Source organism: Semicossyphus pulcher, unplaced genomic scaffold (genome assembly GCF_022749685.1).
Source record: "Semicossyphus pulcher isolate SPU_LCO1_2020_fin unplaced genomic scaffold, fSemPul1.0.p SCAF_8, whole genome shotgun sequence".
In the NCBI taxonomy this organism is placed as follows: domain Eukaryota; kingdom Metazoa; phylum Chordata; class Actinopteri; order Labriformes; family Labridae; genus Semicossyphus; species Semicossyphus pulcher.
Window position 1 is genome coordinate 25,137,293 of NW_027211759.1, and position 244,910 is coordinate 25,382,202.

Consider the following 244,910-nt stretch of genomic DNA (forward strand, 5'->3'; position numbering starts at 1 on the left):
GACAGTTCATCAGATTGTATTTTCTTATATTGAAGTTTTCTGCTTCGTCCAAATTTTATTTAAGACAAATATTACCCTAAAACATCTATGTGATCATATTCACACCCCTGCTTCAGTAGCCAGTTCCTAGTTGTATTTTTTAGGTTATTAAAATAAAGGTAACACCCTAATTGTTGTAAAAATTAGGGTATAATTCATATCTGATCCAGCTGATTATATTGCATATCAATTAATGTAAAACGTAACTGTGAATTAATTGACCTATTGAGTGTGAACTAATCACAAAGTCATACTATCATTTTTGCAATGATGACAACAGGAATAATTGGTATATCCAGCGTTAATTCATGCATTATCATGAATCATACATTGTTAGGCATACCTTTGTATATGATTTGTACCCTTATTGTACCACAGTGTACCAAGAGTGTCCATAACATAAATACATTTAATAACTAAGAAGTTGTGCTCAGTTATATTGTGCAGTGTGTTGGCTCTGCAGTACTGCCAACAGTTTAGAAATGTGCAACTAAGTAAGGTAGAAAAACTGGATTTTCAGGCAGATTCCCTGTACATTCCTGACATCATATTGGAGGAGCATTTCTATTACGGTTCTAATCCTATCTGAAACTGATTTAACATTAACACCTACCTAATAACATGTGACTGGCAAGCTGTTGGGAGGTTAGAAAGCAGCCAGGGTTTGAACATCTTTTTCCAGCTCTCCTTTTTAACTTTTACACAAATAGTTCTTTAGTGTCTCTAGTTGAGAATGATTTTTGTACTTTGTCTGTTAAAATGCAATCTTGGAACCACACAACCACCATCTTACGTTACTTCTAGCATTCGTCTCATATGCAAATAGCTTTTTTTAGAGATGACTTGGAATGTGGAACAACTTCAATATAAAAACATAGATAAATGAAACTTCTACTAAATACTGGAAATCCTGTATATATCCAATTTACAGAGACACATTCCACTGTAAAGCTTTACTGAAGCTATGGAAATGAAAAAATGTTTAACCTGACATTGTGAAATGTGGGAAGAAGGTTTAAGTTGCTGCAGTAATCAGAGTGAGTAGTATACACAGGAGCAAGCCAAAAAGCTTTCAATTAATAGAATAGATTTTATGTTACACTTCAGGGTGATACGTTTTTTTTTTATCAGTATCTTTATATAAATGGGGTCAGATTCCTGCAGCCAGGCTGTTAAAGTCTATTCCATAACTGTTGGGAAACTTTCCCTTTTCTTCTTTCAAAGATTCCATGTTGCTGTGGACAATAGAGAAGAAAGAGCAGTAAGACAAAGGTAAGTGGGACAAGAAAAGGCTAAGGTAATAGGTATTAGTGAGGTAAGGAGGAGGGGTGTGTCTGCTTTGCTTGTTGTGGAGACTGAAGAATGCAAACTAACAGCAAGCAGGGACTGGGGGAAGGGGCGATGATCCCTGAGCACTGCTTAGAGGGCTGGAATGTTTCTCTCTTTCTTGTCAGCAAAGCCATAGACAGAGAGAGTGGGTCACGATCAGAACATTTGCCATCGCACCGTTCTGTACTGTCAAAACCTAGAGCAGTTTACGTGCTGCCCGTGTAATCAAAGCCAGGAAGAGAGACTTGTTTGTCATGCTTTCTTTCTAGTTCAGGGAACATTTGTCCTTGATTGGCATTCATGCTGAGGCTTTGGTCCCTGCTGCTGACACAGAAACAGACAGCAATAATGGAGTGTAGAGGAATGCTAACAAGCAGACAAAGAGTAGTTGTGAGGCTGAAGGTTTGGCATGGCCAGCTGGGGGCTTCTGCCCAAGATGTCTGCATCTATGTGACCAATCTTAAGTTGTTTCTTTGCTTCATATAACAGCAAAACTGACAACTGGTGTGTCTTTTATGGTAGGCAACATTCCTTAAAAACATAACGTGCACAAATCCACAAATATACTTGTATCTACTACCATGCAGAGCAATCACGCAGGTTTTTCTAGAACAGGGCCAGAGAGACGGGTTAGTCACATAAAGTTAAGTGCAATCAGATACGCTGCAGAAAAAAGCCCTGAGAAATGGACATCATGTTATGACATGTCCGGTGGTGGTATTTATGGCAGTATAGGCAAATTTGCAGATGGTCTCCATGAAGTTGTTTGTGCCAGTAAATATTTGAGACCGACTTTGGTGCCACACTGTTTCATTCAGGCATTAAATACAACTCTGCTTTTATTCTAAGTTGGTATATTTTGAGTGAATAAGTAAGGTGAAATCCTTATTTTGTATGACTATTTGTTTTATTTTAAAAAATTAAAAAAAAAAAAAAAAAAAGAAAGTGTGCTCGAAACAATAAATAACAAAAGTTAATGACAGAATGAAGATGTCCTTTTATCTTAAGATCCCAAAATGTCAAGAATAATGTCGAGAATTCAGAATTTTCAAAAGAAGTCTTCTGATTCATTTGTGTTCGTGTTTGTTTGAATGTGAAAACAGAAATTAAAATTCTGCAACCGTCAAATCCCCTGTACTATCCATTTGTGTATAAGATACTAAATATCAACTTGCAGTTTTAAGACTTTAAAGCTTTAAAGAGCCTTCAGTATGTAGAAACAATCTGTTAAGGAACACGTTCAAGTCTTGATTCTTTTTTGCCATAGTCACGTTGTGATAACTTAAGCAGTCATCTCAGGACAGTTATAATGTTGTTGAAGTATAACAGTGCCACCTAGTGACTGCTGAACATAACAGCCAACTGTGTGCTGGTTTGCAATGGTGAAAATAGTCCAACAGTATCACCTAGTGGCTGTGTTTAATTTCCAAGATAATGTAGTTTAGAGAAGTACAGAAGTAGTAAAATAACAGTTTTACATCACTCAATTATTGTGGTGTGCATAGAGGTGTGAAGTTTCACTACATTCAACAGCAACACACATTTAGATTGTCTTTCGCCCTTATGTTCAATGTTATCAGTGGCATAGTTTACCAGGCACACAAACTAGATTAGGACATGTCTCAATGAAAGTCACCTCAGTTTGCATTAACATGTCAAATATCTAGACTGGCCAGGTCAGAAGAAGAAGATGGATTGGTGCAGAAAGGTTATGTCTCCCGATACATAACGGTCCATCTGTGTGTGAGCGGGTGCTGTGTTTTTGTCTCTTGCTTTGTTCCTTTTTCGATCAAATGTTGTGTCAAATCCACAGGTTATACAGGTGATATCTTTATCCGTCCTGCATTTCTTTAAACTATCAACTGCAAATTAGTGAATCCCAGCAGCACAGTAAATTCACATGTGAACACATTGTACTACTGTTTTCATAGGATAAGCATTAGATTGATCTTAAACCTTTTAAAATACATTGTGTATAGAATTTAAGACCTATTTCACAGCCACACTGGCAACAACGTACAGAGGACATAAACAAACAAGAACATTTCGCCAAACATTGTACCCAAAAGTTCCTAATTTAAGCATTTTTGGGCAGAATGTCACGCTTCAAGCTTCAAAAGTGCTGTGGAAAAGCAAGTCTTGCTGTAATGTTGGCCTTTGAGTTCCAACAGGAGCTGGAAAAAACCACGAAGAACAAGTCAAGTGTGAAATTATTTACATTTAGGAGAGAATGAGACCTGCAAACTAGAAGTTGTTTGTGAAAAGAGTTCTAGAAGTTGTTCTATGACGGAGATCAACAACCTTTGTGTCATTTTCTGTTAATCTGCTTTTCAGAAATCGTCAAGGTGATAGAACTTCAACAGAGACACTATAGAATATCACATACAGCTGTACATAACACAAATTACAACCTTGAGTGGAAAGTCTATCAGGAGAAGGCATCTGCAGAAGTATGTGGCAGCAGGAAGTTACTTGAAAATGATGTAGGCACAGAATTAGGGCTGCAGTTATCTGGTAAAATCTTCAGGTGGAGGTGCAAGTTAACGGGAGAAGCTAAGGATGGAGGTAGGGGTTAAAGCTGTCTGCAAGAATCTGTGGGTAAAGGCAGCGGTTGCAGTTTGCTTTATGAAGGTTTTGGCTGTTAGGAAAAATCATCAGAGGTAAGAATTGATGGTTAACCCTTTAGACCAACAGAATTTTAGAATGTTGCTCCAGCTCCCTGAGAATTCTTTGTTAAATGCTTGTTAACTGACATATTCAAGTCAAACAGCTGAAGCTCAAAAACAAATCAAAATAGACAATTACAAGTTGTTGTTTTTTTAAAGAGCACAACTTTGTCTTTAAAATGATTGTCTATTTTGTAAAAATCGGTTTAATACATAACTTCTTGAAAAAACAACAAAAACAACAACCAATAACTATAAATATCTGTATAAAAATGTAGTGAACCAACTGGTCTTAGAAAGACATCTAATATGTCAGGGGTACTCAATTAAACTTGAAAGAGGTCCAGTTAGAGATTTTGTTTTCTCAAGGTCCGGAACATCATAATGTCTGACCTGCGTTATGATTCAGTACCATACATTTATACATTTTGAACGTCTGTTAAATCAAATAAAGAAAATACAATTAGGCTAAATAATTTTTACAACAACGCTGATAACTTTAACACAGAGCTCTTATAATTTAACAATGATAATTATGAATACTTCAATATTGGTAATGAAATAAAGTGTGTGTTTGTATGTTGGGGGGTCTGGGGGGTCTCCCCCAGGAAATTTGGAGTGTCAAAACCTTTAATTCCTGTATTTTTGGTTTATTTTATGCCCCAGTTTGTGATGGAAGTGTCTTTATTTGTAAATGAAAACAAATAATATAATGTCTGGTACTACTGGTAGTATAATGTTGTCCATGCAGAAATCAAATGAAAGAGAGAGACAGCTCTTCACTTAAGCTGCTGTCTCTCTGCCTCCTGACAGAATTATCAAGATTTGACCATAACAGGGGGATTCACTTTGTATTTTATTTTATGTTTGCCAAATTTTATTTTATGTTTTGCCGAAATACAGTTGCATTAGACTTTTTCTCATGGTGAGTCATATTTTAAAACAGGCAATGACTATGAAATAAATAATATTTAAACGCACTGTAAACAGACGGACTGCTGGAGAGAGCGAGAGTAAGGGGGAGAGAGAGAGGGCGCCTACCGGTACGAACAGAACCGCGGAAATAAGAGGGAAAGTAGTCATGATGATGCCCCCTTTGCTGAAGCAGGCCACAAACCCCAAAACAAGCCCCGTCCATGTAACAGGTACAGGCCACGCCCCATCACGGGCATAAGCCACGCCCCCATCATGCCCCCAAAACAAGCCCCGTCCATGTAACAGGTACAGGTCACGCCCCCGTTACTGGCATAAGCCACGCCCCCAAAACAAGCCCCGCCCATGTCACAGGACCAGGCTCCGCCCCCATTACAGGCGTAAGCCACGCCCCCAAAACAAGTCCCACCCATGTAACAGGTATAGGCCACGCCCCCGTTACTGGCATAAGCCAAGCCCCAAAACAGGCCATGCCCCCGTTACTTACGCAGGCCACGCCCCCAAAACAAGCCCCACCCATGTAACAGGTACATGCCACGCCCCCATCACGGGCAGAGGCAACGCCCCCATTGCAGGCGCAGGCCACGCCCCCCCAAAAATCCCCGCCCATGTAACAGGTACAGGTCACGCCCCCGTTACTGGCATAAGCCACGCCCCAAAACAGGCCACGCCCCGTTACAGGCGCATGCCACACCCACATCACTGGCATAAGCCTGTCTAGAAGACAGGAAGGCGCTTCAACCGCACTGTAGCATTCTGGAACACAGATGGGAGTTTCAAACGCACTCTAGCGCTCTGTGTGGAAAACACACTGGCGGGACTTGAAACCTCACTTTAGCTGTCTAGAAGACAGGGAGGAGCTTCAAACGCACACTAGCTGTCTGGAACACAGGCAGGAGCTTCAACCGCTGTTTAGCTGTCTAGAAGACAGGGAGGAGCTTCAAACGCACACTAGCTGTCTGGAACACAGGCAGGAGCTTCAACCGCTGTTTAGCTGTCTAGAAGACAGGGAGGAGCTTCAAACGCACACTAGCTGTCTGGAACACAGGCAGGAGCTTCAACCACACTCTAGCACTCTATGTGGAAAACACACACTGGCGGGACTTGCAACCTCACTTTAGCTGTCTAGAAGACAGGGAGGAGCTTCAACCGCACTGTAGCTGTCTGTGTGGAAAACACACGGGAGCTGCAAATGCACTTTAGCTGTCTAGAACAAAGGGAGGAGCTTCAAAAGCATTAGAGCTGGTTGGAAAACAAACAGGAGGTGCAAACGCACTCTAGCTCTCTGGAACACAGGCAGGAGCTTCAACCACAGTTCAGATGTCTGAAAAACAGGCAGGAGCTTCAACCGCACTTTAGCTGTCTGCAACACAGGCATGAGCCTTAACCGCACTTCTGCTGTCTATAACACAGGCGGCAGCTTCAACTGCACTATAGCTGTGTATTTGGAAAACACACGGTGGCTGCAACTGCACTTTAGCTGTCTAGAACCAAGACAGGAGATTCAACTGCAGTCCACCTGTCTGAAACACAGGTGGGAGTTTTAAACCCACTTTAGCTGTCTGGAACACAGGCAGGAGCTTCAACCGCAGTCTAGCTGTTTGGAACACAGGCAGGAGCTTCAACCGCACTCTAGCTGTCTTTCTGGAAAACACATGGCTGCAACTGCATTTTAACTGTCTAGAGCACAGGCAGGAGCTTCAACCACAGTCTACCTGTCTAGAACAGTTGTTGTCAACCCTGTTACTTTCAATGAAAACACCCCTTCAGAGATAATGGACTGTTCCGAAAGTTGCATCATTCCAGGAAGTGAAATCATCTGCCTTTTATGAAGTTGATGGTGAAAAGACAAGTGAGTGTCCTCTTTTTTTAATGATTTTTCTTTGAGTTATGTAATGTCTGACAGGGGGGACAAGCTCACTGTGTCAGCCCTGTTACCACAAAAGCATACTTTAAAAAGTTATTTGTTTGAAATTTGAAATGTACATATATATCAACATTTAAGCCTCTCATGAATGCACACCATGTGGTGTCATGACATTTACCACATGGCTAGTAATGGCTGCCAATAACATTTTTCGTCAACCCTGTTACCGTCAACCCTGTTACCGTCAACCCTGTTACCGTCAACCCTGTTACCATTCTAGGGTAACAGGGTTGACGAAAGTATATGCTTTTGTGTGTACATGAAAATATACTTATCTTTCCAATAGTATTTACATAATTTACATGTTTTTGCAGGTTTCATACCTACATATCATGTTTTTCTATTTATTCTACTGATAGGCGGGCTACAATTTGTGTCAGGGTTAAGGTTTTAAACAAATGGTTGAGGACCCACATGCAGACTGAAATAATAATTTATTTAAACAAAAAGGCAGAAGGCGAAACAAAAGGCTTACTGATCTGAGGAATCCGAGGGGTGCAGGCAAACAAAATCCAATGGCAAAAAGGTCCAAACAAAATAGGCAATAAGTAATCCAAATGAAAACCGGAAGGTGAAAAATCCACACAGGGAACACTGAGAATAATACGCATGCATGGACATGGACATGGACATGGACATGGACATGGACAGACGACACAGGATGGGCAACAATGAACAGGCAACAAGACAGGGGAGCACAAAGACTAAATAAACTTAGGAGCTGAGGCTAATCAGACACAGGTGAGACAATCAAGGGGCAGGTGAAAACAATCAGGGCAGGGCACATAATCAAACAGGCGGGAAACACAAAGGCAGGAAGTGGACCAACACGAGAGACAAGGTGACAAAGTAAAACAGGAAATGATCTAATCAAAAAGACACAAGTGAAATACTTAAGACTAAATTGTGACCCGAACATGGAATACACTAAACACAAAACTAAATAATGAGAACTCATGACAGGGAGACAAAGTGACATGGTAAAACAAGAAGTAATATCTAAACCCTGAACTACAAGTCAACAACATTTCTAAACAAGAATAACTCATGACAATTTGTTGAGGTTGCTGACCTAAACTGATCTATCTTTTTAGATAGATTTAGATCTTTTTATTTTAGGAATATGCTTTATAAATCAAATTCATTATTATTTGTATTATTATAACTTACTACATGAAATAGGTTAGTGTTAAAAATAAAGTGATTAATGTGTTTTATATGATTTTGTTAGGATGCCTCTTTCTGCAGCTGAAAAACAACGCAGATACAGACAATGTAGAGATGTTGATCCTGAGAGACGAGAAGCATATTTAGGGAAAAAGAAGGAAAAGTGGAGAAAGGACACAGGGAAAAAGCTGTCTGTAAGTGAACTAAATGAAAGAGAAAGGAGAGCCAAGCGATTGAAATGGAGAGCAGCACAAGTGAAATGCAGAACAGCCAAAGCAGCAATTGCAGCAACCATAGATCGGTGCATGACGCCCCCTCTAAGTCCAGAACCAGTGCCAGATCCAGAGCCAGCACCAGGGCCCTCAAGGTTACCAAGTGCTACTGACAACTGGCACCACAGTGAAGCTCTTCTATGTGGAAACTGATGACATTGTGGATGCATACCGCAACATGCCAGTAAACATCGGTCCCAGGGACAATGCGAATACATCAGGTGGTTACCAACAGAAAAGGCCACTTGATCTCCAGGGATGTGAGCTGTCTGTGTGCCACATTGAAGAACCTGTCCTGCACATGTTTCAGCACTCAGCACTTCATCTTTCCTCCACTGTCAGAGGACCCTCAAATGATCCAGGCTGAGGAACCTGAAGCAACCAACCCAGTCAGACCTCAACCAACCCAGTCAGAGGAGCATCTGACAGAAGAACCTCAGGGACCCCAGGAGATCGACTGGAATAATGATGAAATCATCGGTGAATGGTGTGTCCTGACATATGATAAGGAGCTCTACCCAGGAATCATCATGGCAAAAGATGAAGGACATGCCCAAGTGAAGTGCATGCACCGTGTTGGCCAAAATAGATTTTTCTGGCCAGCCCGCGATGACAGTATCTGGTACATGTTTGATGACATTTTGAGACTGATTCCTGCTCCTGTTAGAGTGACAGCACGGCACGTAGAAATACAGAGAGACATCTGGTCAAAACTTGTTGGGTAGGCAAACAGGAATGTTACATGAAGTGATTGGGTGAGGGTTAGGGTTTGAGTTACACAGGTGTGAGAAAATCTCATAGGAAAGGTGTGGATTCCTCTGCCGTTTGTCACTGCATTCCGCTACAGTTCAGTTCCCGAGATTGTTGACAGGGAGGTTGTTCCGCTGTCGCTCGTTGCAGAGGTTCACTGCTTTAACTGGGTACCACTGATTGCGTTAAGAGGCACAGCAGATATAATATTAGGCTTTTGTTTCTTCTGTTAAAGCCAAACATGTTCAATACATCATTTATTTGTGATTTAATTTCAATATCCTGTTTTGAATAAAACAATTGGAATACATTTACATACAGAGTATCATCAGCATTTTTCATCATCTTCTATGCTAATTCCTCTCAAAAAATCTGTCTCCAAAATATTCAGATTAGTCATGTTGAATGAAAGATTCAGGAATGTCCCATTATAACTTGATTATAGCCATAACTGTAACTTAAACAAGCAGTATAACCAATACGGTAACTGTTGTCAACCCTGTTACTGAGGTGTCAGCCCTGTTACTTGTATAATATTCTAATATAATGTAAAAAATGAAAAGACAAATGTAAAATCAACTAATTTTATATGTTAAGTAAAAGAGACCAGTAATCCACTCAAAGAAATTGGGGTATTATTATTTTGTTTTCATAACATTTTCTTAAAACAGAAGATGCTGTGAAAGAGTCACTTGTAAATGAGCATATTGATTAATGGAAAAAAGTCAAATCCTCAATATTCTCACTTTATAAACACACTTAGTGTAACAAGGGGGGTTGTATCTTTCACTGTATATCAGATTTTTTTAAAATTTGGATTTAAAACCTTTTCAAACTGTAACTGATATGTCAGTAACAGGGTTGACAAAACACACATGTATGTTGATTATATGTGAAAAAAAAAAAAAAAAAATAAGATGGCCTGAGTTGGCATGGCACATTTTTCTGAACGGTAAGGATATACTTCATCCAAAAAGGGGCTTAAAGACTTTTAAAACAGTACTTTGAAAATCAAACATTAAGAATGGTAAATGGCACGTTTTTGTATAATGACCAGTGGTCTGATATAAATAAAGCACCTGGAGACAAACATAGTAACCATGGAATCCTCCTCGGCTATTCTGTGCACGTGTGTTCTTTTAGTTTCATCTCTTACCTCTGTGATCTAAAGTTTTGTCTAATCCGCCAACAAGAGGCTTTATATCAAGTCTATATTTAACTGTGAAGACAAGCAGCTAAACTGCTAGCATTTTTTTTAAACAGGGGGTATTCTCTGCCTTAAGTTTTTTTCGCTCGTGCACACATTGCTCTATCAACATTGCAAATAGTGCAAAAGTCGGTTTTCAGGCACACACAACATAAAAACAAAAAACCTTCCATGCGTCTTAATTTTCTTTCTCTCTCTCTTTTTTTCATTTTTTTGCTCTAACTTTTATCTGCAATTCCACTGGCAGTCAAAATGTATAGGCCTTCAGGCCTACATGTCCATGAAAACATTAACGATAAAAGCAACTGAGGAGATTCGTGAGTCTGACTGATAGGTTCAGACTACTGAGCATTTAGTGTCATATATTTCTAAGCAGCAGCAGGACCGATCTTTCCAAGTCGAAAGAGGTTCTGTGCGCATTTTAAGCGCTTGGCACAGCACCGGTATCTTAAATCATCATTCGCCGAAAGTAGCAGCCAGGGTCTAACGGTGTTTAACTGCAGTGCTGATACCAGATATCAGACATGGGTGCTGAGCACACCTGAAGGAGGCTATTATTTGTAGGCTACTTAAGTCAATGTCGGCATTAAGATCCATGACCCATCGTTAAAAAACAATTAATTTCCGTATTACTGTTAAATATAAAAAACTGCGAGAAAGTCGAAGTAACGCTACTTTGAGCCTCTGCCTCCAAGCTGGCAGGCACGCCAATCACGTTACATTAGTGCACGTTCGCAAACCTGCTAATTAGCTAACTCCTGTTTGGTTGGGGGATGTGGTGTTAGGCGTAAAAACTTTGGTGGTGCGTAAAATTAATGAAACTTATTAACAGCACTTACAAAAACACATCTTTGTCATAACCTACTTTAACTTTTTATCAAAAACATTACTAATTGATTGAAGGTCTAGTTTGCATGGTTGCTCTGACTGTCTATATTTTAGTTAGAATGTGAAAAAACAAAAACACTTTTCGTCAGTGCAAAGTTACTATATTTTATATTTTAGATTATATATATTAAACTATCAGAGCATCATATTGGACGGATCAGTAAAGCTGGATCTCTGTTTGTGTCTGCAGGTGTTTGATGTCTTGCCAATAAATCCTTCCTCTGAAACCTGGGGACTAACAGGTTGATACATTGTCATTCTACAGCGAGTGGACAAACAGTGCCTTGTATTGGATGGGCCTCTGTGAACAAAATCAAGCTCAGAGATCATCAGTTATGAGCTACTGCCTTGTCCCTTACCAAGTCCTTGTTTAAATAATTCGTCCCAACAAGCTCTAAAAACAGTTCAGTCAGAAAACTCATTTTGAAATGTTTATTGCAGCAGCAGAACATAGCTTGTATTTGGTGTCTAGGCTCATCTCAGTCCTTGCAGATTTAACCCTAACCCTAACCCCTAGCCACAGCCTGCAGGTGGATGCTGGAGTGGTTATGGGGCTGAAAGTATGAGCGCAACACTGGTGCAGGGCAGCGGTGGCAATGACAGAGCACAAACCGGAAATCTTGGAGCTTAAACAGACCGCCAATTTGGGAGGAAGTGTTTGTCAGGTGATTGTGGAGAATGACGTATGTCGAGTGTGAAATCAGTGCAGCTCGAGTTGCCTGCCTAAACTAGCTTGCAGGCATCGCTTCATCTGTGTTTTGGCTTAGTATGCACAAAGTGTTAAGGCTTGGATAAGGGCCAGAAGTGGATGACATGACATGATATCCCAGACTAAAAATATTAGATTTTTATAAACTTGAATATGTGCTTAATGTCGTTTGTACACTCATTAAATAAAGACATAATATCTTTATTTGTTTAAAGTGGCATCAAAGGTTTTTAACTGAACACCTTCTTAAGTATGCAAGCCATCTGGACCAGTTATCACTGATATTCAGACAAGGACATCTTTAGTTTTGAGAGTAACAGATCCCCTTAAGTTAATAAAAAACATCAGATAACAGAAACAACTGTGTACTATGTAAAGATTCTGATTAAAAATTGAAATAAAGTATACTTATCTTTTTTTAAAAGATGGTTTGCAGTGTGTGCTGTCCTCTGCTCCTCTCTGGGCCCCGTCTGGTCTGCTCTGGACTCGTTTTCCTCTCCTCTCCATAAAAGACAAATTTATTCATAGAAGAGACAATAGTTAATAAAAATGTCTTCAGAAATTGCATTTTCTAGTTAATGATATACTTATACTTTACTTTGAATAAACTTACATTTTCCCCAGCATGCTCATGCCTCCCTGATCCTCCCATTCGTCTCTCCTGAACCAGCTGACGAGGTGGGTGTTCTAAATACCTCCTTGCACTGCAGCCAGGGTGTCAGCAGGTGGTGGCAGTGGACTATGTAGCTGAACATCTGGAAGCAGGGTTTGCTCATTGACCAGCCTGATGATGATGGAATACAGTACAGACAGCTGGCTGAAGCCTGAGAGCCAAGTGTGAGCTGTGTGATCTTATTCTGTCTTATTTGATTAATGCACCTGATTAAAGTTTTGGCATGCTTCCATTTGCCTAAGTTTCCCACATCTCCTGTGCTAAGATGGGCACAAAATATTGCAATTAGGAAAAACAGTGCTTACAGCTCTTTCCATGTATGCGCCATATAAGAGTTCAAAACTAATTATGTTATCATGAAACTTCCCTCAGAAGTCTTGATGATAAATGGACTTATATAGTGCTTTTCTAGTCTTCTGTAGCGCATTTACACCACATGTCACATTCAGCCTTTCACACTCACATTCACACAATAATGGAAAAGGCCTAAGTGTCTCCGATCACTATGCATATTCATACCAGATGGATATGCCTTCAGGAGCAATTTGGGGTTCAGTGTCTTGCCTAATGACACTTCGACATGGGACTGTAGTAGTCAGGGATCAAACCCCCAACCTTCCGATTGAGAGACAACTGACTACCGAGCCGCATCCGCACAAAAGCATTGACTTGACTTTGTTTTTGGTTAACTGGTAACTTATTCAAAATAAGGCATGGGAAGCTGCCTTTCCAGGTTTCCAGGGCCCCTCAGTCTTTTTACATTTTTTATGTTTATTTCTCATTGTATTTATTTATATTGACATGTTTTGAATGTTTTTTTATTTTCTTCTTCTCTCTTATTGTCCTCAGCTCAGATCGTCCTTCTGTCCTCTGTGTTTTTTTGTCTACCTGCTTTAATTTGATCTTAACTATACTTTTGTGTTATGTTGCCCTCAGACTATCCTGCGTTTTGTCTTTTCTTTAGAGCACATTGTGAACTCTATTACTAAAGGTGCTATATAAACTATATTATCATTGTTTGTATTATTCAAAAACAATAACCAGAGGGTCAGAATAATAACCAGATTGAAGAGTTAAAGTTCAAAATGTTATTTAGAGGGGAATTAGTAGAGCTGAATGAAAGTCATTGATAACATTTCAGTACATGCACTGCGCAGAAAGCCAAAACATTTCTTGAAATCCAAGAAAATAATTTTGTTTCAGACCAATACACTTGTTGTAATGTCAGTCAGTGTGAAACGTGCATCTAAATCCTAGAACAGTTCCAGTAAACAGAGTAGAGCGGTCTGACTATCATTGTCATGTTTAGACTTCGACTCCTTCCACCTCAGGCTTCTACAAAAGGCTTGAATTGGATTCTTTCCTTCTCACTATAAGAACTGGTTTAACTCAAGGCTTTTACACTCTGCTCCTGGGGGGACAGCAGTTGTTTTACTGTCAAAGGGGGTGGACGCCATCCTGTCCAAAAAGACCCAAAAGACCCTGATGCCCTCTATGGCACCTCCCACCTTACTATGGATTACTCCCCAGAGAGAGATAATGTACACTAAACACTAACACACATGCAATCGCTTTCTTGACACAAACCGAAGAACATGCCCATGAGCACAAGATTAATGCCTTAATTGTGTAACTTATTTTTAGGATGCTTCAGTTAAAAGTGGTAGTGTGATATTCATCCAGTGCCTTAACGTATTTCTTTGTATTAAAATTGTTTTAATGTAGACGCATTTCAAGTCATTTTTTTTTTTTTTTTAGAAATGTATTAATAAATTAATTAAAAAACTAACTAGATCCGGCAGAGGAAACCTGACCTGTACTGTCATTGCACACTAGATTCCACAAGGGGGCAATCATGTCAAGTGTTTTTAACCAGTTCTATTGATTCTGTGATTGGGAGAGATGCACTAGTTAACTCACTGCTGCGCTTTGTACTCATCCGTAAAACCTGCGTGTTAAGCTGTCAACTTAGACCAGGAGTGTTTTTCAAGAGGTGCAGAGCTGGAGGACTTTCTTTAGAAAAACACCCCCCCTGACCGTAACTATAGGCTATAATGAGTAGCCGGACAGACGGTTTATGAGACACTCCTCTTACTCCAAGAGAAAATCCTCTGATCTTCCCAGTGGAACAAATGCAGCTACAAATACCTGGTGGTCCATATCTGCTTGCCGCTGTTACTCGTACTTTTGCGAATGAAGGGTAAGCATTGCCGTTGTTCAGAAAGAACGTTAAGAAAGGACAAAACAGAGAAGAGGAAATCTCAGAGTTGTAACCGTCAATCCACAAGCCCAGAGCAGTGACTTCATCCCATCCTCAGTGGTCCCTAAACGAGAATGAGTTTTACTTGAGTGTTCACAACACCTAGACCCAACATAAGAAAAGAGTATAGTCGATCACATAGTCTCACATTAATATGAAATAATTGTAGGCTTGTGTCTTTATAGAATATGGTTCATAGGTTAGCGACTGAAACAAAGTAGCCTACACAATAACCAAATCTTAGTAATATCATTAAGTCATAAGATTGCACTGAATATTTTTCGTTTAATAGACTTACGGGGTTTGTAGGCTGTGTAGGATGGGTGGGTGTGTTTTGGGGTTGGTTCTGTGATGTAACGAGGGAGGGGGGGGTTTCTCTCTCTCCCCCATAGAGCGCAGCATGAGCGCTCCGCAGCAAAAGGATGTGTGAGCAGGCAGCGCGCTACTGTAGGGACGGAGTCCACAAACTGCTCAACAAAGAACAAGCCAAACTTCGAGCCCAAGAAAGCCGCGAGCAGCCGAAACCCGTAGCCAGTCAGGACAGCGAGTCCGCGACGGCAGCGCAGTCCGGAAACAGCGGCGCCCAGCCCGGTGGAATCGACGGGCTCGTCCGCTGGATCGTCACCAAAATGAGCGACAACAAGAACATCTCCAGCCGGGAGTACGCCTCCAGCAAGGAGGAGGTGGCCGTGGCTCAGGAGCAGTTCTTCGCCCCGGAACCGCGGAGAGGCATCTCCGTTATTTTGGATGTGAGTATTGAGACCCGCCGGTCAATGGTCAGCCTGACAGGTTTGGGTGGAAGGTTGCACGGGATGAAACCGATCACTAAGCAGTGCGTACAGACCGGTGCAGTGCGCACTTACGCACAGAGACGATCTTACAACCAAGTATTAAGGCTTGTAGGTCGAGCTTATAGCAGCACATCAGCCAGGTTAACTCACAATTTGGTGAGGAACGCGTCTGTAGGGGTCCAACCTGTGTCCTCCTGGTGACTGGACACGCAATTTGCATAACTATCTTCCATCTGAAGTCTAAAAATATACTTTTGTATTGTTCGCATCCTATTGACTAAAACTATCTTAAGATTAGCGTACTTTACATACTTGTTTACTGTAGCAACACAAAGTTAGAATGCAAATCCGTGCAGTAAAAGTGTACTTTACTTTTGGTCTACGTTCCGTCCAAAGAAAGTCCGACACGCACACCGCACCTCCCCGCTCAGGAGCTGTACCCACAGTAAAAGCAGAACCTCAAGTCAGATTGTGTGTTAGGTTGTATGAAACAGATTTATCACAATTCTCCTAATATTTATAAAAATTCGTCACTATCATATTTTTATTGATCCAAGTGTTTCAGAATTCCGACCTAATCTTTCATCTCGCGGAGAGGCCAGTGGAACTGCCTTCTTGCATTTAAAGTGCCAATTACGCAGCGTTAAATCTATGTAGATCAGCCCATAAACACTATTGGGTTAACTTTCTTCATTGCCCCACTAAATCTTTCCCCTGGAGATTAGCTGATGTTGTTTTAACGATTTTATAGGGTAGAAAACAAAAGAGAAAATTAAAACATTTTCAGAAGACCCTGACTGTGACCCAAATAAACTGAAAGAAGGGGTTCATGGAAAACTAATTATGATCAAGACCAGAGGGCCAATGTATCCTAGTACCCTAGTAAACTTATTCTGTGTGTGTGTTTGTGTGTAGTTGTGCAGAGGGCTGATGGGCTGGACTCCAATTTGCTGCTGATTCTCCTCCTCCAGCAGGAGACTGTCCACTCAGGCAGATGCAGTGGCAGGGTTCAGGCCTTGAGTCAGGACCCAAAGTGGCTCTTTGAATTGTTGCTGTTGTGTGACTTGAAAATTGTGGTCTGTTGTTCACTATGTTTCATCAGTTCGAGTTGCTGGCAGGTAATGTTGAAGAATCAACATTTTCATGTTCGACATACACTCTCTCACCACTTCAGGCACACGTGCACAGTAATCACATGTGAGTAAATCGTTTAATGTACAATAATCTAACTATTGGATTGCATCTCGTTGATGTTGTCAGTGGGGGGCAGATTTGGATTTGTTACACAGTTGTCTGCAAAGATTTCTTTCTACAGAACGTCCTTCTCTTTCTTATTGAACTTTCCAATGTTTTTCCTCATGATTACATCCTTGTTGTTACACTTTATCAGATGATATCTGCTGATGGAAATACATTTATGCGCTATACTCACACTGATTGGTTGATACACAATGCGAGCAGCCCTGTCTGGAAGCAGCAGTGAACTCTTTCTGGCATTTTCTCTCCAGCTCAATTTCAGAATTGGCCTGAACTTTGAAATGTTAATGGTTTTTGCCTTTTTCCAATATTATTGACCCCAGCATTATTATCATGGTGGAAATGTCCACTCCAGAGGGATTTGAGTGATTGCGCTGTGTGTGTGTATGTTGGTGTGTGTGTCTGCAGGAAGCATCCTCCTCATTATAGCCTCTATGCTTGCTTGTTTCTCATCCTTTGCTGTTCTTGTATTCTCCTTCATCTCAACCCTGATGCACCTATCTTTCTTTTCTTTAAAGTCCTTTCATCCTGTGTCCTCTGCCCCTGCTTCTTTCATTTCTCTCCTCCTTTCCTCTTTATTCTTCTTTTCTTTCCCCTCTCCTCTCCTCAGTCAGGCCGAGAGAACATCCATTCTTAATAAGGTCAGGAGATAGACGCCACATTTCCCCTCCCTCTGTTCTGAGTCTGTCTTCTGGTTCTATTTTGTTCAGTCATTTTTTGTTTCTCTGCTTTTCTGTCTCTCAATTTTTTCTCACTCTGTATTTCTGTTACAACTCTCTACACACAAACATACACCCACACGCACACACAGACCGCCTCCTCATTGCCACACTTTCCCTCCTCTCCCAAGCTTGTCTGTCTCCAGCAGCTCTGTAGTTGGCTGTTTTGTGTTGAGTTGAGTGCACCCCAGGGTGCAGCTGGAGAGCAGAACAATGCTGAACAGCTTGTCATTTAGAACATTGTGTGTTTCAACAGTTAATGATTTTAACTTTGGCTTGTTCAGATAGCTGCAGTCACAGCTTAGATGCACCAAGAACTACACCAGCATTACATTTTTAGAGTGAATGATATGGGACTAGTTCATGTACTCTTAACTTTTTAATGTCTTTGTTTTTTTATCGGCAAGATGACATGACAAAATGGTGACATTTTTTCTTGGGCAAGTCAAGTCAGGTCAAGTCAAGTCAAGTCAATTCCAGTCCTTAGTTAAGGCAAGTCAAGTCCCAAGTCAAGTCACTTTTTTCCCCCCTGGATACAGCACTCTTACCTGTGATATATAAAGAGAAAAGACAAGGTGTTAGTAGCCCATCTAATAAGGATATTATTGGCCAAATTATATAACCTGTAAAAAGTATGACAATGAATTGTATCTGTATTATCTTGGCACAGACGCAGCCATGATGAAGGTCTGCTCTGAGACGCACTGAGTAGTAATGAGTACGACTGATGAGGCTTCTCTTTTGGGAAAAAACATCAGGTAGTGGGGGTCTTTGATGTTGCGTGTTGCCATAGCAAAGGAGTTTGACTGACAGCCAGTCATCCAATCATGACAATCACATACAGAGCTTTTCGAGTCGTCTAATCATGATTCCCAGTTTGCGCTGCGTACATACTTGATAGTTGGACAGAAACTTGACAGCATGGAATTATATCATTTTATACTCAACAGCTAACATCAAAACTTATGAACACACTCAAGTCATCCGAGTCATCATGCTTCAAGTCGAGTCTCAGGTCATCAAAACAGTGACTCGAGTCGATTCATGTCCAAGTCACCAAGTCTCAAGTCCACATCTCTGGTATATATAAATATATTAATGAAATATACATTAGATAATAATGTATTGGTCAAATATTTAGAGCATTATATAGGTATATTATTAAGGTTATCGTAATATATTACAATTTTCATTATATAAACCACAATATATCTGTAATTATAATGAGACAGTCATATGTTAATAACAGGCTGATATTATGATACAGCAATTAGGGGTGCAGCTGGACCGGGCCATGAGAGAGGCCGCCTCTCGCAACACAACCAGGAACCCCAGCAGGAGACAGGATGGGCAGGGCTAGCAAAGGACCCCCTTCAGTTTAATTTCTATTTTTAAAAGATTCATCGTTTTTTTTTTAGCTGCTCCCAGGCACAGAGAAGAGTGCTGGCCCAATGAGGACATATGCCCTGTCCTACTGTGGTCCCAGACTGTATGGAATTAGTCATCCATCAATCTTCAGACTATTTTCTTGGTTAGTTAATTGATTGATAGTTTGGTCCATATTATATAAGAAAAAAGGTGAAAAAAGGCCCATTGTGATTTGCTAAGAGCTCAAGATGACTTATTTAACTTGTTTGTTTAGTTTAACCAGCAGTCCAATACCCCACAGTATTCAATTTCCAAACACACATGACAAAACAGTATCAAATCCTCAATTTCAACAATTCCACCATGAGCAAGCACTGGGTTGAACGATAAGGACAAACATGCATTAATGGGACATGAAAGCAAAAAGATTGAGAGAGAGAGAGGAGTAGAGTATCTCTGTGCATCATGGGGTGACCCCCAGCAGTTCAAGCCTAAAGCAGATAAACTCGAGGTTGCTCCAAGGCAAGCCAGCAAGCCGGCCCTTACTACGAGGTTCAAAGGGAAAGTTAAGAGTGCCATCTGCCTCCAAGACCAAACTACCAAACTGGTAGGTGATGTCACAGGAGAGGAGCCACATAATTCCAGTACTGCTTTTTGGGACTATATGAACACAATGAGGCTGACATTCTGGGAGTGGACTGTTCAGGGGGAAAACAGAACTACTGTATAAGCACAAAATGTATGCATGACTATTAAGAGCTTTGTAGATGAGCAAAAGTCGCACCAGACACCCAGTCAGTAATTCTGCAGATGGAAAGGCTTTCATCAGTGGGCCATAGGCTCAATCACCATTGTGCTTCCTCATTTGGCGATAGATAGCGACTTAACGGACTTATTTAAATCAAATTCTTCGAGATTATTACTTTAAGATTGAACAGGGCACCAGTGCAGAGGAGCTCATATTGTAGGAATATAATCACTTTCCTTACTTCTTGTCAGTACACATGAAGCTGCATTTTTGAACAGCTGGAGGTTGTTATGAGACTTGTTGGGGCATTCTGGTAATAGGAAATGTCACTGTGTTCTATGAACTAGTTTTTCTGCATCTCTTTTAGGCAGGAAATGCCTGATTGTAGCAATGTTAGGAAAGACACGTCCTGATCAAATATCACTTCCAGAAACCCTACGGTGGTGCTTGAGGTCAGAGTAAAGCCTAGAGAAATCGTGTATCCTGATGAAATACCTTGTGGAACTCCCCTTTCTGGCAAATGGAGGATTCATCATTAATGTGTACAATCTGAAATCAATCTCGGAAGTAGGACAATGATGTCAAAAGCAGCACTAATTTCTAACAGCATAAGAACAGAAACAATCTTTTGTCTGAAGCAATTGGAGGGTCTTTGGTAACTTTCACCTGTGCTGCTACGGTGCACTGTATATCCTGACTGAAACCCCTCAAATAAACCACTGTTATGTTGGAAGTTCCAAAACAAATTGGTGACTGCTTTTTGCATGATCTCAGAGAGGATGGAAACATTGGATGTTGGTGTCAAGTTGATTAAAGGGCCTGGATGAAGAGTAGATTTTTCAAGATAACTTTTAATAACAGCCACTATAATGGACTGTGAAAAAGCGGCTGGTAATAAAGACATTTTGATCACATCTAGTAAAGAAGTGCTAAACAAGGGTATGACATTTAAAAGCAAACTAGTTGGGATGGGGTTTAAGAGACAGGTTGATAGTTAAGATTAGAATCAGAATCAGCTTTATTGGCCAAGTATGTGTGTTTCTTTGCTCTTGATGTACAGACAAACATACTAGACAGACATACTAAACTTAGAAACAAGGACAGGTTAGACAAGGTAACACAGACGCTTAGACAGTAAAAACTAAATCTAAAACTACAGACCTATGGATACAAATATATTTTACAAATTATTAATATATATATAAATATATATGTATATACATTATTTAAAGAAAGTACAACAACACTTTTAGACAGGAGACAATAGTGCAAAGGTGCAATGTGATAAAGGCAAAAGCCAATAAAAATAATTTAAAAAAAAGAAATAATTGCAGATCAGTTTCGTAAGGTCGATTGAAGAAAATATATGTTTCTTTGGTTCCTTTCTCAAATAATGAGAGCTTTATAATAGAAGCTGCTGATAAAGTTATTACAGCTGATGGTTATAGAAAAACATGGCTTAATAGAGCTTTGAGTCCCTCAGGCTTTCTACAGCTCTGAAAAGAAACCGAGGATTGGTCTCATTTTCTCTATTAATGATGAGTTATAGGCTAGTCTGGTATCCCAGAGGGCCTTCCTATATATTTAAGACTATCTTGGCAGACATAACTTGGATGAGCTGCATGTGAGAATGTATGCAAATGTCTGTATTAGTTGAACCCGGACAGTAAACAGGTTTTACCCTGCCAGCCTCCTAGTACCATAAACTGTAAAAGAAGAGGACATACTCATGTCCTCCACTGATTTGTGCCCCCCCTTTTGAAGCCATTCATATAATTTTAAGTAGCAATTCTCATAAGCTTTGCCCCATTTAATTTTCAAAAGAGTGATCCTTCAGATCCTCCAACCAAAATCATGTAGTACACTCATGCCCTGTCAGTTGGAAAGGTGTCTATTAAAGTTGTCAGATTTGTCCTTCACAAGAACAGTTGTTCTGTTACCACAGTCAACTGGTGACAGGTTGTCTCTGAGGGAAATAAGGATCCTCCTCCTTTTCTTTCCATATGTTTATTTCATCTTTTGTATTCCCATATCAGTCTTTCACTTATTCAATGTCATTGTGCCGTTTTCTGGCAGTGTGAGTGGGAACAGTTTATATCACACTCTGAAACAGTGATGGAAAAAAGCAGACCTGCCACTTTCATTTCCATAGGGAAAGACACTTTCACTGAAGCTATGTATTAGCTCCTAGAATTGTGTGTGCATAGATGACTGAAATGTGTAGCACAAGTATACAGCAAGTAATCAGTTAGTCGTGGATCAAACTTTGTTCAGATTCTTTCACAATCTTTAAAACTGCATGTATTTTAGATGAGAGCGACATAGTAGTAGTAGTAGACATCATAGTTATAGTTTTACACTGCCAGACATTTATTTCTATTCAACCATTTTCAATTTACAAAATCTTTAAATGAAGCTTGGTTCAGCAAATCAGGACACCTCAAATTCTTAGATATCAACAATGGAGTTCCCCAGGGTTCAGTATGAGGACCAGTTCCCTTTTGTAATGTTGTGCAGTTGATACACAGTTCTACCTAAAAACAGTAAATGCTGTATACAATGCTTTTAAGCTGGATCTCTGTGCAAATACCTTCAATAATACTAACTACACTGTCTGGCTTTGTTTTCGCAGATATTCAGAAGAGCTGACAAAGATGGTAAGTGAATTTATTGACTTGAATTTAGTTGCTCTCTGCAGAAAATTAATCTGAAAATGTTTGTTCATATGTTTTTTTTTGGTATTATCCATTAATGATATTTCTGATACTTTTAAAGCTAATGAAATTATGTATTCTGATAAGCAGACTGATTAAATGTGAGACACTTTGATTGAAGAAGATTCACAGCTTTACACATAATGCAGCATTTATGATCTGAGATTAATTAGCATTATTATAACTTCCTCAGCCAAGAAGGGTTTTATCATCCAATCAGTCTGTGTATGTGTTCGTCTTAGTAAGCAAGAAATCTGAGACCAGATTTTGATGAAAAATACTTAAGATAATCATTTATTTATTGGCACAAATAAACAACACATTAAACTACATTTAATGTTGTGTTGTTTTGTTATCGACAATGTTACACTGTAGAATAGGTCAATAGAGCAATTTCCCTGATGTTCTGTGACAAACGATGGTACTGATGGAACTGTCCATCTCTGTGTGTGTTCATGCACATTCATCCAGATGCATATTTTAACTTCAAAGCAATTTATTTTTACTTTTCCAGCTCTGTTGTCACCAATAACTGTAATATTGGCTGCATTCCACTGTTTCATGGCCAAGGCATTATGCCTGCTTGCACCCTGGTATAATGGAAGAACCTGGGCTTTTTAATGAAATGTCAAAATATTTGTTTAAAAGAAAGGTTAAAGAAAAGGACAACCTTACAGGATTGCCTCGCCTTGGCAGCAGTATGTATTCTCTCTTTATGTTTGCATATGAAGCTGTGCTTCCAGGGACAACAAATCACAAAAAGAGAGTAAAATATAAACTTTTCCTGAACTCTTTGGCCTTGTGGGTTAGCTTTTCAGACAGATAATTGTGTTTCCATATAAACATGAGATTTATGTCCATGTTGACTGGAAACTGCCGAGCTGAAAGTCTGCCGTCTGATCTGCTGTGTGCTGTATTTTTAGCATGTTGGGACATTAAAAGAGTTTCCAAAGGGGAAGTTTATATCACTGTGTAGCTGTGCCAGTGAGCAGTTTGTTTATACCCTCTGGCATCGCATGTGCTGCTACTTTCTCTCTCTATATCTCTTCATCTTCTCCACATCCTTCTGTCGCCTTTTCCCTTTACATCTCTTCCATCTCTATCCATCATTCCTCTTTCTCATCCTTTTCCTCCTCGCCTCTTTTATCCTGTGACTGTCCTGTTGACAAAAAAAAGAATTTAACTAATGAGGAAACAGCATAAAAAAGCTTTGCCTTCAAAACAGCCAGATGGCCATTTGCTCTTCCAATGTGTGCGTGTGTGTGTGTGTGTGTGTGTGTGTGTGTGTGTGAGTGGATGCATGTATGGAGGGGGTTTCTCTGCTATCCAAGCACTGCTTTGTCTCAGATTGATTCTCGGCTTTCCTCCTCTGCAGCACCGCTACATTCCCAAAATGCATCTCTGTAAAGACAATATCTGTTCACTTTAATCTACACTACCAAGGCAGTTTATTTAGTTGTTGCTTAGTCATCCATCCTGCCTCTGTTTCATTACTTGTTGGCACACTAGCTTTGTGTATGTGTGAGAATACACACTGCACAAAATCCATTTATCAAATGTACTTGTAGACCAGCGAGCATAAACAGTTTTTTTTCCAGATGATTTAACTGTTGACATCATTGCTTTCGATAGCATTCTTATCTTGCCAGGAGTTTCTAAGAGATGATTGTGCCTTTACAGCAGACTGCAGCGTCAACTGTCTACAATTGAAATGCTTTCACTACCTAGTTACAAACTGCTCAGATATAGCATGTCAGTCAAGAAACAACAAAAATCAAGTTTTCATTTCATGCTAATCTTATCCCAACACAGACCAGTCGCAGCAACGATCAAGCAGCTCTCAAACAAGCTGTAGGATTGTGTGCAACTTTATGATAAGAGTCTCAATAAATCTACTGGTGCTAGAAACACATAGCTGCTAACTGTCTTTAAAGAGGCAGATATGAGTGTGGTTTGGTGGGGGGCTTGAGAGCGAGAGAATAGAGAGACTGATAGTCAGTGAGGAACAAAGAGTAAGAAAAGAAACAATGGTTATTATGAAGAAACGTAGTTATTTGATGTATGGAACGCAAGCCGGGAAAAGAGAACCAGTGAGCACAAGCTGAAGAAGAGCTATTTTTATCCTTCTCCTCTCCACTGGGAGACGACTGGGGAACTGTTTTAATGAGTGAGAGAGGCAGTAGTGAGATGCTAACAGGGAAAGGAGAGAATTGTTAAAAAGAAAAGAAGGTGCATGGAGAGAGAGATTGATTCAAGGAGAGGCAGGAGAAGGAAGACTTCGAAGGTGAGAGGAGGCTAGGAAGAGAGAGAGAGAGAGAGAGAGAAAGAAGAGCAGAGAGTGGAAGAGGAAGAGAGAGTATCGTATATCTGACAACCGGGTTGTAATTGAGTTTTAATTGGCCAAGTTCTGTCTTAACATTCATAGCACAGATTTAAGGGCCGGCCATCGTGCCCCAAAGCTGCTGAAACAGCAAGTCAGGGAGAGTGTGTGTATGCGCTTGCATTAGTGTGTGTGTGCATCCAGCCTTCTTCTCGTACAACTTGCATGCATTGCTGAGCATTTTTTGTGTGTGCCAGTGTATAACATAAGTGCATCAGTATGCCCCATGTTTCCATGTGTACGTGCCGGTTCTGAGTGTGTTTTTGTCATCATCACGGCTGACTCGAAGCCATTGTTATGCAGCTGGTGGAGTGTTTCAGCAGGAAATAATTCCATGAAACAGTTGCATCATCTCGACAGCACTTAGTTTGCTGTTTGCACTTGCAGCAGCGCCTCTTATATGACACAGTCCATCAAGCTGCTGCTGTTTGATACTTCATGTTTGCCGGTACAATAAAACATTTTATGATATTATAACTTGGTGTAGTATTTTAATTTCACATTTTCTGTAACTGCTGACTGATTGCAATCAAGTTACATATATTTGCATTGAAATGACACTTCTAAAGATGAACTAAGACCTCCATCTGGACTCCTAAAGCTCAAAATGTAATTATACTTTACCATATGTTTGGAACCAGAATAAATGTATTCAGACACATTTATATACAGCTTGGACTCCCGTTTACCTTCTTTTTAAAAAGAAAAAAGGAATGCACACAAAAGTAAAGAGCGATATCCCAGCTGTGTATATATATGCAGACTTGTGTTAGTCCATCACCCATAATTCATTGTACACAGCACAAACAGATCTCATGCACAGCGGACATTTGGACTTGTCATTGTAGGGAAGGCACAACTGCTGTATTCTGTTTATGTGTCCAAGTAAAGTGGTAATACCAGGACCTCAAAACTGATGTCCGATAAAAATGTAATGCCACCATCTTTATTATTATGAATGACACCTGTGCATCAACAGCTATGTCATGAATAAGTATTTTCTTTTCATTCGGTAGAGAGAATTTATCCACATTTTAAAAACCTTTACAATAGAAAAGTCTTTTCCTGAAGGCCCTGCACACTGATAGTGCATGTCAGTTATTATGCCCTCCATCGTAGTTATGCAGAATGATGCAGGGAAATCTGTAAAGTCACCAAACTCAATTCAGCAGTGAGTTAGCTGTGTGATAATGCAGTTAGCTATATGATAATACAGTAGTGTTTGTCTGTGTGGCTCTGCTCTTGTCTAAATTGTTGTGTGACTGACAGTAAATCCATCAAATTCAGTGTCTCTCTCTCTCTCGGGTCGCAATTCAATCCGTTCCACTTGGCACTCCCTCTAGAGGCATGCAATGTTGTGTTCTCTTGAAATGCAGCATTTTGTGTTTTTCTTCTTTTGTTTTTGCATCATTTCTATGTTTACACTGTGTTTGCTGTTCATTTCTTTGTTTGGCTTTCTGCATTCTGCATTTTTTCATAGCATGTTGAATTGACATAGTTGTGCAGTATTGTTCTCCTACAGGCCATTGTCGTGGCTTTGCCCTTGTTGTTAACCAAACTATTACATTGCACATTGTTACTTTCTGGTCTCTCATAGTGTGACATTTTTGCTCTGAACTGTGACCTCATAGTTTCACTACTTTGACTTGTAGTTTCAACACCATCACATAGAACATTTTAGTAATAAACATGATTCACAAGTTTCCAAAATCTCAATTTGCTGCTCAGTATAGAGTCATCTACGGTGAATGGTGAGTGAGTGAAGCAGGGAGTGGTTTTGAATTAGAGCAGTATCAGTGTGAACATCTGTGTGAGGCAGCCATGCTTGTGCTGGTCCTTTAACTGAGACTCATCTTGTTAGGGGGGAAACATGTTTTTGACACCTTGGACTCTGACGAGTTGGTGGAGGGACAGCTACACAACCAGAATTTTTTTGTCCGTGTTCTCATCAGTTAGCGGGTAGTTTTTTTTCTCTCTCTTGTGTCTTGCCTTGTGACTCATCAGCCATCTGCTAATTATCGTGACAGTGTTTGACATAAAGACAGAAAGCAGACGGGTTTAGGGAGGCTTGTTTATCCGGGCTGTCAGGACTAGACAGAATTACAACCTCAGCGCTAAAAGCAAACAGGAGGGGGCAGCTGCTTCTGTTCTGTATGTCCAAACAGAGCTCCTGAATGTGACATTAATGAGAGAAAATTTGTCATTTAGGTTGTATGTCTGGATACTTAGCTCCTAAATGTGTAAAAGCTGTGCACTTCCACCTGTCAGATCAGTCTGCCCTCTTTGTTCTTGTTTGTCTGTTTCTGGTTCTTTGTTTCCACCATATGAGTCATAGCTTAAACTAACTACTCAGTCTCTGCCTGAACAAAAAATTCAGTCTCTCCCCGTTATCACAAAATTAAATAAGACAGCTTTTATTCTCATGGAAGAGATGTGCGAATAATTTCAATCAGTCTTCTGTCCCTAAATATTCAGTTGGAAGTAAAAATATGTCCGTCATCTCAAGGTAATATTTATTTCAAGGATACCTCAGTTTGTGCTTTCTCTGCCCAATTATCTTCTTCATGCTTCACATTACAAGCATTTGTTCATTTACTGGGACTGAAGAAAGGTTTCAACTCTGTATGCAACTACAGCATCTTGAACTACTTCAAAATCATTTAAGCTTTTGACATTTTTCATCAGCCTCTTTGCTACTCTTGTTGAAATGTGAGTTTTGTGCATCGATCTCTTTGCTGCTTAGATAACCACCATGGCTCCTTGTCAGCATTATTTTCAGACTGCCATTGCTAAAACAGAATAGCAAGTTGCCATGACTCCAGTGATCTTGCCAAGTCTTTCCTGGATAATGCCTGAAAAAATGAAGCTTGGTTTCCTTTTTTGGCAATTAGTCAGCATCACTTGACCACTGTGTCCTGGCTTGCTTCATTGATTCATTTATAGTTGGTGTTGCCAAGTTAACTTTCTAGCACTGTTGAGACCCCTTTATCAACTTTTTTAACACTCTTTTTTTTGGTTCCTAATTTGAACAAACAAAGGCAAAAGTGGGCACGACTGGCGGGAAAGGAAGGATAGTAATGATATGTATAGGAGGTGAGGCAGGATGAGGAGAGCTTGCTTTACACTGTAAATGGAATATATGAGAGAAAGAGAAAACAAGACACAATTGGGTTGAGAAAGAGAAACTGACACGAGGCAGGCATGAGTGAAAAACGAGGTAGAGAGGAGGCAGTGCTGACAGACGGCATGATGGCCCTACTGGAGCATTTAGTTCATGCTTTATTCAACAGGAGCCGGCTGATTCACCGGTGCACAGGTCTTAAGAAGAGACTGGAATACGTCTCTGTTAACGGTCTGTTTCCCAAACCAGGAAGAAGTTTTTAAGAGTGACATCTGAATGTTTATGATAGTTAAAGCAATAGTTTGACACTTTAAGGATTGATACCACTCTGACATCTAATCTATAAAGCAAGTTTTACCAGTCAGTGTGTAATAACTCCCTGAAACACTACAAGTTGCCATTTTGCCATTTCTTATTGAGATGCAAAATTTTTTATTTGTCAACATTTGAGTTGCTTGTTGGTTTATAAAATCATCTTTGGTTAGAGCCAGACCAAGGGCCCGATCAGACAGAGCGCGTTTTACAGGCTTCAAAAACGTGAGGCGCACCGCACGGCCTTTTCTGTTTAAGCCTGCGGTTAACAAAAGAGCAGCTCACTGCACCTTTTTTTTTCTACTGTTGTTAAGGCAACCACCGAATCATTAGCTGTCATTAACCTAACTGTTATATTGTAAACTGACAGAAGACCCACCTCTGCATTCATCTGATTGGACAATGAGAATGCTTTTCTGATTTAAGTTGAAGTTTTTTCAACTCCAGGCGCTCAGAGTGTTTCCTCAAAAACGCGAGACGCACAGCACAATAACGCGAGGTGCTCTGCAACGCAAAAGCAGCGCACAAAAAGCGTCCCTCTCACTGAAAACAATGACAAAAAAGCTGAGCTGCTAAAACGCTTTCTGTCTGATCGGGCCCTAACTGTTACAGATAGTATAGCTAAAGATAATGCAGAGACATGAGGTTGGTGTAAACCCTCTCATCTAAATCTTGGAAAAACAGAACAAACAAAAACCCCCTGTAAAAAAACAAAACAGTAAAATTCTGTTTTGAAGATTATTGTGGCAGCTGCTCCCCAGGAGTTGAACCTTTAGGCAAATATACTTCTTTGCTCTCTAGTTACGAGTCAGATGACGTGTTCAAGACAACTATTTGTGATGGGTTTGCTTAGCTTAACATAAAGGTTGGAAACAGGTCTAGTCTGGCTCTGTCCCAATCTCCGAACCTAATGGTCATCGTCTGATGACTCAGCCTGATGAATCAGCCTCTGGGAGCGACAGCCAACTTTTCAGGCATTCTGATGTAGCCAGCTGTTAATGAGAAAGGACCTACAGCCAAGACTTCATTTTCTGTGCGCTGATATTGTTTACGGTCCAACTTGCATCTTGATAAGCTAGAATGAAGCTGGGGTTGAGAGACGATGTATAAGATGATTGTTAGCTGCACTTGCATGCCGATATCCGTTTATATATTTATCCAAAAAGTGTTAATCACTAAATCGTCATCAGAACTTTTCCAGTGCACAAAATCTTGTCACTTGCTTACAGATTCTGCGTTTTTATGCTAGAGCTGTTAATAGAGAGAAGTCTCAGTCCAACAGTATAAAAGTATAAAATAAACATATGAGATACAGAGTTTTAGTAGGTGATGGTGGGCAGATTTAGTTACTTTTGCATTCAGTCAGACTGGTGGTATGCTAAGCTAAGTGTTGTAAACCATGGTGAACACACACTGATGTGTTATAATTACCCTTGTACAGCAACTAAAACGAATCAGAATGTAACCAAAAGTGTGAAAATAAATTGCTCTGATTAAAACATTGTAGCACTGCAGCTCCAATCACATAAAGAAATCTAATGAGTTTGACTGAGGTGGAAAAACCTGGATAAGGCAATCTTGCACATCAGCTATAACATTCTTTATTAGTAGACATGTATATACCTAGAAACCTACTAACCTACAACCTCACATACCTGAATGTTCAAAGTCTCTAGTGTTTAAAATGACGGCACAGCACACAAAATTATAATGGACATAATGTTTCTATTTTAAAACACGAGTGGAAAGACTTTGAACCGTTTCTCTGCCGGGAGGAGCTGCAGCTCATCACTCAGGCAGTCAGTCAGAATGGTGTCATGTGTATCTAATTACCTGCAGTCTTTAATCACCGACACTGCTGCTAACAAGCCCCAGAGTGCTGCACGCTGAGGGAGATACAGAAGAGACGACAGAAAAGAGAGAGGAAGCTCTGTCGGAGTGGCAGGAGAGGAGGAGAAAACACGGAGAGAGGAAAGTGTTTTTGCTGTAGGAGATGACAAGAAAGTCAGGTCCTTATCTCACTATTTCATCTTATTAAATTCTTGGAAAGTCCAATGCCTTCTTTCAGTATATGAAAACAACAGCTGAAGGGTGTAACGGAAAAAATATTCCTGCATTTATGTCTCTGTAATCTCTATTTACAGATTCTACATAGTAGATAGTAGATAGTTTTGGTATTTGTTTGAACTACGCTTGTAGTCCGAGTAATATTGACGAATCACGTATCAGCAGGCTGCGGCGTATGCGAGAAAAACAGTCCGTGAGGAGAGCAAAAGCAGGCGGAACGTAATCCGCCATAATGCCATCCCGGCTCCCACCAGCGTGATCTGATGACGATTTAGCTTCTTATTAATCTCTATAAACAGACATCTACATGCTAACAGCTAACAATCTGTTCTAGATCTAAAATTTTACTTGAGATGAATTCCCTTGATGCTGTGTCACGAAAGCCGTTCAGTGTTCAGATTTCGCGACTTCCTCGAATGCATCACATCGATTAAAAGTTTTCTTCTCCTCTTGAGGACAGGCCTGACAAAGCTTGAATTTTTACGTCTTACAAATCTGTATCATGATGTTGAAATTTTGGCAAAGGTAAGATCCGTTAATAATAAGTAAATTACAAGAAAACGTTTTCTCTTTCTGCAACAATGCAGCACGCGGAAAAGGAAGTCTTGACGGGAAGTCGTTTATTGCTTACCGCCCGGCGCGTTCGCCAGTGTCCCCAGAGGCTGTATCGTCTCAGACTATAGCCGATGGGATCCAAGATTGATGTCTCCGTAACATTGATCCAATCTTAGTCCTAACAAGACTATTCTCACTGTCAATGAGCTAAATCTCAAAAGTCTACTGTTTCTGTTAACAGTGAAGAGTCTCAAATGAAGGAAAAAAATGTCGTATTTTGTGTGATTTGTCAGATAACTGAAGCTTAAAGTTACCTTAAAACAAAGGCACCCTAATGAAACATGCTGTTCTGTAATACGCTGTATCGACCGCTCTCTCATATAGACCTGTTACAATAAGTACACATCAACTTATCTTACAATATTAACATTAAGACTAGTATCTTGCTGACCTCACTATTGCAAAATTTTTTTGCATGCTTTTTACACAAGAACACATTTAAGTTTTAGCCAACATGATGCCAAAACAAACAAGTTTTTTCCTACTATAATAGGACTTCAGCTTTTATTTTATACAGGCTAGTCCAGATGAACAGAAAGCTCCTCCACACACTCACACACCTGAAGTGCCCCACATACATCATTGCATTACCGTTTTTGTTTCCCAAAGAAGATATCTGTTTAAACCTGCCCTATTGTGCTGAATGGCTAATGATAATGTGGTGATTGGCTAATAATGTGTTGATTGGCTAGTCATACTGTGCTGACATTGGCCAGGAAAGCCTATCTGGTTGAAAGCCATTGTACAGAAAGGGAACTAGGTGCTATGCCAAATAAACTCTACTTACTTATTCGACTATTAAATGGCTAATGATAATGTGGTGAATGGCTAATGATAATGTGGTGATTGGCTAATAATGTGTTGATTGGCTAGTCATACTGTGCTGACATTGGCCAGGAAAGCCTATCTGGTTGAAAGCCATTGTACAGAAAGGGAACTAGGTGCTATGCCAAATAAACTCTACTTACTTATTCGACTATTAAATGGACTGCACAGTGCTTTTCTAGTCAGTCAGAGACTGCTACGTAAAGTGCCCAACTGTCAATCAGTCGTCACATTCACACACTGTTGGCTCTGCCACCGGAAGCAATTTGGGATTCAGTGTCTTGCCCAAGGACACTTCGACATGTAGCCTGAGGGAGCTGGGGATTGAACCACCAACCTTGACCCATACCTAGTTTGAACAGGCTGCTGTTTGCATCTTGTGTGAAAACAAAAGGCAATGTTTAACCATTTTATAAACCCAAACCATGATCCTTTTCTAAACCTAACCAGTTTTGGTGCCTAAGACCACAATTTGTTAGATACTAACAATGACATGACATGAACACCAATCTAAGGAGTGAAAGTCCTGGATTTGTTTGATCCATTCATACACCTCTGACATCAACGATTCAGACTTCCCCACTTTTTACACTACCTCCCTGACTTATGGTTTCTCCTATTACAATTACTATGGTAATTTGTGCTATAAAGGTAAGGATGGGTTATAAGGAGCTGCTTGCTTCAGCCGACCTATACAGATTCCATTTCATATTTTTGTGAGTATGATCTAGTATCTACGGCAAGTATCCATGGTAGCACTTGGTCCACATAGTAGACATTTATAGCGTCACAATATCATGAGATGACCAGACAGCAGGCTTTACGTGATACAACATGGCTCCTGTAGTTTCCAGCAACAAACCCAACCCTACAGCAGATGTGAATGGGTTAACGCTGTGTTGCAGGAGCGCTATGGTGTGAAAGAAACAGCAGAAGAAAAAGAAGAAAGGATTCTGTGCAGGTTCCTTTGGTGGCCTCCAGAAGAAAGAGCGAGGGAGGAGACCAGAGGGGATTCCAGTTTCTTTGTTCACGGTTTTGGTCGTCTGGATTTGGATCAAAGGCTGAGAGTTAAGACGCCCTTTGAAGACATTTTTCCTCACCTGGTGCTTTCTGCCTTCTGCTGGGTCGGGATCAGTCCCCTCCCTTTACTGCTCATTCACTTGGGATATTTGCACAGTATGAAAAATGCAAGAGCACAAAGGTGAAATAGAAGCCTTTGGACACAGCATAGTAATTTTATAAACATTCCCCTTTAATAAAACTGGATTGGAGGATTGTTGAAAAAAGTCTGATAGAGTGAGGGGGCTTAGTTTTCGGTTTCAGAAGTTCAAAGTATGAACTTTGCAAAAAAGGCTCCTTAAAGGTTCCTTAAATGTTAACCTCACTAATGATTTTATCATAGTTATTTATTTTGCTTAAACAGAGTCCTAAAGAACAATTTGCTTTCTTCCTTGTGTCTGTTTTTGTCAGTGAAACAAAATCCTTTCAAACAACTGCCATTCTTCCCTTCTGTCCATTTTTCCTCTCTGTTCCAACTGCCATTTTCCTCCCTCTCTGCCTCCCTCTCAGTAGAGCGGGCTGTCCCAAGGCTCTTTAACCTGGGCCTCGGAGCTCGAGGCATTTGGCAGCACTGCTGAAACAAAGCTGCCTTGGGGATGAGCGGACTTCTGGCACCCTATCCTTCCTCTTCTCCTTCTCTTCCTTGTCCCGCCTGACTGCAACCCCTTCCCGCTTTTTCTTTCCTCCCTTCCCTTGTATTCCTTTTCCATCACTCCCAGGTGTCTCTTCCTGTTCCATAACTCAATAATAAACTACATTTAGAGTGAAATGTCATCCCATCAGTTCCTTAGATTTCTACCATGATTAAGCTCAGCATCAAGATTACCATTCTCTGTTCAAATCTTTGCATGGCTGTGCAGAGGCCTCCTCCTTTTCTCTGCGTTCTGGTAACACTGCTGTCTGCCACTCCAGGATACAGATGTGACAGAGGTTGTTACTTCCACCATCTTACGCCTAGAAGCTAGCAAGATCCACAGGGGGCGGGAAAGCAGCTGTTTTTATCACCACCACATTTAGCTTGGTGTTTCCTCTGATGTTGAGATGGAAGCAGAGATGGTCCTGCTTGTATGGTTGAGATCTTAGCTAATGTTTATCCTCTGCATCTTTCCCATTAAGTTTGCAAAACCGCGGCAGAGCCCTCAGGAGGAGGAGTTTTTGTTGAGTATCTTCCAGATCCTCTCCATGCCTGTGTAGCTGTTCTACCCTTACTGTCCTCTGTCCATCCCTCCTTCATCTCCAAAGAACACCGAGCTCTCAGTGTGTGACAGAGGGATATATCAAAGTAAAGGACGAGCAGGCAATAGGTGAACTAAACAGACTCACAAACAGGGTTTGGTCAAATAAGACACTTTAAAAGCAAATTTCAGTGCTGTTGCAGAAGAGATGAGTCAAGTGTTCTAAAAACAACTGGCTAGTCATGAAACAATCAACACAGGTTGCAGCAGCAGCAGCTCTGGCTGTAACACAACTGTTAAGGTACTTTAAAGACAGCCCAACTGCCAAAAAAGCTGGGCTTGTTCTCTGAGTCATCACTCCTTTATACATAATAGATTTATTTGAAGATTCAATGTGACCTACATGTCTAAGTATATCATACCACCATTGTCTTAACATTCAGAAATCCCTTAAAAATACGCAGTGTGCTGTTGTTTTTTTATTTTTTGAGATGCAAATACGCCTCTACAAGTTATGCTTTCCAAAATCACAGACGTACCAAACTAACCACGTTTGCGCTATCAGATTGACGTTTTTACAATGTTTGTTAGCGACCTTCACAATCACCTTTAATGAACCTTCGCACAGTACTTAAGCCCCTCTCAGACTATTGATTGATGTCATGAAAAAGGAAAAGATTGAAACCAAAGGCCAGAGAAATTATGAGTCTAAACAAGCCATCAGGAACAAAGCAAAGCCTTTAATCAGTCCAGCCAGATTCTCTACTTAAGAGCCGGAGGTGCGAGAGGCAATCATTGATTTCACTGATGTGACCTTTTCATCCACTTTCTCTTCCACGCTTAATCACAATGTGCACCAACACACAAAGATCCTCCTGAGCATCTGAACAAACTAACGGTGATGAGATCAGGGCTGTATTGTGTCCTGACTGGATTACATGCAGCAATTGTGTGCTGTGCAGTGTACGTGTGTGTCTCTGTGTGTGTGTGTTTTGCAGGGGGGAAATTAAGAATGGGAGTCTTGGTGTAAAAGGTAAAACAAAGTTGAACTTAAAAAAAAAAAAGGAAAAGACAATCTTCTGGATACAATCCACTGATTGACTCTTCATTTTAGTGTTAAAACTAAAAGGGCTGTGTGTTTTTAGCATCATATCCTTTTTGTAATGCCATTAGTCATTTACTTGTGGCATGTTTGTTTATAACAACTACGTCAAAGTCCCCAGCTAGTCATGAATGTAATCCGCCTGCAGCATGTGTTCCATCCTCTTTAAGTTACAATCTCAGTGATCAGTTATGTGATATCTAACAATGCAGGCTTTTGGAGAAGCAGACTCCATTATCTCGCTATGAAACATGCTTATTTGCTAAATCGAATCATTAGTAGCAGAGGAAGTACCTGCTGCAGCAACTTGAAAAGTCAGGCTCCTCATTGTCAAAAAGCAGCGGGGTTACCATGGTGAGCACAGTTATAGTGGATGATTGGCAGAGCTGATGATCAGAACAAAGCTGCTCCGTGTTTGTTCTTCTATGAGACTCATATTGGGAGAGATTCTAGCCGCGCCTGCTAATTCCTGACTTTTTCTCTCTTAATGAGCAGCGGTTGGGAGCTGCCACTCAGGAGAGGATGTGTGTACTCTGATTAGAATCTGTGCACACCATCTGTGTGTATTATAGGAAGAGTGGGGGTCTTCTGTTATGAGCCTGAAAGCACCAGGGGCACTTAAGACATGACATTTACGTGCCTCATAATTAACACCATGGCCCTGCCGGGTGTGTCTGAAAGTGTGTGTGTCATGAGCATAATGACTCTGCCTAGAGGTCTCTTAGGGGGAATCAAACAGGATGAAGTCCTCAAACAGTGACTGCTTTTATTTGTGGACTGAAAACTGAGCTTTGTATTGTCAGCACTGTTGTGAGCTATTTATACTCCTCTAACTTTTAGATATAACTGTTTGCTCATCACAGACTCCAAAGCTTACAATACACATGCAATTATATTCTAATTCCCCAGATCCCTGATGAAAGACCCTCATGATAATTAATAAGCCAAGACCTACTTCACACAAAGGTAAAGTCAGGTTTCATGACTTTTTTAGCATCCTGTAATAATGCACTGAACAAGAATACATTACCCCTAGTTACCACCCAGTTGCCCTTGGTTACAGCATCCTCCTGTGCTCCTCCCATGAGGCCCTTTGGTCGGCTGTTGCTATGACACCAAGTACCAAAGGTAACCTCAACCCCCCAACCCCCCCAAAAAATTCCTTTGCACTAGACTAACAGCACTTAACTGAGGTTTTTGTCACACACTGTGGGCAGCTGTTGGCCTTCAGTTCGTAATCTGCACTCAGGTCTCATCTGAGGACAAACTGAGCTCAGGGACAAAAACATTTTGATTTTCAGGTGGGTTTTTTTTGTCTGAAGCTGAAAGGCAGTGAAGCAATAAGTGAATCAACAAAAAATCAATAATCAACTATTTAACTAATTAATTGATGGTTTGCTCCATGTGAAGAGATATCAGCATGGCTTTAGGGATGGTAATGTTGGTCAGCCATCGCTTTGGTGAAATATCGCAATGACTATGATGATGCCATGAGTTTTTCTGTTCATCACAATGTTTTACAATGTTGTTCATGTTTGGTTTTTAACCAAATATCTCAAAGGGAGCAAAACTCCCCTCACATTGAGATTTTGTTTTTTTCCATTGTTTAGTGCCTATTAGCAAATAATGGCATGCTAACCGGCTAAAACAAATGGTAAATATGATAAAGTATTGTCACTTTGCAAAACATTTGCTGGTTCCACCTTTCAAAGTTTTCTGGCTTACTGCCTTTTTTAAATGTATAAAATCATACTAATTATGTTTTGGTATTTGAGTTTGATGAAGTAAACAAGCAAGATCAAGACACATTGTATTCTCAGCTAAACATAAGGATGAAAATAATAGTTGGTTGTAAGCCCACTTGAAAGCCAAGAATGCTGCCTCATGAATATAGTTAACTAAAGAGGCCAGTGTCATGTGTTGGTAACAGTTCTGTTGTGGTGTCGTTTTCAGAACTTATTTTCATTCTTACATGTTGCAGCATCAGATATGATGCCAGCTGTGTAAGAGTGTAGTGATCACTGTACAAATACTCGCACGTTATCTCACATTTGCCATCAGTGTCTTCTCTGATTTTAGTGTGATTTAAATTTTTATTTGATATTTAATTTCCTCCCTCCACACCTGCAGCGATGGCTCTGCCGTCACATCACAGCTGCTCCAATATTACTGACACACCTCGCTGACGTACTGTCGAGTTCGATTTAATATTGGCCGTGCAGCTGGCATTTAGTACAGAATCTGTTACCCACAGACATACACCAGTTTCTACATCCAGAGAGAAAATGGGTTTCAGAGTGCTAAAGGCAGACTCGATGGTTTGCAGAGTCGCCTCACAGCAAGAGGTTTTATTCAGGTTTATTTTTTTATTGAACACATCTAAATGAGGCTTTCTTCCGTGCTCACAGTGACGACAGGCCTATTGTGTTCCTCTCTGTTAACAAGCCTGCAGCCACCAGTCCCTAGTGACCCTGAAGAGGACTGAACAAAATAAAAAACATCTGAATTCTGTTTATTAATCAGACACCTCAGGACATTCTCATACAAATATTTGATTCGGAGGAATGATTAATTCCTGTATTATTTCTGTTCCATTCAACCACACACAGGACTCGGCTACAGTAATAGATGCTCACAAATCAGCATATCGGCCATCCCTGTGCAGACCCTTATCTCTGTATCTTGTATTTAAATCACACTGCTGCCAAGATGAACACACAAAAACATCACCGGGTTAAAGGCCAGAATTTCTATTTTCAGGCGACAGATATTGGCAGCTCATAAAAATTCAGTCACAACAACATCCTGCACACGCTTCATCCTCGGCTGTTTGTAAACCTCGAGGCTAACACTGACTTTTTTTCGCTTGCCTGTGTGGAAGTATTGGATGAGGAGGCAGTATATCTCCCGCTCTTTACTGACACTCTCAGGTTTAACAAAGGATTGATTGGCACCACGGGGCATATTGACAAAAGAATGCTTGAAATTGATATGAGGAAATGTAATCTAGCACTGCTGTAGGCCTCCAAGAGAATTTTTCACAGAAAGTTGCTGTCAATGTAAAGTTTCATCATTCGACTAATTAAAAAAGACTGTAACTGTCAAGCTGTTTGTGCATTTTACTGAAGGCTGTCCTCAGTGTCATCCACGCTATTGGGAGTGTATGTGTGTGTGTCTTGTTAACTGTCTGCTTTGAAGCCTCTCTTCCTCCTGCAGCCCAACAGCTCGGCACTCTGACAGAAGAAGAATAAAAGAAAAATTTGACCCTTTCTTACACTCTCCTCTCCTCTTCCCTTATCTTTTCTTTTATGAGGATGCCGTCGTCCATGGCGGAGAGACAGGGGTGGGGGAAGTTTTTCATTAGTAGTTCTGTGTGAGGAACGGGGGAAGTGGATAGTTGGGTCAGGAAGGAAGAGGGAAAGAAGGAGGGAAGGATGAGGGACACGAGGGAGAGAGTGATACCTCAGGGAAGCATACAATAGATACAGAAAACATTCCAGATTACACGCTCCCCCTCTCTCATTCTGTCTTCTCATTTCATTTCCTCTCTGATTTCTTCTGCTATCAATTTTCCACACATTCAGTTAAACTCATCCAAGCCTCTCTTCCCTGCCCTGCAACATTTTCCCCTTCTGAGCAACCATTTTTTTTGCTACCAGACATTTAAACAGCTCCACTGATCATTACTCACTGCTTGCCATGTGAAACTCTTGATAACCAAACTCGCAGTTAAGCTGTGAAATTGTAGCCATTATTGAGCACTTTGTGTCGTCCCGAACATCTCGTTAGATTTTGCTTCACCTGGAACTTTGTAAGTGAAATAGTAAAAGTTGAACATCTCAAGGCCTCAGTTCTGTTGGGAATGTCTCAGCAGGTGATTAAAGACGACCTATCATGCTCATTTCCAGCTTTATATTTTTATTTTACTACAGTAGCTGTGCATAAGTTACAGATGGAAAAATCCACTTCAAATGAACCGATACTGGATGTCTAGTTCAGCCCGTGTGAAACAAGACATTTTAGATCCCTTTTCCTTTAAATATCACACTTTCTTCTGATTGGCCAGTTTTTGGGAGCCCAAAGGGCAACAGCAACATCACCCAGCAACCCCAAGAAGCAACTGATCCCGTACTCCACTTGTTACTGTAAAATATATACAGGAGATGTAATATGGAGTTACATTGTAATATACAAGCCTCACTTTGCCCCCTAGTCCTTCTTTCAGCCTGATGGTAAAACCGCACCAACGAGAGGGGAGGTCAATAGCTTTGGCTCCTCCTCCTCCATCTGCTTCTTGGTATCTCTTATATATTCTTTCACTTGTATTTTGGCAGCCAGTGAGTAAAAAACTCTTTTCAGAGAGAGTATAGTGAGTAAATTACTCGACAGCAATTCAAATGATCATCATCAATGGAAATGATTCCCTTGTTGTCAGAGGCAATAGAAAGCAACATCTCCTTGCTCACAAATAAAGCTCGTTGTTTTAAATAAAGGAAAATAATTGGATGGTTGCGATGAGAACAAATGTGTCCTTACATGAATACAATATAGACGGCTTCCCTGACTAACTTGTTAATCTGTGGAACCACCAGGGTGCCATGTGATCACATTAGCAACAAAGAGAGCCGACACAACGCGCATTGAGGACCCTGTTTAGTGCACTGACGTTCTATTATCTGCCATTAAACACCATCATGCTGCATTAAAAAAGCACCTTTGTGGCCAATGGTAGTCAATTACGGGCTGGTGAAGGGGCATATCTGGCCGCATCAGGAACCATAAAACACCATTTGTGCAAATGAGGCCTCCCCTAGGGCCTGATTGAAGCAGGAGAGGCTGCCAATTGGTTTCAGATAGTAGGAGGCCAGCACCTGAATGCATCATCCTCACTCGCACACGCAGCTATTATCAGCCATCACCCAGGATTACTCATCATTAGGATAGACCCACACGCACATATTCGCACTGGGTAACTCCTGATCTGTATTTATAAACCACACACACACACATCTTCTCAACGCCATCACACCCATCGTGTAGTTTGCAGCCGCACTCCTCTAATAATAACATTATTATGTTCCGCCAGTAGATTGATGATGATTACATATCATTCCTCTCTCCGCTGAGACAGAAAATAGATAGGAGTGAACAATGATCGTATACTGTGGCTCATCTCTTCATTCAGGCAGACAGACAGCTTATTGTTTACACCCGGGAATCATCCGTCACCGAGGAGATGGAGAGAGAATTCTATCCTTCTCATTAAGACAAATTATGACCCACATCTCTGTTTTTATTAAAAAGTAGGAGGACGGCGATGCCTTGACCTCACACAAATCAATTTACAAACTGCAAATACATTTTTATTGTACCTTTGTGAATATTTGAACAATGTTTATGCTGTCGAGCCCCAGTGATGGCTGAGCATGTCTTACTGCAGCTCATCAACTACAAATAGACTCAGCGCGTGGTCTTGTCAGAAACTGAAGGGCTGGATATGTGCAATCTAAATATTTATTGTCAGGGTTTTCCTAAAGCTGGGCCTAAAATCTGTTCAAGCTGAAGGTAATGTAAGGGTAAAGGTAAGTTTTAGGTTTATATATTACAATAATATAAACTAGATCAGTGGTTCTCAACTGGTTTAGCTTCAGCACTTCCTTAGAGACAAATCGCGACCCAAATTTCGACCCAACATTTTCCAACCACTCAAATTTATTTAATAAAAAATGGTGCGGTGGTAAAAAAAACTGGTACCTGACCAGCAGGTAACAGTGCAAGGAAAATATTCCCATTCAATTAGCAGCCTTTTCCCAACAGAAATAAACTAAAAAAGTGCAAAGTAAATGCTACAAGTGTTACCCAAGCAGTGGATACATGGAGTGTGATAAAACTACACATAGGAAACCCATGCCCTTCAAAATAAAAGCGCAGCATAAACTTTTTGACACACTGAAAACAGCTCTGCGACCCACTTTTGGGTCCCGACCCACCACTTGAGAACCATGGAACTAGATTATGCAAATGACAACTGCTTCTGATAGATGGCAGCCACTTCCTGCACAATTTCACCACATTTTTGACATCATGTAACGTAGTGCGATGACATCATCAACAAACGTGCAACCTGATGATGCAAAAGAGGGAAAGAGTGCTGCCCCTTAAGGATCAACAGCTGAGGAGGCTGATTGGTTAGAAAGTAAGACACTGCTTATCCATTTTTTAAACCATGTTACCTGGGGGGATGCTAAGTGAGATGACAAATTATTGTGTGTGTGTGTCTGTGTGTGTGTGTGTGTGTTTGTGTGTGTGTGTGTGTATTTGTTCCAGGTGGGCTGCATTGATGGATAGGGAGAAAGGACAAGAGCTGACAGCTCAGTGAGAATCACTTCTGTTCCTCATCTATCAGATGAAACAGCTCACTGGCAGCGTCTCTCTCACACACACAACACACACACACACACACACACACACACACACACACACACATTTCTCTCCTTAACAGTTGCTGTTAAGAATTTAGTTGCGAAAGTGAGATAACAGAGACTCATAGAACAAATCTCTAACTCTCACTGACAGAGCAGGTGTGATTGTGGCTGTAAAAGTAATAAAGAGAGAGAAAAGAAAGGGATGAAAAGGACAAGAGTTAAATCAGGAGGAAGTGAAGTTGTTATGTGAGCGAGTGAGGGAGATAAGAAAAAATAAGTTGTGTTCGGGGGAGAAGGAGATGGTGATATCATGAGCCTGAAAGGAGGGTCAATTCCCCTCTTGTTGTTGCTATGACAACCCATCATGTAGGGCCCCAAAAATAATGCTAAACAGCAAGAAAGAGAGAGAGAGAGAGAGAGAGAGAGAGAGAGAGAGAGAGAGAGAGAGAGAGAGAGAATAAAACAAAGAGCAAATATCTTATTTAGAGACAAACATGATTAAATTCATGACTAAACCTGGACTGTGTGTGTGTGTGTGAGTGTGTGTGTGTGTGTGTGTGTGCGTGTGTGTGTGTGTGTGTGTGTGCAGGAAAGAGATGTGAAGGCTCACTCTCTTCCTCCTCAGGGCTTGTGTGCAGGATGTGAATACCAGCAGGAAGTAGAAGTGTTAATTGCTTCTCTTTAGTTTGCACAGAGAAAAGAGTTAGCACAGTAGGTCCACCGCTCTGACCGCTACCTCACTTTTTCTCTCTTTATTTCTCTTCCTCAAGCACGCAGGCACACGCACGCACACACACACCGAGCACTTGAGGTCTGCATTACCACTGCCTCCAGGGAAGACAGGCTAGATTGGAGGCTTTATGTAGGCCAAAATAACAATGTGAAAAAAATGATCAAGTCCAGATCCAAAATGCAATCAACCTGAACAAAGCTCCAACAATGAAAAAGCAGCGGGTACTTCACAGTTAACAATCTGCCTTGTGTCAAAAAGTGTATTTTTTCTTGTGCAATGATTACATTTTAGCCCCTTATCAAGACACAAACGCTTTACAATTCTCTACCATATCTCATTAAGTCGTTTTTTTCCCACTTGAAAGTTATGAAAATTATAGTAGTTAAAGGTACAAGCCAAAGAATCACTGTCTGTCTGTGATCATGTGTTGTTGCAAGAAGCAAATACAATCATTGTTCATGCTGACCACATTTATTAAGTTAACTTATTATTTTCCTGACCAGCTGTTTCAACCTGGAAATGATGTTGATTGTTAAAACTAAGTAACTGTAACATCATTTTACACCGGATTTTTCACAAACTACTTACTACTAAAGGATCTCCTGCTTCAAAGTTAGACCACTAAATGATATGACATATTGATTAACTGGGAGAATGTCTTGTATTGAACAGGCCAATCAGCAATCAGAGTCGCCCTTTTTTTGATCTATAAAAACTATTCTAACTTGTGGCAGTAGAGTAATGTGTCATTTTGCTCCTAAACAATCTCTGTTGAGTCAGAAAGCATTTTTACCATCAGCCTAAAGTTTCAGTGTAGCTGTTACAGAATTAACACTGATTCTCTACAGTAGATAAGATTGACCTTGGTCAGTGTTCGCTGTGAGTGCAAAGACTGCCACTGTGATCTGCATGCTTTCAACCAAAGAAAAATAACAATGATAACAGATAGAAGGTTAAAAGGGAATTATATCAGCTGAGCTTAACATACACACACATTATGTTGACTAAGAACCAATTTGAAAATTAAACCAGCAGCAACTTAAGCCTAGTTCGACCTTGTGATCAGCTCTTTTAACCATTAGGAGTATTCGACAGAAGTAATCATACCTGACATGATTATGTGGATATGCGACACGGGTCCTTTGCTGGTCCTTGAGGTACAAGGAAGACCTCAACTACAGGCACCAATGATGCATCAAACACAATCCTGAAAGTTCACGTTGTTTGGCAGTTACAGTTGAATATAATATTAAAGTTGAAAAAGTTCAATAGTACTCTATCTGAAGTCAAATCAGGTCATCCAAATCTTCCATAATTACAGATGAACCTGTGACACACAGTGAGTGATCAGTGCAAACGCAGCTGCAGATGCTTTTATTTATTTTATTTGCTTCTTCGCTCTGCGACTTAAATCAGCCATGCTGCAACGAGCACACAAACCTTTCGTGTTTACAAAGGTGAATCAAATCTTGTATCCTACTTGAATTACTTCCCAGCTGTTAGGCAGCCTGAAAATGACGGGGTGCGTCGATGGCATTTTCACCACCTGTAATTTGTAACTACAGATGGCACGACAGTTCAGATACGTAGATCTGCCTTTTTCCATGATTGGCGGAACAAATAGGTTTTTAGTTGCATGACTTCCTTTTCGAAATGAAGAAGTTTAATGAAAGCAGAGGTTTGAAAATGCCATCCTGTTTATAACTCCTTCTCGAGATGTTATAATGATACCCCAATGGTACCGCAAGGAGAAAAAAAGGTTTCATTTATTCAGCATAATGTGGAGGGAAGATTCATTTTGCCCTTTCCTAAATTAACTGCTCTGCGTTTGGCAGATGTTAATTCTTTCATTTATGATTTATGCAGAAAATTGGAGCCTGTCAGTATTCACTTTCAGAAGTAAACTTGGGTGTTATTGCAATAAGTATCAAACCCCAGCTGACATGCAGATCTGAAACAACTGTGACACAGTTTTGCATGAATCTATCTATTTTTAGTTAAAACAGACAGCAGCCTGGGTAACAATAAAATGATCAGTATAACTGGGTACAAAATCCAACAAAATATTATCTCTTTAAAGAGGTCTGAATCATCCGGGACTTGTAGTAAACAAAAAAGGAACAAAAAACAGAAAGAAGCAGCAGGTACTCTTCCTAAGTCCTTGCTCTGAATTGGTAAACAGTACACTCTGTTGCTCTGTGTGTGTGTGTGTGTGTGTGTGTGTGTGATTTCTATCATCTATTCCTGCAGTGCCATTACATTACCAACACAGGACTTCGTGTTTGTACAAAATAAAATGACTCCAAATGCAGCATTACAAACAGGAAATAGACTTTACCTGTGGAGACGTGACGCACATAATCAGAGCTGCCCTTGCTGGCAGTGTTGTACGTTGGCACAAAGTTACAGCGAGAAGCAGCTGTAGACTTTAGAGACTCTGCTCGGAACACATTTTACATTGTACAGTATGTTACAAACCCATATCTATCTTTTTCCCAGTCCCATTTAATCTTCTGTCATTGCTTTCCTGGGAGATTTGTTGGAAATGTATATCATAATGTGGGGAAAGTTCTAGAGGAAAGTTAAAGGTATAATAAATAGGATTTTTCCTTGCATTTTGTCAACAACACATTCCAACTGGGCCCCTCCTCCTGGGCTCTTCATCGCCAGAAGCTCACTCTCACTCTCTCGTGCGAATATTTTTTTGGAAATATGCTAAATCTTTTTGTTGTTAAGAAGATTAAAAGGTCTCACATCACTCACGCCTATACGGCCTATGTGCTAGCGCACATATATGAATAAGGGGCTGCCTGCCGTGTCCAAAGGTCACCAAATCATTTTTACCATCATCTCTAAAGCTCCCCTATTAATACTTTTTACAATCTGTATAACATAATTATGTTGTCTACACACTTTTTTTTGTATATATTAAACAAATGGCATATAACATTTACATTTTGGGTTTTTTTGCATTTTTGCCTGGACTGACTTTCCTCTGCCAACTATCTTTATTTAAATAGTGTCCTAACCTCACCCGTAGATGCTGTATTTGGCTGGTACTCATTGCCTCAAAGTTTCCCTTCAGGGTTTCTGCCCAAAGGCTATTTGACTCAGGAGTACGGCTGCTGTTGTAAAGGTCTACATTGACTAGTTGCTTATGTCAAACTGATCTTTTCCTCTATATAAAGTCATTAATTTTAAGTCAGTTGGCACAAGTAGACAGAAACAGCAGTTTCCTGTGTGAAAGTACTGTTTTCAACCTTTTGGCTTCTTTTAGCCAAACACAGCACAGCAGGGCAGGACAATCTATTGGAGAGAAAAAAAGCTTCATCTCCTTTTTGGCTATTTTAGAAGACATTTTGGAGTTTGGGTCACTTTGCATCCAAATGATTTCCCTCCATGAACCATTTTGGAGAGTAAAACTGGTCATTTTAGCAAATGGGTCCATTCTATGATGTCTCATTCAGGGAGACAGGATGCTTTTGGCTGTTGCATCACCTCCTCTGTTGCCAACATACGAGGTGATGAGGTTGTCCGGGTTGTTAAGAAGCAGTTGTTGTCTGGAGGAGCAGGACATAGATAATTATAGGCTGCTGAAATGTTCTATGGATGCTGCTGAGGGGCTGACCCCGATGCTCGACCGTCCAACAGTTATAGTGAATACAAATAGAGTTTCCAAGTAGAACATTACATTACACTTCATACTGTATGTGTGAGCATACCATATGACACAAAGGAAACATAATTGAGTATGTGACAGCAGTAAAATGTGAATCATAGAAGCTGTAGATTAAGATGAGACATTTACATGCCTGAGGAAACAGGGTTAGCGAGCTTTCTGCTTTGCTCGAGTGTTGTGTGTGTGTTTCTGGTCTGTTACTGGTGAATTCCTAAGTGGGTCTAACCAGGCTGCATTCAGTAAATGGGTCACTGCTGAATTAAACACCAGTGCCTCTGCTTTCAGTGCTGCATCAGTGCTGCGCCAGAGAAGGGCAGGTTAGAAATAGTCACGGCCACTGAGTCCAAATAAACAGTCGAGCTCGGGTGGACAGGGAGAGGGGACTTGTCCTGTGAACACAAGAAGTGGCATTTCAGAAGTTGGCCTCAAACACAAATGCCTTCTGTCAAGAAAAGGTTATGCCAAGCGCCACCAAAAGAAAGACATTATGTGAAGGCATTTCTTATTTGGAGTATCTGTGTGCAACAGAAATCAACTTGGTGTAACATCTGAGTGTAAACGTCTGGGTTGAAAAGTAGCAAGAAAGAAAGGAAAAATAAAAGATGTAGCGTGACTAATAGGGAGAAGGGCAGAAAGTGAAAAGAAGGGGAGGAACCAGGAGAGCTAAAATGAGTGAAATGGGCCATGGTTGTGGAGTTTTCTGACAGTTTATTAGTCTGTTTCAAACAATGTGTTAGGCCTTGTCTCCCGAGTGGTCAAAAGTCGAGCCAGAGAGTGCAGCTTGCTGTCTCTCTCCTGGATGTGTGTCAGACACACTCCTGCTGCACCGGAGTGGGGAGGCTGAAAAAAAAGCAGGCAGCAGAGGAAACAGACGAGGCTGCCTAAAGAGCAGCACATTTGAATTCCACCCTTTGTGATGCTGCACTCTCCTGTCCCTGTGGTTCCCCAGCGCTCTGCAGTGGTCCCACAGCTCAACCTGCTGCATCCAGTCAGCCACACTCAAGGACAAACACACTCTGAGGGCAAGGGGATTAATATTTGATATCTAGCTCTGCATCATGTGGTGAGACAGACAGTCAGGCATACTAGCAAGCAGATACAGGATGGAGTTAAAGCCACAAATAACCACTCCCTACTGCAGAGCCACCACTCTGCCAGCTCACACTGCATTACAATTGAACAGCAGCAAAGAAGCTGGTTAATAGTTTGTTCGATCGTTTCGAACATTCTCTGCATTGGTTGAATCTAGATGCAAAACAAAACCTATTAATCACATAATTTAGTCAAAATGTCAGTTACTCAGCATAGCATGTACAGAATGAACTTTTTGTCGGAGGATAATTAACAGGAGCATAAACCCATCCTTGCTTTATGGGCTTATGGTTGTCAATGCTTCACACAAGGCCTCGTGCTTTTTGAAACATAATCGGTATTGTGTGCTTACCAAAGTGCGGAGACAGACAGACAGCGGGGAAACAGCTAAAGCTTTGTATCAGACTGAAGTGCTTGCCTGATTGATTTTACAGCAGCATGAGAAAGCACTGAAGGCAGGAATCACACTGAGCATGTGTGTCTGTGTGTTTGTGAGGGTGGGAACAGTAAAGCCAACAGATATTAAATGTCAAGATTTCATAAAATTATAATCCTCATCACAGTGTGGAGGCTGCTGCCAAAATTGACTGACCATATCATGTAATGCTGAGAAACAGGAGGTTATAAGCTGTAGTAGCTTGTACTTTAAACAACACAAATAATTACAGTGATACCAGCAGCTTTGTGATGCTGTACTTGAAAGGTGCAGCAGTGCCTTTAAGGTTAATGCTAATGTCACTATGCTGACATGCTCACAGTTACATTATTAACATGCTTAACAACAGCTAAAATGTCCACCTGATACACTAACATTTGCTGTGGCTCAGTGGTAGAGTCGGTCGTCTTTCAATGGGAAGGTTGGTGATTCGATCCCTTGCTCCCTTAGTCTACATGTCGAAGTGGGCAAGACACTGAATTGCTCCCGGTGGCATAGCCAACGGTGTGTGAATGTGAAGACTGATTGACAGTTGGACATTTTACGTAGCAGCCTCTGCCGTCAGTGTATGAATGTGAGTGTGAATGGGTGAATTTGACATGTAGTGTAAAAGCAGCTTTGAGTGGTCTCAATAAAAGCACTATATAAGTACAGTCCATTTACCATTTGCTTATTGCACACTTAACATGAACTAAAGCTAATGCTGCTTTCCCACTGGTCAAAAAACCCACTAACACCTGGCTTTTTCGCTTAATGGGAACAATTGGCATTCAGACCCCAGTAGACCCGTGTAATTATTGCCTCTGCTCCGATCAACATTGATGGGAACACAAAACCTATGTCGACACGCTAATCTCCGCCCCCTTTCTGGCGCGATGCTGTGCTCCGTCGGTAACTTCTGCGACTCCTTGTGATCTCAGCTACAAATTCAACCCGTCTCCGTCCGAGCAGCGCTCGAACATCGTTCCAAATTTGTCGGCGCAGAGTTTGATAAAGAGACTGAATGAGTAATAGATACAATAAAGACCTAACCACAGTAACATCTTCACTGTTTACTAACCCTGTTAGTAAGTAAGAGTATACTCCACTAGCAATGGGAAAAGAGACAATCTGCATTTATTAGCGAGTCTTCCCAGGTCTGAAAAACATGCATCAATGCGCTAATTTCAGTGGGAAAGGGGTATAAGGGTGAATGGAAATACCATTGTTTTTTGCAGGATGGATTTTGGCCATAAATCAAAGCATTGGACACAATGAAACTTTGACCTTATGATCGCATTAAAGGAATGTCAGAGATCACCAAGGTTGTTAAAATTCCTCCTGAGCGGGACATGAATGTCTAAGCAAAATGTCATGGCAATCCGTCCAAGTGTTGTTGAGATACTTGAGTGACCAATGAGGTGGACAGACCATCTCTGACCAGATGGACACTCTGCATGCAAACATTTGTTAGCACAATATTGGAACAGAAATTGATGGGAAAACTCTGCTTAAAGTTGAAATCATAATTATTTTGTATTGACAGGTCTTTCTAACGCAGTGCATGATGAACTTTAATGAATGCGTTTCACATAAGAGTATTCATGAGATGGGACTTAGAGCACCTTCTTATTTCTCTCTAAAAACTTTAATCTGCTATCAAACTCAGGCTGTTCTGATATGCTTCAGTAACCGAGGTCATACTGTATAACACTTAGCTACGCACAGCTGATCAGGATTGAATTTCTCCCTATCACTGTGTGGGTCTTATTATGCCTAATGTGAAACAAGAAAGAATCTTTCAGTTATAGTCGCACTTACTCGGGGTATTGTATTCATTAAATAAATAGACAAAGCTTAATCACAGATTTACCTTGTATTGTGCAGGCCTTCACTTAAGTCACATGACTTGGACTTAAATTGGCTCATGTTGTATAATACTTCCCAATACTGCGTTTTCTGGCATTCACCAAGATTTGATTGTCTCACTGTTCAGGTGATTCCTACTCTACTGAAATGATTTCAATTGTGATTCAAATGTGTGTGTCTGTGTGTGTGTGTGTGTTGTGTCTCTCCTGCAGATGATGGTAAGCTGTCCCTGGACGAGTTCCAGGCTTTCTTCTCTGATGGCACGCTGAACGAGGAAGAGTTGGAGAAGCTGTTTCACACCATCGACTCTGATAACACCAGGTCAGCACTACTATTACTGCACTGGTGTGTGTGTGTCTGTGTGTTTGGATAGAGTATGCAACCAAAAAAAATGCATTCAGTATGCAGTGCTTGTGTGTTTGTGTGATCGGTTCACCGTGTTTTCATAATTATATCAGTGTCGATTACGAAAAAGAGAAGTGCACAGAGCTTTTTACCTGCTGCACAGCCTCAGTATCACATTGTATGTGCGTGTGTGTGTGTGTGTGTTGCTTAGGTAAAATGTATGTAATTTATCCTGCAGCCAGAAAATGTCACATCTAGTTCTGACAGCTCTTTTTATGGAGGACCTTTGTACCACAGCCTTTTATATTAAGTGACATTTTCAATATAAAATGACAAAATAAAAAAGTGATAAAGGGGAGACAAAAGGATATGTGAGAGAATTAATAAAAGAAGAGTGAAAACTGAGCAAAGTCAACGTTACCCGTTTTTATATCCTTCAGCCACTCTTCCTCTCTTTTTCATCTATTTTATCCTTAGTCATACTGGCTCTGCGGGAAGTTAACCCTTTCTCTGTCTTCTGCTCCCTGGGACACTCTTTTGATTGTGTCTCATGAAATCAATTTATTGACCCTCTTTAATCAGCCAATCAGCTCATCCAGACTGCAATCAGAAGAAGTATGCTGACACAGTGGGATGTAAGTGAGGCCGGCTCTGTTAATTTACCCACTTCAGGAACCTGCAGGGCCTTGAAATAAAATGAAACCAAGCAGAACAAAAGCTGACCTTTATGGTTGTTGTAGAATCGAATGAGGGTTGATGTATAAATCCTCCACCGTGCTCAACCATTAGTGGGGATTTTTTTCCGTTTTTTAAATCAGTGCAGTAAGCAGACCATGCAACCGCCGCAATCTCACTACAGCCCTCTTGCCTCTTGCAGATGGTCGCGCTTTATAAATCTCATTCACCGCATTGCTTGCAGTCAGAAAAGTTTCTATTCATTAGAGTTAAGTAGGCTTGGCAGACGCATGCCAGGTCTCAGCCTTATCATGTGACAGCAGATAAGGTTATTGATTGGTCCAAGTCAAAGAAGAAATGACGGCGTAAGCGTTTCCTGTTGAAGCAGGAAGTTGATGGATGGAGAGGAGGGCGGGAGCAGGCAGAGACTGAGCACTCTCCTGTTTTCAGTCATTTGTCAGATCTGTCTCTGACAGTCTTTGGTTCCCTCCCATCTCCGGTTGTCTTTCCCTTTCAGAATGTTTTCTGAGATGTGTTTTCTTTGATTCAAGTCTGGCCCCTCTTGTTTCCAATATCCAATCCTTCTCTGTCACTCTGTCCATCACCTCTCTCTCTCTTCAACCTCTCCATCCTTTCTCAATCTGTCACTCACAACTGTCTGCAGCCCTTTCTGTTTTTTTACCTTACCGTGCTCCTCTCTGTTTGACTCCATTGTCCCTGATGCAGTGAAAAGGTGCTGGAAATGGTCAAAACATGAAAACACAGTTTATAGCCCATTTCTCTCTTCTTTTTTATTGCATTTCTTTTTGTTGCATTCATCACCCAAGAAGTTTGACTTGACACTCGACTCTCAATTCAGCCAACTATAAAGCTTCAAGGAGGATGATCAACCACAGCACTTGAACATGGAATCAATTTAAACATCATTTTCGTTTTGACTAGGTATTTGATGCTCTAAAAAGGATGATTGACAGCTCTGTTGATAAATACGGCTCCTGCAGCTGATCTGTTCCAGATTAGCAGAGTAGAGGAGGAACGGCGAGAGGAGACGTAACTAAAACAATCACTGCAGTTATTGAAGTTTCCATATCTGTGAACGTCTGCTTCAGCAGCTGTTCTGCTGTTAAATACGCTGGCGTGAAGGATCTTTGCTGTTTTATTGGTAAGTTAAGTGTGTGTGTTTTGGCAGCAGCTCCACATGCTGTTCTCTACTGCACAGCTCTGGCTCCAAATGACGTCAACATCGCAAGATGGCAGCGCCTATCACGGCTATTTTGGCATCAATTACGTACAATGAGAGAAGATGGAGACACGTCGTCCATGTATATATACAGTCACTGGCTTAAACACACAAACAGAGCTGATAAATACAAGAAATAAGGGTTTTAATATTAAACATTTCTACCAGCTTTTTTCTACCTTTGTAAGAGAAGTTAGTCCATTTTTGCCATTTAGATTTTGTATTATTCCACCAAAAACATAAAATGCTGATTTTATTTTGAACACACAAATCTTCTACAAAGTTGTCTTATGTAGTAAGTGCATTACGAGCCATAAAATCACAACTTCAAATAAGTGTTAGAAAGTCATTCCTTTTCTCAAATGTGTGCTTTACATTTGTGTTGTATTTGTAATTTTAATACCATTATATGCAACCATCAAATAATGCACTTGTAAGAGTTTGTGGTCATTCCATTAATTTCTGTGAGATCAGTCTGGCCAGCACAATTGAATGATCTACTTTTGATTGATTTTCTCCCTGTCGTGCTTAATACTCATAAAGTCTCCTGATCTTGATTCCTACATGGTGGAATCCCACCAAAGAAACATGGAGGGATGACGACTCCTCATGCTTAGCCAGTAGTCCGTGTCACAACATAATTTCTGGTTTACTTTCTCTGTGAAACGCAGCATCTGATTCTCCCATTTGGACTGCAAACAATTAGTCAATTGCCAAACAAGTGTTGGAACCATTTGTGCATTTAATTAAATTAAAACTGCATGTGTCATTAGTTAACATGAAAACACAATTAATGTGTAAATTTCTAAACTTTTAGTGGCCAATTTATTAAAGCCCATCTGTCACAGCGATGGATCAGCATTCATTCTGGCAGAACTCGTGCATTTAAATTAAACAGCTGCTTAACACGATACAGTTGGCCATTGTCAAATCAGTCTTTTACTAATATTCTAAATATTAATATTGCAGTGAAGAAGTGACTCCTGAACCTCTGTTTCTGTGTGTTTATCACATTTCATTTAATGTGAAGCATTTACTGAACATGATTACGATAAACAGGATGCACAGATGGAGCCTTTTTGCCCGCCTCCTCCTCTGTCCCCAGTTCTCCCATCATCAGTCACATCTCACATCAATCTGTTGGCAGGTTCCTTTTTCTTTCCCTCCCTCCTTCCATTCCCTCACACACCCCTGCCTCTCTCCCCTTGTTCTCCTCTTTCTCTCCTGCTCAGTCAGCCAGAGAAAGACTTCTTTACGGCTCTGAAGAATTTGCTGCCAAATGAGTCCCTACACAGCGAACAGAGCATGAATGATGGCCAGTGGATTGATTCAGATTCCTGTCAGAGAGTCTTGTTAGATCGATCCCTTTCTGCCAAACTCTATAGCGTGTGAGAGTGTGTGTGTGTGTGTGATGGATAAACTGCATGCAAAAAGCCTTTCCTCATTTTCTGACCCGGTTCTTCTCCATCTTTTTCCTTCCTACCTTCCCTTCTTCCTACCTTCCCTCCCTTTCTCTCCGTCTGCTGCTCCTCTGCTATGATGTGATAGTAATGTTGATACTAAGGAACTCTGTGGTAAGTGGACTGCCCGCACACACACACACACACACACACTTCCCTGCCCTCATTCTCTCTCCTATCTATTATTAAAAAGGACGTCTCAGTTGAGATGCTATAATGTTTCTTTAAAATATATGATAATCATTCACCTGCCATAGCTTCGGCTAACCACTGCAACTTATTTTATGACTTAAAAAGTTGTAAAAATCCTGTAATGTGCCAATTTTCCTGTGTGTGTATGTGTGTCCATGTACAGACTACTTTGCTAAGCACATGGGGGACTATGAGGGAGTGCTGGCCTCGTTGGAAACACTCAACCTTTCCATCCTCAAAGCCATGGACTTCACCAAAAAGGTAAGATTGGGTATATGAAGGTATATGTCATCTGTATGTACTTGTGTGTGTTTAGGTGTGTGACAGAAAGAGGGAGGAAAGAGGGTGATGGAAGGTGACAGCTTTTCTCTTACTCTTGTCGTTTACTACTAAGTGATGTTCGTGACGTTTTTTCACTCCCACCACCTTCAAGTATCAGTCCATACATATTCTGAACACTATCAAGCTCCCTTTAAAGGTATTCTTTTGCATCCCATATGGCCACCCACGATAGTGTCTGTTTTTGTGTCTCACACTTGGTTGACATCAAATATGTCTGTTTGTTTTAATCAAGAAAACATGGTTAAGGTTAGGGAAAATATCACGGGGTAGGTTGAAACAGTATATAATATACTTTATTTATACCGCACTTTTCTTAACAATGTTACAAAGAGCTTGACAGAAAGCTTAAAGGAAAGCGGATGGAAAACACAGATAAAAATACATCAGTTAAAAGACAGTTAAAGAAAGAAGATAAATTAAGACTTCATGAAAGCCTTCCTCTAAAAGAGGATTTAAAAGAAGCTTGGTCTGTCTTAGTGTGATTGGCAGAGAGTTCCACAGTCTGGGGGCTCTGACTGTAAAAACCCCGTCACCTTTGTTTACCAGTCGAGATTTTGAATCAACCAAAAGAGCTGCATCCACCAATCTTAGGGAACGCCCAGGCACATAATGGGTCAAAAGATCTTTAATATATTTTGGAGCAAGGCCATTTAGAGCTTTTAAAGTAATCAATAAAATCTTAAAATCAATACGATTAAAAACAGGCAGCCAGTGTAAGCTGGCAAGTACTGGAGTGTGCTGGTATTTGTGGGTGCCTGTTAAAATTTGAGCGGTGGCGCTCTGGACCATTTAGAGTCTGTTGAGAGCTCTGACTGACACCAGTATAGAGTGCATTGCAGTAAACTAGGCGTGAAAAATAAAAGCATTTATGACATTTTGCAAATCAGTGGGAGGCAGGAATGATCTCAGTTTTGGCTGATTGTCGGGGTCAGCCCTACACATGGGTCTGTATGTGACTGACTGACTGACTGACTGACTGACTGACTGACTGAGTGACGGTACTTTCAGAGCCATAGAGAGAGAGTTGCAACATCGCAATGTCGGATCATGGAGCATATTGGACCCTCACTGATGCGACTCTCTGTCTATACGGCTCTGGATACTTTGTTCAGGGAGTAGGTGGGGCTGCTTCTCCGCTGCTCGTCCGCTGTCCTCACCTACATCTGTAGGGTGCACCTGCTTTCAAACACGTTGTCATCAGCCTCATAAGGACAGTCCTTGTAACACATTGCCCACAAAAGCGCACATTGACCTGATGCGGTCAGCTACATACTAGGTTTTGACCTAGTCTTGTTGAAATTAGTTTGAGTTACTCCCAGATTTTTAGCTTTCAGAGTGATGTTATTGCGAAGAGAACCAAGTTTGCTGTGGAGAAGACTGGAGGGATGAGTTTGACCAAAAGTTATTACTTCAGATTTGTCTTGATTAAGCTTAAAAAAGTTTTGGGACATCCAGCATTTTACATCACTGAGGTATGAGAGTAAGGGTGTTAGGGATATTGGATGGCAAGGGAACATACAGCTGTGTGTCATTTGCATATGTATGATGAGAGATGCCATGATTCTGAATGATCTATCTGAGTGGTAGCATGTAGATGGAGAACAACAGAGGGCCGAGAATAGATCCCTGAGGTACATCACAGTTAAAATCAAAAACAGATGAGCTGGTATTTGCCATGACAACGGAAAAGGTTCTATTGGACAGGTAGGAGTGTAGAAGTTGTAGCGCAGTCCCTCTGAGACCAACCCAGGTTTCAAGACCATGTAGTAGGATGGAATGATCAACAGTATCAAAAGCAGGAGACAGATCTAAAAGGACAAGAACAGAACTTTCACCTCTATTGGCTGTTAAAAGAAGATCAGGAAACTCGAGTGTCCTGACAACCTGTTTGTACTGAAAGGTGTGTGTGTGTGTGTGTTTCCTGCTTAAGATATGGAAGGGTTGTACTCTCCAAACATACAGTGCAATGTACAGTGAGTCATTTCCCATATATCAGGTGTAATAGTGTGAGTATGTGTTTGTGGGGCGCGGCAAAATAATGGTATGTCTGGGTTCTCCGCAGTGCTGTTTCAGATAGTGAGTGTGTGAGTGCATTTGTTTGTGAGTGTGTATGAATGTGTGTGTGTGTGTGTGTGTGTGTGTACGGCAGTCAGCTGGAGAACACTAATGTGTTATCCTAGTTTTTCCCATGTGCTATATATAGCAGCTGGTCCAGAGCAACTCCCATGTTCATGTTAGAGTACTGCTGTGCCCGTGTGTATGTGTGTGCATGTGCATGTGTTTGTAGTGCGCTGCTCTGTGTGTCTCTATATCTCTATCCAACAGCCCTGTCTTTATCTTTCCTTCTGCTGCAGGCTATTCAGCAGCACTCAAACACAAACACACATACACACACCACACACTTGCCCTCCCCTCCGACACAACCTCAGGCTAGTTTCTCTGTAATGAGCAGCTATTGTTTAATCAATCAGTTGAGTGTCTCTCTTGTTCTTCTGCTGTATCTCTTGTGCTCTCTTTTTCTCTCTCATTCATACCGTCCCCTTCCGTGTTACACACATACACTCGCACACACACACACACATACTCCTCTCCTCCTTTCTCGGGGGCTGTTATGTCATTATATCATCTTTTGCGGGCAGAGTGGAAGAGCTCCAGCAGTGCTGTGCAGGGGATGGATCAGCTCAAAGAGTCAAATAGCCAAACTGAAGCATAGACTCTGCTGATGAGTCAAATATTGATTTTGTGTGTGTCTGTGTGTTTCAGATTTCACAGCTACAGTAGATATTCCCGCAAACAGAGACTGATATTGGAGGCTTAGATATCTTCCTTTCAAATGCAGTCCACAATCTGCAGCTTTTAAGCTAACAGTTTTTTTTTGCATTTCAATACCTCTATAATTTCTCTTTTTTCTCTGTCTTTATGTTTCACTGTCACTTTTTCTCTGCCTCTGTGTTGCCTCTTGTTTTGGTCTTACTGATTGTGATAGTGTACTAGTGCACCTGTGCTGTTTGCAAGCTTAGCAGAAAATATGTAGCTAGGTGCTCTGGTAGCTTCGTGTGTGGGGGATCTATTGGCAGAAATGCAATGTAAGATTCATAAGTATGTTTGCATTATTGTGTAAAATCTGAAGTTGTGTTTTGGTTACCTTAAAATGAACCCCTTTATATTTACAGAGGGCTGTTGTAGTTTACAAAGTCAGCCACATTGCACGGCCATGTTTCCACATGTTAGCCCAGAACTAACAAACCAAACAATGGTTCAAAAGCCGACCTTGGACGTTTTTTTCCGATGTTGTTTCCAACCCTCAAAGTTGGGGGTCACACTTTGGTTAAGTTAAGGAACCACAGTAGTTGGTTAGGTATAGGAAAAGATGAGCTCAAACAATACATCAACATGAACTCCTAGCAGAAGCTAAACGTTGAGGCAATGAGTACCAGTCAACCACGTCAGATTAGTACAAGCAAATCACAGCACAAGAGGACAGGATAAAGAGGAACTCATTTAGGAAAAAACAAGGTGGATCTATTCTCAGTACGATCTGATAAAAAGAGATGTCATTAACTGAGCAATCCCACTCTTTGTCCTCTGCCCTTGCTCTGGCGCTGCCCGGACAACACCTTCATGCTTACGCCTGGCAGAGATAATTAAACACCCTTTTGCAAGAGCTGATGATGAAAGCAGCGAAGGAGTTATCCATCTCATTCCTTCTCATCTCTTGAGAATTTAAAATGCACAGTACAAGTCAGGTAGGGTCATATTTATCACCAGTCAATGATGGAATAAAACATTCAGTAAAACCAGTATTTTGAAGATCACAGAAAACACAGGAGTTTGTAGAGTATACAGGCATAAATGTACTCAAAGTTTTTCACAGATTGTTCCAGTACTATACAGAGTAAGCAGAGGAAACAGACAGCACACACACACTCACACATAGGATCAAACAGTTGATCCCCTCTGGCTTACAACTGTAATCAAAACCCATATCTATAGAATCAGAAAACGGTTACTCTGGCATCCTTCATTGGCACATAAGTAAGTTATGATATGGGTGACAACAAATTCTCAATATAAATACATTTAGACACAAGCACAGTTGATCATGACATACTTTTACCAGACTACAAAAGTGTGTTGGCCTGTCTGGCCCGGTAAGGATTGGTTTAAGACGCACATGTCAGACAGACACTCAGACAGATCACTTTGATCCTCAGCTAACAATACTGTAACAGGTGGGGTCCCTCAAGGTTACATTCTTGGGCCTCTGTTATTCAGTGTTCATGTCCTTCCAATTGGAAATAACATCAGAAATTGACTGTTTTTTTCATAGACATAGACATGACACATAAGTGTATATCTCTATCTTCCAAAACCCCCGTTGATAAATCAGTTTAATGCATCGATCATATGAAGTTGTGGATGTCACATAATTATTTGCAACAGAACAAAGATTAGTCAGGTTATAATTATTGTAAGAAACTTAAGCTAACCTAAAACACACACTTAACTTAACAGAAAAAATTCCTGCACATTGGCATATTTAACAGGAGCCGAACAGCTTCTTTGTGTTGGTCTGTGGCAGACATTCACAGATATGAAAACTTCAATGACTGTGGTGATTGTTTTAGTTACGTGTTGCAAGAAGCGAATACAAGTTAACCTATTATTTTCCCCGACCAGCTGTTTCAACCAATGACTGTATGCATAGATGGACAACGCGTCTCCATCTGCTCTCATTGTATGAAATTGATGCCAAAATAGCCCCCGTGATAAGCGCTGTCATTTTGCAATGGTGAGGTTATTTGGAGCCAGAGTCTGCGCAGTAGAGATTGACCAAAACACACTTAGTGAAAAAACAGCAGAGATCCTGCATCAGCAGAACAGCTTCTTTGTGTTGGTCTGAGGTTAATGTTCAGAGATATGGGAACTTCAATGACTGCTGTTCGTCCTCTACTCTGCTAATCCAGAATAGATCTGCCGGGGCCCGATTTGGCGTATATTTTGATTTTAAAGTTTGGCTCATGTCCCATCTGTTAACATGGAGGAGGCGGGCTTTATGACCTATACTGCAGACAGTCAGCAGGGGGCGATAGAGATGTTTTGGCTTCACTTTTAGGGAGCTGTCATGTCATCCATCTTTTTAAACAGTCTATAGTGAAGACAGGGAATTAAGAGAAGGAGGCTTTTAGTGTTTGTGGTCTTTGTCTGGTGTCTAAGTTCAATGTTTTTTTTATTTTCTATACGATTATTTCGTCATACTGCCATTCCTTTACACTGTACAATTACATTTTTAAATACATTTTCTTATTATTATAGGTTTTTTAAATTATTGTATCGCCATATGTCATTGTATTGTTTAGCACCTTTTCAGCATCACACATTTATCTGCACAATAATTCACTGGATGCTTATCTCCAGCACAAAGGTTGACCTTAAACTTATCCCTATACATATATCAGCCTATACGTATAGCCATACAAACCACGAGCTGTCTGGGGGAATCTGAGTTCATCTTTTAGCCCCCAGCAGCTGCGTCAGAACAAGCATGGTTATGCCACTTAGGCACTGTGTAAAATTGATTATGCCTGACAGGCAGACAAATGGTCTCACAGTTCTTGAGGGATATCAGGCTTCAACACCACCTAAACTAATTTGTATTTATTTTTGTATTGTGCAGAATTCAGGAGCATTTAGAGGCTGCTCAAATTCCTTACAATCCACAGTGTTGGTGCATGACCTGAACATTATAACATACAATGTTGAACATAAGTACTGGTAGTAATAATAGAATCCGCTTGCAGCATTTTATGCATTTTATTTTTTTATAAATAAAAATGGGATTTTATAACTTTTAATCATATAAGGCAGCCTGCCTACCTGCCTGCCTCTGCACGCTCAGCTTGTGCACTCATTGAACATGGCCGGAGTGTTCCACAAGGCTAGGCAGACATATAGCTAAAGCTAGTAGTGTTAACAGAATGATCGAGGAAGGTAGCTGGATACAGTTAGCCAATGATTACCAAGACTTACTCTTGGATTCGTCCTGCAGCAGTTATCAGGCAGTGAAGGTTCATATGTTTAGGGAAGTGGCTTTGAAGGACAGCTTGGAATGAAAGACTTTTATTTATAATAATTTATTTGAATAGGCCTATGTAATACAGCTACTCTTGCTGGATGCTCCATTGTTGAATATTCCTGCTGCAACTGCCAAATTTTAACATCTTACTTGAAATTGCTTATAGTACACTAATCATGAAGGGCCCTATCCTACACCCAGTGCATAGCGCTGCAGCGTGTCATTGCTATTTTCCACCTGACGCAGTTTTCATGCCCAGCGCCAACGTTGTTTAAATAGCAGGTGATCTTGTGCCCACGTTAGCGCCTAAAATGAGGTGTGGTCGGGCAAACGGGTGGCGCATTGTTATCTTGAGGACGCAGAAAGTGACTGCGCCTTAGACCAACAAAAACCTGGTCTAAAGTCTTTAACATCAATCTGTGCTTCGACCAATGACTGGCATACAGTATATCGTACAGTGACCTGTGTGTGTTCTGCCTGTGCAGGGGCACAGAGGATAGAAATAAATTAAATATGCTGGCCCGAGCCCGGTTTATATAAGAAGAATGACTGAAATCTGCTGTGTAAATAGCAACACGCCTGCCTGCAGGCGAACCTGGCTCTTACAGGGAATGAGAGCTGGCACTCTGATTGGTTTGATTCATGTTATGCCGAAAACACACCTATGAATAATCCAGGGATTAACGACTCGGTTTGCACCTAGATTGTGCGCCATGTAACTGGCAAAAGTGGTTCGGACCCGCCTTAAATCACTTAGTTCCGTGCACTTTAGACTGTGCGCCTTCCGCTGTGTAAATAGGGCCCATAGCAGCTCATTGTCAGGCGTTTTTTCTGTTTTAAAGGGTGCCACTTCAGAAGCTGGAGCTTATCAGCTCCACAGCAAAGGTCTAGGTGGACTGTCTAATTGTTTATCCATAAGTGGAAATAAGAGTCATTGTGCTGGCAGTAACAGCTGCATGTTTCAACTTAATATTTCTTTTAAAAACAAGCACCAGTGATGTTTCTTTATCTTTTCCTGCTTTATTCTCTGTGGCTTAACATATCACTGTCTCCTTTCCATACTGTCGGCCTCAATATTCATTTCCTCACCCCAGCCCCCTTCTACTGCATTTCTATAGCTCTTCTCACTTCCATTCTTTAATGTTCAAACATGATCCCATTATGTAGACTTAAAGACATGTTAAGATATAATAATCAATACATCCTCAATTGTAAAACAGTAGAATCAATGCATCCAGTGGGTTGATTTTTATTTTTTGCATCCGTGTAAAAACTGGAGAAAATCTCGAAATTGAGGCAGATGTGAGGAGGCGGAGTGGGTGGAGCTAAAAGACAGAGTGTGATATTAGCTTGAGCAGAAGGCATGGCCTTTTAGAGCCCAGTGAGAATTGATTAGCTCTCCCTCCACCTCAATGAATATAGACACAGGGAGAAAGATTGAGTGGAAGGGGAAGGCAGACTTTGCTCTGCAGGTACTTACAGTACTGTACAGAGGTGTTTTTTTCTTCATTAAGGCACTTGCTTGGAACATAAGGCGACTATGCAGCAAGAACAAAATGGGTCTCCAAATTATTCAGCTGTAATTCATACCCCGGTGGTATTGGCTCTGCTGTGGTGCAAAAACCTTTCCAAATTCCTGCAGTAGGAAAAAGATGAATGACAGACTGGAATAAAATGTATTACAGAAGCCAATGCAATACCTGCATAATCTTCTAGGTTGTTACTTTTCACAAGAATGAGGGGGAATGTGTATAGTGTGATATCCGTAGCTGTATTACATTTAACAGGGAAACTGCTGGTAACCAGAGAGATGCTCATAATCTGTGACTGTGTCACCGTCACTCATCATCCTTCCCTTAATGCTCCCAGAGGGACAAGCAACACACTAATAATTCATGCAAATGTGATATTTCCATTCACTTCATGCGGTATTCATTATTTACACTGTCAAGGTATCAATTAGTGGAAACAGTCGTTGCAGCCTGTTAGGGGGCTCTTGAGATTCTGCAAATGAGCTGATCCTAAAGTAATTAGCGTTGATTAATAAACCAAATCACCTCTGACCTCACATCAGATCCGTCCGGGTATGCAAAATGTAATTATCCTGCTAATACAAAAAGTAGGTAGCAGATATTTCGTACACATAATTATATAAAGAGTTTCAGATTATTGCAGCAAGATGAATAAACAGTAAGATCTTCTTCGACACTTTGTATTGAGTTACCATTTTATTGATTAGTTGTTTTAGATTTGCAGAATTGTTAAAATTTGAAACCTAACCAAATTAAATCTTCAATACGCCCCTGTTTTTATTGGCCACATTGATTATACACTTCTAAAGTTATCAAAGAAAAATAAATGGCTGAATGGCAATGAATAAATATTACAATTTGTCACAAGTTGCTGTTTTTGATAATTTAAGAAGAAAAAATTAACATGTTTTAACAAACCAAAAGGTGGGCATTTCTCACATAATATGTATCAAACACATGTGTAATGAATAACTTTAACAATGGATGGATCCAGTTTAGGTTAGCCATTTCCAGGGTCCTGGTATTGTGCATGCCAGTTAATGTTAGTTACTCCTGTGCTTTCCTGCTACGGCAAGTCAGACTGTCTGCTGTGACAAAGGTCTGTTCTCAGCCTAAGTTAGAAACCTGCAAATATGGACTGTTAATAAGAATTGGACATAGCCTCATGGTTTCAAAAGTGAAGTCAGTGGCCAGCAGGAGGCGGCCCTCCTTCTTCCTTGATTTGTACCTCAGGAAAGATTTTCTTAATGACTTTTTGGTATCAAGTGGTAGTTTAAAGTCTTGTTCTACACAGTATGATGCTGGTTTCATACATAATTGTTCCATTTAGAGGAAAATGATAAATGACTGTATCTTTTGGGGCGTGACTATCTGTGATTGACAAGTTGTTTTTATTACGACCTGTCTTCCAAACTTAACGCTTTTTTGTTTACAAATCAATAGGTGACATTATGGTGGCTATCTCCCTTTCTTATATGCAGTCTGTGCAAACCACAAATCTTAAGCTGTCATTCATTTTTAAGGTTCTGTTAGTTTTCTTAAGTTTTGGTAATGCAGGAAAGTTTGGGGCCCACTTCCTGTTTTTAACCTGCATCTTGTAATTAAAAAAAAAAAGCCACTCTGTTTCTTTTTCATTCACTTTAATTAGATAATGTTATTATTAATGATTATATTATTAATTATATATAATTTATTAATTTGGTTTGTCTAATTCATGTTATATCCTGAAACATTAGTTGTGTTTGATTAATGCAATCATATAAACATTCCTCAAACAATTTTACATCATTTTCATTGATCTATGAACTATTAACTGATTACACAATGGTTGGAATAATCAACATGCATAGCTTATTAGCATAATTCCCAATGCATACATTGCACAAAGGATACATTAACTTTGATGCTGGTCTGAATGTGGTTTCTAGCGATGCAACAGAAGCTGTAACAGTCACATGCAGTAGCTCATTAATAGATGACACTGTTAGTAATTGTGTATATTTTACTAACCTCAGTGAAATTTTAAAGGGATTGAATCAAGAGTTCTTGCAGCTTATTATGGCGGCTGTTGCCATGGAGACAGCATACTGTGGGACAGTCGTCATGGAGACAGTTTGAGTTGATGTCAGTCTACATCGAGCCAGCTTGTTAAGACGACAGATTGTTCGGCAAACTTTTGCCAAAGTCTTTGTAAGCAGAACTCGTGCATGTCGTCATCCAGCGTCACATGCAGGACAGACTGTGGGCTTCATCGGATTCATTCTCTGACGTCTTACTGACATACCTTCATTATTTCCTCTGGTGACACTCCAAAAGCGACTCCTTATTTTGTGAAACCGATCAAAGATGGCTGCCCTCTAGAATTAAGAGCAGTAAAGAAAAGTTTAAGGGACAACTTTTCGGAAAGGAAAGGCTGACAGAGAGTTTGTCCAGCTAAGAAGGATTTCGAGAAAGCCCCCCTCATACGTCTGCCTCTTCGCTACAGCTGCATCCTACTCATATTCCCAGATGACACCTCTGTATGTCATGATTTAGAAGGCGTTTAAGAACAAATACATAATCGCCAGGGGTTTAGAAAGTGTTTTGAAATTCTTTAAAACGATGGTTGTTTCAACTCTCTTTTTCATTGCCGTCAGAGTCTGAAGCGATTCCAGAAAACAATTTTAATTGGCTCTCCAGCAGGTGGAGATACTGTAAGTAACAGCCCCTCCAATGAGGACTTAAATGTGTGTGCGTGTGTGAATGTGTTGGGGGTGATGAGAGCTGAAGCAGGAAACAAAAAGAGACGAGAGAGGATTCATTAAATCTCCTGTCCTGTCCTGTAATGATACCATGTCTAATGAGCTACTCTCATTAGCACTTTATTTTTTCAGGATTTCACTAAACAAGGCACCAGACTCTTTGACAGGTCTACACTCACACTCACACACACATAGACACACACTCAAACGCACACACACACACACACACACACACACACACACACACACACACACACACACACGCACACGCACACACGCACACAGACATTGTTTCTCTCAGACTAAAATCCTGTTAAGCCCATCTTTTTTCAAAATCTGTTCAGGAAATTGTTTCGTGCTGCTGAGTTACCCTCCATGAGCTTTTCAGCTGCTCCTCATCAGACTCCTCCTCCTCATCTCCTCTTCCTCTCGCTTCTTTTTCTCTCATCTTCTCTTCTTTCATCTCCGCTCTATTGTCTTCTGCCGCCCCGAAGCTATCACGGCCTCCCCCCACCTCATCCTCTTCATCCTCTCCTTTCTTCATGAAGATTAAGGTGAAGTGGATCATGGGGTGGAAGGGGGCAATTCGGTCTGTACACAATAACGTGCGAGCAGGATGAGGAGAGTGAGAGAGGAGGAAGATCGATGGAGGAGAATGGGTTATGGAGAAAGGGTCACAGGGAAGAAAGGAAAAGAAAAGATGAGAAGAGGAGGGTGGCTGAGGCAAAAGGGTTGTGACGAGAGGTGGCGGGAAGTGAATCTGGTGCTGAATAAAAGGATGAGACAGTAGTCACTGTGTAAAACATCTCAGCTGGCTCAGTCAGGGGAGACATTGTGAGTTTGCTTTGCATTCATCACTTATTCATTAGGATTTAATGCAGACTCGGATGGAGATGTGCTGTGTATAGAATGTTGGAAATGTAGTAGTGGAGTGTAGCTCAGCCTTTTGTCATTGTTGGAGGTATTGATTTTAAAACCTTTAATGTGATCAGTTCCATGGAGCCCCAAAACTGACTGAAAATGCAGTAAAAGCTAATCAAACATTTCAAAAATACAATCATGTACATGAATTGAAATGAAGTGTAAAAGGAAATACAAAGTTTTGGACTCGTTTCATATAGTTAAACAATTGTGGTCAGCCATAACATTGATGTATGCAACAAACACAATGTCCTGTGACTGCTTCACAATAACAACAACGTGTTTGGGAAGTTAAAGGTGAAGCAGTGGCAGATGTAGTTTCATTTTAATCATATAAGTTAGATGTTGTGAAGTTAGATGATGTTATTTTGTATGCATTGTGACTGCTTGATGTCTCCAATCTTATAGTGAACGAATACGACCATGTACTCTGTTATTTTGGCCAAAATATATTGGTAATAAACACATTAGACTTTATAAAAATCTTAAGGATTGGAACTTTCATTTCTTTTATAGTCCATTTAATAACTAAATATTGAACCATTTTTTTTGCATACTTAATCATGAAGAGAGATCATATTTTCTAGTCCTCAGTCGGAAAAAAAGTAAAAGGGAAGAAGAGATATTGGTCTAAAAATAAGCAATAAGAAGACTTGTTGCACGCCTTCCCCATAATACAAGAGATAAATTGCTCCGGTATGTGGGGGCACTATACAAATTACATACATGGCAGGTTTAATGATTACAAATTACTGAATGTCCCCTGGTGATTGCAGTGTATGCGCAGCAGTGTGTACCTCAGTGTGTTAGGAGGCCACCTGGTGTCAGGAGTTCATTCTGGGGTGCTCCTGCCTCCTAACACACACATGGCGTATGCATCAATATCCATACAAATGTATCGCTACGTGGTGTAAACCCACAGCAAGTGCATACATCTGCCTCAAGAGCCTGGTTTCCTAGGTAACCATGGAGCAGAATGTTGTGCTGGATGTTATGCAATGTTCAAGAAGTAAAGTTAGACTCAGAGGATGTGGAGAGGAGGAAGAGAGCATTACTGATACAGAGACGTCAGAGTGAGGGTAGAAATGATCAAAGGGCAAAGAAGGAAGAGAAAGAACAGATAAGGGAGGGAAGAGGATGAAAGAAGAGGAGTGTGAGAACAGTAAGAGGTCAAACAGTCAAACAGTGAGACAAAGAGGTGAGTGTGGTCAACAACGGGGCTCGACATCTTTATCACAGCTGCCATTAGTGCCGGAGGAGAGAGCTGCTCCGTCAGTGAAACTGATTACATGGTTCTTTTCATCATTTAGCTCCTGAGTGGTACATTAGCCTACTTTGCTGAAATTTGACTTCGTAGCCGAGTTTATCTGTCTCACTGAGCTACAGTCAGAGCCGCATAATACTGGCACTACCACTGGGATGGATTTATAATTGTTTGTTGAGGTTTACATTTGACCATTAGCGCATGGCACCTCAGGTAAATTGTAGGTGATGCTTTTGCTAAGTTCTTCCCAAATGTTAACTACACATCAGGGCAATGTTGGCATCTATTTTTAAAATGAGGCAAATTGGGGCGCATTGCTTTCTTGAGGCAGCAAATAGCAATTGGTCGCACTTTCACTTCACGCATAAGCAGATTCTCCATCTGCTATTTTATTCCCCAAAAGGCTAATCCCACCCTTCCTCGAGCTTGTTGTCTTACTGTCCGCCCCCTACCTATTGTGTCCACTTACAATCTGCCATTTCCTGAATAAAAGGACCAAAAGTGTGCCATACTACAGTTTATGGCCACTTTGAGAATCATATCAGTCCTCACATCATCCCATTAGCTCTGTTTCTTAACCAGCGGCATAGATATTACGCCACTTATCTTCTTTGTGCAGATCCTCTCATGCAGCTTTAAGTTGTTTCAATAATAATTTAGCTAAGCTCACTTGTTTTTAAGAGGAACAATAGAGTGCTGTAAGACTGACAGGTAACATAGCAAAAACATGTTGGGCTATTCAAAGCTGCAAACCCTTTTCTGATAAGGCAGCATTCATAGACTTTTTCAGATCAGAATTTACAGTATACTGCAGTACTACTATGACAGTAGCCATTGTAGTACATGTACAAGAGGAGGCAACACTTCAGCAAAGGGTAATCCTGTACAGAATCCAAGTCTGTAAGTGACTGACTGACTGTCTGACTGACTGACTGCATCCTCAGTGTCTCACATCCGTTAATAATGTGGACATGAATAATTTGTGTGTGTGTGTGTGTGTGTGTGTGTGTGTGTGTGTGTGTGCGTACTGTATGTGATAGTAAGACAGAAAGAAAGAGTGTGTTGTGTTGTCAGCTGGGTGTGTGTTGACTGATGAGGTTACACCCAGAGTATGAATAATGCAGAGGACTGTAGGAGTAAGAGAGGGAGAGTCAGTGTGTGTCTGCGGGAGAAAAGAAGAGCGAGGGATGGAGAGGTGGATGCGTAATTGGGTGAAAGGAGAGGAGAGAGAGGAACTCCACTCAGGGGTTTGATATAGAGTTTAGGGTGTCACAAAGTAAAATGCACAAATGAAACAGAAAGCCCCACGTAATGTACAGTACATTGTCCTACTTTTCTCCTGACCCCCTTTTTCTCTTTGCACTTCGCTTCCAGTCTTTTCCACTCCCCTCCTCCTTCCTCTGCCCTCTTCTCTCACACCTCCTCTCACTCTTACTGTTTCTGCCCACCCCGCACGGGGACCTGCATCCTGCGCCTTGCCTCCCTTCATTCTCTCCTCTCACTGAAGGCTGCTGATGCTGGCTTGAAATCTGAAGAGTCTGTATGTTTGTGATGCCTGTTAGTGGGTTCGCCTTCTGTTTAGAAACAAACTCAGGCACTTTGCCTGCTGTTAGCCACACTTCCAACAGTTAAATCTTTCCAATAAACAGAACATTTGGTCATGTATTAAGTTTTTCTTTTTATAGGCTAGCTGTTCCATCCTGACTGCAAACACAAACTCCCCCGCTTGTAATGAGTTGATTCAGTGTATAATACTTTTATCCTGCGTATTTGTAATTTTAACAGGGTGATGGCATTTTTATGTTTTACTATAGTAATAGTGATTGTTTGAAACATGATTGTGGGGAAAATTGAGCCTTTGTAAAGCCTTGACTTTCACTGCTATGCCTCTTAAGTTCTCTGTTTCCCATGGTTCATATAGGCCTACAGTTTATGATGATAACAGTTGCAGATATATATGGAATTCTGTAACGATACCTCGATTTTGGTGTGACAAAAACTGGCTTCTCATTTATAGCAGCTGCTGTAGCTAAGGTTAATGACAGCTCAATTGGTTGGCTGAAAATGATGCGTTGGCTACATCCTGCTTATGTTTTCACTTTTGACACTAAAAGAGTAAAGGATTTTTGTCTCTGTCTAACCAATGAGCGTGTCAAACAGAATGCTGTCTATGAAAGGGCTTGAGCTGCTGGAGTGTAAACTTTCCCAAGTCCAATAATGAGCAGCAGAGAGCTGCTCATGTTAGCCTACACTCTGATAGCATTGGGACATGAACTGTATTCCAATATAATAATAGTATTTTAAGTAAGTGATGTGTTCCTTGGCCTAAAGTGACCCACAGTAATGGCTTCAGGTAAGTAAGCTATAAGCAAGCTAGCGAGCTAGTTTGTCAGAAATGCTAAGTGAAGTTTATGATTGAGCAGATAAAATACTGTTTATATGTTTACACTCTTGAAAAACTCTTGAATTGGGTTTCAGAAACCAAATAAAATGATACCACCAACCAAACTCTTCAAGTGTAGAGTAGCCCAGCCTAATTATTTTTTTCTAGCACACAGATACAAGATAGTAGAAACCAATTGTTAACAATAAAAAGATTCGAAAATGGATGATTAATGATGAGTATTGTCACAATTATTTTTTAAAGAAGAACAAACAATCTCTGTCAGTAGTCAACAACTTAGATGACCTAATGCCAAACCTGCAGGATGCTGTACAAATATGTCATGACATTTAACCTTTCAGATCCCATCTCTATCCCATTACCAGTCACATTAGTAAGTCATTATAGAGTTATTGTTATATCTCCAAAGCACACCATGGTGCTGCATTAAAAGAGTCCTGTAGCATGTTAAGTAGATAAAGTTGTAAACCACAAAATCAAAGCAGAGAATAGATGCGGATATTGAAGCGTGTGTGTGTGTGTGTGTGTTTGTGTGTTTGTGTGTTTGCACGCGTACATGCTCAGGTTAGTGCCTTGCTAATGGACTGGTAGATGTCTCAGAAGGAGTAACAGCGGGTGGTCAGTCCTACAAGTCCACCATTAGCGCTCAACCACACACACACACACACACACACACACACACACACACACGCACACGCACACACACGCACACGCACACACACAAACACTCACACACGGTATACACGTGTGGTTGAATTCTCAGTGGTCGCTGAGTGTTACAGCTGGGATGTCTTTATCACATGAGACAGCTAAGATGGCACAGTGAAAAAGGACCCAGAGAAACAGCCCGTGTGTGTGTGTGTGTGTGTGTGTGTGTATTTGTGTGTGTTTCTGTTTATGTGGTTGACTTAACAAAGCTTTGAGACTGTGAGAGTTTATGATAACTGGGGCAGACCATTACAGCGAGATGGGACAAGACACATTTAAAAGTGAAATGCCTCTCTCTGTATAGCAGCGTGCAGCTCAGATATAATTTCTTGCATACTGCTAAAATGGTGTTGCTTAGAGACATATTGACTGGGGTTGCTAGGATACCATTTTAATTGGTGGATGTGTGAAGCTGAGGCAGGGTTGTGAGGGTTTTCCGACATAGCGGGCCAGCCGGTAGAGCCGTGCATGTGCTTCCTAACACATCAAACCCCTGTTATGCAGGCTAATAGAGACCTACTGCAAGGAGCCGATGAGGGCTCTGCGACTTGAGAAATAAAAGTTGAAACATCTTGAGCTGTGAAATAAATGAAACCCTTCAACTTACACCAACACATCTTCTTAAGGCAGAAATCCAGACTTTTATTAGTTGCAAAGAAAGATCAAACCAATAGAAAAGTAATAAAAAGATCTAAAAATAGGCAGCTCAGGTAGCCTCCAGAGAGCACACCTTGATAGGCTGAGATGTGGGCGTTGTACAGCTTGAAGCTGTGTACAGACCAGTTGAAAGGATGTCCACAAACGAAAACCTGCTCACAGGCTACATGCTGCAAACTACAAGCTGTGCACTCTCTTCTGCTCTCGTCTTTCCCCTTCTCATCTTTATTCTTCACTGTAAGATTGTTTGCACATCACACAGTTTCTCCTTTAGTGGGGATGTGGCGGGATGAACAATGGGTTTTTTTTCTGCTCTACAGCTCCGGCAACTTCACCACATTGAAAGCTTTGTTTTACATCTGTGTTGATTGCGTGCTCAATTGTTTCCTGTAGTTCAGAAAAATGATATGTTCTGGTTCTGGTGTTCAAACTGACTTTTCACAATCACGTTGTTAACAGGATGTTATATGGAATGACGGTAGCAAGGCTCAACTTTGTTGCAATGGCAGAACATCATTCAGCAAGCAGAAGGCAAGGTGACATCTGTTCACCACAGCCCCACAATCTTAACTGGTCAAGAGACCACAAGGGACAGAGGAGAAATGGAGGTAATCTCTTCGAAGTCTCAAATCAAGAGAGATCTGGTCAAAACAACGTTCAGTACTCTGACAAAGTAGCACTTAAATCATAAAACGAGCAGGAAAGAGTATAAAGCAGCGAAATTCCGCTCCACACGAAAGACGTCAACACGGCCACGAGTGAATGTTCCAAACTGTTATCTATTGCGTTCACATCAGCTCATCCTGACTTCGTGCAGACTTTTTACTAGTTAAATGGCAGGAAAAATTCTGCTAGAGGTCCGGATGAGCTGTTTTGACCATTTGTGTTCACACATGCAATCCTGGAAAATGTCAGGATAAAGTAACGTAAAGTATAAAGAATGTGTTTACATGGACACAATGAAATAAAAAATCAGTTTTTCACTTTTTTCTGAAAGTAATGATAATAATAATTACTACTAAGCTGTTTACATGGCTAATGAAAATTAATATTCCACTAATGTTCCACTTTTTATGTAGCTGTACATACCGCGACTAGCTCACGCCTTACAAACTGTGGGCTTGTTGGTTTGACATAGCTAACCATAAATAGACGCGAGGACATGTATCACACATTAAACACATTCAAGGTCCAAAGAACTGTTATAGAAAATTAGCTATATTGGCATTTCCCACTTGTTTGCTAATTGACATGCTTGAAAACACTCTTATACAACGCCTTTATTGATTTTACATCAGTGTTTGTAACATTAGTGTTCATTAATGTGTTAACTGCCACCATCAGGACCATGGACCATGACCTCTGGGTTTAAGTGTTCTGATTATTTCTAGCTTTTATTATTTACAGCGCAAATAGTAATATTTGTCCAGTCAAATTGTGTAGTGGAGACATGATACAGTTGTGCTGGGGGCAGCAGTGGTTCAGTGGCAGAGGCAGTCTCTCAATTGGAGGGTCGGTGGTACAATTCCCAGCTCTCTCAGTCTACATGACGAAGTTTTCGCTGAACCCCAAATGTGTGTGAATCTGATTAGTACTGACTGATAGTTTATAGCAGCCGCTGCCATCAGTGTATAATTGTGTGTGAAATCGCTAGAAAAACACTATGGAAGAGATGTCCATTTACCATTTTTAAACTTAATGCTGCCCAGGGATCGGGCACACATCAAGGTTTTATCATGTATTTTCAAGAGGTATGGTTCCCCACGGCTCTCTTTTCCCTTTCTCTCCTCTGAGAGCTGCTTGAGGTGACTTGATTTCTCTCCTGTGAGACTGAGCTCCTTCAGGCTAAGCTCTAGGATAAAGAAAATTACAAGTGGATCAATACTAACGCTTATCCCCTCTCCCACCGGTCTCTCAGAGGGATGTTCAGCATGCGACACCTTCAAAACACTTCATGCTTGACACTCTAGCACTTTAAAACTGTCGTTTATTGTGACATTATTTAGACTGAACAACACTACAATTACAATTATATGACCCCGATCATTATTCTTGATTAGGGGTTACACGAGAATGAGACGGCCACTCACTGTCTCATTATGCAGTACCCTGTCATTACAGATTGGCGGATGCATTCATGGGCAGACATCGAACTCTGCCCTCTACCCTTTGTCCAAGTGAATGACGTCTTTGAGATTCTCTGTTATGGCTTTATGAAGTACAAAAGGAGAACAGCTGAAAATTGCCCAAGCCAAATCGAATGACACTGGGTAGAACAAATGGTAACAACACAACAGTGAATTACATGAAAGCTGTTTTGGGTAATGCCAGACCCAAGTTCTGACAAGAAGAAGAACTTATGGAGCAAGAAAGACAAATGCTCTCTTGTTCTGCCGCTTTGATTAGGATATCAAAAAATAAAAGCCTCTCAATTGTGAGTCATTTGTGTTTATTTAAGGGCTCAAACAGTGATCTTCTCATCTAACCTTGGATTTAACATTTTAGTGATTTTCTTGTGAAGTTCATTATTCAAAGTTGTAAAACTTTCGTAACAATCAGTCTGATGGAAAACATTGCATCGGAGTGTAATCAGCTGATTATACCCATCAAACGGGAGGTCTATGATTGTCACCTCTGCCACTCCACGCAGGTTCTGTATTTTCCTCTGAGACACTGAAGATGGAATAATTTCCCCTAACCAGACCAACCTCTATAATCACTGATTACCACCTTCTCCAACCCCCTGTAATCAGCCAACACCATCTTATCACAAAAGACTTGGTTTGTGCGTGTGTGTCTGTGTGTGTGCGTGTTTGTGAGTAGCGGGGGAAGTGCTATACTTTTGTGCTAATGCGTAGGCAGGTTATAACAATGAGAACTGTTGCCAACCTTAAAGCTAAGGTCGGCAAATTCAAAGTATTGTTGTGTCATATTCACTGAAATTCTCGCAACAGCCCAAGACGAACCTCTAACTCAAGTTACCTGGACAAAAATTATACTAAATGTGATACCATTGGTACCTGGATAAGGCGTGTTTCAAGTCGACTAAATCATTTTGAGTGCGTGTTTCATGACTGGATGGCATGCACACTCAGCCTGGTGCGCGTTGCTAGGTTACCCCAGCATGCTTTGTGCAGCGAATCAGCCGCTCACAATACTCAATGAACAGGGGCTAATTTTCAGCTGCGTCAGTTCACGTTCAGTGGGTACGCGCCGTTATGGACTGGTCCTCCATTTTTAGTCAGGCATCTCACACTGATGTGTTTTTGGGGCATTGTCTTGCAAGGAGGCCTGCAGGAAAAAGCTGGTGTTTTTTATTGGTTACTTTCAAACACGAGCTAAGGCTGGTTTCTCCAACGTCGCCGACCATGGCATTAAGAAGATGGGGAAAAAAACATGGTATCTGAAAAAAAAAATACACACATATTTTCCCTCACACAGTCACAGGCTTAGTGACCCTGCTGGCCCGGCAATAACTCCTACCTGATTGAATTTTTCAGATCTCATAAAAATCATGTCACCTCCGCTTAGAATTAATGGAAAAACTGGATACTTAAACTGACTTCAGGGCATATTGCAGCTCCGTGTGGCTATTGGTGATGTGTGTAAAATGACAATATTGTACATTTTAGGTGTAATAAGTTCCAGAGAGCTCTGTCATCAATCATCCCGCCAAACCAGGTACATTAACCCTTAGAGCTCTGCAGAGGAAAATGTGCATACTACAGTATTTTTGCTTATTGTAATGTTTTATCTTATAGTTTGTGCAATATACACTTAATGAAATTGATGTTGTTAGAATTGTACAATTCTGAATAACATCACCAAAATATACCGCAGAAGAAATTGAAAGAGAATTTTTAAGGTTTTTGAGATGAACTGAGTTTTATAAGCACACATGACTTATTTACTTTTCTGCAGTAGAAAACATTGCCTTCATTGCTTAGTGCTTATATCACTTATTGGATCTTCAAATACCTCATATCCCTAAAGTCTGTTGAATCTAAAGGTTTGTTAGATTGTGATCTAGCTTTTATAGTTTTAATTTAAATCCACCAACAACCATAAACACCAGGTTTTTTTCTACATGTAATATAACACGATTAGATATTCAATGAACAAACCCAGAGAATGTGAACTTTTTTTTTTCAAAAAGAATGATAGCTGGAGCTATTAGGTTTTTTTTGTTTTGGATCAATTTAAGCAGGATTGTACAAACTCATTCTGCCACCGCAGCCCAGGCTACACAATCACACACTGACACACACCCATCCCTCCTGCCCTGAACTCACATCCACAAGCACACACAGATCTCAGAAGATAGGCACACCTTCACACACACACACACACACACACACACACACACAGTCGTAACAGTAGTACACACTGTAGCTAATCACCTGGCTGTGTTTGGGGAGCCAGCGGAGAAAGACCATGTATCTCCAGGGTCAGTGATCTGTTTGAATTATAGATCGCAGCGTTTCTATCCCAGGTTTTGTAGTCGGGCTCTTGGGACATGCTCGGCAGAAGGAGAGAGGGAATGATGGCCACGTACAGAAAGAAGAGAGAGGGATAAAGTGAGAGGAAAGGAAGAGGGGTGAAATATGGAATACATTTTAAGTAGACTTTACGATCTTGCAGAACTTTACCTTTTTTAGAAGGTACAAATTAACTCACACGCCTGTTAAGAATAAGTCTTCTGATGTTTGGATTACTTAAAATCCCTTGGGCAAAGTGGGCAAATGCTCTGTTTGTGCTAATCTTTTTAATATTTTGGTTTTTAGGCCTTGGGTCCACTTAATCACCATATTCTGAAGCCCCTCTAGAAGGATCCTTGTGAAGTTTTAAGACCTCTATTATTGGAGATTTGTGCTTTTATGTTTCCTGTTCAAACATGCGTTTTATTGAATAATCACAGAAAAATAAGGGCAGTTGCATTTGAGCGTAGAAAAATTGTAAAAAATTTGTATCTAACGTTATCTAATCATTCTAATCTAATTGTCCAGGCGCATACGCAGTCAAGCAGTGAACAGTTATTGTCTGCAGGTACGAACAGGCACACATGCCTTCATACTGTACTATATGCCATACTAATACATGTTATAGTTGTATTACAGATAATATATGTAAGTTTTATTCTCTGAGTATGCTGTTAAAAAGCAGAACAAGCTGACTGGACTGTTCCGAGAATGAGCCCCTTCTAAGGTTATGTGTTTGAGTTTATGCCTGTTTGTGTGTGGACATGCGTGTAAAAGCCATTCACTGTGATAATGGAAGTCAATACAGCCTGTGTGTTTCAGTGTCTCATGGGAGCGTTTGTCTTTGATTAAAGCGCAGTGAGAACGGCTGACTGCACAGGAACCTTAATTGTCTCCCTGAATCACTGCATTGTGACTTCTGACAGTAAAGCTGACATGACCGACTGACTCCGCTCTCTGGCCTACAAACTGCATGAAGTCAATTATGGCCTGTTTTATAGTGAGGTTTTTATGTGTTTTTTTTAGCCTTGACCATCTGCAGCACGAGGAGGTGGGTAGTTTGGTTTCTTATTAAAGTCAAATCACTCAAAGACAATTGATCTTTCGCTAAGCCGCTTAATCACTCTTACCACACCTTTTGAGTTGTTCATTTTCGCTAACCCGTGCAGATTATTGTGATAGCAATTGCAGTTTAACCACTGAAAATTAATACTAATATTTGCTCTTAAATTTGACACAAAAAAATACAAGTTTAGCCAGTGCTTATTGATTATTTGTCTTATATAGCAACTGCAGGTGCCACTTGTGGTGGCAGCTAGCTAATTAAGCCAATATTCATGAGTTAGCTAAAGTTAACATTGACTCATACTAAACAACAAGCGAAGAGAGAGTTTAGACTTCACAGATGACAATAAACTGATTAGTTTAACAAGCTTGTAGTTAGTTTAAGGTATGCTAGTTCTTGGAAGTAACACACGGTTACTAGGTTGTAAGCTACATTAGTGCAGACAAAGACATTGCTTATTTGATTCTTTGCTATTATGGTCACGGTGTCCTTGTTTTTGGAAAGGCCAACTGAATTGTGCCTCCTACTGCCTCTTGCACACAGTTTTATTTACATTATAGGTGAAATCCAAAGCAGGCCTGCTGTTACAAGTTACTATTGATCATCCAAAGTCTTGCCCCTGTTTACTTACAAATAACAGTTGAGCAGTCTTGCTACCCAGCAGAACCGTGGTGTATTTTACCCTCTCCTGTTATACTTGGATAATGCTACATGCTACACTCCGACATCTTTAACAGAAAACCACATTTTGAAGATGGTGGTGAAAAGATGTTTCCAGGGAACCTGTAAAAAGCAGCACTTGATGCCCTGACGCTGTGGAAGGAAATATTTTTCTTCCATTCCCTAAATGGAAAACAAAATAATGTGATGACCCAGGTTCCTTTGGCCTTGATGCTAATTTTGGTGTCTTTTACCCTCTTGGGGTTAAAAATAACTTCAAGAAGCCAATGGTCATAAGACAGGGGTCAGCAACCCTGCTCCTGGAGAGCTACTTTCCTGCATGTTCTAGGTTTCTCCGTACTCTAACACACCTGATTTGAATGATCTGCTCGTTATCAACCAACTGAAGCATCTGAGGGGATTGATAACGAGCAAAACATTGGAATCAGGTGTGTTAGAGTAGAGAGAGTAGAGGGTGTAACGAGTTGTTGTTGTTTCGCTCACTGAGGTGAGTACCTAAACGCTGGACACAGACAAAGCAAGGTGTTTAAAAGGTGGGAATTAATTTACAAGCTTCTTGGTGGAGATGGAAAAACAGGTGGCATGATTACTGGAGCTATCCTTTAAACTGGAAAACAGCAGTCTGGCAGTGGTCCTGAGGCACAAGGGGAAAAAAAGATTAATTCTCAAGGAGTCACAAAAATACAATAGAAACTAGAATTTACTTGAATTCACGATCTGTTAACAGTATGGGTTTAACAACACACTGCGACGAGTGATGGAAGAGCTGGGGTCTTTGTACTGCAGGCTCATGAACTGATGACAGGCAGGTGAGTCTACGGAGAGGATGATGAGCTAATGATTGCCAGGTGTGATGGGACAGAGCCAGAGTAGGAGCAGCCACGCCCACGCCAAAATGAACACAAACAAACATGGAGACACAGGGAAAATACAGGAAACACAGGGAAGACCTGCACATGCAAAACTGAAACTACACGGGTACCTACAGCATCATGGTTTAACATGCAGGGCCGCTGACCAGGCAGCTGTTGTTTAGTGCAGTTTGGAGTAAGAACGTTTTGCCATATGTAATCCATCCTCCATTGTACTTTGTCCTTGCTGTCCATTTCTTAAAGCTATATTGCATCACGCCACAGAACTAGTTAATAAGCACTGCAGCACCCTTAACCAAACTGGCATCACAGTGTTCCTTCTTATCAAGGTTTTGCAACCTAACTGTAACTATGGGATGTTGGACACAGGAATGGTCATTTCCTAAGTAATGACCTGTCGATGTTCTGGGAGGTGATTTAAGCAAGCAGTCAAACTTGTAAATAATTAAAAGTGGCTGCGACGTGGTCATTAGAGTAAAAGCAGGAGCTCCAGTTTTACCTGAAGCACCTACTCCTCTGACAGTTCACCGTGTTCACTTTGTCAGCATCACAGCTCACTGACTCTTTGATGCTGTCGTCAGGATTTCTTCTCTGATTTCATTCCCATCTTTGACAGTGTCTTCCTCAGGTTGAAACACTTCCGCCTGTCCACATTACCAGGTCTACCACCTCAGTCATTTCCTTTTTCGATAGATTTCACTTCAACCTTTTTTGCAGCATCTGTGACATTTTTAAAACAGGTCAATGAAATGATTGATTACCTATTGATCAATACACCTTGAGCTGAATATTGTAGGAGCTGTGTCTACATGAATGAACAGTGTTTAGAGTTGTGACTGATGTTGACACTTTACAAGTTACAGGCTTTTCTGTCATTTTGTTGTTGTATTTATAAGAGAAGCTGGATAACATTTCAGTCTGGCCTCGAGTTACTCCTGCTGAATTTGAAACATTACAGCAAAAACCCACGAAGCAGCACTTTTGACTCCCCACGGACCAGGCTAGAAACTCTGACTAAAAGGTTTTCAAGGTTTACGTCAACAAACTTTCAGGCCAAGGTCCTAACAGTGAATCAGGGAAGACACTGAGGGAGAAAAAGAAGACATGAAGGAAAAAATGAGTGAAAGGCACTCGACTATTTTTACTTGTTATTTTGGCCTCCCTGCAAACTGCCTGTCCACCTTGAGAATCCCTTCAACCATCAAATTGATGGTGGGAGGGAGGAACTCAAGAGATTTTTGCTGAAAGATTATCTTTTAAGGAGGACCAGACTCTGAGACAGGGAGGCTGTGCTGCTGCACCATGATGTGTGAAAATCCTGATCAAGGAAAAGAATCATTGCTCTGATGATGATTTCCGCAAACTGTCAATGGACATTTCGTATTAAAGCTTTTGTCAGAACGACTTGCTTTTAGTTTCAAATAAAGTGTCACACAAGATAATCCTTTTTATCTTTTTGTTTCCGCAGGTTTATGAGAGAGGAACCAACGTGGAGCAGTTTGTGACCCGTTTCCTGCTGAAGGAATCAGCCAATCAGATCCAGTCTCTCCTGAGCTCCGTGGAGAGCGCTGTGGACGCCATTGACGAGCAGCACAGCCAATCAGGGTAAGCCAATGAGGATGGCACCATGTCAGACTGTAATGTGTAAAAATTGGGAGTGTGTGTGTGTGTGTGTGTGTGTGTGTGTGTGTGTGTTCCTTTACGTTTATATATCTGAGGAATGTGTGTGTTAGAAAAGTGGCTGCAGATTCTGTGACATATGTGTATATTGATGTTTTTATTTTAAGCTTCACATATATTTTCCTGTTCAGTAAACATAGAGGCTGTTTGCACCAGTTAGTTTTCCATCTAGAACACACTGAACAAAAAAAAACAATGTTGTTCTCGTACTGCAGAGAACAGGTTTGTCCCAGAATGTTAAGAAACATTTGGCTGAAAAAGAACCCTGCGACAGCTAGAGTGTTACAGCTGGGATGTCTTTATCATATGAGAAAGCTGAGATTCTGTATCTCCTTCCTTCAACCATCCAAATTCCTTATTTCTCATCATACCCCCCCATCTCTCTCTTTTCCCCTCCTTTCTCACTACTTTACTTACTGTTTTTCAGTCATATACCTGCCAAGGTGAGTCCACGGGTGTCAGAGAAGCGCAACGAAAACACCGTCCCCGACTACCCTCCTAACAACAGAGTCAGTGCTCGGGAGGCCGTCAGGACCATCAACACTGCCTCAGGTGACAAACACACGCACAAACACGCACACACACACTGAGCATCTCCTCTGAATTCATGGCTGTCGGCCAAATACCATAAACTGTTATGATTAGCCTCAAAGCCACACTTTTTAGTGAGGGGACAGCCCTCCGGGTAAGCAGGAAACAAACTCTGAATGCCACTTTGCAGTTTTTCATCCACTTTCACACACACACTACACACACACACACACACACACACACACACACACACACACACACACACTCTCTCTCTTGTACAGTACCTACTTGATTTATTCTCCATTGTAAAGCACCTCAATCAGCCACCTGCACGGGACTGATGTGGCTTTCCTGCAACATTCAGGGCAGCACAGATAAACGGGCAAGGAAACGAGGAATAGGCTTTGACAAAAGGAAAGGAAGAAGGAAGAAAGGCACAGAGAGAGGAAGATGAAGATGATTATGTAAGGGGACAAGAAAAGTGAGGAAGGCTGGGAAGCAAATGCAAAGGGAGATGGTACCAGGAGAGACAGTTAATACATCTCTGAAAGTGTCAAGGTCAGATCTGTAAGAGCTAATAACTGAAAAATCTGCTATGTAGTGCTATTTTTATGGAGTCTCTGCGTGTGTTTGTGTTTCTCTAATAAGAATTCTTTCTCTCTGGCTCTGTACATGTCTTTCTATTACCTTCCCTCTCTCTCTTTTCCTCTGTCTGTCTGTCTGTCTGTCTGTCTGTCTGTCTCTGTCTCTTCCTCCTCCAGTTTGTAGTTAACTCACCGCAGTTAGTCACTGCAGCGCACAGTGGCCTTGACACTTTGCTCCCACTCGAACAAATTGCTCGCTGAAGAAGTGACACTTCAAAAGTCCTTCAGATATGACATTGCGTTATCGCAACACAAACTTCACTCAGATGAAGAGTCAAACAAAGAGCTACAGATGAGTCGGTGCTTAGGGAAACATAAACGCCTTAAAGGGCAGAACAAAAAATAATCAATCACTCCTGAGATGCTATTGACAGGTGTCTAAAGTGTCTAAAGGTTTTCAGGGTCAGTGTGTCATTTAGTTCATGGACAGCAGGGTGAGAGAAGTCAGCCTGAAGAATACTGACATACTGTGGAAAATCTTATACATGCCACGCATAAAGCAGCTCTTCTACATCCCTCCTTTAAAGACAACAGAAAGCATTGTAGAAGCTGTTTGTACCAAATAACAATCATCCCTTTCCAACACTGGCTCACTGTTACATGTGTTGTGTTTGTTATTTTCTAACCAATTAAATGTCGTGTATCTTTAAAATACACATTAAATGCATTATGTTCCTCACAGAATATTTGCAAAGCAGCTTTAGATACTGCGTTTTCTAATTAATTTGTTATAGCATAGCAGACGTTTTCATTGTCGTTACATTGCAGTGCTTCTTTATACAAACTGCTGATCATTGGAAAAGTATGAAATTATCTCTATAAGGTTCTATAACACTTTAACAGATCAAGATGATTTGAAACTAATTTACTTGATACCTTTATGTTATAAATGAAAGTAAATAGCACAGTAAAATTAACTATTGCATTGCTTTTCTTAGATTTTTCTAAGAAACTCAATGACCACCAAGTTTTAGTTCAGCACAATTAACATTTTGTTGTTGTTGCATTATTCTTTTTTAAATACTTTAGGGGTAGTATGTTGTTTCACATTTTAAGACATAGACATAATGTTACAATTTTGGATGTCCATACTAAACGTGGGTGAAGTTGTACATCTGTAAGTAAAAGTATGTTGGAGTTATCTCCTGCTTAAAAAGTCTCAGTCTGCAGGCTGCAGTGAACGCTTGCTTTCAGACAGACTTCTCCAGACGCTTCAATTTGTGATGTCACAAAGTGGAGGAACTCTATATTTGGGCATCTGCCTGAGACACAGCAGAACTCCCTGCCCCTGGCACAGTTCGAGGACAGGCCCACCCAGGAGCTCAGTCTGCCTCAGAACTTTTTTTCACTCCATCACTCGCATGCTCAATTGCTCTGCTTGTCAAGTTGGTTAAGAGTGTCTTTGAGAAAGTGTTTGTTTGGCTGTGAAGGAAAGAAAGGCATCAGTGTTTACTTTTCCAAAGGACAAGAGCACCAGACATTCATTCCAAATCAAGAAGGTGAGGTTTACTCTTGACCGACAATTCTGTAACACGACCACAGGGTAGGAGGCTTGCCTCAAACACAGAGTTCTGCCCCTTGGCAGGCTTTGAAGAGCTGGCCAATCAGAAGAAAGTGGGCTGGTACGAAGGGTTCCTTAAAGAGACAGAGCTGATTGAGTTGTTTCAGGCAGAGGATGTATGAGGGCCTGTACAGAGCACCAATAGGTGAAAAATGAAGAGATTTTAACTGTAACTAACTAAAATCTGCTTCACAATCCTTCCAGCAGGCCTGCTGTGAATCACTTGGTTTGGAATCTGCTGGGGCAGACCAAAACTGACTGTATAGGTATGTCAATTAAAAACAGCTCAATGTCACCTGGGTTCATAGGCTGGGTTACACCAACACATAAGAGGCCTCAGTGGAGCTGACAGATCGTAAAGACAAGGTAGAGTCATGCCCATGCCTTCATCATCACATACTTTTCCTCTTAATCTGCTTGTAATTAACATCATACGACTGGGACAGGTTTATGTACTTATTCATCAGTTTTTGTGAAGGAGCATGGGTCTGGAACAATGACCTTTTAAATGCAAGGAACCACTATTCTCTTAATCCTTACATAATGTCACGACTTATTCTTTGCCCAGCCTTGTAATTCCACCGGGCATGGCTGCGTCATGCTCGTACTGTGACCACCTGCACTCTAGTTAATGCTTGTGATTCCACGAGATGTGTCGCAGTGCATTTTTCAGAAGTGTCCCAGAAGCAGCTCTCCTCTCTGCTTGGCTAAAAATACAAGTCTAGTCTATTTTAGAGCAAACCAATGAATGGCCAAGGTGTGTTGACCAAATGAGTCGGAAGTCAGACCCATATTCTAACAACACTCAAATGGATCACAATATGAGAAAGTTAATAAAATGGTTGAGCTTGACCCTCTGTTTTCGAAACCAGTAGGTTAGAAGCTGCATAAATAATGGATCAAAGCTGCGTGGCAGACACTATAGGTGCTTTTCGACCAAAAGTGTCCTTCCTCTTCAAGGAACTAAATGGCTCCTGTGGCCCGGTCAAACCACTTGCTGGTCCTCCGGTCCGAGCCACTGCGGTTGTTGTGGTCCTTTATCTTTCTATAGTCCTGCTTCAGCTTCTTCAGCTTCTCTCAGACTTGTTTCGAGGTGTATATATTATCGAGCTCCGACAACCATAGAGCTATCCTGGCGTAAACTTTTTCGTTCGGTTCCCGCTGGATGTCGTCTTCCGCAAAAATACTGAGCAACGCCTGCCCCTCCTTGTCGGTCCATCTGTTGTAGGCTTTTGCTGATTCCATCTTCAAAAAACATGGTGGTAAACAAAATCTAGAGCAGGAGCAGGATAATAACAGTGAACTTGCAGCTGCAGTCATTTAAACATGGCAGGTGAAATAAACACTGCGAGTACTCGACCAATCAGAAACAATCAACACTGCAGGCCGTGCCCTTAAAAGTTCCGGGTCATTTGGAAAGTCCAACCCCCTGAGCAGGGACGTTCAGGGGGTAAATTAATTACCCTGGAACTAAATTTAGACCCTGGTTCCTGCTGTCGAAACAAACAGTTCCTCAAAAGGTTCCTAGTTCCTGGGGAAAGTTCCTGCTGTCGTAAAGCACCCAGTGTCATAGATGCCCTTCTGCATTAGAAGGGGACCCTTCACCTAGCCATGGCAATGCACCAATTTGTGATAACATCAATTCAGCATCATCGGTCAGCTAAAAGCAATAAAGTTATTTTCAAAGCATTTCATAATTATTAATCTATTATCTATTTCTATTACTTCAGTTAGAAATATATATATTTGTTTTGCTTCATTTCAAGATATTCAATGTTAAAGTCGAGCTGAAGCGGCATTTCGAGAGTATCTAGCTTCCGTATCGTGACGTATTTCCGAGTGAAACAGGACGTGCAGGCGGGTAGCTAGCTAACTGACTGAGTGTTCTTGGTGCTCTGTGGCTAAATGTTGCAGATTGATTGGTTGAAATTGTTTGGTGTTAACGTGAAATTTAGTTTTACCAGAAGAAAAAATCATCGGATTTTGATATAAGAATACGAAGAACTGGATTTTCCGTAATTTTTTTGGCCTATATTGTCAAATAGATAGACCATATTACCGGGGATGTGATCTAAAAGGATTAAACATTGACATTTTTCATTTCACCTCGACTTTAAGATGTAGTCCTCAAAAGGCTTCATTGTACGGTGTCAGGTGAATAATAATGACATTCATATTACACTATTTAGTGGAACAAATCTGAAATGGTATTTGGGTAAATCTGTAGTTTCTCACTTAGTAGAGTGAGACTCAGGATTGGTGAATACCGTTTTATCGAATTGTTACTGAATCAGGCCAAAATTTACAAATGTAACTAGACAACCAGTGAATTGTATCACCTTGCTAACTGCATAGTTTGTGAAAGCAGCTGGCAAATCCATTATTGATATCAGTGGTCCCACATATTTCATTAGCAAAGGGCAACTTAAAGATCGATTCATAACGTATAGATACAAACATACAGAACCACTGATACAGCTGCTGTGTCCTGTCAGCTTAGGCATGTTGGTCCTTCTTCATATGTGCAGGTATACCCTCTTATAGTTTTTTTATGTAAAGCAGTTCAGCGTACGTTCAGTGAAGACAAGATGAACATATTTGGACTGTTACATATTTAAGATGATGTCTAATATTAATGGGACTATGATTATGTGTAAAGTATAAACCCAGCAGAACACACCATGAAATGTCCACTTATAGACGGAAAAAGCTGCTGGTTTTCTGTGATTACATCTGACTGACTGCTATGACGCCACAGCCAACAACCCATTGTTGTCAAAGCCATTATAGATTCGGTGAGTGATCGGTGACGCAGAGATTGATCTACTGCGTTTTAATAAACACAGCAATCGACCTGTGGCCCTCACACTGCACTGCATCTGTGACACAGAAAACACCATTGTTTCCTTCAAGTGGTCACATAAAGTGGAAACACACACACACACTCACACACACATTCACACATACATACATACAGAGGCCAGTTGTGTGTGACTTTTCTCATTTTAGTTCAGACTTGACCATAAAACACGAAATATGTAAACAAGAGTCGGTTACCTTGAAAGAGTTTGTGATTTATGGCCTCACTGATGCAGTTAAGGGAGGAGACTGTTGCTAACAGTTACCTTGATTTCCATAAATCTCTCTGGGATGTCTACTACACACAGAGATTCTGACTTTGCTGTCAGCTTGGATGGGGCATGTCAGTGACGGCCCTTTTTTCTCGCACAACCTTGATTCTGACAGCACGCTACCATATACAGTTTAAGTAAAAATATGTCCTCGCACAAATTGCACACTGTGCTGTGACAAAAGACACTTTGTACCACTTTGACACTGCCAGCTAACATGGAAAGAAATACACAGGAGCACAAGGATATAAACACATGATGAAGAGAAAATCAGTGACTTATTAGTATACATAACTGTGTATGCTCAAAGACAGTGTTTGTAGCAGTGAATCTCCAGTTGTTCTGTGAGACTCTTCTTCATGTACAGTGGTTACAACATAAATAGATGGCTAATGCTATAAATCCACAGACTAGCTGTTGATATAAAATCCTTTCCTTTCAATTATTTTGGGGTGGATGTTTTTTTCTATTTTTGCACACATGAGAAAAAAAATCCCACACTCATTTGTGTATGCTGAAACAAACAAAGAACAACAAAAATAAAACACACCCCCTCGAAGACAAAAACAAAGGGACAGCCAAGCTGGCTCAGTCCAAAAGTCTGCCCACCAGCTCCTCTAAAGCTCACAAGTGAACACAGTGAGCACAGTTTGAATGCACGTTTAAACGGTGTATGTGAAACATCTTTGCCTGCTTAGCCACCAGGATGTTCTGGGTAATCTGTCTCATGACACAGACAGATTAGAGTTCTTGTTGGCTGCTTTATACCTTCAAGCCAAGCATTTTTCTAGTAAATTATTGATTAACCTGTTCCTGGGAAACCATAAAAAAAGATGTATTGTCTATTTAGTTCTCTAGTATTTCCTTTAAATGACTATATGGTCCTTGACCCTGACCCATATGTGTTAATGGAGACGATATGAGCAAGAAATGACCCAGGCCACTCAGAGTGATAAAACCCTGGAGCTACTGGATAAATAAAGAAACCTCCTGGGAAAACTGTATTGACTGTGAAATACAAAGGCACAGCCCCCATCCCCTAACCATTCTGTCTTTATTGCTAGTGCTATCTTAGAAATATAATTTCTAGCCTATATAACGGCCCCAGACAACTATAACCAAAATACCACAAACCACAGCAGACACCTAATGATACAAAGTCCAAATAAAAAACTATCTGTGGCTTTAAGATAATTTGATTTAAATACTGTTTGCTTTCAAACTGAGTGAATGGTAAAATAGTTATTTTTATCAGGCCTCTCTGGTAAACCAGCAGAGCATCCTAATTAATGAGGAGAGTCTGCACTAAAAGCCAAAGCGTACTCATTTTTGGCTTATTACAGCAGAGTTTTGCTTGCTTTTTATTTCTTTGATTGCTAATTAAAAGGAAATGTTCAAAGCCCTGTTCAAAGTGCATTTTATATATAATTATGTGGCTAATTAATGAAATAGATGTTCTATCATCTGACAGAAAAACATCTTCAATACACAGAAAAGGCTGCACCAAAACAGTGCATGGCAGTGATAAAGAGCCTCAGTTTTAAAACACTCTCTTCTTATTATGTCCTATAGATGCTTTATACAGATGACACAAAAACCCTCCACACAAACATCTTCTTTAATGTGGACAGCAAACTGTTTATGCTGAACATTAAAAATAACCATAAAAGACTTAAATCTGAAATTATTGCAGGTTATATAAAATTCCATTCTGTCTTTTCTATTTTCAGGTATCAAAGTGCAGAAAGAATGAGACAGTGACATTCAAAGTTTTACATAAACATGTCTGATCTCAAGAAATGGACAAGTACTTTTTCTATTACTGCATTTAAAGATAAAAGATCTATTCATTTTGGATGACTGGTAAAAAGATGACAGCTTCAACTAACAGGACTTTCAGTTCTTTCACATTCAGAGTTTAAACATCTGTCACCTGCAGGGGCGGGATGCTGGGATATATTTAAGCTCACAGCATTTTGCAAAAAGGCCACGTAGCTACAGACTGCAGACACACTTGGAAACAGTCATGCTGTTAAGTTTACAAAGATTTACAAGCAATGGTATGGATTAGGTTTCCACATTAAAGTTCTCTGAGAGTTGCCAAGTCCCTTGTAAGTTCAATGCCTTGCTTCTTGTCACAGCAGACAGCACGCTCGGCACAGATGGTGATGTACATCAGGTCGAGTTCAACCAAAACAAGCTTTATATTTTCACTTCGCATACAAAAATAAATATGAAAGGCCTTTTGATCCTCCTTCTGCTTAAACATTAGCTTGTGACAGTAACTATTGCCATCATCAGCTTTAATTTCAGCACAAGTTGTCATCACATTAACAACTTCTCACCGTCTGAATCACTGGACAGCAGCTGTTGCTTGGAGGTAAACTAATGCCCTCACCAACTGGTTTGGGAATTCAAAATTTAACCTTTCTTCTTATTGTTATTGTTCCATGTTATGATCAAGACATTCTTCTGATGCACCTGAAACATAGACTGTATATTGTGGACATAGGTTTAAAAAGTTAAGCAAACAGGAAGTGCCTTAAAACAGCATTCAACATGAGGTAACTCCAATGTCTGATTATGAAACTACATGGTCTTCATTACTAGTATCAAGACTTCTTCATGTTGTTCATTTTGTAAATTGTGGTCCTGAGAAAAATAGACGATAAGGCAGGTCTTTCTTATGAGCATGACTACTTACATGGCAACCACTCAACCAGGATAGAGGTGTAGCAACGTACAGCCATCCTCTCATCCATATAATGTATGGTCGCTTCTGTCTCCAGAAAATGAAGATGCCGTTGGCGAAATGCACCACAGGAGTTATACCGATTCACCCAACAACCACACTGTAGTGTGCTGTGGATCAGTGGTAGAGTCGGTCATCTGTCAATCGGAAGGTTGGCGGTCCAGTGTACTTGTGGTCGAAGTGTCCTTGGGCAAGACACTGAACCCCAAATGTCTCCCTGAGATTGGCACTTTGCAAAGCCTTTTCCATCAGTGTGTGAATTTGAGTGTGAAAGGGTGAATGTTACATGTAGTGTAAAGTGCTTTGAGTGTTTGGAAGACTAGAACAGCGCCATATAAGTGCAGTCCATTTATATACTCTTTTTCAATTTCATATATACCTTTTTTGCATGTGAAATGTGGAAGTTAAAGCAACATTTAACCACTGTAATGAATGCAATCACAAATGGATCTCATGATGTTCCACAACCTAGTCAATGCTTACCTACAGAAACTGTAACACACGCACCTACTATGATACATTGTGATTCTAAAGCCAGGCAAAGGTGGAGAAGCAGCCTTTGTTACACACTCTTTTACCCTTACCTCATGCTTTCCCTTGTTCTTGTCTCTCAGTCTCCCTCTCCTCCCCCCTCTCCTCTACACTGGAGGCTGTAAAGCGGCAATGACAGCTGAGGACCTTGATGTCAGCTGCGCTGTATCTTGAGTTAGGACAAGTCGATTGATTAATTACTCTCAAATCCTCTCTCTTCCCTCCCCCTATCCCTGTCCCACAGACTCACCTCCCCCACCTATGGCTGGATGCACAAATGTGAGGTCTCCTTGGGGTTCTGTTATCTTCTCCTTCTCAAGTCATAATAGCGTATCAAGACAGCGTTTCTATGAGGTTTGGTTTTCACTGAGAATTGATCAGCGAGTCTCTTGAGAAAGGAGCAGAAAAAGACAAAGCAGTGAGTGGGAGAGGACTGGGGTAAGAAACAAAGAGCGAGGAAAAGAGTTAGAGGGGGAAAGAGAAGGGAGCTAAAAATATCCAGCACCACCTTTAAGTCGAGCACTGAATGCTATATTGTTGCTGTGTGCTACGCTTCAGTGCATATCTCCACTAAGTGCATCTGTCACCTCCTGAAGAGTTTTAATTGCAAATGAACAACAGTTAATTGTTAAGTGTGTGTGTTCCTTTACGTTTCTGAGGAGTGTAAGTGTCCTTGCTTGTTAGAAAAGTGGCTGCAGATTCTGTGACATATATCGATGTTTTTATTTTAAGCTTCACAGATTTTTTCCTGTTCAGTAAACATAGAGGCTGTTGACTGTTTATTGAGGCTGAAGTTGACTGGCGCACCAGTTCGTTTTCCATCTAGAAGACATGGAAATAAAAAAAACCCAATGTTCTCGCACTGCAGTGAAAAGTCCCAGAAACATTTGGCTAAAACATGACCCTGCTCATCAGCTCATCTTAAAGGACAGAATGGTTAACATGCATGTTAAAGGTATTTTAGATGAAGAATAAGTGAGTTTTGCAAAACATGGCGGTCCGATGAAGAGCAGAACAGAGCTGCTAACGCTAACATAGAATCTGTCGGCAGCTATGACAATAGAGACGAAGCACAGTGCTATAAGGCTGGGTATTGGTTCGGCAAATACTATCCTTTCCGAAGGGCCTGGTTTAAAGAGTATGCACTATAGCTTGATGGTGAGCTTTTTTTTCATACACAATCAGTAACCCAACAAACCAATTGCTAATAGTGTGTTTTTTGCAGCCTTTGCCGTTCAGTTCTACTGTAGGTTTTTGCTTTTTAGCTGGTTATGCTCATGATTGCATATTCCATTAAAGACGATAAACACACAGTTCAGTCTATTTCTTTGAATTCTTGTGAAAAGCTGAAATAAAGATACCATCTTAGTATCGCTCAAACTACAGGACGCACACGGCAGGACAAGCCGGCTGTACCTAGTTTGCGGTGATTAAAGCGTCCTTGTCTGTCCGAAATGTCCCAGTTTCAAGCTGCGGGTCCTGAATCCTGACAAATACCTGTTAAACACTAAAATGTCCCAGTTTTTTAAATTAGCTCCCAAAGTGTCCTGGTTGTCTCCCAAATCTTTAAGCACGTAAATATTTATCATGTTCTGTCCCACAAATTATTACCTTCTGTAAAATAATACAAAATGCACATTTGAATTCAGCACTAATGCTTCTCTGTGTGTCTGTCAATCAATCAATGCATCATTGTCAAGGCTGTTACTACCCTATTCATAGGCAGGTGCCACATGCAATGATGCTTGAAGCAGTTAGCTATCATGGCAGAAAAAAATGAGCTTCAGAAGGCTTGCTCTCGTGTTCATGGTTTCTATGGTGTTGAAAGGTGTGCGCAATAGGTGTGCTAAGCGCTTGTTCTCCATCCTGTGAATGCCTGTGGTGCTGGTCAGACTGTGCAGTATACTAAAAGGTTGCCACATGGGGTTCGATAATATGGTTGCTATAGTTAGTTATGTTGGCTTAGCTATGATTGGACAGTTGATGCTTAACTATTTTAACAGATGTGCGCAGGAATAACAAAAAAGCAGACACCAACAGATGCTGGGGATAGTTTTGAATTTTGTACTTTACTTATTTTACAATTTGTTATTTGAGCCCTTTTTTCTTTGTTCCCAACCACGAGTAAAGCTGTGCAGTAAGAATATATTCTCACTGTGCAGTAAAAATAACATTGTAATTCATTCCTCCCATTGTATCTAGAGATTAATTCAAGTAAAAACTGCTAGACTGTGTAATGTGAATATCCTTACAGTATATATTGTATCAAACTGTTTGTATGCAGAAAGTGTATGTGCACAGCTGCTGTGCCGGAGGTGTGCATGTGGTGGAGAAGAGAACGGAGCTGCCATATGTTTCTCAGTCTGCTGATACAGATGATGAGATGACAGATGTCTGTAAGAGCAAAAAAACTGTGGCGGGTAATTTTTCACAATGAGAAGAACATATTGCAAACTGTTAGCTACTAAAACTATGTGTTTCTATTAATGTATCAGATGTAATAATGAACAATCTAATTATCCTACCCTTTTTGTCTTAAAAGTGGATAAACTTAATGTCTCAACCACTAGTTTGATGCTTTTCTCCATGGCAGGAATATAACATATTCTGCTGTGAGAACCAAATCATGGTTAACTTCATTTTCTTGTGACAAAATGAAATCCAAAAAAGAAAAAATCATACATATTAGAAGATGCAATTTTATGTAGGGCTTTATAAAAGAGTAAAAATGATTTCTAATAGAATCAGAGAGCTAATGTCTGGCTGCAATAACATTTTGTTTTGAAATTGTTTCCTTTAAAGCTAGAACAGCAGTGATCTACATCAGTGGTTCACAACCTGGAGTCCATGCCCCCCTTAGGGGGGCGCCAAAGATCGCTGGGGGCGCGTGAGGCTTTGTCTGCACTGAGATTGTCAAGATTAGATTTGCACATGTCAAATAAAATCATTAAAAAAACACTTACTTGATCAAAAGTCTGTTCAAGTATTCAAAAATATATATTTTTGGTCCTCATTCAAATACAGCAGCTACTTTGTAGGCCACAGCTTGTGGACTATACGCTGATTGGTATTCATCTTTGCCAACAAAGATTTAGAATTAATCACTTTATTGTTCTGGTGTACGTGTTTGCGGGCTAGCCTTTCTTAGATATAAGTGGGGGTGGGGTGCCATGCATCATCTGCATCCTTATTTTTTCACATGGCGCAACTTCCATCTCTGGCCTTTAATTTCTAGTAAAACATGCACTACTAATGACTGTTTCTTCCAACGTAACTTGACTGCATGTTTTTCAGGTCCAAAAAAGTGTAACCAACATCACCGGAATCTTGTTGCAATTCCAAAGAAAAATCCTTTAACTGTAAACTAGTTTGTGACTTGAGTTTGTGCAGACTGTTAAAACTATTTTAGTTAAAGATGACAAAACAAACATTTGCGAACCTTTTGTTCATTTAATTTCAGAGACAGTGTTACGACAAGCAAGCTTTTTAATAATCCACATCAGAAATTAAAATACTGGATGACACTGAATGAAAAGTTAAATTAGGTGAATGTGGAACAACTCAAATCATGTTTAATTGAGGAGAAAGTCAGAGACCCTCCTCCCTCACCCCACTGCTTGATTTGAAGGCTGTAATTCCTCGCACACTTCTATAATTGAGAGCGGGACACTTATTTTCTGAGTCCATCGAAATGGCCACTGGGCTTTTATCTCCAACTGTCTCCATGGTTACAAACCATGTTTTAGTGGATGAGCGTGTATGTATGTGTGAGGGTGTGTGAGAGTGTGTGTGTGTGTGTGTGTGTGTGTAAGTGGGCTGAGGGAGGTAGCTCCTAATTGACTGTCTGTTAAAGCTTTTAATGAAGAGTGGGCAGCCAGCTCTCCAATTAGCTGTGAGGGAGCCATCAGGGATCAAAAGAGTACAGCAGCTCAGGAGAGAGTGGAGGGGGGAGGGGGGAAGGAGGGAGGAGAGGAGGCAGGAACCAAGGGAGAGAGAATCACAGGGGGCAAGAGGTTTCAAAGAGCAACGATTTCTCTCAACTCCTCAACTTCCGCAGATTGTCATTGACACAACTCAATGTGATAATGTGATAATGTCTCTAGCTGCATTTGTGGATGCTGCCCTCGAGCCTATTGTTTCAATATGTGGTTAATAAAGGTGACTAGGCATGAAGGGGGTCAAAAGCTTCGGGAGCGATGGATGGGTCAAACAAACATATTGGTATATATTGGTTATTTTATAAATTACATTTTTTTTCATTTGTGCATGTACAAAACTCCTGAAATGTAACATTTTTTATCTGGAAGTTTTACTTTAACCAGACATTGCTTATTTATTATTACTCACTGGACTGCAGAACCCTGTAGAGCTGACACTAAAGGCGTACTTGGATTGTTATAATTTAAAGCGTTGGGCTGCAGACCAAGCAGCCGTGAGTGGGGAGTAAGAATGTCTTGAAAAGAGATACATTATACTGAAGTTCAGTGAACGAGAGGGAAACAACACACATTTTCAGTAATTAAGTGTTATTTCACAGTTTTGTTGTCAAAACAAAGCACAACAATAAGAAACTGTCAGCACAACAAAACAGGAAGAAAATGCATTTTCCCTTCACTGTTCATTTCACTGTGATCTCACTATGAAGCATTTGAAGGTCTTTAAACACATTAGAAAATAATTTGAGAAATTGTGTGCATGAAAAAACTCACAATTGCCAAGAACAATTGAAAGCATCATACAGAGGACGACTGTTTTAAGGGGGGATCATGCTAATTTCAAGCTTCATATTTCACTCTGTGATACCTGGAGTAGCTTAGCATAATTTACATTTAAAAAAACGAATCATTTTTCTCACACAGTTGCTCTGTGCAGGCCCTCAAACAGCCTCTGCCTGAAACGACTGTCTGCTCTGTCCCTTTAAGAAACCCCACCTCTACATGCCCACTTTATTCTGATTGGCCAGCGGTCCGAAGCCTGCTGAGGCTGCACTTTGTGACGTCAGCAGCCTGCAGACTGAGCTGAGAAGCCTGGGGATTACTCCAACATACTTTTACCTACAGATTTGAAACTCCACCCACGTTTAGTCTGGACATCCAACATTGTAACATTATATATATGTCTTAAAATGTGAAACATAATACACCCTATTTAAAGTGAATTCAAATACCCTCAATGTATCTGTATAGTCTTCACAACAAGAGGCATCTGGTTTTATAGGAAATGTGGTCTTAATTTTAAAGCTATTATAAGTAGGATTTTTCCTTTCCTTTCCTTCCATTCAAACTGGGCCCCTCTTCCTTAGCATACCGCCGGTTACCGTTGCGCTAGTATGCTAACCGCCGGTTAGCTCCGGTTTGAGGCACTTACCTGGTGCAACAGAAAGAAGGCCAACTCTGCATCGCTCTTTCGCCATGTTCGCCGGTCTGAATGGGGCCCAGTTGCTAATTTGAACCACTCCCACACTCACCTGTACGCTGTGATTGGCTCAAGGAACCACAACAGCGCCCCCTCCTGAAAACGTCCCGTGCAAAGCAAAACAACAGAATAGATGCAGAGGGAAGGGTCTTACAAGGGTCTGAACACACACTCACCAACCCCCATGTATAAAGGCCCATAAGTGATGATTTATATTATATTATATTTGTAAAAGTATATATTTTATTTATTATACCTTTGAGTAACATTAAACAGGGTTACAAACCCTATGACACATTGAGTCTGAGGACATCCTATTTTTTATTTTGTTTATTGAATATAATAGACATTATGACCTGACCCACCAGATAAAAATATCGCAAATAGACCTTAATTTAGTTCTAATCTAATTTATGTGTCTTTACTAAGAAATGTAATGAGGGGAGGTCATGTCATTCCATTATGCTTTAGAGATAAAAAATGAGACAGTCAAATGCACCTCTGCAAATAATAGACTTCCTCCTCACATTGGAGGTCTGTCCTTCTAAAAAGGAAACATTTTCTGCCAAATATTTCCTTCTGATCATTTTAAAGAGCTCGCGTTGTTGGATATTTAGAAATCCTCCTGGAATAAGAGCCAATTAAAGATAGCGCCTCAAAGCAGCTGGCTGCCCTCTCTTTAATTCTTCACTGTCTTTTCAGAGACCAAGTTCCCTTCGATAAACAGATATAATGGCCTGTTTATCAGCCTCTTTGGAGCTCCTCCTTTATATTAAATATTCATGATGAAATAATGGAGAACAGACTGTGAAGTGAAAAGCAAAGGTAGTGTAACATAGCCCTGTCCAGAGTTACTAGTTTTTACTGCACATATTGTGTGACCAAACCAGAATATTGGACCAATATCAGATCATCTGTGGCACCACAACCAACACCTCTCCAGAAGGCCACCTCCTTATTCAGAATTTTTCTATTGATCTAACAGACGTTATGTAAAAGCTAAGCTGTACATTGAAACGATATCTAGTAAGAAACACAAATGTAACAGGAGCTAAACAGCCCGGCTGGTTATGTCAGAGACAGATTGATATTTTTAGATGAGCAGTTTATACTCAGATATAGAGGACATAAATATTACGAGAGGAACTGGCATTACAAATTGTGGTTAGGAGCATGGTGGACAAATAACACTGCATGTGTAAGGTACATACATAATGCTGTAAAGAAAAGACATCACTATGTCAGTTTTTTTTCTTCCAATATTGTGCAGCCCTCATTCAGCTGCATCTGATCTACTCAAGGACCCTAATCAAGTTGATGCAAGTGAATATATATTCATGCTCGTCCATTTAGTGTATTTATACTGTGTTTGTGTGTATGTGTGTTGTAGGTGCAATAGAGGTGAGGAAAGAAGGTCTGGAGGCTCAGATCAACCGCCTGGCTGAACTAATTGGACGGCTGGAGAACAAGGTAAAGAATAAACACACACACACACACACACACACTTTGTTCTTTTAGGAAGATGTTGCACTTACTTCAGTTCCCTGGAGGCTTGCTTTACCCATAACCACTACACGCCTAACCCAACCTTCATCAAACCCCTTGTACTCTATATTACACCTGCTGCAAAGCACATTGAAGACCAACTTACACTGCTGGTTTCCAACTAACACATTTGCCATTTTCACCCCCAGCGCACACATTGAGTAAGTAGCAAATGTACTTGCACCTCTCTCTCTCTGCTGGTCTCAGAATGAGATGTGGTCGGGCTATCTTGAGGCAGCAGACAGTGACTGCATCATTGACCAACAAAAATCTTGTTCGCAGTCAATGGTGCAGTATTTCTGTTATATAAATGGCACATCATTCAGTCAGTAAGATGCATCTGAGTAGGCAGGTACAAAGCGCAAGTGCAAACTGCTTGTTACACTCTCAGGGAGGTGTCTCCTCACATACCGCGTTCTGCATTGAGCAGCCGTTCAGCAGGTGAAGCTTGAAAATAGGGGACTCACTCACCTGTTATGTGCTATGGGAGCCATGTGGTTTCCTGCTGCTCCCTTAAATGATCACTCCGTGCACAAAAACAAGAGAACCAACAGCTGTATTCTTCAACTACAACTTTAATGAATTACCTTGGAAGACCGTTTTCCCCCCATAATAATGGTCCATGGGAACATACTAGTGTCCATACATAAAATATTGCACATTTCCTTTGTTTCAAATATAAACCATATATGTTTTATGTTTATTTAAGAGTATATGCACATTTATAAACAGGAGCCCTTGTGTCCTTTGCCTTGCAGCAGGCTTTTAATGTCAGACAGCAACTTGTTTGCACCAAGCTGTCAGCATGTGGAGGATTTGTAAGTTTGAGATGTTTCATTGACATAATTGGGAAGTGCCAAAGCAGCGTGCTGATGCTAAAGGAAAAATGTAAAAGAAAGAAGAAGGGGGTTGATGAGGAGGTGAAGGAGGGTGTTACATAAGAAGTTATTTAACACTAAGTGAAGGAGAGTAGAGAATGAAGGGAGGGAACTAAAGGAGGCAATTAAAGGCCTGTGTCCAAACTGTAGCAATGTGTCTTTTTCCACGCTTCCTTGTTTTCTTAGAAGCAGATCTCATATCCCAATGCCTCTTCATCCTCCCCCCTCTCTTGTTTCGTCTTTACATCTGTCATTTCCCCCTTACTCCCCTCTTCCTCACCCTCTCTCCTTGTGTCTCCGTTCCTCTGCATTGCCTGCGTCTCGTCCGGTACTTAACATGTTCAGGCTAATGGGGCCCCAGCAGACTCAGCTGTCTTTGGAAGAGTGCTCCACTACGACAGAAAGGGCTAAGAATAACTGGGAGGGAGGATGTGTGAAGAAGAAAGATCATTTTAAAAACAGAGAGAAACTAAATGTTTGATCAGGTTTAATATAGTAGAGTAAACGTTCCTGTGAACAGACTTCTCACCACGATCCTTGTCGAGAAACAACTTTCAGCTCTTGAACTCAGGTTCTAATTTTATACACTTTTTACATATTGTCCAGGTTTACGTAGAATATGACCTCTCTTTTAGAGGAATAGATTGAAACACCTTCCAAACAACTTGTCCATGACCTTGATCCTGAAGCCCTGCGAGGCAGATTCTCTGGCTTGTTTACAGCGGCTGTGGTTCAAAAATACATCTTCTCACAGACTACACTCAGTAAAGTCTGCTCTTTTCCTGTTGACAAAGAAATGAAGTAACACCTTAAGAATGATTTTTTAAAATTAGTTTTACTTTGCTGTTGCCAGTAATTAAGGAAATGAAATTTGCAGAATAGTAGAGAAAAGTCTAAATGAGGGTGAAGTTGCTGCAATGTTTTCATTCTTTTTCTACCTCATCGCCAAGCCAAAGCCAAAGTGATGCCTAATAATCAAGTCATATGCCTCCTTGGTGTGCAACAATTAGTTGACATTGTCGACAAAAATCGATGACAAAATTAGTTGCCAATAAATGTAATTGTCGATAATTAGTTGGTTACGTCATTGCACATGTTTTTCATGCTGTGTTCAGACATATCATTGTTTCGGCAGGCCATGCAACACCATCACGTCCTAAAACTATTAAAGTCTGGGAGCATTTCACCCTCAGTGCTGCAAAGACGAGGAACCCTTGCAAGAGGAGCACGTCAGTAAGGCCCGAGCATTTGAAGAGAAGGCGCGTTGGACTTGATGTAATTTATTTTTTTATATCAGCACTTCGTCTGTCCTGTCCCTGGTTTTAAATGGACAACAACTTGATATTTTAATTTTTATTCATCTTTTGTATCAGTAGTAGCCAAATCAGCAGTACGGTTTATTAAAAGACATATTTTGGAATGAACTCATTTTGTCTTTATTGTTAGTCAGCACATGCTGAAAAGAACCTCCAATTAAATTTAAAAGCTGATAGCTAAATAAGAGCTGTTAAGTCATTCTGCAATTCATTCTCCGATTAGTCGATGAATTGTTTCTATTATCGCTGACTAGTCGACCATCAGAATAGTCGGCCATAATGCCACCATTGTCCCATCAAACAAATGTATGGTGGAAACAATGAAGTAAAGAGAGGCAAGGGAATAATGAATCCAACTGTAGTTATATTAAAATGACCAAATATCTGTCATTTTTATCATAATAATTCAATGCAGTAGTTTTATTATTATTATAATAATATATTTTATTATTAAGACTGAGAAGACAAAGAATGGCAATTTGTTAAAAAGTGCAAAGCTAAGAAATTACAACATAATAGTCAATGAAATAGACAAAGATTTCCTATTCATGTCTTCATTGTAGATTTTAAGCAAGATTACATTTCTGTGTTATCAATGACTTTAATAAGCAGTGATTTTTTTTGGTGTGTCTTCCAAACATAAAACTAATTCAAGAAGAAAAAAGTGATATGACGTAACTGATTTTTAATATATTATAATGTAATATTATCTTGGAGGTCCTGAGGTTGCTACACTCTCAAATGATTTTCCACTCTGGTGAAAGATTTTCTCTGTGAAAAGAAGAAATTACCTCCAAAATTACCCCTATAGTGACAACAGAAAATAGCAGAAACCCAGAAGAAAGAAAATAGGTCACCAAACTTTTATGTCGAACAATGTGTTTTCAGAATAATCCATCCGAAAGAAAAGCACATGAAAAGACGTTTTTCTGCTGAATTACATGTGCAGAGGATCAGATGGAATGCTGCTGCAGTCTTATCAAAGCAGAAGAAGGTTTTCAGGAGGCGTATTCAATGTGGCTTTGTCTCTGCCTCTATGGTTGGCCTGGTATTACCTGCATGGATCTCAGTGTTAAGACTGTGCAGGAGTCTACAGAAGGAAATCATATTATCACACCGCATCAGAGTGAATCATGAATTGTTTACTGACTAGATAATAAGCCAGCTACACACTGAGTGATGTGGTGCCTGGTGTGATGAAAATAGTGCTTTGTGTTGGCACCATTGCTTTGTGATAACACGTTGCCTTCAAATCCTCCTCAAAGTGTCAGATTTATGTTACCTCTGTTACTCACTGTCTCACTTTCAATTCGTCCTGCTCTCTTCCTCTGCTCTCCCCCAGGAGTTTGTTTGTTCTTTTGGTAGCAAAATATCAAGATTTATTGCTCTCTGTGAGCCACTGACAACAGAATCTATCTCCCCTGGAAAAGTCACAGGATGATGCCTTTGATTGTAGCTGCACATCAGGTGTAGGTGGTGCTGTGGCTGCACACTGACACGCAATTCAGCTTATGATACAGATTTTTTCCCTCTTTCAGCAAGAGAATGTCATGCTGCCTTTGACAACTTAATCTCTGTCGTCCTGTTAGGGCAGGTCTTCAAGCTTTAATGGAAAGATCATTGCGTTGAATGACAGGCTGTTGTGTTCATGTGATCGCTGCAAGCCGGTGTGTGTGCACTCAAATATCGTGTATGAGGTAGAAGTAGCATCTCTCTCCAACACAGTGAGACATCTTTTCTTTCAGTCACTCTCAGTCCAAAGGTATCAAAAACAGCAGCTTGGTCAACACGTCAAAATAGGACACAGCAGGTGAAGCTCTAGCATTATTTCTTAAGGCTGTCCTCTAGCTTATGGTTTCAACGTGACACTGAATTTCAAGTGACGTAGAATATGGAGCCCAAAAGTCTGCTTAGGATGGACGCTGGGGGCGATGGATGGGTCAAACAAAAACAGGACTTTCTTAGAGGAGAACAGGGTTCAATTTCTGTGTGAAACAAATAGTAAATGTTGACTTTTTTTAGAACGTCAGTTACGCAAAGTATGTATCTTAGTTATGTCAAATGCACTGCGTAATTAAGTACTGTAAACATTACTTTCTTAGTGGATTCAGGACATCAGAATTATATTCATCAGGGTGCTCCAAAACCTTCTTTTTTTCACCTAGTATTAACATGTGATCTATATCTGGACCAGTTTTCTGAAGAAGGTAAAACACATGGTAATACTAGATGTGAGTTGTGATTAGGATTTGATTACATCTGCCTGATCAGGAGGTTTTTTTCGGATCTTTTGTCAGTGTAAATGCAATCAGTGTGCCAGCTCATCATTCTGCTTCGACACATAGAGTGTATAAAACAGGAGGACGAAGCCAGTGTGGCATTTGGTTAGTAAGCCTCGCCTTTCAACCGAGAAACTAGCAACTGAGACAATTGACTCTAGAGGAAAATGTTAAGTGAGGTAAATTAAGTGAGTTGTAGGGTCATTTATCATCTACTTACAATACAATCGGACTTCTTTTTGCTACAAATGGAGATGCCCACTGCTGGCCATTTAAAAGCAGGTTGAAGGCACTTCTGCTTTGGCCTTACTTTGAAACCGGAGGCTACGTCCACATCTTACACGGTCTATGTTCTGAACAGAAGAGAAGGGCAGAAATCATATCTCACTGGGGATAATAAGAACCTATTAGATTGCAGGTGTTTACTCAGAGGTAAGATTGTTTTATAAAAAAGTCCAGATATGGATTGCATTTTAAAACCAGGTGTAATTTCTTGAAGAATTCTTGTGGTGCTCTGTAACAGGTGGCTGCTAACATATTAGCCATAACAATTTTATTGAGCCACTACACGTCGATGTTATTTACTGCTTTTATCCAGGTGGTGTATGCGCAAAGAAGGCAGCGAGTCATCACCTCAGAAGCCCTTTATGTGCTGCACAACCGACAACACGTAGCGCCTTCAATTTCAGAGCAGCCGTGACCTGACTGTGTCACTTTAAACCCAAATTATTTATCCCTCAACTCAGTGTGTCTCTGGTAGCTTTTACAGTGCGAGTGTGCGTTTGTGAGCATGAGTGTGTGTCTCACCTACCCACTGTGCCAGACCTCATTGCCTTTAATTTCCCTGCTGCGTTTGGTGAAAGTCTCAGTTACCCTTCAAGCGATGCAGACACTATTCATTCACAGCAGCAACAGTGATGCTCATCAGTCACATCGGTGACAGAAACCTGCGGGGCTTACTGTGATTTATAGGAACAGGTTTATATACCTCTGACACACCGGCATCAGGAGAGGGAGAAAACTAGAAATAGATTTCTTGTCATCTTCAAACACAGACACTCACAAACACTGTAATATTAGCCCACCTAGCTTAACTAATGTCTTATCTGTGGAGCATATATGAACTTCGCTTTAAAGTTAGCGCAGGGTTCAAATATAGCAAAAATCATTATCCAAAAGTGATGTTTTTCCTTTTGTCTCTCTAAAGGCCAGTTAAGATCAATGATTTGCAACGTGACAAAACGGTTTTATAATGTTGCAGAGAAAATTGCAGCGGTGTGAACTGGTTTGTTGCAGAGTGTCTGAAGCTGTTACCTGGAGTTACAAAAGATTTGACTTGTTAAGTCTCCAATTGCAGTTTTACAACGGAATGATGTAGCTATTTCACTTCAGCCGATCAACAGCATAAATGTCTCTGGTGCTGCAGAAGCCAAAGACGGCTCCAGATCCTCTCTTTCCTAACTCTCCGTCTTCGCCGGTTATTAATCAATGTTACAGCTAACATTGCGAGCATGTTACTGTCACTGTAATCCATTTCTTTTTATAACAGAAATCTAGCTAGTTAATTCATGTAACCTAGGCCAAATACTAATGTATTAACTTACAGTATTAATGCAGAAGTAGTAAGTCAGTGCGTCGTAGCTATGGAGACGGTAAGCTGCGTCCACTCCAGCCAGTGTTTCCAAATGTTTTGTGGTTATAGTTCTTTTCTTTTCGTGTGGATAATAGACACACAACATCCATTACGCAACAGGCTGGGTTTCCTTGATCCTCTTGCAGAGCTTCATTGCTCAGTTCTTCTCCAGCCAGCATTCCCTGCTGGTCCTCCCCACACTGACTTAAATAACTACTACTACTGGTGGTCCAAAGCTCCCGTGCTAGCAATTGAAACAGGAACACACCCCAGGGGTTCGAATCTCTGATCCATGAAAAATGATTCACTTTCACCCCAGTCAGTAAATAAATAGAGTTAAAAAGTCGTGCTTTTGTACAGTAATCAATGAGTCCAAGCCCCCACAAACACTCTGATGAAGTTCCTGACCTTTGGCCTAGATCCAATATCAACCTCAGTTCAAGACAGTGCACCTGTCTCAGCTTGAAGGAGGACATGTGACTGTAGCTTTTATTATGTCATAACTCCATTTTAGTAAAATCTTTTTTAACTTTTAAAAGAACGGTGTGGCTGCTTTAAGAATGACACAGAATTGTATGTAATATAATGAAATACACTGAAGTGGACCTTTAAACATATGTACGGCAACAGTTACTGAGGGGGGTTTGGCTTCGCTGAGGTCAGTTAAGTCCTTGTTAAAATTCTGTCATTACATCAGCTACCACCCCCTTATTTTCACACAGAATATATTTGCCGTTTTAGTGTACTTCTTTATTTTCATGCTGGTAGCCTATTAGTCATTCTGTTTTATTTTGGGGTTCTCTTATTTGGTGTGCATCCTCCTCCTCTCTGCCCCCTCCTCACTTATTCCCCGCAGAACATTTCAGCTTCTCATCTTAAAAAGACATCATGTATGGCTTTCAAACCTCTTCCTGCTCTCAGTGCGTCCACTCTTACCTCTCCTTGCGAGTGACTAATGTGTGCTTCAAGCTGTTGCTGTGATAGTTGCTGTTGTAGGTCTCGCTGATTGACATGTTCGTGCTGTTGTTGTTGTTTTGCTTCTCCCCGCAGACGGTCTGGTTTGATCTGCACCAGAGGCTAACAGACACAGATGGCACTACCAGCGCAGTAAGTAGACACTAAATGAATGACCATTGTACATCACTGTATCACACAGCCCCAGGTGCAGCATCACTTACTGCTGCCTTTCAGAAGCCAACAACCACTACAGTGTTGCCTCAGCCTGAGTATTACAAGCCTGAGACATGAGTATGTGATGTAATCAACACAGGAAAGCACTTCTGAGAGACCAGCGCTGTCCAAAAATAATCCAGGTCTCAGTCCCTGTCTCACAAGTGCCGATCTTTTGTATTATTTCCCAGGAAATATGCTCGTTTTGTTTTGTTGTCTAGACCTGAATAATTTATAGACGGTGAGTTTTCTCTATAAGAATTAATAGCGTCAAACACTTACTTACTATAAATAAATCAAAAACACCTGAGGAGAAAATAATACTTCAGCTGTCCTAGAAATATAGAACATATTCAAGGTATGTGCTACTCTCTCTGATAATGATCACTGCTTCATGTGAAAAGCAGCAAGCACTGTGTGGGCTTTTACTTTTCAGGGTGTACTTGGATTGAATCACATATTAAAAAATCTTATAATCTATAATACCACCTGAGACTGTTAACACTTGTATGCCTGCATTAAAGTAGAGATAAGAGTTCTAGTGGACGATAAATACAGCCAGAAGCTGTCTCAAGATCTGGATCCTGCAAAAATCCATAAACAATCTGTATAGTAGAGATTTACAGATGAATATCTTTTTTCAGCGTGGTTTGCTTAGTGATATTCTTTGAAATACGACACATTTGGTTCCGCCCTTGCGTCAGTTTGGCACATGCAGGGCTCTGCAGTAATGTTCACAATAACAGATAAGGAACACCACATTAGACTTTCAAATAAAGCAGTCAACTCAATGATAATAACTCAGCAAAAATGAAACAGCAAAGTTAGCGATCCAGCATGCTGAGAAACTGTCCACTTTTTCTGAGTTTTGTTCCTGCAAAAACAATGACCACGCGGTTAACAATGTGTAATGGTTGAAGGTTATGGTTATGTTGGGCACCAAGATGATTATGTTGAAGAACCAAAGAAAAGTTTTTAAAAAGTGTAAGAAAGAGATCTTGGTTCAATTTACATAAGTACAAGCATGCATACATTGTTAGTGACTGAACTACTATAGGTTCATAACTTAATTGATGTATTTTACATAAGTTATGGAAAAAAACTGCTGTGCAATACTTCGCCTGCACGTTTTTGAGAGACATCAACATGAATATGCTGGGAATCTACCCCTGGACTCCTGGATGAGAGTTCCTAGCTCTCAACAGCCACCGCAATGTCTTCATATTTCGTCACTCAAACAGTTAATCAATACAGGACAGAGGGCAGCTTCCGAAATTCACCATAGAGATATAGCGTCATACTTGGAAGCGTTAGGCCGCCTTCCTAGCTACAGTATTTGATTAGTTGGGAATGAGAATGAGAAAAGTACCTTAAAACAAAACTAACCAGTTTCACAAAGACATGTGACAAATGGGTTCTTGAAGAATATATTACATGTAAAGAATGAGTACTTCATGTGCAAGTAATTGCAATTAATATCTGTAAAAAGGTATTTATTTATGGCCTCATAAGTGTGGAACATTAGCATTTCACTACTTATTACACATTTTCACTGATTGTGCCACACCAGCATGCTACTCCAACCAATGCTGGTTGTTTCTATTTATTATGCACATATCATTTATTCATCAGGCAACCCTGATCAGAAGGATAATCAATAATTTAGTTTATAGAACAAACTATGAAACCCGATTTTTCATATTGCATCACAATAAAGGATACTACAGTGAAACACTGTCGTGCACTTTATTACGCTGAATGCTAGCTTTAGCATGCTGACATGCTCACAATAACAATGCTAAAAGAAAGATTTTAACCTGAAGTCATTACAATTCATCCTGAATTAAACTGTCTTTCCAAACGTCAGGGCAAGTTATCCAATATTTGTCAAATTATTTCTCACAATACCAAAAGTGTTGATATCTTAGGATACACTTATACACTTATTTTTATATGCCCGTTATTGTAATGTTGCACTATCCACTTTGCTGCTGTAACACTGTAAATTTCCCTGTTGTAGGAATAATAAAGGATTATCTTATCTTATCTTATCTTATCTTATAGTGATGCTAGATTTCTGTAGACCTCCTCCTTGGCAGACCATGATCTGAAAAAAACTTTGCAATCCTATGCTATAGCTAATAGCTAATAGCTAATGAGACATTTGAGACTGAACCATGCCAGTAGTGCGGCTCATAAGCCCTTGATCAGTGAAAGACTGTACATCTGGCTCAGACCTGTGCCACAAAGAGTTAAAGACCAGATCTACTTCTTATGTCTGCAGGAGACCCGTTTAATAATCACCTATTGCACTTACACCCACAGCAGTCAGGCCACTTATGGCTCTCCATTAGCTGCCGGCAGGCAGTGAGAGCCTTGACTAAATCGTCCAGTAGTCATGGGCACCGACGCAGATTGTGGAGATGATTAATATAAGAGACTGCTCGCATGCACTGAGAGGGGGAAGATTCATGTTGTGATTTGCCTTTAAAGTGTATTTCAAAGAAAACTCCCAGACCCGACAAGGAGCACTTATTAAGCCAAGACAAGACAAGGATGAGGCAAAAAGTAAGAGGGATGTTAAATCAGGAACCAGAAAAAGATCAACTTAAAAGAAGGAAAGCTCAGTTTCTCAGGGCGAGGAACAGAAAAAAGACAGAGGCTGAAGTGGTATCGAAATGTTCTGATATAAGAACCATTTCTAACATGGAGTAAGTGTGCGGGTTTGCCTTTTTTCGTCGATGCTCTTCTTGTGATTTCCCTGCACCTACCTGACGGGCGTATAATAACTACCCTCTCACAGTCTTAAAGGAAAACATCCCCTTGAACACTTTAAGGCAATTAAAGAGAAAGCTTAAAGCAATTATCTCTTGTTCCAAGGTTCATTTGGTTGTTTATTGGCCTTCTTTACAAAAACAGAGTAAACAGGGTCCAGCAGGGAATTCATGCCTTTCATATTTATACATTCACACAGACATGGGAAACACCCTGCTTCAGTTTCCATGGTGATGTAACAGGGACTTCATCTCACAGGAAGTCCAAAGCTTAATCGAGGTACAAAGGAGTCGATCCAATTAAGTGTTTTTAGTTTTGAAAACCCATCCAAGACTTTGTGGTAGCCATCGGAGACTCTATATATTTTACCTGTGGTCTGCACAGTAATGAGCCCCCATGATGACAGTTCAGTGTATAGAGCGTCAGTCTGACTCCTCTACTGTTTTTACTGGCTTAGAAACACTTGCGAACATCAGCTGGTACGACTGCCTCTGCACTGAAAAAGAGACAAAAGAGTCAAAGATCATAGCTCAGTTTTGGGATTTGATAAGTGAGCACGGAGGATTATATAGAACAAATTGAGCATTTACTATCATCTGACGATGATCGTGTAGTCAGGGGACACACGGATAATGGATATCCAAGCCTCCTTTCTGTGAACTGGTCAGTCCAACCTAAGACGCAAATAAGTTGAGTTAGAAAGAAAGAAAGTCCAAAGCTTGGCTCAGTTCCCATTTCTGCACAGCAGGCCAATCACGGCATAAAGTGTGTGTGATTTTCGGGTTGGAAAAATGATGGGAAATTGTCACTAGGAGGGAGGGAGTTCAGAATATTTTTGACCATCAATTTTGTCGGAGTACACTGGCAGCTTAAGGCACACATGGCGTTACCAGAACATTGTGCGTTTTGGCCTGGCGGGGGCATCTTTGTTGCATGTGGTTCCCCTCTCTCTCCTCTCATTTCCTGTCTGCCTCTACACCATCAAGGATCTAATAAAGGCCAAAGATGGCAGAGAAATTGTCTTAAAAAAAAAAAAAAAAAAGAAACTCCAGTAAATATTCACAGATAAAACCATGGAAGAGAAAAGAGTAGAAGAGTATAAAGGTTCTTGCCTTTTTTTCTCCGAACCCCAATCTTCTGAATGAACAAATCTGTATCTGTACATTTCAAATAGTCTACCATTCACCTTTCACCTCCTCTCCTCGCCTCCACCCTCTCCTACACATGCATGTATCATCACCTCTTGAGCCCTCTGTTCCTCAGTCACCCTCCTGCTTCTAAACACAGATTGCTTTAAACAAGGTCATGCTCCTCTTCACCTTTACATAATTTCACCCTTCCTCCCACGGCAGGCTCGGTCGGTCCCCTCTGACCTTCCATTCTCCACCAGAGGAAAGACTCAAACCTGATTACCTATCATCTCGTCTCCTTTTCAGTCCCCCTGTCAAAGCAATCATCCCTCCTCTCTGCACAAAGACGCCTCAGTGAATCACATCACCACACAGGGGATCATAATGAGATCAAACTGTATACGAGATACAGAGATGCTTTAAAGCTGCAGTTGTGGAGCTGAATTAGCATTTGCATTTTACTTGTAGTGGACACTCAATAGCATATAACATCCGTCTGACAATGATATCTGTCATGTGAAGTGGGAAAATCAATCACGTACACAGTATTGAATCAGTTTTTGACCCTCTGGAGGCACCTCGGATATGAAAAGAGAAGCAATAAAACAGAAGACGCTCAGGCTGAAAGAATACAGAACAGAGGTGAGTGAGTTAGAGGGGGATTATACTGTAATAAGAGAGAGCTCTTAGAAATCATGGAAAGGAATGAGAAACAGAAAAGGCCAAAGGGACATAAACGTGTTTTTAGAAAGGATGTTTTTAAGCACAAACGTGTCATTCTTTCCTCCTCTCTCCTGTTGTTGCACAGCTCTGTTTTGCCCAGCAGCATCCAAATAGTCAAAATAATCATTGTCCACTGGGTTGATCTGGGGGGGTGTATAACAACAGCATAATTGAACTGGAGGCTGAGAACAGCTGATATTCATTTTGTACTCGAAGTTGTTGGAAGCAGGAAAAATGGGCAAGTGAAAGGGTGTGAGCGACTTTGACAGAGGCCAAATAGTGATGGCTCGACGACTGGGTCAGAGCGTCTCCAAAACTGCAGCTCTTGTGGAGTGTTCCCGGTCTGCAGCGGTCAGGACCTACCAAAAGTGGTCCAAAGAAGGAAAACAGGCAAACCGGTGACAGGGTCATGGGCGGCCGAGGCTCATTGATTCGCGTGATGTATGAAGGCAGGCCGGTGTGGTCCGATCCAACAGAAGAGGACCACAGAAGCTACTGTAGCTCAGACTGCTGAAAAAGTTCATGCTGGTTCTGATAGAAAGGTGTCAGAACATACAGAGCATCGCTGTTGCGTATGGGACTGCGTAGCTGCAAAAGGTCAGGGTGCCCATGCTGACCCCTGTCCACCGCCGAAAGCATCTACAATGGGCACGTGCATGAGCATCAGAACTGGACCATGGAGCAGTGGATGAAGGTGGCCTGATCTGATGAATCATGTTTTTTTTCTTTACATCATGTGGATGACTGGGTGCGTGTGCGTCGCTTACCTGGGGACAACATGGCACCAGGATGCACTATGGGAAAAAGGCAAGACAGCAGAGGCATTGTGATGCTTTGGGCAATGTTGGGTCCGGCCATTCATGTGGATGTTACTTTGACACGCACCACCTACCTAAACATTGTTGCAGACCAAGTACACCCCTTCATGGAAACAGTGTTCCCTGATGGCAGTGGCCTCTTCCAGGATAATGCGCCCTGCCACACTGCAACAATGGTTCAGGAATGGTTTGAGCAACACCTCAAGGTGTTCAAGGAGTTCAAGGTGTTGACTTGGCCTCCAAATTCCCCAAATCTCAATCCAATCGAGCATCTGTGGGATGTGCTGGACAAACAAGTCCGATCCATGGAGGCCCCACCTCGCAACCTACAGGACTTAAAGGATCTGCTGCGAACATCCTGGTGCCAGATACCACAGAACACCTTCAGAGGTCTAGTAGAGTCCATGCCTTAACGGGTCAGGGCTGTTTTGGTGGCAAAAGGGGGACCTACTTAATATTAGGCAGGTGGTCATATTGTTATGGCTGATCAGTGTATATAGATGCTTTCTAATCTTCTGTCCTCCCAAATGCTCGACAGTACATGCCATTAAATATATTCACACAGACTGATACTCAGAAGGGGGTAGCTCCCTTACAAGGTACCAACCTGATCATCTGCTTGATCACTGCTTATGGCTTTGCTATAGCAAATATTCAGCATTCATTTATAGCACTGAACTAATCCTTGGAGCAAGCATCATATTGTAATATAGACTTATTTACTGTAACTGGTTAAAATATTTGACCAACAAGAAGCAGACAAAGAAAAGAGGTAAGACGAATTGACATATTGCAATGAATTAAATGGCTAAAAAAACACACAAAAAACAAGAGAAGAGGGGGATGTAGTGAAAATTAAAGCCTGGGATCAGGACAGAAATGAGGAAATGTCACTGGAGGAAGTTAATTAATTCTGTGGTAATGAGTAAAAGCTTTTCCAAAAGGCTTAAATTTGTAATGTGTGTTCCAATAAGAGGCAGTAAAATGAACAGTCAGGAGGTGAGAGGAGAAAGTGAAGTTCACATTCAGGACTCTGCGAAGACCCTCATGAAAAATAAATCAAGAGGTTATAAATATGGATATTACTGAACGGGTCACGCACTCTACAGCAGCTCTCGCTCTGATGGACTTGCTACTTGAATTAACCATAATTCTCAAACACCAGCAGTGCCGACTTAGACGAGATAGAGACGCAGCATAATGTGAAATAGGTCCCACATTCGGCTAATGGAGGTCGACTGCACACAATGGTGCTTTGTTACTCAAATTGTACATATTATTCAGCTAAAGGGTTGTTCTGTAATGTACGTTTCTATTATTAGAATGATTATTTGCTGATTGATTTATTCTAAAATAACTAATGCATAAATTGTGATCCAATGGCAATTTTAATATTAAAAACAGTTAAGACATCGGATTCCAGGAAACAGTGAACTTAAATTGACAATCTTGAAGATTTCAGTTTCGTTCTCTTTGGCGCCTCTAATGTCAATATACGGTAATTACAGGAGGACACAAATTTAACTTGGCTCCCTTTGTTACGCTTGTAACTCTTGCATTTCCTCGCTGACGGTCGCTTTCCTGTTAAAACTGTTTGCCTTCATCTGAGTGTTGAATTTGTTTCTTTTTCTTTGGATTTTCACTTATGTTTGAAGTTGTATCTGTAGTCATCGTTTTTTTTCTTTGTTTTTTCAGCCATAGTAGATTACTGTTTACTCGCAACACTTGCAGAGACCAGAAAAGCAGCCGCTTAGCTCCGCCTACCGCCTTGTGATTTTTTCCACGAATGTCACCACAGACACCCAGCCATAAAAATACGATATACTGCAAATGCAGAGGCTTTCATCAGTGGGCCATCGGCTCAGTCACCATTGTGTTACCTCATTTGGTGATAGATAGTGACTTAATAGACCTTAACAGATCACCTCTAAAACAAACTAATAATTTTTTAATATGTTATAAGATAATCCTGTGTTGATCCCCAGGGGGGAGTACGGATTAAACAAAGACACAAAGTGTCTCCCTGTTGAAATCTTTATGCTAACCGAAGCTAATCCGTGCTACCTCTACCTTCCTAAAGTACAGACATGAGACAGGAAACTCTGGGTAAGAAAGTGTTGTGTCCTATATTTTCCAGTTATGTTTTGAGACCATTGAACCAAAGAGATACTATTTTGCCATTTTATATTGTATTTGGGGTTTACACTAATCTTAATTGCACTTCTAAGTAGCACTAAACGGTTTAAAAAGTCTTACATATAGCATTGTGAAGCCTGCAGAAGCGCTCCACTGGAGCAGTTGATTTAACATCAGTGGTGAAGAGGCTTGTTTGAAGAGGGACTCTCACATTTATTTTCTACATTCACATCCTCCTGACTGCTTCTCTAAACACCAGGTTACTGCCTTAGCAGCATGGCTCAGGTGGTTCCCTTTTATCTCCTGAAATCACAAAAATGTTTCAGAAATAATGCAAGCAATTCTCATCAATGATTCGTAAAGATTATCACGTAAAGAATACCAGTAGCAGGAATTTCAGCCCAGCAGTCCGTCAGTTATATTTACCATATGTTGCAGAGGTTGATGCCTTGACAGCATTAATGTCTATATTTGTGGTTCAGAAGGTAAAAGCATTTGAAAGACAGGTCAGTCCTCATAATTGATAACAGTTATTGGTCAGAAGTTCAACAATATTGTCTCAGGAAGCAGAAGGGCAGCCGGATGTGAACTTTACCCAGGGACAAGTATTACTGCTCGACCCTTTGTTTTGCAATAACAGGTCCCCTGCTGAAGTGTCCTTGAGCAGGTTGTGCAGCACAGAGTGACCTCTGACCTCCAAGTGGAGGCAGGAAAGAGACTTTTTCTCTCAGGAAACAACACATCAATAGAAAATGCTATTCCTTACAAAAGGGTATCTCATGATTATAAGAGCTTCAGTTAAAGGTGAAAAAAAAGTAGTAGCAGAGGCGAAACATCATTAGTGTAAACAGCAGAGCCAGCAGGACAGAACAGCACTGTGTGATTGTGTATTGTGCTTTTTTTGCTTCCGCAATGCTGTAACGCTGTGTAAAATCACACACTGGGACACCAATTTATGCGTGGTTCACTGTGGAAGTATAGAAGTAATGACGGAAACCATGGCCCGTCCCAAACACCAGGACCTGCTCCCGCTGAAACTATTCAACTGTGAGCTGTAAATATTTGTCTTTGGAACGTGTCACGTTTGGAGTGTAATTAAAAAGGGAGAGGACCCAGATGCAGACTATGCAGAAACAAGTTTCATAAACAAAACAATCCAAAAGGCAAAACAAAAGGCTTACTTAGTAACTGAGTCCAGGGGGTGCAGGCATACAATATCCAACAGGGTCCAACAAAACAGGTAAGAGCCACGGGTGAAAACCACACAGGAAGCCATGAGGAAACTAGGATCAGGGTTGATGAAGTTGACAAAGGTTTCACAAAGATAGACAAAGAGGAAAGACGAACTTGCACAGAAGGGAAGGAACACAGAGTCTTATAAAACACGGGGTAATCACACACGGCTGGGACTAACAAGACACAGGTGAAAACAATAAAAATTACAAAATAAAACAGGAAATGAAACTAAAAAAACAAATATATAAATAAACAAGGATCATACATGACAGCTAGGGGCTGAGAGCCAGCGACAGGATCTAAGGATATTAATATTTGGGAGCTACAGGCCAGTGGAAGCTTTCTATTTTCAGCAACAGTTCTATTTATTTACAGTTTTTAATTTGTCTCCAAATAAATTTGCTAACGGATGTTACCATCAGTTAAAATGCTATTGAGATGAGAATGAAAAGAGTTACTTGAGGGCTTTTTGGTACATGTTCCATTCATTACTTTTTTCTGTTGCATACATTTCCTATAACTACAAAGAAATAGCAAAAAGAATTGTGACTGGGTCATATAAGGTTCAGCAAAATCATTCATTTTTGACAAGTCTGTTGGTAAGAGGAGTCTGATTAAGTGTGTGTCGTGATGTGTGAATGGTGGCATTTGCTCCCCCAAAAGACCTTAATCCCCCGGTGGCTGTTTTCGTTCTTGGTGTAGGAGAATTTCTCTGTAAATTCAATAACCGCTCCTACGTGCATTAATCAACCACAACCCACACTGCCTCTTTGTTTGTTTCTACCCCTCCCTCCTTCCTTCTGTCTCTGCTGCAACACAATTTAGTCCACTTAGCCTGCAAAACTGTCAGCGTGTTTACTGTATCTGTCCCCGTGTCTTTGACGTGTCTTTGTGTGCTTCTCCCTCCTCTGTATATTTCCACCTAGCCTTTATTGTCCTTCTCTCTTTTAACTATTTCACACGCTGGCCAATTTCCTATGACATCACGCTCAGGATGGAAAGCTCAAATGTTGTTATCAGCAATCAGCAGGATTATGTCATACTGGTGCGTTCCGCTCGAAAAATAATCAAGACAAATCATTTAATCGCTTCCCGTCTGACTGGAAACTGAAAAGAAAACAGATTATTAAATTGTGGAGGGACTGCGGGTGATATTTCAATCATTTCCTGGCTAACATTACTGTTTAAAAAGGTTACACAATAGGAAAGGAGTGGTGTGAAATAATTCTGAAATATCAGCACAAATCTTGAAATCCTCATTTAGTGACAGACTTTTACCCAACTGTACTGAAATCCCAGTTTTTCAGTAAGTTGTCTATTTTTCTGCAAAAATAACATGTTTTACTATCAATATTTATTCATTAAAAATCCAGACTGTTATCATAAAACATCAAAACAGACTAAACTTTATAGTGAAGCAAAACAAAAGGCTCCCTTACGCAAGTCACACAAATACATTTAAAGGATTTTTAAAAGAAAACAACAGAATTACCCAGAGGAGGAAAACACCTCCCGATTAAAACCCTGAAACAAACACACACACACACACACGCACACACAAACACACACACACACACACAGTACATTGTCAGCTTCTTTGCAGTCAGCTCCAATATTTTTAATCATCTCTTGGAGTCAGTGCAGCATTATTTCACTTACATTCAGGGCTCAATGAATGTAAATCACAATGTCAATATAACTGAGGTACTGGGGACAAAAGAGAGAGAGAGTCAATGAGTTGCACACAAATAAATCCAGGGAGACAGACCGTAAATGGAGGTGAGACACAGAGCTCTACTACAGCGAATGCAGATAAGTTTGGGGACAGAATGAATTAGACACTTTTTGCATGCATGAGTTTGCTGTCTACCAAGCACACACAAATAAAACAAAACTGATCCCAGTCTCTAGAATTAGTGCGTCAAACACCATTGTGCTCCACAAACTGGAACTTTGACTTCCGTTGGCTTCTGACCAGGGAGCGGGACATTTCATGGGAATCCCATTCTCTGTGATGTTTGGTTGTGTTGTGAATACGGTTGGGTTGCAGGATTCGGTTATGTTGTGGTTATTCGATGATGATTTGGTGTTTGGGTGTGGTTTTTGTTGGCTACATTTGCAGTGCATTTACTAAATGCACCACGTTTTTAAATAGATCAAGGTGCTTTTGTGACCTGTGTTGTTTCTTTTGTAATTGTTTACTAAATTGCAGTGTGTTGAGCTCTCAGGGCCACCATACAGCCTCACCATAATGCATCAGTCGAAAGTGATCCCAGACTTCATCCTTTCATCATTTGTCTGTTTTAAAAAATAGGTTTTTAGCGTCATTACATTCTTTCATGGCTTTGACACTCCTACCAAACTGCACTGACTCTCTCCTGTAAAACAAACAGCAGGTTCCGGTAATCGCTCCCTTTTTAAATTCAAATTATTGTGTTCTCATCTGCCTAAACAAACCTGAACTAAAGGAGCTGAAATATTGTTCTGTAAACATGCCGTTGATGCACATAGAGAAGTTCCACACCAAAATGTGTCCCTCATGAGATGTTATCTTTTATAGAGGAATAATTTGTAAGATAGATGAATAAGCAAGAGGCAGATTGAAATGATTCGTGTTGGGAGCAATAAGCAAAGAAAGAAATCTGTCTGCAAATAATGAGGAGGCAGACATTCATGAAATCTGAGAATGTTAGCTCGTATTCCTCATGAAACTGTTCATGAAGGTAATTACAGGCTCTAAATTGCTTATTCAGTTTAGCATGTTATCAATCAAAATACAGACAACGAATATAGAGAGACTAATGTTGCAACAGTGAAACAAAAAGAGGACAATACATGAATAGATATACAGGCATGAGGATCAGTTGCATCAGCGGAGCGCGAAAGTCGCTGGTGTGTAAGATATCTGTGTGCGTGTGTGTGAGAGAGGGAATCATCGGGATAAAGAGAGACATGCAGCTTCAGAAAGAAGTTGTCAATGCTGGATCTGTGAGGCAGAAGCACATAAAAAGATCGAGGTTGATGGTGGTGGCAATCCTCTTTTGACTTTTAGTACTTAGTGGCACTAAGAACACGTGAACAATCAATCTACATGTTAGGTTAAAAAAATGGTTTTGAGAAGTATCTCTTTTTGATTTTCCCAGAAACTTTTTGCACTTTCATCTTATATGCAAGTGATTCGTCCGGGTGAAGAATTAATCTCTGAAATGTCCCTATAAATAGCCGAGTGCCTAAAGAGATTTGCTGTTGTTTTATCAGGCAAAATATGAATGAGCGGATGTGCAGTCCCGCAGCTCATTAGTGCATTATGGAACCTCAAAGTGTTCAGTGCAGCCAGTCATTCTAATTCCACCGAGCAAGCTGGCCCATTAATAATTGCAGCAATAGTCTCAGTGATGTGATTTTAATGCACATGATGACATCTGGGAGCTGCATACTACAACCACTGTCTGCTTCCATTAACGGATGCTCGAGATTTTTAGGCTCAGGTTACATTTAACTTGTCTAGCTGTTGCTCTTGTTTTAGTTTTTGATGCTAGGAGCTAATTGATGTGCATGTATCCCAGATATCACTTAAAGGTCACTCAGCAGAACAACAGAGTCTTCAAGTTACCTGCTGTACTGTCTTTGAAATGAGGAGGCAACACCCAGAGCCCACATAGACAACATGGTGACTGTAACTAAGTTAAAGCTTCATTAATTAATACTTTTGTATGTCAATCAAATGTGTAATCTGAAAAGGGTCCGCAGTTCATCTCAGCTCTGCACCACAGTATTTTAAGTATTTTTTTAAGGTAGTTGTTTTGGGTTTGTGACCTCAACTGTTTGAATCTCTCTCATTGTTCTCATCAACTTCATTTCCAGACACTATAGAAGTCTTTTAGCCTAAATGTAATAAACCCACTTTGTACAGTAAAACCACACAGTGATAGAATTAAACTGTCAAATGTTTTGCAGACAGTTGATGGTGACCAGAGAAAAAGCAGTAGTCAATGTTGAATTGTGTTTTGTGCGGTCATAGGAACACTGACAGAATGTCTGCTAGACGTGTACTGCCATTTGTTCCCTATACATTAAGCTTAAGGGGCTACAGCATTGGTTAGCGCTGTCCTCTCACAGCTGGAAGGTTCCTAATTAGAATGCCAGTTCGGACGCTAGAGGGCCGTTCTGTGTGGAGTTTGCATATTCTCCCCTGTACGGGTTCCAACCAGGTACTCCGGCTTCCTCGTTAGGCTAATTGGTGGCTCTAAACTCCTGTAGGTGTGAATGTGAGCATGGAAGGTTGGCGATCAGTCCAGGGTGTACCCCACCTCTTGCCCAATGACAGCTTGGATAGGCTCCAGCCCCTTGCGACCCTAACCAGGATAAGAGGTATAGATAATGGATGTATGGATTCAACTTAATACATACAGTATTTCTGCAATGAATTCACACAATACAGAACGGACACTATACCCTAATCTTGGTCAGGATGACTTGCTGTAATTACACGTCACAGCAATGCAGACTGCAACAAACAGTTTAAACTACAGAGGGGCACACTGTACATGATGTTAGCTACATTCACTTGAAGCCAAACATGAATGGTGATTATCAGGCCCGATATCTATAAGCATTGTGTGTATAAATGTTCTGTGTCACTCAAAACTGTTAGCCTACGTCATACGCTCTGCGTATGTTGAGCACAGCAGTATAAATCAGGCTTTTGTCTTAACTTTTAAAAGCATGAATGCAGCTTTAAATATCCAGTGGTTGTATTATTTATAACAGAATGCTGTTTAATCGGACTGCCAGATAATATGACTACACCTCTAATGATTTTTCTACCATCATTTCAACACAATGACCTATTTAGTCTCCTCACTCACCATGAAATAGAAACTGTCCAAATGAATTATATTGCTTCTTTGACTTGCACTGAAACACAATCTAAACTCATCAGTTCTTGTACTTTCTCTATACTTTGAGCCAACTTTCTGTCAACCTCTTAACTAAGTTATCAAGTCTAATAGCCTGAAAAGAAAGGACAGCATAGTTGGCAAGGTGCTGTAGGCCTGAGCCGATGACAACCATTTTGTAAGTGTTCTGCTGCTGCTTACTGTAAGGGTCTTTTTCTTCTTTTCTCACTGCTGCAGTCAGCTCCTTTGGACATACTCGAGTCATCCATCTATTATTGCAGCCCAAGGAGAGATATGCAAATTCTTCCTGAGCTAATGAAGCTGTTCTTCCTTTCCTTTGTTTCATTAAATGAGGGATTCCTTGAGCCAAGAACAAGGAGGAGGGAGAGCAAGAGAGAGGGAAAGAGGGAGGAGGGGTGAGAAAAGGGAAGAGAGACAGGAATGGTGAAATGTGAAGTAGAGGAAATAAGAGAGAGAAAATATATATGGATGTGTGGATATCGTAGGAGAAAAAGGAGAAGAGGGGAGCAGAAGGCTGCAGAGGCTGGAGATGTCACAAAAACAAGAAGTGGGGCGATGAGGAGAAGTGGGGTAGTAGTCCTGAGGAAAGACGGTGTGGGAGTGTGTGGGATGATGAGGAGCCAAAAATAAGACAAGGTGCGAGGAGAAGACCTGAATGTGGGTAACTGGTATTTCCCAGTTCCCATGGTAACGCTCCACTGATCAGCCCCCCCCCCCCACAAAACATGCTAACACATCATCTTTCATTTGCATACCCGGTGGGATAACATCGTACACTACAGCATGCTAAATACACACACATTAATGCAGCGTATTAGCACACACACACCTGCTTAACACACATATAGTAGACTGTATGTGTCCTTGATAGATGGTGATGATCTCTGCATATTTTATACAGTTGTCAGTGCAAAGCCTCACCAGGGGGTGTGCATACAGATGTGAGGACATGGAGAGAGAGAGGCGGGGGTTGTAGTTTCTACAGTTGACATACTTTCAGTCTACTCCAATTTTCCAGTGTATGTCCCCACTGTAACTACATGAAGTTTTGTTGCATTGTCCTTTTAAGTGCATTGAACAGGGATTAAATCAAAAATGACATTTCATGGGCATAAAGGGGCTAAAAGCATGTCGACTGTACCATGCTAACACTTGAACATACAGCATATAATATTTATTTATAAATATTATTTATATATATAAAAATCCGGTGCTGACCCTGTTGATTAGAGAAATGTATGAGGAAAGATCTATATATATAGCAGCCAATCAGAGATCCCCCCAGGAATTTATGACACTGGTGGCAGAGGGGAGGGTTGGGGGCGAAGATGTAAAGGAGCACAGTCTGCAATGACAGCATACAGCATGAAGTGAAGAGTGAGTATTGGGGCCAGAAATAAAGAAGGAAGATGTTTCACTATGAGAATAAAGGAGAAATGTGGAGACAAAATTAAACTTTCTGTGGCAGGCATTTTGCATTTTAAGAAACAAAAACAAATTGTTGCAAATATGTTGCATCTTAGTCCTTATTTTTTCTTATTTCGAGCTGTGCAACAGACATTTTTTTTCCACTTTATTCTCAACAATTTAACTTTTCAATGAATATTTATACTTTATTCCTGAAATACAAAATAAAAAAATCTCCCTCCTCTCACTTTGTTTTTATCTGTAACCTGAACACTCTTTTCATAAGAAAGAGAGGAACCATACTTTACTTGGATTAGGGGAGACCGGGGCATCATGTCACACTTGTCATACTCTTTTATATATCATGGGATCATTACATCATAGTGTTACAAAATTGCATAACAAATGAAAGAACAAAGTCTCATTTTCATATATTTTATCAGTACAGAGTTATAGGCAAATAAATAGTGAGTGTGCACATGTGACACCTTGCCCCAGTGTAAGTTGTCACACTATGTGGGGTAGGGTGTCACTCTGGATTTTTCAACAAATAAAAAAAACAAACAATTCATTGTGGGGTTAATTTTTTATAAAACTCAAAATTCAATTCAGCTACAGAAAAAAGATTGATTAATTCAATCATTGAACTTAAATCAATCCTGGAACATGGCCGTGGCACTGCGACCCAAGTCTCTCTTGGACGGCTGTTCGCAAATGGCTCCACACAAACAGGGCACAGGCACTCATCTTCAATGGATGAAGATGCATCGGGAGTCTTTCCTTTTATAACAGCCTTCTTTGGTTTTTTAGATTTGTTTTTACATAGATTATAGATTTTTAGATTTGGTTCCCCCACATTTCTTTTGGAATAGATTCTTCTTCTCTTTACCTTGTTGCCTGCCTTTTACTTTTTAAACCTTGTAAAAAGTTAAAAGGCAGGCACAGGCAAGGCAGGCAAGAAGTGTCTCCTTCACTGGTGTAATATATAATTCCTGACCATCTCTTCTCCCTTCCGTCCTTCCTTCCTTCCTTCCTTCCTCCCTCCCTTCCTTTCTCTAAAAACACATTCCCAAAATCAAAATCATATGTGACAACAGTTGACAAGAAGACTTTCTGTCTATGTATACTGGCAACTTGTCATAGTGATTTTTGGGGCAAGTTGTCAAATGTGATAGCTTGGCCCAAAATCACTGATACAAGTTTCCCCAAACCACCACTATTGTTCTGTATCTTCAAGCTAGCCTAAAGCAGGTCATTAGCAAAAGTATAACAAGACTTTATTCTCTCCTCTACCAAGTAAAAATATATAATTGTGAAGATTATTAACTGGAACATTATAACAAAAAATGTCAAGTTAAATTGTTTTACATTAGAATGTGAAAAATGGTAAAGAAGTCCCCACCTCAGTTAACAGTGTGCTTTGCTTGTCACAGATGGGGTATGACATCAGACCAAGTAGATGCACAAAACTAGTATTCGACTTTTAAAGTAGTGCCCTCTTCTGGTGAAAATATGAACAACGTGACAACTTGCCCGTGTGACAAGATGCCCTGGTCTCCCCTACATATTCTGCAGCTAAAATGATCATTGGATAATAGTTACAAGGTGTATCCTTGAATGCAGCGATGCAATAGGCAGTTGGGCAGTTGACTTCCTGCTTGAACTAGCACTTAAGTCTTAATTTTTAGTTGAAAGTCTCACTAAGAAAGTGTGTAACACCAGCTGGAGCATCATGACTGACCTCTGCCTGAGTGTGGTAATGAAACTTTATCATTAAATGTTGCAAATACATGAAATTTCAACTTGATACAATGACCACATCTTAAAAAGATCACACATTCTTTTATGTATATTTTTTTATTGTTTTTTGTTTTTCATGATGAGAAAAAGGACATGACACAGGACAAAAGGTCTAGATAGAAAAAGCAGCTTTGAAGAATGCTGATGGAGCAAAGAGAAAGAGAGAATCAATAATATTTATTCAGGCCTCTGAGCGAGGCTCCACATATCTTTACGACATTGTGATAGTTTGCCTTGTCCTATTAAACAGGCTTGTAGAGTCAATAGCTTCCTATAAACACACACACACACACACACACACACACACACACACACACACACACACACACACTGCATGCAATAATTTGCAGCCTTTATATGTGCAAGAAGAATCACTATTAGAGCTGTTCTTGATGATGAAGCACACCTTCATTTATATACTGAACAGACACGGCAGAGCATCTCCAGTATATCACATGTATTGACAGGTGGCTTTTAAACAATGCACGGAAATGAGCTGCCTTCTTCTGAGTCTTGTGGATCTTTGAGAAAAAGCACTATTGTGATTTTTCCTGAAGGAAAACGCACAACCTTTTAAAGGAATTACTTCCATCTCCTAATCGAAGCTATTAGTCATACTACTCACTGAACAATACCAGCAGAGGTATTCCTAGTGACGATACAAGTTTCAGTACAAGGTTCCTTTAGTGCATCTCACACATTCCTGTTACTGAAGAGACTCGGCATGACTTCATGTATTCTACTGAATCTATTTAGAGACAGAATAGAAAATGCCGTCAGACATTTTAATTCAGGAAATCAGCATTAGCGAACACATCCCTGCAGTAGCATAACGAGTGAGCAAAATTCATGTCATGCATTAAGCTGATGTCTCATTTCAGGAAATTAATAATATTCACTGAAAGGATTCCATAACATAGATTAAGGCATCCAATTAAATGCCTGCTTTCCTCTTTGTTCTGCCACTGTATATCAATCAACACTGTTAGTACCACTGAGGACAAGAAGCCCATTTTATCAGCGTTATGTCTGAGAGTATGGGAGTTTATACTTCACCACTGCACATAAATTAGACATACTTTCAACAGTAGTTTTTATTCTATTATTTGCTATTATTTTAGAGTCAATATTTTTCAGTTTTGCTCTGTTACAATGTTACAATTTCATTTAGCAGATGATTTTGTCCAAAGCGACGTACATCTGAGAGTTAATACAACACAAGCAACGATCAGGACAGGAGGGAACAAAGTCAGTAAGTGCCAACAAACAGCTTCAAGTGCGATTGGACACTGGTGCCAACAGGCAGTGTATAGGGCTTTTTTCATCATCAGCAACATCAACAAGATCAGTATAGTCATTATCATCATCATGAAAATCCTAGTCAGCATAAACTACATCCTCGATGTCATCATCATCAATATCATAAAGTGCAGAGGTGTTCATAAAGAGCTGGGTCTTTAGCTCCTTCTTAAAGGTGAAAGGGACTCTGCGGACCGAATGGAGTTTGGTAGGTCGTTCCACCACCGGGGGGCTACTGAGGAAAAGAGTGTAGTTAGCGACTTAGGGCCCTGTTGTGATGGGAGTACCAGGCTCCTTTCATTGGCAGAGCGTGGTGGGCGGGACGGAGTGTAGACCTGGATGAGGGCGTTCAGGTAGGCAGGAGACATTTTTGTTGCTGTTTTGTAAGCAAGCAACAGGGTTTGAGTTTGATGCGAGCGGCGACTGGGAGCCAGTGGAGGGATATGAGCAGTGGAGTGACGTGCCATTTTTTAGTTGATTGAAGTCCAGTCGCGCTGCTGCATTCTGGATCATCTGCAGAGGTTTGAATGTGCATGCAGGAAGGCCTGCCAGTAGGTAGTTGCAGTAATCAATGCGTGATATCACAAGAGCCTGTACCAGCAGTTGTGTTGCATGCTCTGAAAGGTAGTGTCTGAACTTCCTGATGTTGTACAGTGCAAATCGACATGACCGAGCAATCGAGGCCACATTAAAAGTTAGCTGGTCGTCAATTGTGACGCCCAGGTTCTGGGCGGACTTAGTGGGTATGAGTTCAGTTTGTCCAAACTGGATATTGATCTGTGGTTGCATAGAGGGACTGGCTGGGATGACAAGGAGCTCAGGCTTGGATAGGTTGAGCTGAAGGTGGCACTCTGTTAGACATTAGTCGGTTAAAATGAGATATTCCTGTAAAAAGTTAAGTGGAAAAACTTTATACAATTTGGTTTGGAGGTACAAAGGACAGATTAATTTGAATATGTTATTAGAAACTGTAAAAAGACCTCTGATTTGAGTTGCACTAGAGAATTATATTATTGTGACATCCTGGCTGAATGCGTGTTCCCGGTAAGTGTGTGAGTGCTTAGAGCTGTCCCACTGAAAAATCACCAAGTGACTGAGGGCTCTGATGCAGACCTTTCAACGCCGAATTGCAGACCTTCCTTGAGTCCCCATAGTTGCAGACTTTCCTTTGGTAGTTACCCAAAGTTCAGAGCCAACTTGGTGACGTATACAAAAGTGATTGCCCAGCCCCCACTAAATGTGAACAAATGTTTGTATGTTGAATTAGTATTGAACAAAAAAAACCTAAATGTAAACAAAGTTATCATGGAGGTAACAGGAACATAAAATACGTCAATCTGTAAATGACCACATTTAGTTAATATTTATGTGGTTATTTATAGCACATTTTTAGATATGTTTATGTTTCTCTGTTAAATATTCGCAAAGAATTAAAAATAACACCTTTCTCACGGACTCACGCATTGCATGCCCGACGTCATTATTGCCCCCTGAAGGGGTTCAGTGCTTAGGCTTTAGGGTGGAGATTGGGCTTGGGCCATTAACTCAAATCAACTGATTTGGGGTTTTAAATGCTTACTTCTGGCCAAGTGCACTTTACAGGGGAGTTTTTTGGAAAAATGTCTTCCTGAAAGTTAGTTGAGAAGATTGATACCAGAAGCAAGGAAACAGCAAACCTGACTGTCTTTGAGGGTACCAAAATCCTCGTACCACCGCCCCTAAAGCTCCCAAATGAACATGTTTTATCTTGATTACTTTATTGTACAAAACATGAAGGAAGAAAAACAGCAAGATGATAGGCTACATGCTTTCCTTTATTTTGAGTCTTTATGCTAAGCTAACCTGACTTTCTACTGGCTCAATTTTCATCAAGAACACAGACATGAAAATTCATCTCACCTGGGAACAAATGGAAAACGTGTCTTTCCCAAAATGTTGAACTATTCCTTTGAAGCCAAGAAAAGCTGGCATCACCAACAGCAAATCTTGTTCATTAGTGCTCTCGGCCTGCTGTTAGATCAGCAAGATTTCTGTTATGTAATCACCAAAGTTGTTGCCTTTGGCTTTTAAAATATATCCTATAAATCTGTGTTCTTTTTCACCCGCTCAGCTGTATTCATTAGGGAAAAGATCATTTCAGATATGTATGTTTTGCCTGTACTGTGCTAGTTTCAGTGCAAAAAGGGACTGCTTCACATCACCTGCCCAGTTACCTACATGGATGTAGCTTTGATGCTGGACATTTACACAGAGTTTGGCAGTGAGGTTACAGCAGAGCTGGAGAGTTACAGGATGCTGATTTATCACCACTGCAGGGCCACAGTGTCAGGAGAGAGCAGATGTAAATTAATGGAGTGGTAGTGATTAGATTAACAAAGCCTGTTGGGCAATGTTGTGTTTCTAATTGAGTTAGTGCAATGTTTGTGTGTATTTGCGTGTGTGTTCATGTCTCAAGGTTATAAAACTGTCAGGTTCCAACTCTGTTATGAGTGTTCACACATACACGCCCATGAAATCATTGCCTCATATATCACATAAACACACATAAAACACGCACCTTTGCTCACAGACAGCCATGTCTTCATTCTTACAGCTTAATGTTACAATAAAACTGTTGACTCATGACAGCAATTCCAGTTAATGGCAGGAGGTAAACAGTGATGTCAAGAGATAAACAGTCATTACATGCCAAATCAAAGTGATGGTGGCACACTTCCACACAAGTGGATGCAGATGTGTTGAATACTTTGAGCCTGCAACTGTACAAGCTGCAAAGCGGGAGTAAAGGCTTAAAAGAGAGGGCTCTATGATAAGGATTTTTATCAGCTACCTATTTCCGTTTACACAATAGATGCATATTCTCATATCAAATGTCTGTCCTGATAACAGAAACAACACTTCCTGTGTAGGTAGAAAGATAGAACCAGGCAGTGGGGTGAAACAGCTGCCAACACAGGTTATTTTCCGAAAAAGCTCCAAATACAGAGTGACCAACATTGTATTAAATACAAACAAATGTGATTTAATCACATCTGTATTCTAGAGGAGGCCCAGAGTGAGGACACAGAGAGAGAACCATAGGAGGGGGGGATGAGTCAGAGGAAAGTTAGAAGAGTTGGAAAATGGTTAGCAAGAGAAATAGCACAGGGCTATGACACTGATGTTTGTGTGTTAGCTTTAGTCCTTCCCCAGCACTGATAAAAAGTGGAATCCCACAAGGCTCATGTCCTGGCCTCATTCAATTCCATTTGTATCTGTTGCTCCTTAGCTATGTCCTCTGTCATTTTAACACCGTGTCTTATCCCAACATTATGCAGATGAAAACCCAGTCATGTATAATCCAGAAAGTTGTATCAATGTGGATATGCTCTAACATTATGCAACTGAATATTGATAAGATCCAAGTTTTAAATATAAGAAAGTAAAAGTGCATTGATCAGAAGTATGCAGGTATTATCTGAAAAAATGTACTTTTGTTGAGTATTTAAAGTTATTAAAAAGTAGTCAGGCAGTATAATTACTTTGGAAAAAATGCATGTAACGGCTTGTTTAATAATAATGAAAGCTTTTATTAATTCAAATGGGAAAAGTGAATGTGAGCTCAGGTTATAACAGATTCAATCACTAAAACAAATATTGGACTGACATCATCCTGATACTGAAATACCATCTCTCTGACAGCAAATTTAGGATTAAAATAACTTTGTTCAAGACCTTATCCACCTCAGTAACACACTCTGTGGAGATGTGGCAACCTCATCTCTCTTTTGGTACTGAACAGACAGTGCTGTCAAGGTCTCTTTCCAACCAGGAAAAAATACATTTAGAAGGAAATGAAACCATAAATTAAAATTAAAACTGTAAGAAAATGTCTTCCTTTGCTTAGAAATGCTGTCATTGTTATTTTAGGGAGTGGATAAAAGAGAACCACTCCACAATGATATCTAACATGTCCAAGTGAATATTGTATCCTCTATGATTGTTTGTGACACAAAGGACTGATTGGTTGTTAGATTGACTAGAACTGTAAAGCAGAGAAAATGGAAGCAATCAGGTGAAGCACAAATACCTAAACGATGCTTTAGTACACTACATAGGTAAAGGAACCCTACTTTTCACTACCCGAGGCCCTTAAGGGATTGTCAAGTCATAACTGACAGTGATGCGAATAACAAACAGTGAAGGAGAAAAAGTAAGAAAGTAGCTGCAACAAGGAGGTAAATAATAACATATCAAATAATGCTAATAATAGCATCTGACATTATAATTTCATATCTATTATAAAACGATACATCTGAGGATGCATTTCTTTACATAGTGTTATAGTGTCGATGCATATGTACCCAATGCTTGTGCATGCACGGTGGTTATGCTACAGTGCATGTGTTTGCATTTTCTGCAGCTGTGTGTTTGTGTGTGTGAGATTTCCAGTGTGCAAATGGGCTTCAGTGTGTGTGTAAGTGTATGTATGTGTGTATGTGCGTGTGTACATGGATGTGTATTGTGTAGTCTCAGTAAGACACTGCTGGAGTTATCTAGGTCAGAGTGGATGAATTTTTAATTGTACTGTAGCGTGCCTCAGTAACACTGGCACATACAAAGTTTAAGATAAAAACCAGTGCAGCAGTCGTTCCTTGGTTCTTTCAAATAATTGAAAAAAATATACTCCAGGCTCCAGGCTTGTATCGTTTCATACACATACACATGCATACACCTTTCACACCCTACACTGGACAACAGGTAAGGAAGCTACTCTACAAAGAATTAGGTCAAACAGTAAAATGCGGCAACATATTATCCATCAAGTCTCTGTCCCTCACACAGACAAACAAAGTCATCTGGATAGTTATTGAGGCCACTCAGGATGCTATGGTAACATTTTATGCATTGTAGACTTCTGGGTCATCAGGAAGCCTGAACACTGTTTAAGATTACCTGCAGAAACTCTGGAAGGGCGCACCACAGATGAATTAAGAATTTTAATTGCATCACACATCTCCTGGTATCTGCAGGTATCATTGTAATGCTGCTTTGGTACCTAGATAACAACAGAAAGTAATCTTCCCATGCAATCCCAGCTGGAAATGTTTTGTTCTAAGAACGTTCTGAGAATGTTACGTGCATTGTTCTGGTAATGATTTGAGCGGGACGTTTTTATTTGGTTCCCAGAATGTTCCTTTTAATAGTAGGAGAACGTTTTGTGAAAACATTTTCAGAAAGTTGCACAATTCCGAAACGTTTTATAAATCATGTTCTGATAGTTCAGGCCGTACTGACATCCTGAAAAGGTCCTCAGAATGTTAGTGAGCATGTTCTACCTTTGTTTTTATGTAACATGTAAAATGTTTTATAAAAGGCCTTCTGACATCCCAGGTCTCAATAACATGCTTAAAAAAAATATCTTCAGAATGTTGCAGTTAAAACGTTTTGTCTTAGTTTAAGTTTTAACGTTACAAGAACATTATTTGAAATGATAAACATCCTTAAAACGTTCTCTATATATTAGATCAAAACATTTTCTTTCAAACATAATAAGAACTTGTAGTAATGTTATGGGAATGTTTCCTACTAGTTGGGATGACAACACTTCTTCCAATGACAATGACAGCAGTTAACTAAAGCTTCTATACATTTACTAATCAGATGTGTTTGTAACAGGAGCACACTTGCTGACCCCTTTGCAGCTTTAAGTCTGACATTAAACAGAAAACTCAGATTTAATGTGGGTGTTTCACAGGTAATATTTAGCATGTTTACAGTCTTAATTTTGGCACCTAGTAGCAATAGCACAAAAATAGCACAAAAACACAAAGTACAGCTAAGGGGAAATATGAGTAGTTTCGCAGGTTTAAACTATAAACCAAAGTATCGGAGAAATCAAAATGTTTAAATGATTATGATGCTAGATGAAAAGTTATTAGGTGTTAGGTGTTTATATTTCAATGATGTAATGTGCTAAAAGTCAGGGGATCAACAAAGGCACTAGAATGCATCTTTTGGGGGCCATGAAGCTCTGCAGAAAATACTGTGGCAATCCATCATGTAGTTGTTGATATATTTCAGTCTGGTCTGAAGTGATTGAGCATCAGACAAACACTTTCATCCTCGGAGCCAAACCACAGCAAAGCAGAAAATTAAATAACTCTCCTCCTTTCTGTTCAAGACGCACACACACACACGCACACACACACACACACACAGAATATCACTGCTGCCTAAATTGATAACCAACAGAAGACACAGAAAGTGTAATCCAAGAAGTGATTACATTTTCTACAGAATGTGTTTGGGAAAGAAGCCTGAGTCTATGAATGGATTTTGGGTTGAAAAAATAGAAAAGTCAGTTAATAAGCCAAGTGTTATTGTTTGCTACTGAACCATATATATGTTTCTTTATATGTCTGCTTACAATACAATATACGATTCTAAAAAATGTCACCACAAAGCTGACCTCTTCTCTCCCTCTCCCTCCACAGTCCTTGTTGCTGATTCGTCAGGAGATGGTGGTTACCCAGAAGAAGCTCGGGGAGTTTTGTGAGGCTCTGAAGCAGTACCTGAAGAATGTCTCCACTCAGAGAGACTGCTTTCAGTAAGTCTCACTACCTTTGTACAACGTCTCTGCTGTCGCTGCCGCAGCACAAACCAAACCTTTTTAATATTTAATGTGTTCCATTTAAAGTGGTGGGACCTTTGGGTTTTCCTCACTTTATTAGGTACTACCTTAGGTATTCCCTCTTTCAGACTGTGTTGTGTCGGTATTTTTCATTGCACACACAAACACACACAGAAAACTTATCTGCTTCATTTTGAGAGGTTGTTTTATCATTATCTTCCCAAACCCTGAAAACTGCTGTACCTCCCAGGTGTTTTCGGATAGTGGGATGCTGATACCATGCTGCATACCCATGCGTATAAAATTGTACCTTTAATATAGTCTGCTATATATGCCATACCTATTATAAACCTCATGTGGCCTCCCTTCAGGGCCTCAGGGCGCTTTGAAACAGTCTAATATCCAGAGAGACTCAAAATACTGTATGCATAGTACAGAGTAATTCTCTGCAAATGCCCTTGGCAAGACTCAAAGGGTCCGGCTCTGCAGCATTTCTTCTGTTTGTTTTAAGTTTCTCACACTGCTGCAGTCTGTAATATGGGATAAAGGGTCTGAAAGAGGGGAAGAGACAGCGGTACAGGGTTTCATCATTATATTAAACACAGAAAGCACAGTGCAACTGCAGAATATTCCATGCAATTGGGTTTTTTTTACGACATTATAACTTTATTATGTCTTCCAAAATATTTTAAACATCCATTACCTGTTTTTTTCACCTTTAAATTGTTATGCACACATATGAACATGCCCAGCAGACACAAAGCAACATTCATTGTGTCTGTTGCTATGTGTGCATTATGTCTGTGTGGCTTTTTGCCCCCACCAATTCCTGAAGGAAATAAAGTAGCTGGCTCATGAGCTGCTACTCTCTAAATGTTCACCAGCTAGTTATGATTGCATCTGTCTGCTATTTGGTACAGTGGGTTTCTCAGGGATTTGTCACTAACAACAGCTGTTTGAGTCCGGCCAGAGCAGTGATGAGAGATTGGGCACAATGTGATGTGCAGATGAGCAAAGCTGCAGTATTCGGCCTATTGTGCCTCTACTGCCTTTTGACTAAAGTGGGTTGTATAGATCCAATTGCTTTCAGTGATTGTAATTGATTGGGCAAAAATCACTGGAGCAGATCCAGAGATGAGAATGTATGTAATCAACATCTGAAAGCAAAACACTGAGTAATGCAAAAGCAGCAAAGGAATAAATCCACATTTTTTATGTTTGCACCTCATCGCAATTTAGCTCCTGACCGCCCAACAGGAAAGTGGCAGCATGTCTTGCATTAAACTGGTGCTTGTGGCCGTTTCAGAGCAAATGATGAGCTCAAATCATCTGCATGGAAGATGTTGCAAAGAGTAACAGGGCAGAGGTTTCGTAGTCAGAAAAATAGTTTTTTTAATCTTTCTTGTTATAAAGTGCTCCAGTGTCTCTGGCTCACACTATTATAAATAAGTTACATGCAAGCAAAGGCCTGCATTGAACCACAGCTCTACCCCGCCTGTCAAGGGACAGACTACATTAGGAAAGTTGAAATTGAACGTTCTGACCTTTGAAAGTCTGTAATATAAAACCTATTTTAGAGCTATAAGATTTCAGCAACTGGCTTCTGGATTACTCCCTGCTGACCTAAGCACTTTTTTTAACGTTGAACTTTTATTATAAAAGCTTTTTTCAGCATTGCAGTGTGTCACATTGTGCAACTGTAAGTCAGTACGTTGTGTCTGTGGTGTAAACAAAAACAGTCTGCATACACAGTACACAGTACTTACTGTATTAAGACAGCACCAGTTGGATGTTGGAGGAAGAAAACATGGTAAAATCAACTATTTTAAAGGCATTACAAATGGAAATCCAGCTGGGCTATATATAAATATATATGTATATATATATTAGCAACTCAATCCATCCATTTTCAAACAGTTTTTCATGTAATTCACAAACGTTCACAGTTTTTAAGGTCTTCCTTGAGTATGTCACACAGTCAGTCACACCTCCTGTTCCCCTTCACACTCTGCTCCCGATGGAAAAAAATGTATTAAATGATTTATCTAGGGTTTATAAATAGCACGCACAGGCAGGAAGGGGCCTTCGGGTGAAACACTACAGTCATTTGGATGATGCATTTATTTTTGTTTGTTTGCAGCATTATCTTTTTCACAGGCTTGTTTGAACCCTGTTACTCTCTCATTCTCACTGTGCAGGCAGCACAATGTGTATAGGTAGCTGAAGTGAATAATGCATGAGGAAGAAGCTTTGTTCATGGAGGAAGCCTGCTCATTACCTCTGAGGAGGCTTTTCTCCCCTGTGTGCCACCTCCAGCTTTCCCTCTTTTCTATCACTGTGTGCCTGTCCTTCTCTCTCTCCCCATCCCCTTATTTCATCTTGCACAATCTAGCTGTAATATATGAAGTTTATGTAGTCTCTGCCCTCCAAGCTCATTATCTTTTAGGGTGACTGTTTGATTACATGAACAAACACTTTATTATATCCTCCAGCAGAGCTCACACAACTCAAATCATTTCTATTACTGCTTGTGAAGCAGTGAGCAGCAGCCTGTCCCCCCAGTGCCCTCTTCAGGCTCAGGCAGGAACTGCCCTTTAGACTGGGTGTGCACATCAAACTCAGTGATTAAGCCAATTGCTCAGTAATGGTGTAATACATGGGATTGGTTATAGTTATCATCCAGAGACACTAAGTACCTGGTAAACTTTAACATTTTGAACAGAGCAAGTCAAACTTAACTCACTGTGAATTCTAAGTGTTCAGTGTTTGGAGCTGCACGGGGGTGGTTAGCACTGCGGCCTCCCCGGGCATGCATGGGTTCCTTCCGGGTACTCAGGCTTCCTCCCACGGTCCAAAGACATGCTCAAAGACATAGGTGTAAATGTGAGCGTGAAAGGTTGGCTGTCTCTGTGTGATTGACTGGCGATCAGTCCAGGGTGTAACGCTGCCTCTCGCCCTATGACTGCTGGGATAGGCTCCAGGCCCCCCCCGTGACCCTGAACAGGATAAGAGGTATAGATAATTACTGGTGTTTAGGCTCCAGATAATTTGTTGGCCATATCTGATAGCAGGTGAAGAGCCTGCTAAATGAGGCTTCAACCGTGTGATTGGCTAAAAGGTGAAGAGGTGGGAAACGCCACTGTCATGACACATTATACATTAAAACCTAACATTAAGTAAGAGTGTAAATTTCGCCACGATGAAATAATCAAATCTTTAGTTGTTGTGACATTTTTTTATTTTCCATGGGATTATTCCTTTTGTAAACACTTTGGTGCTCCACAGGACATGTGTGACAGTGTGGTTTGGTGCATCTAATCATAAATACAGTTTGGAAACAAGACTATTTAGAATGGATTGTAAGTGTAATTGCTTCAGCTGCTAGCGGAGCACAGCACAGTCCTAGTGCAGGACTGTGCTGCATGAGAAGGGGCTTGAGCGAGATGAAGAGATTACAGTTGAATTAACCATTGTAGCTCGCTGATAGGATTTATTTAGATGATGACAAATGAAACAAATTAATTTCCCTTTGTAATGATGTGGAGTTATTTAAGACAATCATACCAGTTATAATCTTTCTATAATTAATTTTGGTATAATATAATCAAGTGATTAAAAATGTTGCATTCAGTTAGTCAAATGTAATTTCCCCACTACAGCATGCCTTTAATGATCAAATAATAGTCTACTACAGCAGCAGTGCTATTTATGCAAACAGTGTAAGTCTAGGTTGGATTCAATATTTCTTTTGACTTAAAATAAATTATTACTTTTCATTTCGTCCAAAGGTCTGTGATGGGGCTCGGGATGCCTGTTACAGTTCTCCTGCATCACAGTGCAGACTCCCTGTGGAATAGTTCTCTCGTCTGCTGTGTAGAAAAACATTAAAGCAAAGTGAAACAAAATAAAAACAAAAAATCTATTTCAGGCAAAACTAAACTTTAAGAAAAGGTGATGTTTTCTGTGATTTCAGAGAGCTCTGTGATGCACCGTGAAAATTGCTTTGAGATTTGAAATGAAAATTGTGTTTGTGATAAGAGGCACTCTTATCATGCAAGTGTAATTTCATGCTGAAACAGGTAGCAAAATTACATAGCACCGCCCGACCTGCATAAACACGACCTCAGCTGCTCCGCTTCTCTCTCTCTGATGCGTTTACAGCCAGCAAATGACCAAACAGGGCAGGTGCAACTAATTGAGTAGAGTCCATTGAAAATGGGTTTGCACTGCATTCATGCTACTGTCCCCTTTCAGTGGCTCGGAATTAGACGCCTTTGTGTCCAGTCAAACAACACTTTGTGCTCTTTATAGGTCTTTTATAGAGCCTTTAGTTCTGAGTTATTTCATGTCACATGTTTTGTCCATCCCTTAAATTTATACCATATGACCTAACGTTGATTGCTGTATGAAGTGTTTTAATTGTTTGACTGCCAACTGTAAGCATTAAATTGAGACTACAGTATCGGGTACATTTGATCAAAAAAACGAAATGATGGTTTAAAATGGATTTTATGCTTAATGTGAGAGAGGTTGCTTGTAGAAACAAACCTGAAAAACTGAAATATGTGTTCAGTTTTTAGAGTGGCTCATTACTACACTTACATTCCTCAGGTGGACACAATCATGTCTCTTAATTAATGACAAAATTACATTTTTGTACTGCTGCGTTCAAGGTTGCAAGTCCTTTAGGGAATCTGTCAAATTAACTTCCCTCTCATTAGCAACTAAAAAGACAATGAAAAGTTTCAAGCGAGACTTTGCTATTTCCATGAAGTCTCGTCCAGCTGTTCCTGTGGACCAGAAACGCTTGCAAAGGGAGATATCTATTACAAATATGTGTTCACTGATGTTTATTATTAATTAAGCCTTTCATAAAGCCTTTCATTAAGCCTTTCATAAAGTAGCCTGTTACTACTAACTATTAAATGGTAATGTTAGATAGGAAGTGGTTGAATGCTAACGTTAGCTGTTCTCCAACAGCTAATGGGTTATCAAATATGTTGTTTAACCTTGAAATATGGCCAGAGGTCTCTTTAGCTTTTCACGGCCCATTTTCCTGTCAGTTGCTGATAATTCAGGCTGGGGTGAAATAAAAGCAACGTTTATGTGGTTTGTGACCTGGAATACAGAAGTAGGACATTTTCCTTTGGATTATACCTTTGGAGCGTTCCAGTCTGAGGGTGCCGTCAGAGGAAAATTGCCGACGTGTGAATATTGTGAATGTGCAACTTTATAAATTGAAAATATATTCATTTTGTGGCCAATTTAAAGTTGCCTGAAGTGGCCAGAAATGTGGGTTTTTACTAGCTCTCAGGCATACATCTTCTGCCACCTGAAAATAATATTTTTTCTATTTTGGGTTTAAACATGACTGTTGATTTCCGCCCACAGGCCTTAAATGCAGCACTTGCAGGGAATAGGAAATGACACACTCAAGAAAACACGGACAAAGAGCCCTTGTTGATTATGTCCCGCACCCTGTTGAACCCATATTCACACAAATCCATGTTGTTAAAGGTTATAGAATAAAATAATATGCAAGTCAAATTCAACTTTCCAGGCTGTCATCTTGGTGTGAAGTGCTGTGACAAAACTGTATGTGGGATGAAGTAATTTACCATCTTTTTTCCTTAAATCAAAAGCAGGATCACGTGTTTGTTTACTTTCATTTCAAAACAGAATGTTCTAAAGTGCACCTGTCATCTTTCTCCCCCTTTCTTTTGCTTCCTCATTTTCTCCTCTGCCATTTCTTATATCTTTTCCCTTTCTGCCATCACTCCATCAATCTACCTGTGTACATGCACATCTTCTTCTCACCTTCTCCTCCCTCCATGATCCTCTTACCATTCTGTCATAACTCTCCCTATCTCACCCATCACTCACTCCTCTAAAATCCCATCATTTCTATTCTCCTCTGACTCTGCTCCAGTGTGACTGCAGTGCGTCTGCCAGACGGTTTATCCTTTGTCGTGTACGAGTTCTGGGATGGAGAGGAGGAGTGGAAAAGGTACGTTTTCAATTACATGTGGCTTTATGTAGCAGCAGACTCGTTCTGAAGTATTAGCCAAATCAACAGAGAGAGTGAAGCATCTGTAGAAATGCTGAGGAAGGCCCATTGCTGCACAGTTCTTCATTCCCAGTGCTGATGTGCTTTTAAAGTATTACAAATCATCACTGGGTGTAGGCATTCATTTTGTTTCTGAGAACGCCTTTGAGTCAGCACTCTGAGACCTGTGAAAGTTTTTTGGAGCTGAGCATGCCATTGTTTTCATTGATTGGTGATTGCCAAATAAAGAGGGCGCTCACTTTTCTTCCATTACTGTCAAGAGCTCTGTTGGAAAAATTCCTCCGCCCACATTTAATTAGCATTCTTCAGCCATTCACTCGCCTCAGAGTTGCTGAAGCACTTGAGTTGCGACAGGTCATCATGATTTAGTGATGGTGCTGGGCATGAAGAGAGGCTGCTGATGTAGCTGCCTGCTGATCCGACTTTCTGCTCCACTGCCCACAGCATCTCACCGCCATTAATATTTCAACTTACAGTAAAGGCTGAGGGCTGCGCTAAGCGCTTGGAGGCTACGTGTGCTTACATGCGTATATAGGTGGCTGTGCAGATGCCAGTGCTCATGTACATAAATATAATGTGTTTAGCTGTGAATGTGTGTGTGTGTGTGTGTGTGTGTATGCTTCTTCTCACCTTCTGACCCTCTTCTGATTCCAGGCACCTCCAGTCGGCCCCCAACAAAGCCTTTCAGCATGTGAAGGTGGACACACTGTGCCAGCCGGAGACCATGTCCTCTGTAGCCGTGCCAGGTCAGTGGTGAAATGCAGCAGATTGATTTTAAGAGCAGTCTGATGATTTTAGAGATAGAGATACTTGTCAAGGTGTATACACCTGTGGGGAAAAAATGGTTTAAAATAAGTTGACGTTGCCACTGTGTCCTCCACAACTGGTTTTCTGACTTCTTTTCTGAAGCCGTGAGTTTGCCATTTTAGTTTTTTGTTGCACAATTTTTGGGGCTAGGAGGGAGGGACCAATAAACGTTACCAAAGTTATATAATTAATCAGCTGGCTAGGTAAATAGAATGACATTGTATTTGTGGTCATAGCTGACTGAAGATTTGTATTTATTAGACTTAAAAAGTTCATCTTTCATCAGGTTTTCTCATCACTACAGTTAACATTCATCCTTGTGGGTTAGCGAACACCCTGAGTCACATCCATGTATGACAAACACTAAACCAGTTAACAAGCAGGAACAGTGAGCACAGACACAGATATGTGCTAATTAGTGCTGGGGTACAAATAAAATAATAGTAGAAGTTAACAGCACAGCAAGCTGCTTCATTATGCATAATCTTTCATCTTTAATGTCATTTAAAAAAGTGAGTCATATACAGACTTACCACCATGCAGTCAATAATGAGGAAATTGGTTTTAAAGATATACATGCAGCTGTGAACATGTATAATTATGCTTGGCATTTTACAATACAATACGATACACTTTATTGTCCCCTTAAGGAAATTTTAACATTTTTACATTTTGGGGGGCTTTATGGGGACACTGTGCTGTGACAACATTGTGTTTTGGCATGAAAAAAAATATTCAGTATTTAATATTTAATATTTTCCAGCATATTTAAACTTCAAACTGTAAGTTTAGCCCAAAGCAGTATTTGTGAAAAAGTGAATTAAGTGCACTACATGTTGGAATGTTTAAGTCGTCTTTCACACTTTAATACTAATTCAATGGAGTAAATTCCTGATTTGCTATTTCACTTTTGGATTAACTGATATAATGTTTAGTTTGTAAAATATCACAAAATATGTTTTTCAGAGGCTAAGATGACGTCTTAAAATAGCCTGTTTTAAATGAAATAAAGATATTAAATAGAGAAAAGCAGCAAACAAGTGAAAGAGTGAATGTCTGGCTTGAGTTTGTCATAATAAATAAATAATTATTCTGCCATTTATTGAAATTGTAGGTTATAAATCGTTCAGCTCGTCAGCAGTGAAAGAAACAATAGAACAAAATAGAATAAGAGTAATGAACAGGACATAAAGACATTATGTAAAATTGCAGTTACAGAGCAGAACTGAGCCATAACACAGTCTCCTCATAATCTGGAGAAACTGATAAGTGTTTGTCAGGAAGGCTGGCTGTGTAATTATCTAAAGCTTAGAGGCATTCTGAACAACTAAAGCAACCTGGCACCGTTTAAAACGTCTGACACTGGCATGCCTCCATGCTCGGAGGCGTAGGCTGTCAGTGACTTGAGGTGATGCCTGGCAGACAGCCACTTGTACTTCTTCCCTCTCTAACTCTCATGTTTTATCTGTCTCTCCTCATCCCGCCCTCTGCTCTTTTCATTCTCCTCCCTGACTCTCTGTCTTCTTCTTTCTTTCTCTGACTTGCCAAATTTTTCTCGTCTCAATTCAATCTGTTTCCGTTCATTTCCTCGCACGTCTTTCTTCTGTCTGTTCCTCCCTTTGGGGCTCATTTCTTTTCGATCTCTGTCTTTCTCTCCCGCCTCGTTGTTGCTTGTTGTCCCTCTATCTCTGTTTGCAGCCGCCTGGTGCAGTGTGAACAGGGACTGAGCATGAAGATATTCAACAACACGCCAAGACTCCTGGACACTCCCCTCTTCTTCTTTGAATTCCCTGTCCAACCCTAAACCTTTTTCCCCCTGCGATTCTTCCCCTCTCACCCCCACCCCCCCTTCAGCCCTCACATTCCTCAACTCTTTTTGTAAGTACATGTTTACACAGTGCAAATGAATGGTGTCAACTGCAGTGAAAATTCAACAAACAGTGCATTTTACAATGTGAGATTATTGAAATGCGTTGTTATCTCACCATAGAAGTTTGGCGCCTGAAGATATCGGATATGTCATGTTCATTTCTCAAGTAGCTTTGAGCCACTGTACGGTGGAGTTTGTCATGTAGCAAGGACCCTGGCGTTGAGTTTTTCATGTAGCAGTTACTGTTGTTGGGTAGTGCATTTGGGAATGCAGCATTTCTGTCACAATTTTTAGGATACATTCACCACAGGTAGCTCATCTATTCTACTTTTCTTTCATAGACGCTGCTCATTCCACATTTGCTCTGATATACAGAGTTCTAATAATTATTCAGTTTGTGTGTTTGTTGATTTCTTGGACATTACTCTCACATCAGCCATTCCAAACTCACATCGACATGTTGAGTACATGGGGACTATCGACTGATCTATTTGTAAGATTAGCTTGCAATCTCAGGAAAACTGAATGCTTGAATTTAGCTAGAAGTGTAGTTAGCGCCCTAGCTAGCGGTCAGACTTTCTTTACCAAGTCACTAAATTCTGAGTCTTTCTCCTGTACATTCATGAGAGCGAGATAGAGAGTTCTTTTCAAGCCTTCCCTCAGCATCTCACTGTAGGTTACAATCCTCTCACTCATGCTATCAGAGAACCAAGGTCATGGTCTAAACTTTATTAAATGTGAACAAGCATTTGTACCAGTCTGCCAATGAATCTAATATCAAGAGAAAACCCTTTCTTGGATGTTGGCACTGAGTATTTTACTTCCAAATACAAGCCTTTATTCGTACAGGGGCTTCAGATCCATTTGTTTTGTTGTTTGACTTTTCTTTTGTTGAGTTTCCTCTCCACAGGCACATGTATGTGGAATGGCTGCTGTGGGAGTAATGTCACTGATAGCAGGAACTTATTTCACGGCACAGGTTTAAAATAAGCAACATAAACCTAAACCCAGATGTCTGTGAAGGCAGACATCATAGTTATAACTGAACAACAGACGGTGACATGACATGTCTCCAAAGGCCCGCCCATAAGAGAGGGGCCAGTTCTGTGTGATGTCAGTCCTCACAGATATTTCGGCATGTAGATGCCAGTCGTTGTTTTCCAGACACGTAGCGAGACATCAGAGAGTTAGTTATTTAAATTTCTTTATGTAGCTTTTATTTCATCAAACACTATGGGGTTAAGAGTGGAATCACTCCACATTGACATCAGGTTAATAAGAGGTGAGATGAACAGATCATTCTGCTGTCGAGCGATCATGAGTGACTAAGACAAGAGTCTGCTGCTACCTTGAGACAGAAGAGACTAAAAGGAGAGGTAAAGGCAGCACCTCACTGTTCTCCATGCAGCTAAAGTTTGTTTTATTTCTGCCTTTAGTTTGTGTATGCTTTGTCTGAATTTGCGATGGGTAGCTTATATTAGCTGTGTAAGTCTAGAAGAGATTGTACATATGAGAATGTTGTTCTGTTCTGAATATATTTGTATTTATTGACATCTTTAGTGCTATGGTGCAAATTTTTCCTCAGTGGAAGTGGCAGTAGCTAAATAGGCATTGCAGCTTCTCGTAACAGTTGGTTTGAGTCAGAACACCATCAGAAACATCAGATATAAACCCACCTGAATGACATTGAATATGAAGCCTTAAACATCACCACATGGTAGAGGAGGTTTGAAGGAGTTTTAACAAGATAACTTTCTTTTTGAATGTGCTCTAAACTCCCAGTAAGCAGGGAAACCTCTCAGCATCAGATTACGCAACACCACTTCTGAGTTGCATTGACATGCTATTAATACAAAGACAGTTTCAACATTGCATTTTTCTGACATCTACATATCTCTTGAAAAGAACTTTGACTTTGAAATAGGACTTCAAATAACTCAGCATACTTTTAGCTCAGCACCACATCAGCATCAATACCTCTAACGCTTGTCTACACTGCACACCTGAGTAGCGCGACTTGCTCGTGGCTCACGCTGCTGCAGCGCCGAATAGCAAGAGAAAATTCTGAGACCCGCATGCCATTCTCTTAAAAATAGAGTGTGGAAATGATCCGTGGATAGTCATATTGAAGCCTTAATTTGATTATTTATAGCCATTATCATGAGCATAATTAATGTAAAGAAATAGAGCTGGCAGCAGCAGCACTGTAGGTGGCACACTGTTTCTGTGGACACAGGGACAGTGCCAGCCGTAACAGTTCAGGGAGGCAGCTGCTCAGGTCTGCAGTGTGTCCCAGGCGTAACACAAAAACCACCATTAAACCTGACTTTATTGAAAACGGAACATGTATGTTACAGAAAAAACAGATGCTGGATGGGTCTGATCAGCTGGGCCTGCTGCATCAAAACACAAGTTGTGAAAGATGCAATATTGTTGGTTTATTGTAATATGATGACCCACAGAGCATTGTCATGTTTTCCGGCAAATTTGCTGGAAATGGATCAGACCCACCTCTGCATCTTTCGTAATGCTTCTTGATCTTTGTTACAAATGAAAGCTGAAATCTCCATTCACACTGGGATCAAGAGAGCTCAATGCAACATCCCCCAGACTCACCTAACCTTCCCACCATAAGCCCACCATTGTCAAACAATCAGACTCTCACTCAGAAAGCACAATGTAAAAATGAGTGAATATTGTGACTTAAAGTATATAGGAGGTGATTGAGTATGATGAGAGTATTTAGAAATACAGTATATAGTATTACTGTTTACCTGCTTTGTTCCTTCTTTATATCTCCATCTTTCAAAGGTGCCATCCTACCATCCGCCTCACTCTTAAGTCTATTTTCTCTATTTTCATCTGTGACTGACTGCCAGTCTGTCATCTCTCAGTACTGTGGTAGCAGTGAGTGGGGATCCAGCTACACTGATACTAATATAGATCCAGCACCGTGCCCTTCTATTGGAGTGCTGGGCTGCATTGAGCGGGGCAGGACTGTGTGGATGTGTTAAATATTACTAAATATATTAAGTATAAAGAAAACGTATACAGTAGGCTTATAGAACAGGCATGCAAAGGCGTTGCTCCTTTATCTGTGAAATGTCTTTAGTCATTTCTGAGTGACTGTTGAAGATGCCCTGTGGAGCAGTTAAAAACAAGGTTTTACAAGCGGGTCTCTTCTGTACAGTGCAGGCAATAGGAAACGTATTCCTGATGCTGTTTTACGCTATTATTCAGATGAAACATTTGTAGTCATTAAGCTCCAAGAAATGTTGCAATACACCAATAAAGCTGGAGGCTTCTAGCTCGCAAACTCTTCATAAACAATGTAGGAAACATTCATTTTTTAGACCTGAAGTCTGTTCTGTCACTTACGACTTGTTTAGTTGTGGTTTAGAACGGGTCATGTTAAATCTGAACTTGCAGATGTTTGACATGCAGCTGCATGTTAACTGGACATGATTCCTGTGTCAAAAGATGTACTAAGACCTGCCCATTGCAGGTTTTTCAGAGGAACACAGTAGCCTAATTGTCTGCTCTGCATCAGAAGTGAAAATGTAATGATATGCAGATCTACAGTCATACTGGATACCAAACTTGTCTGACATTATTGTGCACAGAAAGTAAAAAAAAATCCCCTACCAATCCCCTCCAACATTCAGGAGATGCACTGAATAATAACCTTTTAAACAAGGACATTTTAAATGTCTGTGTCCTGTTCCCAGTGGAAGAAATCAATAGTCTTACTTTACATCCTCTTATGGGCAGTTGTCTGTGCCTTTAGCTTGTCTTGCCATGATCTGCAGTCAGTGCAGCAGCAAGGTTTCCAACAAACACTAGAGACCATAGCTTTCCATGTCTTGGCACCATTACCTTGGCTCCCAGCAGGGTTTAGGTTAACATTTTTCAACTTAAATCTGTCTATTACAGTCTGTTATAGTTTATATTTCAACACTGTGTTCTGCACCAAGACCACTCAGGTGTCAGTATTTAAAGTATTATGTCCTTTCAAAACATTCAGTATATGAAAGTACCCTTTGTTCCAGCCACAATTACAGTGTCATTCTGTTGGAAACACAGGTGGATGTCAGCTCCAGCTTGTCTGGTTTGGCGTTGGCATTAAACCTCTCAGCGGTAATTCTATTACTGTCAATTATTCTGGTGAATATTTGACAGTTTTAAATTAAAGAAAATTCCTTTGATTTTTGTCAGGTTAGACATAATTAAGATCTCTCTTGAACCATGTCTGCTTAGATTAAAATTCAGCTTCTGAGGACAGTACGGTGGTCTTCAGGAGATCAAGTCATTTTGTTCCAGACTCCAGGTTTAAACTCGTCCTAAACCTTTAACTGCAGCTAAGCTAATGACAGAGCAACAGTGAGGGAAACTGACATTGCTTACAAAAAATCTCCACAAGCCACCTTTAACGTTTCACTCCTTAAAAAAATACTACTCGCACTCCTGTGCCACTACAAACTTGAGAAGGAGCTGCTGTATCTGAATAGAAACATAAAGCCATATTGCATGGATTGATGTTTACATGTCAGTGACTTACTATACTGATAGCCATAGATTTACAGTACTCCAGTGCCCGGCTGAATGCAGCACAAACGCTCTAATCGAGGGCTTTCTTTCCTGTACATTGTGCCCAGCTTGGTTGGGTTGTGTAAATGAGGTAGATAGTGAGTGAAGTGTCAGAAATGCCAATACTGTTTCCTATTGATACATTCCTGAATGTCCCTCAGACTGTGCAACCTGTTCTTTTCTATCCTCCTACTCCTCAGTGCAACCTGTGCTTCGTCATACAATGAAAGAGTTATGCCATTGAAATGTAGTGAAGCAGGGTGTGATTGTTTTCCAGCAACATTACAAAAACCAGGCCTTCTGCAGGCAGCATCAGTTTCTGTACCTGCAGGGCAGCTGTTGGACAGGAAGCGTGTCACCGAGTTAACCTCAACAAGCTTTGGGACACGATAACAGGCCAATGATCAAGGCAATAACTCTTCCCTTCTATGGCTGTGTTCTTTTCTATCCTTAAACTGAGTGCATGTCAACTGAATGTCCAGTAACTTCTTTGCTGTAGTATTAGGCCATGCTACTCTTCAATGGGTTTTGTGCATTTCTTACCTTCTTTCTTTTCTAGTATTCCTATGAAGGAGAAAGAGACTAAAATCTATTATATTAAAAATATATATGACTAGAACAATGGAATTGAAGAATGAACATTCACTTCTATGGCAATGTTTAATGAAATATTAATTCTTAATGTATGTTTCAGTAAAACAGCTTTCTCTTAAGTGTAGAGACTTATTGCAGGGATGCAAGTATTATATTTGGTCTTTAAAGAATATATTGTTGAAATTCTAGATGATGTAGAGTGATACAATTCAATAAAACTATGAAACTGAAAACTGCGTGTTGTGGCTTTGACTTTTAATCTTTCTGGTGGTTCATATTAGTTCTTGTTTTATGCTAAAAAGTTCTGGTAGATCTGAGACTTATTTTTATATTCATTTATTCGATGCTGGAGTTTCTGTCAAATCATCCTGCTGGACGATCTCCAATTCAACAACGTTTATTTCATGGTTTGATGAACATTCCTATCAGGTATGCAACAAAAAATCCACACGTCCTAATCTCAGGCCAACAACGATGTGATGGGTTCAACAAGTTTATAAACTGCATAAATATTTTCTTTACTTGTATTTACGTCCCTCCACAAAGGATGAGAGGAGAAAGGAAACAAGGACATGAGAAGTGAAGTGACACGGTCTGTTAAGTAAAGTCTGTTTCTGATGGCAGCTGGATTGGGCAGAGCAGCAGTGTGTTCTCTCTGTAGCCTGTAACTTCAGGGTTAAGTACTACGAAGGTGGTTCACTTCTTACTGGGGTAGATCACCATGGTAACTTATGCTGAACACCCAGCTCAAGGTTATTTTGGAGATAAGAGATCAACCTGTACTACATCACCTACTGACCCATCAGGTCTCTTGATTCAGGAGCAGCTCGTGAGAGGGAGGAGGGAGAGAGACCGGTAAAACACTTCAGCTTTATCATATGATTTTATGAAGCGGGCTATATTCATGAAAGATATTAATCGTGCTTTACTGATAAACATCGACAACATGTGTGTGATTGGTCATGCACTGCTAGCTCTGCCAGTTTTATGTGAACATGCTCATATAAACCCTGGGTTCACTTATCGAGTTGATAACCAGCATTGTGTGACCTCTTAGCGCGATCTCCTTTGTCAGGGTCGGTGAAGCCAGATAATTAAAAGATACTCTCGGTATGCTGAGCCTGCTTCGTTGTGTAGGCCCCTGCTCTCTTGGGGGATCTAACATTAAAAGATTCATGGTCATTTTGTCATTCAGACCTTCAATTAACAAGAATTTTATCTAGCGGGTATATCAAAACACTTTTTAAGCTGAGTGTGTGAGGCTTCAACTAGGACTAATCTGATACACCAGAATAGCTTTAGCGTCCCACCAATAACTGATATCCCACCAGGGGACGTGAAGGCTGCTCTAGCGTATCCTACTGACCCACAGTTCAGACTAAAAATCTCATCTCTTGGCTTCTGTTGCTTTAAATTTTCCTGATCTCAATTAATCTTTTTTGTCTGTATCCCCCAAATGTGTGCAGGTGTAAAATGATAACACTGGAGAGAGCTTATGAATATCTGATGTGGGTCTCTTGTGGTAGATTTAGCCTAACTAGTGGATACTGTCTGCTATTTTACTCAAGTCCTAATGAGGCATCTTGTTCAACAAACAGACACACAATTACCAGAGGGTTCATATAAATAGTATTTTATTCCATTAGCTTTTCATTCACTTTAAATGTGACTACTTTACACACCATTTTATATTTGTCAAATAACAGAATGGAGCTTTTTTTTTTTTAGACATACAAAACAGATATAACAAGTCTTACTTACATACAAATGCAAATATACATGTACTGACAGAAATCCTTCCTCCCCATCACTTACAATCACAACCTCAGTCCACTCAGTGTCATGTGGCTCTGCAGTGCGTGTTCTAGTGGTAACATGCAGTCGATGGCAGTAAACCTGGAAACCTGGAGGCTTTAGTGTTCAAGAAAATGACAAATATAAAAAGTGACAAACATGTTTATAACAGTCGGCTCATTATCAGTTTAAGGTTCTTATTCTCACTTTATGTAAATGTTCTCTGAATAGCGGCAGGTTTAATACAAATAAGCACCAATATGCGCAGTTACTGTGACAACTGCAGATCTACTACAAAAGAACAAACTCCAGAAATACCTGAGGATTTCAATCAGACTATTTCAGTGCGACAGAGCTCAGCACCAGGGTGCAACACTTAGCCCTGATGAAAGTAACAAACCTTGACACTGGTATTTTCTCACCATGGCAACAGGAAAACGTTGCAAGCTTTGAGGGGCTCTAGATTGTCCAGGGGTCAGTTAGAGAGTCCACAGTGGCCATAATACAACAATGGGCTCTCCGAGGGAGGGGAAATGTGCGAGTACAAGTTAAGATCTAGTCACCACTGTCTCCGTGGATCAGTAAGGGAGGAGGAAATGATCAGATCCTTCCGAGGACCTGCATGACGGCAATAGTGGTGCTCTGGCCGAAAATGAAAGCTCCGCAGATCAAGGTCACAACTCCCCAAAGTGTGAGGATGACTCTGGAGAGGAGAAGGAACAAGAGACAAGAGAGTAATGTTACTAAAGAAAGCAACTCTTAACCAGTAAACAAATGCATCATTTCTAATGGTTACAATTAAAACTACTTTGAATCTTAGTGGTAGACTATGAGAGTCTTTTTCTCTGTTTTCTTAGCAGATTATTGAAATTATATCCTCTGTAGATGTAATTTACACTGAATGTTAAAATGTGTACTGTGCCTGTGTATTCAGATTAGCTCCCCCCTTAGAGTCAACATTTACAATCATCAGTTGAGAAGAGATTTGACTGACCAGCTGCGAGCAGACGCAGACGCAGGGTCTTAACTTAGATTTTTAGCTGAGTCATTGTACACAGAGCGATGTAGGAGCCACATTATGGATGGAAACTTTACAAACTAAGTCTCAAAATGACCCTTAGATTTATCGCAGGAGCTGAATTATCCAGAGGTCGTCTCTCCAAAAGTATCCTATGATAAAAACCATTAAAAACACTGAATGAAAGTTTCAGGTTTAAAATCTCTGTCGCACAGCACTGAAAAAAAGGAAAAAATAGTTCAAGTGGCATATTTAAAAGCCAGTCAACTTACAGAAGTATCAATAATAACGACGCTGATCGCCACAAATTCCTTAAAAAAATCCTGTATTGACTTCATGTGTTACACCATCGCTGCAGCTTTTACTACGCACAGCACTGATAATCAGGCCAAACAATTACAATAACCATAACACCTTTCATGTTTATATCACGGCTCTTAATTAGAGTTGTTATCTCGAAGATCTCATTTTCATTCTTTGACGGCACCTATGGCGATAAACTGTAATTGCTGATGCACACTTCCCAGATATCCAAACAGTGTTACATGTGTGACATCTATGGTTGGCTCCGGTTGTAACTCTTGATTTTCCTCGCTGGCGGGCGCTTTCCTTTGTAGACTGTTTGCTTCATCTGAGCGTCAAATTTGTTTCTTTTTCTTTTGATTTTCACTTATTTTTGAAGTTGTATCTGTAGTCATCCATCTTTTCTTTGTTTGTTCAGCCACAGTATAATACTGTTTACTCACAACACTTGGCGATAGATAGTGACTTAACAGACATTAATTTAAATAAAAATCTTGGAGATTATTACTTTAAAGCAACCTACAATTTACCTTTACAATGCCCAACCCTAACAAGTTTGTACAACAGCAAAAGTGTTTAAAGCTTTAAAACAGCGGACAAGAAAAACAATGTCTTAAATCTGATGAGGTCCTGAGGCTGCACTGTTCCTTACATTCATATAATAACAGCAAGCAGTGAACAGTACAAACATTTTACTGCTGATTTCATTATTTTCAGAGCCTGCTGTGGAAAAAATAAATAATATTTATTGTACAGAGTAGGGATGTCCTTATCCAGTCTCAAAGATCTGTATCTGGGCCAATAAAGGCCTTTTTAACTGAACATGTTGGCCACTGAGCCCGATCCGGTCCTTGGGTGGAAGAGTTGATGACTGCTTTACAGCAGCAACACTACAATGCAGCAAAGTTTTTCATGCAATCTGCGTGGTCCAAATTTATGTGCACACCTTTTATTGAACTCTCTGTAAGTGTCTTACAATTTGTCTGCAATAACCACTTTGACCAGGCCGATGTGAGTGCAACAAAAGTCCCAGGAGAAAAAGCAATAAGGATATTTTATGCATTTAATCCGTGTTAACCAAGCGGCAACCTCCGGTGTTGAAAAATGAAGCCAATGCGGAAGTGCAAAAAACTGCAGTTCCTCGAGTGGCCACTTGAGGCTGGCTCCAGAAAACAAGAAATAACATTACAGCAGGTGGGAAAATGCCCATTTTTACAGCAGAAATAAACATGTTTACAGCCTCGAACAAAAAACGGTTTTGTTATAAATAGCTAATTTTATTGTTCAAGATAACTGTACGGGGGGTGAATTTTTTTATAACACACTCGTTTTAATTATATTAACCCTTAAATCATAGGGGCCGGATCACTTGATTGACAGGTGGATCCTGCTGGCTGTCTGCTAGACGTCAACACAGACACAGACACTGAGCTTAACTTCACCTGTTTGTGTTGTTGGAGACTTTTGGGGATTTTTTCATTCAAAGTTTGGACAAATAATCTCTCTCTGTGGGATTTATGGAACTTTATGGCTGTGCAAGAAGTCTGAGCTCCAGTTTTTCGGTGAGTTAAGTGTTACTGTATTGAAATATTTTTAGCACTAAGTAGCAGGCAGACTGTGCTCGCTTAAGCTGCTTGTTAGCCTGTACAGTTTTTATCAAACATTTATTTAATCGTCGGCCAGTAAATAGGAGTCAGGAGTTTAAGAGATTACAGCGGACTGCACTGATGAGAAGATCGGTTATTTTAAATTTCCTGTTACGTGTCGGCTCGCCGCTCTCTCACCGGGCGATCGAGCATCGAGTCCGCTACTTCTTTAGTCTGATAACTAAACACCTGCAGTCAGTCACCGACAGAATCTCCTCCTGGGAAAGTCAAACCAGCTCATTCATGATTTATACAGTCTATGACTAATAACCGTTAGCTACGCTGAGGAGCATATAGCCTAGCTTCATAGCCGTAGCTGGCTGATTCATGCGGCCTGCCCATAGAGCTCAGCCATAGGCTTTAGCTCGGTCGAGCTCCGCCTCTTTGTCTGCCTCTGGATTAGCCGGCTCTGGCATTTCCAATATGGCGATCCCCAGCGGCGGCGCAATTCGGGCTTCAAGACGCTGCTTCAGAAACCAATGGGTGACGTCACTGAGACTACGCCCATTATTTATACAGTCTATGGTGTTAACACTAGACTGTACCAAAGCAACACACTGGTGGATACTTCTGTTATCCATGCAGCCTTGTGGCTGTCTTAAGGGAAATTCTCTGTCCTTTTATAACTAGTTTTTAGGTTTTTTGTTAAAGTGACTTTTATTATAATAACTTTTAATTATGTGAAGTGTGTATTGTGGAGCTGTACTCAGTAGATAATCAATAATAAATGACTCAGATTTGGCTTGGGCACCAAAATGTCAAAATGCAGCGTGTCCACTGAGTGTTGGGTCTGAAGAAGGTGAAAGCCTTTTTTACCTACAGAGGAAAACTATTTAACCGAGTCTATTCTAAGACCAAGGACCTTATTCAAATTCTCTGACTGAACACAGTTATTAACACCCACTCTGGCAGTTCAGTTCTTTGTCTCTTCTGTATTTCTTTGGATTATCATCTAGATGTATATTGACAATACATTAACATTTAAATTAAGGTTTATTCTTACCTGGTCCTCCAGGACACTGGCTCAGACTGCATGGCAAACATCAGGCAGAGTCCTGTTCAAACACAACACGTGGTTTTAAAAGGTTGCACAAATATTTGAAAGAACATGAATCTATAACCAGACTGTTACCTGGAAAGATGAAGATGAAGAAGGCGCTGATCCCTCCGATGGCGCTGATGACCTTGCTGATGTCTGGTACGCACGTGGCGATAAGCAACGTCACCATTATCCACAGGACTGTCAGCACATAGCGGCTGCGGCTTTCAAACTCCGCCGTCACCACGTTGTTCCGCTTCCGACGCCAACTCAGTAGAGGGTCCTGGATCACTGATCTGGTGTGCGGGGATGGGAGCGTTTTTGATCGATCATTAGATCTAGACTCTTCATGCAGCAAAAACATCGTCTTATGTGAAGTAAACATTTCCGGGGTAATGTGTAGCTCTTTCTTACAAAAATTCTGCCTTCACATCAGGTAGAATAGACCGCAAATAAAACTCATCATGTGGGAAATTTAACTTACCATTAAGTTTGTAACTATTTCACAAAAATTCTAACAAAGATCAATTCTTTTTATGACCTTTCATTTTATTGCTATAACTTAACTAAGGCCCGACCTGCCCAGCAGCAGGATGATGGGATAGATGGTGATTATAGAGACTCCAAACAGCAGCCTGGCAATGAGCATCAGAATGTCATCGCCGGTGTACGACATCAGAATGTCAGCCTTCACGTCCTTTCCAAATGTCAGGTACCCATAAACCCCTGCAAAACAGAAAGGTGGTGTTTGCCCATCTATCAGAGACAAATACAGTTTATGTGAAGTCATAAGGACAAAGTAAGATTACACTGGCTGAGTGTATAAGTATATAGTGTTCAGTTCAGCAAACCTACTGGTTAACCCTCATTAAAGACACTAAAAATTGTTCTCAATCTTTTGCCAATTCCATACTACATTCGGACTGTAGCATACAATATAACATGAAATTAACATACAAAATCACTTCTAACAGGGATTGATGCAATATGTGCAGAGGCATACAAACTACGAGTGAAAACAAAAAAGAGAGAAATGTTTTTTTCAAAAGTTCAATAGTGCTTTCTTGACTTTGGAGATGTTTCTGGAAATGTTTCATCACATTTAAAGTTAGTTTCAGAGTAGCGTAGCTTTGAAAAGTTCTTTGTAATCTTTTGGGTGAATAGTTTCAATAAACAGTTGACTGTTAATATGTTATTATGGCAGTTTGGAATATGTAGTATGGATTTGGGATACAGCTAGGCTTGAGCTGTATCCAATTTTTCATACTATAATACCTTCTTGCCATAATACCGGGTATAAAGGTATATGACACTTAAAATAAGTGATAAAAAAAGAAACATAATAGAATTAGTTGCCAAATATGCAGTCAAAAAGATGGTCATCCATGATCGATTAACTAACTGGACACTCTCCCACCGCGCTCTCTCCAATACCTGAAGCAGCGTCTCCACACATGCCCCACACACACACACACGTCTGCTGGTGTGTCCCTCCTTCCAATTGCACTGATTGAGGTGCGACATCTTCTGCTCAATATGCGAGCAAAGCTGCCACTAGAGTTAGTTAGCTTGTTTCTAAGTGCTTCGATAGTTTGAAGAATAAGATTCTTTTAGTATTTATGGTTCACAAGTTTTCAGGAGGAGTTCTCCTCTCAGAAAACGAGTAATTTAAACTGATAAAAACACTGAATCTATTCATGTTTCACAAAGAGTTTGTTGAGACATTTCAATCAAAATGTGATAGCAGCGCTAAAAGAAACATCATGGGGATCTCCATCATTATTATGATTCTTCGCCTGGATACCACAGAATACAGATTTCACTTGAGTCCATCCGACAGATGTTGAGGAATTTCAGTTTATAGTTTTTCAGTTACCGACTCAGCTGCTGCTACAGATCTTAGTTGTGAGGAAACATCATTTTATAACCTTGAAGCCGAAACCTCCAAAGTATGCTCACTACTTCACCTTTATGTGACTCACACAGCTGTAAAAGGTATTCCAATCATATTTCTGCAACAGGCTCCCCTGTATCTAATCCAACCAATACACAAACGATTTTTATCCCCTCCTGATGCTCTCTGCTGCTCAAATTGCACTGGGAATGTGTGAAGGAGATCAGGTGTACATGTATTGTAATTAAAGCAAAGTAGAAACGTGTCTGACCTGTGAGGGAATAGATGACGAGACAGAAGATCATAGAGACCACAGAGATGAAGACCCAATGAGAGAGCCGCTGGTTCTCCATGCTGCTGTAGATGGCGATGGACGCCTCATGGCACTGGACAAAGAAAATAGAGCGCAGAGAAAACAAGTTTATAATCCAACTCATCACTACAGCAGCAGACTTCATGTACTGGTGTCCCTTCTCTGGGTAAAAAGATTATATAAACTGTAATATTGTTCGCCTGGTGAAACAAAATACAGATCCACTGACAGATATACTAGATGTTGCTCGGATAGATTGTTTTCCTGTCTCGCCGCCAACCTTGGATTCATCTCATCTGTTTGCAGCTCACAGTGGGGGTGAGGATCCGAAGGTCTGATTATCTCAGATCTCTACCGGTGTGATGAACTGAGATGAGATAGGGAATTAAATGGAGGCTGTGGGCTCCAAGTGGCACAATGGGGTGAGTTAAACCATCACAGAGGTCAGGATACAGACTCTTGTCCCTACTTGATCCCAGCTGCCATCAGCCGGTTTTAAATCTCACTTCCCCCATCCTGCCACCCCCTCCTCCACTCCTCTCAGGATCTCATCAGCTTTCTTTTCAACCTATTGCAGTGCAATCACTCACCCTGAGGGAGCGTGACTCTGTGTGTGTTTGTGAGGGGACATGCATCAGTCCTTTTGCGCGTACCCTTTTTATTAGACCCTGCCATCATCCCTGTGGTGTTGCCTTAGCAACTTGGGAAGTAACACATCTGTGTGTCTCTTTAGACTGACTGAGTTGTCTTTTTCTTGCATTCTACAACCGTGATATTAAATATGAAAAACTCACTCTGCTGAGCTCCCACCGAGCACAGCGGCCACACACAGCTGACCTTTACACTGCGCTCAAGCAGACTCTCCTTAGAAAGTCAATGGCTTAAGGATTATTAAGAAAACCCTCTATGCATCCTGTTTTTTAATCCATATAAACATTGTTTAACTGCGTTTGGCCATTTCTAGGCCATGGATAGTAACTACCTGAACTCTTGTCATCAGGTTGAGGTTGCCAGGCAACCAGCAGAGACTTTATAAATAAGGTCAGGGTTGGTTTCTGAACGGCATTTGCCATTATCAAAATTTTGGGCATTTTGCTGTATATTAGTAGTCAGTCAGAACAGGAATGCAAACAGGTTACAACATAGCTCACAACCCTGGCAGAATCAAACCATGGACATTGCGTTCATATAGTGAGTATCTTAGCCACTCTGCTACATGATGCTACCTCCATGACTTTGTTTGACAGAAGTATTACAACTCTGAGCCATTGAGGAATTATTCACCACTAAGCCCATTTTATCTTGTTTTGCTTCTTTATCACAGCAGACTGTTCACTCCAATCTCCAGAGTTACTGCTCCAAACTGCTTTCACACTTTCTCCTTTGTTCAACAAACTGGTTCTTTTCAAGCATACTCAGGCCTTAAATAATTACAATTTAATTTTAGCCAACAAATTAGCCTTCAAAGCTCTATGCCTGTTTCTTTTCAAATGCCTGACACAAACAATAGCTAAGACACAAGGGCAAACAGCTATTAGGCCCTCAAGTATTCCCTGTTCTTCTACACCTTATTCCAAACTGCTGTTTAAAAAGAAATTAATCCAAATAAACCGAGCCAAAGTTCCTCTCAACTTCTGTGTTCTACTAATTAACCTGTTGACAAAGTGTGTATTTCCTTTCCAGTTATTTTCTGGGGAACAGGCAACATAGCGTTTGCAAGGACTACATTTTGCATCTGCATCGATCAGCAGTGACATTATGACCACCTGCCACCCTGACCAGTCTTAGGCTACGCAGCCCCATATGCGACAAACTGCGATGCACTGTGTGTTCTGACACCTTTTTATCAGAATCAGCATTGACTCTTTCAGGAGTTTGAGCTACAGTAGCTCTTCTGTTGGAAGGACGACACAGGCTAGCCTCTGCTCCCCACGTGCATCAATGAGCCTTGGCTGCCTATGACTCTGTCGCCGGTTCACCCGTTTTCCTTCCTTGGACCACTTTTGGTAGGTCCTGACCACTGCAGACCGGGAACACAGCACAAGAGCTGCAGTTTGGAGATGCTCTGACCTAGACATCTAGCCATCACAATTTGGCCCTTGTTAAAGTCACTCACATCCTTGCACTTGCCATGTTTCTTTGTCTTTGTTTTTTAGCAGTGGAATAATTGCACTGCCTTCCTCACGGTCAATGTACAGCTTTTAGGAGAAACATCTTTAAATTTCTCTTCTCAAATAGATGAGCATGGCACATTGTATATCTGAGAATAACAACAAAGGGCAAACTTGAGGTTTTGCTGTGTATCAGATTTGCTGAGCTGTTATTGGACCAAAGAGCAAAAAGGAGTCGGTCTTAGGAGGGATTAATAGTACTGAGCTCTGAGATTTACCAGGGCATTCTAAATAAATAACATTGTTTCAGTGTAGCTCTGTCTGATAACTCTGGCTGTTTGCTAAGGATCACTGTCCAGCTGGCAGGTCAACCTCAACCATAGTCTCAGGTCTAATGAAGACTTTCTCCAAGTATTGTCCTGGATTTGGCTCCCACCATCTTGCCCTCAATCTTGACTCGTTTCCCATACCTTTTTAGGAAAAGCACCTCCACAACATGATCTACCATCCCTGAAGTGTTTTGCTCCAAGGAAATACTTCCATCCATTTTCCTACACTTATTTGGGGCCTGGTCCAGTCCAGTCGAGATGTCTGTCTCTTCAGAAGTGTAGGAACTGTACAGAAAAACTCCAAAGGAAGGGACCCAGGAGACATGTATCAGAAGCCCAACCCCTCACAACTGGCTACTTTTAATGTGAAGGAGCAGCTGCTCTACTTAAGAGTTTCCTCTGGATCTCTGAGCTCCTCACACTGTCTTTAAGCCTTAGCCGAGCAACCCTGGCACAGAATCTCATTTTGTTCGTTTTTATCCATAATTTCATTCTTTTGGTTGCTACCTTTAGTTTATGCCAACAGCCGAGGGTAAGAATGTAGCCTGAGTGGTAAAAAAAAGTTTTCCCTTCCAACGCAGTTCCCTCTTCACCACAACACCTCAGTACAACACTGCTGATGCTGCATCAATTAGCTTGTTGTTCACACAATAACGTTCACCCTCGCTTGTGAGCAAGTACTTGAACTCCTTTGTTAGGGATGAGTTTCTGGCTCAAACAAAGAGGGAGCTATCCACCTTTTTTTGCAGCATAGAACCACCAGGGCCAAAAAGTGCAAGTTGGTGTCATCTGACCAGAATTGACATATAGACTGAGGGAGTTGTGTCCGATCGAACCTCCATCCTTCCGATTGAAAGACGACCAACTCTCTCACTGAGTCACAGCTGCCCCGTTAGACTCACCAATCTTCCGTAGAGGCCAGGTGTAGTGCGCATTGTGGACAGATTCCCTCCTTAAGCTGTGGATCTTTCCAGTACCTCTGGAGTTAGCATTAGCCTCTTGGTTTCTCCTAAGATTAAAGCCTTCTTCCCTTGGTTGAACTAGAAAGCTATCTCTTGGAAAATTAGCTTTTGTCTCATATTTTTTCCCTTTTTCTATGGATTCAATGGTGCCCTGTGAGATATTCAAAGATTAGGATATATTTAAAATAACCTAACCGTGCTTTGTGCTTCTCCTGTTTGGTGAGCTTCTTGGTTTATGATGCTGTAGATTTATAAATGTCCTCTTACAATTTTGACATCGATGTTCACATCGGTGGAAGTATTCATAGTCGTCATTCCTGAAGGAAATTAGTTTCACCTGATCATGGTCAGGAGTTTTACAGCAGAGTAAATAATTAGAACTTTAGATTTTAATTTGTGCTATTAGACTAATTTGCAATTGTAACAAAATGTGGAAAAGCCAAGGGGGGTGGCTATACTGTATATGCAAGGCACTGTATCTGCATGGCTACATATTAAAACATGTGTGTATTCCTTGCTGGGTAATCACTTTTTTAATTAAGTCACATTCATTTATTTCCAATGTTCAGCCATTTCCCTCCTGAAGCATGCATACATGCATGAACCTTCAAACAGCTGCACAGTCGCTTGCCTCCAGCCTTTCCACAGCATGATGTTCCAAAACCAGGTTCGCAACAGATTAAGGGTCTTGCATGAACAAATTTCAGATTGTAGCACTCACTTGGAAACCAAAGCAGATGGTGGGGATGACGCTGAACATGGAGGCCCAGGAGCTGATCCTGCACTCAGACAGGAGGAGACACAAGAGTCATTTTCTGTTCACAAATGCCACGAAAAGAAAAAGAAACAAGCTATTATTGGGGCACGATTTATAATGCCATGGCATTTAAAGATGCTTCACTATAGAGATCATCCGTCAGCCACAGTCGCTCAGCTGACAACAGCAGCAGGGGTAAGCCAGTAAGCCAGACAGCATGTCTAAACAATGGCACAGGAGTTCAAGGATAGAGAGGAGCGCAGTTGTTTGATCTACTTTGTCTGCACTGGTGTCCTGGATTAAAAGCAGATTTATGGATAAGACCCATGGCACTCATATTTTCTGGAAGCAACCTCATAACATGTACTTGCCCTGGTGATTAATGATACTTAAGACTAAGAAAACAGCCCCACAGAAAAAACTTTACTCTAAAAAGAATATACAAACCTGCGGTCAGAAATAAATGATTTCTGTTTGTTTGCGTCTGTTTTTACTCTTTCTTCATTGCACATAACTGCTGAGGCTACGCACTCTGTGGCCATCGAAGGAAACCAACATAAATCTTAAAAGAATGTTTGACGTTTGAAAGGAATGCAGTTATTCTTTCCTGCCAAGAATTAGAAGAGGGGATCAACACCACTCTCATATCTGTTCAACATGGAGCTACAGGCAGCAGATGGTAATGACTTATAATAGGGGTAGGGAGCTAGCTTGGCTATGTCCACAGGTAACATATTCCTACCAGTACATCTAAAAATGGTCAAGTAACAACTTATATCTAAATAGTTAATCATGCCATAAGCAAAGTGCAAAAAAAGTTGGTTAGTTAGAATAAAGACTGGTAACAGCTAAATTCCATCCTCTGGCTGAAGCCTTATATTTCAGTTACAAACAAGTGTTATCATTTTTTACATAAGTGTACACAAAATAAATAATGCTAAAAGAAAAGAAAATATTTTGTTATCTTAAGCATTACACATCCAAGGAAACCCACCGTCAATAGCTCGACACATCGTCCCGAAGACTAATTGACTTCACCAGCCTTTGTGACCAGTGGAGTGAATAGACTGTTTATTTCTTATCATTTGTCCTCGCTCTCCCTTTCTCTCTCTCTCTCTCACACACACACACACACATACCCACTGGTGTAGAGAGGGGTGATGTGAACCAGAACAGAAGGCATGGTGTGGTATTTGATGATGATGGCAATGGTCAGGTAGGTCGCAGCCAGAGTGCCCAAACCGCTGTTAGAGGACGGAGACAAAACGCCTGCTTCAGACAAAAACCAGACAAACACTGAGACATTTATGTCAAAGTGCAATGCGTGTGTGGATCACTGGACCACAGGGTCAGTATCTACAATGAGATCACATCAGTATTCATTTTAACATATACCAGGATGTGCTTGACTTCATGCTAATAAACATGACATTTATGCACATTAGATGGAATTCATTTATCTTGTTCTCAAGCAAAGGTTGGACCAACTAAAACAAAAATAAAAATAGAAAAAAAATAAGAACATTTAAAAACAACTTATTATACTAGAAATACACTTTGTTAAAAATAAATTAAAAATTCCAAAGTGATGAACTCATAGGAACAGTAACATTCTCTTCTAATGTCTTATATTAAAACCACAGCACACATACATACTTCCACCTGTGACATGAGACACCTGACCTGATGTATTTCTGAATGCTGATCTCTTTGGGGATGGACAGTGGCAGGATTAGGATGACGCAGAGCAGTGTTAGGGCGAAGCGCTGGTCCGTGTAGAAGTGATACTGCATCTCTGACTCCGGCAAGCCAGTTACCAGCTCGTACAGGGAGCCGCACACTGACAGGTGAACAAAACACAGAGACAGAGTTTAAATGCAAACTGCTTCAGCCCTAAAGATTAGGAGCAGAAAAGTCTGATTTCCTGATGTGAACAGAGGAAAAACAAGACACCCTCTTCACACCACACTCATGAGTTGTCTCTGTTGACCACATTTAATGACTCTGTCACCCAAGTCTGAACTATCAGGATGCACTGATATTTGGTTAAGGTGGCTGAAACTCATCCACAGAGGTCTCATGTTACTCAGAACTGATAAAACAGAATGTCTTACAGGTAAAGCATGAGACTCATGTAGGCTAATATAAGAGTTCGGTGCTGCGCTGAACTGAAAAAAACCAGAACCTTTAGTCAAGCTTTCTATGTAAGAGCGCAATCCTATTACAGGTATAGGTAGAGACCTACATGTCAGATATATTATGACACATCTTTGACTTTTTGGAATCGAAATGGGAAATCTTGAAGAACTGATTATTAAGGTTGCTACACATGAGGGAGGACAAAATAATTGTAATCAATCAGCCGAATCGGAAGTGATTAAACTCAATACCCAACCCTTCACAGGGAAAAAAACAGCACAGACTTAAATCTGAACTTTATTGAGGGGACTTAAGTCTTGCAAGGATTCATCCACTCTGATATCAAAAGATATGAGAGATCACCTACCAAACAAGTCAGCACCAAAAGATTGATAAGTTATAAAAGGGTTCTCCAAAACCTACAAATCCATACAGCAGACTCTCCAACTCACACTTCTCCAGCTGGTCATCCACTATCACCAGAAAAGCCACAGAGATCATGAAGAGGTTAAAGACGAAGCAGATCTCACACAGCTGACCGATGGCTGGCCCGCACACCTCCTTCACCACCGCCTGATAGGTGCACTGGCCACTGATGGACGAGGAGTAGCCCAGGATGATCAGACCACTGATCAGGAACACGAGGGAGATCTGAGCAGACGAAAGAAAGAATAATTGAGAGACAGATTTTCAGGAAAAATATATTAAAGCGTTAATCTCATAGCTTCAAAGTAACATTTTAAACTTCAATAAACTTAAACCTTAAAGCCACTCTGTGTAGAACTTCTATGCCACTGCAGCATGTTACAAATGACAGAGTTTTACTACATTGGCATTTGCCACTCATTAAAAGGTTAGTTGATTGTTTAATGTTCTTGATCTGTTGCGTTTTCTGAGCTGTTTTTGTCCTAATTTAGTGAAGGCTCTGTTTACATCTTTATATTTTCTCTGCTTTTATAAATGCCTTCATTCTTCAAATAACATTTTCCCAACGATATTGTAATTGTTGAGGTTTTAGTTTGCAGAAATACAAGACAATGCTGTGGAAAATGTGCGTAGTCTCTGTGCTGCTTTTATCCCTTAAATCTGAATTACATAATGCCACAAATCAGGGCTTGATATGAAACTTTGCTACTTCTTAGGTGCTGCCCAACATGTGAACTTGTGGAAATGCAAGCACCTCTGTGAGGCTTTAGCCTCTGAGGAGCAGAGCTTGAGGTAATGGCTTATGTTAGCATGCTAACATACTCATAAGGACAAGGCCAACACGAAAACTAACCATGTTAATCGTGTTAGCATCTAAAATTTGCAATGGACACTAAACAAAAAGAACAGCTTAGGCTGATAAATATGCCAGTGGTAATGTGCAGGGTTATACTTGGATTTGTTATATGGAGGGTTTGTGGTTTCAGGTTTGCACATGAGCATAGACTTCACAATCTGATTGATACCATTTGAGAAACTGTAAATAAAATACAACAATAAGACAACTTTCAGCTCTAAACACTAGAAAGCTAATCAAAGTTTTTGTAGTTACTGTTGGCAGTGTGCAATGTACAGAAGACAAGAAGACTCCAACTTTCTGAAATCTGAAGCAAAGAAATGTCAGCAGCATATACCCACTAAGTTATAAACAAATAAAAGCCTTTTTCCTATTAGATGCAGGGCAAACCTACCTTGATTGACAGTTATACTTGAGCAAGAGCTTGCCAGATAGCTTGATTTAGCATTTAGCTAACAAGGTTGATTACCAAAAATGGTGACATGAACTTGCATTAAAGTTGGTGTCAACAACATTTTAGCATTTTTTATATTTAACCCATCTTTTTTAAACTATTTTCTCCCCAGCTTGCCACCCACCTGCCATCTGAGCTGGCTGCCTGACAGAGAAGTGATTGAGGTCTCTGACATGCTAACTATCTACTAGGGAAACCCTGTAAAGGTTCTTCAAGTTCTTCTATTACATCATTTAGGCTTTTGTTCTTGAGAGCTATACATTGTTAGAATAGGCAAAATTACGTTATTTTAACAAGTCATGCTTTTTCACAAAGCATGTAAAAAATGTTACCTACTGGATGGAGCCCTGGATATAACGGCCATGCTTTGATGCGATCAGAAGAAGCCCAAGCTAGCTATCAGCTTCCCTCAGATTAATTGGTGTCAGTTTAATGGTGAAAAATTATTAGTATTTTAAACAAATTTTGGATTCAGGAAAGACAGGTTTCAAACACAGGTATTTTGTAACAGCAGATAGACATTGAAACAAAGAGTTATAGCTTAAAGGCTATGCACTCTTAATATTTAGGCTAGTACAGTATTTCATAAGTGTTTAATCATATTGTGCTGGTCTAGTGTCCAGTCAGATTTAGAATTCTTCATGGGCCTAACTGGCAAAAAAAAGGTCTGATTATACAGAAAAAAAACTTCAAAGCTCTTTAACGGTTCACAATAAGCATTTACTGTTCATCTTAGGATTGTGGGGGATTATGTTTTCAGTTTTAGGACCCAGCGCAATTCTGTTGAACAACTTTTATACACAAAGCTGGCGTAGGAAATTTTGGACAAACGAGCAAGATTAAACTAGATTTTTAAAGTATCCAACCAAAAAAAAAAAGTCAATGCCACTCCTCTGCCTCACACGCTGTTATTGGAGGAAGACTCACTCATGCACAATGAGCTCTGTGTCTGACCGATTTGACTGAAAGGTGTCAGCAGACGGGATGAGATCACACAAAACCCGGCACATTCATGCAGGGTTGTGCAAAGGACAATAAAGTTTTGTTTCTCTGAATAAGCTTTATTCTCAGTAATGCCGCTCCTTCTCATCTTTTACTCCCGAGGTCCTTCAGCCACCGCTGCTCTCACTCGCTCTCTCTCTCTCTCACACTCACTTCTCAGCCTTGGGTTTGAATTCTGATTATAAATCTTTGAATACTGTCAAATGTAAAAGAAAAAAATAAGGGAGTGCTGCACTGGGTCAAAAAAACTGGTGTAGATGATCTTGTAGTGAAATTAAGGTGAAGGACCAGGCACTCATCAAGGATAGGGCAGGTAACGCGTTGACTTGACCCATCCATGTTATAAGAAAGGATTTTTATTCTACACCAGAGTGCCTCGGATGCCTGTTGACTGCCTCTCCACACCTCGGATATATTTACCGTCAGATAGCTGGACAGTAATTTTTTTCTTGGCCATTATCAAATGTAAAATGAAGATGGCAACAAAAATCAATACATGCAGCTTTAAAATAATAATAAAACTAGTATTTCTATGATATACAACTTTAACACCACATATCTTGCACAACACGTTATCGTCGTCTTTTTTGTCAAAGTAGCTACTTCCAGACATCACTTTTCCTGGTCACAGCTGACATGGTGCATGTAAGCTAATGGAGTTAACTACTGTAGCCGAAAACAACGCATGCGCAGATGCGTGAGTAGTGTAACGTTACTCGAATAATGATGAGTACTCGAGTATTAGTCCTTATCCCTAGTTAGTAGTCAGTTGTGAGTTTGCAAAAATTACGATGACGGTCACAGCTGGCTCTTGCATTGCAGAAGAGGTTGCTATAGGTTGCAAATAATGATCTGCATAGAGTCACCCCGTCCATTAACGGGATTGGCTCCTTAGGTTTGTGACATCTCAAACCTGCCAATCTGAAAACGTGTTGTTCAGCCTGTCCTTGGTACACTGCAGTTTAAAAGCAGACAGGCCCAGCCATGGAGATGACTGCTGATGTTGTCCCTGATATGTCTTGTAGCACATGAGAAACACCACATGGAGATGTTTACAAGGTTAAACACTTGATTTTCACCAGAGGGGGTCTGTAACCACACCTTCAAACCCCTATAGTTCTGATACATGTTTATAATGTGGACTTAAATTGCTCTGTTGTGGCTGTTAGTAAACATTACAACTTTCAGGACATATGGATTTAAGCTCTTACATTTTACCTCCAAAAATACCCTCCTGATTTTCAGATGACACTCTCACTACAAAAGAGAATAGCATAGAAAATAAAAATAGGAACATTTGTTTATTTTGCATTATGAATAAAGATGAACTTTAAGTAAAGTGACAGGTATAAAAAAAATAATCAGAGGGGGAAGATCTTTTTAAACACACACACTTTGAGGGAAAAAATCTGCCTCCTCTGATTTATGTTTTGTTATGCCTCCCACAGAAAGCTTGACTTTGACATTTCAACTTCATCCTTGAAAGTGAAAAAGAAAAATCTATCCCCTCCAACTTTTTCCTAACACTACTACTCTTCCATGCTTTCACACTGTGAGTTAATTTGAAGAGTTTCCAGGCCAGTGTGCAAAACGTGACAGAGCAGAAAGTTGCCATTGTGTCAAACTGGCTTCAAATTTCAGTTAACTTCATGAAGGCTTGATCAACAGCCAAGTGAAAGGCCTGGAAACCTTTAACAAATAAATAAATGCAAATACTTTTCAGTGCCAAAGTTCTAAACTGCTAGGATGGCAGTGTTATGCACCAGGTGTTGTGGTTTCAGTAGATGGGGAAGAAAGGTTAGGTGCAACATATACTCCTCAAAACATGTTAATACTGCTTTGGTTTGACAGACTGGAGAAAGAAGTTAACAACAGAAGAAAAGTCAGACTCAGATAGATAAAATGAATCTTTAAGGTGCTGAGGTCAAATCTAACATGGCTTGTTGGTCAGGTGAAACAGATCACAATCTCCCTAATTGATCTCAGTGAACCTCAGCCCTCAGTGGCGTTAGATAAGATGCATCTCCCCTTCAGTAAATTCTTGCAGAAATAAATATAAAAGTTAACTCTACATTTGATAAATAACCTTGAAATCAGTTTGCTGGATCAACTTTTGGGTTCTCAACCAGAACCCAGCAGTGCAGAGAAACGTTATCTTCTTAGAGTAGAAATAGCCTCAAATAACCTCATTTTTATATTCAAAGAAATTGCCCACCAGTTCCACGGTGACTGCGCTGCGGACGCCCCCGGCTCTCTCGAAGGCCCAGGGGAAGTTGAGGAGTCCGGCTCCCAGAGCAGATTTCAGCATGATGAAAATGGCCCCCACAGAACCGAGCCGAGGCCCGGCGGCCACATCCAGCGGAGGCTTGGCTGAGGCTGAAGCCAGCAGGCTGATGCTCTCTCTGGCTAACTCCTCCATGCTTCAACCGGCGGGAAACTCACGGCTGGACACAATGACGCACACGCACGCTCACAGGCTGCATACATACACCCAAGCGGGCCGTCGGTCAGCTCTCAACCACTCCCCGGGCACGGTGCTGTGCTCTGTGGGCCGGGCCGCTCGCTGAGCAAGGTGAGCCGGGTGGAGGGAGGGAGGAAGGGAGGGGTGGGTGGGTGGATGGTTCATGTGGAGGGCTGGTTCTGCTGCTGCTGCCTTCAGGTGCTGCTACGGAAAATGTCACTTTTCTTAACATTTGTTGAATTGTACTTAATTTTCAAGTGTCCTTATTTATAATGGTCAGTTTTATTCGGCTAGTTTTTACAGTATGGTTTTTATTAAATACTTTTTTCTGTAATGGTGTGTTTGTGATCACTTTTGAATAATTTTGTATTAGGTTTCCTGCCCTGTTTTTTTGGTGCTGGTGTGTATTTTTATTTAGCCTATGTCTAATGTGTTCCTTACTGAGGTATTGCAGGGAAAATAAGCTTTAGGCTGACTGTCATACAATCAATGGGCATACAGTACATCAATTAGCCTTGTACATTCATGTTTGCTCTTTTAGCTAATTTTCCCCTTATAGACAGATACAATAAACAGACATAGTAGCCTTGTGAAATATCACTGGTCAAATATCCCTTGGATATTGTGTATTTTGTTGTCATATGGATAGTTTATTGTAAGCTATTGTATTGTAAAAATAAATAAACATTTCATTCACAGAAAATCTATAGAAGCTTTTTCATTATAGTGCTGCAATTCACTGCATCCTACTGTGGCACAATATTTATTATACATACTTTTTGTGAGTAAGCTTCTGTGCTTTTTAGACAGACTAGATTGATCTCTCTCACATCCTTTCTCAAACACCTAAAGGTCAAATCTTGGTTGAAATGCACAATTTATGTGAGAACCCTTCCTCACCCAACCACTCATATCTCACAAGACAAATATTGCTAACATTATGAGCCTTTTGTGGATTTGGCTTTTCATCACTGCCCAAAGTGGTATCAGATTTGTTTAACCCACATAAGAAAAGGTCAATGATTGATCTGATCCTTTATGTTTGTGAGAATATAACCTTGTCCCACAGCTCCATAATTCCTTTATGTTTGACTTTCTCTGACTGTAAGCCTGGCCGGCAGGGACACAAGGCATTCTGGCCCACACAGATTTTGTCTTATGTCCCTCAGTGCACCCCCACTACCACCCTTCTTCACTTCCTATTCCCTTACCTCCCTATCCTTCTCAAATCACTCAAATCAATGCCTCACTCTCGTAATATGCCTTACACATCCTCATCTTTGTTGCTCTTTAATGTTTCATGCTGCTCCACCCATTCCTTTAACTTTCCCATTCCTGCTGCTCCCCACATTTTCTTCTCCCTCACTTATTGACATCTCCAGATTTGACATTGAGCCAGGCAGCCTAACATACCCACACACACACACACACACACACACACACACACACACAAACGTCCCCTACTCATTGTGTCTCTTTATTACTCCCAATCTTTTAGGGATTTTGACAAAACAAAGAACTAAAGGATATTTTCAGGTGTTCAGGCAATGACAGATGCTGCTTAAGAGAGGTGTTTCCTATCTCCAGAGGAAGTTGCAGCAACTTACTGCTCTTATATTGATATTGATATATATAGTAAAGATGATGGAACTGCTGCTTGCACACGTTTTGTTTCTTTATATACAGTGACTTGACTTTCATTTAAAAAGTACTATCATCTTTGTAACAGATTTTAACATGTAGGTTAGAGCCAGCTTTCTGAAAGAAAAAGAAGAATATCAGTAAGTATGTGCAAAATTTCATTCATAACCTTTGTGTTTATAATTTAAATAATTTTCTTTGAATATGAGCGAGCACTTTTGTTATATCATAGTTTTTAATCTTTGGCCTTGGGCAGGATATCAAGTCATTCCAAGCTCGAAGGCTAAAGTCTCAGTGAAGTCACGAGGCATTTGTGTTAAAGTCAACATTGAGTCCTTTTTGATGTCTGATTCACAATTCAAGTCATGTGAACTCGAGTCACAACTTGTCTTTATAAAGTTTTTCATTTGGTGAGGTCTCCCTTACACTCAAATCTGCCGCTGCTACATTTAAGTGTTGGCCCTGAGAGCTGTGAAGGAGGACTGATGAAAGCAGTGTGAAGGACATGAACAGGTGTGACAGCAGGGGAAGCAGGAGTGTAGATGTTAGCCTTTAATGCTCACTCAGTCAGTAATGGATAAATTGAATGGGGAAAGGTACATTGTAGTATGATGAGGGAAGAACTGGTGAAACTGGGGGAGGGTTGAGGGTTCAGCTCATAGCCGCCACGGTGTCTCTTTCAACTGCCTGTCCTGGATGTGAGCAGGTGACCTGATTGGCCCGACAGGAAGTCTTGGCATCTGGGAACCATGAAGGGAAAGAGGGCATGTGACCTCCACTCACCACCAGCTTTCCCAAATCTTGTTAGCACAGCTAGCTGGCTCCGGGGTCGTTTCCCAGTTTCCCAAGGTTCCAAGGGAGATTAGTTGTCCGCTGGGGCCGTCATCCAAGAGGACGGGTGACAGATTCACAGGCTGATCTGGCCTATTAGGCTCGGATAAGGAGCCAAAGCTCAGACCCCCAAGCACACCGACGCACATCACCTCTGATGAAATCAACCTGCATCAGTGATTTCAGCCCATAACCAATACTCAAACCACGAGGTTGGGGGAATTAGTCCATTCAATCTACAATTGTCAACAGAAAGAAATGCAATTTTTCCTTCTAAAAGGTATGCCAAGACAGGAGATGAAATATGTTTCAGTAACCTGCAGAAATAAGAGAAAATAAGCTCATGATACAATTCAAGGTTCCACTTCCAGGTTCAGCCTTTTACTCTGAAGTGCTTAAAGTGACTGTAGACAAATGTTTTAGCAGGTTTCATCTCATCTTTGGATGCCAACTGTGCAGTGATGAGGGGTTTTGCAAGGAAATGCAAGACACTGATGCTGTTGCTGACTCCTGCCACATCTCACCTGAACAAAGCTAAAGGCCACATTAACACGATAGGGCTAAATCCTGTGCATTTAGAACCACCTAGAAATGTCCTGCTATCCTTTGTTCCTGTCAGTTTTAATTACTGGATTTATATTTTCACAACAGCTCTCACCACAGTATTGTATTTGTTCGCCATCATAATACAATACAATAGGGGCGGCTGTGGCTCAGTGGTAGAGTCGGTCGTCTTTCAATTGGAAGGTCGGACGTTCAATCCCAGCTCCCTCAGGCTACATGTCGAAGTGTCCTTGGGCAAGACACTGAACCCCAAATTGCTCCAGGTGGCATAGCCAACGGGTATGAATGTGATAACTGACTGTAAATGTGTGTGAATGTGACATGTAGTGTAAAAGCAACTTTGAGTGGTCGCAAAGACTAGAAAAGCGCTTTATAAGTACAGTCCATTCCATTTACCAAATAAGTTCTCATTCACAGCTCCAAAAAAGTAGCTGCTGGTCGCAGCCATAACTCATTCATGGTACAAGTGCAACTTGCTGTGTTTTAAGCTAATATTTTAAAGCAACGAAGACTCGATTCTGGTTATGCAAACAGATCTTTTTTGGGGCTAATAAATTACAGTATTGATCGATGCATAGTCTGGTGTTCTTGTCTATACCCAATTCCCAGATGTAAGGCTTGCAGAGGCATTTTTCTGATATTGATATTGGGAAAGCTTCCCTAGAATTATTAGGGCAACAATAACCAAACGGCTCACTTTGATTATGCTTTTTAATTGATGAGATATATTTGAACAAGTCTCTCAATGCTACTTTGTTGACCATGAGATCATGAAGGAGGATATCAACAGAATGTTTGTCCAGAGTTCATTCATCATATAAAATATAAAACAATGAAAGACAGTCATTGGAAACAGACACGGGCAGGACTAAAAAAAACAGTGGATGTTGACACAGGAGGAGACAACTTGATCCATCCAATGGTCCTCATGTTACAAATGACTGCATGTGTGTGTGTAGTGTGTTTCTGTCTGTGCGTATGCCAACTGCTTTATTCTTAAAGTGCATACAGTAATGTATTTTACATATGTATGTGTCTGTGTGTGTCCGTATGAAATCCCTTGGACTCCGAGTGTGTGTGTGTGTTAGGGTATTAACAAATTCAATAAATATAAAAGTCAGACACATTTCATTCATAAAGAGAAGTTTGGTCAAAGAAGAGACGGGGGAAATGTAGACAACAGGTCTGTCTGAAACAGGCAATTTTAGGGCCAGGTGTGTATTGTGTGTTTTACAACAAATGTGTAACACTTTCTAATACTGCTCATTAGTCCACAAACACACACAAACACCCACTGACAGCCTTGAAAAGACGAGAGGCACAAAAACAGTTTGGGCCTCCAGGAGCCGCAGTACGATTATTTCCGGCAGGCTTGAGTTCAGAACAGTCAGACTTCTGCCACAAAAGTTCATGAGACTCTGAAGAAGGAATTCATTGCCTCCTCATGTTGCTGCTCAACACAAGTTGTCCATTTAACAACATCTCAGTTTCGGAGGTAAACCCAACTCTCCGGTCAGAGCTGCAGTCCAAGTCAAACTGTAGGGTTTTTGCCCGTCGTCTGCTGTTGCTGCTGCTGCTGGAGGTATGTGGGCCGCTTGATGCGAGGTTTCCTGCGCTTGGGTTTGCTCTTAGTCTTTGTCAGCTGGACCACGAAAAAGGACAGGACCACCATCGCCCCCAGGAAGGCAAACACAGGGATGGTCTGGCCCACCTCTTGGTTATAGCGGCCGGGCATTATCCCTGAGAGGGCAAAGATAACATAAGAAGAGTAAGAAGAATCTCAATGTCTACTGAACTGTTAGCATGAAAACTGATGTGAATATCCTTTAGTGTCTTAAATTTATACAATTTTCACTGCAAAAGATGTTAGTATGTTACATTTAAAGGTTATAATACAATGTAGTCCACTGCTGTGTATAAAATTTTAACAATAACACAAAAACCCTAATACTGTTCCTCAAGGTGAAAACATTTGAACCGTGCGTTACCTCCAGGGATGTCCCAGGCCCCACTCTCCCCAGGAGACAGAGGTCTGACCTGAGGGCGGTAAGCCCTCACGTTGGGAAGAGCCACTTTGTCCAGATCCACTGAAAGAAGCTTCTGGTGCTTCCACAGGTTACTGGGAGCGGAGAGACACAGAGAGAGAGAGAGAAACAGGGAGAGAGGATGAGACAGATTCTCATGTATAATGTGTTTGTTTAGTGTGAAAAAAAAGATGTTTTGCTTCACAAGTTTGATTTGCTTTCACTTTTGATTCCCTCTGTTTAGATCTATGTTAAGATTAGCCAGAGTAAACACTCAACTCCAGCTGCATAGCATTGCTTGAGCTGCAGGTAAAAAAAGTGAATCTCTTCTGTAAAATAAACAGTTAGAGGATCAGAGGGGCACAAAAGTTACAGTGAAAGTGAACACACATTTCCCCCAACAGATGAGAAAACAGTCATTAGTTACAGCTTGGCTAGCAACCCGCCTAACGGGCATCCTGTGTACGCATACATGGACAGACACTGATTTTTAACATGACACTGCTTTTTTGTGTTTTAACTGGTTTTAGTTACCATTATTAAAGAGGAGACAACCTCATGTTAAAAACCTTGTTAAGGATGGACACTGAAGCACTGCTGACCTAAAAACAAGCTGAGGTTTTAAAAACAAGTAGAGCTGATGTTGCAGTCCTGCAAGACATGCTGTGTCCACTGAAGAGTGTCAGAGAAACCCTGTGTTTTTAACGTGAAAAGGCAGCCTTGAAGATGTGTGAGAGGCAACGTAAGTGCATGAAAATAAACTTTACTCTGAATGAATCAAACACCTGCGTTTAGGGCCGGGCCTACATCATTACAGTTTACTCTCAAAGCGTCAGCTTTATCGAATTATATATGTGGATGAACATCAAGATCGATCATTTTAGAAAAAAAATAATTGTGATCATAATTTTTGCCATATGGCCCAGTCCAGGAGGGATGGTCGCTGCTGATTTCACAGCAGTATGGGCTGGCAGAAAGACAAGAGGCTAAAATGTGGTTAAAAATAAATGCATGATAGGGCTGCACAACACAACACTACCATTGCAATATCTTTTGTTTCTGCGAAATATGTATATAGTCTTATATGATTAAAGGATATATTCTGAATCTGCTGCCCTAATGAGTTGTACCTCTACCAGTATTTAAAGGAACTGAAATACACCTAGAGTTGCCCTACATTCATAAGTTAAAAAAGGTCTCGATTCATCCGTTTTATTTGCTCAGACTGATTCACTCTGTTGACAGGTTGAAAGAACAATCATTCGATGCCAGAAAAAAATCATTAATGTTGTGTAACATCTATGTCAACATTCTCTGTTGTTCTAGAGGACTGATCTGAAGAATCACTGTGTCAATAAAATGTGTTGCCCACCTACTGGGAGAGCTGCCTCTCCCTCTACACCATGCTGTGACTGAAAGAAAGTAACTAAAATTGGAACTATGGCAGTGTGCACAAAACAATAACTCACTGCAATCTCTTTCGTGCTGGGAAACACAACGCCTGGAAGTTAGACGAGAATGCTCCCAACCAAATAGCACATACAGAAACTCATTCCACTGTTTGAATGACAGATGTCCAACAGCAGAAGTCCATATTATTATTCAGCATCACAAATACACACGTAATTATAATAAAGTGTTGTTCATAGCAAGCTAAGCTAAAAGGTTTTTCATCAAACCTACCTGGGTGCTGTCTCGTTGACTGGCTGTGGCTTTGCCCAAGACAGGTGTGGGCACGCTGGTAGTGGGCGGGGCTTAGGGTCTCCTAGGTGAGCCTCCAGAACCTTAGAGTAGCGATATAGATGATTGCCTGAAAGAATGGAAAGAATATATCCATCTATTAGCTATACCGCTTATCCTTATAGGGTCACAGTGGTTGCAGCCAATCCCAGCAGAGGATGTTAAAGGCTGGGTTACACCTAGAATAGGTCACCAGCAAATCACAGGGAGGGGACATTTAAGCACCTTTCACACAGACACAGGAACTCTGAACATAAACCAGGACTATAAGAGGAACTCACTGAAAAGCTTACACAGGAACAGGGCGGACACTCAAACTCCAAACAGAAAGGCCTCACAGGTCCAAAGGTAGCTCCTTACCATAACCACCAATGAACCAATCGTAACATTAGTCGTAATAATGGGTGTCAAGACTTGTTAATACATTGGGAAATTTGCTTCCTCACCTTCCAGTCTCTGTGGCAGTGGCCGCTCAGTGCCTGTGGGCGGAGCTACCCTGCTGTGGGAGTGGCTGAGGCTGGGAGGGGTCATACTGTAGGACGTGTACTGAAGAAGAGCATCTAGCAGCCAGAAACAGTCTAGGAGAGCACACAAAAAGATATCACTCAGGTGTGCCCTTTGCTGTATGTAACAAGTGAAAAGGACAAACACACATCAGCACGTGTTAAGAGAGGCTACCTTTCTGTCTGTGGCTGTCATCTATACAGTTAGAATCCCCATACAGAGCGATGCGACCTCCCCCATCTGATGGTGTTTGGTACAGTCCAAGGATGGGCACTCCCTCCACCACTGCTGTCTCCTGCTTTAGCACTTCCAGACCTGCGTAAGGAACCAAAGGCACTCTTTAATTACACAACAGAACTAAAGACACGAAGATTTTAACGTTCGTTCTTGGCCATAAATGTGCTTCACTGAGCTGGGCTCAATACTGTGAGAGGGGTGCTGGTACCTTGGTCCTTAAGATTCTTGGCAATCACTATTCCATCTTCTGGGAAACGGGCGATGCTGCAGCCTGAGGCATAATACACTAAGACAGAGAGAGAGAGAGAGAGAGCACTGTTTATTTTCTACAAACCTGAGTGAGTAAAACAAGACTGAACTTAAATGACTAATGACTGTGTGCGTGTGCGTGTGTTGTGTGTCTTACTGTCATGATCAGCCAGAGTGAAGTCTCCCTCATACAGCCCATCACTAAAAGCCATCCCCCATACTGAGATCAGGTCGTTTAGAGCTGGTACGTTAGCGCCCCCTGTGTCTGGCATCCACCACTGCCTGCAGGATACATCAAGAAAATAATCTCAACAAACATTTAACCAGGCTACACAAACATAAACCTACAATAATAATAATAAATAAAAAACACGGAACCATCCACTATACCAACACCAGAACTAAGCTTCACTTTCAATTTGACATTTGCCACAAACAGAGAACTAATAAAGAAAAAAGGGGCCTAATGAAATCCAAGTCATTTTCACAAAGATAAACAAGAAATTCAACCAAACTTGATCGAAACTTTCAGCTGGTTTGATAAAAATTGCAACCCATTAATTACAACAGAGCAATAAAATAAGAACAACTTGGCAACAGCATCACCACATCGAGTATATGGTGAAACAGCATAGTTCTTAATAAAGTTCTCTGCAGCAGTGAATGAAGAAATCTTCAATCAACCATCTTGATCCAATTAGAACTTAATTACTCAACATAATATTTCGATGCCATGAAGACTTTAATTAACTGTTTTTAAGACGTTTAATCTTGTGGATTTGGTGCAACAGCTTGGGAGGGATAAAAATGGAGCAGAGCAGAGTCATAAGTGATTTTTATCTCTGCTAGCGGAGCTCTGAATGTGAAAAAATTGTGTTAAATAACATCTATTAAAGAGTGAGGAGGCATAGATAGAGTTTAACACTGCAGGGAAGGAGCTGGACCGAAACTGTGATACAGTGGGCTGTTAACTGCACAATACACATTATCTTGCTATCATTAAAACGTGATTAAGCTCCTGATAAAAGCAAAGGTTTAAAAGGTAATTGCTGTTTAATCTTTGAACTGTCTCATAATGGAGGACGAGTACAGAGATAATTTAAAAGGGCTTCCAAACAAGAGGATTCACAGGGAGGACTTTACAGCACTGGTGCACTATTAATTAGTGGTGTAATGTTACAGTAAATGTACAGTTCAGTATGTGCCTCCGGTTACAGTTACGCTTCTGTACATTTTCGGTACAGCAGGGGAAAAATGGTACAAACATAGCTTTTAAAGGCCCATCTAGGGACGGGCATTGCAAATTAGCCAAAGCTATAAATGCTGTAGTGTGTGGCGTCGGTATACTTGCTTCATACTTGTCCCTATATAAATAAACATTACATAAATAAAGCAAATTTAAAGCTTGTATGAGGAACTTTCGTTTTGTGTTGATTTTGGCGCCCCCTGTGGACAAAGTGGTACCTCTTATCTCTTTGCTGATTTTGTCCTGTGCGTGTACAAGAGGCGTTTTTTAACAAAAAATCTCTTCCTGCTTCATTTTAACATTTAAATGTTTCACTCGCTGTAATTATTTGCTGTGGAAAATTTAAAAAAGAGTTGGCAGCCCAAAGTTAATCGCCTCATCTGACACATACTGCCCTGCATTGGTTACAAGCATTAAAGTCGAGCTGAAACGGCATTCCGAGAGTATCTAGCTTCCGTATCGTGACGTATTTCCGAGTGAAACAGGACGTGCAGGCGGGACATATCATGAGAGGGATTTGATTTGATCATTGAGAAGTGGGCGTAGACAGACGTTCTCCACAGCGCAGTAGCTAGCTAACTGACCGAGCGTTCTTGGTGCACTGCGGCTAAATGTTGCAGATTGATGTCATGATATTACTGGTTGGTACTAGCTTACATAAGCACACGTGATATTTTGTTTTACAGAAAGAAAAAATGATAGGATTTTGATATAAGAATACGAACAAATGGATTTTCTGTATTATTTTTGGCCTATACTGTCAAATAGATGCACAATATTACCGGGGATGTGATCTAAAAGGATTAAAATTACATTTTTAATTTCTGCTCGATTTTAAAAGTATAAAAATATAATCAGTTTTGTCGTGTTTGCTTTTGTAGCTCAAATAGAGGCATCAGTATTAATTTCAGTCTGTTTCATAAACAGCTAAGTGATAATCTTGAAGTTCTCCGTTTCGTTCTATTTGGTGACACCTATGGCGATAAAAGGCAATTGTGGGCGCATACGTCCCAGATAACCACATGTCTACAGTTGGCTCCCTTTGTTATGGTTGTAACTCTTGATTTTCCTCACTGACGGTCGCTTTCCTTTTTAGACTGTTTGCTTCATCTGAGCGTCAAATTTGTTTCTTTTTCTTTGGATTTTCACTTATGTTTGAAGTTGTATCTGTAGTCATCCATCTTTTCTTTGTTTGTTCAGCCATAGTAGATTACTGTTTACTCGCAACACTTGCAGAGACCGGAAATGCAGCCACTTAGCTCCGCCTACCCTCTCTGGCAGACCAACCACTGCTGAGTGATGCAAAACGTGTCACTAACTGGGCGCTGAATCTTTGAGATTATATCTTTAATCATAAATATTACAAATTCAACAGAAGCTCATTAGATCTGACCTATTGATAATCTCATAACTTCAGCTTGGATTGGTTTATACAGAACAACAACAACAGAAAGCTGAAATGCTCAGGTGAAGCTACATTCTATGTGACTTAAGTGCTTTGACATAAGCGTCAAGCCTGTATTTTCTACATCCATGTATGGTCATATAACTGCAGCGATTAACAGTAGTGTCTATAGCATGAGCTATTGCTATGTCACCGTCTGAATCTGCAGTGACAGGCAGCCTGAAAACTGAGAGGACTAGGACTCACTGCTTTTGTCTCGGTCTGTGATCACCCGGGTGATGCCGTCGTAAATGACTTGTTTGAGGTGTTTAAACAGACAAACCCGACTTCACTTACACAATGTATGATCACAGTTGGACACTAATTGCTGCCCATTGAGCTTGCCTAACCGAGCAAAACTGACTAGCATGATGCAGCTTATGACTAATGCACTGCCAAAAATTTCGGGGTAAAACTCACACTCTACTACTCACGCTTGTGGAGCAGAAATTCTAGACTTCAATAGGCTATTTTGAGACAAAAGGTGTACCGTCCGAGGGAGTCACATACCAAACTGAGTGGTTTGGGACAAATACACTGTACTTTCGTGCACCAACAGTTGAAGTTTATTTGACTCATCTATAAAAACACAATTAATGTTCTAAAAAATTATCTTTAATGTTGTAAAGCAACATAACAAACAACTATAACTGTATGAGTCAGTGTGTATTTCTGCTAAGTGTACGTCACATTTCCTACTTATAGAATCTATTTAAAGGCTGTAAAAATCTTTTTTTAATCAGCTTGTTGTCTGAGAAATCAGTACCATGACTGACGGGGTCCTAAAAGAACACATTATTTTTCTTCCATTGCTACAACAACTTTGTTTTCTTTACATTCTTTACATTTTGTTTCGTCTGCTCTTCTCAGTAGTTTGAAGTGGACAAGGGTGAGTTAACAACCTTTGAATCAGAATCCGTCATATCCATTGGTACATTAGCTAAGCTTTTGAGTCTTAAAGAAGGGAAACAAAGAGATTTTAAACATTAAAAAACATTTACCTTCTGTAAAATAGAGTGAAAGCCTTTAAAAGTCTTTTGTGGCTTTAGAGGAATCAGTGTGAGATCTGATAAATTGCCTGAAGTGATAACACTTGAATCAGTGTCAGTTGGGGACTGAAGACTACAAGTAAGAACATGAAACAAATCTAGGGTTGTAGAGAGACCCCTGTAGCTAGTTCGTTTATCTCTAATTCAGGCTACAGGGTTGAAGCCACATGAGTCACTGCTAGCGTAACAACCCCTAATCAAAGGCCAAACTGCTGTTATTGGCAGGGGTGTGATCCCAGAAGAGCAAATAGTTATTGGCCGCTTTGTTACTTAAAGATTATTTGTCATGCTCTAAGTTGGCTTTGATTTAAAAGGAAACTGAAAATGGTCTTTCTCAGCATGTATGCACCGGGGAAAGACTAAAGGGATGGCTACTCTTTGAGTCAGCCTGCAGATTCTGCACCAAAAGCACATATAGCAAGTAGGAGCATATGTCTACATCAAACTGCATGAGAGCAAGCATGACAACCGGCTCACAACTGGTGTCTATGTGATGCAAGACAAAACAGCCATTTAAACTTGGTTGCTACTTTTTTTTTTGTTTGCCAAACTGCGCAGAGGTCGATGTCCTGAAACACAGCAAAATAAGCAGAGCAGGCAGAGGACTGGATGTCCAGCACACGTTTGTAGGGGTTTTAACTGGTGCTTTGGTGTTAAATCAAAGGTAAACAACATGAACAACAACATGACATATTAACAACTTGACACTTATTTTGAAGTCAGCTAATCACATCAGGCGCTAATCTGCTGACTGTGTGGGTTTGGTTTAATCAGATTTGAGTTACAGCACTAGGAACACGAGTGAACAAGCCAATAACTTCAACATTTAGTAGAGCTATGAATTATCTGTTATTGTTTTACAGAAGGATATGCCCTCACCAATTAACTAGTGAGTCCATCGCCCACTTCTAACCAGATAGAAGGGAAAAACACAAATACAGACTTCTCTCATGTAATATAATAAAAACTGTTAGGAGCCTATTCTTCATTGTTAGAGCTAAGACGTGCAATTTTAATGAATCATGTGAAGATGAGTTGCTGTTACCGCTGTGATATTCATAATCAGTTGTAGTAAAAGGTCAAAGAAAGGTGAATACCTTGTGTTTTCATCATAGAACTTGACCTTCCTCATGACCGACGTGTTGTACCAGTCACTAAAGACGATGAGCGACAGGCCATTGTCGATGTCTCTCCTCAGTTTGGTGATCTCTTCGGGGAAATACTCCTCCTCACTGTCCACCATCAGCAATGTGCCTACAGAGAAAACACAATCCATTAGTTTGTCACCTTATGCCAAATCATAAGCAAACAGCATTCTGAGCTGAAACCTTTATTAACTCTCTGAAACTGAAGTAGTCCTCTTAAATGAAAAGGTGTGTTTATAATCTCTGTGTTCTTACCATACTGGCTGGCATCAAAGCAGGTGATGGGTGCTCCAAGCACTTCAACAAAGTATCCCATACTCCTCAGGTGCTGGTACATGTCCCTGAAGTTAGTGTGGATGTGGTCTCCATTCCTGGAAACATTATATCACATTTAAGATGAAAAAGATACAAATAAAAAAGGCTGTAGTGAATAAAGCTACAGGCATCAGATAAACATCTACAGACACGCACCAGTCCAGTGGGTCATTTTTCATGCGAAGGTTGTCTCTAGGAAAGTAGCCAGGTGGGTAGCGCAGGTTGTGGTACTGGTCCCACAGAACCCTCTTACTGCGCGGAGGAGTCGGCACAATCTTCACCTTGATGGGCAGTTTGACTGTGGAGGTTAGCTCGCCGCCCACCTCAGACTGCAGGGGGGGAAGAAGTCCAGAAGTTGAATCAGTCATACTTGAAGTGTGTTATTACACATGCTAGACACTCTAGAATTTTGTTTCTGTCCAGAAGTACCTGTAAAGATTTTTAAATAGCTCCTTTAAAAAAAAAAAAAAGAAGTTAAAGGTCTAATCTTGAAGATTTCAGTTGCGTTCTCTCTGGCGGCACCTTTGACATTTGGTAATTGATTTTCCTCGCTGACAGTCGCTTTCCTTTTTAGACTGTTTGCCTTCATCTGAGCGTCAAACTTGTTTCTTTTTCTTTGGAGCTTTGAAGTTTTTTTGAAGTTGTGTCTGTAGTCATCAATCTTTTCTTTGTTTGTTCAGCCATAGTAGATTATGTCGCCACAGACAACGACTCCATAATAATACTATGTGCTGCAAAAGGCTTTCATCAGTGGGCCATAGGCTCAATCACCATTGTGTTACCTCATTCAGCGATAGATTGTGACTTAACAGACATTTATATAAATGAAAATCTTCGAGATTATACCTTTGAATTATATATAAATTATAAATTACATATACCTACTTATAAACTGTTAAAAAAATAAGCCCAATATAAGAAATAAGCTACCTGTTTCATTTCAAACAGGTAGCTAAATGTAAAACATAGATGGTTAAAGGCTTCGGTATATGTCATTTAAAGTGGTAGTAGTACAACTGCAAACTGGGACGACCAACAAACATTGATAATTCAATTGTATTGAAAAAGCATTGTAAATATCCATCTACATAGTTCCACTTAGCATCCACTTAATAATCAATGTAAAAGAACGCACTTTGGAGCATAACGCGTGTTGATGAAGGATTACATGAGCTAATCTGATGGCATCTTGGGGAAACGTTGGGGGGGAAACCACAGCTCAAGAAAAAGCTACAGCTGCTTAGAAGAAAGAGCTCAGGTGTTGATGCAGTCACTCACATCATTCTCTGCAGGCGATGCCACCGTGACCATCACATGACCTTGAGCAATCCCTTCCCATGACGCTGCCTTCTTGGCCACGGAGATGGACACAGCCAGGTAGCCGGCCCACGGCCACAGCACAGGTGAGTAAGAGACGGCCACGTCGATGTGGTCCCCGTTCTGGGGGAGGTAGGGCTGCCAGATGGGCTGAACAGGAGAGAGCAACCTTTAGAAGGACTGAGGTCATCGCAATGCAAAACCAGGTCAGTGTAGGATAAAACTTGTCCTTCACTTGTCCTCTTAAACTACTTCAGGAAATAAAATTCATTGCTTTCTTTGTAGGGAAGTATTAAGCGTCACAAAACAGGAAAACAAAGGTTTAATTGGAAGTAGTTAGTCATGTGTGATTACCTTGTCAACAATCCTGCCAGTGACTCCCATGCCGTTGAGAATGGTCACATTGACAATGGTGGGCATTCCTCCATAGTAGATTGGCTGAGAGCAGTAAGGCCACATGTATGGACACTCTGTCAGGTCGATGTAGCTAGGAGAGAGACTGGCAGGAGAGGATGGGAAAAGATGTTGTATAAGTCTGTTATTGCCTGGCATACGCTTTCCTGAACCTAAATTCTCAAATAGTGGGCGGGGCCTTTATTTACCTCAGCTGCAGAGCGTTCCAGGCTTTTATATGAAGGAGGCTTATGTTAGAGACAGGCGTTATTTCTAATTCCCTCTGTACATATTTTAGTACGAAGGCTCATTTTTCTATGATCTGCTCTGTTTGCGCTGTTTTTTCCAGTCCCTGATTCTTTTCAGATCAATGTTAAAGCTCTAAGCTAGATCTTAAATTCAACTTCAGATAAATTCCCTGACGCTGTGTTACGAAAGCTATTAAACATTTAGATCTCCTGACTTCCTTGAATGCATCACATCGATCCGACGTCCATTCAACAAGATAAGATAATCCTTTCTTGATCCCCGGGGAGGAAATTTAAACAAGCATTTTAAAAAGTAGTTTTCTTCTCCTCTTGATGACAGACTTGACAAAGCTTGCATATTCACTTTTTACTAATCTGCATCATGATGTTGAAATTTCGGCAAAGGTAAGAGTCATTTGACCCAGGTCTAAATGCCGATTGTAGCCTTTCCCATTAAGCAAAAAGCCGGGTGTTAGCAGGTTTTTTGACCAGTAGGTAAGCAGCTTAACATTTTAGATGAGTAATCCACAACAACCAAGTGTTGATTTGTTAAAAGTAACAATTTTTTTTTTTTATTAGTGGCTCAGATTTGTAAATAAAAAGAATGATAAAATTCATCCCTCATAAATAATTAAAAAAATACATTAATAAATGACTTAACCCCCCGGCCTGTGTTTGGGGCCCCCGGCTATTTATAGAGAGCCGGCTTTTATTTGACTACCAGCTGTTACAAGTTAGACAAGAAGAGAGTAACTAAAATAATTGTAGGAAACACTGAATACAATATTACTGTCCCGGAGTATCTCAATCATACAACATGCCTGTATGTCCTTATCCTGATATTTACAGTTTAATACAATAGGTGTTTTTGTCAGTGCTTTAAGATCATTTTTGGCATCTTGCAAACTACATGTAGGACATATATAGTTCTATTCATCACAATCGAACAGAAGCCTATTGAACTACTCAAACCACTCCTGCAGAACAATTCATTTTTCCGGAATGTACCGTTTTTTACTGTGACTCTGAAAATCCTTTCTGATTCAGCTGTCCACAATGAAGGAGCCATTTTCAGTACAGCCTCCTCTAAATGGTAACTGCAGTTCTGCCAGTTAGAGCCATTCCTATTCCTCCCCCAAGAGAGAAGGCTACAGCACAGGCTTGGTCTCCTTTAGAGTTATGCAACTGTCGTCTATACGCCCACATGTGCAGCACAATATTTATGGATCAGTTAAATCAGTATCGCTCCGAAACAGACTTTGCCTCAGTGTTCACTTAGGAGCTCATTCCTAGACATGGACTGTACCTGGCCTGGGGTCTGTAACTGTTGAGGATCTGGTAGGCTCTGATCAGGTCCAGCTTCCCGTGGCCCTGCTCAAACATATTGACCCCTGGCAGCCTGCGGGCCGAGGCGATCAGAGCCTGCTTCATGGAGGCTGGGTTCACCAACTCCCTGTTCAGGACAGTGCTGGAAGATAGAGGAGGACAGGCTGGGTTAGTTTGTTTCTGTGTGTCTGCTGGTGTCAGATTCCACAAGGGCTTTAATTGAGAACAGTGTTGAAGGACAGAAAAGGGATGGGCTTCTGTGTGTGTGTTTGTCATACTCCTGGGAGAAGGGAGAGGTGCCTGATGTCAACAAGGGTGGTATGATGTTTAACCGGGAAACATGAGCTCATAAAATGGCCTCAGTTACAGCTATGTAACAAGAGGGCTTTCAGCGTATGAGACGGGATATCGACAGACTGAGAATAATACCAGACATTAATCTGCAACACACCTCCTTCCTCTGGGACACATTTCCCTGCCTGCTCATGTAGGATTACAGCACAAGAGACAATTAAACCCCATCAAGTCTTGAAAAACCCACATAAATCCTCTGATGTCAACTTCCTCTACAAGCCTGCTGTAACAGCACCCTCACTTGGACTCTCTTACATGGAGTGAAGTCACTGCAGCCGCCACCGAAGAGCCTCCATGAGCTCTGGACTTCATCTGAAGCTTCTCAGGGCGGTAGTTTGACTCCATTTGAGCAGTGACTCTTTGTGATTTGATTGCCATTTGACTGAATACGAGTTCAAACATATCAATTGAAAGCCTGATTTTATCTTAACTATCAGCTAGACCACTCTCTTAACTGCAAATATCAGGCAACATCCACATACACTACATTTACACCTAGCGTCTACACTTCTCAGGTGTTCAGAGCCCCTAAACTACACCTACATCTGCTGGCTGATTGGGTCTTACCACTCTCGACATATCATTCCCTGATTTGTAATGCCCCTATCAGGTTTTGTGCAGATAAAATCTGTTAAATTATGTGCCAATCTTTCCAAAATGAGTTGTAAACATATGAATAAAGAAATATGTTAAATAAAGAAAGAAACACTGCGATCCCAAGAGCCATGTCACTAACATGCCTTATAAGGGTTGGGGTCATTTCTTCATTGAAAAAGTTATATTATCTTCATAGCCTGTAACCCAGGTGTATATATTAGTATTTTGGAGATGTCGTAATTCCTTGACGTTAGAGTGAGAGACATTTTCACCTGTTTAGGATCCTTGCTTTTCTATTAAGTATAAAAATACTCATCACTTATCACCTAATGAAATGAAATATTCCACTTCATGATACTGACCTGGCCAGGAGAGTTACAGCTCCAGCCACCACAGGAGAGGCCACACTGGTGCCAGACAGAGAGCGACATCCCTCTTTCATTCCTGATCCCCGAACGCCAGAACCGTAGGTAACGATGTCGGGCTTCACCCTGCCATAGCCTCCTGGAAGCTCCTGCACAACAATAGCAGAGAAATACAGGTAAACATGATAGGTGAGATTAAGACAGAGACTGACAAACTGAGTTAAACAGCACAGAAGGAAGTCTCCACCTAACATTTACTGTAGTTCATCCCTTAAAGTGTATTGTGTCATTGTTTTCAAATGAAATATGTAGCATTACACACATTAGTTGTTTTTTGGACAAAAACAAAACGATATTATGCAAAATATTCATGTTTTTTCAGCGACACCATAAAGACTCACACAGTCAGAGAGTCAATTTGAAGCCACTATACAACTCCGCTACTGTTAAATATATGAACACCTCACATTGGGTTATAATGGTATACTGTATGTGACCGTGATTGGCAGGTGGATGTACACTACAGACAAAAAGCAAGGCACAGAGAAGAAAATAAAAATGACTGGAATAGAGGGCGGGGAAAAAATGTAGAATGAAGGAGAAATGAAAGCACTTGGAAATATGTGTGATGTATTCAGGTTTGAGACCCGAGTGAGTGAGGGCTGCCTGATTCTTTGCTCTCTTCATGGCTGGCTGACAGTGGCTGAGGGGGCAGAGAGACTGACTGGATAAGAGAGTGAAGCCTTAATCAGATGTCTGCTTTGGGTTATGACTGATAAAAAAAGCAGTGTGTGTTTTATATAAAGTGTGTGTGGTTGTGTGTGTGTGAGAAAGGTTGATTGGATGTGGATGAGGGATCAGGAGCTTACATTATGGTTGACTAGCTCCTGAGGCAGAGGGTAGGTCTCTGGGGCAGATGTCTGCCTAAAACTGATTAAGGATACGGTGTGTGTGTGTGTGTGTGTGTATGTGTGTGTGTGTGTGTGTGTGTGTGTGTGTGTGGGACAAAGTGTGTATGTCTCTGGAGGAACTCACCCAGGTGGTCATGCCTCTGGAGGAAAACCTAGCGATGTTGTCCTCAAAGTCGATCCCTCCGACCCCAATCACATCCATCTGGTCTGCTGGGTTGTTCAGAGTGCTGAGAAAGAGGAACTTACCTTACTCTATTTGCAATATTTAAAGGAACAGTTCACGGCTCCTTTCTAGCAGTCCAACATGAGAGCCCAACAACACCTATCTGTCTTTCCTGTTATGTTCTGTTACTGCTCTTTTATAGTGAGGGAAGAGTCAGCAGATGATCAGCAGGCTCAGAAAACCCAGTTGGCTGCGGGGTCATTTGGGTAATTAAAATTAATTACCATTAAATTAAATTGATTAATTAAAGTAGGGAAATGGAAGTAACGTTCGTGCACAGTTTAAAAAAGAGCTGTGGTTATATGGACACCATTGAATTCATTCTGATTCCAACATAACTGTTATTATGAACGTAAAATAAACAGATCCAAAAATTGTGCATTTACATACGGCAATTTGATATAATCAGAATATAAGATATGATATAGTTTTTCTATATTTCTGTTAAAATTGATCAAAATATCGAAACTGTACTTTCTGAAGCAAAGCTAGGACTTCAGTCTTTATGTTGTACTGTGGTTGATGACATCCATATGTTACTACACAGACGCCTTTTTTGAAGAAATGTAATTCAATGCTATGAGGATTTCATCATCAATATTTTGGGGTGTGCTCAAATGTTGTTGTAAATTCCTGTACCTAGTGTGATAAACATACCCATATAGAGGTCCATCGTTGCCAATAGCAGAGACCATGATCACCCTGTTAGCGGTGAGCTCCCACACCTGTCAATGAAACAAGTCAATGAAGTGAGTTGTTTGGTGGGAAAAGGAACCATTCCCAGTAGCTTACATTTGATTATTAGGCTTTACTAAGAATAAAGAAAATGAGTAACAAGGTCACATTGAGAACAAAGTACTGGAGAACTGACTGCGGCAAGTTTTAGACCTTTACCAAAAAGACTTCCAGAGGCATTGGTCTTGTTGTCATCACTCTGGCTGCTTCTTTTATACTCTACACTTGAATCTTATTATTATTCCAATCCACTCTCCTTTTGTACAGTACGTGATTCTCTCAAGGCCCTGTAAATAGCCAAATGCCTGTGGCTTTCAACTAGTAAAATGCTGCCTGAGATATTAAATGTACAATTGTTACATTTTTGTTTTTGTGCTCATCAGTAGGCAGTAATATATTACAGAACATAGTTCACACGTTGCAATGCATGTGTTTAATCACCTGGTTTGACCTGTTTTCCCCTGACAGTTAACCTGCTTATGTTCCAGCTCATTAACAGCTTGTGGAAAGGGGTGTAACTTACAGAGAGCAAGGGTGTTTTGGGGACTATTTTTAAGCCGAGACAATAATGCTTCCCACAAATAGCTGACTAAAACGTTAGTTGGTGAGGAGAGCCCTATTTGATAAAGTCGTCATTGGTTGGTTCGTCACAAAAAATATACATCCAGGAGCTTAAACTTGTACAGTATGTTGTCTGTGCATCTGTTCTTCAAGCCTTCCTCTTTAAAGAAGATGACCATGTGGGTAACTTAAGTCTATTCTCTGTGTAAGTGAAGAAAAGTAATAGTATGTACTACAACAGAAAGGAGTTTTCCATGGGTTGTTCAGTATTTTCTCTGGATGTTACGAGAGATTTAGAATCATTACTGCTTTTTCTATTAGAATTGTCTTTAACACTCGGCTTGTAAAATATATATAATGTATACAGATATATACAGATCACCAACTATATATATATTTTATTAGTTGGATTATTAACATAAAGGTGTGACAACTACCCAACTAACTGACTGAAATCACAACTACTTGCCAAAGGAGGCAGCCCTACCAGATACTAGGCTAACATGACAATATGATATTAGTTCTCATCAATCTGGTAAAGTCTAATTAATTAAAGTTAGCAAAATGATACAGTGTGACCGAGTCTTTCTCTCGCAGTGATACCTGCTCCTGTTTCCGGATTAGAAACTGTGCCTTCTACCTTATCAACAAAGGGATGGTCCATGAAGTCAGGCCCTCCGATGCTGAGGTTGAGAACATCAATCTTCTTCAGGATGGCATAGTTGAAAGCGTCCAGGAACCACGACGTGTATGAGACCTAGGATGTGAGGAGAGACAAAATAGAAATAGTCACAGATTTTAAAGCAGAATTGAATGCGCAGATGGGTTTAAAGACTAGAAATTAAATCAGTGTTCCTTATTTTGTTGTTGGTTCAGAAGTGATAGCTGTTCAATACCCTGCACTGGAGCATTTATCAACAAATTAAATAAATGACAGCCTTGACAAACAAAAAACTCATATTTTTCTTTTTCACTACTACAAATATGTATTATTCGGTCATCTGTGTACCTGGTTGTTGGTGAACACTCTGAAAATGTGCAGCTCTGAGTCGGGGGCAAAGCCCTGGCACTCTCTCATACTTGCTATCACTCCTGCTACAAAAGTCCCGTGGCCCAGACCTGAAAAGCAGGACAAAAGATTAATCATCATCTCATCATCTTTATCTCTTACACTCTAAATACCTTAGATTGTGATGATGTTGTTAACTATGGCTAATGATGAGCAATGAAAAAAACTATGTTCTTCCTCCTCACCATCATCTAATGTTTTCTCATTGGTCCAGTTGGTCCTTTCCTTTACGTTCTTAAAATGTGGGTGCTTCTCACTGAGGCCTGTATCAAACACGGCCACCTTAACACCAGAACCTGAACACACACAAGAGATTCCATTTGTTCACGTTAGCAAAGGGCGTCGCACAATTAACACAAGCAACACGTGCCATAAGCGCATTCTATTTATAAAACAAAAACTCAAAAAGAAATTCTCTCTTAGTTTAATCTTTTTCATAAAGCAATCTATACATTTTGTCTGATCATGTTAACAGTTTGTGGCAGATGTTTCCCACTACCCTGGCCCTCTATCAGAGAAGTCAAAGGTCGAGTTCTAACCAGTGTGTCCCATCTGCCAGAGTACGTCAGCCTGCAGGATCTGGGCAACGTGGCGGGGGATGGCTCGCAGCAGACGCCGGCTGGAGTGGCGACCGGTGGCATGCCAGAACCCCGAGCCCAGTGACAGGCTGGTTCGTCGGAAAGGGCGGGATGACTGCCATTTTTGTGTTCCTCGGGTGGAGTTGCAGGGTGCAGCAGGTTCAGGTGCTATGGAGACCAACCACAAGCAAATGTTATCAGTAAAAGTTGAATTAAAAGTCTGCTTTCATCTGACTAAAGGTTTTAATATAATCGTGTGGCGCTCTTGATTTGAGATTCTACACAGAAATACTTTCACTTACAAGGTTGCTAAATTCATTCTTCATAAAAATGCTGCAGCTAATGATTACATATTGTTCCTGCTTGCTGCCACTTCCGCCCGTTTCACAGACAACCCAATCTCTCTGTTAACCTAATCATGCTCATCATGTTCTGAGTCATTTCTCCCTTCTTTCATCTTCATTATTCCATCCAGCTGTGATGTTAGGCTGATCCAACAGCCTCATTTGAGCCAATCTCATTACAATTTGAATCGCTAGGAAAGAACAAATGATCAAAAGGTCATTAGCAAACAGCAGCAGAGCTATGTGGGCCTTTTTATAAGAATTTATTCAAAGGAGGAGTGAAATGCGGGGGTGAGGTCTTCTTTCCTTTCTCTTCTACTAATTACTTCCCTCTTTACGCTGCCACTTCATGGGCACAGAAATTGACCCATGCGACACAGAACCAGTGAACTCGGACTTATCTTCCTCAGGTATCTCACTCCACAACCAGGTCCAATGCTAATCAAGAGCGATCTACATTCCCAGGAGGTTGATTAAAGACAGACACCTTCCAACCACTGATTGCTTCAGCTTGCTTCAACTGAATTCAGGGCACGTACTGCAAATCATTCCTAACGTGCACTCACGCTCTCTCATGCATCCAGAATACATTCACACACTTTAGTTAATCAACAAACCATTTGGTCACTTAGTGAGCTAAACATGGCCAAGACCAGTATTTCCATTAGCTTCTCCTGAGTGCATATATTTCAGCTCTTTTAAATATAGGGCTGTGCAATAAGGCAAACCAGTGGTATTGTCTCTTAACCATAACCATGAAGTGGATACTTTTATTAACTTAAGAAATGCAATTTTAATTTTAGTTGTTTACAAGTTTGACAGGGATTTTAAAGTTAAAGACGCCGACTCAGAGAATCTTCCTTGTTCCTGTTAAAGAAACGTGGGACATAAAAAGGTATTATGTGCTACACATGGCCTCCATACTGATACTGCATGTGTACGCAGGCTGGGGGCACACTGAAGTCTTTCATCCAGTGCCAGGCACATCCCCCTTCACCCCCACACGGGCAGGCAAGCCCCACCACACTGACTGACTCACCGACTCCCTCCCGGGGTGAACAAACACAGACATTCTCTGTTCTTCCTTCCCCCCAACACCACACACACCCTGTCCAGCATCAACACCCGTAAGCTGGCCTGCATTTCACATTAAGATATACAATCCCTTTTCACTCCTCAGACACAGTGTAGGGAGAAATGCATCCTCAGATTCAACAAACAATGAGACTGTAGCAGACAAACAGCTCTCTGTATCTTTGCAGTTTTATATTTCTTGGCTTGATGTGCCAGCCTGAGACACCGTGATCCTTTTTGTTCTACACAGTAACCCGTCTTGTCTTGACTTACAGGGAATGTATTTGAGCACGCGGAACACTTTGCGTTGCCGCGTCACCCTCTTGATGTAAGGATGGTCCTCTAAGGTCTTCAGGCTGCTGGGTGAAGGTTGACTGATGTGCACCAACTCAAAGTCACTGGGGAAGTCTGAGGCTGGGTTTTCTCTGGGAACAATATGCCACTCCAGTGCTCCGTCGTTGTTCCGCAAGGCGCTGCTGATGTACAGGCTGCGAGCTTTGGCCGAGAAATAACCTGTAAATCCCACAATGTACTCTGCAGGGACGGAGAAGGGAGAGGAGAACTTTAAACAGCAGTCAGGACAGGAGTTGTGCGTATAAACTGTATGTGCTCCAGTGAGAAAAAATGTATCACAGTTCCAGCTTGTTGTTATCTCACATCGATACTGCTGAAGATTGCCTGAACCATTTACAAGGGAAGATTACCCAGAAAATGTGAAATATCATACAAGTCAAATCAATAAACTATTGAACTGTGGGAAGTTAACACTTACTATTCCATATCAGATGTTTTACACAAACTTTTCAGGTTCTGATTCCTTTTTTTTTATTTCCTGAGACAGATGATTGATGAGCAAACAACAAAAGAGCTCTGTTGATTTGCTCTCCAAACAGGAAAGACTAGTCAGGTTTTCATTCCTATTGCAGTATTTATATCATCTGTCAGAATATTATGGAGACAGATCTTAAACAAGTTGTGCAACATTCTCAGCACAACATCTTAGGACTTAATCGAGCTGACACCGTCTTACGGCTCATACAGATGTGGACATTTCCCCAAATGAACTCATTCATTTGTGCAGAATTTAAAAATAATACCTCATGGCACATGTGTTTGTACATTATTATTTATCAATTACAATTATTATTTTTTTAATAATGTGTTTATTACTATTGTTATTGGTAATATGTGTTTGTTTAGGCGATAGAAGCACTTTCTTTTGATGTCAATAAAGCTCATTACTAAATGGAAATTGAGAGAGCTACGCACAACTGACAGAATTGGAGTATAAGCATGAGTGACAGTATGGTAACTATGGAGCTTTGTATATGCTTTCCAGCACTGCATTTCATCAACGAGGTAAAGTCAAAGTCAAAACTCAGCAGACTCAAACTGCTGAGCTGCAGTAACATTAGTGACCTGATGATAAACATTAGCTGGCTAGCTCCTTCCTTTAACAAGCATAGGTGGCATGATGGTTCAGAGTGACAGTTGTATTTCAGTATAATTAGAAAGGGAAAAGAATTGCGTAATTGTTTTTAACTTTACAGCAAACTATTTCACTAGTCAGAACCTCATAATGAAGACACTGCTTGACTCCACATCACTGTCTGCTCAGTGGGATACTTACTCCTGGTCCTTTCTTAGGTTGAGTTTAAGTTTGCTGTTTTATGGTCCAAAGTGCTCTTTAGTTTCTAATGTCTCTGATAAGAACATGATGGTTTTTTATAGACTTGGTTACTTATTTCAGCCATTAGTGAGGGGGCTGTTACGTTTCCTGACTCCTTTTTTATTTTTCCTCGATGTATGATAACATAAAAAGCCTAATGTCATCTATCATGGAATGTAAATGATGTTCTAACAGTAAAATACACACAGACGCTACAGGAAAAGCTATTTAAATTACACTATAATCAAGGAATAGTACTGGATTATTTCACCCTGCAATATGATGTATAATTCATTTTTATATTGGCTTACATCACAGAATATATATACGTTGATCGTGACATACAAATGTGGGCCGATACATCAGTCAGGCTTTAGCACAGAGGTAGCTATGTACATACATAGACACACAACCTTTAAAGGACTACAGGACTACATTACCTTAAGGATGAGAGGGTATTTTTAAATACAGGGTTGCCAGATCTTTTAAAAGAATTAAAAACATATAGACCTGTTTGAACATTTTTTTCTTACCATGCTCTACCACCTTGGAGGAGAACTCCAGTTTTAGGGTTAACTGGGAGGAGCAGTTGGAGCCAGAAGGTGAAGGGTGAGACTCTGGGTTGGGGGCGTGGTCAGAGCCAGATTTGGTTCCTCCCGTTGGCTCCATCCCCACCAAAGGCAGGAAGCCCACCAGCAGCCCCAATAACATGGAAGCCCACACAGGAAGCAGGAGCATTATGAGGCGTGAAGTAGCACAAACTGTCAGTTTGACCAGGCCCTTTGAAACTCCAACAGCAGATGTGCTGTTTCAGATAGAGAATGAGCAGCTAAAACCTGGTTCAGGGTCAGTGGTTGGGACAGAGCATTTCAGGTCCACAGCTCTAAAAATGAGTCCATACTGCAAACGGCCTGAGCAGCTAAATTAATTTCTTTCGGCGTTTTCTCTCCATGGTGAAAGTCCAGGGTGGAGATCAGTGGCACTGCCAGAGTAGGAACATACTAGTTGCCATGTTGAAAACTGGATAAGCAGCCAGTGAGAGCAGCGGATTGATGGAAGGAGGGTGGGAGCAGTGACGGAAGAAGATGCTTGTTTCAATATAGAGATGAACTGCTTCCTTCCTGGTTTCACCTGGAGGGAAAAGAGAAAAATAACCAACATTTTCAAACTCACCATTACATCCATGAAAGAAACCTATCTATCTAGTCTAAACACAAGATTTAGATTACAGCCTCACTATAAGTACTGGCCTCAATACTGATGTATTCCTGAAAATATGATGACCAATTTTTTTTGTTTACATAGAAACATTTTTGGCAATAAATCTACAGACTTATTAAGATACTGTATGTCTCAGATAAAGTCTGAGTCAGTAAATAATAATAATAATAATAATATTCTTTATTATTATTATATACGTAGAATTCACAGTCAGAAAGTCAAGATCTAAAATAAATCAAAGATATTTCAAAGTGACGATGCTAACGGCAGAACAGCAGCCACTGATAATAATTGAGAGGGCTTGTGGTTCTTTCTTTCTTTAAAAAGCTAAAGTCTCACTTAAAAGCTCATTTACAGATGAAGCCCACAGGATAATATATCAATATTTAACTTAAGTTAAAGCTCAAATTCCTTGTATGTGTACATACCTGGCCAATAAAGCTGATCCTTATTCTGATATTAGCCTATACTTATATATGGCTCTACTTTACTGCATGGTTATCCTGTGTGCATACCTGCCAGTACATGGAAGAAGTTACGCTACTGTCAGCCATGATACATCATCCAGGGTTAACCCTTATTAATCATAATCTCCTCAGTTGTTTCTAAGCCACTTTTTTTTGCTGCTGTCGGGGAACAGCCCTGGTACTAGACAGAGCATGTAGGCTATACTGAGATAAAACTTTAACTTACATACAGGGAGGACATGGCATAGAGAGTTATACAGAAACAGCCAACAACAATCAATTGGAGACACAATAAAGAAACTCAGCACAGAACTGATTATCTATGAGCTTCAAACATCTTTCTTCTGCACTGAAAAAGAACTTTTTGGGGATGTAAAAACAGCACGTGACAAATCATATTCACAGTACAATAATCTCCAGAAGTCTGTGGTCAACACAACCATCCTTGCACTCATGTCTAGTGAGGAGGAGCCACAAACAACAATTAGGCAGCAACACCTTGTGTGACTCACTTCCTGGTGACCATCACCACCCAGTGCCTAAAGTGGAAGCTGAACATCACCTGCAGCATATCATTTGTGTCACTAAGCAGGTGATCGGCTGCATTCCAACTACTCCAACACCAGACACAAACTCTGAAAAACTTCCTGCGGAATGCTGCGGCCGATGAAGACCAAAAACACTCGCCACAGGACAGACTCACATCCCACACTTTTATTGTCATCTCTGACAATAATCTATGGAGTAGACTGGAAGCTGTAGGAGCATAGAGTGAAGGGGCAGGTGAACATTGATACATATAGTTAAATTAAAATGCTGAAATGGACTTATTTTTAACATAAAACATAACAAGTTTTGAATCAGCTAACTGTATCTCTTTCAGTCAGTCAGTCAGTCAGTCTTTTGAATTCTTTTTCAAAACATCTCCACTTCCAACCAGCTGACTGCAGCAGACATTTTGCCCAAATTAGGTTGTAGCTTTAAAACAAAATGAACAAGTTTGTATTTTTATAACTTTAAAAATGTATAGCCTAAACTAATCATGAAGGGCTAATTTGAAACACCATGAGTGTAAAGGGTGCAAGTACCCATTAAAGCCATGTCAGACTACCACCATGAGGTGGTATCAATGAAAAGTACCAATGAATTATTGACCCTTCACAGAAGGGATTCGTTTTTTGTCTTAATTACAGTTATCTCACCATAACTGGGGAGGTATTCATTAAAATGTCTGAAGACTAGATTTGGTGGGCTTAACATGGACATTTAAACTAATATCTGTCATGTTATTTTTGTCACATATTCTATTTCATTTAAGTTTATAGACAAATGTAGTACTGCTGTTTACAAGATTTGTGACCTTTTTTTTTCATTTTTATTGTCATAAACCAAAACACAAAGACAAATTCTATATGTAAAATAACTTGGCAATAAACCTGAAACAGAGTAAGCAAGAATGAGCTTGGCTGCTTCAACTGACCTGAAACTGCGAGATACACGAGTCTCCTTCACACACGAGCACATGCACACACACAGTCTTGTATCCTCTTGGGAAGTTTCAAAAAGGGAAATTCTGGGCAGGTACAGGACAATTTCCCTCTGGCCCAAAGCATGGACAACCCAGTAATTAAATAGCTACCTCCAAGACACAAAGGCTCACACAAACACACACACACACACACACCCACACACACACACTAATACATTAGCCAAGCTCAACACTAGAGCTCATGAGAACCAGCTCTATGCTGTCTGAGGGTCCGGCCCAGGTTACATAAGACAAACTCCCCTACTTAAGAGCTTGTAACTGCCTCTCACTTACACCCGAAGGACACTAAGGGTAAAGCCTCTCAGGTCCTATAGAGCACCATGATTTGTTAAATTATGAAAAGCATCCAATCATAATCATTTTGGGAGCTGATTTCATCTATGAGCCACACCAAATTCACTGTGGTTCTGACTGCTGAGCTTTATTGCTGCATTGTGCAACATGTTCCAGAGCAGCAGAGTACACAGCTATACAGGAACCCATGTGCACTTGTTTGTGTGTTTGTGTGTGTAACTTTCATGTGTCTATTTCATCCATGCAGGCATGGCTCTATTGTCAGGCTGTCATTACAAATCAAACACTCCTTCCAAAGCAAGAAAACAAGTTAAACACCACATCAACTACTAAAACAAATGTCTGTGATACCTGACAGCAGGCATACTGGTTCATTTGACTGCTATGAAAAGTGTGAATAACAAATAGATCTAAATAACACAGTAGTTTTTAAAGTCCAGATTGTGTTCAGTCTAAGGTACACTAGTGATGAAGATATCTAAACCTGCTTTCAACTATCCAATCACTTGAGTATAAATAAAGTTGTCTTGTCATCCTGTTGAGCCGTTGTCTCCTGCAGTAACAGTAGCAAACGTAAATACTAGCATGTAATTAAAGGACATAAGTAGGATAATACTGATCAGAAATTACAGAACATCCTTATGCATAGTTTTCATTGTATGTTTGTGGTCCCCTGACTACCGTTGCTCAGCAGATATCGAAGTGCCACAAATGTAGATGGTGATAAGTAAAAGCCCCCGGCTGGTCTGGTTAGACAGATGGGGGCTCAATTACTAGTTGTGGCTTGGGGGAGAATCACTGCCTGAGTAAGACTGCAATATGGCTAACGACTACTGGTTTTAACCAAGGGTTGTAAAAATAGCCCCACTGGTTAGGGCAGGGCGGTTAAAGAAAGGCTGGGACTACCTGTGTCAACATAACACCACACCACAAAAAATGGCATCCAACCTTCAGGCAAATAAGGATTAGTACCTAGGAAAGGACCCCACCACAATCAGAGGACAGTAGAGAGATCCAACGCAATGATAGCAATCTAAAGGCAGTGAGGTGGAGTCAGTGGTTCCTTACACATGAGACAATGGGTTCCTTAGAAATTTCCTTTTAGCACAAATTAGATGTAATCATAACTGATTACATCAAAACAATGAGACAAAAGTGAGAATAAAATATTAGAGAAATAGACAGAGGAGGTAATCAGAACCTGTTTTATAGATAAAAACATCTCAGGATCTGTAAAGTAACAGTACAGACTATACACTCTGAATAGCAACATAAAGGTTCCTTGGGCTGCAACACACAATTGCAGATGTTTCAATTTTGAAACAGACTTCTTTGGTTCTGGTTAGTGTTCATGGTAAACTCCCTGAGCAAACCAAACACACTACAATTACACACACGTTTAAATAACTATAGTTTACATTAGAGGGTGCATACACAGTTAAGTGTTAGCTAACCAGGATTTTCGTTACATACTTAATGCTCATCACATTTTCCGCCACGGTGGGCGAGAGATTCTATTATTTCACTGTTTAAAAGCGCAACACGACATTTATTCAAAAGTCTGAATCTAAAACCCAGAAAGGTTACCGTTAGCTAGGTAATATGTCAAATAACAAAACAAAGCGATGAAGCTACACAGAAGTAACGACTTTATCAGCATAAACAATGCAAGCATCAGCAGACACATGCTGGAAGCTGAAGCTAACGTTAGTTTTTCTGAAGAAGACAATTATTATATAGACAGTAAATAACGTTATTTGTAAACCATTAGAGCACGTCTTGATAGCACGGACACTTCACTTTCCTATCTGAAATTGATTTTGTAAACAAGGAGACATGCTAATAGATTTTTCAGACCAAACAGTCTATCACATGTACAGCGTTAGCTAGCTAGCTTAGTAGTATTTCACAGTGTCTGCTAATGGTTTGAGTGTTGTTTATACTCACCTAGCTAAACAACGTGCCGCACGTCACAGTTTTATGCTTGTATTGTTTAATGTCCGTGTATTCGTGAGCTGATAGCCACTCGTTCACGTTTGCTAGTTTAATGTCCACCGAACAAAAGCTAGTGGCAAACTCACTAAACGCTACAGCCGCAGACCACTGACGTCTAGTTATGACAGGTTGCCAGGTTTGGTTACATTATCCTCCTAAACCACCGCGCCTTGTGAGTCCTTTCATATATTTCAGATAAAAGACATCGCAAAAATATTTCTATATTCCAGTATTGTTTTCAAAAATATATACTTTAACTTTAACTAACAAACTCAATTTTCTGTCACATTCTTTCCTTCTTGTGTTTTTAAGGCACCCTGATGTTGTTTAAGAAGCTTTGTATCAAATCTGGCAACCCAGAGGGCCTACAGTTACCACTTTGATAGAGTATTCCCAGTCATGCTGCGGTTTTGGCAGCAGTGGGCGCTGTTTGCTGTCAGGAAACAGAACTGTAACTATTCCACAATATTAGTATATAACTCTTAACTTTCCACTAAGATTCCACCCATTGCAATGATGCATTCAATACCACAAGAATTTATGTTGGATTAAAATATGACAGTTACTCTGCAGCTTGTACAGTCTTCAGTGGTGTAAATACAGTGAGGCTATATAAGCAGATCGGTTGTTTACATTACCATTTAGTCTGGCTACTTTCATAAACTGTGATTAGACTTGGAAGGAAATGTGTATCACAAAAAGGATTGCACGGACTATCATATGGTCAGTTGAACAAACCCATACAAGACAGTAATAATCCCCATGGATGCTTAAGGTGGTGCAGAGGTAGAATACCCTCAGTATTTGAGCATACAGCTGCACCTCTGAGTCAGTATACAGCGTCCAGGTCAAGCCCTTCATTATATGGACACCAAGGTACTTGAATCAGTTCAACCTTTCCACAGAGGACTAGTTTCTAGCCTATGGGCCAGAGCTTTTTCCCTGCTCCTTCCCAATGTCCACTATCAGCTATCCAGTTTTCCTTGCATTAAGATGCAGGTTGTTATTCTGACATCAGGTCCTCTACTTTCTGTAGGAAGGCCTGATCGTTATCTGTGATCAAGTTCATCACAGCTGTGTCATCAGCAGATTTAATGATGGTGTTGAAATTTGCTACACAGACATGTGTCTACAGGCACACTAAGGGGGATCAAAATGCACTCAGGTGTTCAACATGGAAGAGCACTGTTCCTCATACCTCACCATGAGGTCTGCCTGTCCGGAAGTAAAGGATCCACTTTCATGGTGGTTATTTGATTGATTTATTGAAACTATAGTGGGTTGAGAGTACTCTAAGGAGAAGATATGATCCAGCTATTCAAAGCACTCTATCAATAAACAGATCAGTGCCACTGAGCAGTAGTCTTTTAAACAGGCTGGTCTTGTTACCCTGGGCACAGGAATAATTGGGGCCTCACAGCACATGGGTAAGATGTCTGGTCCTGCTACTTTGTTCACATTCTAGGGCCCAATCCCAATCTCCACCCTAAAGCCTAAGCACTGAACACTCACAGACTTTGATGGCGTCAGGTGTGCAGTGCGTGAGTCCTTGAGGGTTTGAGAACTGCATAAAAATGAGGAATGGGACACACTATCATGGCATCACACGTTGCCTGGAAACCAGATGAGCCATTACATCTAATAGGTAAAAAAGACCCGACCTGCAGCATGCATTTGTGTGTCTTACAGTGTTTACACAGGTAATTTTTTAAGCTAAGATAAGCTTTATTTAACAAACTATCAAAAGTCTGAAAGGCATTAATGTTAATCATTTGCGAAAAATTTCATTGTTGTCACTTACAGATAAACGTATTTGCGGTTCTTGTCAGTGTACAAGCTCACATTGTTTAAATTTATTTCAATTCTTTGGTCAAATTTTATTGAATACTACTTCAATGTATGAACATTTGTTAACATGTAGTCGGGGGCTGGACAATCACTTTTGTATATGTCACCAATCTCTCTATGAACTCTGGGTAAGTCCCACAGGAAAGTCTGCAGGAAGTCTGCAGATATGCAGACTCACAGAAAGTCTGTAATTTGGCGTTGAAAAGTTTGCATCAGAGCCCTCACACACTTGCTGATCTGACAGTGGGACAACACTAAGCACTCACGCACTTACCGGGAACACGCCTCAAAGTCTGTGAGTGTGGAGATTGGGATTGGGGCCACCCAGATGTCACAGAAAGGGTGATAGGTGTGAAAGGTGCACCTTCCAATCCAAACCTCTACTTCACGTTTGGGTCTCTGTTTGCCGATGGCCTTAAAGCGAGCATAAAATTTGTTTAACTCGCTTAGAAGAATGGATTTAGCACTTGACAAGGTGGTGGGTGACTTTACAATCTCTTATAGTTGTGTGATCCTTCCTTATGCTTCTGGATGCCCTCCTGGAAATGTTCTTCCCCTTGTCCACATTTGCATCCTTAACTTGTCTTCCTGCAATCTAGGCTTCTGCATAATAATTACCCATGTTTCCAGACTGCAGCCCGAAATTGAAGCCTACCGTGGTTGTGTTTATGGCAGCCGTTTTGGTAATCCATGGTTTCAGGTTTTGGAATGATTGAACTGTAGTTTTGGGGACAGTACGTCTTCTGATGTTACCATAAACAACAGGTCGCCTTGCACCCCCTCTGGAAGTGGTATGTGCACCGAATAGTGTCAGAGATAGCTTCTTTTTTTTTTAAATGATGCTTCAGCTTTTGCCAGCTCAGATAAACGTTATAGTTACTGCTAGCACTGCACTGTGGCTGTTTGCCATTGTCAATGTATTTATTACTTGAAATCATGTCTTCTTTGTGCCTATAAAACAGGAGTTGTAGGTGGCAGCCATTAAACATCCATATTTAATGTAACAAATCTTTACAGCCAGACACAAAAAACATCCCTGTTGATTGCAAATGAACAGAGAAAAAAATTAGAGGTGAAATTGTTTTATTACTCATCTGTATAAACTATATTAAGGCCTACAGTTACGCACAGTTAGTGGCCTAGCTGCAATTGAATCAACTGAATTGTATGACATAAACTTTGACAACCCCTAAGTTCTCTATAGCTCCACTGTCTCTTCTGATTAAAAAAGCAGTATGGTGATGGCCATAATGCCGGACTTAACACAAGGGTGGCCATGCCCCCTCTTTGGTATGGTCTATGTTTGAAGATATTTTTTAAGGCTAATAAACGATGTCGTTAAATCTGTGCATATACCAGTGTAAAGGCCAATACCTGAAACCTCATATAAGGTTTGATTAGTGGCATTGTTACTGGTATCTGAATTGAAATGACTTAAATATAGATATCATAGACTGTGAACCACTGAAAAGGATAGAGGTTTGGGTGATTGATTTAGTGGTGTAATTTGTTGTGGATGGATATGTATGATGAAACATGTAAGATTGCCTCCAGGCTTACACCTGGATGTGTTGACAGCTGGTAAATCTCTATACCTTGAAAGTGTAAGCCACACATTTTTCTTTCTTTTTTTCTATCTTTGCGTCATCGCTCAAGCATTTAAATGAAACTTCATAGTGTTTGGTTAAGGGAATTCATTTCAATTCAGCTTATGGTTAAGACATCTATATTTGAGCAGGGCTGGTTTGCATTAAGTACCAGGTAAACGTAACACACAGTATCAGAGTTACGGCCGTTTGTTTGTGCTTTTTTGTCCCATGAATAAGATCTGACAGATGTCTTTCTTCATCAGCTTGCTGCTAACCTTGTCTGTTGGGTGTTTGGTGCTGGGTAGGTGGCATGCAGTGAGTTCATCAGAGCTTCTTTGATGAACAGCATCTCTTTCTCATTAAACAGGCACTTACTTCAGTACAACTAAAAAAAAAGGATTTGTAAAACCTGATAAAAACATTCGGGAAACAAAGATAGACTATATAAAAATGTATCTATTTAATTTATCTTAAATTATAGCCAATCAATATATGTGTAAATGTTTGTATTACTGCTGTTGACATTTTCCAATCATAATGCTCAATTTGATACCATTTGATTGTAAATTTGCACTGAGGTGGAGGAAGGAATAACAAACAGAATCCCTTGAGCCTAAAAACATTAGTTGTTCCACTGAATTTACTAGAACAACAAAAGTGTAATCTTGACTCAATCTGTGACTCATTTATCTCTGGGAGCAATCACAAACAACTACTTCTTCTCTCAGAGAAACGTAAAAACAAACAAAACGTAGGCTTCAACGTTAAAAAAAAAAAAGAAGCAATCCGGCAGGTCAAGTTCGAGTGTTTTATTGGCACATACAACTCACGGTTTAAAAAAATAAAAAAGTTAACGGTGAAAGAATCAAAGTGTTATCATTCACTTAGACACACGGTAACAAAACATGAACAACTGTTTTCAGGTAACAGTGTTGAGTTGGCTACTTCATTTAGGAGAACAGCATTTATATAAAATCATACAGATATATAAAACACAACAAGAAAGTCTTTTAAAAATGTGCTGACATTCTGAACAAAACAAGCTATGGAACCGATTTGATTCTTTATTGAACATGGCATACAACAGGCACTCAATGATGTTGCTGACGCACAGCCATTCCTTTGAGTGCAAATGATGACTTTAAAACTTTAAGATGGTCTTTGAGCTGACTTTTATTACAGGTTACGATTGTTATTTTGAATAGATGCTATGCTCTAGCAAGCGATGAACTAACTACCAGAACTAAGGCCACCTCATTTTTTTTAATGTTGCAGAATGGACACCTTAACATTATAATTCACCCAAAATCTTTCTTCACCCACAGCTTTCTTCGAGCCAAAGCTGTTTTCTCTGTGAATAAGGGCTTTTGAAATGCACCCTTTCAAAGCTACAGAGGGTCTTTATGATACTGAAAAGACATTTTGGATGTTGTACCTCTCAAAAAGGTGAAAAACTTTACTATAAGCAACTTAGTCCCACCTGGAGGTGTGACATCAGATCAGATAAAAGCAATGGGACAAAGGAATATAAGCTTTTAAATCTGACTTACATTAAGGAAATGGATAGACAAGAATAAAACACGACAGAGCATCCTACAACAGGTAAAGAATGAAACATAAGAAAGAAAAAACACTGAGGTCAGCTGACATGGCTCGGTTAAGTTTCCAGTATGTGTTCAAAAGTTCACAACAGTAACACTTTTAAGGTCTGGGGTAGATCACAGCAAAAATACTCATATAACCAGGAAAAGACCACAATGCAGCAACTGATTGACACTGGAAGGGTTCTGAAGGGACAAATACCTAAGACTGCAGTGAGCACAACAGATAAAGGGGCAGATTGCAATCGTAAACAACACATTACTTTACCGTATAGATGAGACATGAATGTTCTTAATCATAAAATTGTGCTTCTTTTGAGGAATATTCAGTAATCACGTATCAGATCATTTGGTCTAAATCAGGGATGATTCATTTATAATCAATAAAGTCAGCATGGATATGACCACCAAATAAGCGGCTGCATTCATTATTCATTTCATTGGCTTAAACTGTATATAAAGTTCATCATTTCACTGTTATGCGGACTTTTACCATGTAATCCACAATAGAACAAAAAACCTAACTGCTAGTCTAGTCTGATTTAAGATTACGACAACTCTTAATAATAATGCAGTAATGCAGTATTCTCAGACCTTATGATGCAAGGATACTATAATGTAAGGATACTGAACAACGAATGGTAGCTTTAATTTTAGTTGTGATTCATCCTGAAAAAGGCAATTAAGATCTACAGTTCTTTTCTGTCAATCATTGTGGATTGTGGCTCAACTCTAAGACAGCCTTTGGAATTCATTCAGATTTAAGTGCACTTACATACGAAACATAACCTTTCCAAACTACGGTAACATATGCATAGGCTCTGGACATTGCTGGATGAGCTAGCTTTTCTAATAAATTTCCATTTAATAACCATAATTAATACTTGTCTTTTGATTTACCTTTACACGCCCCTCATTATTGTTAGTGGTTTCCTTCATGTTGTCCATGTGCAGTATAAAAATGTGGGACTGTTTGGGACTGTGCATGAGCTCCTGTTGGATACAACCCACAGAAACTTCCTTCCCCTCTATGTTACCTTCTGTTCCACTATCACAATCCTGTTCCTGGGACTTGCTCTCCACATTCTGTGCTAAATGAGAATCTGCCCCTGACAATGACTAGTAAAATGTTAACACTTTTTAAGACAAGAAAAACTACTTCTACTACAACAAAATGGAGTTGCCAAACTTTAAGGCAAGTTAAAACAGCGGCCGGATTTTGTTAAACCAGCCATTAATGAATCCATTATTAAGTTTGTGAGGGAAGCCCTTGAAGTTTTTATGTACATATACTTATTAAATCAGGTTGCACCTTTTAAACTTTAGAATTGTCTCATTTTGTTTCTAAGAAACAACATTTCTAGGAAACAAAACATATTTTACTTGAGCAATATTCTAAACAGGCAAGACATGGTAAATGTAGTTTTTACTTTGTTGTATTTATATCTGCATACGTACAGTATTCATTATGTTTGAAGTGAGTGGGAAAGCTCTGATTAAGCTAACCAAGCAAACATTATTAACATTTCTGTTACAGCATTTTGTTATTTTTGTGAATTTTCGATCAGGTGAAAGGTCAGGTACCATTTCTTAGTGTTCAATCCAAATGGGCTACATATACTGTAGGTAAGCTTCTATTAGCTTTGTCAGCGCGTTGAGTTCAGGTCAGGAAGAGCCTGTAGTAAATATGTTTAACAACCAACTTCATTGCAGGTACGTCAAAGGTGAATCTATTAAACTACAAGAAAAAAAATCACTGAGCGATGCTGTGTGGCTTATTATCTTAAACAATACATTAAGATTTAACACTGACACAAAACAGCTTCACAATCTTTTGACAGCTTTAAACAATTATATTAACAGAGCAAAAATGGCAAGATTAGATAAGCTAAGAACTGACTAAGAAAAATTCTGACCTCTAAGGGTGTGGTTTAGTTTAAGTGTGTTTCAGTTACCCACATTATAAGACAAGGTCTGTGCAACAAGAAATTCACAGCAATTTTCTTTCCGGAAAGAGTGAGGGGAATTTGTATTCCCCTTTTCTTTAAGTATCCCTTTCTTCATAGAGACTTCAGTACCCAAAACTCTGTTCAACAGATCCTCGTAAAAGGTCATTATCCAGTGACCATTTGAATGGAGACTAATAATCATGTCAACAATAATAAATAAATATGTAGAGACACAGAAATTGGAAGAACAAAAGCAAAAGAGTAGAAGACACCATCCTTCAGAGAAAGTGAAGAGATGGGTGGAGAGATGATGTATCCCTTACAGTCTAAATCTGTGAGTCCTCTTCTGTGCTCATCAGGAGACATGCTGCCGTAGGAATCATAGATTACATCGTCTTTGTGATCACGTTTGACTTGGCAGCAGTAACTTTCCTACCATAATACTACTATTGCTGTAAGCTGTTGACTTAGTCAAGTCATTGTCCTCTTTTTTAAAGGCAAAGATTTTGAGCCCTCTCCAACATTGGCAGAAACTTCACTGGTTGCAGTCTTTGTAAAAACTAAGTCATTGTGCTGTTTCCCCCAAAGGTCGCCACAATGGCTGGCTGTTACAGTGCATGTTTCAGCCATTGTACTGCTGCTGATAGCGACGGTTCAGCTCACGCAGCTCCTTCTCTCGTACCCGGCGGGCTTTGTTGGATTTGGTGGAGCGGCTGGAGCGAGTGGATTGGGCCGATTTGGTGCTGTGGCAGCGTGAGGATGCCCGCTTCAGGAGGTTCTGAGAGATACAGCGCTGCAGGTTCTTCATGGAGGAAGAGGCGGCCATGCTGACGATCCAGGGGTGTTTGAGGGCCTGTCCGGCTGTAAGCCGCTCGCTGGGGTCCACCGTTAGAATCCGCTCCACAAAGTCTTTCGCCAGGTTCGACACGCTGGGCCACGGCTGAAAAGAGGAGACAGTAATTATTAAACCTGGTACTCTGAAATTTCCATAGGTTCTCTATGGGGCACAGAGCCCTGTTACATTTTAGTATGCCATCCAAACATTCATTGTATTTAACTCTAACTGAAGAACAGAACAACCTTTCCACTTCTGTATATAAATGTGAAAACAGCCCTCTAGTGTCAAACTCTGCATCTCTCCATCACTCTGCATTTTGAAGCTCAAACATCCAAGCTAAACAACAATACAAAAACGTGGGGAGGCATTTTAATAGTTGTTTGAGGACTTAAAAGTTTGTTTGGCATCAGTAGAGCTTCATCAGCTGGACACAAGAGGGCAGCAGAGTGATATAAAGCTGTCTTGTACAGCGTTAGGACAGCATTGTGAGCTCAACTGACAAAAAGCGTGTTCATTTGAGCATGTTACGTGTTTATTCGACTCAATGTGATAATGATTCTTCTTCGTCTTTTGATAAAGTCAGACTCTATCATCTGTGTGGGGTAGTGAGTCCGTTTGATTTGATCTATGCATTGCTTGAACTGTTCCCAAAAGATTTAGTCCTTTAAATAAAACGTTCTTGCCGACTGTTGTCTACTTTCTCTCTCAAACATGGACTTTAGAACGAGTGGCTGGTAGTGAGAAAAACTTTACCCCCTACTCAGACTCGAATCGGGAATATCAATGCTGCATGGCTTTCTACACACACATACACCCACAGTTGGTACATGATGTCCTGCTTGGCAACCAGCTGTGTTTTCAGTCTCCCAGTAGACAACTTACACCGCTTATGAAACAGCAGGTAAATCACCAGTGTTGGTTAAAGATACACGACACACACATAACCCTTAGACGCTAATATCTCTGTAACAATGCCTGGCCTGTGGTAAGCTCTTTGACTGCAGTTGCAAATGTGAACATTATTTATCACAGTGAAAATGTACATGTCCCTAAGTATTCAAGATCTTAACACACACATTATACACTATCAGGCATTAGTGACTAGCTGGTGAACACAGTGAAATATGAGGCAGGTAAAGGTCCAGCTGTTACCACCCTTAGCAGGTAAGTCAAGTCCAAAGTGAGAGACAGAAACGAGTAAACACATCAGCTGGATGTGTAAATAGAATTATTGTCATATCAATTAAAAGGTTAAAAAAAGGTCCGTTTTGTGATAGCACATTGTTTCTGTTTGTTTGAATAATATGAAGATGTTTGGGCCTTTAACAGATTAACCCCACAGAAATCAAATCCTTTGTGCATTTGTTAAAAATGGGACACATTCCTTTTCCGGTAAAATAATAAACAATACGATGAATCAATCTCATATAGAAGCAGAAGGGCTGCACGATATTCCAATAACTTTTTGTTCTGAGATATTAATTGCCATCTTAAAAAATGCAGAAAATTATACCAGATAAGTGCAGCGTGTTTTCATATAAACAATTAACAATCATACTTTTTTATTATTTAGGAGTTTTAAGTCTTTTTTCTTCAAACAAATCAAAAAACCCTCCTACTTTTAACACACTTGGGTCACTCTGAGAGCACTATGAAAAAGCAGAGAGAGTTCAGGCGGAGTGACACGCTTCTTTATTAGAGATAGACCGATATGGTTTTTTCAGGGCCGATACCGATACCGATTATTAGTAGTCAAGGACGCCGATAACCGATATTTGAAGCCGATATTCATTTGCACTAAAAGTGAAAATATTGGCATCAAAATTTTGAATAATACAAACTACAACACTTAACTTTGTTTAAATGCATTTAAGCATATGCATCAGAGCCAAAATAACCCAGTTTTAAATTGATCTCTTATCGGCCATCGGATAAAAAAAATAAATAAAAAAAAAGGCCGATGCCGATATGCGTCAAAATGCCCGAATATCGGCGCCGATAATCGGTCTATCCCTTTTCTTTATATAATAAATATACCGAGCGGGCAGCAGTTGTATTACTTATACGGTATGACATCTACTGTTTCTAACGGTGCTCAAATGTTTATTTAGCGTGATTAGCCCCGATGACAGCAACTTTCTGAAACGAAAGCTCACTGTCTCCTACTTCCTGTCGGCACAGACAACCTCATGTCATGTGTGCGTGGGGGTTTATGCTGGACTTTTTTTTTTATGACCAATTTGGCTGTTAATATTCCAGAATTCCATTGGACATGTGCTTTGAATAGCGATATGCCTTATTAAATTATTTGACATGAATGAATTCATTAGACACCATCCTAAATGTGTGTCTTTGCGTTTCGTACGTTGAATAAAATAACTTAAGCTACATGAGGAAGCCAACATAGATCTAAAATAAAGGGGAACAAAATTAGCCTTGGTGGTCCAGATTTGTTTGTCAAATTGCTGTTTGGGTCAATATTCGGTGGGGCTTCATAGAACAGAACTGCTTCACTAAGTTTTTAAGTTGCAAGTTATTAACCTTGTTCCTCAGTGAGGCGCCTTCTCAGGGCTGTTTTTATCTGGTTCTGGAGCAAAATCCACGTGATGCTCAGCCACACTGGACACAGGAATTGTGCTGGCAAGCTTTGCCAGCTTTGTCCAGTCCCAGTAGATTTCCCAGAAATCCCAGATGATAGTTTCACAGGCCGTGTGGAATTTCAACCCACCATAGCCACGCAGCGCTGTCATCATCGCACTGACTGAGTAGCATCTCGCCGAGTACCGAGATGCAAATGATAGGTCCAACTGTCTGTCAACGTTTTAGTGGAGGCAACGGCTAGATAAGTTTATATTTTAGTTCTCTTGGCAATAGGTCTTTTAATCAACACAATAGCGTTTTTAAGGGCACTAAGTTTTATTTATTTATTTATTTGGCTCTGGTGTGAGCTGCAAGTGTAGCCGCTAAAAGTAAAAACTCTGCTGCACTTCTGCTCCGTGAACGGTCTGTTTATGTAGCCATAGCATTACCCAGCACCAGGACGAGGTGCCGTTGGTAACTGGAATACACTTACATATAAGCCACCGTGCGTTACTGAACGTCTGCGGCATCCCGTGCTTGTTTTCATGCAGGTCACAGACAGACTCTGCAGCACAGCGTCAGGTCTCTGGGTGCTCAGCTGAAGAGCTATACTAAAGTGATAACACACAGACCTTTCCTGTCGATCAGTCACGCAAAACAAGAAATTGGCGACTTTTCGTTTTGCACCGAGCAACAATAAAGCAGCTTAAAGTGTTTCACTTAATTTGCTTCACGTGCATTGCAATTGCGATTGTTAAACGATATATCATGCAGCCCCAAGAGGCTGTTATTACAGGTACCTGTCAATACTCACGTTGACAGAGACTACAGACAGCTCTGTCACTGCTCTCATTAGAAATATTGATCTGTTTATTGAAGTTTTTTGTGAAAGTTAAGACGACAACATCAACTCAACAGCCACTATATCCCAGAAATGCATAATGGTGGACTCAGGTGACAAACTGTCCCACTAATTCAAAGCCAGAATTGGACAAAGCTAGTCATACCACAGCTCTGCTATACTGCAGACCTCAGCTAAAATACAGGCTCCCTGGAAGTGATATCAATTATTAAACGTGTCCAATCCGACCTTATCTTACCTGTTTGGTTGAGAAGTCAAAATCTGAAACCCCAGAAAACTGAGAAGTTCAACTGTTCCTCATTAAATATTACAAATTTACTCAGCTGTGATCTGCACTGCAGTGGCTGTATGAGTGGCAAACATTAACCAAGGGGCCCTTTTGTAAAAGCTCAATGGCAACATAAACCTCCCACGCTGTGAAACGAGGGAACAGACTAGTCAGCAGTCCTTCGACTAGATATACAGATAGATCATAAATTGGTGTACACACGTACACACACTTAAGAGGGATATTGACTTAGGGAGGACTAACAGATGAGAGCAAGGTAAAAGGAAAGAGTTCAAGAGATAGAAATGGGCGAGAGCTGAGAGGTGAGGAGATAAGTGCAAAAGGGTAGGGTGTGTGAAAATGTGTGCCTCTGTTAAAACATGTCACCTCATAAGAAAAGCTGAACTTCTTGGAAATCTGTTGACAAAGACTCATGCAGTGTGAGGAATGTGGTCCAGAAATGGGTGCTGGTGTGCGTGTGTGTGTGTGTGTGTGTGTGAGTGAGAGTGAGACAGACTCCTCACCTCTCCAGAGAAGCTGTACTTCCCCTTGAGGATCTGTCGGTACAGCCTCATGCGGTTGTCATCCTCGAAGGGCATGGTTCCACTCAGCAGTATGTATGAAATCACCCCGAGCGCCCACATGTCTACAGCGTTCGTGTAGGGCTTCCTCACTAAAATCTCAGGGGCGATGTATTCTGGTGTGCCGCAGGTGGTCTTCATCAAACACTCGTCTCCCTTTTTCCTGCTACTTGCCAAACCAAAGTCTGTGATGATGATCTTGGAATCGGCTCCAGGGTGGTAGTAGAGCAGGTTTTCTGGCTTCAGGTCTCTGTGAGTGATCCCCAGAGTGTGCAGATACTTGACGCCATCCAGCACCATCTGCAGCACCCGAGTGGCGTCCCGCTCTGTAAAGGAGCCGCGGGCAATGATCCGATCAAAGAGCTCTCCTCCGGTGGCAAGCTCCATCACCATGTAGACCCGCTCCACCGTCTCAAAGACCTCCATCAGCTGGATTATGTTCGTATGACGGACACGGCGCAGAACGCACAGCTCTGACTCGCACACCTCCCTTCCCTCCCGGTAACGGGTCTCTATCATCTTGATGGCGTACGGCTGCCGTGTGCTCTTGTGCTCTACACGTACGACCCGGCTGAAACTCCCTCGACCAATCAGAGCCTTGATGTCATACTTGGCTGTGACCCGAGGGTCAAACTTGGCTCGATATTTGGCCACCTTCTTTCGCTGAGGGTCTGACAGTTCGGATGGGTCTTTAGGGGGCTGGGCAGAAGCAGTGGGAGTAGCCGCCTGAGCCTGGGCCTGATATGGGGAGGTGGAGTCAGCTTTGTCACCTCCCACTCCACCTGACCCACCAGTCTTGCTCCTGGTGCCATCCCCTCGTATGAAGTGCTTATAGATATCTGTCTGCGGAGGTTGCGGTGGATCAACCTGAAAGAAGACAGGAACGCAGCTCATCATAAATGCTAATTATAAACCAGAGAAAAAGCGGGGCATTTATATATTGACTGCTGTTGTTAACTCTATCAGCAGTTGACAATTATATTAAACAATTTCTACCAACCTTTTTGACCAGGTCCAACTGGACATCCCCTGGAGGCTCAGGGAGGACCTTGCTGTTCCTGCACCCCATCACATCACCTTGGGCCACTGCCCCGCCAGCCACACAGGCCACCAGGAGCCCTGCCGCATCACCGCAACAGTTGATTCAACTCACTCAGGGCATCTAACATCCAGGCTGTACCCAGACTCAAACAGAAGGTTACTGAATAAAGCCGATAACACCCACTCAAGTCCCAATGAGCCGGCATCAGCAGTCACAGTACACTGATACATCCACTTAGGTCCAGCTTAGAAGTCCAAAGGCTCATGAATATATTTTGGGCACTAACATAGGATGTCACGGCTCCATCAGCATATGAAGTATTGCTGGTTGTCTTTTGGTTACAATATTATTTTATAGGTCTGAGTCTGAAACACACACCCAGGCTGCAGAGTCCGCTGACAGGGGGAACATCAAGCCCCCTAAAGAACCTACCAGGGACTCATATCATATGGGGGAATAAAATGCATGAGTACAGTTAGTATGGCTGCTTTGGAAAGAAAAATGATTGATAAGGGCAGGAGAGAGAGGTTTTTTTTTTAACAAACAGTGTTAGTGTGGTTGCCTTTAGAAGAAATGATTCAGGCATAACTTCCACAGAAAATATGAACATCAATTTCGCCTCGATCCATCAGGAGAAGCTGCGATGTCAGCAGAGGTCTTGCCACAGATAAAGCAGCTCCCCCGGAGAATCACAGGCTGGAGAACAGCAGAGGGAGGCTCTAAAATGCAGAACACAGAATGAAATATGAGTCTTGAGTGATTATGGTTAGGGTCACCAAAGCATATATTAAATTCTGATATGAAAGAAGCAGTTTTTATTAAGGCAGAACACTGTTGGGCAGAAAAGCAACCAACCAAAAGCACTTAAGTTACACACTATTTTTGTATGGCTGTTGCGTGATGAGGCCATATTGTGAAACTTCCAGCCAAAATATGATTACAGCTATCCAGACATGTTTTGAAATGGCCAAGAACACAATGGCAAACATAGCTTTGCTATTGTAGGAACTAGGAGCACGATCACAGATGGTCACTTAAATCCTAATATCAAATGTTGGATGTTGGCTCGAAGTATTTTTTAAAGTTCCTTGTTCAAAGTGTTTATCAACTAACTATTTTACTTACACATAACAGAAAATTAACCGTTAACACCCACCCCAAAATATACTTATTTGTACTCTAAACGATGAAGACACCTTTTAATTTAGCAAGAATACATTAATGTACTGGAAATGTAATGTACATCTACATAAAAGTTTAGTTAAGATTTAGAAAAACGTCCAGGCCCTAACATTATTCATGTCAATGTTTTTTTTATTTAACCGTTATTTTTCGGCAACACCAGAATAGTCTGTAATAAAAACATTCCCAAATAACTTCGACATTACAAGTGTAAAAGTGATTTAAAATCTCACCTCATTTCTTATCCGAGATAGCGAAGTGTCTGAGCATGCTAACTAGCCTGCTAACAGCAGGGCAGGACTCCCAACTTTGCCAAATCCAGCCTTCTCACCCCACTCTCACTCAGCTGGGCTCTCCATTTTCACCTCGTACTTTCCCAACTTTGTTTCCGTTGTCAAACAAGTCAAATACATCACTTCCATTGTTAGCAACATTTTGTTTCAATTCTGAAGTTTCTTTGTTTGTTCAGGAGATAAAGGAAAAGTACAAAAACATGCAAAGTTTCCCCGTCGGTTGCTTTTCTGGACGGTGTTTTTCGATCAAGACCACCTTACCATGGCCAAATGAAAAGAGAAGCAGTGCAAGATACATGTTCCGGTTAATATTTTCAAAATAAATTCATAGTTCTTTACAGTATTCTATGCGAAGCTAAATAGTTTTCCTAAAGGGAACTAATTCACTGTCCATTCAAAACTTGGTTGTTGGGAGGGCAGTTATGTGGCACCAAGCAGATTATAGCGACACGCTTTGCCACATAGCACCTCAGCAATAGGTTACATCTGCTGAGTGTTTCATGGATCACAATTAGCCTACCATTATTGAGAAAATCACCTACACAATATAAATCCTAAACACTGTTTATATTCAGCATCCCGTGTTTTGTGTGTTATCTAGCAAACAATAAAGGGAAAAATATCCAGATCTGCAATGGCTAAAGAACCAATGCGAACAACTACTTCATCCCAGCCAGTCGTGCCAGATGGCTTTCTACCAATAAGTTTGGTCCTGCTCCAGGTTCTGCCTGTTAAAAGGAAGCCTTTCCTTCCCACTGTTGCCAAGTAATTAATGAGTACAGCCCAGAATAGTAATGAGAAATTGATTGATTGATTGGTAGTATTGTGTGTATATGTTGTGTATTTGATAACAATATGTTCAGTTTACTAGAAAACAGAACTAGGGCAAGAAGACTAACAGATTTTAATAAACAATTTTCAGGGGAAAGGGGTTTCATCGGAATCCAACTACTCAGTGAGCAATGTGCAAATTACCCTTTAACAGTTATCATTAGATGTTTTACATGTATTACATGTATTTTGCTAATGGTAGGCTACGTTTCAATGGTGGGCTTCATTGGGAAATTTTATAAATGGAGCAGGAGCAAATACTAACGAATTTATTTCGTTATTTGATAACCACATGCTCTTATTTTGAAGGCAAAATATTACAACTTCCTGTAAACTTGTATCCGTCTCTTGCAAACTTATTGGATCTTCATTTCCACCCAACTTCTTTTGTAGAGACGGGACGATCTCCCTCGGCTTGTTTCGACCCCATTAAGTTCTCACCGTCACTTCCTGGATACAGAGAGGAGTCGCTCCGACGAAGTGCTGACTTCTCTCTCGGAAAAGTACTGAAAAGTCTGGAAGGCACGTTTCAAGCAAACTCACAGGTTTAGTTTAGAGTCGTTACATATAGGCTAGAATGACTTTAATCCGTGCCCAGTTTGATATGATCACGTCTCAAATAAGAACATCTGACGAAATATGGAATGTTAGGCACAGGTCCTTACTCCTCTGCTAAATGTGATGGTATAAAAAATTGTAGATTGTAATTAATATTTTTTTCCATTGTTTTTTTAAGAATTATTTATGTGGTGAGGTCCCACTGGGACACTCTCAGGGACCCCTGATGGTCCGTAGACCACTTTAATAGACCAGCTAAGCCACTTAATTCACATCAGACACGCTGATAGATCAGTTTCTGTAATTCCTGTTAAGCGTACTTATTTAAACTCACTTAAATTCACCATATGATTAGGCATGTGTTTCACAATGTATGAAGTTGTCTATGCATATACATATGTTTTCATTTTCAACTTCTTTCAAGTTGTTAAAAGCTAGAATTTCTTTTATCTTAAGATATTAGTTTGCAGCAGTGCAAAAATGCACTTCATTTGTAACTCGTGCAGCGTGAGATGCACATACAGATGTTTGAATCTGTTACAGGGCATTTCCACATGGTGTCACTATACACATAAAAGTCACTTTCAAGGCCAACTCATCCTGCTGGCTACTTTGTAGTCATTTTATTAGGCTGACAGTTTCTTTACATCCCAACACTCATTCCTCCACTGTGCTTGTAAAACAACCTGGGATGAGTAGCATTCACTTTCACCCTGCCCATGAGCAAGGTAATAAAGAATACATGGCCTCAACTTCGATATTAATGTGATGGAGTGTACTGGACGGACTGCACACTAACCATGACTTGTACGGCCTGTTCAGGACACAGCAGTTTCTTTTAGTAGCATTAAAAGTGGAGAATTAGTTAGAGGAGAACAAATGTTCCAGAAAGAGAGTCTGAGAGACAGTAAAATTCATCTTATGATGCCAATAAAGCTCCTTGAATTGGATTGAGGGAGTGGAAATGAGTGGGAGAGGGGGGTGGGGTCGACAGAGGAAGACAACGGGATGACAGATGGTGGGTACAGGACAGAAATATAGAGAGAAAGCAGGGGAGGGGGAGGAGGGGGGAAGAGAGATGAAGCAGCAGAGGGTAATCAAAATGGAAAGAGGGGGATACAAAGAGATAAAGGAGGAAAGAAAGACACAATGCAGTCAGGAAGTGGGAATGGAGAGAAGCAAAGAACGAGAGTCTCTGAGGGCCACTGGGACTCGGCCAGCCTCTCTCCTCTATCTGCAGTGCAGCTGAGGTCAGGGCCTCTCCAGCTCTGCAACTGGCTGCTACATCGTCATACTTATGATTGATCACCATTTTGTCGCACTCTGATTAAGATGCTTTGTCTGAGCGCTCTCTGTCTATTGACACTTGTGTGTATTCCTCTGCATCACACCTCTCTCTGCTCCCCCCCTCGCTCTCTCTCTACTTCTGCTGGCGCTGTCCCGTCGCTCATTCTCTTTTTCCCCTTTTCCACCCCCAAAGGTCAATATCATCTATTAGATCTGGATTTGCTGACTGCTGTGTTATTTATCCATACAGAGGAAGAGGAGCTTCTCTGGTCTATTAAAAGCTCAATTGACTCCGTCTGTGTCTCTAGCTCCATTAATATCCCCATGATAATTCCCCCCTTGTTTGTGTGTGCGTGTGTGTGTGAGAGAGAAGAGTATTGTATGTGATTGCCATGTGTTTCTGTGTATTTGTGAAAAGGCTGCAGAGTGACGGTTTACAGTGAGTGGACGAATTGAAGTGTCTGTGTGTTTACAGGCAGTCCAGTGCAGTGAGAAGAGAGAAGAAACTGCAGAAACTGACATCCTGCGTCAGGTATGATCCTTGTTGGAGGATAGTGCTATTTCTGTGCCCTCCCCCCGTCTCTCTCCAACTGTAGCAGGGATTCCCCCTGGAGAATTAGGGGTAGAAAGAGAAAAAAGAGAGAGAGAGACAGCTTCTGCCTGCTGTCAGTACAATCAGGTCATAGTAAACTGACTATTGATTACCACAGGCACATAATTCCCTGAAGGAATATTCTATGATTACTAAACTGACACCGCAGGAGATAAAAAATATCATAAAATGCAACATACTCATTGTAAGGATATTATTGGCCACCTCAGGCAAGCTATTAGTTTCCTGGGGAATATTATGAGGAGATTACAGTGATTTTTCTATTCTGTTCAGAGGAGTCCTCGAGACAGTAGGGTTTCATTTGGTCCCTTTAACTGCAAATGCCAGGAACACCTGTGGTAATGGCTATTTTCATTGCAGTTCTGGAAGTTTCTCAAAATGACAATTTCACCAATAATCTTTAACATTCAAGGTAAATGTGCTCACAGTTAGTAGAATGATTCAATGAAGCACTTACAGAGTGTAGGTACTGACCGTATAAAACAGATGGACAATATGAATCAAGGACATGACGGCTCCCTAAAAGTGAAGCCTGCAGTATAGGCCATAAAGCCTACCTCCTCCATGTTAACAGATGGGACATGAGTCAAACTATAGAATCAAAATACACGCCAAATACATTTTTCTCAAACATGGTTTCTGTATTTATAGTTATTATTATGCAGATTTACGCCCAAGTGTTCATTTTTCTAACAAGTTTAGTTTTAATTAGTAATTTCATGGTATAAAAAGGATGATTGACAGCTCTGTTGACAAGTTCGGTTCCTGCGGCAGATCTGTCCTGGATTAGAGTTTGGAGGAACGGCGAGAGAAGATGTAACTAATACAATCACTACAGTCATTGAAGTTTCCATATCTGTGAATGATCAAAGCAAGAAGCTGTTGTGCTCTTAAATACGCCGACGTGCGGGATCTTTGCTGTTTTTTTCCTGCTTAGTGTGAGTTTTGGTTAGCGGAAGTGGCTACTCCGCTAGTGGCTAGTCTCTACTACGTAGCCCTGGCTCCAAATGACGTCACCAGCGCAAGATGCTTCAATTTTGTACAATGAGAGTAGATGTAGACGCGTCATCCATCTATCTATACAGTCCCTGGTATTGACATAGTAAGATACAATATGCTTACACCTGAATGTAGATTTTTCTATCATAGCAGCAGCAGGAAGAAGCTGTAAAAATGTACACATTATGTCATGCATTGACATATTATCACTTCAACAGATGGATATTACAAACAGTTGGCTTTTAACTCATCCAGCCTTTACTGAGCAACATTATGATTCATTGGGGGTCATGTTTCTATCCACCTATCCACTCTTAGTCTTACTTAGCTCAACCAACTCCTATTGGAAATGTCTGCCACTTTATGCTGTATGGGGCTGGGCAGGTAGCATACAACAGTTTATATTGCTTTTTAGCCAAAAATAACTGCCCACTGTGGCAAAAACCTCACTGATGGAAGACAAAAGACACCTAAAACCCCTTTCAGACACAACATGCTCACTGCTGGTTTTAGTGCAGATGCATCTACAAGTTATGGAAAGGCATTAATGCAGGGTTTCCAAAACCTCTGGACAAGCCATTTTGTTGTTCCAAGCAACAAGATGTATCTGACTCCTGCTAACGAGCACGCTAGCACTAGCCCTGCTGGTGAAGATAGTTATGAAGCAGAAATGGAGAAAAGAATGTGGGTGCCTGAGACTCTTGGGTCCCAAAGCTGTTGTAGGAATTCAGGCTTGTGAAGGAGCTCCATTCTGCGGCGACTCTTTCCAACTCTATTTTCAGCGCAGTTGGGAAACTTTTGATGGTCTTCTGGAGAGAGTGAGACATTTGGATCTCAAGGATCCAGACATATTACAAGAGTCTCTGACAGAGCATCTGGCAATCTATGTAATTTGGGTGATATATGTGAAAATAAAAATGTATATCCCGACACTACATATAACTTCTTAACTCTATATCACTACAGTGAACCTTCTTTTCAGTTTATTTAATCCTAAACTTAAGCAGTATCATAGCAAGGTCGCTACGTTGGCTAGAGAAGTGAGACATAAACTGAATTTGTCTGGCCAAGGTTTCTTTGCTTGGTACTTACAACATTTGGCTCACTGGTTAATTTATATTTGAAAATAAATGGATTTGATTGATAAAAGTCTATTTAAATACAGCATTTAAAATGAGTCAATTTTAAGGTACTGCAGTTTACTTTTTACCAACAGCATTATGATTTCCTGGCAACTGGTGGCTCCAAAACCACAATTGCATCCAATCAGGGCATTTCCACTGTGACAGACACTGTGCCAGATGTTGCCAGGGACATTTGAGACTGGTGGATGAATCTCTGCCGGTACCAAAGGCCGCTGATTGGCATCAGATAGCCCTGGGCTTCAGGGAGGGATGGAACTTTCCCAATTGTGTGGGAGCAATGGAGGTGAAGCATGTGGTAATCCAGGCACCATAAAAAACAGGTTCCCAGAATTCTAATTACAAGTGAAGTACTCTGCTGTACTGGCAGTTGTTTATGAGAAATGTGAGTTCAGGTTGGTGGATACCAAAGCTGTAAGTCAGAACTGTGATGGAGTGACCTTAGCTGCCTCCGCCTATGAAGAAGCCTTGCAGGAAGAGAAGCTGGATCTCTAAGAGGCTGACCACCTGGGCCCATGCCTTATACAGTATGTATGTGGGAGATAAGGCTTTTCCCCTCAGGTAAGTCTTGGAAATGATTTTGAAGTTAATTACACATAAGGGATGTGCACAAGGATTAGTGCCCACTTAAACAGCATCAAAGGATTTTCTTTATGTTGGGTCGTCTGACTTTGACTCTTAACAGCCCTTCATACAGAACTATGTCAGACTTCTAAGCTTCTAACATTGGTATATATTGTATTGAATGTCAGTCTGCCTCTTCTGTATCTATACATTCTAATGTCCTCTTCCTGAAAGAAATGTCAGATAAAAGAGGATCTTCATCTACCGCCTCTCACGAGCAAGGAGAGTTGTTGCAAATGGGAAGTCTCGCCGCACAGTGGAGAATCTACCAGCAGGTGATTGGAGTGAGTCCATGGTATGTGCCATTGGGATAGCAAACTTGACATTTCACAAATTCCACAATTTGAACTCTACACCCCTCAGAAGCTCCAGCCCCACTGGAGGAGAAGATCCCTGAAGAGAACATCCCTGCACTTAAACGTGTAAGGAGAGGCCTCTGGTGAACAGGAGGCCTTCAGCAGCTACTTCTCTGGTGCCTCTGCAGAAGTGCCCCGCTGTATAGAATAGTCTGACGTGCCCACCTGTCGCCTTTGCAATCCACACTTGCTGCTGTTTCTCCTCTTCAGAATAAAAGAAAGACTTTTACAAGAGCCACTCATGTATTCTTGAGAGAGCTGTTTTCTATTAAGTCCAAAAGCTCAATGAATGAATAGCTTCATATAGTATATGTATATGGAGCTTTAGCAAGAGTTCAGCCAGGAAAACTTTCTTTTGCATGCATTGGCTGCAGTTATACATCTCATTTTAACCTGCCAATCATGCCTCTCACACATGTTCACTCATGATTTTTCTTCCTGCCAATGTCATCAACATCTATTCATCTATCCAGCCTCTCATCCTGCTGCTATGTTCTTTAAATATGTGATTCTCTCTGTGTCTTTAGTGCTTATTTCATGCATTCATCTTAATATGTGTGCCCCGCCACCGCCCACTACTGAGTCCTCACAGATTTACCAGTTCCATCACTTCATCAGCCTCATCAGCCTTATCAGTTGCAGCAAGAGTCATCAGCTACAGTGTCTGGACTACATGGAGGATTTATCATGCTGCCGCTCAGGGCTGATGCCCCTCAATTAAAAATCTCCCAATGAGTCTTAGCACTAAAGACTTTGTCACGAAGACTTGATAACCACTATATCATCTGTTATAATAAACATTTATCTTCTAATACTTCATCCACCATGTCTCTGATGGAAATACAGAACTCTCCCCCCTCCTTAAAAACACACACACACACACGAAACTCATTAGTTTCATTCATTTGTAGTTTATTTATTGCAGCAGAGGTTTGAGACAATAATATTTGTGCTTTTCTCTGCATGTTGCGTACACTTTATAGGGACACACCACACATGTAAATTTAGATATTAGGTATATTATTTTGATTTGAATCCCTCAGACAGTTTCGCGTGCTTTAGATGAGTAAAGTTTTTAACCCTTATCCAAAAATGATAGAAATTAGGAGATATGCTCATTAATAGTCAATAACAGCAGAGGTTTAAAACAGCATCATTTTCATACTCCACTCCCAGGTGATTTAGATTGACTTTACAACTGCCAACACATAGCAACCCCCCAAAAAATCTGTATGTTTATTGTGCGTGAAACAAAATACAAAACATGAACTCACAGTTCATAGTTCTGTTGTATTATATATGTCCTTTCCTTTTGTATAGAGGAACATCTAACAGAGTTTTCAGTGTGTGTGCGTGCATGTGTGCATGGGTGCATGTGTGTGTGTGTGGGTAAAAACAGTAAACTCAGGCATAAAAGCCGTGCTAAGGAACAAGTGACGGATATTTTGCAGGATATATTTTCTCAGGTAAACTCAGCCCTGTGCAAAGCTATCACAGATTCTCTTTTTACTTCACTCACTCCCTCACCCGCAGACTGGTTGAGCATGTACATTATCTGAATCTCAAACTTTTCACCCTGTACCTGCATTGTTATTTGTCTTGCTTGATCCCTGTGGAGCCGGTGGTGCTAGAGTAGGGTGTAGAGTGCAGGGTGCTTCAGGGACGTTGGGGTGGATCGAGGCCTTTGGGATGCATTTGTTGCCAGAGATAGGGTAAGGCAGGAGTTGTCAGTGGGAAGAGGTGCAGTAGTAGACTTGGGGCTGGGAGATATTTCAGACACATGAGGCTCAAGGAAGCTTATGATGGAGTTATACTCTACACACGGTTCTTTTCCTTCCTTTTACACTTGATCTCTAAAAGAAATGAAAAAAAAAAGTCTCTTTATAAAATGTTCATACATGTAATAAAGATGCAATCATGTATTTAATTCATGCACATTAAAGTAATAATCTTGAAGATTTTCATGTAAATAAATGTCTGTTAAGTCACTATCTATCGCCGAATGAGGTAACACAATTGTGTGTGAGCCTATGGCCCACTGATGAAAGCCTTTGCATTTGCAGTGTAGTATTATGGACTGGGTGTCTGATGGCATTTGCAGAAAAAAATCACAAACGCCCAGCTAGTGACGCATTTTCCATCACCCAGCAGTGGTTGGTTTGCCAGAGAGGGTAGGCGGAGCTAAGCGGCTGCTCTTCTGTTCTATGTGTTGTCTCAGTGTTGTGAGTAAACAGTAATCTACTATGGCTGATCAAAAAAAGAAAAGATTGATGACTACAGATACAACTTCAAAAATAAGTGAAAATCCAAAGAAAAAGAAAAATCCAGCCTAAAAAGGAAAGTGACCGTCAGCGAGGAAAATCAAGAGTCACAACCATTACAACCGGAGCCAACTGTGGACGTCTGGATATGTAGGAAGTGTACTCCTGCAATTACCGTTTATCGCCATAAGGTGCCGCCAAAGAGAACGACACTGAAATCCTTGAGATTATATCTTTAAGTACATGATCCATGAGTGCTGAATGTATATCAATGGACGTTCTTTTTTATTATAAAAAGGGTGTTTGTGTTTGTTTGTTGCATATATAGTGATATTTTCCCCGAAACGAGTAGCCACTCCACTAGAGATGCGTGTGGAGATGCATTTTCATGCCATGTGTGAACTGCTTCTTCTGGAGCTGTCCACTTGTTATCAGATCAGTCAAGTTAATGACAGGTGTAACCAGGGTTTCTCATTTAGACTGGTCCCCCTCAGTATGGATTCAGAGGTCAGAAGTCAGAAGTCACTGTCTGTATGATTCAGAATGGCCAGGGTCGTAGGAACTCTCAAAATGTATTAATGCAGTGACTTTTCATTGTAAGAAAACATTAGATATAATTAATTTTCCTGAGGGAAAAAAACAGTACAGTGGTGCAACAAAGCCCCAAAATAAGTTACATTCAAAAGTAATATGTGACATGTTGCTATGTCATGTCATGTGTGATAAGGCTTTTGATCAGCTTTTTGAGTCAGGGACTGAAAGGGTTAATAAGTGGAGGGGAAGTTTTTTGTTGAGGATCCAGTCAGAATTTTGTTGTTGATTTCTTGCATCACTACAACTATGCAATTGTTTTTTTCTCAAATTGTAATGACTCTGCAGATATATAAGATATATTGTGTGTGTATTCTTTGCTCATCACCAGCTGGAAAGTAGTTTTGAGCTGAGTTTCCTCCATAATTCTGTTGTAGTATGCAGTGATCATTTCCATTCTTCATAATAGAGTTGATGCTGTTCTTTTCACAAATATATGGAAGGAGCAATGATCAGCTTGTGAAGGTAAAATGGTAAAATGAGACAAATTGAGGCCATTGGAAGTAATGGGTTTCAGAGCGCAGTGGTGCCATGTGGTGGTGTTGGTCTACTCTCCAGGCCCTAAACGGCCCAAAAGTACTGTTGCTCATATGGTGCGTCTATGTTTACTGTACAGTTTGGGATCTTTTTATTCTGGTAATTCTATTGGGGCAGGCCTACCCCTTTGCAACTGATGTTGAACAGAAAAGCAGGGAGCTTCAGTGGGTTGGTGACTGTTGGTGTGCAGTGGAATAACTTTAACTGCAAGTAATCTTCACATTAATGAAAAAGAGTTTGTGTTAATTTGTTGCCTTACATGGTACTGTATTTGTGTTGATGTATATGGATCACTTCTTCAGCAGGTGTGGGTTAGAAATTGGAGTGCAGGTGCTTCCTGTGTGATCAATACACTAATTTAATTCGGCTGTTTGGCCCTCAGCTATCCTGATTCAGCATGTTAGATTGAAATATGCTACATCCAAAACATGGTCATACAATTATTACCTGTTGTTGTTAGTAAGTGTTTTATTGTTGATCTAAATTAGGATGTGTCTGGTGTCAAGCATTGCTATTTGTGGTGTAACATAGCATGCCTGAAGGTTTTTCACAATAAAAGTAACTTGCCTATTGGTCATTGGGAAGCTTTAAAACAAATTATAAACAACAGGAAGTGTTATATCATCACTGACATTTCACGCAGTGTTTATACTGTAGATCTAAAAGTAATACGTTACATTTGGTTACACTGTATTCTTTGGTCTCTGAGTGAAGACTGACAACATTGGTGCTGCTGACCTGGATATCATGTGTGATAATGATGATAATATGTATGATTCGATCTTAAAGCTGCTTTAAAATCTTTTTGTTCAGTGGCTATGATTGTGTTTAGAAAACTGGGTAAAGGCCTTATACTTGCCTTTGGCTGGGGCCTCCAAATAACTATTCCCGAATACACCGTACAGTACCTCTCTAAAACCTTTTTCTTTTTGGGATTACAAAAAGGCAAACCTGCAATCCTGAGGGAGGCCCGAAGATCAACTCTCTTCCTACACAGCGGAAAGTTGATATTACTCTTTCTTCCTTCCCAAACTTCAATTTTACTTTAGCTCCCACGTCTCCAACTCTCACAGAGGAACTGTGATGAATCAGTGACTTCATGCACATCTAGGCTTTTAAGCCTGTGCACGAGCCACATAGAGGTGTTTCTTAAAGAGATATCCATGTCAACTGCCTCAGTAGGGTCAGTCCCCGGACATACTGTATATGTGACTGTTTGGAAAGACAGTGTGGATATGTCAGAGAATTAAGAGTGCTTAGAAGATGTGCTGTATTACAGCCTAACAGAGCTAACAGGCAGGTAAGAGACAATTCTGAGTGCAACAAATTCCAGACCAACTTCTGTCCAATATAAAAAGCTGGACAATGAGAAGGCAAGCAGTGGTGAAAAAGCACTATTCTAGATTGCCCCAAGTAAAAGAAACAAGTTACTTCAGTTAAACTTAAGGCTTGATAAACCACTTAAGTAGAAGTGAATAGGAAACTACACTGGGGACAAAGTGCTTAGAAGTCCTTAGGCAGTGCGGTAGGTGGATGTTAATTCATCAGCTTTCAGTTAAGGAGACAGGAATAGTAAGGCTGGCACAGAGGGATCCACGGGCAGACAAAGATAAAGAGAGAAGACGAGTTTCAGAAACCACAGACTCAGCTCAGAGGAGTAGCACATTTACTCCTCTACTTCTTAAATGTACAACTTTCTGCATTTATTAGCTCCACAGCAACTAAGAGCTATTTTTATTCAGTGGTAGCAAAGTAGCCATGGCAATCTTAATTAAATGCTCGACTTGCCGACAAAACTAAAACACTGAAAAGGCAAACAGGATGTTTTGAATGTCCCTCTACAATCAATTAGTGTCTTTACCTACATTTCTCTCAGGTTGTAGATGCTGATAAAACTGAAACAACCCACTGATTTGCATCTCGCTTCAACTAGAGCTGCACAATAAATCACATGTTCATAGTCAACACAATAAGTACATCTCAAGAGACTGCCACATATACGTATTAAGAAGAAAACCAGTCAGAGTATGTTAATATTTGACTTACCGCATGGAGCCCTGGATACATGGTCCATGCAATCACACCATGAGACCGACCAATAAAGACCTAGCTAGCTGTCAGGTTCCCTCAGATTAATTAGTGTCAATTATGTGGACACTGATGAAAGTGAGAAGAGTGAGGAAAATGTAGTTGAGGATGACCTTGTGGTGAAAAGAGCTTCTCTGCTATTGGAAATTATAATTAAACATGCCTGACAGCAATAAGACATATAATCGTAGCATTACAGATAATATACATGTAGTTTATCATTGCACATCATACCATCATCAAAATACTGAACAGGGTTAACTAACATCACAGATTTATCTCATATCCTGCAGGCCTTCTTTAAACACTGTTTTGCTTTTATAGTGTTTCATTCCAACTACACTCATATATGGTCTTAAAGCTGTCCAAGTAAAAGCTGTCGGCTGTGATCAGTTTGATTTAATCCTATAGATTTTCGTTCCCCCAATCTGACATTTTAATGCAGATTTATGGCTAAGATCTGCAATATTTTCTTGTTGTATTATGAGGTGAAATGTATCAGACGTAATGAAAAACATCATTACAGAGATTCAGCCAATCAAGCTAACAGGGATTTCCTTAAATTTGTTAAATACATATTTGCTTTTATTTGCATATCTAAATGGCTGAGATCCTCAAAGCTGGCAAGAGGTACAAAATGAAGCACAGGGAACAACAGAGTTGTCAGTTTAAACGACTAGAAGAGTCTTCTGTTATAAAAATAAGTACAAAAATATGGGTAACATCAGGATAAAAACTAACACTGAAATCAGTGAGTGTTCAGATTCACTCCTCTCATATTGTTAGAGTCTTTAAGAATAAAGTTCAAATGTGGTAGTCTGTCCTGCAGTTGCATGCTTTTAGCTAGAAATTCTTCATTTTATACATTCTTTCTTTTTGTCAAATCCTGGCACCTACAGTGCCACACAATGCCTTTACCCATAATGCAAGTGCCCACCCACAGTTCAGTTAGAGATCTGGGTGTTTTGTAGTTGTGCCTAATGTAGCCTTGAGCGGGTTACCTCAAGCAGAGGTTATGAGTGGGCTACAAAGATCTGGGAAACTCTCTCAAAGGATGAATGCTGTCATGTAGTGTAAAGTGCTTTGAGTGGTTAGCAGTTTTGGGTAACGTTTTAAAAGTAACTCACAACTTACATTGCAAGATTTCTGCCATTAAAAAGTAATTTGTTACATTACTGCGTTAACGCTAACCCATAATCTGTAACTCTGCAGCCTAATCACAGGGATGACAAACACAAAAAACTTTGCAGCTCTTTATTATGCTAACAATCTGACAGTGAACTGAACAGAGGTATACAGTGTTAGGCAGAGCTGTTTAAATGAAAACAATACAACACAGGCTCTTAGAGGGCTTTCACATTAGGGACCCAGACACGGATCCAAGTACACTTGACCCCAAAGTCCAGTTCGTTTGATTAATGTGAACAATGTGTACCGTACTCGGACACGGTTCGTTGATCCGTACCAGGGTCCACTTGAAAAGGTGGTCTCGAGTACAGGTCATGTGTTCTCAGGTACGATGTGCATCAGATGTGAAAGCTACTGTACCAAACCATGGAAGTGGATTGCTTCCTCCGAAATCTGCATATGCGCGCAGCACCGCCGATCTCATCCTCTGAACTGCACGGCCATGGCTGATACTGTAAGAATGTAGGTGAGAGGGTCGTTCTTTAGATTTTCTTCAAAATTTGAATAATAGTAGGCATAGTGCGAAGGTCGGCGATTCACATGCTTTTCGACACTGGAATGACAACATAAACAATGTTTCGTAGTAGATGATGTTCCTCTTCTTCTCCTTGTTTTTAAGGTGCATTACCACCTTCTTCTTCAGAGTCCTACCGTAAGTGTACCCGGGTATGGAACAAAATTACTAATGTGAAAGCTGACTGGCATCACCTAATGTGAAAACGCCCTTAGTCCCCACCAGCGTTGTTGAGCTTTGTTTAGCTGCAGATGTTTCTTTACATATGAAGTCGAGCTCTTCACAGCTGACAAGCACTTATCCTTCATGCACAACTTACATCTCACCATCATGTTGCTCTTGTCCCTTCCAAATGCACACTGACACAACTGTAGGTTTACGTCCTGCTGGTGCGCAGCTACCTGCCAAGAAGTAGTAGAGAAATAGAAACAATGCTTCAGGGATTTCCTTTTTATGTGGCGACAAAAGGAAAAGGGAAATACGACATTTTTTTTCCAGTAACGGATTACTTTTTATGTAAAAGTAACTAAATAATAGATTACTTAAATTGCAGAAGTAACATGCTACGTCACTTGTTATCAGAGTACTCAAACAGATTACTTTGTAACGTGTTACCCCCAACACTGGTGGCCAGAAGACTAGAAATGCGCTATACAAGTGCAGCCCATTTACCATTTAATCCACCATAAGCAAGGAATTGGCAACATGGAAGGGAAAAACTTCCTCTTTACAGACAGAAACCTCATTGGTAGACAGACATCAGCCTCCACCGGATGGGCCGAGTAAGTGGGATAGAGAGAGAGACAGAAAGAGAGTGATGGGTAGAGACAGACAATCAGACAGACAGGAACACAACAACAGAAATAACTGGTAATACAGACTTGTGCTAATAATAATCGTAGAAATCTGCTAATATTAGCAATGACAACTATGACTGATAATAATTCTGGCAGGTCCACGGCAGCAAGCGGTCTACAGAAACAACAAACCTTCCAGCCGAGCGAGAACAAGCCACACAGGTCAACATTCATTGCACAACAACATGATGTTCTTAAACCTAATGAAGAAGGCAGGGAACGTCTGCCTGCCATGCTCCAGCCATCAATAACCATAGCTGCAAATGTGCCAAAGAGGCATTTCTTTTGCTGAATTATGATGCATTTATGATATTATATAATTTATATGAAAAAGTTCTGTGATCTAAGCAATCAAATCATTTCCTCAACCGGGGAGAATCATCTCATCAGTAATGATGAAAATTAGCAGAGGAGAGGATTTATGGAAACTCGGAGTACACAGAGAGGTCAGTTTTAGATCAGAAAACGATTATGTTGTTTGTTTGGAACTGGCTCACAGTTTCTCTTTCCTGTGTAGTCTTGAGTTAACGTTGTGTAGCTGAATGGAGGGATTAAAATGTGCTGGAGTTTGATTGGAATTGATGCCACCAGAGAGGAGAGCTGACTGTAAGGATGTGTAATCTCATTCCTGAGTGGAAATCAAACTTGGAAGAAGCAGTTCAGCACAATCTGCGCTTACACTGGGTCATACTACAAGACAAGTTCAGCTCTGGGAACAGGCATCACTGCTCGGAAGAGGCAGAGAGAGTCTTATTTCTGATAGCAGGCAGCAGTGAGAATGCAGATCTCAGCGTTGATGAATTAGAATGAATGAGCCCCATGAGTTTATAAAGATACTGTGAATGAAATGAATATGTAATATGTGATAATTGAATGACTTCCAAATCGGCAGCTTGACATAACCCAAGGCTCTGCTTTATCTGTGCCTTCAACAGCAACCTGAGAGCCTCCTCTGGTCTGACACATCTCTGGTTAAGGGCCAAAAGTTAGTGTGAATGCAGACAGTGAGCTCTGTCATCAAAGTAGGAAACCTTGAACATTAAACCTTTTACCACTAACTCTTTACAGTTTACGATGTAGTGGTGTCTTTGCCTCTGCTTAGGCCAAGAAACCACTTCTGCTTTTGTAGGGATCAGGTAAGTTAGTACTTATAATGAGCTCTAAAGGAGCTGAAAGGAGAACCTTTTTTCTTGGACAGAGCCAGACTAGTTTTTATGCTAAGCTAACAATATGCTGGCTATATTTAATGGGCAGATATGCGAGTGATGGATCTTCTCAACTAACTCTTTGCATGAAAGGGAATAAGCTACTTTCTAAAATGTTTCAACCATTTCCAACACTCACACGTGCATACCACTTACCACTTTGTTTCTGGTGAGAACAGTCTCTTGATGAATTCCCAGATGATCCTTGATCATGTGGGTCAAAAACATAACGTGAGGTTGCATGTTGTCAAGCCTGCACATGACAATTCATAACCAAAAGTTAACTATGCTCCTTCTCGAGGCAAACTTGAACTATAAGCTTTGCATGATGAATAAGGAGTATTATTGTGTGTGCACATATTAGGACAATTATGGTAAATTGAGGAATGGGAAAATTTGTATATAGTATATTCCCAGCAGAGACATCCAGGATGCGTATAACATTTGACCTTGCATCGTGTAATACTCAAAGGGTTGTTAATTTAGTGGGTTGTATCTAAATGCCTTGGGAAGATGCATTAAATCAGGCATATGGAAATAACACACTTCAACACAGCAGCTTGGGCTAAACATGAGGCTGAAACTCCAGAGTAAACACTGTTTGAGTGTTGCGGCTTTGTAGGGATTTTCCCATCTACATGACTAAGGAAGTGGAGGATTTATGGTCAGGGATTTGAGAAGGCCGCAAAGGCCTCCTCTGAAGAAGCCTTAGTTCAAATTAAGAAGGTGTCAGGAGTATAAAATCCTGACATACCTGTGCTTACCACTTCCTTTCACTTCTGGCCTATTTTAAAAAATATATACCTCAGCCCACAGCCTGCAGTAAAGTATTTTACAGTCATGTCTGTGGAGCTCTAACAGAATACATCATGCCCTGTATTTGTTAAATGCCTGTGCCCTTCTCTTCTAAGTACTGGTCATTAGACATTAAAACCAGCTCATGAGTTCATTACAGGCGTAATGAACTCATGATCAGGATATAATAATCTTTGTAATTTGCATAATGTGTAAAACCTCCAGGCAGTGAGTCCCTTCTGAAGGAACTGTGTGGGTAACACCCTCCAAACATAGTCATTATAGACACTTAATGTATAATGTAATGACAGATGTATTTAACCTTCAAATGTAACTATAATGAAGTACAACAGTGCGCTTAATGTAAACCATGGACTTCAGGTCATACAGAATTACTCAAAGAGCAATAAAAAATATCTTTGGGTCAAATATTTCCTACTTGAAATGATTCAGACGACAGGTCACTGACGTGGTTTCATTTTATTTATGTCACTGTGCAAAATGTTCATTAACTGTCTGGGACCACGATCAGGTGTCTCATATAACATGCTGCACACTCACTTACAGCACATAGTGAAACTCCAAACTGTGCATGTTTTATACAGAATAACATCATGTTTATCGGGGCAGGCAGTATTACGGGGGATATGAAAAATACATACATTAGGCCTGGTGCAATGATGAAATATGTATAAGTAGAAGATGTTAGGAATGCTCATGTCAGTGTGTTTGCATGATAATTCTATAATGGAGGAGACATTTCATTAAGATACACACCCTCACACACTTTATAATGTATCCCCAGAGACATTAATAAAGTCATAAAGTTACTGTGGTTACTCTCACACTATTTAGTCTTTAAATTGTTAAAAAAAAAGAATATTAGTATATTTAATTATATTGGTATCTAACTAATAAAATCATCATTTTCAGGTGTTGAAAACAAAAACAAAAAACACTGAATAGAAGAGAGTCGCAGAACAGAGTGTCAATAGTTTTCAATATCGCCTCATACTATGAATAAATCACCAAGTACAATTTTAAGGGTTAAAGCACTGCAGTGAACACGACTGTGGTGTCAGGTACACAGAGCACACTGGAGGCACTGCGGTAGCTGGCAAACACATTCTTTCTTCTCCAGTCACCTCAGCCTGCACATCTAACTGCACCTGCACACATGGAAATGAGCATAGTGTAGAGATAAAGCCGTGACAGCTTTTACCCAATCATTACTCTATATCCACATCATTCAGGCCAATTTCACTAAAAGAAAACCAACATAAAAAAAATCAAATGTCAAACTTCTAATGATATCCCTCGATGGGGGATACCACAGTTGGACCTCGTCATTTTTGCATAATGTGAAGCAATCAATTTAATTGCTTTAAATATAAAAATATTGTGGTGACACTTGTGCTATTTTGCTGCATGATGCATTCACTGACACTGCTGGAGGACTACAGAATGGAAGGATAAAGAGGGGACGTGTTCAGGGACCACAAAGATTTCCTGGCCCATGATGAAGACTGGATAAAAGCAGACTTTGGTTCCCCAGAGCGGTGCTCTTAGATCTATTTGCTGAGTCGGGTCCAGCAGGACACACACCAACCTGACCTAACTGAGACATTTTGGTACAGCTGCCTGTACTCACCACTTTGGGGTTTTTGGCAACTTACTGTAGCAGTGGGAATAAGCCAACAACTACGTGTTTGTTATGATTAACGATATATAATGTTTTCTTTTTTGGCCTAAAGCCTCTTTTGGGAATTATATAATTCCCTACTTTGTTGCCGTGATTCACCAAAAAACATTTATTGGCAGGCTCATTTCCATGCAGCAACAAGAGGTGGGCTATGGGGCTAATTCACGTGCACACATTTCCAGGTGGACAGTGAAGGGGAAATTGCCTTAAGCATGGTTGAGCACAGCTTTATAAATCCATATGTTTAAATTGCTTTTCTTTTGTGCGAACATACACTTTAAACTTACTGTGAGGAGTTTTTAACTGGTTATAAATCAGACTGAAATTAATACTGATGCCTTTATATGAGCTACAAAAGCAAACGAGAGATAAGCCGTACTGCTTTGTCCCCAGGGGACACCAAACTGACACAAAATGAAAGATCCTCACAGTAACTTTGAGTATGGATCCATTGCACTGTTTAATAAATCAGATCTCAGGCTAAATATTGTAAGCCATGCTGTTTACAATATTTACAGAGACCCAAGGATTCCACCACCAGCAACACTTGGCAACAGTGGCAAGAAAACACCTTGTTTTACCAGGACTTTAAGTTCTGACGGAACGTGTGGACAGCCATCTGCCTCAATACTGAGACAGAGAGAAACAGCCCATTAAATTATGCCTGTGCGTTGTATTATTTATGGTAATGGTAGTTATATTAATAATAGTGATCATACATTTAATAATAGATGTAGTTGCCGTTGATGAGCAGGAAGATTCCTCATGGTCGTTCTAGAGGTCCGGGCAATGCCCTCAGGGTTGTTTCAACATTTCAAACTATAACACCGTGAGCTGTCTGACTGAAACAGACTTGTATGGGCTCTGAGAAGTCCCCAAATGTGTCTTGTGTTATTTTGGTACCAGCTTTCCCCTATATTTTCAGAGATGCAATATTAGCATTTATTTGGAATCTTGTTTCAGGCCAACAGACAGCTAAAGGTCAAACACTCACTAAGGAAAACCTCTCAGTGCGGTGGCCATACCTTCGCTTATCCTGCCCTTTTTAAAAAAAAAAAGATTATTTCTTTGTTCTTTCATGCCTTGGAAACAGGGGAAGAGAGTGGAGATGACACGAAGGGCAGGAGTTGAACCCAGAGCCGCCACATTGGACAATAGCCTCAGATTTAACCACTTAGCTAAACCAGCACCTATCATTTTTTCAGGGAATTTAACCTTAAATGTTTTTCACAAACGCCACATGCTGCTGCGTAATTTGCCACAAATTGTTAGAAACCTGGTCCTATTGAATAACAATCTGAGTTTATGAACAGATACACGTGATGTATGCAGGCTCTTCTTTAAGGGGATTAAATGCTTCTTGACGTTTTCCCCCCTGACCCTGTAGTGAATCAGTTTCAGGGTTGATTACTCTCCTTGTTGAGCCCAAACCCAAGACAGCTTGGATGTTAGCTGCTGGTTTGAGGTTGAGTGTAAAAAATGTGTGCTTCCAGGAAACATCCAGACTGACACACTGATCCAGCAGTGAGAGGAAACACACACAGGGGTTGGATTAGCTGTGTAAGTGTGAATTTTCGAGAAGGGAAAACATGTTGTGGCTTTCACTTTTCACTCCATCCATCAACAAACATTCTCTCTCTCTCTCTCTCTCTCTCTCTCTCTCTCTCTCATTCCCCCTCTCTCAAATTCTGTCACCCATGTTTTCCTCACCCGCCTCTCCTCCCTCCCCTCTGTATTTACTATCCCTCCATCTCTTTTTTTGCATCTGCTTTTCTCACACTCTCTGAGCTCCCTCTTTCCATAACTTCCTTCCTGCCTTTGCTTGCTCTCCCCCTAACCTCTCCCTCTATCTCACCCCCCAGCCCCCACCACCCACCCCTCTCTCCCTCTATGGATAATTCATCAGTGTTCCTCAGAGCTGCTGTCTGCCTGCCTGCCTACTGTGATTTCCACTGGGACCATTTCAGGGACCATTCCCTCCTCAGCCGGGAATTAGAGCTACGGCTATGGAGGGAAATTAATCACAGCCACCTTATACTAACCTGTATACACAAACACAGACATGAACACACACACACACACGGTAAAATTTCATCTAAACTTCTCTTTTTTCATACTCTCTAATCTCTTCCTTTTTGTTTTAAGTTATTAAAATGCGCACCTTCTCTGACATACTTTAACATTTTTTGCATACTCTTGATCTGAAACGCACGGACAGACACGCAGACACAAACATAGACCAGCAGCCTCTCTTTCATCAGTTGTGTCCCATGTGGCTGAACACCTTGAATGTGTTCTCCATGAACATGAATGAATACACACACACACCAAAAACACATTTTTAAACCAAAGGGGGGTGTTTCATATCAGGAACATCTATAAGATACTTCTCAACAAGATATATATCTTGTTTTTAGAGGAAGAGGTGGAGTTATTCAACAGCAAATATTTTGACAGTCATCGATACGATCCTATGAAGGAGGGCAAAGGGAAGAAGACGAAGTAGGTGAAGGTGAAGAAAGGACAGAAAGGGCAGATAAGACAAGCAAGAAAAAGAAGGGATGAGGCAGAGGGGGATGGGAGGGTTTCAGACCATTACGACAAGAGAAAAGTCAGTGTGTGTGTGTGTGTGTGTGTGTGTGTGTGTTATTGAGGAGAAAGCAGTGTATTGATCAGGGATCGAGTGGCTCCCAGTGTGACAACCAGCACTGTGAATGCCAACACACATACTCACTGTTAGTGAGTGTGCGTGTGTGTGTGGCGGGGTGTGTGTAGGGGTAAGAGTGACAGAGTTGTGGGGGGAGTTGTGTCTTTCTAACTTCACTACCACACAGCACTCAGAGCTGTATGAGAACATCTGCTGAGATCCTGTTTAAACTAAATCATATTATGGTAAATACATTGCCATTTGACCTCTGTCTATTTGATGTAAGGCAATGAATTTACCGTACAGTATGTTCCGTACATCAATCAGCGTAAGAGGAATAAGGCTTTATTGACATTATGCGATGTACTTACCTTCTTTTTATAACGTCACATAAACTAAACTAAAGTTCACAAGATTTTTGTGCAGAAAAAAGATAAGCTGCCCATGTTCAGATCACATTTTTTAACAGTTTCAATAACAACAACAATTAAGGGGTGCTGTTTGGCTCAGTTGGTAGAGCAGGCGCCCCATGTACAGAGGCTACAGCCCTCGTCGCACTGATTGTAGGCTCAACTCCCGGTCTGTCAATCATTTGGTGCATGTCACCCCCTACTCTCTACTCCCAACATTTCCTGTCCATCTTCAAGCTGTCCTATAAATAAAGCCAAAGGCCAAAAAAATAATCTTTAAAAAAAACAAAAACAAGAGCAATTAAAGGAGGCCATCGACATTACTTTAAAGTTGTAATCTTGAAGATCTCAGTTTCATTCTCTTTGTCGGCACCTGTGGCGATAACCGTTAATTGCGGGAGCACACTTCCCAGATATCCAGACAGTGTTGCATGTGTGACGTCCACGGTTGGCTCCAGCTGTAACTCTTGATTTTCCTTGCTGACTGTCGCTTTCCTTTTTAGACTGTTTGCCTTCATCTGAGCGTCGTAAGTTGTATCTGTAGTCATCCATCTTTTCTTTGTTTGTTCAGCCATACAGCCATTCAGCCAACACTTGCAGAGACCGGAAAAGCAGCGGCTTAGCTCCGCCTACCCTCTCTGGCAGACCAACCACTGCTGGCTGATGGAAAGCGCGTCACTAACTGGGCGCAGCTTGTGATTTTTTCAGCGAATGTCGCACCAGACACCCACCCTGTAATACTGCAAATGCATAAGCTTTCATCAGTGGGCCATCGGCTCAATGCCATTGTGTTACTTCATTCAACGACAGATAGTGACTTAACAGACATTTATTAAATTAAAATCTTCGAGATTACCACTTTAAACTTTATGAACAAAACTGTAAAAAAACAAGATCGATAGAAACCAAAAAATTGTAACATGGTTCTTTTAAGATGACAAAAATATGAGGTGCACCTTTCCAAAGGTTATACAAGAGTAGTCTATTTAACAACGACACCGACCCTGAATGCAATTGTAACGGAACATTTTATTCAAGACATGGAGTGTGAGTGTCAGTAGTGTCAGTTGTGTAAGGGATGAGAGTGTATGGATGTTATTATTGCATACAAAATAAACAAGATCCAAGGTAACTCTGCCGGTCATATGCACATAATGTTCCTGCAAGACTGGAGTGAGAACATGATTGAGCCTGGATTTTATAGGTTGGTAACACTTGGCCAGGATGTCAACAGAAGGCATTGATAAATATACTTAATGATCTATGACCAGGCGAGGCAACAAACGGACAATGCTGAACAACAGCAGGGGCATATTTTGATAAATGATTTGACACACCGGTTTTATCACTTATTTGCTTCCATTTGCTAAACCGAGACTTTCCATAAAGTTATGCATGTAACAGACTGAAGAGTCATACCTCTATCCAGTTATTCATTTGTTAAATGGCACCAAAAAGGTGAATTTGCACCACTAGCTGTTTGTCTTGATACGCCCAAATCCTGTTTGTGTTAATGGTTTGAAATACACATTCATTTTGGTTTTCTTGGATGTAACTTGCTTTGCATTTGAATGAAAACCTAATTATTGTCACCTGTATGCTAAATATGAAGCTTTAGAGCCAGGAGTTTTAATGCATAATTTGGCATTAAGACTGGAAGCAGAAGGAAACAGGTAGCCTGACTCTTTCCAAAGAATAAAACTCAGCACATCTGAAGCTCACCAACTAAAATGTCTAAGTTGTTTAATCCAATTCAAGCTCAAATGTAAGAATGAACTAGAGGCTTTGTAGGGCAAAGAATATTTTTTTGGCCTTTGCCTTTATTTGATAGGACAGTTGGAAATATGAGAAGGAAGGTCAGGATGACATGCAGCAAGGGGCCGAGGGTTGGAGTTGAACCTGGGGCCACTACGTCAAACACTAAGCCTCTGTACATGGAACGCATGCTGTAACCACTGAGCTAAACCATCATCCCCAGTGCCTGGGTCCATGCCTGCAGCAGTCAATGACAATTCAATCTCAAAGCCCATCGGTCTACGGTGGACAAGAATTTAACCTCTGGATGTTAAGGGCAATACTTCCGGCCTTCTGGTGTGGAGCAGATATTGGGATAACAGATATCTGATCTCTGCGCCAAGACTTCCTCTTCTATCTACTGGAGACGTCTAGAGACACTGGAATGTTGTAAGAGTTGAGATATGAAGTCTACCTCTAGACTGTTGTCTGCACTTAAATGCAGATATGAGTTTATGGAGATGAATCAATAGCTATTCGTCCTTCACTGATAGCCGATGGGCTGTAGGACTTCATTTCAGCCCTTGAGTGCAACCTATTCCACTCTGCATGCGGACTGTTTTCCTGCATAAAGCTGGCTCAAATGTAATTTGAAACTCTTCTACTTGTTCCTCTTCTACTGATTTTTCATTTATTTGCAGATGTCCAAGGTACCTGTTAGACTTTTAACCAACTCCAATAAAAAACCATCCACAGCAATATTAGACAACAAACAAATGTTCTTATCCTAACCAAGCTACAGTCACTTCTATGTTAACAATGTTTAAAAGGCTCTCTGGTAGATAAGGGCAGAAAAAAGAAACTTAAGGGCAAATTGTGACACTAGACGCCGATACTGACTGACAACATCTCGGGATTTGGATGAATTAGAGAGTTGGGCATTTTGTTGTCTTAATGTTTATTATTTTTTTCAAGGAGTTTTAGTGAGAAAAGAAAAAAGTTAAATGACACAAATGTGCTGTTCATGTTGTCTGAGAGTTGAGCTTGCTTGAGCTCCAACAAAAAAAAGGGAACAATGTTGAACTTGAGTTGAGATTGTTTTGACAACTGTGTAAATACTGTAAAAGGATTTAGCAAGGACACAAATTTAAAGCATAACAGAAACTGGGTACACAACAGAAAGAACCTTTCATTTTTACTGCAATTAGTGTCGCTCCCTTTTAAATACACTGAGTATGAACTAATTTACCCGAAAGGATACAAGAAGGTTTAAACAAAACAGCGGCAGGAAGCATCACTATGAAGATCATTTTCTCTTTAAATACATAGACATTACATTTACTGAGCTACTGAGGATCTAATCTACTACACTGCATCTGCTACATTCAGATTCAAACATTACTGTATTGATATGAATTCAGGTATTAAGTCAAATTGTATGACACAAGAACAGCATATTAAGTGGTGTCCCACTTTGAAGGCTTGATTGGAGCATGCAGCGAGTGGAGAGGAGCATCATCCTCTTTTAGAGCAGCTTGATAGAAAGGATTGAGCTCAATTGATTAGAGTCAATTAGAGAAAAGGTCAGGCCACAGCTGGGGCAATAAGGCTACTGTCACTGGGATTACTGCAGCGATTACACACACACACACACACACACACACACACAAATACAGGCACACTTGCACATCACATGTAGAACCAACATACACACAAGTATATCTAATATCGACAGATGCAAGCTGAAGAAAACAGAGTAAAAAAACACACACACACAAATACAGGCACACTTACACAAATACGGACACACTTGCACATCACATGTAGAACCTATGTAAACCAACATACACACAAGTATATCGACAGATGCAAGCTGAAAAAAACAGTGTTAACAAACACACACACACACACACAAACGCATGCACATACAGACACACACACAGACACACAAACAGCAAACATACACACCTCCTGTAGCTTATCTGATGGCTGTACGGAACAATGGATCAATCCACCTCATGTGTAACGAGCCTTGCAGACCATTTACTCCTGTGTTTGATTGTCGTCACTGACACTGAATATGTGCGTGTTTGTGTTTCTGCACGTCTGTAACACATCTTGAATTACATGTAGCTGCTTATTTAGACGCTCAAGGTCACACACACACACGAAGAGACCTTCCTATTTTTTTTCTTATAAGCAACCGTCTTTATTTGAATATCCCTTGACATCCGCTCATTCTCTTCTTCTTTTCTTTCCTCCCTCTCGTCCTCCTCTTCTTCTTGCCTTCCCCAGTATAACCATTCATTAGCACAACCTTCACTTGCTTTCTGTTCTTTCTCTCTTTCCCCTTGTGTTCACTCCTCCCTTGCATATATCTTCATAATCTGTCCTTCAAGTCCTCATATCCCCTCTTTTCCATGACACATGCGTCCATTTATCCTTCACTCTCTCTGCACCAACAATATTGTTGTTAATAAAGCAAATAAAAATGGGGAGAAAAGCAAACCTACTCTTTCTCTGAAAAATGTCCATGTAATACTCAAACTATTCTATTCTATTTCCACGTCACAGCTTTTGTTGTGTGTGCCCCTCGTCTAACCCACACTGAATGTTGATTTTCAGAATAAGAAAAACCTTCTTTGTGCAGAAAGGTCTCTTTAAGTTTTTTAAGCAGCCACTGTTTTGTATAATAACTTGTGCAGTTTAAGACTTTAAAATAAAAAGAAGTTCCATTTATGATCCATAAAATATTCTTTTTTGGTTTTGCAAATACTAATTAATGGCCTTATTTACAGTGTTGTATGACAACAAGCTCATGGTAGCTATCATATGCGTCGTCTGGCTTTGGCGAGATTTTCTATTGGGTTTTGAATAATTCTCCACTTAGAGCGGTCAATTGTCACTGGAGAAGGTGGGAGTGTTGTAAATATGTATCTACTGTATACGGATCAGACACAAGGCAAAAACAATCAGAATTAGTTTAGAAGAACGACTGTTCATTAATGTTGTGTCTTATTGGCTGACATGTCCGTTTCTTACACAACCTAGATGAGCTCACACTATCAGTCAGTCATATAAGATCATTTAACCGGCAAAAGAAGGGAAGCAGAGGCACGAACAAGGTGTGACAACATTTGAGGAACCAAGCTGCAACTCTCTGGGCTGAGCTAAGAAACGAAGCCAACTCTGTGTTCCCCGAAAAATGCAGTTTTTTGAGCAACCACTGGTGGCTGTTTCAGAAGCAAGTCAATCCCAGTTAGGCCCCATATTACAGTAACGCCCAACTTAACAGCAGAAAAACAATTATGATCTCTTCCTAATTTCCCTGTTCATGACCAATACAGGGACAGCTGATGATATGTAAGCTTGTTGTACTCACAGACCATTCAAGAAGTTTGAGTTCCTGTTTGTCCGGTGATCGAATTCTTTATTTTCGCTTTTTTTTTTTAATATACTGTATTAGCACTAATTAGTTGGTATTGGCATCTGATCTCACCTTCCCTGGCTTGTCAGCTCCTTCAGTGTTTATCATGGATTGATTTATTCGTGCAGTCTGTGCATGAATGTCAGGATTGTTGTTTGCTTTTCAGAGTAGGACGTGCGTAGTGATCAGAAGACGGGGGGTTAATTAATTGATCGCAATTACTCGCATATATCAATGATTTCTTCGCCGTATTAAGTTTTAATTTACAATCTACTTTGATCTGATCACTTTGCTTTGCTTCAGTCCACCAACACACCACCACCTCTGCTCTATGCACAGCTGCTGGCCCCGCCCCCCTCTTTCTGTATGTCTCTCTGTCTGCTGTGTTGATTGTATTCATCAGCAGTCTGTTTAATTAAGTTACAAAAGTTACATATTTTCTCTCGAAATTCAAAACAGCACGTGAGCCGCCTGTGCACATGGGACGTTATTAATGATGTAGCGATCAAAACGATCGATTGATCGTTACCAAATGACATCTGCACCTTTTATAAGCTTTATAAACAGCGACAATCAATGCATTTCCAATAGGGACATACGGAGATACACAATAGGATTGTTACATTGCGTAAGAGAACTGCATATGATTGTGTGCAGATAGACTTCACGTGTGATTTACGTCCTGTGACTCCTGTCATCGTTTCAGTGCAACGAGGAGAGCGGGTGAATGACCGTTCATTTGGAGCGTCATTTAATTGCAACTTCGGGACACGTTATGGAAATCTGAAGCAGTGGCAGCAATAATTTTGCAGTGACAGGCCGTCGCTACAAAATGTATGTAGCAGAAACACTGCCCAATGGTGATATCAGGGTGTATGTCTATTACAGCAATAATTTGCACTAGTGGTACCCCAATCTCGCTGGAGCGGATTTTGGTATTGGAGTGTTCTGTATTAAATTTGTAGTGCGTTTGTCGTCTGAGTAGTATTGACCAATCACGTATCAGCAGGCTTTGGTTGCATGAAGAAAACACAGTCTGTATGAAGAGCAAAAGGGGCAGAACACAACCTGCTGTAAAGCCATCCCGGGTCCCATCGGCCGTCATCTGAAGACTATATAGCTTTTTATTCATCTCTATAAACACACATCTGTATGCAAGTGCAGCTAACAATTCCTTCTTAGACCTTGTATCTCAACTCCAACTTCTAAAGTCTTGGCTGGAAGTCCTCTATCACTAACTGCTGGCTAACCTGGAAGCCCCGAAAAGTTGGCCATTGCCATCCCATTAACTGAATGATTACATATAAAGTATTACAAGTAATTCTCTGATGTATCTTCATCATTATTATTATTTGAGAAAATATAGAAGCTAATAATATTTGTATTTTGAATATTAACTATACTTAATAATTATGTAAAACACCAACAACAGTAGTTAGTGCTTTGTTGAGGGTACACCAGCACAACTGATAAGGAGACAGAGGAACTGTTAATCACTCAGTCTGTGTTTACATCCGTATCAGGTGAATTGAAGCAGTGACCTTGTAATCAAAGGCATCCTCTAATACCAAGCATGCAAGTTGCTGTTGTATACAGAAGAAGGGGGATGCTGTTAATAATTGTCTGTTTTCACACTTTGCTGCCAGAAGACAAAACTCACTTTTATGCAAATGTTGTGACTGAAATGAAATGTTTGTCCTTCCTAAATAATGTGCAGCTTTAGTGACTGTAACAGTAACAGAATAGAGAGCTACCTCCTGTACAAGCAATAATGCATTCAGCTGGTAATTTGTGGCTAATTATTAGATATGTCATGAACCCTAATGGACCATTGTATGATTAAATAGTTTAATTTAAAGATTAGATATCCATCAATTTTATGAATAAAACACATGTAATTAACAAAGTGATGTGGAAGTGTGAGTAAGTTACAGAAATGTTGTAAAACTACTAAGTTAGCTTCTTAATTTATCAACTTAATGATGAAAAAAAATCTCCAACTTGTTTGTGTTTTTACATTCATACACATGCCTGTGAAGGTTTTCTTCTGCAGTCCAAAAACATGCAGGTTTGACAACTGGCAACCCTCGGTTGAGTTCTTCAGTCTTTGTGTAATCCTCTTGATAGACTGGCAACCTCTCAGTGTACGCTGCATCTTGTTCAAATGCATGCTCAAGGATCAGCGATGTCTCTATTTTCCCTGAGGGACAATTTGTTTTACAGCCAGAAGTACCACACAACCATCACACATATAACAGAGATAAATAGTAATAAGAAAAAAAACATGGGAGATGAGAAAAAACACTTCATTTGTTAAAAGGGCAATAGCAATAAATAAATGGCATACATATCACCTTGAGCCGTTTAAAAGGCTAATAGCAGTCGGGACAAAGGACTTCTTCAGTCTGTTTGTCTGCATGTACTGTAGGTAGAATGTATCTGCGCCCAGACGGGAGCAACAAGAACTCCGTGTACAGCGGATGGTTTGATAGACTCCAGCTTCCAATGGCACAGGTGGAGTAGGAGTGTTTCAAAGCGTTCTCCTATAGTATCCCCAGACAGCAGATATGAACCTTGTACATTCTTAATAAGAAACAAAATTTATCAATACAAAAAAAAGTTTCATCAGATCAGTGAGTTTCAGTGCAAAGCAGGGCTCTCATTAATGAGAGTTTAAGATTTCTTTTTTAACTACATCTCCTGGTGATTTTTCAAACTCAGCCGCATAACTAATTCACAAAAAAGGGCAGCTGAGAACAAAGATGCACTTCACTTCTTAATTTATCATGCATGAGTGTGCTTGAGTGTGTTAACTTCATTTTAAACCCTCACAATTAACTGCTGCTACATTCCAGCTCGCTGCAGCTTAATGTTAGCTTTCATCAAAGGTATAATCATGCGCTTCACAGCTGCCTCTTTATGTGCGGGAAATGCAGCTGTGTGGGAAACATTCGCCACTCAAGGTCAAAATGAATAAATAACTAACTTTGACACAAGATTCTACCTTCTTCTTCTTCACTGGAGGTTTGCTTTTCTTTGTCTGCTGGCAGCACAGAGGAAACTGCAGGACAGACAATGACCTTTGAAGCAGATTGCTGAGTTCGAACAAATATTTCAACACATTTACATCACCTATGAGTGCGGATGTAGTTTTCCAGTCTGCATATTTCTGTGTGTCAGTGTCCCAGACCAGTGGAGTGTGTGTTTACACGTGCTTATGTGTAAACCCAAAGAGGTCTGGCACTTCATCTTCCCTCTGTTTACTGAGGCATCCGGGAGAAATAAAATATTCATCTGTAAAAACCATCCAAATAACCGGGAGCAACTCCTGCATAACATACACGCTTTTCACCTAAGACTCGCTCTCCCTCTCACACTATGCTGTGATGAAGAAGCAGAGAGAGGGATGAAAAAGGACCAGACACACACACTTACACTTACACTGTGATGTGCTCTCTGTCCATCTCTGTTGTTTTGTCTTAGGTTTGTGTTAACAGCTGGGGGGACCCCCTCTAAACAACTAGAAAACAATCTTTCAGGACTTTCAGAACATCATTTTTAAACATGTGTTTCTTATTATTAAGAGTTTTAGTCATGTTAAAGGTGTGGCTCTTAGATTGCAACAGTCCAAATGTCTCAACAACTGGATGTATACCATGATATTTGGCGCTGACATTCATAGTCCCCAGATGATGAATCCTAGAGACTTTGCTGATCATGTGACATTGTGTCCTGTATCGCCACCATAAGGTTCACACAACTAGTGACTGCATTGCTATGTCATATGACAGTCAGGATAACCTGTCTTTGAGCCATGTTTATCTCATTACATTCCCATCAGCTTCAGTTGTACTTTGTGTGTTTAGTGCTAATTAGCCAACGTTAGCGTGCTTACTAAAATGCTAAAAACTAAAATCATATCAGCTAAGCGGAAACATGTTAGCATTGTCATTGCTTAAGCATTAAGCTCAAAGCTGTGCAGTACATCCTCACAGAGCTGCCAGTAGACTGTTGGTCCTGTCTTCACCATCAGCACTATGAATTTTTCAATATAAGATGTGTGTGTGGGGGTTACACTCGCAAACGGCTCCACAGGAGTCTTTCAAGTGTTCAGTCAAAGAAGAGGACCAGAAACTTACACACTGACTCGCACTCAGACTTTATCAGTTGAAATTTGAAAAATACTCTTATTAAATTGTTTGATTTTATTCCTTTTTCCTTTAAACTATTGTTATCAATTCATAAACATAATACAGTCTAATGGATGAACATAACGGGTTAAAAGTGGACATGTAATCTCATTAAAATGACGTGTTCTGAAAAAAATCTTTAAAACTTCATGTTCTAAATTACAGCAGAAATATTTGTACATATGAAACAAAATGAAACCATATAGGCCTACAGTTTATAAAACAGAAATATATGTGTCTTAACAGATTTATAGGGACAAAATAAAGAGTATTACAGTACAGAATTAGAATTGCCCCCATTTTGGGATATGTGTCTGTCTTCTAACAGTAACAAGATCTTGATGGATAATGGTGTAAATGATATTAGCAACAATATCAGATCCTCGTGTATCCATGTTCACTTTCTAAATAAATGTTCAGCTCTAAAAATGTATTACATATACGCCGAAAATGTTTGGTTACATAATGAAATATGTTGTACATATTACATAAGTGGCTCATGAACTGGTTACATTACAGCCCATCCAGTCTGCTCTGTCTGTCTCTGACCACTTTCACACAGGAGATATTTTAGGAGAGCCTGAGTGCTTAACTATCCCTGTGGTGGTTTAGCGTGTTCATGAGGAGTGGAGACAGTGTCTAAGTATCCCGGATCAGATTTCACATAATGGCCATAGTGTGCAAAAATAGAATTTCTGGAATCCACTCAGGGGATAAAAAGAGAAGCTATAAGTTCTAAGAAAAGCCAAAACATGTTGTGTGTGACATCTTTAGGTTGTCAGAGAAACCGCTTAAGCACAAAGCCTGACGGAAGATTCAATCAAGCAAAGGCCATGTGTTCAGCTCTGGTACTCATTGTCAGCTCCTGTTACAGGAAGCAGCAGAACATTTCCCTTTCAGCTGGTGGTGCTCATTATTGTCAGGCTCATGCTGTAAGTTCACTTTGTTGCTTTATTCCAAACACGTTCAGCCAGAACTCCTTGATGGTGTTCGGTGCAGTACGACCTCCCGATTCAACGACAAATTACTTGCAAAAACTATCCATCTGAAAACATTGTGTTATCTGCACTAGACACAATTAAAAGTGACAGGTAAACTTTATCTAAAAAGATAATCAAGAAGTGTTGGAGAGTTGACTTTTCTGGTCACAGGAAATGAAGAATTAAAATTTAAGAACGGAGAGAGCAGCACTCTGTCCAAAAACAGCTGCACTCAGCAATGTCAGACCTTCTCCACCTTCATTACTTTCCTCTCCCTTGGTATAAAGCATCACAGACAAGAATGATGTGCTGCTTACTGAAGTCACCTTAAAGGAATTCTGGGTATTGAAGTTCAAACACTTATCTCTTGCAGCCATTTGGAGCTGCAAACATGCTGACTTGGCCCATAAGGCTTCAACCTAGAGTTGTGAAATGTCACATATCAAAAAAAATGGAAGTACATGTCAGACAAGTTGTGTAATCAAGGTTCTAACCTGTGATTAAATCTACAGCATTCTCCGTTTCTCAACATCATGATCCGAAAATTTCAAAAAGTGAAAGGTGAGGATTGAGCATAAGAGGACACAAAGACACACAGACTTTACGGCGCGTTTCTGCCAAGTTTGTGAGTGCTTAGTGCTGTTCCACTGTCAGATCATCAAGTGCGTGTTCATAGAATGAATGAAAGTGTTTATATATTTATTAGTTAGATACACCAGACGATTTGTAGTCGGCCTGTCTGTATATGACAAGAAATTCAAATTTGTAGCCCTTTCTTGGCGGTTACACTGGCTGACTTTCTTGAATATTAGTCAGTAAATTAACACGAGCAGGCTAATGTTGTTGATTATAATCTTTATTTGAGCCTCTTGAATTTCCAAAAGGCTGCACAGTGGTGCAGTGGTTAGCACTGTCGCCTCACAGCTAGAAGGTTCCTACTTCGAATGCCAGTAGAGACGAAGTGGGCTAGAGTTTGCATGCTTCCATCCGGCTTCCTCCCACAGTCCAAAGACATGCTCGTTAGGTTCATTGGTGACTCTAAATTGCCCGTAGGTGTGAGCGTGAAAAGTTGTCTGTCTCTGTGTAATGTAATGAGAAATGTTCAGTAGAATTTACCTAATTTATTTTAGTGTATCATAGTTGTTAAATTTAGGTACTCTTCACTCAAAGCATAGGGTAAAATTTACTAAACCAAATAAAGTGCAAATTGTTACCTCAATTTTATTGAGTAGATTCTATAGGTTGTTTTTTATAGTGTGTCTGGTGATCAGCTGAATTGGCGTATACTATTTTACATACTAAACCAACCAGATTTAGCCTCGACTTCTGTCGACCAATCATCCTGCTGCTGTCAAATTTTAAAGCTGTTCTCCGCTGTCAATTTGTTGTTTCAGCTCGATCTCCAATCCATCTCATCAGTGTCCAAGTTCAGCTCCTCAGCTCATCCTGCATCCTTTCTTCACCAGCACCACCACCAGTGTCTAAACTCCATCGGGGGGTTTCCTATCCTGCTCTTGGCCTCATCCCTTTAAGTACATGAAGACATCATGATGGGGTCTAATCGCCAAAGACTTTGCACATTTGTCATCTTTCCAAACTTGTAAATAAATAATTGTTCACTCATAAGTCTCTTCTTTTATTTTCTAATGGCGCATGTTGTTTCCAGGCAACGTGTGATTTCATAATAGTGCATCCCATTCGTCATTGTTACACCATCTCAAGGCCTCACAGACTCATTCACTCCTGCACTGCTCACCTGATGTCAATAAAGTCCGTGAGGGTTCAGTGCTTCAGCGTTAGGGTGGGGATTGTGATTGGGCCATGGTCATTAAAAATAAGGCATTGCTTAATATGCTTAGCTTACTTTAGAGATATGAGAGAGGTATCAACCTTCTTATCAGACTCTCGGCAAGGGAGCAAATGTATATATTTTATGTGTTATAACTTGAGTTATTCAACTGGTTATATTCAAACAGAGAAACCCTGAGCAGCTGATTTCTTGCCATGGTACTGTGTCCACAGATCTCAGCAATTAACAGTGTGATTTGTTAGTTCTAATATACCAGAAGTGTGCTTTAAAAAACAGCTGTAACATTTAGTTTGAGTCTAATCCAAAAGATGTTTCCCTGTCACACTTTGAATTAGCATATAAACTGAGAGTTCACAGCCATGAACATACTGAGCACAGGAATCACTTCTGTACTGCTTCAGCTGAATAAATGTAACAACGCTCCTCCATGTCCTGGCTTCAAACTCGTATTCACCACTTGTATTAAAAACTGGCCTTGCTTCCTTTCAAATCCTGACTGCTTCACACATCCGTCCTTGCTCTCCAAAGTTGACTTGCAAATGAATTATGTTTAAATGTGCCTTCTTCTCTTTCAATGGCTTGGTACCCAGTGGTGTCCGTTATTGGATATACTTGGGCTCGATGGTGAGGGCAAACATGATCACAGATGGAAGTAATGTATGTGGCAAGGACACAAGCCACACACTTACTACAGCTCAGAAAACATATAACTGTTCCAAATACAGCTCATAAGCCTCCTCTCTATATTCTCTGTTGGGATTTTTTGAGTGAGTGTAGTGATATTTTTGTTTTCATTTTGAGCACTTACTCCAACCCAAACATTAGTTTGCATATTAGAGACTAATAGAAACACAATCAATCAGTAAGTCCTTCAGTCAGCACCAGTTTAATGATTTTCTATAAAGGTAGCAAAACTTACTACATATGGATAGATAGACGGATGAAGGACAGAGAAAATACCTGACAGAGAAGCAGAGATGGTACATGAAGGGAAGGAAAGGGAGGAAGAAAGAAGAGAACGTGTTGATAGTGCGAGACAAGCAGACATGATGAAAGACAGCCAAGGACAAAAACTGAATTTCTTCACAAAGTTCTTCTGGAAAGCAGAAAATGTTGTGTCTGCACCTTTTCAAAAGTCTCTTGGCCTACAGATGTACAATACTGAGCTTTTGTTCTTGTCCACAGAAAAACACAGCTATGTGATCTGAATGTGCAAGAGCGTCTGTTGTGTAGCTTCCAGCTTTCATCCCTGGAAAAGTCCATCCTTCATCCATGATCCTATGTTTGAATCTCCATTCTGTTTGATGCGAGGCCCAAAGCACAACAGCAGCAACCCTTTAAAGCCTGTCCAGTTTTTTTTTTTTTTAATCTTCTTTGTCTCTCATCTTCACATAGGTGTGTGATGTATGATGAAGTTAACATATGTGTCACAGGATCGTATCTACACACTAGTTTCAGTCCTGCTATTGTGTTTTCCATACTTTAAAGGCAAAGAAAGTTCAGATCTGCATGCTAGTTCTACAAACAAACAAAGTTAGTGACATTTGGATCAGAGAGCGCTGGGGGAAAGCAGTTTAATCCTTAACAATGAAGTGTACACATGTTGAGATGATGAATGATTAATTAAACTAACTAACTACACCACAGTGAGATATTATCTCCCCCCTCTCTCTCCTCAAAACACACAGATTTGCACACAGCCTTGAACACGATAAACAATTACCATCTGCACAACAGAGAAGACAATAAAGTTGGGAAAAGACAAACAAAGGAGTGAAACATCATCAGAGCTTACGCTGCTTCTGCTTTTTTACTCTACTTGAATAAAGGTGTAGATCCAGTACAGGACGGGATTTTAACTTCCCGTTAAACGAGTCATTTTTAAAAGCACAGAATTCTGCTCGGCTTGTTCACCCTGTTCCGAGCCTAATGATACCATGAGTACATTATAGCGAGCTGAAGCCATGAGGTCACATTCATTTTACTGTCTACTGTCTAAGTTATATTTGCCCATGGACTACAGACTTTTATTGACAATTAACGTTAAGTCCACAAATGTCTAGGGTTAATGGGTAGTAGTGTTTGTTGACTGTTGCTAAGAAAATAGAATATAGAATAACTGTTCGAAATCAGTTTCTGAATAAGGATTTTTTGTGTTAAGTAACAGGGCAGCAAGCTGCACGGTGCTGCAGTGGTTAGCACTGTTGCCTCACAGCTCGAAGGTTCCTAGTTCGAACCCGGGTTCGGATGAAGTGGGCCTTTCTGTGTGGAGTTTGCTATTCTCCCCGTGCATGCGTGGATGCTCCGGCTTCCTCCCACAGTCCTTACTCGTTAAGTTCATTGGGGTAACTTTGCCGGTAGGTGTGAGAGCGAGCATGAAAGGTTGTCTGTCTCTATGTGTCAGCTTTGTGATTGACTGGTGGTAAGTCCAGGGTGTACGCTGCCTCTCATCCAATGACAGTCGGGATAGGCTCCAGCCCCCTTGCAAACCCTGAACAGGATAAGCGGTATAGCTAATGGATGGATGGATGGTGATGGGGCAGCTGTGTTTTCATCCTTGAATCCAAAGAGCAGGCAAGATACTCGACCCAAAATTGCACCCATCCAAATGAGTTTAAATGATTTGGAGTTAGCGGTATGCTACCAAATTTAGCCTAGCTTGATTATTACTGCTGCCGTAAACAGTGCAACTCCTACATGTAGTAGACTGCTAACTCTCACAGACTCCGGTTCAGTGAAAGAAGTAATGAGAAGTCACAACTATAATTCACAAATGGTATCATTGGACATGGATAAAGTATAAAGCACAACAAATAGAAAATGTTAAAGCTTTAAAAGTAGCACTTGCATGGCATATATGACTTTGTCTATATACATATGATATATATTACTGCTATGTACACTGATATTCATAGAGCTGTAAATATTCACAATATACGCAGTCTTCTGATTCCACTTGTCTGTCAGTAAGTTTCTTGTCATTAACATTGATTTGACTTCCATATTTAGATAAAGCTGTTTCAAATCAGTGAGTGATGGTGTGTAAACCAAGACAGAGACATTCAGATGTTCTCTAAAACTATTCTCATCTTCATTTATATTGTCAGTAGAGTCAAGATAAAACAGGAAAAAAGTAGAATTATTTTCTATCATCACCTTCCACAATCTTTACCAAATGCATCTTCAATGACGTACATCGCTCAGTGCCGTACTTATCTTCACATTTTTAGTCTCCAAAGGTTTTTCTTTTGTCTTATCAGTAAATAGAACTGAGAGGCCTCAGGATGAAGCTTAGAGTCTGAAAACAAAACTCGTCTTACAGCCACTTGCTGAGGGCGAGTATATGAATCTGATTCCCAGGTGAGAGTGTGTCTGTCTGATCGTCACTGCTCCACTTAAACCTCGGATCAAACATCATGCATGTTTCACTTTTGCCAGCTGCCACACCTCCCCAACCCCAACGTGTCGAAATTCCATTTGAGGTGTAATGTACTTAGTATGTGACCAACATTTTAGAAATGTTTTTGTCTCTTATTTTGAGAGATAATGAAAACAAAAAGAAGATGCCACTCATTATGAATCTAGTTAAGCTCAAAGGCCTGGAAGTGTTAAAGGGCTGGCATGCTTCTGTCCAAACTGAAGAAATTATGACAGCACCTAACTCCCCCTAAAACCACTACTTCTTATTGTATATTGTGTTGTACATATCACTGTAAACTAGATGAACATGAGTCATCCTGTGAGATTTAAACACAGACATGAAACTGGTAGGCTTCCCATCTTTCAATCAAACTCTTGAATAGATGGCACATTGTGTGTGACCCAAAACTGAAAAGTAATTTAGTTTGTCAGGTTATAATTTCCTTTTAAAAAATAACACCAATACAGAGAGGTTTAGCAGAACCATTTAACATGGGGCAACAGTGTACTGACTGAATATAAAGCCAAAGTAATTCCAGATTGAAAGATTTCTGTCATATATGTTCTAATTGTGTTGACTTTAATGCCAAAGATTACACATTAGGCTTTCCTCAATTTATCTCATAAGTTAACACAAACACAGGAAACATTTAGGTAACCTTAGCAAGTATCCTTAAGACCCACTGGTCACAATTTTTACCAGTTTAAATGACAAATATCAGTAATAACAATAATAATAATAACAATAACAATAATTTTATTGATCCTCAAAGGGAAATTCACTTGTCTTGTCAGCAGGAGATTATATCACCTGTAATTATATTGAAATTTGAATGAAACTTGGCAACAGGGTAAATTTTTTCCTGTTAATGCACTCTGTGCAAGTGTGTGTGATCCCAGCTGGAAATGTTTTGTTCTAAGAACGTTCTGATAATGTTACGTGCAATGTTCTGGTAATGTTTTGAGCGGGAAGTTTTTCTTTGGTTCCCAGCATGTTCCTTTTAATAGTAGGAGTTTTATGAATCACGTTCTGATAGTTCAGGCCGTACTAACATCCGGAATAGATCCTCAGAAGGTTGCAGTAAGCATGTTCTACCTTTGTCTTTATGTAACATTGAACAAATGTTTTATAAAAGGCGTCCCAGGTCTCAATAACATCCTGAAAATATCTTCATGTTGCAGTTAAAACGTTTTGTCTTAGTTTAAGTTTTAATTTTACAAGAACTTTATTTGAAATGATAAGCATCCTTAAAACCTTCTTTGAATATTAGATTAAAACGTTTTCTTTCAAACATAATTAGAACTTGTAGAAATGTTAGCCAATGTTATGGGAAGGTTCCCTGCTAGCTGGGACTTAGCTAAGATTGTTTGTAAGCATAAAAAAACCTCTTCAAAAGACCACAATCGCAGGTTGACTGTATTTGCAGGCCAGAGGGACCAACAAAGTGACAGGTCGCCTCAGACTCTCTATAATCAAATTGTATAAATTGCTATCAGACCCCAAACCCTGAACATATGTATCGCCCAGAGTGAAGAAAGAGCTAACTCAGAGTCTTGCAGAGTAAGGAGTCTTTGTACGTTGCATCACCTTAAAGCAGAGGCCTTATGCAAGATGTCTTTATATGAGTACTGACAGCCACACGATATAGAGGCTACCAATCATCTCCGCCATTTCTTCATAGTAATAACACCAGATATACTCTCCATTAATGTGACAATGATACATTGGTGTTTAAGAATGTTTCCCTTTCTCCTGCAGTCATTTCAGTCCAATTTAACCTATTTGTCAGAGCACCAAGCTGTTGCCGGAGGCGAAGAGATGTACAGTCTCAAACGCAGTGCTGCAAAATAATTCCCTGCTCTGCTGTGGTCATTAACGTTGCATTTACTCTGCAGTGTTATTGAAAACCACTATGAAATCAGATTTGTCCACCAGCCTTACGTGAAACATATCTTCTCATAAAAGAGATTTTATGAGGTTTTTTGCGTTTTAGGGCCCCCTGCGCATAACGGACTTTAAAATCCAACCTGGGGCAGTTATATTCCCATAAAACAATGCTATTGGTGAGGTTATGAAGGCTGAACTCACTGCAGGTCTGTATTTACAAAAACAGATTTTTCTTTGTAGCTTCAAGTTTATGATTTACTCAGATTTTGCCCCCGGTGACATCTTATCTGAGCTCCATGGAGATAGTTTTCAAATTGCTGTACCTTGGTGAATCAGCTGTTGAGGCCTCTAATTGCTAATTCTGTCAGTTTAATTAAAGTTCAAAACTATAGCAGCCTCTTCAAACCATCCAAGCATATCTCTGGGCTAAATCCCTTATGAAAAAAATAGCTGTGGGCTGATTGGAGTTTTTTTATATATATATTTTAAAAGGAATTCTCTTTATTTCTGCCCACTTGAGTTTGCCTTGCATTTAGATTTACCTTGCAGTGAATTCTGCTAATGGGCTCAAACAGCCACTAGGCTGATACTCAACAATATAGTGTTTCAGGGTCAAGATGTAGAAGTGTTGAAATAGCTCAATCTGTAAGAGCTTCTATGTGAAAAGAATGAAAAAGGGTTTCAATGAAAAGTCTACTTTTGACATTGAGGTTCCAAAGCAAATAGCCAGGAGGGTATATAACTATGTCTACATCTTTCTATACCTCTGTGTTTAATTCAGCCCTGTAGGTCTGTATGTTTTACATACTTGCCACTGGCAAGGTAGACAGGCTCGGTTCGTTGTTATGGAACAACATGGCTCTCTTCGAATATCTTTGTCTAATCCATTTGTATTTATTTCCACATTTCTGTAAGTGTGTGAACTCTTGCAACCTTTGAGGATTTGAGTTTTGTGCCTTTTCACTCTGTAGTGTAACTCTTTAAAGTCAGCCTGGCTTTGATTTATTTTTGAGGAGAAAAGTAAACCTGCAACGTAAAGCCCCCTGTGTAAAA

General features: G+C 40.5%; 4 protein-coding genes across 5 annotated transcripts; 1 reads left to right on the forward strand and 3 right to left on the reverse strand.

Moving 5' to 3' along the window:
* Window positions 1-15,242: 15,242 nt before the first annotated feature.
* On the forward strand, window positions 15,243-174,641 carry necab2 (N-terminal EF-hand calcium binding protein 2). Of its 2 annotated transcripts, XM_069685849.1 has the most exons (13): window positions 15,243-15,569; window positions 22,336-22,360; window positions 49,499-49,607; window positions 53,095-53,120; window positions 53,362-53,459; window positions 78,409-78,545; window positions 79,048-79,172; window positions 94,576-94,655; window positions 101,887-101,943; window positions 126,726-126,838; window positions 132,792-132,869; window positions 133,584-133,675; window positions 135,435-141,020. In XM_069685849.1, the coding sequence occupies exons 1-13, from the start codon at window positions 15,243-15,245 to the stop codon at window positions 135,461-135,463; spliced, it is 1,296 nt and encodes a 431-aa protein (XP_069541950.1). In that variant the 3' UTR covers window positions 135,464-141,020. The 2 variants fall into 2 exon arrangements, with proteins under 2 accessions (XP_069541950.1, XP_069541951.1); XM_069685850.1 differs by lacking the exons at window positions 132,792-132,869; window positions 133,584-133,675; window positions 135,435-141,020 and adding an exon at window positions 174,573-174,641 and having other exon boundaries at window positions 15,363-15,569.
* slc38a8a (solute carrier family 38 member 8a) lies at window positions 143,085-160,249 on the reverse strand. Its single transcript, XM_069687092.1, has 10 exons — window positions 160,046-160,249; window positions 155,545-155,743; window positions 154,637-154,793; window positions 154,093-154,197; window positions 152,918-152,975; window positions 148,753-148,867; window positions 147,166-147,313; window positions 146,681-146,883; window positions 146,552-146,603; window positions 143,085-143,284 (listed from the first exon to the last, which is right to left on the reverse strand). The coding sequence occupies exons 1-10, from the start codon at window positions 160,247-160,249 to the stop codon at window positions 143,182-143,184; spliced, it is 1,344 nt and encodes a 447-aa protein (XP_069543193.1). The 3' UTR covers window positions 143,085-143,181.
* Window positions 164,025-190,656, reverse strand: mbtps1 (membrane-bound transcription factor peptidase, site 1). Its single transcript, XM_069685848.1, has 23 exons — window positions 190,523-190,656; window positions 185,578-186,175; window positions 183,649-183,909; window positions 181,919-182,125; window positions 181,565-181,675; window positions 181,320-181,429; window positions 180,951-181,067; window positions 179,672-179,739; window positions 178,916-179,018; window positions 177,878-178,029; window positions 176,545-176,706; window positions 174,952-175,096; window positions 174,559-174,747; window positions 173,437-173,609; window positions 173,221-173,336; window positions 172,918-173,074; window positions 168,239-168,363; window positions 168,041-168,118; window positions 167,770-167,910; window positions 167,538-167,669; window positions 167,035-167,161; window positions 165,316-165,446; window positions 164,025-165,067 (listed from the first exon to the last, which is right to left on the reverse strand). The coding sequence occupies exons 2-23, from the start codon at window positions 185,780-185,782 to the stop codon at window positions 164,859-164,861; spliced, it is 3,219 nt and encodes a 1,072-aa protein (XP_069541949.1). The 5' UTR covers window positions 185,783-186,175; window positions 190,523-190,656; the 3' UTR covers window positions 164,025-164,858.
* Window positions 190,657-194,801: 4,145 nt separating this feature from the next.
* On the reverse strand, window positions 194,802-203,847 carry pskh1 (protein serine kinase H1). The gene is made up of 3 exons (XM_069686271.1): window positions 203,687-203,847; window positions 202,630-203,553; window positions 194,802-198,497 (listed from the first exon to the last, which is right to left on the reverse strand). The coding sequence occupies exons 1-3, from the start codon at window positions 203,753-203,755 to the stop codon at window positions 198,180-198,182; spliced, it is 1,311 nt and encodes a 436-aa protein (XP_069542372.1). The 5' UTR covers window positions 203,756-203,847; the 3' UTR covers window positions 194,802-198,179.
* Window positions 203,848-244,910: the final 41,063 nt, after the last annotated feature.

Bases quoted from the DNA above. Each gene is read 5' to 3' on its own strand.
- pskh1 (XM_069686271.1), bottom strand. From the start codon at position 203,755: ATGGGGTGCAGGAACAGCAAGGTCCTCCCTGAGCCTCCAGGGGATGTC. The intron at 203,554-203,686 runs GTTGGTAGAAAT...GTCTTCTTTCAG, and splicing joins AGTTGGACCTGGTCAAAAAG to GTTGATCCACCGCAACCTCC. The intron at 198,498-202,629 runs GTGAGGAGTCTG...TCCTCTTTTCAG, and splicing joins AGTACAGCTTCTCTGGAGAG to CCGTGGCCCAGCGTGTCGAA.
- slc38a8a (XM_069687092.1), bottom strand. From the start codon at position 160,249: ATGGAGGAGTTAGCCAGAGAGAGCATCAGCCTGCTGGCTTCAGCCTCA. The intron at 152,976-154,092 runs GTATGTGTGTGT...GTCTGAGTGCAG, and splicing joins ACCCCTCTCTACACCAGTGG to GATCAGCTCCTGGGCCTCCA. The intron at 147,314-148,752 runs GTCAGACACGTT...TCTGTTTTGCAG, and splicing joins CGTCATCTATTCCCTCACAG to GGGTTTATGGGTACCTGACA.
- necab2 (XM_069685849.1), top strand. From the start codon at position 15,243: ATGTGTGAGCAGGCAGCGCGCTACTGTAGGGACGGAGTCCACAAACTG. The intron at 49,608-53,094 runs GTCAGCACTACT...ATGATGTGATAG, and splicing joins ATCGACTCTGATAACACCAG to TAATGTTGATACTAAGGAAC. The intron at 53,460-78,408 runs GTAAGATTGGGT...TTGTTTCCGCAG, and splicing joins CCATGGACTTCACCAAAAAG to GTTTATGAGAGAGGAACCAA.
- mbtps1 (XM_069685848.1), bottom strand. From the start codon at position 185,782: ATGCTCCTGCTTCCTGTGTGGGCTTCCATGTTATTGGGGCTGCTGGTG. The intron at 168,364-172,917 runs GTATTCACCTTT...TGTATCCTGCAG, and splicing joins TTCTATGATGAAAACACAAG to GCAGTGGTGGATGCCAGACA. The intron at 165,447-167,034 runs GTAGGTTTGATG...CTCCGCTCCCAG, and splicing joins GTCAACGAGACAGCACCCAG to TAACCTGTGGAAGCACCAGA.